This window comes from Phascolarctos cinereus, unplaced genomic scaffold (genome assembly GCF_003287225.1).
Source record: "Phascolarctos cinereus isolate Bilbo 61053 unplaced genomic scaffold, phaCin_HiC Scaffold_9;HRSCAF=440, whole genome shotgun sequence".
NCBI lineage: Eukaryota > Metazoa > Chordata > Mammalia > Diprotodontia > Phascolarctidae > Phascolarctos > Phascolarctos cinereus.
In genome coordinates, this window is record NW_027556402.1 from 18,140,761 (window position 1) to 18,429,118 (window position 288,358).

Here is a 288,358-nt window from a genome sequence, read left to right on the forward strand (position 1 = left end):
TGTATTCTCTTTCTGACCATTTGTCTGACCCCCTTATCACGTCTGGGCTGAGAGTTCTCAAAACTGCTACTGCTGCTATCATGGCCATCTCCAAGGCCCACAGTTGGTGCTGCCACTGGACTCTGGGCCAGCCCCGACCCTGGTGTCACAGACCTTGTCTGTCAACCTGCTAAGTTGTCTTAGGCTGGAAAAATGTTTCACCCTAACCTCTTGTTGGCTCAGCTACTCCAAAATTCAGTTTGAAGAATTATTTTAAGGTTATGTAGAAAGGAACATTGGAAGAATTCGGCTGGGTTATTGCCTCTACTCTGCCATCTTGGCTGTGCCTCCCAATCCATTTTTTATACAATTGCCAGAGAGATTTTTCTTAATGATTAGGTAAGACCACATCCCCCTCCTAAACAATAAAATCCATGGGTTCCCCAGTGCCTCTACTTGGCATTTAACTTCTCTGCCTGGCATTTATAGCTCTTTCCAGCTTGATCTCTTCCTGTTGCTCCAGACTTTGTACATGTTATTCTCTTCTAGGCATTCTAGAAATAGATCATTCTGGCAGCTGCACCTTTTATCTCCTGACTCTGTGCCTTAGCACTGGCTCTCCCCCAGGCCTGACTGTTCTCCCTTCTCCTCTCTACCCCTCAAATCCCTGGTTTCCTCCAGAACTCAGTTCAAGTGCCACCTTCCATTGGAGATTTTTCCCAACCCACACAACTATGATTGCCCTCCCTCCTGAAACTACCTTGTGATCATTTGAAAATATATTTTATTTTATGTAGGTACACATTCTTTCACTCATTAAACATATGGTCCTTGAGGTCAGTAACCATTTCATTAATGTCTTTGTATCTCCAGCACTTAGCACAATGCCTAGCACATAGTAGGTACTTAACAAATAATTACTCATCAATTGATCATATTAATTTTGATCCTTGTAGAATTTCTCTACCTCAGCAACCAATATTGGTACCTTAGCTGCAATTATTTTAATTTTTAACAATGTAATAATTATAAATAACTAATAATGATTTCACTTAATATTTTTCAATTTCTTGCCCTCCCATCTATGCCTTTTCTTACCTTTGAGATGGAAAAGAGTCAAAACTCTTGAAATAATTATAGATAGATAGATAGATAGAGATATGTACCTGTCTTTATGAGTATGTAGATGTATGCACACATAAATATATATATATATATATAAACAATTTATGAATATATTGTTTATTGAGGCAAGACTAATTTCCACATTGTCCATAATCAAAAACATGTTTCATTCTCCCTGTTGAGTCCATCAATTCTCTTTAGGTCATAAATAGCATTCTTCATCATCGTAAGGTCTTTGGAACTATGACTGATTATCATATTGATCAAAGTTCGAAAGATCTCATTTCTAAGATATGAGAAATTGCTCCAAATTTACGGGAATAATTTTTCCAATTGAGAAATGGTTAAAGGATATGAATAACCAATTCTCCAGGGATGAACACCAAACCATTAACAATCATATGGGAAAATGATCCACATCTTTAATAATTAGGCAAGGGCAAAGGAAAGTACCTTTCTGATTCAGCTCACATCCTTCAGATTGGCAAAGTTCACAAAATCAAAGGAAATGAGACAAAAATTTGAGGAGCTATGGGAAAACAAGTATATTAATGCAATGTTGCTGGAATTGTGAATTGGTCCAACCATCCCTGAAAACAATTGGATCCATGCCCCCACGCTTACTAAACTGTTCAATTATTTGCAGGGTGGCCTCTTTTACAGGGACTTATTGGAAGCACTGTAATATGTGTGATGATCAATTGTTGACTTTACATACAGGATAAAACCTATTCCCCCAATTTCCTTCTTTGCCTCTCCAAAGAAGATCTATGCATTAGCCTTCCATTTAGCTGCAGGTTCCTTTTCTCTTCTGGTTTTGTTTATTCTATGAATATCAAGATTGATGTAATTCAACAGTATCAGTACTTTAATAATATGGCAACTTGGTCCTTGGGCAAAGGTCTCAAAATTAGAGTACCTACAGTCACATTAAAGTTTATAAATGTTGATAAAGTTATGTGATTCTTAGAAGCTTTTCCCCCCCACCTCCCACCTTACCACCATACTGAAGAAGAATGGGATTGAGGGCCATTTTTTGGCCATGGTAACCAATGAAATAAAGAAAAAAAATCCTTGAGAATTTAGCAAATAAGCTGTACTGGGATCAGAAGGATTGTTACAGACAACTGCTACTTACTTCTGCCCAGACATGACATTCATCTATGAACATATAAGAACAATGTTTTTTTTTTTTACTAGATGTCTTTATATAAAATACTCATCTCCGATTCTATGGAAACTTTCAAAACATAGAGACCTGGGGAAAGCAACTGGGACTATTTGGAACAGAATAAGGTGTAGATCATGTCTGTCTGCTGCAAGAGTTATCTCAAGGCTGCTTTTCAGTGACTCTATAGAGGCAGCTCATGGCCCAATGTAGTCAGGAAGCTCAGTCATTTTTTAGTCATTTCTGACTCTTCATGACTCCATTTGGGTTTTCTCAGCAAAGATGCTGAAGTGGTTTGCTATTTCCTTCTCCAGCTTCTTTTACAGGTAAGGAAACTGAGTTAAGTGACTTGGCCAGGGCCACACAGCTTGTAAGTATCTGAAGCCAGATTTGAACTCACAAAGATGAGTCTTCCTGACTCCAGGCCCAGCACTGTATCCACTGCACCACCTAGCTGCCTCTAAGTCAGGAAGACCTGAGTTCAAATTCAGCCTCTGACACTTACCAGCTGTGACTTTGGGCAATTCCGAGTGCCTTAGTTTCTTCACCTATAAAGTAGAAATTGTAATAGGGCCTAGCTCCAAGGATTGTTGTGAAGATAAAATGAGATAATGTTTATAAAGCACTTAGCATGGTACATGGTACATAGTAGGTACTTAAATAAATAAATACTTGTTTCCTTCCTATAGAACATAAGCTTAGGGGGCAGCTAGGTGGCACAGTGGTTGGAGCACCGGCTCTGAAGTCAGAAGGATCTGAGTTCAAATGTGGCCTCAGACATTAAACACTTACTATCTGCATTACCCTAGGCAAGTCACTTAACCCCATTGCCTAGCAAAAACAAACAAAAAAGAACATAAGCTTATATTTTCATTCAGTCACAAAAAGCATTGTATCCACCTTGACAATAGCTTGTAGAGCATTAAATATGAAAGAATACTAGCAGGACAGCAACTTGACCATTACTGTCTGATCCCTGTCCATACAGTTGAGAACAAGATAACAATGATGATAATATTCATAATAATTCACACTTACACAGCATTGAGTGCAAGGGCTAGAGTCAGGAATACTTGTCTTCATGAAGTCAAATCTGGCCTCAGAAACTTGTGACCCTGGGCGAGTCACTTCACCCTGTTTGTCTCAGTTTCTTCATCTGTAAAATGAGCTGGAGAAGGAAAAGGAGAAAACCACTGCAGTATCTTTGCCAAGAAAAGCCCACATGGGGTCATGGAGGGTCAGATGTGACTAAAATGACTGAATAACAACAGCACATGGCATTTCAGAGTTTACAAAGCATTTATCTACAACCATAAACCCACAAAAACCTTCCATTGTTATCACCCCCAAATGCCATACAATAGCAGATCTCTTTGGGAAGTCTCAGTCACAAAACCCAGGGCATTGTACATTCTTTCCCAGTTCTCCTTAATCTTAGAGCCATCTTTCTGAAATTATCTTCCATTTATCCTGTATATTTCTTGTTTCTTTAGTTGTTTGCATGTTTCTGCTTTTCCTTGAGGGCTAGAACCATGTTTTTGCCTTTTTTTGTATCCCTGGTACTGATGCTTAGTAAAAACTTTTGACTCGACTGAAACAGGTTAATGACTTGCCCAGGGCCACATGACATGTAAGTGTCTGAGGTTTGATTTGAACTCAAATCTTTCTGACTCTAGTTCCAGTGTTCTTCACATCATGCCTTCTATTTGCCTCATGGCATACATACTGTATAATTCATTCTTTTTCTTTCTTTTTTTTTGGGGTGTGTGTGTGTGTGTGTGTGTGTGTGTGTGTGTGTGTGTTGGCAATCATGTTTAAATGACTTGCCCAGGGTCACACAGCTAGTAAGTGTCAAGTGTCTGAGGTCGGATTTGAACTCAGGTCCTCCTGACTCCAGAGCTATTGCTCTAACCACTGTGCTGTCTAGCTGCTCCCTGTAGTGCATTCTTTAACAAAAAAGCTTTTCACAAGAAATATTTGCTTCAAAAGGTATAATCATAAATATACAGACTTACTCCCACAACATGAGACAGAATCCTCCTCTTCCCTCGCCTTTTGCCACCTCTGTCTCTGTGGAGGGGCAGGAGCCTTAGATTCATGGTATAGCTCATTTCCTATAGTGTATGTACCAGTTGCTAGTCTAAACCCTCCTGGGGCTGGAGTCCCAGGCCTCCAGGCTTCTCAGGGTTTCCAGGCTGGGCTGGTTGGCTGCACTATCTGCCTGCAATCCTGGCTCTAAAGTCTTCATCATGGTTCTAACTCCTGGGTACAGGGAGGATTGCTGCTGGCCCTTTTACTAGAGAAGGAATAATATTTCTTGTACCTGAGTGTTCTTGGGGGTGTTTGTTTCTGCAACGCATTCTTGAGAAAACACAACCTGCTTGGTGAATTGAGGTATTCTAACATTTCTTTCCAAAAGGAGAAAAATGAAAAGCGCTGAGCAAGTTAATCATAAAATATGGCCTCCAGTCATTTGGGCAGGTAATCATAGATCCAGAGTGGGAAGGAACCTCGGTGGACAGCTAGTCCAAGCCGTTTATATTACAGATGAGTAAACTGATGCCAAGGAAGCTAGGTGGCACAATGGATAGAACACAGTGCCCAGAGTCAGGAAGACCTGAATTTAAATTTGGCATCAGACACTTACTAGCTAAGTGACCCTGGGCAAGTCACTCAACCCTTTTTTTTTAGGCAATTGGGGTTAAGTGACTTGCCCAGAGTCACACAGCTAGTAAGCATCAAATGTTTGATCTGAGGCTGGATTTGAACTCAGGTCCTCCTGACTTCAGGGCTGGTGCCCTATCTACTGTGCTATCTAACTGCCCCACTCAACCCTGTTTGCCTCAGTTCCTCATCTATAAAATGAGCTGGAGAAGGAAATAGCAAACCACTCTAGTATTTCTGCTAAGAAAACCCCAAACTGGGTCATGGAGAAATGGACATGACTGAACATCAAACTGAAGGCCAGGTGGGTTAACTCACTTGCCCAAGGTAACCTAGGTACTGAGTATCATTGGCAGGCAGGATTTAAACCCAGTTCTAGTAACAGGTTCTTTCTCCCTACTTAGCAACTAATGAAGTGTGTGACAGCATGTCAATATACTTCATATAATCCTATTTGCTGAAATATGGTACTTCTAGTTTTAGGTCAGAAGGTCTGTAATCATTGTAAAATACCAACTCAGTCCTGTACATTCCTAAGACAACTTTGGCCCCTGCTCCTATGCTGGAAATTCCACTTTTTCATAAAGGAAGCTCTGCAGCAAAGAGATCGTATTACAACATTAATCTTAAAATAAACAATGAACTCAGCACCATCACCTTGTGCTATAGTATTTCTGAGTGGAAAAGTAATATCTTCGATCCTTATGTGTATAAAATGTATATTCGTTTCACTTGTTTCTATCTCATCTTCATTTTGAAAATATCCCTGTTCCTTTTCCTATTCAGGGAGCCAGAGAGAGAGACAGACAGACAGACATAGAGACACAGAGACAGAAAGAGAGACAGTGACAGAAGGAGAGAAGAGAGGGAGACAGAGAGAGACTGAGAAGAGGAAACAGAAATGGCAGAGACAAAGAGAGACAGAGACAGAGAAACAGAGTGAGACATAAAGAGAGAGACTGAGAGGGACAGAGACAGAGAAATAGAGACAGAAGATATATAGGTAGATAGATAGATAGATAGATAGATAGATAGATAAGGAGAGAGAGAGACAGACAGACAGAGGCAGAAACAAAGTAATAAAGAGAAGCCATTCAGAGAAACATATGAACCATGTCAGATGATATATCTATGTAGATTACTTGTTTATACATGTAAAAACATAAACTTTCCTATAACCTAAGACCCCTAGAAGCCTTACATTGATAAAGACCTAGAAATACCATATTGTTTTAAATTCCCTCTGAAAGACACAGTCACAAAGCATGTACATGTCATCTCCTAGGGAGTGGGGACTGTCATTTTCACCCTGCTCACAGCAGGCACTTCATAGTGGATAGAGCACCTGAATCTGGAGTCAGGAAGACTTAATTCAAATCCAACCGCAGACAATTACTACCTGTGTGACCCTGGGCAAGTCACTTAACCTCTGTGACTCCGTTTCTTCAACTGTAAAATGGGGGTAATAAAAGCACCTTCTTTCCAAGGTTCTGGGCTCCAATGAGAAGTTTATAAAGCGCTTAGCATAGTGCCTGGCACATAGTAGGTGTTTCATAAATGTTTGTCCGCTCTTCTCCTTTTTGTGGTTTGTTGATTGATATATGACAGAGGAGTCTTCTTTGCAACTACAGCGTAAACCCCAAGCCCGATTTTCTGTTTGTAATTCTAAGTGGCACTGTCTGGATTATTAACCCTGAATTTAGTCCACACGAAGACCTCTGTAAAATACCCAGATAAACTGGCACAGACCCCTGCAGCACCAACCAGCTGCGGAATGCTTCTGGCCCCCAGAGAATTTCGTGCCTGCCTCCTTTTCTCGCCGCCCGTCTACAAATTTGAGAGCGAATACAAATACACTTCCCGGGGAAAGTGGACGAGCCATGGCTACTGAACCCCGAACACAGTGAAGCCATCCCAGCTCCCACTTGCCATCCCAGGACCCCCACACCTTTGGCTCTCTTCCCGGCCAAGAGACAACATTCAGACGGCTACCTTCTCCTTCTACTTGGATTATCCCTGCGCGCCTCGCTCGCCTAAACCCGAGCAGGCACGCCCTGGAGCCCGAGCCTGAGCAGGGAGGGCTGGCTGGCAGCCAGCCCACCCCCCTCCGCGGGGGGCGGGCTCTGTGCCTTTCTTCCTGAGTCAGGACATGGCACAGGGGACAGGGAATTTCCCGGCAGTAGGTTTTCCCGCTTCCGGACCTGGACCCCAGTGGATAAAATCAGTCGATGGAGCATGGGGAGTCACAGCACCAAAGAGTCTCGGCACAGCTAGCCCTCGCTCTCTCCTCTTCCGAGCTCCACGCACCAAACTCCTCCACCATGAGCAGCAGTCTCCGCCAGATTTCTTGTCTCTTCCTCCTGTGTCTGCTCTCTGGGCTGCTGACGCAGTCCGTCCGGCTAGCCAGCGGTAAGAGAGGGAGGGAAGCCTAGGGGAAGAGCTGGAGGGAAGTCGCCTTTGCAGCTGGGGCTGCTGTTCCAGCTGTGCCCCAGCGGAGGCGGGGACGGGGATCGGGTGTGCCCCTGCAGAGACGGGGCTAGGAACCCAGGTGTGACTCGAGGCGATAGGGACAAAAGCGTGGTGAGGTGCGGTGCTTGCCCCATTCCTATGATCCCTAACAGTTATCTCCGTTTTCTCGGCCTCAGGAGCGCCCGTGGCCAATGAGCTACGTTGCCAGTGTCTGCAGACCGTGCAGGGAGTTCCCTACAAGACCATCGCCAACCTGAAGGTGATCCCAGCCGGTCCCCACTGCTCCAACCTCGAAGTCATGTAAGTTTGGCTCAGCCAGCTGCTGCGTCCAGTCCCCCTCTGTCCTCACCAATTCAGCCCTTTCTGCTCCTAGGAATCGTTTCCTCATGGTTTCTCTCTTCTCCTTTGCAGAGCCACTCAGAAGAATGGAAATGAACTTTGCCTTAACCCCGCGGCCCCCCAAGTTAAGAAAATAGTGGAGAAAGTGCTGAAAAGGTAATTATCAGTTTGCTACATCTAGATAGGTGCCCAAACTATCTTCTCCCACTCTAACCCCTTTAAAAGAGGTGAAGTCAGGATTTTATTTTCAGGACTGACAAAGTGTCTAAATCGATAGTTTCTATTTGAACCCAATGCACTCTTTCTTTTCACAATTCCACCCTCAAATTCAAATTAATGTTGTCATTATATTTGATACCATAGTGATGGGCATTAGTCCTATGATTCCATTGGTACCACAAACTGCCAGGGGAAGAAACTCCCTTTACCAACGCAGGTGGGCACGTCTTCAGTTTAGGATTTCAGAAGATAGTCTAGAGCTCTGAGGGGCCAAGTAACTTGCCAGAAGTCACACAGCCAGCATGTGCCACAAGCAGGTCATGAACTCAAGTTTTTCTGGCTTTAAGTTTAGCTCACTATCGGCTTTGCCAGGCTGCCTACTTGCCAACATGTGAAATAGAATTGGCAAGTGTCTTTTAAAAATCAATCACACTTTAAAAACCTAAATTTTCTAAGATTCAAGACACATCTTTTTGGGGAAAAAAAAGCCCGTACTAATCAACCCAAATGGGTTATTCGATGGGTTTTCTTTGCTTTACTATGAGGGTGTAGACCAAGCTGCAGTCAGGTTGGGTTTATGCCCATATCCGGAGAATCCTAGTTTCCTTCAAGATCTCAGGAAATGTCTGTAGTTATAGATTGTTAATTAAATATCAACTACTTTTTCTTTTTAACAGCTCCAATTAGTACCTTCAAAAGAGAAGATGGCCTCTTGCAATGTCTAAGCAACTCCAATTTGAGAACATGGGTCTCAAGAGCCAGAAGAGTCCCTGTACTTTTCCAAGCATCTATGATTTGTCTGTGAATTCTTTATTGCAATGCTTTTATTTATTTTGTTTGTTTTAAAAAGTGTGATAGAAACTAGTTGTTAAATTTACACTGTCTTCACTTTTTACAAAACCAATTATTTCAGTTTTTTTCCTTCATGTGCTGTATATTTCATTTAAGTGTGATATTTTGAACTTTTTTCAGAATCATTTCTTTTTTTATCTATTTAAAAGAGGGTTGTGATTTGAGTGAGAATGAGCTCACACATTCATGTGGGAGCTGACCACAAGCATTATTTATGAGAACTATTTGACATTGTCTGTTAACTATGTATTTATATTGAAGTATTGAGAACTGTAACGTTCTAATTATCCCATAGACATTTAATGTCTTCTTTGTATGGCATACTGTCATGTTTAGTGTAAAAATACACATTGTTCTTAATTCTATTTATGTCCTAAAATAAGGAGATTTAAATATTTATTGCTAATAAATAACTACAAAGCCTATGAAATAAACCATTTTGAGAAAGTCCATTCTTTGTTTATTTTTCTTTTTTTGGAGGTTGGGAGTGTGGGTCCCAAAAGGGTGGGTTTTTTTTATGATTTAAAGGGCAAAGCATTTTTATGATATCATTTCTAAAAGTTCATTCAACAACTTTCACATTCCTGCAAATATCAATCAGATTGCATTGCTATCACTAACTGGGAGGTTGAAATACTGACATGACTTGTCCCATCCATTTAATAGGAAATATATGATAGTAAGGCAAATTTTTCACTTGAACCCAAGTCATGAATACCATAAATACAATACTTGACACCTAACATTACACCTCAAGGTTGAATATAGTAGACCAAATACAGAGGCTTGGACTGCATTTTGTTTGCTTTTAGTTTAGAATTTACCATACCAATTCAGATAATTTTTCATCTGAGAGAATTAGGTCAGATTCAGTGACTTGTTCATTGTCACTCAGCTAATATGCCAAAGGCATATTTTGAACAAATATTTTCAAATTCTCTTTCTAACCAGACCATATGGCCTCTTCTATCAATAAAGACAGAAATGAAGAATATGCCCAAACTCAACTCTGATAAGATCTAATCAAGAAAGACTCATCTTTATTCATAGAAAACTACTCCTAAATTTATGCAATCCCCACGTGTAGCAGGAATTATAATTGGTCATGCAGATTTACTGAATGCATTAACTTTTCTTCAAATCATGAATGTATTCTAGGGATTTGTCTCTATGCTACAGCTTCCAATTGCACAAATTTACTCAACCTAAGCAATAGAAGCCAATGTTATGAGTCAAAATGGGAAGAAACAACCTCAACCTCCAAAAGAAGAAAGAAGTGGAAATGTGTATAAATATAGGGAGTGCTACGACATCTTAGAACTGAAAGGAATGACGGACAACCTAGTCCAATACTGTTATTTGAGGATGAGGAAATTGAGGCACAGGAAAGTGAGATAATTTGTCTAAATCCACACAGATCTAGACTCTGGATTTCCTCATTTCTAGTCTTTATTTAGTCTAATCTCTTCTTCTTCTTCTTCCTCCTCCTCCTCCTCTTCTTCTTCTTCTTTCTCCTCCTCCTCCTCCTCTTCTTCTTCTTCTTCTTCCTCCTCCTCCTCCTCCTCCTCCTCCTTCTTCTTCTTCTTCTTCTTCTTCTTCTTCTTCTTCTTCTTTCCTCCTCCTCCTCCTCCTCCTCCTCTTCCTCTTCCTCCTCACCAATTATAACCTTTGGCCTCTTATAAGTGGCCAGTTCCGAATGCTCAGATCCCTAAATCAAGAGGCACTATAAAATTCTTCCTTTCCAATGAGGAGTGGAGGGAATCCTTCCCCAGATGAAGCCTAACTCTGACACTCAAACTTATCCCATGGCTGGCCATACAACACAATCTTATTGTATGAAAAGGGGAGGAAGTGAGAGAAGATACTTTTGTCCCATCAGGGAAAGACAAATTCGAATCCTTCTCCTTGTACTAGTTTCCTTTGCATTTTTTCTGGTAGATAGAAGGAAGTTCTTCTTGACTCTGACCTCTTCCTTCCCTTGATGCTCTGGGATGTAACAAAAAGACTCAGTCTGGATATTTCTCATGGTTGGGACAATTGGCTTCTGAATTCAAGATTGTATTTTCAGTTTGGATCAAGTCAACCACCATTTATTCATTAAGTGCCTGTTATGTGCCAAGCACTGTGCTAAGTGATAAGAATACCCAAAAAAGGCAAAAACCAAACCAAACCAAACCAAACAGTCTCTGCTCTCAAGAAGCTCACTGTGAAATGGAGCGGGGGAGGGCAGGAGGCAAACAACCATGTGCAAACAAACTATAGGCAGAAGAAATCTGAAATAATCACCAAAGGGAAAACACAAGAATTAAGAGGGATTAGAAAAAGCTTCCGGTGACAAGTAGACTTTAACTGGGACCTAAAGAAAGTCAGAAGGTGGAGTCGAAGAAGGAAAGATTCTAGGCAGTGAAGACAATCAGTGAAAATGTCCAGAGTAGAGAAATGCAAGGAAGAACAGCAAAGAGGCCATTGCCACTATCTCACAGCATGTGGAATAAGGTATTAGAAGACCAGAAAGGAAGGGAAGGGCCATCTATCAAGTTTTCTCTGTCCTCCTGCACTAAGCCCAGTCATTCATCTTGACAAAAAATGTTATGGTGTTCATACCGACCATTATCTTTGTTAGGAAAAAAAAAAGTCAAGGCCTTTCATTCACTGTAAATCAGTAGCAGCATTTTCATAGAGAAAAGATGATACACCATCCATCACTTGACTCAATAAACTTTAGCGCTGGAAAGGACCTCAAGCATTTTCTAACCTAATTCTTTTACAAAGGAAGGAACCAAAGTGAAGAAAAGAGAAATGAACTGCTAAAGGTTCTAGCATCATAGAATAAGTGGAGTGGGAGGGACTTTAGAGACGACCTAATCCAAACTTTTATTTTACCAAAGTGGAAACTGAAGCTCAGAATGGGGAAATGATTTGCCTTGCATCTCATGTAGCAGTTGGGATTAGAGCCCAGTTCTCTTGATTGCCACCTCTTCTGGGATCTTTTCATCACCCCAGGGAAAGACTGGCAGAACTACTCTGGAAACACACCTTCCCCTTGACATGGCAGTGGACTTGAAGCAAAGTTTTTTCAGAAAAAAATGAAATTTCCTAGGTAGCTGCTCCCTGTATTTGCTAGGGAAAGCATTCAGTCCCCATTGAGGACCACTCTGCCATGGGAGGGAGGTGGAGACTGATATTCCCTAGAAAAATTAACATATAATTATAGATTATGAAAATGGGAAAGTATACACACACATGTGCACACACACACACACATTGAGAAATAAGAAGTTGTGCATAATGGACTTGAAGTTTCATGTGCAATCACCTTTTGTTGATGTTGTATTGTGTTATGGAAATGCTTGCTTTATTGCATAAGTTAAAAATAAGATAAATTTTAAAAGAAAGAGAAAAAACATTGGAAAGGACCTTGGAGGTCACTTTGTCCAGCTCTCTCATTTGAGAGCTGATTCCAATAAGTTAAATAACTTGTCGAGGGTCCTACAACGAGTGAGAGAAAGAACTGAAACGAACACAAGTCTTTCAGCAACTAGCCAAGGCTCTTTTTCTACTATATAGTAGAGCAGCAGGTAATTTATATTATATTATAGTACATATTACACGATAATTTTCATTGCATAAACCTATCTCTGGCTCTGCCTTTGAATTCGCAATATTTACTTCAATTTCCCTTATGGGTTTTTGCTTTGTTCTTGAGACTAGGTCTGCCTCTCTCACCGGATCTGGGAGTTCAATAGGCAGTCATGGACCGATCCTGATTCTAATTGGCTTTAAGCAACTTTACGCGGTTCTTTTTGCCCAACCTGAGTGAGTTTTCCTCTCCTTAGGCAACCTGGTGGCCCTCCATCCTGGGAAACTCACCATTTAGGCGCTGGACTTTGTGAGGGGTAATAAAGTCAGTTTGGTGTCCTCACAAAGTCCCGCACCTAAATGGTGAGTTTCCCAGGATGGAGGGCCACCAGGCTCAGAATTCTTGAGCTCAGTCAGTCACCCCCAATAGCTAACTCAGCCTCCCCCAAAGCAAGGATTACAAGCATGCTCCACCATGCCAGGTCCTCAAAGAGTTTTTAACAAATAACTAATAAAAACAATTTATAAAACACTCAAGAGAGCACAATTCAATCCAAGAGATACTAAATTATGTGTTTGGAATCACATAGCTGATCACTGAAGAACTGAGACTAGAAACCAGGAGTCCAGGTTTCTCTCCCAGGATCTTACTACTACCCAATGTTTTTGAATGACTTACTGTAAGGGCAAAAGATGAAAGACTGGAATCATCAGTGTGTGTGCATGGGGTTGGGGGTGGTGGTGGTAATTAAGAGCTTAAAATCTTCCCTAGATTGTGCTGACTTAAACCTCATTCTGTGTTTCCCTCCTATTTTCCCCAAACAAATATGATTATCCCTATGAAACCAAGTTAAAATGAAAATTAATTATATCTTTGAAAAAGAGATAAATATAAGGTGTTATTGTACTTGGATACTGGGGTTTGTGATACATTTCAATTCTTTAGAAGCAAGAGGGGCCCTAAGGGACTGCCGGAGGAAACATTTTCACCAGGACATTCTAAGCAGTATTGTCTGAATAAACTCAGTCAACTGGAGGGAGAGGTGAGCTGGAAGTATGTAGACAGCCCGGTTCTAGTGAGTGGCAGAAGTTTTGCAACCTTTGAAGAAGTACTTAGATAAGCCAGTGTTCAAACTCTTTAGGAAATCAATTGGCCGGGGGCTTGAGTTTAGCGCCATCTAGGGTTAAAATGATATATTATATGTCCTTCCTGGTTAGGTAATAATGGACAGCATCTCTACAGGGTTGAAGAAAATCTGATGTGGACAGCATGATGACCACTGTTGAAGCTGTGAAATCCCACCACAGCTTTGTGTGGGCCTGTGTCCTGCTTTTTTTTTTTCATTTTCCTCCTTTCTCTTTTCATTCTTTCCTCTCCTCATTCCTCTCCTCTCCTTTTCTTTTCTCTGTTATTTCCTCTCCTCATTCCTCTCCTTCTCTCCCCTTCTCATTTTAATTTTGTTTCCATTACTCACCCTGGATTTTTTTTTCTTTAGACAATTGTGAATTATATTTTGCTCATTTTAGTTATTTTCTTGGTAGATTATTTTGGGGTTGTTGTTCCTCAGGTCTGAGGTTTCAAGTTTGAAATGTTTCCTTGTTCATCCACTTTAATTTACCTCAGGCAGTGCTGCTCCCATAGAGATGAAATTCATTACAGACCTCTATATGCTGGTACAAAAATACTTTATGATTTTTTTCTTCTTTAGAGCCATAGTTAACATTCTTTTTTAACTTGGCCAGATCTCTGAGATATTTTATTATTATTTTTTTCCCTGTGGAAGTTTTCTCTTTCGTGATCAATCCACTGTACTTCTTAATGTTACAAACGAATTCTGATTTTGACTTCCATTGATTGGTGATGCACTAAAATATGGGCTAATGACAAGAGTTCTACTCATTTACTTTACTTACTTTACATTTCCTTGTCTATTCACAGGCCAACTGCTGGTGTATGTTGTACAGTTATTATTGCATGGTTCTCTGTGTGTGTTGCTTTCCATTAATTCTAGCATCTTCTTGCCTTATCCTTCATAATCTGTTTTGACTGAAGTCATATCCCTGCCAGACAAATGCAAAATTGGAGTAGCATTATTTTTTTCCCTTTAATTGACTATTACATTGAGTGGAGAAATCATTGTGGAGGAGCTCATCTTCCTGATCACCACCAGCCACAACTGTTGACCAACTACCTGTCCCCAAGAGGCAGAGGCACAGAAGTCCTTTGAGTGGCTGTGTCTCCTAATAGATGATCAGCCCTGCTTTCAACCCAACCCTCACAGCCATCATCTGGGGAAATGAAGTGGAGAAGGGGCCATCCATCCACTTTGACTGTTCAGCCAACTGCCACTCATAGGGCAGGTGAGCCAGCCTAGTTTCAACTAGCAAGGCACCCTGAGGGAGAGAAAAGAGGCAGCCTATGTTGGGGAAGTCAAACCATACCACTGCCTTGACCACTATCTCCCCTTAGGTCCTGATGGGGACAGTTCAGAGCCTTAAACCCAAGAGCCTTGGGAATCGTGACATTAGATAATGATGTTAAATGTGAGGCTTGACCACATGTTTGGCTGCTGTACCTAAGGATCATGGGACCTTTTCACCTGACTTACAGCTGGAACTGTCATCATATGTGGTCTCCCTCATTAGAATGTGAGCCCCTTGAGGGGAAGGACTGTCTGACTTTGCCAATAACACCCTCAGAGAACAGTATTCTGTTAACAGTAAATGTTGAATAAGTGCCTCATTTATTCATTTTTAATTATTTTAAATTTTTTTCGTGTTTGACACTTTGCTTCAACATCATTGATTTGTTAAATATAATTTTTACTATATTAGCTAATTAACTATATTAACTAATATTCTAATGAGACAACAAGATGGTGCAGTGGATAGAGTGCTGGGCCTAGAGTCAGAAAGATCTAAATTCACATGTGACCTCAGACTCTTACAAGCTCTGTGATCCTGAATAAGTCACTTGAACTCTGTTTCTCTCCATTTCCTCATCTGTATAATGGGAATATTTATTACTCCTACCTCCCAGGGTTTTTGTGAGGATCAAATGAGTCATGATCTGGCTTTTGTGACTGAGGAGGACCTGAGTTCAGACAGAGGAGAGGGCGAACTCCCTTAAATGGGGCCTGAAGTTAGTAGAACTTAGGCTATAGTCTTTCAAAATAGCAGTAGGGGACAGAGCCAGTCTCTTACAAGTCATCATGCAGGGAGTTAAGACATAGGAGATTCAAAGTGACCTGAAGGTGGTGTTTCTTCCATAGTAGAAGGTAGGGTGGTAGGGTAACACTCAGGTAACCCTTACCTGAGGGAGCTTCAGAAAGAATGCAGACCAGGATGGTCTGTGACATCTGATTGGGGCCCATCAGAGTCACTGCAGATGACAGTCAACTCCCAGTCGGGGGTTATGCAATGAGAAAGAGACAGAAAAGGGCCAAGGACAGTACCTGTGTTGGGGCACAGGGGGACCAAGGGATTATGGCAGAGACTAAAATTTGATCCCACTCCCCCTATCCAGAATTTTGGCTTCAATGGCCTCCTGAATTCAGAGGTGACAGGACCCAGCAGCGTCTGACCACCTCTTCCAAGAGTTCAAGAAAGAGAAGAGCCTAGCCTTAGTGCAAACTACAAATGTAGAAGCTGAGGCTGAGAATGTGAGTAAATAAAAATAAGACACCAAAATACAAAGAAGGAATACCATGGATTAAGGTAAGCCACCAAAGAAGGGAGTGACTCTACAATAAGTATACATAGATACTTGTTGGTGACTGGGAAAGCGTGAGAGCACTGTCCTTCGTCTAGAACCCCTGTGAGCATGCCATCATGAAACTGGCATACAATGCTGATGAACTTCTCTGGGCAACCTAGATTTGCCATCATCTTCCACAGGCCCTCATGACTAACAGTATCAAAGGCCCTGGTCAACTCTTCCACCTGCCAGCACTGCACCATCCATATGTGGAACCATCAGCCACAGTAAATGGAAAAATTTTGAATGCTGTGGATGACTTCACTTACCTTGGCAGTACACTCTTCAGGGCTGCACATATAGATGATGAGGTTGATGCACATATTGCCAAGAGCTAGCTCAACATTTGGAAAGCTCCAAAAGAAAGTGTAGGAGAGAAGAGGTGTCAGGCTGCACACCAAGTTGAAGGTCTTCAGAGCTGTTGTGCTGACTACACTGTTGTATGCCAGGAAACCTGGACAGTGTATCAGTACCATGGAAGAAAACTGAATCACTTCCGATTGAATTGTCTCAGGAAGATCCTGAAGATCATATAGATAGTGAGATCCTCTCTAGAGCTGAAGTGCAAAGCATTCAAGCTCTATTGCAGAGAGCTCAACTCCAATGGGCTGACCACATAGTTCAAATGCCAAATGGATCCTTACCCAAAAGACTATTTTACAGAGAATTCACACATAGCAAGTGATCATATTGTGGTCAGGAGAAACGATATAAGAACACTCTCAAGGTATCTCTGAAGAACTTTAGTATTGACTGTGACACATGGGGGACATAGGCACAGGACTGTCCAGCATGGTGTGCCCATATTAAAGAAGGTGCCGTACCCCACGAGCAAAGCAAAATCATAGGAACACAAAGGAAATGTGAGCTGCACCAATCCAGAGACACTTCTACTCTAAAGGTTTCAGAAGACTACTTGTGCCTTACCTATGGTAGAGCCTTCTGAACGCATATTGGTCTGATGAGCCACAGCTGAACACACTGTACCTACCTCCACTGCTGTGATGTCATTGGTCTTCAAAAACAAAAGATGAACAGCAACAAATTTAGCCTCAAAGGGAAAAACAATAGGTTGGCCAACAAGGACTCCAAGATTAGCCAGAAGAAATGAAATTTGAGCTCTTGTGGGGCAAATCAAAAGAGAACAAGCATTTTGGAAGATAAGCAGAAAATGTTATCAAAGTAGTGGTGTCCATTAAAAATAGAATAAAATGAACAAAACTCACAGGTTTTTTTTAAAAGACCACAAAATCAACAGACTGAAAAGTTAGAAGAATATGTAGTCTTTCTACTACTAACAAAAAGTGACCTAGAAAACAGGTTGAGTTGAAATAAGAAATGCTGCTCTCTTTCAAAAAAATGACCAAACAAAAATATCTGGACATCTTATTTCAAGAAACTTCCCAGATCTGAATGAACCAAAAAGACAAGTAAATTTGGAAAGAATATATTGGTTACAGAGAGAGAGACAGATAGACAGAGACAGAGACAAAGAAATAGAAACAAAGAGACACAGAGAAAGAGAGACAGAGACACAAATATAGACACAAAGAGAGAGAGACAGAGAGAAAGAGACACACACAGAAAAGAATACTGATGAATTTCACAGCCAAAATCTAGAACTTACAGGTCAAAGAAAAAAATACGAGAAACAACCGGAAAGAGGGGAAGCATATTTATGATCATATAAGACTATGCTGCAACTATGGTATTGAGGAAATCTTGAAATACAGTATCTCCAAAGAAAAGATAAAGGGTTACAATGAAGAATAACTTAAGCTACAAAACTAGGGATATTCCAACCTTAGAGGAAATTGGCCTTTAATAGAATAAAGGACTTTCAAAAATTCCTGATGACATGACCAGAGGTGGGCAAGATCTTTGAAATGCAAACATCAGAGACAAAAAACCGCCCAAAAACAAAAATCTAGAAGCACTTGGAAATGTCTACATGATGATGGAATACTGATATTCTAATTGGAGAAGAAAAAAAATATTCCCTTCAAAATTCCACTGCCTTCAAGATTGTTTAAAAAAAGAAAGAAAGAGAGAGAGAGAGAGAGAGAGAGAGAGAGAGAGGAGAGAGAGAGAGAGAGAAAGTAATACAACTGTTGGGGTTGAGTATGGTTTTGTGCCATTTTATTGGTTTTAAGGAGATAAAGAAAAGAGAAAGGGAAAGGAATATAACCAGGAAGAAATAAGAAGAAGGTAGAGAATAGCTATTTCTCTTAATTGAGGGGATTGAGAAGAGTATACAAATGGGGGAATAGATATCTCATGAATCTTATCCTTATATAATCAGACAAAGGAAGAATGAATTCATACATGGAAGAAATTTGGTCTAGAGATATGCTAAATTAAACAGGAAAACAGATGGAGTCCAAGGTGGGACCTTAGGTGGGGGGTCCTAAGCAGGAAGGTAAAGTTGATAAGGGAATAGTGAAAAGAAATAAAAATCAACTTCAGAGGATTTTGAGACATAGCATTGAGGAGGTAATTCTTTCCAGGCGTAGAGGACAGCATCTTTGATAGAGTTAAGAGATGGAATGCAGAGTACAGTTATGAGAGCTGTATTTTTATCCTAGGGAGTTTTCTGAAGTTTCCTGAGCAGGGCAGTGATGTCATCAGATACATATCTAGTGGGGATTATTTTGGCAGCTATGTGGAGAATACTCTGGAAAAGAAAGAGATTGGAAAGTGATAGACTAATCAGGAGGTCCTCATAACATTAAGCTCAGAACTATTGCTTTATTTTGGATTCCTTAAAAATATATTTATCTTATCTCTAGAATTTTTATATTACTTCTGTAACCATGGAATCTGGGAACCTGGTTTTCCTCATTGCAGCACCCTATCTTGTAGATAAGGAAATGGAGATACAGGGAGGTTATATTTGTTGGTTTTGTGCATAGCGCCAGTGAATCTTTCCCAGCCTTCCAACTGGCATAAAGGCCAAGCAATAAGAAACCAGTTGAACACTGGATTGCTGCCTTGTTTGATACTACTCTCAGGATAATTTTAGCAATAGATCAGGTCTGGGAAAACAATCATAGTTTTAGGAAAAATAAGACCCCAAATAAATGGAAGGGTGGTGAAGGATCCTAGGACCCAAAATAACCACCCAAGGCCATGGTAGACAAGCACTGAGGCTAGAAAAATAAGGGGCAGTTAGATGGTGCAGCAGATAGAGCACTGGGGTTAGAATCCAGAAGATTCATCTTCATAAGTTCAAATCAGGAATCAGATATGTACTAGTTGTGTGATCCTGGGCAAGTCACTTAACCCTGTTTGCCTTGGTTTCCTCAACTGTAAAACGATCTGGAGAAGGAAATGGCAAACCATTCCAGTATATTTGCCATCAACACCCCAAATGGGGTTGTGAAGAGTCAGACACTACTGCAGTGACTGAACGACATCCAACAGAGGAATAAGGAAGAGATGGGGCTACTCTGTGGTTCTAATGTTAATAGAAGGTAAAGAGAAAAATGGAAGTACTTTATTTCTCTTGTGCTTCTGTGCTGTCTATCAAAGAGATCTTCTAGAATCACAGGATCTCAGAGTTGGAAGGGGTCTTAGAGACCATCTAGTCTTATAAGTACCTGGAAAAAAATTCCTTCTATGACATCCTTGTCAAGTAATTTAGCCTTTGCTTAAAGACTATAATGAGGGGAAAACTACTATCTCCTAATCATTTTGTTTCTTTACTTTATATGCTGATATATTATTGATGTTTTTAATTATGTCAATCAATGTTTAATCGCTAGGATTTTCTAAGGAAATCATAATGTGACTTGTGAAAAAATAACATTTAAAAATTTTTTTACAATGCTCATTCCCTCTATTTTTTTTTCTTGGCTTATTGCTATTGCTAGTATTTCTAGAACTTTCAGGAAGAACAGTTTATAGAAACTGTTCTTATTGTGCTATCTTAGTAATAAGTACCTTTTCTAATAATTAATGCTATTGGCTGATATTAAATGGGAAACACACCAGTGGGGGCTTGCATGTGACAGTGTCTGAAGTACAATAATTTAGAGTTATCTCTGGAACTCTGCACATGAGTAGTCAACCAATCTTGAGAATATGAGTGTCAGTTGGGGGAAATGACCCTGAGGGGCTGATACACTGGTGTGATAGTTACTATTGGGTAGAGGACAACTCTTTGATTCAAGAAGAACTGGGTTTGTGTAAGGCTTCTGATGGTCCCTAACCTCTAACTAGTAAGTTACACCCTCTCAATGCTATAAACGATTCCATAAGACTCTAAGATTTAGAATAGCTGCTGAGATATCAATAGATGGAATTTCCACTCTAAAAAGTTCCGTATCTTCATGAAATCAGTCAAAACTACTAAATAGGGGTGGGCAATATAATTGGTGGACCTTGCAAATGCTGTAGAAATTAATTTATGGGTTGTAACATGGCATTTGGCAATTTCTCTGACATTTAATGTTACAGACAAGATAAAGAAACATTGCCTGAATGATACCACAGTTAGATGGATTTGGAACTGGTTCAACAAGGTAGCATGGTAGATAGAGCACTGGATCTGGAGTCAGGAAGCCCTGAGTCCACATCAAGCCTCTTTACCAACTGTGTTACCCTGGCCTCTTAATCTCCCCCAGCCTCAGTTTCCTCATATGTAGTGGGAATAATAGTAGTACCTACCTCACAGGGTTATTGTGAGAATAAAAAAGATTATATTTCTAAAGCACTTTGCACACTTTAAAATAATATCTAAATCTTAGCTATTTTTAGTCAATAATCATTTATTAAATGCCTACTATGTGTCAGATACTCTGCTAAGTGGTGGAAATACAAAGAAAAGCAAAAGACAGTCACTGCTCTCAAGGGGGAGGGGAGAGGGAACAAGAATTTATTAAGCTCCTACAATGTGCCGGGCACTATTTACAAACATTTCCTCATTTGATCTTCACAGCAGCCCTGGATGATAGTTGCTATGATTGTTTGCATTTTACAGTCAAGAAAATAGAAGCAGACAAAGGTTATCACTTTCCCAGGGTCATGAATCTGGTGTCTGAGGCATGATTTGAATTCAGGTCTTCCTGATAGGCTCAGTGCTCTAACCTAGCTGCCTAGCTGTCCATTCTCTCAAGGAGCTCAGTCTAATAGGGGAGAAAACATGTGAAAAACTAAGTAAACATAAGATATATAGAAGATAAATTGGAGATAACCAACAGAGGGAAAGGACCAGAATTAAGAGGGCTTGGGAAAGTCTTCCTGTAGATACAGATTTCAGTTGGAGCTTGAAGGAAGTCAGTGAAGACTGAAAGTAGAGGTGAGGAGAGAGAGAATTCTGGGAATGGAGGACAGCCAATGAAAATGTCCAAAATTGGGAGATGGAGTGTCTTGTAGGAGAAACAACAAAGAGTCCAGTGGCGTTTGATTCTGGAGGTCGTTTGAGGGTGTAAGGTGTAAGACAGCCAGTAGGGAGGGAGAAAAAGGCTGGTTATAAGGCTTTGAATGCCAAATGGAAAATTTTATGTTTGATCCTGGAAAGACAGGAAGTCACTGATGCTTATGGAGTTGAGGGTTGGGGGAGCTGCTTTGGGAAGATCACTTTGACAGCTGAGTGGAGAGAATGGATTGAATTGGGGAGAGATCTGAGGCAGGGAAACAAATCAAAAGGCTATTGTAATAGTCCACATATGAGATGATGAGGCCCTGCACTGGAGTAGTGATGGTGTCAGAGGAGAGAACAGGGCATAGAGCAGACACGTCGTGAAGGAAACTATTGCCTGCTATTATTAGACAACCAGGCCCCAAGATATTGATTGATGGGTTAGTGTCAAGCAGAAGGCAGGCCTTATGAGCTTCTGTCCCCTCCATTATTCTATCCCACACTTCTATTAATGATTTGTATAATCCTACTAAGTCTGGAAGAAACCTCTAAACTCCAACTTTTCCTTCCCCCAATTTCAAAGAATTACAGACAGGCTCCAGGGCATACATAGGTTATTATAAGAAAGTCCGGAGGTTATGTGTGAGTTAGGACCTTCAGAGGCCTTGGTACAGGGAAATGCCACCTGGCTAATCTTTCTGTATCTCCTCCTCCACCTCAGCTCCCACCACTGGCTTCAGCCCCACCAGTGTTTTTCCCCTTTATTCATTCTATGTCCTTTGTTAATTGTCTGGAACAAGCTTACCAGGCCTTCTTCATGGAACTGTTTCCTCATGTCCCTTCCTGACTCATCCTTATTCCTCCTTCCCCTCAAGAACAGAATGAACCTCCCTCTTAGGGACAATTTTCAGGGCTATTACTGGTTGGTTCTGTTTCCTTATCTGCATCAGGCTGCTCATTTAGGGGCTGGTCTGCACGATCAGTAAGGCTCCTGCCAGCCCTAAAGCCTCTTTGATCTTTGAGTGTAAATCAGTCTGCAGTGAAGAAATGAGAGGAAGAAAGAGCTGGGTGCTTGCTAATGGGAGACTATTGTACTGTTCTTCCTATTTCAGAAATTCTCCCAGGTTTCTAGGTAGGGGCCTGAGTCAAGAGTGCGACATCATTACCAAAGGAATGGCTCCTCATGGCCCGGATAGTACAAGATTCTGGTTGGGTGTCTTGGACCCAGAAGTTACATTTCAATGAAGACAACTACCACATTCTTATCAAATTTCTAATTGCAATACATCTGGAAGAGCTATTTAAATAAAATTAATTACGTGATGGAAGGAGGATCTCAAAGCATCTTGGTAGGATGAAATAGCGGGCCAAATCAGATGCTATGAAAACATAATATATACACATAGAACTCCCTAGACTTAAAAAATCAATTACACACACATACGTAATGGGTTAGATGTGGATGAATATCACTTTTTTGTTGAAAAAAAATTGGAGGTTTCTTTAAATTCAAAAAGGCAACAGTGTGAAGGAGCTACTGTCCAAAGCCAGATATTGGGACATTGTTATAGTTTTCAGTACAAGGAAATGGTTTCTTTGGACTCTGTCCTGGTCAGATCACTTCAGGAGTATTTTGTTCAATTCTGGGTATTATATTTCAGGAAGAAGAGGTTGTCCAGGCAGTCAGTCAATAAACCAGAATTTTTAAGCACAACTCCATGCCAGACACTGTAGTAAGCACTGAGGATGGAAAGAAAGGGGCAAAACAGAACAAAACAAAACAAAAAACATGGTCCCTGCCCTCAAGGAGTTCACATTCTAAGGTGAAAGTCTGTAGATAATATGTGTCCCTGTGATGTGTAGATAAAGTAGATAAAGGTAAGCTGAAAAGACAAGACAATAGCATTGGGGGATGGGAGGTGGGGTGGGAAGCTCCTGAAGAAGATGGGATTTGAGTTGAGTCTTTTGAAAAAAAAGTCAGGGAAACTCAGAGGTGAAAATGAGGGGGGAACAGCATTACTCCAACATGAGAGAAGGAAAAAGGAAATAAAAAGAGATGTGAGCTGGATCATCATGTTAAAGGAAGTTGAAAGCATGCCACCTGAGAAAGGGATAAATGAGTTAGGGATGGTTAGCATGTCTTGGTCATATAAATGTGAAGTTCATGTGTATCCTAACAAATGTTTCTCCATGACTATGTTACCTGCAATAAGGTTAGGGGAGGGATGTGAATTTTACCTAAGCATTACCTTCTCCCCTCCAATATTGACTATGGCTAATATCTAGGGTAAAGGTGGCTAGGTAGTACAATGATTACAACACCAGGCCTGGAGTCAGAAAGACCTGAGTTCAAATCCAGCCTCAGATACTAACTAGTTTTGTGACCCTGGGTAAATCATTTAACCCTATTTGTCTTAGTTTTCTCATCTTTAAAATGAGCTAGAGAAGGAAAGAGCAAACCATTCCAGTATCTCTGCCAAGAACACCCCAAAAGGGGTCACAAAGAGTCAAACACAAGTGAACATGACTTCCACAACAACAATATCTAGAGGCAATGTGGAATTGAAAAAAAAAAAAGAGGGGAAAAAAAGAATAGATTTGGAGTCAAAGGACCTTGATTTGAATCTTGGCTCTGTTACTACCTATGTGATTTTAGAGTAACTCTTTTACTCTGTGGCTTAGTTTCCTCATTTGTACAATGAAAAGTATTGAACTAGATAGCTTCTAAGTTCCCTTTGAACTCCAAAATATTATTAGCATTATACTTTTGTGAATAATTTATAATTTATGAATTTCATTTAATTCACAAATAGACATTTTCTGAGAACTTCACTTATATGGAAGACAATGAGAGGTATTCCTAGTTCTTTCTCTAGTAGAAGACACATTATCCTGGCTTAGTAAGCTATTAAACTTTAATAGCTTAAAAACACACTAAGACTTTTGGGACATTCTATATTTTTTTATTCCCTTTTGTGGCCAGACTCTAAGGAAAATCTGTCTATACTCGCTGATTTATTTATTGCTGTCTATGTTATCCCTGCCATCTTGTTCATTTTCTTTCTTTCTTTTTTTTTGGCAATTGGGGTTAAGTGACTTGCCCAGGGTCACATAGCTAGTAAGTGTCAAGTGTTTGTTCTGAGGCCATATTTGAACTCAGGTCCTCCTGACTTCAGGGCCAATGCTCTATCCACTGCACCACCTAGCTGCCCCATTCTTATTCATTTTCAATCCTTTATAACCTTGCTTCTGACCTCACTATGCAACAGAATCAACTCCAGTTTCTGTAGTGCAACCACAAAATGTCCCAATTACTGTCCTCAGAAAGTCTGACTTCACCAGCCTGGTGTTCCCCTTGCAATTTCTGGACTATGGTTGGATCCCAGGAGGACAGTGACTAATGCCCCTCTCAATATTCTAAGAGTAATCCCAAAAGGATTCTAGTACTGTTGCTTATGAGCCCTCATCCAGTGTAATGTTACTATTAAATTGCTATTTATTATTATTATGAATAAAAAATATTTTAAACTTCTGGTTTTTTTAGAAAAGGGATTTATAGAAAACAAAGAACATACCCCCCACAAACTCTCTCTTTGCCCACACAAGGTCTCTGGAGAAATTGGGTTCATAAATAAAGTACAATGATTGTGAGGAAAAAATGCTTATAAATGGCTAAGAGGTCCATTTGAGCTTCTGGCCCTGGAAATCCTTTCTTCCTTTCATGGAGTTCTCATGAAGTTCCCCTTAGGCATAGCTTTCTAATGGGCTCTGAACATTGGGACCTTTCTGGAATCCATAACCAGTATTCCTCTTTGTTATCAAGCATTATGATCATTGGAGCTGTGACCATCCTTAGGGACTGTCTTACTGTACATGTCTGTCAGTGACAACTGTGTTGTTGGCCACTACAACTCTAGGAGACTTTGAGATTGACTTCTCTTGCCTATGGGATCTCTAACTGATCTCTCAGTCTCCCAGGCACTCTCTTTTAGGAATTTGCTAAAGATCAAGAAAGAATAAATATATGTTAGACAACAGTAGGAGCTGAATCAGGTACATAATATTGGATGGGGCCAAAATACAGAAAACCTTGGAAGCTAGGCAAAGTAGTTTTGATGATTTGGTAGGCAAGCAGGAGGCATTTTAGGCCCTTGGGAAGGTTAGTGACATGATGGAGTTTAATTTAGCAGTTATATCCCAAGAAGGCATTTCCTTAAAAAAAAAAAGTTAACAAAGTATTATAAATTAAAAGCTATTGGCATTATGTTGTTAGTCCAGGTCATCTTGTTCCTTTACTAAATTATTTTCCCTTTGTTCTTTTTTAGTCAATGGGTACCCATACTAGCTTCCCTTAAACTCCAGTTCAAAAAAATAATATGAAGATATTGCATGTAACTCCACTATTATAATCTATTGTTTCTTAGCATAGAGGAAAAATATGTTCCAACATCAATTAATCATAACCAACATTAACTTTCAATTTGCCCTGAATTATTCTGTCTTTTGGTGGTGTCTTTGTTCATCTTATTATTGTAGTCATTGTTTATATGGTGTTTTTTTTTTAACCGAGTCACTTTGGGTTCGTTCATCTAAATCTTCTCATGCTTCTCTGTTTTCTTCACATTGTTCATTCCACTAAATTTATATGCTATCATTTGTTCAGGTATTACCCCAATAAGTTTTGTTTCCGTATGTCTGAGTTTAGATAGTGTTGATACGATTATTTTGGGGAGGTTTCTGTTATTGACTTTCTTGGAATCCAAACTTAGTCATGGGATAACTAGATCAAACAATATAGTTATTTGGTGACCTTTCTCACGTAATTCAAAACTCTCCCCCAGAGTATTAGGTCGTTTCATAGCTCCAGTATTTGTGTATCCATTTCCCATTGCCCTTCAAACATTGACTGTTCTCATCTTCTATCTTTTTTGTCAATTTGATGACAACGAGATTAAACCTCAATATTGTTCCATTTTGTTCTATTTTCTATTATTACAATGAATTTGGAGCATTTTTCCCCACATAATTATTGATGGTTTACATTAAAAAAATTTGTTCGTATCTTTTGACCAGTTATCAATTGGAGAATTATTCTTTGTCTTAAAAATTGTGTCAACTCTCTATGGAGTAGGATGTCATACTTTTATCAGAGATATTTGATATTTTCTACCTATGCATAACTTTTTTAAAATTCCTAGCTATATTGTTTTTCTTAATACAAATATTTTTAGCATTCTATAATAAAAGTTATCATTTTTGTCCTCTATCATCTTCTCTATCCCTTGTCTGATCATATAGCATTTCCTTGAAAGACAGGACCTTCCATTCTTTTCTAAGTTACATGACATTCATAATAACTGACCTTGATAGAATACTTCAAAGTTTGCGAAGAGCTTAACCAACATTATATAATTTAAGCCTCATGACTAAGCTGTAGATCCTATTGGTAATAGTATCCTTATTTTGCAGGAGAGCAAACAGAAACTCAGGAAGGTTAAGCCCATTGTGACAAAGTTAGTAAATGTTAGAGGTGACCTTAGAAACCACGCCTTCCTCATTTGAAGTCTGTGATATTTGGGTTGCTTAACCATTAGAAAATTGTTGTGGTATATAATTTGAGATGTTGGTCTAAATTTGCTTTTCATCAAATACTTGACAGTGTTTATAGTTCGTATCTAGTAGCAAGACTGTCCTCTAGGAATTTGAGCTTTTGTGTTTATCAAGCACGGAGCTGTCGTGTTTATTTGTCTCATCTCATCTATTACATTAGTCTTTTCTATTTTTTAGTAACAAATAGTTTTTATAATTACAGATTTATAGTATTTTAATTTTATTTTTTATTATAAACTTTCAATCACCAACAAACACAAACATTTCAATATATAAAGAAAAAAGAGATGATTGTATATGAAACCATTAATTATATTACAGTAATTAATGCAATTGACTATTTTATATTGATGGTACAATAATTACAGTAATGCTGAATATGAACTAGCACATGCACAGACAATGGTAAATGCTGGTAAATGTTTAACAACTGGTTTTCCAGGGGGAAAAAAAGTATACATGACACGCTTTTAAATTTAATCAGCATTATCAACATTTTCTTCATCACTTCCCTAAGTCTAGGCAATCAAAAAAACAACAAATCAAGCCCTAATTTGTGGCATTTGCCTATTTCTGACATGAAAACGTTCACCCTGAAAATTTAGCACTCAGCTCGTGAGAGCAAGTTTGAGTTGGCCTCCTCACGCTTCTGTGCAGAGTGGACTTCTGATAACATCTCCCCTTGGGAAGAGACTAGGGTACCTACTTTAGGGAAAGTCAAGATGATGATTTTAAAATGGAAGTCACTTGAAGAGTCACTGGAACATGCTGAGATATCCTGTAACTGGATCCAGTTAGCGAAGCACATAATAAATAACAGGCCTATCATTAACTAACAAGAGATTGGTTGAACCAGACTAGAGTTTCAGCCATTTTTCTCTTTGACTTCAGTCTGGTAGTTTAACTCCATCACAAATGGTGTCTGGTGAAAAAAACAATGCTATAAAAGATGAGGCTTTGGGCCTTGTCCCTTCTGAGGTTAATGTGTGGCTCTGAGAACAGAATTCCGTTCTTTTGACTGACCTTGTGAGTCTCAAATGCCAGGAGAGCAAGGTTCCAGAGTCTGAAAGTCTGAGCCTACGCCAGGTTTTGCAGCTAGCTCAGCATCAATGTCCCAAAGAGCAAGAACTGACCTTCAGGACTGACTTTCAGCACCAAGCCTAGAAGTAACTGAGAAAATGACTCATTTGACCATGCTACCACATTTGGACATGAACTTGGTAGGACCAATAGTATGCAGAAACTGAATTAAGTTTGAGCCCACTCTCCCGGAGACTGAAGTAGAGGGACTGTGTCCCAGAGGAGTCAAGGAGGAATTGTTTGTAATTTTACATTGACTATCTTTGAAGTAAATATCTCTTTGTCACAGGCAATCAATGTCAAGGAGTTGATGGAAATGAGTTGCTAGTCACTGAAACCTAATAGTGGAGAGAACATAGCTGGTGGAAGCTGAAGCCAATAGCATTAGGGAAGGAATACCTGCAGCCCCTCAGGGTTCCCCAGAACTCTAAAGAGCTGATATAACTGGCCTGTTTCTGAAAAAGTAAGCCAGATCATACTTGACTTTTAAATGAAACAATATAACATTAAAAGAGAGACAGAGAGAAAAACTAAGTTTTAAAAGGGAGGAACACAAACAGCAATTTTGTCACTAATTTGTCAAAAATGCCTATCTTTCCTAGAGACCCTCCATACTTCAATATTCTTGTTTTGAATATAAGAAAAAAACAGTAAATTCCCTTCTGCTCTTTATTTCTTACCTAGTATTTTCCCTTTTATGCTTTCTTTACTTTGTTAAAACCACAAAACAGAACAAAATCACAAACAAGCTTTGAGTTTTTCTTTTATTGACCCTAGAAGAAAGTAGGATTCTGAAAGGATGAGCATCTTTTATTTTATTATCATGTGAATGCACTATCATCATTTAGCCTTTTCAAGTTGCACCAAGTGCTTTTAGTAAATTTTTTCTTCAATCAAGTCCATCTCTCCATGACTCCACTTGGAGTTTTCTTGGCGAAGACACTGAAGTGATTTGCTATTTCCTTATCGAGCTCATTTTACTGATGAGGAAACTGAGGCAAACAGGGTTAAGTGATTTGCCCAGGGTCACACAGCTAGTAAGTATCTGAGGCCAGATTTGAACTCAGGAAGATGAGTCATGCTGTACTCCAGGCACTGCACTCTATCCACTGCAGTGCCACCTGGCCACCTAGCCATTTGTCATGTCTTCTTTGTTTGCATTTACAAAATTCTACCCGGCTCTAGTTTCTAAAAAGAAATGCTCAGAAGTAATTTATTTTATTATAAATGCATTTTTCCTCTTTGGGAATTATACTGGAGCAGGGTGAGGAGAGGAGACAGTGAGAGGCCCTCCATCACTGCCTTCTTTCCCCTTTCCCACAAAAGAAGTCGAAGGCTTCTGAGTGGGGAAAGAGAAGGGTCATTTTATTACTTGCTTTCATTAAATCCCTACTCTTGTCCCTATGCACCTCAAACCTGCCCTCAAAAAACATTCCATTCTTACTCCACCTGTCCTTTCAACTCTGTCCACCAAGACTCTCTAAAATCAATGTACTTTCCCTTATTTCAGACCTCTTCCTCTCCTGCTGCTTCCATCTCCTAGCCTCATCTAGACATTGTATCCTGACTATACTTTCTAGTATCAACTACATCTGCTATCATATCACCCCTCCCCAACTCTACTGTCCATTTGGATTTGGGTCACCCAAATTCACTGAGAAAGCCATGTATACTGAGTGTCTTCACTTCCCTTTCCTCTCACTCGTGTCTTAACACTCTTCTTTTTGACTTTTAACTTCGTTACTCTTCACTCTCTGCAGTTCTTTGTCACTGGGGCTAGAAATCATGATCCAGAAGAATTAGTCCTATCACTTCTGGAAAGTCTAACACTGCACTCTCAGAAATCTACTGAATCTTGTCCTGGACCCAGATTCACTTTATTCTTTGGCCGTCTTCTAAACAACTGCCATGTTGACACACATATATCCTCTGCCCCACCCATTCCCCAGTTGGTGACCCATAATCAAATCAGTTCTGTCATTGCTTCTGGAAAGAATGAGTCAATCTACCCCTCTGTGGATCTACTCATCATTCTAGTAATTTTCCAAACCAAAACATTCCTCCCTGGACACCCTTCACCTATATGTGTTATATCCATCTGTTAGAAGTTCCTTGGTAGTTGAGATTTTTAAATTTTGTTATGTTTATCTCCAATGCTTACTGTAGTTTTTGGCACATAACAAACACTCAATAAATGTTTTTTAATTTCCTCACTCTCTCCAAAGTCAGTTTTAACAGTCTTTTATTAATCTACATCCTTCTTGCTCTCTCTGAAGTACATGGCATAGTTGACCACCTCAGACACTCTCTCCTCTGAGTGGTTTAGTTATACTCTTCTTTCTCAGTTCTCTTCCTACCTTTCTAATTGTTCCTTCTCTGTCTCCTTTGCTGTACTGCCAGAACCATTAATGGTAGGCTCTGTCCTTCTTCTCTTTTTTCCATTTTTTTCACTTAGTGATCTCATGAATTCCTATGGGTTGCATTATCATCATTATCATCTCTATCATCTCATGCATATGATTTCCAGATCAATCTATAATCCAGCTCTAGACACTATGGAGATCTGGTATTTTATCAATTGCATATTGGTTGTTTTGAACTGAATGTTTTGTGGGCATCTCAAACTCACCATGTCCTACACAAGTTCATTATATTCTTCTTAAATACATCCATCATTATTGAGGGTACAACTATCCTTCCATTTGCCCAGATTCCGAGCCTCATTGTCAGCTTCAGCTACATATTCTCACTCACCTCATAGATCCAATTAATTGCAAAATGTTGCCATTTCTTTTTATCAACACTTCTCAGATACATCCCCATATATCCATGCCCATAACCTCTACCCCACTTCTGGTCCTCTTCACCTCTTATCTAGACCATCACTACAGCTTCTAAATTGGCCTCTCTTTCTCAAGTCTCTCTTCACCCCAACATATCCTCTACACAGCTGCCATATTGATTTTCTGAAAACTTAGGTCTGAACATACCACCTCCTTTTCTGCGCAATGAGCTTTGGTTTCTCCCTATTACCTCTAGGATCGAATATAAACTCCTCTGTTTGATATTGAATGATCTTTATAATATAGTACCTTGTGTTTTCCAGCAATTCTTCCATGTTTCTTCATACTCAGATTCTATGTTCCAGTTATACTGACCAATTTGAAATTCTTCACACAGAATAATCCATCTTCCTAATTAGAACCTTCATACTAGCTATCTCATATACCTAAAATTGTCTCCCTTATCACCTTTGCCTCTTAGGATTCCCAGCTTCCTTTAAAACTCAGCTGAAATATTACTTCCTTCAGAATGTCTTTTCTGGTTCCTTCTCCTCCACCCCCAGATGCTAGTATCTTCTCCTCTGAGATTACCTTCTGTCAACTCTATGTATTCTGTGCACTTTGTCTTCACCATTAGAATGTCAATTCCTTGAGGGCAAGGACTGTTTTTGGTTTTTCTTTGTAGCTTCAGTGCTTAACCAGTGCTTGGCACATGGTTTGGGCTTAATAAATGCTTGTTAATTGATTGAATATAAGAATAGATCATAAGAGCTGCATAGATTGAGGGACTGGGAAATTAGAGTGTTTAACATGTCTATTAGAGTAAGCTTGAGTGGATGAGGAGATTGTGAAGCTAGGCAGAGACTTCATTGAGAAAAGAGGGAGAGGGGCAGCTGGGTGGCACAGTGAATAGAGCCCTGGAGTCAGGAGGGCCTGAGTTCAAATCCAGTCTCAGACCAGACACTTGACATTAGCTGTATGACTCTGGGCAAGTTGCTTAATTCCAACTGCCTCACCAAAAGAGAGAGAGAGAGAGAGAGAGAGAGAGAGAGAAGAGGGAGAATGTCTTGGGGGGGTATCAGGATCTAGTTTGGGTGATAAATTTGGTTAGAGTAAACCTCAGAGGGGAAGAGGTTGCTGAATAATGTCACTGGAAGGGAAATTTTGAAAGTGTCTATGGAGAGCAAACAGTACTCTGACTCATCTACTAGGATGAATAAGTTTGAGGATATGAGAGAATCTGGAAAGGATAGCCAAGGATACAGTATCATCCAAGTGCTTGGGTAGGGAGCCATGCCTCAGTGAGTGTCAGAAGAGGTATGGGGCAAAAGAGGAAGAAGTCTAAAATGAAGAGAAACTGGTTATAGAATGGGTATTTTAAAGGGCACAGTGGAAGAGATATGCAGATCTGGAATGGAACCTGTTGAAGTGTATCTGTTGTAGCCAAGTTGACACCTTCCTGCCTTAGCTCTGAATGGAGTGGTGGGCCTTTGTCACCCCCACTCTCCTGGTATAATACTTAGCCAGGAAGCTGTCTCCTTTCGTATTCTGATCTGGGATCAAAATCAAGATCTGGGATCTGATCTGAACTCTGATCTGAGATCAAGACCTAGAGCTGGAACTCCAAGGAGTTGTGACCCCTGCCATTGGCCCTATTAGGGAAGTCACGCCAACCTCAGCTCCAGATGCAATCCCAGCTAGGAAGTCCTGTTGGCCTCAGACCTGGTCTCTTGGTGCAATCCATGAACAGGAAATCCTTGACTTTGGAGTTTGTCCTATGGTACATCCTTTAGCCAGGAGGTTCCTGGCTTCAGCTCAGTTTCCTAGAACACCTTCAAGTGTGAATTTTGTAGGCTTTAGACCTTGTCTTCTGGTGAAATCCTAGATGAGAAGGAGCAGTTCAATGACATTTTTCCTTAGGATTGTTGAATCTTTCATTTAGTTCTTTCTCTTCATTATTCTTTATGTGGTTCTCTAGGGAGTGGAGTTTGGCTGGAACATTTCATGTCTCTATCTCAGTTTTAATTCAATTCAATTCAATAAACATATATTAAACACCCATTAAGTGTCAGGCACTGTGCTAAGTGCTAGGGATACAGGAGGCAGTCTCTGCCCTCAAGGAGCTTATGATCTCATGAGGAAGACAACACACAATCTATGCAAAGAAAGCTATACACAGGATAAATAGGAAATAATTAAAAGAGGGAAAGCACTGGAATTAAGAGGAGTTAGGGAAAGCTTTCTGTAAAAGGTGGGATTCTTTCTTTTATAACATCATTTGAGATCTGCCCCTCTTTATCTCTGTGCTTTCTCATTATTTGAATTGAAATTATTGGCATTTTCCTCTCCATATGAAGTTTATAAATATCTTGCCCATCTCTTTGAAGTATTCTTTTGGTAGTATAATGAATATATTGCTAAATATGTAGATTAATTAAGGTAGTATAGTCATTTGTAAAAAAATGTGTTGGCATAGCCCACCACAGACTTTCAACATCTATTGAATTCTTTTGGTCTTCCTTTAAATCTAAAAAGATTTTTGTCATTGTATTTATACACACATACATACATGCATATATACACATTTATACTTATTTTAAAAATTATTTTTGCTCTATCTACCATTTTTAGTGGAGAGGGAAAAAAAACTTCACTTTATCTCCTAAAACAGATTTTTTTTCCATTAAAATAATACTAGCTCAAGTTGTTTTGATTGTTTTAAAATAGGGTTCTTTCTTGCCTTTGTACATATGTATGCCTGTGCTTGTGTGTATATACAATACACATATGTATATGTATATGTATGTACAACATATATATGCATGTATATTACACACACACACACACACACACACTCACACAGGCAATTGGGAGTTGTGACTTGCTCTGAATCACACTGCTAGTAAGTGCCAAGTGTCTGAGGCCAAATTTGAACTCAGGTCTTCCTGACTAGAGGGCCAGTTCTTTATCCACTGTGCCATCTAGCTTCCCTTGCCTTTCTACATTTTTTAAAAAAACATAACTGCTGCCATATTTTGTCAAATGTTTTCTTTCCATCTATTAGTGCAATGATGTGATTTTGGGTGCTTCAATTATTTATGATTCATTGTGCTGCTTGCTGAGCCATCTTCATATCTCTAGTAAAAATCCAACTGAATATTAATAAAATTTTTGGATGAATTGTTATAATTTCTTTGCTAAAATTTTATTTAAATTTTTGAATCAATATCCATTAGTGAGTTAGGCCTATAGTTCTCTTTTTCTGATCTCTCTCTCTCTCTCTCTCTCTCTCTCTCTCTCTCTCTCTCTCTCTCTCATATATCAGAGACCTATTTACCTCATAAAGGAACATTGTAGAATGACCTTCTTTCTTTATTTTAATAACAATTTATGCAGCATAAGGAATAATTATACACTACTTAAATGGTATCTAGGAGTTGTTTGTCCTCCCTTTCCCCATTGGTGGTACATTTATTACTTGTTTAGCTTACCTGAAACACAATTTGCTCATATTAGTTTATTATCTTACTTTCATGTTCAAGCATGTTTCACATGCTCTAAGGACTGGGATTTGATGGACCAGTACTCCATCACACTTCATCACAATGGCAGCTGCTGCTGATCTGTTCCTCCTCCATTATATATTTGTGGAGTTTATTTTTTTGTACTCAAGCATAAAACTTCACATTTGTCCCTATCGAATTTTATCTTACTAGACACAACCCAATGTTCTGGAATGCCAGGATCCTTTTGGATCTCAACTCTGACACTGGATGTGCTTTGCTCTTGCTTCATCATCTGTAAATTTGATGTACCTCATTTATAACTTTATCTAAGATGTTGATAAAAATACTAAACAACACAAACCCCTGAGTGTCTCAGTGGAGACCTACTGCCATATTGACACTGAATCATTAGAAGCCATTAAGTATGGCCATCCAATCAGTTTTGAATCCATCTACTTGTATTTTTGTCTAATCTATATTGTTCCATCTTCTTCATAACACTAATATGAGGTGCTTTATGAAAAGCTTTGTTAAAGTTTAGGTAAACTATATCCTTATCATTTCCCACATTTTCTATTTTACTAATTTTATTAAGAAGGAAATGAGAAGAGTCTGGCACGACTAATGAAGTCATCTGGTTCTTTTTAAGTATCATTTTTCTTTTCAATAATTTTCTTAGAAAACAAAGCCAAGCTCTATGGCCTATAATTTACAACCTCTGAACTCTCCCGTTTTTATAAAATCAGGACTTTGCCTTTCTTGTGGGTCTTCTCCAATTTTCCACCATTTTTCAAATATCACTGGCTGTGGCTCCATAATCACATCTCTCAATTTTTTCAGGGTCTGAGGTTTCATCTGGATCAGTTGACTTGAGTCATACTGAAGGGGTAGCTAAGTGTTCTTTTAACATGTTCTTACTTATCTCTTCCCCTGCTGGATCACTGCCTAGACGTGGTAGAGGGGCTTAAATAAGTGAATGAAACTATGAACTATGCCAGGCAGGGTTATCCAAGATGGACAGGTCATAGTACAGAGTTCTGACAAAGGTGATACACTGGAGAAGGAAATGGCAAACCACTCCAATATCTTCACCAAGAAAACCCCATGGACAGTATTAAAATGATAAAAGATATGACACTGGAATATGAGCTGCTCATATTGGAAGGTACACAACACACTACTGGGGAAGAGCAGAGGACAATGACAAGTAGCTGCAGTACTAATGAAGCAACTGGGCCAAAGCCGAAAGGCTGCTTAACTGGTGATGAAAGGAAAGTCTGATGCTGTAAACATCTATATTGCATAGGAACATGGAATGTAACATTTATGAACCAAGGTAAGCTGGATGTGGTCAACAAGAGATGGAAAGATTAAACATCAACATCTTGGGTATCAGTGAACTTAAATGGTAATGAATGAATTTAATCTGTGTGATCACTATATATACTATTGTGGGCAAGAATCCCTTGGAACAAATAGAGAGGCCTTCAAAAGAGTGGGAAAAACAATACTGGGATAGAATGTCAAAAATGACAGAATGATATCTGTTTGAAGCCAAGGCACACTGTTCAACATTATAGTAATACAAGTCTATGCTCCAACCACTTCGGTTGGCCAAGAGGCCAAACTTGATCAATTCTATGAAGACTTACAACATCTTTGAGAGATAACAGTAATTAATTAATTAATTTGCAATTTTCAACATTCACTTCCACAAGATTTTGAGTTTCAAATTTTCTCCCGATCTTCTCCCTCCCCCCACCCCAAGATGGCTTGCATTCTGAATACCCCTTCTATTAATCTACCTTCCCTTCTATCTCTCTCCCTCTTCTCTTATTTCCTTCCCCTTCAATTTTCCTGTAGGGCAGGATAGATTTCTATACCCCATTTCCTATACATCTTATTTTCAAGTTGCATGTGAAAACAATTTTTTAACATGTGTTTTTAAAATTTTGAGTTCCAAATTTTCTCTCTTCCTCCCTCCCCACCCACCCTCATTGAGAAGGCAGGCAACTCAATACAGGTTATACATGAGTAGTCATGCTAAACACTTCCATAGTAGTCATATTGTGAAAAACTAAGTATATTTAACTTAATCCTATCCCACCCCCCATTTATTCTATTCTCTCTTTTGACCCTGTCCCTCCTCAGAAGTGCTTGCTTCTGGTTACCCCTTCCCCCAATCTGCCCTCTCCTCTATCATCCTCCTGTTCTCTTAACCTCTTTCCCCCCTATTTTCCTGTAGGGTAAGATAGATTTCCATACTCAATTGAGTGGGCATGTTATTCTCTCCTTAAGCCAAATCCGATGAGGATAAGATTCACTCATTCCCTCTCACTTCCCCCCATTTCCCCTTCACTGTAAAAGCCTTTTCTTGACTGTCTTATGTGAGATAATTTACCCCATTCTACCTCTTCCTTTCTCCTTCTGTCCATATAATCCTCTCTCACCCCTTAATTTTATTCTCCAGATACAATCCCTTCATCTTCAACTCACCCTGTGCCCTCTATCTATCTATATCTCTATCTATATATACATTTATTTTTTCCTTCCAACTACCCTAATACTGACAGAGGACTCAAATATCATCTTTCCATGCAGAATATAATCAGTTCAACCTTAATAAATCTCTTATGACTTCTCTTTCTTGTTTACTTCTTCATGTTTCTCTTGAGTCTTGTATCTGAAAGTCAAATTTTCTATTTAGCTCTGGTCTTTTCATCAAGAATGCTTTAAAGTCCTCTATTTCACTGAATATCCATTTTTTCCCCTGAAGGATTATGCTCAGTTTTGCTAGGTAGGTGATTCTTGGTTGTAATCATATCTCTTTTACCCTCCAGAATATTATATTCCAAGCCCTGAGGTCCCTTAATGTAGAAGCTGCTAAATCTTGTGTTATCCTGATTGTGTTTCCACAATACTTGAATTGTTTCTTTCTGGCTGCTTGCAATATTTTCTCCTTGACCTGGGAACTCTGGAATTTGGCTACAATATTCCTAGGAGTTTTCCTTTGGGGATCTCTTTCAGGAGGATCAGTGGATTCTTTCAATTTCTATTTTGCCCTCTGGTTCTAAATATCAGGGCAGTTTTCCTTGATAATTTCTTGAAAGATGATGTCTAGGCTCTTTTTTTGATCATGGCTTTCAGATAGTCCAATAATTTTTAAATTCTCTCTCCTGGATCTATTTTCCAGGTCAGTTGTTTTTCCAATGAGATATTTCACATTGTTTTCTAATTTTTCGTTCTTTTGGATTTGTTTTACAGTGTCTTGATTTCTCATAAAGTCACTAGCTTCCAATTGCTCTATCCTAATTTTTAAGGAAGTATTTCCTTCAGTAATCTTTTGGACTTCCTTTTCCATTTGGCCAATTTTGCTTTTTAGGGCATTTTTCTCCTCATTGGCTTTTTGGACCTATTTTCCCATTTGGGTTAGGCTATTTCTTAAGGTGTTAATTTCTTCAGTATTTTTTGGGGTCTCCTTTAGCAAGCTGTTGACTTGTTTTTCATGATTTTCTTGCATCACTTCAGTGTTTCCTCTACTTCTCTTATGTGCTTCTCAAACTCCTTTTTGAGCTCTTCCATGGCCTGGGACCAATTAGTATTTATTTTGGAGGCTTTGGATGTAGGAGCGTTGGCTTTGTTGTCTTCTTCTGGTTGTATGTTTTGATCTTCTTTGTCACCAAAGTAAGATAATATAGTCTGACTCTTTTTGCACTGCTTGCTCATGATCCCAGCTAGTTACTTGAGTTATAAGCTCTTTGTTAAGGTAGGAGTCTGTTTCCAGTGTGGAGAATGTACTGTGCCAAGTTTTAGGGGTTTTGTGCAACTGTTTTCAGAGATACTTCTACGGACCTGAAAATTTTCAGTTCTTCCAAGGTGCTATGATCAAGGGCGAGGTGTTCATTCCTTTCCTGGCCTGTGCTCTGCTCTGTGAGTGACCATAAGCACTCTTTTCTGTCTTGGTACTGTGAGGAGGATTCTCTCTTCACAACCACTACAAGCTGCACCATGCCAGTGCTTCTTCTCACCCTAGGACCACCACCCAGAACTGTGACCCAGATCCAACCATGGGCAAAGCAAGAGAATACTGCACCAGCAGAGAGATCCCTGCAGTCACCCTCTGATCAGCCACTCAATTACCCCTCTGTCTGTGGGCTAAGAGCTCTGGAAGAAGCCACTATCCTGGGGCTTTGCTCAGGAAATGGGTTTGGGACCACACCATGCTTCTCTTTCACCACTGCAGAAACAGACTTTTCCTACTGACCTTCTAAATTGTCTTTGGTGTTCATGGGTTAAGAAGTATGGAAATCACCACAGGTGTCCCTGATTCAGTGCTCTGAGGCCTGCTCCAGGTTTGCGTGGCCTGTGCACCCACATTGAACTGCGTTCCTCTCCCAGCCCGGCAGGATATACCTTTCCCATCAACCATCCAGGTTATCTTGGGCTGGAAATTTGTTTCACTCTGGCTTTTTGTGGGTTCTGCCGCTTTAGAATTTGTTTAGAGCCATTTTTATAGGTATTTGGAGGGGTTTGGGGGACAGCTCAAGCAAGTCACTGCTTTTACTCTGCCATCTTAGCTCTGCCCCCAAGAGATAACATTAAAAAAAGAGGTCATTTTCATTATATGGAATTGGAATGCTAAAGGAGAAAATGAAAAGATAATTGGAATAACAGGTAAGTTGGCCATGGAGCAAAAAATGAAGCAGGGCAGAGACTAATAGCGTTTTGTGAAGATAATTCACTGGCTATAGGAAACACTCTTTTTCAATGACCCAAAAGGTGACTCTACACAGGGACAATTTTTCAATATTGAAATCAGGTTGAGTACATACTTTGCAACCAAAGGTGGAGAAGCTCTATACAGTCAGTTAAAACAAGATCTGCACTGACTATAGCTTAGATTATAAGCCTCTTATTACAAAATTCAGAGAAATTGAAGAAAGTAGGAGAAACTATCAGACCATATAGGTAAGACCTAAATAACATCTCTTGTTAATATGAAGTAAAATTGATGAATAGATGTAAAGGATTAGATCAGGTAGATAGAATGCCTGAACTACCATGTACAGATTTATGATATTGTACAGGAGGCAGCAACAAACAAAATTCTAAAGAAAAGAAGATCAAGGAAGCAAAATGGCTATATGATGAGGATTTATAAATAGTTGATGAAAGAAGGAAAGGGAAAGGGAAAGGAAAAAAGAAAAGATATATCCAAATGAATGCAGAATTCCAAAGAACAGCAAAGAGAGATATAAAGGTTTTCTAAACTGAGCAATGAAAAGAAATAGTAGAAAACAATAGAATGGGAAAGGCAAGAGATCTCTTCAAGAAAACTGATATCCCGGGAATGTTTCATACAAAAATGGACATGATAAAAGATAAAAATGATAGGGACTTAACAGAAACAGAAGAGATTAAGAAAAGGTGGCAAGAATACACAGGAGAACTATCCAAGAAAGATCTTAACATCACCAAGAACCATGATGGTGCGGTTACTGATCTAGAGCTAGACATCCTAGAGAATGAAGTCAAGTGGGCCTTAGGAAGCGTTGCTAACAATAGGCTAGCAGAGGCCACAGAATTCCAGCTGAGTTATTTAAAATCCCAAAAGAAGATGCTGTTAAAATGCTGCGCTCAATTTGATGTCAAATTTGGAAAACTCAACAGTAGCCACTGGACTGGAAAAGATCAGTTTATGTCCCAATTCTAAAGAAGGGCAATGTCTTTCCACAATTGATAAATGGTCAAAGGATATGAACAGACAGTTCTCAGATGAAGAAATTAAAGCCATCTATAGTCATACGAAAAAAATGCTCTAAATCACTATTGATCAGAGAAATGCAAATCAAAACAACTCTGAGGCACCACATCACACCTATTAGCTTGGCTACATGACAAAACAGGAAAATGATAAATGTTGGAGAAGATGTGGGAAAATTGGAACACTAATGCATTGTCGGTGGAGTTGTGAAATGATCTAACCATTTTGGAGAGCAATTTGGAACTATGCCCAAAGGGCTATAAAAATGTGCATACCCTTTGACCCAGCAATAGCACTTCTAGGGCTATATCCCAAAGAGATCATACAAATGGGGAAAGGACCCACATGTACAAAAGTATTCATAGCAGCTCTTTTTATGGCGGCAAAGAATTAGAAAACAAGAGGATGCCCATCAATTGGGAATGGCTGAGCAAGTTGTGGTGTATGAATGTAATGGAATACTATTGCGCTATAAGAAATGATGAGCAGGCAGATTTCAGAAAAAGCTGGAAAGACTTACATGAACTGATGCTGAGTGAAGTGAGCAGAACCAAGAGAATGTTGTACACAATAACAGCCATGTTGTGCGATAACTAATATTGATAAACTTGACCCTTCCCAGCAATACAGGGATCTAAGAAGTCTCCAAAGGCCTTACAATGAAAAATACTATCTACATCCAAAGAAAGAACTATGGAATTTCAATCGCTATTTTTTTTTTCTCTTCTGTTGAGTTTTGTCTCCTCTTTCTGGTGGTTCCTTCTATTGGTTCTAATTTTTAATTACAACATCACTAACATGAAAATATGTTTAATAGGAATATATATGTATAACCTATATCAGATTGTGCACCATGTTGGGGAGGGTGGTGGGGAGGAAGGGGGAGAAAAATTTTAAAATCAAAAGTATGTGTAAGTGATTGTTGATAAATTAAAATAAATTAATAAACAGTTTAGAAAAAAAGAGGGCAATGCCAAAGAATGTACAAATCACTGAACTATTATACACATTTCCCATGCTAGCAAGATTCTGCAAGTTAGACTTTAGCAATATGTGAACTGAAAATTACCAAAAGAACAGACTGAGTTTTGAAAAAGCAGAGGAACTAGAGACGAAATTGCCAGAATTTACTGGATTATGAAGAAAGCAAGGGAGCTCCAGAAAAAAGCATCTACTTCTGCTTCATTGACCACATTAAGTCTCTGACTGAGTGGATCACAACAAAATGTGCAAGTCCTCAAAAGATGGGAGTACTACATCATCTTACTTATCTCTTGAGGAACCTCTATGTGGGCCAAAAGTAACAATTAGAACCAAACATGAAACAATGGATTGGTTTAAGATTGGAAAAGGAGTATGACAAGCCTGTATATTGTAACCTTATTTATTTAACTTATATGCAAAGTACATCACACGAAATGCCAGCCTGTAGCAATCAAAAGTCAGAATTAAAGAGATATCAACAATTTCAGATATGCAGCCAATACCACTCTGATGGCAGAAAGTGAAGAAGAATTAAGAAGTTTCCTGTGCTCCCTTTAATAATCCTCTTCTTCATGTAATTAGCATTTTTTATTGCATCCCTTTCTAGAACTGAAAAAGCAAAAAGGGACTGAAATTAAGGGGGGAGAAATTCAAATTTAGAAGGATCTGCCTTCTTCTTTGAAGGTTCTCTGTCACACAACTATTGCACTACAATCCCTAATGCCCATGAAATGTGAGAAGCCTAGATCTAGCTGAAAGGACTCTCAGAGGCCATTCAGTCCAACCCCCATGTTCTGCAAGTGAGGAAACTGAGGCACCAGGAATGTAAGTAACGAGTTTTTGAATCCAATTCCTCTGACTTCAGAGCCAGGGCTGTTTCCACTTACCATGATGTCTCATTTGCTCACTCCAACTTGCTCACTTGGAATAAAAGGAAGTGAATATAGTCCCCTGCCCCACTGCCTATTACAGTGCACCCCATGAAATAATGTTATTAAATTCATATAATTCATATAATAAAATACATTGGATTACAAAGGAAACAATTATATTGAAATAGTCATAAAATATTTTTAAAAGTTCACAAAACCAATGTTAAGAACCTGAAAACAATCTTCAAGATTTTTTCCCATTCAAATTTGGTGAACCTATTAATTATTCCCACAGACATGTTGCTATTTTTGTTCAGTCATGTCTGATTGTGACTCTATTTGAGGTTTTCTTGGCAAAGATACTGGAGAGGTTTGCCATTTCCTTCTCCAGATGGGGAACTGAGGCAAATAGGGTTAAGTGACTTGCCCAGGGTCACAAAGCTAGTACCTGAGGCCAATTTTTAACTCAGGAAGATAAGACTTCAGATTTCAGGTATGGCACTCCCTCCACTGTGCCATCTAGCTACCTTTCCCACACACGTGCCCACATTCAATTTCTAGAATAATTCATGTTATAGTCTCATAGATTTTGTGCAATAATGTTTCTCTTTATGTTCCATAGACAAGGTGAAATATTTTTTTCTCTTTTGCTCAATCCAGATATGAATATATAATTGAATCTGAGCTACTTTCTTCTTATTTTTCTTCTCTGTCTTCTATTAACCCTCATAAATGATGTCTTACTGCAAGAATGACCAATTCAACTTATCTCCTCCAAACTCCTTCCCTCCTTTTAGTTATCTTCATTTTTCTATTTCTCATGAGTTTTGCTACTAAATGTTCTCTCTCCGTTCCTTTTAGGGCTCTCAGAATTCTAAAAATAGTAGTTAATTCTTTTTAATCTTTGAAGCATGGTAAACATTGGTTTATCATCTTGATCTTTTCATGCTCTATAGACTTGTTTACTTAAGTTTTTTTTTATTTGGTTAATTTTCATGTTAAATGCCTTGTTCAAATCTGGATTCTGCAATAGATTTAAATTCTTCTCTTTCAATGAAAATCTATCTCTTTAAATTTGGTATTAAGTCTAGCTTTGCTGGAATGTATAACTTTGGGCATATACATCAATTTCCACTATACTGTAAGAACAATCACTTCTTGTAGAAAATGGATAGTTTCACAGACTGGCCTTTATTTGAAGGGCCTCCTTTCAGTGGCTTTCAAGATTTGTAGTTTAATGTTGGAGTTCTGAATCTTGACTATAATGTTTCTGTGTTAATTAAACATGAAGTTTCTCCCCTTGGGGAGATTTGTGGATTGTGATGAGCTGTATTTTTCTCTCTGTTTCAATACTTTGGGGACATTTTCTTGCATGACTTCCCACAGTGTTATATTCAGTCATATTCTGTTTTCAAGGTCAGTTATTTTGGCTTATTGAGATTTCCATTGTCCTATAAATCTTTTCATTTTTCCATTCTATTGATTTTATTCTGATGTTCCTTTTCTTTTTTCAAAGAATCCATTTTTTAGAGAGATATTGCATGTTTTGTTCTAAACTCCATATTCTTTTATCTGTATTTCTAAATTCTCCTTTGAGAGTTTTTATTTTCATCCTTATTTTTACTTATAATTCTTGTTATTGATTTAAAAAAATACTCTGGATTTACTCTTATCATTTCTGAACACCTTGTAGTTATAATTGTGATGTTATTCCTCTTTTTGGTGGGGGTTTGCAACACTTTCCTTTATGTTACATTATCTATTCCCTGTGCTTGAACCTTTTAAATTATTTTATAGTCTATTTTTCTGTGAGATTTTCCTTATGAATTATTTCTCCTCCTCTTATTTCTCCTCCTCTTCCTTTTTCTTCTCTCCTTCTTTCTCCTTCTCCTTCTCCTTCTTCTCCTTCTCCTTCTCCTTCTCCTTCTCCTTCTCCTTCTCCTTCTCCCTCTTCTGCTCCTTCTCATTCTCCTTCTCCTTCTCCTTCTCCTTCTCCTTCTCCTTCTTCTTCTTCTTCTTCTTCTCCTCCTCCTCCTCCTCCTCCTCCTCCTCCTCCTTCTTCTTCTTCTTCCTTCTCCTCCTCCTTCTTCTCTTCTTCTTCTTCTTCTCCTCCTCTTCCTCCTCCTCCTTTTTCTTCTTCTTCTTCTTCTTCTTCTTCTTCTTCTTCTTCTTCTTCTTCTCCTTTTTCTCCTCCTTCTTCTCATCTTCCTCCTCCTCCTCCTTTATTTCCTCCTGTTTCTCCATTTCCTCCTCCTCATCATCTTGTTCTTTTATTTTATGTGTTAAATATGATGGAGAACAGAGTTTAAATATTGCTCCTACATTCCACCTTCTACTAGACATCTTTCCCAGTCTCTCTTAATTTCTGTGCCTTCCCTGTTGATTATTTCCTGCTTATCTCATGTATAGCTTGTTTGCTCATTGTCTCCCCCATTAGACTGTGAACTCCTTGAAGGCAGGGACTGTCTTTTGACTCTTTTTTGTATTCCCATTACTTAGCAGAGTGCCTAACACATAGTAGGCACTTAATAAATGTTTGTGGAGAATTACTATTAGGATTTTAAAACCCAAGTTCTTTCTTGGATGGTGAAAGATGGGAGGCAGAATCCAAGTAGGTGGAACATACTGCTAACATGATAAAGGAAGGTAATTCCTTACTTTAAGGTAGAAGGCAGACATGAAAAAGGAGGAAATAAATGAGATATTAAAGATATATTTTAAGCTATGAAGAAGTCATTTTTTCACTCATTCTACTTCCTTATTCTATCTTAGATAATCATTTACCAGGTAGTGTCAATACTACCTTTTTTTTAAACTAGTCTTCTGATCTTCTATCCTATACCCTGTTACCAGATTAATTATGTAAACATATTTTTTGATCATATCACTCTCTTTGTAAGCAAAGGAAGATATGAAATGATAGCTAAAGATGTCACTATGATATAAGAACACAGTTTCATTTTGTCCTGATATTTTAATTTGCAATAAGCCAGTAGCTTTGACTTTGGTGCTGAATGATCTTTGTTTTTGAGGGGGGTGGGGATGGAGAAGGATGGAAAAATAGTGTAAGAGTTGAATGAGCAGGAAGAACAAACCATAGTAAATATTTCTTTAAAAGAATTACTTAAGAAATAGATTGTACAATAAGGGTAGATTATTGCTAAGGTTATTTCCCAAGTTTCTTAATTTGCACTTTTACCCACATTTTTCCCACACATTCCACTTAAATGAAGTTTACATAAAGCAGTTCATTCCCCTCTAACAAAGTCCATCTGGTGTTACTTTGATTCACCATTGGTTTTTCTTGTGATAATATATGTATTTTTTAATAAAAGATCTCAGGGAAAAAAGAAATGTAACTGGAACTAAAGAAATATAAGTGCATACACATGTGGTCAATAAAATGAGGCTAAGTAGAGAATTGATGTGAATGTATAATTAAATAATAAACAACACTTTTGTCATTAGTTATATGAATATTCATGCAAACATGTTGCTTTTAACCTGAAACAGAGTTTAGTTCTACATTTCTCCTTGTACAAGTAGTTTTGTCTTTATCAGAAAACTTACCTTCCACTATACTTTGTTAGACAAAAATTAATTTCAATTACAAGAAGAAATATAATCACAATGTAAAATAAACATCCTTATCATCATTGTATTCATTCCTTCCCTCCCTTCTCCTGTCCTCTCCTCTCCTGTCCTCTCCTCTCCCGTCCTCTCCTCTCCTGTCCTCTCCTGTCCTCTCCTCTCCTGTCCTCTCCTCTCCTCTCTTCTCCTCTCCTCTCCTCTCCTCTCCTCCTCTCCTCTCTTCTCTTCTCTTCTCTTCTCTTCTCTTCTCTTCTCTTCTCTTCTCTTCTCTTCTCTTCTCTTCTCTTCTCTTCTCTTCTCTTCTCTGTCAACCTACATCATTTCCTCCCTCTAAGCAGAGCTGCTTGCTTGCCTCATATTTTATAGAGAAAATAAAGACTATCATTTGAAAATACTCTTCTCAATTCTACAACTGAAATTCCTTCAGTATTAACTCCCATTCTCTTGTCCTTTGCTTCACTCTGATGAACAAGCAGCTTTTCTGCTTGATGATGTCACCTTCCTCTACTTGGCACTATGATCCAACCACATATAGTTCAGGAGCTTGCTTCAAATTCTCTCTGTCACCCTAATTTTCAATGTCTCTTCAAACATTGACTCCTTTTGTTTTCCAGAAAACCATGATCAAAAAACCTTGAAAAAACTTGATCCAGCCATCCCCTTAAGCTAAGTCTTCTCTACCTTTCATAGCCAAACTGGGAAAAACTATCTAGATTTATTGTCCCCACTTCCTCACCTACTTCTCAGTGCTTTACAATTTGGTTTCCAATTTCACCACTTGATCAAAGCTACCCTCTCCAAGGTTAATCTGTTAATTGCCAAATCCAATGGTCTTATCTCATTCCCTTAACTTTTTATTCTCTTGTAGCTTTGACTTTATTGAATCTACCCTCCTTCTAGCTTCTATCTCTTCCTTGGGTTTTAATGATGCTACTTTCTCTATCTCCTCCTTCTCAGGCTCCTTTGTTGAATTATTTATTTTGCATACCTCATCTCCAATGTATGAGTGTGTTCCCTCATAGTTCTGTCCTGAGCCTTCTTCCCTCTGCACACCCTCCCTCTTATCAACACCCAAAGGTTCAATTATTGTCAATAGATAACTCCTAAGTCTAATCATCCAGCCCTCAGCCCTCTCCTGAGGTCTGCTTCTGTGTTACCAACCTGCTGCTAGACATTTCTACTTGGATGTTCCACAAGTATCTCAAATTCAATGTATCAAAAAATGAAATTCATCATGTTTAGTTAAACAAGCTAAGTTTTCTTACTTCCTTTGAGGCTATCAAATCTTTCCAGGTTTCCAGGTTTGTAACCTTGAAAGTTAATCAATTAATAAGCATCTATTAAATTCCATTTGCCAAACACTGTTTTGGGGATGAAAATATAAAAGTGACAATATCTGCCTTCAAGGAAATTATAGTCTCTATCACCTCTCATATCAGATCAGTTGCCAAGTCTTGTTAATTCTGTTTTTTGCCACATTTCTCTCATCTCTCCACTTTTTCTTCATTCTGTTATTGACCTACGGAAGTTTAGGTCATCAATTCATTCTCCATCCAACCACCAAATTAATATTCTTTTTTTTTTAGGCAATTGCCAGGGTCATACAGCCAGTAAGTATCAAGTGTTTGGTCTGAAGCTGGATTTGAACTCAGGTACTCCTGACTTCAGGGCCAGTGCTCTATCCATTGCACCACCTAGCTGCCCCCAAAATTAATATTCTTAATGCAAATGTCTGACCACATGGCTCCCTATTGTGCCTAGGATCAAATACAAAAGTGGCTATTTGGTGTTGAAAGATTTCCACCATCTGGCTCCAGCCTATCCTTCTAAACTAATTTTATATTGCACTCACATACTCCTTGTTCCATCCTAATTGACCTATTTTTCTCTGTATATCACTTTTCATCTTCCAACTCCATCCTTTTGCACAAATTCATTCCCATATCTGGAATGCTCTCCCTCCTGACCTTTGCCTCTTTGAATTCCTGACTCCTTCCAAAGATTCATATCTGGTGCAATCTGAGCTTTTCTTTATCCTCTCTCAAGTTGTTAATGGATTCGTGGCCACAAAATTGCTTTGTAGTTTGTTTCTTTTATAGCTCAGATTTATTTATCTGAATTAGCTCATAGTCCTCCTGTAAAAAATTAGCTCCTTGACAGCCCAGGTTAATCCATTTTTGTATCCAATCACATAGAACAATTCCTTGCCCAAATAAGAGCCATTCTCCTATTGATAAATGGTCAAAGGATAGGAACAGGTGATTTGCAGAAGAAGAAATCAAAGCTACCACATAAAATGCTCTAAATTACTATTGATTAGAGAAATGCAAATCACCTATCAGATTAGCTAACTTGAGAGAAAAGAAGAATGACAAATTCTGGAGGGGAGGTGGAAAAATAGTTATATTAATGCACCATTGGTGGAATTGCAAATTGGTCCAACCATTTGAAGAACAATTTGGAATTATTACATGAAGAGCTATTGAACTATGCATACTCTTTGACCCAGCAATGCACTACTAGGTCAATATTCTAAAGGGATCAAAGAAAAGAGAAGGGACATACTTGTATTTATCTTGTGTCAAAGAATTGGAAATGAGGGATACCCATCAAGTGAGGAATGGCTGAACAAGATGTGGTATATGATTGTGATGGAATATCATTGTGCAATAAGAAGTGATGAGCAGAATAGTTTCAGAAAAAACTGAGAAGATTTATGTGAACTGATGCAATAGAAATGCAATGAAATGAGAACGAGGAGAATATTGTACATAGTAACAGCAATATTGTACAATAATCAACTGTGAATGACTTAGCTATTTGCAGTAATACAATGATCCACAACAATTTCAAAGGACTTATGATAAAAATGCCATCCACCTCCACAGAGAGAACAGATGAACTCTGAGTGCAAATTGAGGCACATTTTTTTCCATTTTTTAAATGTTTCTCATTTTTTATTGTGTTTTGCAACACAGTATGCAAATATGTTTTGCATGACTTCACATGTATAATTTCTATCATTGTTTGCCTTCTCAATGGATGGGAGAGATGGAGAGAATTTGGAAACCAGAATTTTTAAAAATGAATGTTAAAAATAATTAAAAAGTGGGGGAAAAAACACCCTGCCTTGACCACAGTTGATATTCAATTAGTGCTTGTTTAATTGACTTCTCATTTTAGCACAATCTAGTTTTTCTAAAGTCTCTTTTCTCTGAAGTCTTACTTTTTCTTAAAGAAATTAATACAACTGGCCACTACTGACATTATTTCTATATATTAATAACATGGTAGAAATTCTGATTGAGGTTCAACTATTATGGAAAAAAAATGAAATTCTGACATTCCTGAGATATGGGGAGGGATCTCAAAACCACAAGATATTGAAATCTTTGTTCAGAGGGAAAAGATAAAAGTCCATATTGTGTAATAATTCTCTTGGTCTGTGTAAAATACTTCACTTAATTTTGAAGGAAAAAAGACTTAAGTTGAAGGCTAAGTAATGGGACAAAGGTCATGGTGCAGAGCAGTGATTTGGGGATAAAAGCACAAAAGTATGGGAAGAGTGAACAACTTTTGAGATGAATATGGCTGGACAGGAAATATTCCTCTGAAAAGAAAAAGCAAGAATATGTAACACATATGCAAAATATATTTTGGTTTAAAGAAAAGTTTATTGAAAGATAGAGTTGAAGGGTATAAGACAAATATAATTTTGACTTCTTTAATGAAATAATGTAGTGAATGTGCCTTGAAAACTATAAAATATTATATGTGTAAAATATTTTTCAATGCATCCTATGATTTGGAATTGAATAGGACCTTGTTTTAAAGAATTTTGACATATTAAATTATTCTTAGAATATAGATATAAAAATTGAATCAAGTAGGTCGTTTCAGGAATATCATATTATTCCATAGTTCCATACCTAAGGGGATTACTCAGGAATGTCTGCTCATTTTGATGGTTTCCCTAACATTCTTCATGAGATCACAAGATAGGGAGTTTTCCTTGTAAGTATCTAAGGGATACTTCCCTTTAAAATTATAGGCATTGCCACTGAAAACTAGCTGAGAGGACACAGGGAAATGTGATTGGTTAGCTGGGCAACAGGAGGAAGGTCTCTTTGGGGGTGAGCTGTCCTTTCTCTGGTCTATAAAAGTAAGTTAACTGAGTAGAATCTCTCTGTCTCTGTCTTGTTGTGTTTCTTTTTCTCTCTCCTCTCTGTCATTATCTCATTGTGTTTCTTTCTCACACTTTCTATCTGAACCCTCTCACTCTCTATATTTTTGTATCTGTCCCTCTCTGTTTCTGTCTCTGCCTCCACCTCTCTCCCATTTCCTCTTACTTTCTCTTTCTCTCCCTTTGTCTTTCTCTCTCCATCTCTCTCTCCTTCCCTCCCTCTCTCCCCCATTCTCTCTTCTCTCCCGTCTCTCCCTCCTCTTCTCTCTCCCTCTCTCTTCTCTCTCTCTCTCTCCTCTCTCTCTCTCTCTCTCTCTCTCTCTCTCTCTCTCTCTCTCTCTCTTTTCTCCCTCTGTGTAAAATACTAGGAGATGGAGGGTTTTTTCACCCTTCTTCCAGTGACAGTTTAATGGCAGGTTCATGTTGTGAGCTAGATCTGCTTGTCCAGTTAGCCTGAGAGAAGAACTCCAAGACAAGCCTCAAGCTCCTAGCTACTTTGTGCCTTTCTGCTTCCTTTTCTGAAAACAAGGCAGACCCTTGAGATCCCTTGCTGGATTTCCTCAATTCAAGACACAGCAGCAGCTGGGGCAATGATAGAGACCATGCAGCACACATACAAGTGTCAAATGTGATCATTTCCACTTGGCCAGAAAAGTAAGCTCAGAAATAACCTTTATGAATGTTAACTCCTATATACGGAAGGCAGGATTTGGAATTTCAAATTTGGTTTGGTATAGTTGGTATAATCATGGGATCTACTTTTCTGGCCAGAGAAAGATTTTTTTGGGAACAAACTGTTGGTGTGCCCTCATGGGTTTGAGAGTTCCTGATTTTGAGAGTTTGGTCACTGACCTTTTAGAAGGGGATATTTTCTTGATGTGATATGTTCTACAGAGGAAGGAGAAGTCAGATCACATATGTTCTACGCAGTTATCTTAATATGTTGCTCAGTGCAGATATAATAAGAAGATGATTGATTTCTCAATAGACCTCAAGATAAGTTTACCTAGGGGTAGACGGAAAGCAGAGAGTCTAAATTATAATGAGATGATATGACTCTTGAGAAGACCATACATCACTGTGGGAAAAGAAATAACTTTTGGGAAGATTGTTCAGTTATTTCAGTTGCGACCAACTTCTCATGACCCCGTTTGGGGTTTTCTTGACAAAGATACTGGATACTATCCACTGCGCCACCTAGCTGCTCATTGGAACACTACAGTTGCTCTTACGGCGGCTCAAAATGAAATTCCCTTCTCAGGGCAGCCAATTTACTACTTGAGAACTTTATCTTCTATGTCTTCTTTGTCCATGTGCTCCTATGACTTTTTGTATCTATTGTATTTTCAGCAGGGTTCAATAAAAGCCCCTAATAACTTTAATGCTTATTTGGGAGATAGACACTTCTTTTCTCTTTTGTCCGTATTTGGGAAAAATGAGGGATGAGCTTGAACTGTATCATGAGCACTTTGGATAATTTTCTTTGAGCTACTCCAAGTAGGGGACAATGAACTGAAAGGAGAGACTGACCCTCTTGGATTCAGGACTCTATGATCAAATCTAATCCATGTGGGTCCAGAGTCTGGGTAAAGGTGGGGCAAGTGGAGAGAAGGCCAGAGTTACACATATATTCAAAGATCAAAGTCCAGAGCTGAGTGCTTGGCAACCTGAAGTCAGGAATGTGTAATATCGGCATTTGTAGAACACAAACCCTACTTCTCAACATTTATGTATAATCAGTACCTGCTGACTTCGGTTGGGCATAGTTTTCTTATTAGCTTACTTGGCATATCTTGACATACAGTGAGCTCCCTTCTTTCCAGGCCCACTCAGATCCTATGTCCTCAATGTGGCTTCTTTTATCTCTAGCATTGTATTTAGGGAGGACTAGAACCTCTCATGTGAAGGCCTGCTGAGCCCTTTTCAGGGCTGCTCATCTACCTTTGGTGTCTACCTGTCACCTGACTCTTATCTGTGGCTCCAAGAAATATGTGCAGCAGCCACCTCTTGGTAAATCTGTCTCAGCGGATGGGCTAAACCAAGTTGAGGGTAAGTGACAAGCCTCAAACCCTTCAGTGAGTTAGTGGATTGTCTACCCAAAGCATGTAAAGACTGTCTGATGGAATGGGTGGATGAGAACAATTTGTTCCGGTGGTCATGAAGGCAGCTCAAGCAAAGGCTGCGGAATGCTAAGAGCTTGGTCAGACATCAAAGACACTAAGGTCATTTACTGCATCCCAGGCCATCACCAGTTGTCTTGACTTTTGTCTTGCCACTGGGCTTTGATGACTCTGGAAGAGAGAGTGAAATGGACGACCTTGTATAACTCTGCCTCACTTAAATCCCATTCACACACAAGTCAAGTCACTCCATGACTTGGTCCTTTCCAAAAAAAAAATGAGGGACTAACAATAGTCAGTATCCGACCTGCAAATGAAGTATGTTCCCCAAATGTCTGTAAGTTGGATTTCGAGCTGAGTTCATTTCCCCAAAGAAACTATGTTATGATTTGTAGATAGCTTCCCAGAATGCCTTACAAAATTTATCTAACATGTGATATGACTTCAACACATGTTTGTGGCTATCCTAAGAACTTACTCACAATTTATTATTTTGTTCTTGAGGGAATGATTAATTCTCCATTCCAAACAACTGATATACAGACATTCTTTTGATACATACTCTACTTGTTAAGTTAGGGGGCTATTACTACATGAATGCTAAAAAATGGAGATTTAGCCCAAGGAAAATTGCAGTGCTGTATTTCGTTATCTTGTAGTCATCACAACTTTTGTGGTTTTAATTTAATGCTCACTGTAGCATCTAGGTGCCTGATGACTATGCCAATAGAATGCAAACTCTGCCAAGTTCTACCAGGTAAGGGAAGCTTTGAACATGAACATAAGAGTGGCCTGCACATCTATTGTCTAAGGACCCATGGAGCTAAATTCTATCTCAGAAACTGTAGGCAATGTAACCTGGGGCAAGTCACATATCTCTGAGTCTGTATCTTGTTTTTCCTGGATACACCTTATCTGCATGTTGCTTTCCTAATTAGACTGTGAGCTCATTGAGAGCAGGGACCATCTTTTGTCTTTCTTTGTATTCCCCAGCTCTTAACACAATGCCTGGCACGTAGTTTGTTATTATTCAGTCATTGCAGTTGTTTCCAACTCTCTGTGGCTCCATTAGGGGTTTTCTTGGCAAAGATCCTAGAGTGGTTTGCCGTTTCCTTCTCCAGCTCATTTTACAGATTGAAGAAACTGAGGCAAACAGGGTTAAAGTGACTCACCCAGGGTCATACAGCTAGTGAGAGTCTGAGGTAATCGTGACTTCAAACCCTGCACTCTATCTAATGAGCCACCTAGCTGCCTGTAGTAGGCACTTAATAAATATTTATTAACTGATTGATTTCAAAGTGGAAATTGCAGAAGATTGAAAATATTGTTGTAGCCTCAAAAAAAGCAAGGAAGTTAGGCATATGAGCTTGTTTAGGAGAGAAAAAAATAATGAATTCTGTTTTGGGGTCTGTTAATTTGACACAAACACTCATTGTTAGTATCTTCCTTTGTAAAATGGAGGTAATAATAGCACCTACCTTATGTGGTTGTTGTAAGGACCAGATGAGACAACATTCACAAAGTGTGTTGCAAAGCTTGAAGCTTTCTATAAAATGCCAATTGTTACTATTGTCAAGTTGGCTTCAGGATGATGAATTTGGGGGATACAATAACTCTCTAGGACCATTGAGTAAATCATAAAAAGGTTGCAATCTGAGTTAGTGGAGGAGTACTTACAGCAGCAAAATCACTGGCACTCAAAGAAATGAAATATCGTCCCTAAATTACCAAGTGTAAGTTGGTGGAAGTGGAACTTTATTCCTTAACACCCAGCCCTGAAGATCTATTTACTGGGTTCTTAATGACCTGAGTCAGTTTTCCTATTTATATTTTGAGAACAAGTTAACATACTAGCAATAAAGGAAGTCTCTATTACAGAACTAGATGGTCACTGAGGCTCCTTCCAGCTCTAAATACTATGACCTCAACATTCAGTTAATTATTTTTATTACCCTTTGGAATTCAGGAGGCATCCATTTGCAATGAATAATATCATTACTGGCATTTCTCACAGTTCAAGCTATCTAAAGGTGGAATAGGCTATTTCCATACATAATGAGCTGCTTTCAGATGCTAGAGAAGGGTTTCTTGCTCAGGTGGGTATTTGACCATATGTTTCCCAAGTCCCTTAGGGCTAAAAATTCTATGGGTTTATAAGTACACAAGTTCATGAGTCATGTTCTTAATGGGGGAGTGTAGATATGTTATTTTACCATAAGATTTTGCAAATGTTCACATAATGCCTTGTAATCATTTGCAAATTATTTCATAGGTAGGTTTTGTCTCCTTTATTGCATTATAAATTCCTCCAAGGAAGAAAATCTTATTTCTTTTGTATCCCTCAAAATACCTTGCACAGTAGTATGCCATACTGGTTGATTGGGTGTTATCCTTTATTCTCAAAGAGGACCAAGATGGCATCAGTATATCAGGGTCACAGTACTGTGCCATATAACATAATCTCAAAATTAGAACCACAAAATTTCAAAGTTAGAAGGAACCTCAGAGGCAATCTAGTCCAACAGTCTCATTAACTTGTGTAGACTTGGCTACTGCATAAAACAACCTACTACTGTATGTTTTCTATTACAGATTTCAATTAGCCTTAGAAAGGGATAAAAAGACAAACCAAAAAGTAAACAAACAATAACAAAAAAAAAATCAAAAACAAACAAAAAAACAGTTCCTTGTTTGCAAGAAGCTTATGTGAGATTTCAGGACAAAAGACAATCTAGTCCAAATTGGGCTTCTAATAGAACAAACAGTAAGTTTTAGGAAGGAGTGGAAGTAGCAATGATGCATTGTACTAAAATTCTCTGTCTAGTGCCATGGAGGGGAAATCGTCTGTCATTCTCCAATCTTCTTGACTTATCTGTTGCTTTTGACATGATTGATTAAAAAGAAATTACAAGGGATTTCCTAATACTGAGTTAGGTGGCTGTCTGAGGCCATGGGTTCCATCCACATCAGTACCTGATATAAGAGGTGAAAAGAACAGCCTTACTGTTAGCCTCAGTATACTCTGTCTGGCCTTTGTTGGAAGCCCTTAGCTAAGTGTGGCATAGTCCTGGCTATCGGCTAAAAGAGTTGAGATTCTGTTAGATGGTCTTGGAGAGATAAAGCTCAGGTGATGATGGTATGAACAAGTTCAGTGATAGTAAGACCAGTGAAGATGTCTAGTAAGGCAATGCAATGTCCATCAGAGAGGAGGGGAGAATAAGTATTTATTAAGTATCTACTCTGTGCCAGACACTGTTCTAAGCATTTTATAAATATTAGTTCATTTGATCCTTTCAATTACTTTGAGGTAGGTGTTAATATTATTCTCATTTTGCAGATGAGGAAACTGAGACAAACAGAAGTTAAATGATTTGCTCAAGGTCACACAGCTAATAAGTAAGAAACCTTGAGGCTAGATTTGAACTCAGTTTTTCCTGGACTCAGGGTTCATTACTTCATTGAGCTACCAAGCTTCCTCAAAAAACCAAAACAAAAATAAAAAAACAAAAGCAGACATTGGCAGCCCTGCAAAATTGGAGGCACTCTTTGTCTTGGTCATATACATGCTCTAGCCCCTATATATGTGCCCTGGACACAAAGGCTACTGGCATATGCCTCTTTATGCATGTTCTCTGGACATATGTGTACCTTAAATATGCATTGTTAATGATGATACACAGTGACACATGTTCTTTGAATATGCCCTGTCCACCATTGCAGTGGTGATAACCTGCAGGAGTGTGCATCTCATGTATGCTTGGGAAAATCTTTCCTGTCTTTTTGTTTTCTATGTAGTTCTCTTAAATATTTTTCTTTTGAATTAATATGCCCTCTGGCTAATTGGTAAAGGTAAAAACATGGTAGGGGCTTATTAGCTGTAGTTTTTAGTGAGTACTAATCCTTGGAGTACCTCAAACATGAAGTAACATTTTTGGTAGCTCACTCACAAGGAATGTCCCAGATGATGTGACCAGAAGTAATTGGATGCACTATTCTCAAAAAGAAATGCACTAATTTGAAGAACTTCACATGATGAAGAAATCATCATCAAAGAGAGATTAATAGATGAAAGTTTTGACCACAAAATTAGTGGTTGACCGAGCTATTGCAAAAAAGCCCACTTTAACATTTCTTCTTCTTCTTACAAAGCTAGATTGTCTTTAGAAATTTGGAAAACATCCTTAGGGATTGAATTAGTTCTAAACATTTTTTTACTGGAAAGTAACTAATTCTAGAACAGATGTTAAAAATTAGCACTCAGATGAAATTGTCAAATGAGTCATGAATATCTGTTCTGAGGTTCTTGCAATAAGAATATTTAAGTCCATATTATTTTGGTTTGTGGTCATTATGCCACATATAACATTTTTAACCAGAGTAAATGTAATGTTTAGGTTAGGAAACCTCATCATTCCCCTGGTATTTTTGTTTTTTCTAATTGCTAAAAGTGGCTCCATGGAAAGAAATCAATCAACATTGCTACCATCTGTAGCCTTTAGTGTCACTAGTAATACTGTTCCTGTCTACAGGTTTCATTTTATAATAGAAACACTAAATTGGTAGATGAGGAGAATGCCATGAATGAGTTTACCTAGATTTTAGAAAAGTTTTTAATAAAGCCTCTGACAATCTTTTTGTAGAGAAGATGTAGAGATAATGGAATAGATGATACATTGAGATGGATGCAACAGTGGTTGGATAGCTAAACTCAAACAGTAGTTCTCCATTGGACCATGCCAGAGATCTCTGCTTCTGTACCATTTAATATCTTCATAAATAATCTAGATAAAGGAACAGATGCCAGGCTTATGAAATTTACATGTGACACCAAGTTGGAAGAGATAGCCAATACAATGAATGTGTTGGGAAGTCAGGATCTAAAAGGATCTAAGACATCAGGCATAAAGTTTGATAGGGATAAATGCAAAGTCTTACACTGGAGTACAAAGAAAGGTGAAAAATAGTCCCTGCTTTCAATGAACTCACAGTCTAAGGTCAGGAACAACCTGGAAACAACCAAGTGCTAACAAGCTTAACAGGTGAAATTGGGGATAATCAACAGAGGGAAGGCAGTAGAATCAAGGGGGATCAGGAAAGGCCTTCTGTAAAAGATAGCTTTTATCTGGGACTTGAGGTGGAGCTAGCAGAAAGAGAAGAAAAAGGGAGAGCATTCCACGCATGGCCAACAGACAGAGCAAATGCCTGGAGTACATTGGATGACAACTTGTCAGATAAGTTGGAATGGTGATTCCTTTTGGTTAGAAGTTGAGCTGCTGAGGTGCCTTCCTACTTTTAATTGCTGTGATTATGTGATACGGAAGTATGGCTGAAATTGTGTTAAGACTTTCCACTGACTGTTAGTATGACCAGTCTGCTTCTTCAATCTGACATCACTTTTGGGGGGTTGAGGCAAGTGGGGTTAAGTGACTTGCCCAGAGTCACACAGCTAGTGAGTGTTATGTGTCTGAGGCCAGATTAGAAATTAGGTCCTCCTGACTTCAGGGCCGGTGCTCTATCCAGTGCACCACCTAGGGGGCCCCTTGACATCATTTTTCAAGCAGAACTACTCCATCTCAATTTTCAGATCATTGATCTCAGAGTTGCAGGTGACCTCAAATATCGAGTTCAGTTTTTGTCTTAAGAAGAGTGTTCTACATGACTCTGTGGTATCCACAACTAATGGTCATCTACCATTCTCCTGAAAGACCTTGAAAGAACTAGGAACCCCATTATCTTCTGAAGGGTTTCAAACCATTTTGTTCGCGGATGAAATGGTTAAAAAGATGTTTCTTTAAACAGATACCCACCTTCCTACAACTCCTTATTTTGTTCCTTGTTCTACCCTCTGAGGTGATAACATCAGCAACAATATTAACTAGCATTTATATAGTGGTTTAAGGTTTGCAAAAAGCTTTACAAACATTTCATTTGGTCCTCTAGCAATCCAGGGAGGTAGGTGATATTATTATTATTCTCTTTTTACAGATGAGGAAATTAAGGCAAATTGAGATTCAATGAATTGCTCATGCTCACACAATAAAAAGTTTCTGTGACTGGGCTCAAACTCTGGTCTTCCTGTCTCTAAGACCAGCTCTCTTTCCACTGAGCCACCTGGCCACAGAACTAGTCTTCAGATACATGAAGACAATGATCGTTCTGCAATTCTTCCTAATTCCTTCAACATGAAGAAATGATTTGGAAATGAAAGAATATAATACTATATGTGGTGGCGTGCAAATTAACTGGGACAAAGTAAAACGATTAAATGTATTGGACATACAACAAACCTTACTACTTCCTCCATCTTTAGAAAAACTTTCAACATGAATTGTATTCTCCTTTTGCTGTAATCATTTATTTTTTCATGATTTGGTAATCATGAAAAGTTCAAGAAAATTTTGATACATATTCTTTAATAAAGCCAGCCATTGCACTGTGTGTCATTGATGAATAGTCCATTTTTCCAAGTCAAGTCTTGATTATAGCACATAGATTTTCTTTTTTCTTTTTGGCAATTGGAGTTAAGTGACTTGCTCAGGGTCACACAGCTAATAAGTGTCAAGTGTTTGGTCTGAGGCCGGATTTGAGCTCAGGTCCTCCTGACTTCAGGGCCGGTGCTCTATCCACTGCATGACCTAGCTACCCCTAGTGTATAGATTTTCAATGAGAGTTAAGTCACGTGGGTTCCTATGTCACTGAAACATGTTTGTCTCCATCTCTTTAATATTTTTCTTAATATTTTGTGACATGTAGTAAGGTGCAGAGTTGCCTTATAACATTCCATATTCATTTAGGACTTATGTCTGGGACAATTATGTTTTTCATTACATGAATATGTGTATTAAAGGTCATCATTTCTTCAATGAGGATAAAACTGCTAGGTTCACTGGAGGTTAGAAAAAAAACAGCCCCAGACGTTTTTGGGGTCAGGATATTTTACAATCTGACAAAGATTCTCAGATCTTACAAGCCCACTTGTACTTCTTCTGACAGTGGCTCAGAAATAAGCTTGAAAGAAAAAGTCAGTTTCATCAGTTAAAATTGCCTTCTTCTGCTCCTTGGAATAATACCCATTTTTAAAAACCACAGAATTAAAAACACAACAAAATAGAAAAATGAAACAGGTTTGTATGTCAAGAAACATAACACAACTGACAGAGAAATAAAAGAAAGGAAACCATCTCCATCTGTTTTTGGTGAAGTTCAGATGTTCTGAGTCAGTCTAGTTCTAGTAGAAAAATACAAAAGACCATTGTTGCCTCAAAATGAAAGCATATCAAAATAATTTCTTGCCTCAAGTAATTTGCCCATCATTCATTACGTGATCTTGGGCTACATTCCAGCAAAAGGCGATGATAGTCCCACTATGCTCTGTACTTCTCAGAACTTATTGGGAGCAATGTGTCTGACTTTGGACACCACTATTTGAAAAAGTCATCGAAAACGTGGAGAATATCCAGAAGAGGGTAACTGGGATAATGAACGATCCTGGGTCCATGTAATCTAAAGATTAGTTGAGGGAACTGGGCATGTTTAACTTTAGAAGAAGAGACTGTGTGACTGTGTCCCAGTTTTAGGAGAAACATCACTTAAAATAAGAATTGTATTCGTCCTCTGTTGATCTCTGGCAGCAGATAAAGGAGTGATGTGGAAATTTCAATGAGAAAAAAATTAGGCTTGGTGTTAGGAAAAAGAGCTGTCCAAAAAAACAAAAACAAAGCCAAAAATGGGCAGTGTAGCTAACAGGAAATTCTGCTAAATAATTTATGTATATGAAGGATTACAGATGCCTTAAGGTCATGAGATCATCTCTAAATCTAAATTGTATTACTAGAAATTGAACTTTGGTTAGAAAATTTAAAACACCTGGGATTATAATTAAAGTATTATGTTAATTCAAGGACTGCAAAAGCACATTTTTGAGACATTTATGTAAAAGTACAGGGTACAAGAAAAAATATCAATTGCTTGGCAATAATATTTTGCATTCATATATTCAACTGCAAAAGAAATGAGCTGTAAGATTCACAAAGCTCTTGGTACTTTCTTTTTTTGTTTGTAGCAATTGAGGTTAAGTGACTTGCCCAGGGTCACACAGCTAGTGTCAAGTGTTTGGTCTGATTTGAACTCAGGTCCTGCTGACTTCAGGGCCTGTGCTCTATCCACTGCACCACCTAGCTGCCCCCATCTTGGTACTTTCTTTACTCTAGCCCTGGGAGGTAAGTAGTCTTAACATTATGCACGTTTTACAGTTAAGGAAATTGAGACCCAAAGAAGAGAAATTATTTGCCTATGTAAATCAGCTGTGTTTTTACTTTTTAACAAATACATTATTGCTGTCTTCATATTGTGATGGCACCCTATTTTCAACTTTGACCCTGATTATACATAAGTGTTATTATTGTTGCTCAGTCCTTCTGATTCTTCATGCCCCTGCTTAGGGTTTTTTTGGCAGAGATATTGGAGCAGTTTGCCATTTCTTTCTCCAGACTGTTTTACAGATGAGGAAACTGAAGCAAACAGGGTTAAATGATTTACCCAAAGTCAAACAGCTAGTAAGAATCTAAGGCCATATGTGAACTCAGGTCTTCCTGACTCCAGACCCACTTCTCTATCCACTGTGCTACTTAGATGCCGAAATATGCAAGTAGATTGAGGAAAGATGAAGTTAAATTAAATCAATCAGTTCAACTAGTAATTAACTGCTTGAGTGCAATTAGCTGTTTTCAAGATTTTCTTTTTCTTAAAAAACAAAAACAAAAACAAAGAGGGGGCAGCTAGGTGGCACAGTGGGTAGAGCACTGGCCCTGAAGTCAGGAGTACCTGAGCTCAAATCTGGCCTCAGACCAAACATTTGACACTTACTAGCTGTGTGACCCTGGGCAAGTCACTTAACCCCAACTGCCTAAAAATAACAAAAAACAAGATTGTCTTTTTCTGTACAAACCTCAATAATGACTGGATAGGTCATATCTTTGGGCTGCAGTTTTCTCATCTGTAAAATGAAGGCATCTGACAAGATATTGACTTAGCCCCATCCTTATACCTCTGTAAGACTGAGTGTGTCAGATAATACAAAAATGCATGTGATTAGGTTCACATTCTTTACAGACTGAAGGAGATGAAAGGGATTCTAACCATCAGAACCTAGTATGAACCACTTGTTTCTCAGATGAGGAAACTTACCCAAGAAAAGTACAATGATTTGTCCAAGGTTGCACAAGAAGGAAATAGAAGAAGCAGAATCTGAACCCTAATCGACTGCTCTTTCCATTGTAGTAGTATACCTTACTTACGAAATGACTTCCTTTCAAAACAACCATATAAGTAGGATAATAGAATTGGAACTGGAAGAGATATCAGAAGTTATGTCATCCCATCTTTCCATTTTATAAATGATGAAAATAAGGCCCAGAGAAGTGAAGTATCTAGCCCAAAGTTACCCAGATATTAAGAATTCAATACCAGTTCATATGACCCCAAACCCATCTCTTAACCCATTGCCCCACAAAGCCTCCTACTTGGCCTCCCTCTCTAATCCATCCTCCACACAGTTGCCAAATTGATATTTCTAAAGCACAACACTGACTGTGTTACACTCCTGTTTATGAACTTTTTTCAGTGACTCCCTGTTGACTTAAATATAATGTAAAAAATATCCTGTCTCTGGAAAAAAAACCAAACAAACATGTAACCCACAGCCATGTGGTCCCCACAAGGAACTCTGGGCTTGCACAGATACAGGTCTATTCCAGGAAGCATCTACCTCCAGCAGGGTCAGGTTCTTTTTGGGCCATTCATTCCTCCACCTAGAACCCTCCACAAAGATATCTAAAACAACTTGGTCATGGCTAATATCTGGGGTCTCTCCTAATATGTTACTCACAAAAGTACTCAATTTTTTGCTGTTGTGTTTCTACTTCAGTCATATCTGACTCTTCATGACCCCTTTGGGGGGTTTTCTTGGCAAAGATACTGGAAGGGTTTGCCATTTACTTCTCAGCAATTATGGTGAGCGGGATTAGAGGAGAGATTGTCCCTCTCACAAAGCAAAAATCATTATTTGTATTCTTTAATGATTCTTAATAAAATTATAATTAATGCTACTATACTTTGAGAATAATTATTCCTTCCACATTCTGAATCTGATGTTTCTTGGGGCTATGTCACCTATTTAAATAGAGGATGCTCTGAAAAATGGAATGGAGCAAAAAGAACTCAATGCTTCCCTGAGAATAAAAGAACATTATAACAAAGTCAAAAGGCTGAAAAATTGAACACATAAAACATGTGCTGTCAAATGCAGCTAATAATAATAGGCAAATAATATGTGACTGACCTAAAAACACGTCAAGGAGAAATAATTTAAGAATAATGAAAACCATGATCAAACAAAATGAAGATGACATATTTTGAGAACATGGGAGCGAAGGGAAAAGAGTGGGAAAAAAACATGATTGTTTCCTGCAAGCACTATAATATGGAAAATGTCCAGGAATATCATAGCCAAACTCTAGCATTCAGACAGAATGAAAAACAAACAAATAAACTACAACCCACTAATACTATACTGCTAGCAATATAAAGAAGAGAAAAGCTTGTAATAGCTTGCTCTACTTTCCACTTTGGTAACCTGCAACTGCAGTAATTTCACTGTGATATGTCCTATCCAGGACTCAAATGATTTCCCACCATTTGAATATGGCAACTCTCTTGAAAAGAACCATAATTTAGGGGCAGCTAGGTTGCATGGTGGATAGAGCATCTGCCCTGGAGTCAGGAGGACCTGAGTTCAAATTCGGCCTCAGATACGTAATACTTCCTAGCTGTATGACTCTGGGCAAGTCACTTAACCCCAATTGCCTCACTAAAAAAAAAAAAAGAATCATAATTTGCTAAAGTGAAGTCCATACTTTATCTTGTACACAACTCATTTTCCCCTACCAGATGTGAACTCTGCCCCCCCCAAAAAAACTGTGTTGGACAGAATCTTCAGACAGTCCTTCCCTCTCTAGGAAAATCTTGAATTTTATTTCTTCCTTCTTCCAATAAGAGATCAGTGATTAATTTCTAGGTATTCACTCCAGCTCATCTTTCTAGGGAAGTTAAAATGTATCACTTATTCAGGCAATTCACAGAACATAGAGAGGGCCCTGTCTGCCTTCCTGTAACCTTTAGTAAGTCTTTCATATTTCCTTACCTACGAATTCTTAGCCTTTTTTGGGAGGAAGGCATAAATTCCTTTAGAAGTCTAGTGAAGCCTGTATACCCCTTCTCATAACCATATTTTTAAATGCATAAAATAAAAGGCAGAGGATTACAAAGGAACCCCCATTATTTTGCAATATAGTTCAAGGACTTACAGAACTCAACACTCACAGTTCCATTCAAAGATTTTTCTATGCTTTCTTTTCAGCGCATTTAGGCACTACTAGTATCAGAAGTCATTTCTATGGGTTCAGTTCAAATCCCTAAATCAATTGTCTCATGTTTTAAATCCATACTGCTCACTTCAGGTTAAAGTATACCCAAAGAACACCCAACCTTTAGTACTGTGTACTAAAGTGTAGCTGTGGCATAAATTAGAAATTAACATATATTAGCACAAATTCAGCATACCATAAAACAATGCAAACTAATAGGCATGCTATGTATCCATAGCATATTACAGCATTAGCACAAATTAGCACAAATTCAAGGTAAAATGAAGTAACGTACATTGGAGCAAAATACATAGTTACAACAATGGGCCTAATGTTAACAGAAATTCAAGTCGGTATGATACATAACAGTTCAGTTTGGGAAGCAATTCCCTGTAGGAAACCAAATAAAATGAGAAGTCTCCCCTCAAAAACAAACAAATTTCTCACTCTTCAGCAGGGAATCAATACAAGAAAACCTCATAGTACATCTGCCATAGTACATCTCCCAGATTTAAATAAGCTCTAACCGGGTTAGGACAAAAGTCTCCAAATCCTAGAGTTTTAGTCCAGCCACTTCCTGTCCCTGGCAGCAACTGAAATCAAGTCCACTTTGTTAAGTTCCCTGTCTATTCTTCACAGAAGTGAACAAAAGGATATGTGAAATGAAGCACAATTGCCAGCTAACATTCAACTCAGAGCATCCACAAGCTTAGACATTAGATGAAAGACTCACAGATTCCAGATCTGGATCCAGTCCCTCCTCTAAGTACAGAGACATGGACTCTGGAGAGCCTTATGTTCACACAGAAGCACCTATGGCATTTTTGCTTGCCAGGGGCTCTGCCCAAGCTAAGACCCTAGGGCATCTAGGTGGTATAGTAGATAGAGTGTTGGCCTCAGATACTTACTAGCTATGTGATCCAAGCCCTCTGTTTGCCTCAGTTTCCTCATAGCACTTATCTTCCAAGGTTGTTATGAGGACCAAATGAGATTATAATTGTAAAATGCTTAGCTTATATAAATGTTTATTATTATTATGGCACAATACTCTCCTGTCTCACCGTTTGTTTCTTGCCCGAGCTCTGGGCCAGAGGTATCACAGTCTCACAGAGCAGACTCCCTCTCTCCTGAATACCATTGTGCCTTCATTGCTGTTCCATTGGAAAACAGTTAATTTCCCTAAATTTCCCCTTGAATTTCCCTGAATCTCCTCATGTTCAAGTCCCCAGATGACTGAGAACTTTTATCCTTTCCTTCTCTGCTTCACCCATGACAGCCAAACTTGAGTAACCCTTCTCTTCTGTCCTTGAAAAAGATGAGTGAGGGCGGCAAGGGAATTAACATTACTAAACCACACAGCCTCTCACTCTTCTAAGATTGAGGAAAAATCAATGATCCAGGCATAACTCTATGACTGGAAGTTATAAAGTAGGTGTTGATATGCATGAGTAGAGCCAACTTATACACTAGGAGGTTCCTAAATTGATATACTCACAGGTCTGAACAACAACAACAATGAATTGCAATAAAGACAGTCTTCTATCCTCCATCATAATCTTTGGTAGAAACTGATGACGTCAGGATTTAGCATATCATGGGGTGAAGGAATATCGCTGAACCACAATGTCCCTCTTCACTGTAATCCCAAGGGACACAAGGTCATTTTCTTAGAGATGAAAGAAAGAGATGTCCTTACTATCAATAAAAATGGATGGATTGACTTCAAGTTCCTGTTTCCTAAATATATATTCACAGGGCTTCCCTTTCTTTCTCATTTACAGCAGAAATTAATCTGCACAGTTATGATGTCCTAGAAAGGAGGTGTGTGTGGCAACCATGCTCTCAGCTGTGAGGCAACTGCTTAGAACTCTCTTTGCCAATCATATCTAGTTGGTATTCCTAGGGTTACTGGGCTCCATGACACTTCCTTGTTAGAAACCTGGGTGAGGTTTCCTGCTCCCACTCCAACTGAACTGTCCTCAGGCTCAGGGAAATTATACTGTTCATGAATAGCTAAATGAAAAGCACATAGTAACCATTAACTTCTTCCATTGTCTTCATCTCAAAGAGATGACATCACCTTGCCATATTCTCCCACTCTCCTTTTCTTTCTTCCAGTATCTGCACTTGACCACATTCCCTCCTGTCTTCTCAGTTGACTGCAGACCGCATTTTCAACCATCATCCCCATCCCAATGTCTCCTTATCAACTAGTTTCTTTCCTAGTTCCTTCAAACATGCCCAAGTCTCCCTTTTCCTTTAAAAACAAAATAAAACAAAAACTTTAAGCAGACTCCACTATCTCCTCAAAGTATTGGTATATATCTGTTTTCCTTTTCTCAGCCAGATTCTTTGAGGATTCCACTTCTTCTCCTCTCATTCCCACCTCAACTCCCTTCAGTCTGGCTTTTGAGCTCATTAGTTAACCAGAACTGCCTTCTCCAACCTAACCAATGAGCTCTTTCTTAGTTGCTGAATCAGAGGACTTTTCTCAGCCTCAATACTTTCTGACTTATTCAAACCATCATTTGACATTTTTGACCACTCTCTGTTCCTGGATATTGTCTTCTTTCTGGGCTTTACTGACAAAATTCTCTTCTGCTTCACCACCTACCTCTTCATCAGTCTTCTTTACTGGTTCACCATCCATATCATGCCCCTAACTTGGAGCAATGCCATCACCTCCCATGGATTTAAGTATCATCTCTATGCAGATGACTCTGAGATCTCTGTATCCTAAGTCCTTACCCTGAGGTTCAGTCCTGAATCATGAATTTTCTATAGTATATTACAAGCTGTATGTCCTAGAAATGTCTCAACTCAACATGTCCAAAATGGAGCTCATGATCTTTCCTCTTAAGACCTACTTTCTTCCAAACTTCCCTGTTTCCTTTGGAGGACCAGCATTCTTGCAGTCTCTCAGGTTCATAACGTTGGTATCATCCTCAACCCCTTACTCTCCCTCACTCTCTCTGACCATTCACCTGTCATATCTTGCTCTTTCTTTAAAAAATTTCAAATAAGTTTTCATTGATGTTTTTGTTTTTTTCATGTCTAATTTCACCCACTGTTTTTCACCCTTCCCTCCCAGAGAGTCATTCCATATAAGAAGTCATATTTTTTAAAGAAAAGAATAAAACAGAGAAAATAATCAATATAACTGATCTGAATGTCCAAAAGTTTGAAAATATTCACAATGTACCACCCATGCATACCTCCCATCCATCAAAGAGTTGGAGTGTGGATGTCTTCTCATATTTCTTCTTTGCTTATTCTTTATAATTGTGCAACATTAACTTGATTTTTTTGGGTGGTTCTTTCCATTTACATTTTGTTAGTAATCATGTATATACATGTATGTGTAGATACATACATACATATATATGTCTATGTACAATACACCTTCATTCATAAACATAGATGACTACATAAATATGTGTATGTGCATATATGCGTGTGCATATCTTCACTCTGCATCAGTTCATGTAGATATTTCCATGCTTTTCTGACCTCCTGCTTTTAAAAATTTTAACTAATGCAAAATAAATTTTGTTCCATCCCCACATTGTTATTCTGTATATGTTTTTGCTTACAAATCTTAATCTTTTAGGACAGCTAGGTGGTGCAGTGGATGGAGCACAGGCCCTGGAGTCAGGAGGACCTGAGCTCAAATCCAGCCTCAAACACATAACCCTTATTAGCTGTGTGACCCTAGCCAAGTCACTTAACCTTATTGCCTAGCACACAAAACCAAAACAAATCTTAATTGTTTTACCTTCACAATATCTCTTATATCCAACCCCTTCTCTCCATTCACACAGCTAGTACCTTAATAACGACCTTAGTCCAGATCCTCCTCATTTCTTGCCTAGATCATTGCAACAGGATAATTTGTCTCCCTATTTTAAATGTCTCACTATCCCAATCCATCCCTAAATCAATTTTCCTTGAACACAGATCTGACCACGTCTCTGTTCAACTCTGATATATAGACACATACAATCAACTATTGCCTCTACAACAAAATATTTAAGTTTTAAAATCCTTCAGTATCTTGTCCTAATGGATCATCGTAGCATCATCGGACATTATTCCCCATCTCCTACTGTGCAATCCAGCTAAATGGGATTGATGGTTGTCTGGAATGTTAAACAGGGCCTGGGGTCTGAGACTGCTAGACAGTAGGCCCACATGTATTTATGCTGGATGACCCACCAGTCAGGATAATATTCTCACTCCCTGGGCAATGGTTACAAAGCAGAATGTATTGAGGCCCAAGGGAATTATATCATTACCATAGTTATCTTGAAACTATCTTAATCATGGGTTTAGCAACTATACCGTAGAACTTCTTATCTTCTACTGCCATCTGCTGGCCCATCATAAAAATGATTTTGAATTACAGCCGCCTAGTAATCGTGCATCCTGATACTGACTTCTATCTTAGCTGGAGCAATACAATTCCTTGATGTTCCAGAGCTGATCAGATTCTAAGGCATTCTATTTCATCCTCTCCTTTTCTTAGGGGCTCCAAAGCATGTCCACCACCGGGGTAAACATGGCAGGGGATTTCTGTCTTTCTCCCTAGTTTCCCTTCTAATGTCTATTGAGCTGCGCCCTCTAGTGGAGAATACATGCTTCATTTCATACAAATCTCTTCTTTCTAGCTGCTTATATTTCCCCTGACCTGGGAGATTTGAAATTTAACTATAATGTTCCTGTGAATATTCATTTTGGAATCTCTTTCAGGTAGTGATCAGTAGTTGTTTTTTTTTTTAATTTCTATTTTACATTCTAGTTCTAGAATTTTCCTTAATAATTTCTTGGAGCATACAGTCTAAATGCTTTCTTTTTTTTCTTTTTATCATAAATTTTAGGTAGTCTGACAATTTTTTATATTATCTCCCCTCAATCTGTTTTACAAGTCAGTTGTTTTTGTAATGATATGTTTCACATTTTTTTGTATTTTGTTCATTCTTTAAATTTTGGTGATTTCTTATGGCTTATAAAATCATTAGCTTCCTCTTGCCCAATTCTGATTTTTAAGAAGTTATTTGCTTTAGGTTTTGGATCTCTTCTTTTTTTAATTGGTTGACTTTCTTTTAATAATTTTCTTGCTTTTCTCATATTACTCATTTACCCTCCATTTTTTTTCTCAACCTTTCTTATTTGATTTTTAAAGTCCTTCTTAATCCCTTTGTATGTAAATCTAGAGATAATAGGGAGCTAGAACAGTTTATTGCCTAGAGGATTGACTGGACTCTATGGAAATCACTTTGGCTACATCTGTTACACTTTCCTGATCTGATTTAGATGCCATCCCATTTTGCTTGGTTTACTTTTTTTTTCTTTTTCTGATAAATCACAAAGTTAAATATACCGAAAAACTATCCTATAGCTTATGAACCGAAGATATCCAACAGATGGAGTCTGAAATGTGGGTAGGGTGAAAGAAAATTCTTAGCATCTAAGGGGAAATATAGGCGAGAGCTAGAGGGTTGTGACAGCTAACCCTGAATTATTTTCCCCATACTAGTGAATGGGATGTCCCAGTGAAGACTTCTCAGTGTAATTAAGGTTTGGGATGAGAGTATCCTAAATTTGGAAATAAGTTCAGGAGGCAGGATAGGGTTAAGTATAGATTTCTGAAAGTCCCCTTTTCTCCCACTGCCACAGTAGTAGTTAAAGTTTGCTAAGCCTGAAACCTTTGAAGGCCCCCCTGTATCTTGTTGTATTCTGTTGCTATATTTTGGTCATGGTGACCTGACTATATAGTACAATGTATCTCAGTAGTTAAAGTTTGAAACCCTCCTGTACTTTGTTGTTACATCTGTTGCTATATTTCAGTCACAATGACCTGGCTATACAGCATAATATCTAGCTTGACTGCACATTTTTAATTGCTTTTTTGATATTATTCCAGAAAACTACGAAATATAATAATATGTATATTGTTTCCTTTGTTCTATGATAGAGTTTCACATTGCCAAGTAGTGGACAGTAGGTGGGAGGAGGGATTTGCCCATTAGGGCTATTTAATCTGGTTCTTTGTCTTCCCTCATCAGAGTATCCTGGTGGAGGGACACCCTATTCTCAAGAATAGCAAATAAATTAACTTTCTGTTTCTCCTTGAAAAAAACCTCTAAGTGTGTGCGTGTTTTTTTTTTTTAATATAAATTTTCTTTTTTTAATATAAATTTATTTATTTTTAGTTTTCAATATTCACTTCCACAAGTTTTTGAGTTCCAAATTTCTCACCCCTCCCCCCACCCCAAGATGGCATGCATTCTGAATACTCCTTCCCCTAGTCTGCCTTCTCTTCTATCTCTCCCCCTCCCTTCCCTTATCCCCTTCCTCTTCTATTTTCCTGTAGACCAGGATAGACTTCTGTACCCCATTTCCTGTATTTCTTATTTCCCAGTTGCATGTGAAAACATTTTTTTTAAAACATGTGTTTTTAAAACTTTGAGTTCAAATTTTCTCCCTTCCTCCCTCCCCACCCACCCTCATTGAAAAGGCAAGCAACTCAATATAGGTTGTACATGTGCAGTTATGCAAAACACTTCCTAGTAGACATGTTGTGAAAAACTAACTCTATTTCCCTTAATCCTATCCTGCCCTCCCATTTATTCTATTCTTTCTTTTGACCCTGTCCCTCCTCAGAAGTATTTGCTTCTGATTACCCCTTTCCCAATCTGCCCTCCTCTCTATCATCCCCCTGCTCTTGTCCCCTTCTCCCCCTATTTTCCTGTAGGGTAAGACAGATTTCCATACCCAATTGAATGTGTATGTTATTCCTCCTTAAGCCAAATCCTATGAGAATAAGATTCCTCATTCCCTCTCACCTTCCCCTGTTTCCCCTCCACTGTAGAGACTTTTCTTTTCTGTTTTTTTTTGAGATAATTTACCCCATTCTACCTCTCCCTTTCTTCTCCGAGTATCATCCTCTCTCATCCCTTAATTTTATTCTCCAGATATGACCCCTTAATCTTCAACTCACCCTGTGCCCTCTATCTATCTATCTATCTATATATACATACATACAATTTATTTCCTTCAACTACCCTAATACTGACAAAGTTCATGAGTTAAAATATCATCTTTCCATGCAGGAATGTAAACAGTTCAATCTTAATAAGTCTCTTATGATTTCTCTTTCCTGTTTACCTCTTCATGTTCCACTGAGTCCTGTATTTGAAAGTCAAATTTTCTATTCAGCTCTGGTCTTTTCATCAGGAATGCTTGAAAGTCCTCTATTTCACTGAATGACCATTTTTTCCCCTGAAGGATTATACTCAGTTTTGCTGGGTAGGTGATTCTTGGTTGTAATCCTATCTCCTTTGCCCTCTGGAATATTATATTCCATGCCCTGCGGTCCTTTAATGTAGAAGCTGCTAAATCTTGTGTTATCCTGATTGTGTTTCCACAGTACTTGAATTGTTTCCTTCTGGCAGCTTGTAATATTTTCTCCTTGACCTGGGAACTCTGGAATTTGGCTACAATATTCCTAGGAGTTTTCCTTTGGGGATCTCTTTCAGGAGGAGATCTGTGGATTCTTTCAATTTCTATTTTGCCCTCTGGTTCTAATATATCAGGGCAGTTTTCCTTGATAATTTCTTGAAAGATGATGTCTAGGCTCTTTTTTTGATCATGGCTTTCAGATAGTCCAATAATTTTTAAATTCTCTCTCCTGGATCTATTTTCCAGGTCAGTTGTTTTTCCAATGAGATATTTCACATTGTTTTCTAATTTTTCATTCTTTTGGATTTGTTTTACAGTGTCTTGATTTCTCATAAAGTCACTAGTTTCCAATTGCTCTATTCTAATTTTTAAGGAAGTATTTTCTTCAGTAATCTTTTGGACTTCCTTTTCCATTTGGCCAATTTTTCTTTTTAGGGCATTTTTCTCCTCATTGGCTTTTTGGACCTCTTTTGCCATTTGGGTTAGGCTATTTTTTAAGGTGTTATTTTCTTCAGTATTTTTTGGGGTCTCCTTTAGCCAGCTGTTGACTTGTTTTTCATGATTTTCTTGCATCACTCTCATTTCTCTTCCCAGTTTTTCCTCTGCTTCCCTTACTTGCTTCTCAAAATCCCTTTTGAGCTCTTCCAAGGCCTGGGACTGATTCATATTTTTCTTGGAGGCTTTGGATGTAGGAGCTTTGACTTTGTTGTCTTCTTCTGGTTGTATATTTTGATCTTCTTTGTCACCAAAGTAAGATAATACAGTCTGACTCTTTTTGTGCTGCTTGCTCATAATCCCAGCCAATTACTTGAGTTTTAAACTCTTTGTTAAGGTAAGAGTCTGCTTCCAATGTGGAGAATGTACTGTCCCAAGCTTAAGGGGTTTGTGTAGCTGTTTTCAGAGATACTTGTAGGGACCTGTAAATGTTCAGTTCTTCCAAGGTGGTATGATAAGGGGCAAAGGTGTTTACTCCTTTCCTGGCCTGTGACCACAAGTATTCCTCTCTGTCTCGTAACTGTGAGGAGAGGTTCCTCTCCACAGCCACTCCAAGCTCCACCACTCCAGCGCTCCTCCTCACCCCCCAGCACTGCCACCCAGAACTGTGACCCAGATTCACACACGGGCAAAGCAAGAGATTCCTGCCTCAGCACTGGCAAAGAGATCCCTGCAGTCCCTCTCTGATCAGCCACTGGATTCCCCCTCAGTCTGTGGGCCAGAAGCTCAGGAAGCAGCTGCCCCCAGGGCCACGCTCTTGGGGAATGGAGCTGAAACCCTGCCTTCCTCTCTGACCACCAACAGAAACAGACTTTTCCCACTGACCTTCTAAGTTGTCTTTGGCATTTGTGGATTGAGGAGTCTGGAAACCTCCGCAGCTGCCTGCGATTCAGTCCTCTGAGGCCTGCTCCAGGTTTGCTGCTGCCTGCGAGCCCATGCTGAGCTGCGCTCCCAGCCTGGCGCGATACACCTTTCTGATCAGTCATCCAGGTTGTCTTGGGCTGGAAATTTGTTTGACTCTGTGTTTTTGTGGGTTCTGCTGCTTCAGAATTTGTTTAGAGCCATTTTTTTAAGAGTATTTGGAGGGGTTTGGGGGAGAGCTCAAGCAAGTCACTGCTTTCACTCCCCCCATCTTGGCTCCACCCCCCACACTAGGATTTCTTAACCTGGCCTCTGTTAACTTGCTTTTAAGTTTTAATATTTTGATAATTCTATGTCAATATACAGCTGAATGATTTCCTTTGCAATCTCATACATTTTATTAATTTAAATCATCATTTGTAAAAGAGGTCCATCACACACACACACACACACACACACACACACACACACACGTGCGTGCGCAAGGTTAAGAACTCATTCCTTTCACCAAAATACTTTGAATCCACTGGACTTGGCCAGTATGGGAATCTATTGCACTGAAATAAGCATTCCATCCACTGCATCACCTAGCTGTCCTCCCTAATTACATGTAAAAACAATTTTTAAGATTCATTTAAGAAATTAGAGTTTCAAATTTTGTCCTTTTCCCTATTATTCTCCTCCCCCCATTGAGAAAGCAAGCAGTTTGATATAGCTTATACATGTGAAGTCATGCAAAAGATATTTCCTTATTAATAATGTTGTGAAAGAAAACACAGACCCCCCTTCAAAAAAATACAGGAAAAATAAAGGTTTTTTTTTAAAGTATGTTTTGATCTATATTCAGACTCCATCACTTCTTTCTCTGCAAATGGATAACATTTTTCATCCTAACTCTTTCAGAATTCTCTTGGATCATTGCATTGCTGAGAATAGCTAAGTCATTCACAATTAATCTTTGTACAATGTTGCTGTTACTGTGTTATCCTGACTGTGGCTCCAAGATATTTAAATTGTTGCTGTCTGGTAATATCATCTCTCTTCAATCTACCATACCAATCAAACTCTCAAAAATTGTTTCATTGATCTAGAAATTTTTTAAAAAAAATTTATCTGGAAAAACAAAAGGAACAGAATATCAAGAGAATCGATGAAAAAAAAAGTGAAAGTGACCTAGCACTACCAGATCTTAAATTGTATTACAAAATGGTTATCATCACAACAATCTGGGACTGGCTAACAAATAAGAGTGGTGGATCAATGGGATAGATTAGGTATACAATACACAGTAGTAAATGTTTAGTATTTGATAAACCCAAAGGCAGAAGCTTTTGGGACAAGAACTCATTATTTGACAAATATTTCTGGGGAAACTGGAAAGCAGTTTGTCAGAAACTAAGTATAGACTAACACCTTACACCATAAGCCAAGATCAGGTCAAAATAAATAGGTGATTGAGATATAAAGGGTGATGCAAGCAAATTATAAGAGCATGGAAAATTTACCTGTCAGATCTATGGATAAGGGAAGAATTTGTGACTAAATGAGATAGAATGTATTATGGGATGTAAAATGGATAATTTTGACTACATTACATTAAAAAGTTTTGCATAAGCAAAACCAAATGCAGCCAAGACTAGAAGGAAAGGAAGACACCGGGGGAAAAAAATTTACTGCAAGTTTGTCTGCTAACGGCCTCATTTCTCAAATACATAGAAAACTGACTCTGATCTATAAGAATTCAAATCATTTCCCAATTGATAAATAGTCAAAGGAGATGAACAGGAAGTTTTCAGATGAAGAAATCAAAGCTATCTACAGTCAAATAAAAATGTTCTAAATCACTATTTATTAAAGAAATGCAAATTAGAAGAATTCTGAGGTACACCTCATACCTATCAGATTGGTAAACATGAGAGAAACAGAAGACAACAAGTTTTGGAGGGGATGGGAAAAAAATTAGGACACTAATGTACTGTTGGTGGAGTTTGTGAACTAATTCAACCATTCTGGAGGGCAATTTGGAACTGTGTCCAAAGGGCAACCAAACTAGGTATACCCTTTGATCCAGAAATACCACTGCTAGGTCTGAGCCCCAAAAAGATTTTTAAAAAGAGAAAGAAAAGGATCTATATGTAAAAAAATATTTATAACAACTTTTTTTTTTCTGTGGTGGCAAAGAATAGGAAAGTGAGAGGATACTCATAAACTGGGGAGCAGCTGAACATGGTATGGAATATGATTGTGATGGAATACTATTGGGGTGTAGGAAATGATGAGCAGAAAGGTTTCAGAAAAACCTGAGAAGACTTACAGAAACTGATGCAAAATGAAGTGAATAGAACTGGGAGAATGTTGTACACAGTAACAGCAATATTGCATGATGGTCAGCTGTAAATGACATAGCTATTCTGAACAATGCAATGATCCAAGAGAAATCTAAAGGACTTATGATGAAAAATGCTATCCACCTCCAGAGAAAGAACTGTTGGAGTCCGAGTACAGATTAAAGCTTACTTTAAAAAAAAACTTTATTCATTTTTCTGCTTTCTTTTTGGTCAGTGTTTTCTTTTGCAACATAGATAATATGGAAATGTGTTTTTCATTACTTTACATGTATAATATCAAACTGCTTGCCTTCTAAAGGAAAGGGGAGGGAGCAAAGGAGAGTATTTAAAACTCAAAATTTTATGTAAATGAATGCTGAATTTTTTGACATGCAATAGAAGACAATAAAATAAGAGATATTTTTAAAGACTAGAAGCATGCTAGAATACATGATTTAGAATTATTTATGGACATGACCTGAAGCTTACTGATTGGAGGTATGGGAGGTGTGAGGTGGAAAGGGAGGTATCACAGTTTTACCTGAGAAATCAGAGAACGGAGAATTATGGAAAGATGGCTGAATAAGGCAGGCAACTACCTGGCTCCCCCCAATTCCCCCACAAATAACTTAACAAAGTAAATTTTAGAGCAGCAGAAAGAATTAAAAGTCAATGTAAAACAGTCATCCAGCCTAAGACAGCAGGGGAGGACTTTAGGAAAGATCTGACCTCCTATGGTGGTGGTCTGGCCTGACTGAAGTGTAGATGTCTCTAGGCAAATACCCTCAAGTCAACAAACAGCAAACCCTGAGGTGGTCTGTATAGACTGTAGCCTTATATTTGAAACTTTCACCCTGTGGCTGATATAGAGATTGGGAAGCTGATCAGGGGAATATTATGGGGGTCCTCCACTGGTGCTGAATGTGGTGCCCAGGAAAGATGACCAGATGGGGTCCTAGGCTGTGAGTGCAGGTGACAAGGAGTGAGCATATGCTGGTGAGTATGGTTGCAAAGGGGCAGGGGCTCTGCTGGCTGTGGTCATTCCCAGGAGAGTGGAGTCGTTGTTTTTAGTTCCAGGGCAGATGTGTTAGCTGACACTTGCATCTACCTGAGAGACCTCAAAGACCAAGAATGTTTTCAGTGGCAATGGTTTTGGGCGACCTGGTTGCAGCCAAAAGGCAAAGAGGAGTACCTGAGGTCACTTATAGACCAAGGTATGAGCCAGAGGAGTCATGACCACACCAGGCCTTGGATTATAGAATATTGGAAGAACCAAGAAGTGATAAATAATCCTCAGGAAAAAAAATACCATGAAAAATCTGAAGCTTGAGACATTATCTCCCACAGCCCAGGAACAGAGCCTGACTCTGACATAGAGTTAATAGAAAAGATACAGGCCATTAAAAATAAGTAAAAAACGGAAGAGCAGAGCCAAGATGGGGGAGTGAAAGCAGTGACTTGCTTGAGCTCTCCCCCAAACCCCTCCAAATACTCTTAAAAAAATGGCTCTAAACAAATTCTGAAGCAGCAGAACCCACAAAAACACAGAGTGAAACAAATTTCCAGCCCAAGACAACCTGGATGACTGATCAGAAAGGTGTATCGCGCCAGGCTGGGAGCGCAGCTCAGCATGGGCTCGCAGGCAGCAGCAAACCTGGAGCAGGCCTCAGAGGACTGAATCGCAGGCAGCTGTGGAGGTTTCCAGACTCCTCAATCCACAAATGCCAAAGACAACTTAGAAGGTCAGTGGGAAAAGTCTGTTTCTGTTGGTGGTCAGAGAGGAAGGCAGGGTTTCAGCTCCATTCCCCAAGAGCGTGGCCCTGGGGGCAGCTGCTTCCTGAGCTTCTGGCCCACAGACTGAGGGGGAATCCAGTGGCTGATCAGAGAGGGACTGCAGGGATCTCTTTGCCAGTGCTGAGGCAGGAATCTCTTGCTTTGCCCGTGTGTGGATCTGGGTCACAGTTCTGGGGCAGTGCTGGGGTGAGGAGGAGCGCTGGATGGTGGAGCTTGGTGGCTGTGGAGAGGAACCCTCCTCACAGTTACGACAGAAAGGAATACTTGTGGTCACAGGCCAGGAAAGGAGTAAACACCTTGCCCCTTATCATACCACCTTGGAAGAACTGAAAATTTACAGGTCCCTACAAGTATCTCTGAAAACAGCTACACAAACCCCTGAAGCTTGGGACAGTACATTCTCCACATTGGAAGCAGACTCTTACCTTAACAAAGAGTTTAAAACTCAAGTAATTGGCTGGGATCATGAGCAAGCAGCACAAAAAGAGTCAGACTATATTATCTTACTTTGGTGACAAAGAAGATCAAAATATACAACCAGAAGAAGACAACAAAGTCAAAGCTCCTACATCCAAAGCCTCCAAGAAAAATATGAATCAGTCCCAGGCCTTGGAAGAGCTCAAAAGGGATTTTGAGAAGCAAGTAAGGGAAGCAGAGGAAAAACTGGAAAGAAATGAGAGTGACGCAAGAAAATCATGAAAAACAAGTCAACAGCTTGCTAAAGAAGACCCAAAAAATACTGAAGAAAATAACACCTTAAAAAACAGCCTAACCCAAATGGCAAAAGAGGTCCAAAAAGCCAATGAGGAGAAAAATGCCCTAAAAAGAAAATTGGCCAAATGGAAAAGGAAGTCCAAAAGATTACTGAAGAAAATACTTCCTTAAAAATTAGATAGAGCAATTGGAAGCTAGTGACTTTATGAGAAATCAAGACACTGTAAAACAAATCCAAAAGAATGAAAAATTAGAAAACAATGTGAAATATCTCATTGGAAAAACAACTGACCTGGAAAATAGATCCAGGAGAGAGAATTTAAAAATTATTGGACTATCTGAAAGCCATGATCAAAAAAAGAGCCTAGACATCATCTTTCAAGAAATTATCAAGGAAAACTGCCCTGATTATTAGAACCAGAGGGCAAAATAGAAATTGAAAGAATCCACAGATCTCCTCCTGAAAGAGATCCCCAAAGGAAAACTCCTAGGAATATTGTAGCCAAATTCCAGAGTTCCCAGGTCAAGGAGAAAATATTACAAGCTGCCAGAAGGAAACAATTCAAGTACTGTGGAAACACAATCAGGATAACACAAGATTTAGCAGCTTCTACATTAAAGGACTGCAGGGCATGGAATATAATATTCCAGAGGGCAAAGGAGATAGGATTACAACCAAGAATCACCTACCCAGCAAAACTGAGTATAATCCTTCAGGGGAAAAAATGGTCATTCAGTGAAATAGAGGACTTTCAAGCATTCCTGATGAAAAGACCAGAGCTGAATAGAAAATTTGACTTTCAAATACAGCTCCAGTGGAACATGAAGAGGTAAACAGGAAAGAGAAATCATAAGAGACTTATTAAGATTGAACTGTTTACATTCCTGCATGGAAAGATGATATTTGTAACTCATGAGAACTTTGTCAGTATTAGGGTAGTTGAAGGAAAAAAATTGTATGTATGTATATATAGATAGATAGATAGATAGAGGGCACAGGGTGAGTTGAAGATTAAGGGGTCATATCTGGAGAATAAAATTAAGGGATGAGAGAGGATGTACTCGGAGAAGAAAGGGAGAGGTAGAATGGGGTAAATTATCTCACAAAAAAACAGAAAAGAAAAGTCTCTCACAGTGGAGGGGAAACAGGGGAAGGTGAGAGGGAATGAGGGAATCTTATTCTCATAGGATTTGGCTTAAGGAGAGAATAACATACACATTCAATTGGGTATGGAAATCTGTCTTACCCTACAGGAAAATAGGGGGAGAAGGGGACAAGAGAGCAGGGGGATGATAGAGAGGAGGGCAGATTGGGAAAGAGGGTAATCAGAAGCAAATACTTCTGAGGAGGGACAGGGTCAAAAGAAAGAATAGAATAAATGGGAGGGCAGGATAGGATTAAGGGAAATAGAGTTAGTTTTTCACAACATGTCTACTAAGGAAGTGTTTTGCATAACTGCACATGTACAACCTATATTGAGTTGCTTGCCTTTTCAATGAGGGTGGGTGGGGAGGGAGGAAGGGAGAAAATTTGGAACTCAAAGTTTTAAAAACACATGTTTTAAAAAAATGTTTTCACATGCAACTGGGAAATAAGAAACACAGGAAATGGGGTACAGAAGTCTATCCTGGTCTACAGGAAAATAGAAGAGGAAGGGGATAAGGGAAGGGAGGGGGAGAGATAGAAGAGAAGGCAGACTAGGGGAAGGAGTATTCAGAATGCATGCCATCTTGGGGTGGGGGGAGGGGTGAGAAATTTGCAACTCAAAAACTTGTGGAAGTGAATATTGAAAACTAAAAATAAATAAATTTATATTAAAAAAAGAAATCCTAGTGTGTGGGATGCCACTCAAATTAAAAAAAAACACGCACACACTTAGAGGTTTTTTTCAAGGAGAAACAGAAAGTTAATTTATTTGCTATTCTTGAGAATAGGGTGTCCCTCCACCAGGATACTCTGATGAGGGAAGACAAAAGAACCAGATTAAATAGCCCTAATGGGCAAATCCCTCCTCCCACCTACTGTCCACTACTTGGCAATGTGAAACTCTATCATAGAACAAAGGAAACAATATACATATTTATATTTCGTAGTTTACTGGAATAATATCAAAAAAGCAATTAAAAATGTGCAGTCAAGCTAGATATTATGCTGTATAGCCAGGTCCTTGTGACTGAAATATAGCAACAGATGTAACAACAAAGTACAGGAGGGTTTCAAACTTTAACTACTGAGATACATTGTACTATATAGTCAGGTCACCATGACCAAAATATAGCAACAGATACAACAAGATACAGGGGGGCCTTCAAAGGTTTCAGGCTTAGCAAACTTTAACTACTACTGTGGCAGTGGGAGAAAAGGGGACTTTCAGAAATCTATACTTAACCCTATCCTGCCTCCTGAACTTATTTCCAAATTTAGGATACTCTCATCCCAAACCTTAATTACACTGAGAAGTCTTCACTGGGACATCCCATTCACTAGTATGGGGAAAATAATTCAGGGTTAGCTGTCACAACCCTCTAGCTCTCGCCTATATTTCCCCTTAGATGCTAAGAATTTTCTTTCACCCTACCCACATTTCAGACTCCATCTGTTGGATATCTTCGGTTCATAAGCTATAGGATAGTTTTTCGGTATATTTAACTTTGTGATTTATCAGAAAAAGAAAAAAAAAGTAAACCAAGCAAAATGGGATGGCATCTAAATCAGATCAGGAAAGTGTAACAGATGTAGCCAAAGTGATTTCCATAGAGTCCAGTCAATCCTCTAGGCAATAAACTGTTCTAGCTCCCTATTATCTCTAGATTTACATACAAATTTCCTGCTTAGTTTTTGGAGCCCTTCACTACCTTGGCCCAACACTTTTCCAGCTCCATTGTACAATAGTCTTCCTGCACTTTATAATCTAGCCAAATTGGCCTTTTCTGTGATCCTCACGCAGGATTCAAGCCTTTCCCTGGCTGGTACCCAGCTCTAGAATGTACTTCCTCCTCACCTCTGCCTCAGAAACTACACTTTCTGCATGAAATCTCTCTTGGTATGCTCAACTGTTAATTTCCTCTCTCTCAAACTACTTTGTATTTATTGCATTCTGTTTATTCTGTATTTATATACATACATATGCATTTTATGTATATATTTATATATACACACACCTCTTTGTTTTTTTCTTCATTAGAATGTAAATTCCTTGCAAGAAGGAATTATTTATTACATTTGTATTTCTAGTTTCCTCCATTTTCTGGCATGTAGTTGGAGCTTATTAAATACTTGTTGGTGATGGCTTATTGCTGGCAAAATCTCTCTTAGTTACCCTTGGTTACTTGGTTACAGACATGGAAGCTTCATCCCCTGCTCCCAAGGATCCTGTATGTGTTCCTGTTGTATCACTAGTTCTGCTCATTTCCTCTCAATGGGCTCTCTGCAGGCCATAAATATTCAATTAATTTTTGTCACAGTCTCAGGCTCATGAATGTAGCAGCCAGGTTAGCTGCTCTTTTGTGCTGGTTGAGATTAAGACTTTTAGGGAAATCTTACACACAGGATGGTTAGAATGGGAGGTGGTGCTAAGGGATGCAGATTTAGGAAACTTGAAAACACAGCCCAGGTTATTACACCCACAAATGCCAAGTACTCTTTGTGTTTTGTATTTTAAGGTTGGAAAATAGATCAAGGGAGTGGCCTGTAATTTAGAACACTTGAAAAGTATAAAGTGAACCACTACGGCTATTGCAAGCTCCTAGCGGCTAAGAGAAGAGCTAAAAATTATCCCTGCTTACAGTAGGCAGGTAGGACAACCAGGTTGTAGTCAATCAATGAAGCAACAAGCATTTATTAAGCAGCTACAAGGTGCAAAATACAGACACAAAGACAATCAGGAAAGTCACCATGTATATATATGTAAGGGAAAGTTAGAGAGAGGAGGAGGGAGGGCAACCACCATAGCCCTTTAAGATGGTCAGGCTAGAGGGAGACCCATGTCACAAAACCCAGAAAGTGGTCAACAGTGTTCAGTGCCACAGAGGAGATGGGGGATAGAGAAAAGGTTTGGCCATTAGGTGATCACTGGGAACTTTGGAAAAAGCACCTTCGGTTCAACAAGGCCAGAAGCCAGATAAAACGGTCCAAGTGGAAGGAAGCGACAGCCCCTCGCCAACCTCCCCGCCCCTGTCTCAGCACTGAACACAAAGAGATGCGGGTCGGCCAGGGTAATAATCCCTGCAGAAGCCCGGAAGAAGCAAGCCTTCCTTCATTGTCTCTCCGCACAAATTGGGCAGCCCCTCCTCCTCCGGCTCGGGTCATTCTGAGGCTGGCAGACACCCAGGGCACTGCCACCGGGCGGGGCGGAGCTCGGGCCAGCGGAGGCTGAAGAGGAAGAGTAGGAGGCGGAGCTTGGGTGGCCCAAGGCCAAGGCTATGGCGGCGCCGGGCGCGGCGGGCGGCCGGGCTCTGCTCCGGGGCCTCTCCCTCTCCGTCTGGCGAGTAGGAGCCGGCTCCGTGTCCCGGAGCTTCCGCAGCAGCGCCGTCAGGTAAGAGAGCGGCCCCCGCGCCCCGGATTGCACGTTAGCACCCCTCGGGGTGCATCGGGAGGAGGAGCGGGAAGGAAGGTGGGGTCAGAACTGGAGGCCGGGCCTGTGGAGTAGCAGAGGCGGCTTGGGGGCGAACGTGACCGTGAGCGTGTCCGCAGACAGGTAGCGACGCCCCGGCTGGAGCAGACGGAACGTTCAGACCGCGAGCATCGTTACAGTTTCTGTTGTGGTCTGAGCCCCGCACCGCGCGTTCCATCTCCTCCCCCGCTGCGCTGCTGCCTGCCTCCGACCACGGTCGCGGTCACGGCCGCGGTCGGTTGGAAGGAGAGAGAGAAGGACGTTGGGCTTTGTGACAGGGCGCTAGCCGAGTATGGGTCAGCGCTTCCCCAAGTCACGTCCACCTAAGTTCCTTTGTAGAAGTGAATCTAATTCAAGACATTCAAGCCCACGCACCTCGGAGTCAGTTCTTGGCTAATTAAAGTCCCGCCTTTGCTTCTTACCACCTTCAGTGACCCAGCGCTTAGCACAGTGCCTGGCACACAGTGGGCGCTTAATAAATATTGATTGATAGGGCAGAGGACTCCAACCCCATCAGCGAAAACCTAAAAGTTTGAGCATATTTTTAGCTATATCTATGACACACATTTGCTATTATATAGGTTCATATCCAGATATAGACGATAATATTTATCTATGATAGACTTATTGTTGGTTTTGTATAGGTTTATAGCTTTATATAGACGGATATTTATAATATAGACTTTTTGTTGGTTTTGTTCAGTCGAGTCTGACTCTTCGTGACCTTATCTGGGTTTTTTTTTGCCAAAGAAACTATTGGTTTGCCATTTCCATCTCCAGTTTATTTTACAGATGAAAAAACTGAGGCCAGCAGAGGTTAAGTGACCTTAGTGTCTGAGGCCAAATTTGAATTGGGGTTTTCCAGACCCCAGGCCTAGTGCTTTCTCTGTTCCCTGCCACCTAGCAGCTCTGCTAATTATACTGGTTCACAACAACCCTGTAAAGTTAAGTATTATTACTATCCCCTCCCCCCATTTTACAAATGAGGAAACTGAGGGCAAAGGAGATAAATTGATTTGTTAAAAGAGTTTACTTTTGTTTTTCAATGAAGAAGGTAGGAGAGAAAGAAAGTAAATGCTTGCTAATTGCAAACAAGAGACAGACAGACAGATACAGACAGAAAGAGATTAAGTGACTTGTCATTTGTCCTGGAGTAATGCAGCTAGTAAATACCTGAGATAGGATTAAAACTCAGATCTTCCTAACTCCCAAGTCCAGCCCTCCATCCACTCACTAATAATTTTTGTTTTGTTGTTATTCAGTTGTTTTCAGTTGTGTACACCTCTTCTTGACCCCTTTTGGGGTTTTCTTGGTAAAGAGGCTGGAGTGGTTTGCCATTTCCTTCTCCAGCTCATTTTGCAGATGAGAGACTGAAGCAAACAAGGTTAAGTGACTTGCCCAGGGCTACACAGTTAGTAAGTTTCTGAGGTCAGATTTGTACGGAAGATGAGGCTTCCTGTCTCCAGGCCAGGCACTCCATCCACTGTGCCACCTAACTGCCCTGAAGTAATAATTATGTACATTTTAAAATACATACAAAAAGGAAATTAAAGCACAGTAAAAATGAAATACTTGATTCTTGAGTCTTGAGAAACCTGCTGGTGTCTCTTGGATGGGGAAATAACATGAGACTTGTGTTTTGTGCTTTGACAGCTGAGTGGACTGGATTGGAGATGAAAAACAGATGAGTCAGAGAGAGCAAATAGGGTTTGCAACAATCCAGGAGGGAGTACCTGAACTAGAGTGGTGGCCCTGTGAATAGGGAGAAGAGGACAGGTTTAAGAGATGTGTTAGTAGAAACAACATGATTTGGCAACTAGTGTTCTATGTTGGGTGAGTCTAAGCTGATCCTGGGATTGTAAGAGCCTGGGTAAGTGGGAAGATGGTGGGGCCCTTGAGAATAATAGGAAAGTTTGGAAGGGGCAGGCAGGAGGATGTGGGGAAAGACAGTGTAATGAAATCTATGATTGCATCATAGTCCATCCGTGTCTGCTCCACCAGTGTCACTTCATCCCATCCAAAGGGGAAAGGGCTAGAGTCTCAATCACTGGTCACTGCTCGGCAACCCTGATTCTTACCTCTAAAGTGAGCCTGTGGCAGCCACCAAATGATCTGGGGCCTCTGGGTAAGTGTAGGTGGGAGGGATTTTCCCAATGGCACCTATGCTGCTGTGCCTCTGGTGTGCCTTATTATCAGCCAGCTTGGCTCAGAAAGAGAAAGATGTGATGGGGGTAGGGTGAGCAATGAGAGTAATAACAATAATAATAATAATAATATTTATATAGAACCTACTGTATGCCTGTCACTGTGCTAAGCACTGATTTATTTCACAATGACACTGGGAGGCAGGTGGGATTTTTATCATTGCCATTTTACGGTTGAGGAAACTGAGGTAAGCAGAAGTTAAATGACATGCTGAGATTCACACAACTAGTAAATGTCTGAGGTCAGATTTGAAACTCAGGTCTTTCTGAATCCAGGCCCTTTGTTCTTTCCACATAATATGGCTAACTGAGTAGTTTGGAGATAAAAATCTTTCCACTTTCTGATTGATCATATGGATGCGTGATATAAAAGGCTTATTGAAAGTAAGTTCCATTACAGAGAGTTTTGTATTCTGGTGACTGAGAGAGCTTCCTAAAGTACTTGTAGCAAAGTCCTGTAAAAGTACTGCTTATTTGTCTCACTGTTTGGAAGAAAATGGTACCTTTGCACATAACTGCTGGTGAGTCAGATACAGAATCCGAATGTCAAAGATGGAATCATAAGGCATTTATTTATCACCTGCTGTTTACCAGACCCTGTTGTTGGTCACTAGGGATAGAAAAAGATGAAACTGTCTCTGCCCTCAAGGACTTAACATTCCATCTGGGGAAACAACCTATATACACAAACTAGTACAAAAATTAATGAAAATGTGAGCTATTAGCTACTAGAGGAATAAAATCTCATACAAGAGGTAGTGCTTGAGCATTGTTTTGAAGGAGCTAGGGATTCTAAGCAGAGGTGAAAGAGTACATCATGGGGATGATAGAGTATGGTGTGTGAGGTGTATACAGCAAGAAAGCCTTCTTGGATAGACCCCAGAGTGAAGCAAGGAAGATAATGATAATTGAATCACTCATTTGGCATTTACTTCCTACAAATTGCTAATTGTCTTTTCTCTGAACATGAAGTTGTCATAACTAAATGAAAAATTTCTTTGAGGGGAATCAAGGAATAGGAAGGTATGTTGGAGTTCTGTTGTGAAAGGCTCGCACTGAGAAGTTTGTATTTGATCCTTGAGGGACCACTGGATCTCATTGAATAGAGGAGTGGTGAGATCAGATGTGTGATTGGGGAATTTCACACTTGCAGCTGTGTGGAGAGAACAATGCAGAGTCTGTGACAATAGTGGTGGTGGTGCTGATGAGGTTGGGTGGCAGAGAAAGAGAAGAGCATGAGAGACGATGTGGTGGTAGAAATGGCAAAAACTAACCACCAATTAATTCATTTTGGGGTGAGGGAGGAGTAAGAGTTAACTCCTAGGCTGAGAACCTGGATGACCAGAAAGATGGTGGTATCCTCATAGAAACTGAGTTTGGAGGAGGGGTTGGTCTGAGGGAAAGATAATGAGTTCTGTTTTGTGTATACTGCATATGTAAGAAAACCTGTGGGATATCCAGTGGGAATGGCATCAAACAGTTGATTATGTGGGACTGGAACTCAGGAGAGACACTTTCTGGATACATATATCTGAGGCAGAATCCCAAGGAACAAGTCAACAAACCTTCATTGAGCAGTTACTGTGTCAGGCACTGTGCCAAGTTCTGGGGATACAACCAAAGGCAAAAGCCGACCCTTGCCCTTGCTCACAGTCTGATAGGGTAGACAACATACAAACAACTATAGTACAAATGTTATGTATACAGTGTAAATAGGACATAACCACAGAAGGAAAGTGTTTTCATTTGTAGTTTGAGTGAGGTTTGAGATTCCAAAGAGCAGGAAAGAGAAAGATAAAAATTTCCCTTATGTCACATACGTTGTTAGGACAAAAGCCTGAGGGACAAATGACTAGGGGAGAAGGGGTAGTTATAACCCTGGTGTCAGGGAAAGGTGGGGAGAGCCTACCATGGAGCGTGGAGCTTACAGTCTAGCCTTTGTTGAGGGTTGGAAGGTAGAGGTGGCTGCTGGCAATCCTGGACAACAGCTCATGCTTCTGAGGAGAAAATTGGTATGTTTGGGAGGTAGAGTCCCACAAGACAAAAAAAACCCAGAAAATAAGAATGGATTGTAGAAAGAAAATGTACTTTTGAGGGTGGACAGACACAGGACAGACCTCTTGGGATCCTGAGTGGAATTAGGTGTCCCAAACTGTGAAGCAGGGTGGAATTTTATAGGGTTCTTATCTGAATTAAACAAGACCAGGCACTGGGGGTAGATTTCTGGACTGTTAGGCCAAAGTTTAGGACTGATTGCTGGGAGGGCACTGGATTACTGAGGTGTTGGGGAGGCTACTGAAGCCCTTCCAGAGAGCACTAACATCATGGGGGACCAAGAAAGGCCTCTTGTAAAAGGTGGGATTTTAGCTGAGCCCCGAAGGAAGTCAGGAGGCAGAAGTTGAGGAGGGAGAGAATTCCAGGCATGAGGCAAACAAATGAGCCAATGAAAAATTAGGGAATCAGGAGATGTAATGTCCGAGTTGAGGAACAGCAAGAAGGATAAACCAGTAAGAAAGTGGGCACAAGGCCTGTCTCCAGCATAATCATCCAACCCTTCATGCATTATCTCCCTAATGCTGTACAGCCTCCCAGCCTTGCTTCCTTCTAAGAAGGCTGTTAGCCCCTTAGAGAAAATATAACCTAATTATGACCTGGGTAAGCCCTGACATGGCAGCCCAGTTATCAGTGAAAAAATAGTGTCCCAACCCTCGCTGTGGTAGACATATTTTGGAGGTGGACTCGATGACCACTAGAAATAGTGGTCAATAAGTGGCCTTCTATTCCCCTCCCACCTGCACCCCCCCCCCGCCCCCACTGCCTTATTTTCATTTTGAGTGGGACAGGGTGAATCTCACAAGACCAGTAAGCACGGATGACTTGTAGAAGATTGAGCCTCTAATTTCATTACCTCTCTCTCCATAGAGACTCCTTTCCCGAACTTTCTTAGTTCTGCCAAAGGCATCACCATCCTTCCGGTCACTCAGGTTCACAAGCTGAACATCATTCTCCCCTCTCCCTCCCCCCCACAGGTTCAAGTAGTTGTACTCTGTGGTCCGACCTAAATTTGTCTTTTGTTGTTCTGCACACTCATATAAAAACACAACTAACAATTCCAAGATGAATAGGAAATCAGGGCATAATAACCGTTAAGCAGGACCATGAAAAGAAAGAGGAAGGAATTGATACAGAAAAGTTCCTGCTGAGTTGGAATCAGAGACACATTGCTTATATCTGCAGGAAGCTGCACAGAGAAACTGGGGCAAAGTGGTCGAGTTCACCGTGGGCGGGTATCTGATCGATGTGTTATTGTTGAGCCTTGAAGAAAGTCTTTTGCTCAGTTAGCTTTACTGATCCAATTAACTGACTAATTCATTACTAACAAACGAGTATTATTTCCAAGTCCGTCCTGTGCCCACCCCCCAAAAGCACTTCCTGGGTGACTCTTTACCTCGATCCTAGTGTCCTTCCATCTCCTTTCCACCCTTGGAGTCTTACCTTTATTTTATTTGAAGACTCAGCTTCCACATAGCTTACCAACAGACTCCTCACCACAGTCCCTCCCATACAGCCTTCCCCTTTCTGCTCCCCTTTATCAGATGCCTATCCCTATTAGAACGTAAGCTCTTTGAAGGCAAAGAGTTACCTTTTTGCCTTTCTTTGTATCCTCAGAGCTTGTTACAGTGCCTGGCACAAAATAACACTGAAATGCTTGTTGTTGATGTATCAGCTCCCTGTCCATGGTAAAGTTTAGGGGACTCTTTCCACTCTATTACACGTCATTGGGTCTGGCTGGACTGGTATCAATCTATGTATCTATGTATCTATATGTATCTATGCATCTATCTATCTATCTATCTATCTATCTATCTATCTATCTATCTATCTATCTATCTATCTATCTAATTATCTATCTATCTATCTATCTATCTATCTATCTATCTATCTATCTATCTATCTATCTATCTATCTATCTATCCATCCATTGAAATTACTAGAAGATATCTTCCTGATTTGAAATAATTAATCCTCCCTCCTTCTCCCACATTAAATTATGCTTTGACACAATAAAACCTCTTGTTTCTCAGAGTTTGGCCTTATGAAAAATTGTACCCCAGGGAGGGTTTATCTTTCTGCCACCCCCTTGCCTTAACTCCTTAAGTAATTAAATGAAATCATTTAGTGAATTTTGCTTGCCCGGGGTGAAGGCTAACAATAGTACAGCTTCATCAGTACTCTGCTTTGATACTACCAATTTCATTTGCTCCCCCTTCTCCCCCTTAGCCTTGGTTGTTTGCCTTAGGCTTGCCATTTGGAGGTCAAGGGCTGCAGTGATCATTTAAATGGGTTTCCTCTGGGCAGTTGGATTATGGTTGGAAGCAGGTTTCTAGTCTCAAATTTTTCCACAGGCCTGGCAATAGTTCAGAGCTTCATTTGGATTTTCAATACTGTGCTGATTGGTCTGGACATCTCTCCTCTGTAACCATGTAACCCTGAATCGATCCATTTACTTCCATTCTAATTTAACGGATACCATTGAATTCCATGTGTAAAATGGGTGAAGAAGGTATTTGAGCCAAACTTCTGTCAAGAATTTGCTAATAACTGGTTTTAATCTTTTCTATTGGTTTCTGGCTTGCCTTTTATGTTACAATAAGGCTGGATTGTTTTCAAGTTATATAAGTAACATTTATTTTGAATAATATTAAAATGTTCAAAGCACTTTACCCTCATTAACTCATTTTCACATACAGTAATATAGCTTGCGCTCTCTCTCTCTCTCTCTCTGTCTGTCTCTCTCTCTCTGTCTGTCTCTCTCTCTCTCTCTGTCTGTCTCTCTCTCTCTCTCTCTCTCTCTCTCTTTCTCTCTCTCTATGTATATATATATATATATATATATATATATATATATATATATATATGTAAACTCACTTGTTCAAAATGACCCTAATGAAGTAGGTGCTATTAATATCTCCATTTTACAGATAAGGAAACTGAGACTGAATTTAAGTGACTTGCCTAGAATCGCACAGCTAGTAAATGCCTGAGACAAGATTTGAACTCTAGTCTTTCTGATTCTTAGACCAGCTTTCTATCCATTGTGTTCCCTAGCTGTCTCCAGCAACTCCCAGGTGACCTTGACACCACAGGTATTATCATCACAATTCTAGAGATTGTGGGAACAGACCCGGGGAGGCTGAATGATGTGACTGTGGATAGGTTAAATATCAGGGCTGACATTTTCTGCGATGGTCTTTATTAATTAAAAGATATAGATTTAGTGGTAGAGTTATATGTGTATTAAAATCACAATTTTTTTTTTAGTGTTGGTGATGGCACTTTCTATGATAACGTCCTTTTGCTGTGATTCACATAAAATTAATTTTCTGGTTGAGTCACTTTGTGCATCCCTTTTTGGAAGGCTGAATGATCAGCCTTCTATTTTTTGATGGGTGGGCACTGAGGGCCCGTGACGAAGTTGGCCAAAAACACTAAGGAAGGGAGTGAAATTGTGGCTCTTTGGTGGGAAGGGCACAAGACAGTGCGTTGATGCTCATCGGCGTCTCTTTTCTCTTGTAGGAGCAGCAGAGAGAAGAGATCCCGCCTTCCAGAGTCCACCGCTGTCTTCCTCCCTCCCCACTGGTCCCCGCTTTGTGTTTTTGTTTTTGTCTGTTTCTTTTTAAGTAATAGAATAATACTGTCAGGAATTTAATGTTTCCTGATAGGCCGGTATGAGTGTAAAGTCTGACTCTATGTTTAATTGTCCTGAAATATGAATTAAAATGTTATTTTTATCTCTTGAAAATTGACCTTTATTTCATCTGATAAATCTCACCACACTCCATGTTGATTCTCTTTAAACAATACAGCAAGAAAAACGAAACAAGCCCAAATTTTTGTGCTATTTAAAGCCTTAAAATAAAGTTATCTCCCTCAGTTTGTTTTCTGACTTTTGAGGAGCTGATGGAACACTGTGGCTGTGCAGCGTGTTAAGACAATTCTTTTATGAAATATCAATCAGTTGAGGTAATTTTAAAAACATGAATTTAAGGCCAAAATCCTTGATGATGCCATTTATTTTTATAAGTGGCATTGTCCTTAAATTCAGAGTTATACTAATAGTTTCTATTAACCATTATCATGGGAAAATGAAGTCTTTGTTATGTCTTCAAGAAATCGGGGCATTTAACATTCAAGAAATAAATCAAGTTCTTCCATCTATATAATGGACAGATCATCAGACTTGGAGTCAGGAAGGTGTAAATTAGAATCCTGAGTCAGAGCCTTACTAGCTCTTGACCCTGGACAAGTCATTTAACTTCTGTCTGTCTCAGTTCCTCATCTGTAAATATGGGGATGATAACATCTTCTACCTCCCAGTGTTGTTGTGAGGACCTAAACTGTGGGGTCATAGTAGTCAAATAACTTTCGTAGTTTAAGCAGGTCTGTAAGATAATCACTCAATCAATAAACATTTATTAAGCACTTAGTATGTGTCAGGCATTGTGCTGAGTGTTCAGGACACAAAGGGAGGCAAACGACAGTCCTCAGGGAAAGATTACTTTTCTAACATGTAACTGTGTCTTAATGTTCATTTTTTTCTATTATTTGCCTCAATTTTGTCAACCTGCCTATAACTTTTAAAAATTATTTAAATCTTTTTTTTAGCATTTTTACTTAAATTGAATTGGCAATGCTTCTTTTTCTATCAGACTAACAGTAGGAGAATCCACATTTCAGGGGCCAGCAAATCTTCTCTCTCTATCTCTACATCATCTATCTTTCTTATCTGTTTTTGATTAACATCTTTTTCTATATCATTTTCATTTTAGAATATCCTTCCCCATTCCCCTACTCTGTGAGCTAACCTTATAACAAAGGATAAAAGAAAAAAGAATGAAAAAGGAAAAAAAGAAAAGAAAAAAACAACTTACCAAAATAGTTATAACAATCTATCTGAGATCATTACCCCCCTTTAGAATATTTAAATCATTGTTCTAATTGGATTTACAGAGGCCAATTTCAACACAGATACCAAGTTGTACAGCCTGAAGTCAGGAAGACCTCAATTCAAATCCAGCCTCAAACATTCACTAGCTCTGTGACCTTGGGCAAGTCACTTTAATCCCCATCTGCTTCAGTTTCCTCAATGGTAAAATGGGGATTAGAATAACATTTGCCTCACCCAGTGGTTGTGAGAAGCAGTTGAACCAATATTCGTAAAGAGCTTAGCACAGTGTCTGGCATATTGTAGACACTTAAATGCTTGTTACCAGTTACCCTCCTCATAGCTGAAGGTTTGCCAGGATCCGTTTTCTTAAATTGTATCTTTTCCTTTCCTTGTTGGCAAACACTATTCTTTCCGTTTTCCTAGAGTCTAACTATCTCATGCTACTGAGATCTATCAAGTGTCCTATTAATTACCTAGTTATACTTCTGTTTTCTTATTGTCATTTTTTAAGTATTGAAGATAGTCCTCCAGATTACTCTCCATGTTTAATTTCTGCAATCTTGAAATAACAGAGGCAGATAGTGTACTTTCATTCAAGATTTCCAAAATATACTCTTCCCTGCTTAAAAGAGAAATTGGCTAGAGATAAGCTAGTATTATAAGACTTATGATTAAGCTATTAATTAAATAAGGTAGGAAAAAAGACACTCTGAAAGATTTGATTGGTAGGTGGGATGTCTTGAACAAACAGTGAATGTCATATCAGCCTTGAGTCTTGAGTCTTGGGTTGTTTTGACATTCTCATAAAAATCTGCATTTCTGTTTCTCAAACGGTGTCTGAGGTGGAGAATAAGGAGTAGGTATTTCATATAAGTATGACTCTATTGTGTTAGTTCCCAATATATCCTTAACCTGAGATCTGAGGTCCAGGTGGTTTAAGAAGGTGGCCCAGCAGAAAGGCAGATACTTAAGGCTATGTCTCCCATCATCACCACTACAGATTTTCAAGCAATCCATAGAAGTTTCTCATGGAACTCAGAGATTATGGGTTTGGTTAGCTCACTTGTTTTGAATATACATCTTATAAGCACACTTCACATGTTTTACTCCTTAATTAGCAGTGATATGGCTGTTTATATTGTCTTGTTCCACCTAAATTTTACAGTCTATGAGAACCAGAATTTTTCTTATCCAAACTTCAAATCTCCCTCTGGCCCTTTCATTATGATCTTCATTTGGTAGGCACTTAACAAATGTTTTTCACACAAATGATTTAGACCTGGGGGTGGGGTATTCACATGGAAAATATTCAAATAATTATGAATCATTTATTACTGGTCTACTATTTTCTAGGGGCAAGTAGGTGGTGCCATAGTGCACAGAGCAGTAGGCCTGGAATCAGGAAGACTCTTCCTGAGTTCAAATCTGGCCTCAGACACTCATCATGTGACCCTGGGCAAATCACTCAACCTTGCTCAACCTCAGGCTATAGGATAATAATAGGACTTCCTTCCCAGGATTATTGTGAGGATCAAATAAGTTAACACATGCAGAGTGCTTTGCCAGTTTTAAAACACTGTAGAAATGTTAGCTATTGTAATTCCAGCCAGCTCCTTCACAAATGAGTAGCATTAATCACCAACAGAACCTCGGTGGCTTTGCTCAGATCCTGCACTGCTACCAGAAGGTGCTTGTGCTGGTGAAGCTGGGTCCAGAGCATCATCATAACTCTTGAATCAGGATTTATTTTGTCTCTGGTACCACATGGAGTAGGGAGGCTGAAGAAACTTCTCAGTTGTTATGGATATGGTTACACACATATGAGTGTGTATGTACGTAGATAGAGATAGATAACAAGCAAGAGGTATACACATATTTGCATAGGTATATATGTATGTTCATATATATATATATATATATATAAAAAATTGTATGTGTATATACATATATACCAATGTGTCATATATGCCTATGTATATATAACATATACATGTGTGTAATATACATGTAATAATAGTATGTTACAGAGGTATACATATATGCCATAAATTTCAATACACATATAAACACATGTGCATATATTATATAAGTATATGCTTATATATGTCATATAACTATGTAATATTATGATACATAATATATGCCTTGTGTATATGTATGCATACATATATATTCTCACACATCCATGTATACTACCTGCCTATAATATACTATTATATGTACATATGTATAATAATGTATATATTGCATTATATGTACATCATATATGCACATGTATATGTATTATACATACATTGCATTGATTTATATTATATGCATATGCATGTATAGATGTATATACCTATATGTATGCACACACATATATACACATATACCCCCTGCCTATAATATACTATTACATGTATATTATTATTAATATATACATACATGTGTACTGTTACAACACATAAATGATACAAACATGCATATATATACCTCCTGCCTGCTTTCTGAATAAAGTGGGGAAAACAAGAAAGAAATACTTTACCATCATACATAGTGACAAGTCTATTTAAACCTGATTTGCAAATAGAAAGAAAAAAGACTACCAGAGCCTGTGATGACCTGTGATAACCTTTTAATATTCTGGTCATGGGCTATCCATTTTAAGCTTGCTGAAGGTGGTGTGAGATCTTGGTTTAAACCTGCTTATTGTCAAATTGCTTTCTTTTTCCAGCACTTCTTATCAAATGTAGGCTCCTTCACTGTGTTATTGGTGTTCTTGGCTTTATCATACACTGGGTTATTGAATTTAATTTTTTTCTGATTTGTCCTTATCTAGTGTGATCTTAGGCAAGCCACTAAATCTCTTTTAACCTCAGTTTCCCTATATGTAAAATAAGGAGTGAGACTGGATGGTCTCCAAGATTTCTACCAATTCTAAAATGATAATCCAATGATGTGATGGATATATATGCCAGAGGGTTGGATGTCAGGCTGCCTCAGCCTCCCTGCCATTAAGAGTCATAGGGATCCCCGGCCTGTGTCCCTGACCTGAGTACCTGGCTAGTCCCTGCTGGTTTCAATCCTGTTTTATTCAGGAGTAGTGTTTCCAAGCAGGTTGACCCGCCATTCCACTTTCTCTAATAGCTCTCTTTCTTTTCTTCTTTGGATCCAAATCAGCATCTGCTGCTTTTTGCAGGGTGGTTGGAGTATAGGGAGAGTCTTCTGGGCGCAGCCTTGAGGGTCTGGGCCCTCCTATAATGTAACACATTTCATCCCCTCCTTCCTTTCTCAATATTGTTGGATCAGGGTAGAGTCCTTGAAGAGGAATGGCAAGATTATTCCCAGACTCAAGTCTATCAGTCAGCTTTTATTTCTGCAGCACACTCTGTTGAGGCTGATCTGGGAGGAGCACTGAGTGAGCTCTTTAAAGATTTGAGTTTTCTTTTGTGGATTCATGAGGATTTTACCCTGTCAGTCTCCTCTCCCTCCCTCCCTCCCTCCCTCCCTCCCTCCCTCCTCTCTCTCTCTCTCTCTCTCTCTCTCTCTCTCTCTCTCTCTCTCTCTCTCTCTCTCTCTCTCTCTCTCTCTCTCTCCCCCTCTCCCTCTCTCTCTCTCTGTCCTGTGCATTCAGCTGTAATTATTCTACATCTGACACGTCATTCCCTTTATTTTTCAAATAAGTCTTAACAATTCTCTTGCCAGGCAGACAAAAACAATCACTGATTTTCATATCCAATTGCTATTCCCTCTTCTTTTTCAAGCTACCATTATTAGACCTTAGAACCTTTGAGCTGGAAAAAATCTCAGAGATCCTTTAATTTAACCTCATTTTTCCCAGATGAAAAAAAAAACCCTGAATACCAGAGCATTTCTGATTGGCCCAAGGTTTCCCAGCTAATTAGCAGCAGAGCTTGGGCTTGAAAAAAGGTCTTGATTCTCAACTGAGTGGTCTCTGCCTGTGATTTATAAAAAGCTTACTTGAGAATTAAATGCTAATTTCTTTATACTTGAGTCAGTTTTGTCGTCTGAGCTCCAATACATTATCCATTGTTGATGCTGAGTCATTTCAGTCCTGTTGAACTCTTCGTGACTCCATCTGGGGTTTTCTTGGCAAAGATACTGGAGTGGTTGGCCATTTTCTTCTCCAGCTCATTTGACAGATGAAGAATTGAGGTAAATAGAATTGAGTGACTTGCCCAGGGGCACACAGCTAGTAAGTGTCTAAGGCCAGATTTCAATTCATGAAAATGAGTCTTCCTAATTCCAAGCCCAGCATTCTATCCACTGTGCCATCTAACTATGCCCCTCCAGTGCATACCAATCTACCAACATTGATTTCAAACCAACCTCTACTGCCATTGTTTGAGGGAGCAACCCTGTGGAAGAGGCTTGCGTCCCCACCAGTGCCACCATCATCTGCTGACCAAGCACCATCAATACAGCAAGTGAGATGCCTAGAAGAAAAGACAGGATACGACATGGACCAGACCAGTCAAAACCACTACCATCTCCTCTCAAACATCAGAGGACATGGCTCAGGACCCTGAGCCCGAGACCCTCAGAGATAGCAACAACCCCCATGCCCCAGTCCCTATTTCTAGCTTGGCCCTTGAAGTCATCACCCACACTTCCCTGATGTTGGTGACAACACGGGTAGAGGTCCCTCAGCAGCTCTAGCTACTGAAGAATTTGAAAATAAAGTTTTAATGCTCACTCTCAAGTGGTTCAATCTTAGAAACAGATATGGCAGTGATACTGAAGACACATTAACATACTGTGAGGACCACTGGTCCTTTCCACCTGCCCTGCAGCTGTGCCCTCATCAATGTTGTTTTCCCCTATTAGAATATTAGCTCTCTGAATGCTGGGGCTGTCTTGCTTTGCTATTTATAACTCCGGTTCCTGGTATAGTGATACGCACATGTTCAGTCATGTCTGACTCTTCATAACTCCATTTGGGGTTTTCCTTGGCAAAGATACTGGAGTGGTTTGCCATTTCCTTCCCCAGCTCATTTTACAGATGAGGAAACCAAGGGTGAAGTGACTTGCCCAGGGTCACACAGCTAGAAAGTGTCTGAGGCCAGACTTGAACTCAGGAAGATGAGTCTTCCTGACTCCAGGCCACCTAGCTGCTCCAATTAATTAGTATTAAAAATCACTTAATAAATGCTTTTTCATTCATTCATTCTCCTCAATCGTAAGTCAGCATTAGTTCTTATGTACCAGAGCTGCTATTATTTTGAGGGTTATTATGTTTTACCTTTCAGGCCTGAAAAGGTAAATTCAGCTTTCTGTGCTTTGAAGAAAGCGTCTTACAACCTGCAAGAATCTAGCTAATTGTTTTAGAATAATATGTGTCTTCTGGCGAAATTATAAATGTCCTATTTAGACCATTCAGTGGTGGTGCACTAAAGAAAACTGCTTTGAGCCAGTGCATTTTTAAATTAGAAAACAACAACAGCAAAGTATTGCCTCACAGAGGGCATCTGGAGTCATTTTATTTCAAATTTAGTGATGCTGAGCTTGCACTTTCCTGTTAAAATCGCAGTAGTAGATTAAGTTAAAAATATTTTGATTTGCCTGAGGCTACAAAGCATTAAACTCTGCATAAATAGGGCCTCCAGGGAACTGCTAATGAATGTAGTGACATTTTTTTTTTACCTTGTATTGGTCATAAAGCCCTAAAATGAGTTTAATTTTAGAACATCTACAAGTAAGATAGGCATAAAAGCAAGTGAGTTACATGCAGAGCAATGGGCCAGAAACTGATTAGCACACAAAGATTCTCTGCATTAGTTTCTAAGTGTATTTTAGGGGACCGATTTTTGATTTGCTTGGAAACAAAAATAAAACATTAGCCAGAAAATAAAGCAGCTACTCTACTCTAGGAACTCAGCAGCACATTTAATTTCTGATTATTTTGATATAATTTTATTTGCTTAAAGGCCAAGCATGTAAATGAAACAAACAGAAATAGGATTGCCAGGAGGTCAGCGAGCAGCACCTCTTGTGATCTGTTCATGTCAATTTTGTTGGAAAATAACCCCCAGACCCAAGTCCTTCTTTCTAGCTTGGCCCCTGACATCATCATCTAGACTTCCCTGATGTTGATGACAATCCCTCACTGTCTGACTGCCTAGCAGTGTCTGATTCTGTGCTGGGCATCAACCTCACAGCCTGCTTAAAAACAGACCATCTAGCCTTCTGAGCTGATCCTTTTAGAAGAAAGAATATTGCATAAAAATAAGTGTCTTTGTTTTACTGCTTACCTCTGCTGCAATTGATTTCACCTGATCAATGAGCAAGCCGTAAGTGCCAGTGAGCATTTATCAAGAGCTATGGACCAGGCACCTTGTTGGTTACGGGGATGCACACAGAAAAATGGCATACATTTTACCCTTCATCAATCAACCAATACTTACCATAGGCCTACTATATACATGCCAGGCACTGTCCTAGGTGCTAGGACACAGGTACAAAGAAAGAATCAATCTCTTCTTGCATAACACTTAAATTCTTTCATTTGTCATTATTAATGAACAATTTCTGTCACTTGTGATGCAAGAGAGGTGCATGGAGATCCTATCTTTGAATATAGACTCATTTTTTTTCCTATACAGCTTCTTTTATACAGAGAAGTAATAAAGGAAATGCTTACTCAGTTGTAATTGGCCACACTAATTACAGGGATGCATAGTGGTACAGAAAAACAACAACCTAATTAAGAAACATCTGCTTTAAGAAGATACAGGTGCAGACATGGTACAAACAATGAAAACAGAATGTAGGGGATAGAGGCAAGTCAAGTCAGTAAGCATTTGTTCGGTGCCCGCTATGTGCCAGGCACTGTGCTAAGCAAGGCAGATATAAAGAAGTAACAACACACACACCTCAAAAATATAAGCACTGGGGATGCAAAGAAAGGTCAAAACATATACAGACACATACACACACAATTCTTATTGTCATGGATCCCAGAGGCAATTAAGTCTAGAAAGAAACATCTGTTCAGACAGACTACTCAGCACACTACATCAGTCCTATGATTTATTAAAACTAAGATGGGATCACTTAAGTTCAAAGTTAATTAAAATGCATTTCAGTCTTGACTTTTTGTCATTCTTTGCACAGTTAGTGCCGAAGTGATGAGCAAGGAAACCTTATGGAAAGGTATAGCTCATAGATGTGCCAGCTGGCTAAGATCTAACATCATTTATTGAGAAGGACCAGTGGGATGCCTCAGCTGTCTATAAAAGTGAGCAGCTAGGCTGCATACCAACTTAAAAACAGTCTGTACAATGCAGATCACACTGATGACCTGAATACAGAAGGAGAGGATTGATTTTGACTGATTTCCCTATACCTGGCAATAGATTTCAAAGGATATCCCAAGGGGATAAAGACCAGTTGTAGAAATCTGGTGCAATCTTTGTATTTACCTTTTAAATTTATCTTTATTTAGCTTTCCATAGATAATTGTTGGTGAGCATCCTGAGAAAAGGGAATGTGTATATATGTGGTTATGTGCATGTGTATATGTATGTGTATATGGGTATGTATGTGTATGTATGTGTTTATGTGTATATGTATACCTGTATATGTGTATGTGTTTGTACGTATGTGTGTTTTGGCCCTTCTTTGTATCTCCTGTGCTTAGCACAGGGCTTTTCATATAGTAGCTTATTTTCTAATGGGTGAGGTAAGTGCATACAAAATACAAACAGAAAAAATATAAATTTAACAATTAGAAGTATATGCAAAATAGTTAAGCAAAGGTTAGGGATCAGGGAAGGCTTCATGCAGAAAGAAGAGGTGCTTGAGCTGAGTCTTAGAGGTAGAGAGGGCCTCTGTGAAGGAAATGGGGGCTGAATTCTGGGCTGGTGGGACAGACAGGGTGTGCAAAGCCACAGAGATGGAAGATAGGAGTGTTGTGTGGGAAGAACAGAGAGAACAACAGTTTGGCAGGATTGCAGAGTGTGGAAGAGGGAGCAATGTCCAGCGAGTACAGGAGAGCCTGGGGCTAATTTGTAAAGGGCTTTAATAGCTAAACAAGGTATATTTGAGCCAAACATTACTTGGAAGCTACTGGAGTTGTTTCAGTAGAGGAGTCACATGGTGGTATTTACACTTAATGAAAATTACTTTTGCAACAGTGAGAAGGGAGGATGGACTGGAGAGGGGAGAGACTTGAGGCAAGGAGACGAATTAGTAGGCTATTCAATAATCTAGAGATGAACACCTTAGTTTAGGCCCTCCTCACTTCTTACCTGGTCTACTGGAATATGAGCTCCCTAATTGGAATCCCTTCTCTCCCTTCTCCAATCTGTCCTCTCCATAGCTACCGAATTGATAGTGCTAAAACATCAATCTGATCTTGTTACTAACCTGCTACCCTCCAGTATTACTATACCCCTTGTTACTACCCTTCCAGGGACTCCTTGCCTCTATCATCATCTCCAGGGGGTTCAATGATCCTCTCTATGCAGATAATGCTCAAATCTGTTTATTCAGTCTTAACCTCTGCTGACCTCTAGTCTCACATCTCCAACTGCTTATTGGACATCTTGAACTTGATTTCCAATAGACATCTCAAAATCAACATGTTCAGATTATCTTTACCACCAAACTCCTTTTTCCCACCTTCCCTATTTCTGTTGAGTGTATCTTCATCCTCCTACTCACAAAAGCTCAAAATCTTCTGAGGTGTTATCCTTAACTCTTCACTCACACTAACCACTCATATCCCATCTTTTGCCAAGCCTTATTTTTTTTTTTACCTTACAATATCTCTCATACACGTCCCCTTCTCTCCACTACTATAGCTGCCATTCTAGGCTTTCTTCATGCCTAGACTTTTCCAATAGCATGTTTCTGGTTCTCCCTGCCTCAAGTCTCTTCCCACTCCAGTCCATCGTCCACTTGGCTGGCAAAGTGATCTTCCTTAAACTCAGAACTGACCATGTCACCTCTTGTTAGGGGCAGGCTTGTTGTAGGAACCTTTTTATTTTATGGATGAAATGAGTTGCTTGTAACTCATTGAACAGTTAACAAAAGGAGGTTTACTTACCCAAATTATGACTTGGATATGCAAGAAAAATTAGCTTCTGTAGATCTGCTGTCCCTCCCCTCCACCCCACCCTTGTCTCCTTATGGAAATGTACTGTTGGACAGAGTATGGTGATTTGAATGTTCTTTAAACATCCTTCAAGTTGGAGGGGCCCCAACTCTACGTGACTGGAACTTTTTTATGCCTGTAGGTTACTAGAAAACTGTGGCAAGAGAGGCAGGGGCTAATGAGGGCTTGGGGACAGCTTTGTCACTTCTTGGGAAAAACTAATACTTGTTTCTGGGAAACAGGGGTGGGAGTACTCTCTGCTTCTGTTGGAACCCTCCTACCCAATAAATTCCAGTAGCTATTACCTCCTGGATCAAATATAAAATCCTCTTCTTTTAAAGACCTTTTAGAATCTGGCCTTTTCCTATCTTTCTAGTCTTCTTACACTTTCCATATGTCACCCATTTGTAGAATTCTTTCTTTCCTCATCTCTGTTCACTGGCTTCCCTGATTTCCTTCAAGATTCAGTCCAAATCACACCTTCGACAAGGGACCTTCCTTACTCAGATTCTAACCCACACTCTCCCTTTCCTCTGTGAGCTCCTGGAGTTCAAAGACTGTTTTTGCCTTTCTTTGTATCCCCATAGAATGATGTTAGCATAGTTCTTGGTGCACAGTAAGTTCTGACTAAATGTTTATTGACTGACTGGCTCCAGTCTTTCTAGATTTATTTTATGTTACTCTCCTTCACACATAATGTATTCCAGCCTGGCTGGCCCATTTGTTTCTCCTTGTTATAGGAATGCTATCTTAACCTTTCCCCCCATGCAAGTCTGTCTAATTTTTCTTTAAAAGGCGTTGTATTAAAACATTACTCGAGACCTGGTTGGCTCAGGAGATGAAAAGCTCATGCCTTTGACAGTAGTTCCTCATCTTCTGAGTAGAAAGCAGCATAACAAGTTTCAGGGGGGTGTTCACTAATGGATTTCAATGGGAGCTTCCCTTGGCTGAATCAATTCAAGGTGTCTTCAGTGCCTCCCGTAGTTGAAGAGCCTTCTCCCACAGTGGGTATGTAAATCTCCTTGTGTTAATGACCTACAAGTGTTTCATTTTGTTCTAGTATCAAACCTAACCTACTGGGGACTGTTCTGAGTCAGACCCAGCCCAGAATTCCTCTCCGTGACATTCTAGCTCCCATCACTGTGTATTTGCATAGGCTGCGCCCCATTTTTTGGTATCTATTCCCTTCTCCCTTCTACCTTATGAAGCTTTAGCTTCCTTCAATGCCCAGTTCATGCCTCCTTCTATTTGAAGCCTCTCCTATATTTTGTTGTTGTTGAATTGCTGCAGTCGTATGTGATTCTTTGCGACTCATTTGGGGTTTTCTTGGCAAAGCTACTGGAGCGGTTTGCCATTTCCTTCTCCAGCTCATTTTACAGATGAGGAACTGAGGCAAACAGGGTGAAGTGACTTGCCCAGAGTCACACAGCTGGTAAGTGTCTGAGGCCAGATTTGAACTCAGGAAGATGAGTCTTCCTGACTCCAGTCATGGCACTGTATCCAATATGCCATCCATCTGCCAGATATTTTGTAAATGTTAGCTATTATTGTAAGGATATAAAATAATAAAGATAAGGACAGCCTATAGTTTAGCATAAGTCAGTGGTGAATTAACTCAATACCTCTAGGGAATTACCCTGTTCTTAAGTATTTTCTTAATGAAATGGCTACTTCTCATGTGCTGTATTTGGGGAGCTGCCTGGTCATTAAAAGGATGAACTTGTTGACTGAATTACTATTGTTAATTACATGATGAGGTGATAGGAATGGCAGCTGTTTAAAAAAAATTACTTGGAATAGAAAAGACTTGAATGGAAGTGTTACTGTAGAGGGTATGCGCAGAAGCTGGAAGCAGCACTAAGATTTTTGGGACACTCTATGTTTTGTGTGGTTATTTGTGTTGCTACACCCACACTAGATGTAAGCTCCCTCGGGGTTGTGTTAAACTTCTTATCTTTCCTCAGTGTCTACCTTGGTGTTCTTTACATAAGAGATGCTTAATAAATATTTGTTTGATTCTCGGGGCAACAAAAGGAATGCCTAGTTTGACATGATGAACGGTCATCCAGACTTTGCTCAAAGATATCTAATGAGCTGGGTATTATTACCCACTAATAGTGACAATAATCACTGACATTTATACAACACTTACTGTATGTCAGATATTCTAACTGCTTTACAACTATTATCTCATGTGATCCCCATAAACAACCCTGCAGGTGGCTGCTGTTATTTTCTCCATTTTATGGTGGAGGAAACTGAGGCAAACAGAGGTTAAATGATTTGCCCAGGGTCCCACAGCTACTAAATGTCTGAAACTAAATTTGAACTCAGGTCTTCCGGACTCCAGATCTAATACTCTAACCATTGCACCACCTTGTTCCATTACCTCTTGTTGTTCAGTTATTTTCAGTCATAGTTGACTCTTCGTGACCCCATTTGGGGTTTTTCTTGGCAAAGATATTAGAGTGGTTTGCCGTTTCCTTCTCCAGCTCATTTAACAGATGAGGAAACCGAGGCAAACAGGGTTAAATGACTTGCCCAGTCAGAGTCACACAGCTGGTAAATGTCTGAGGCCAGATTTGAACTCAGGAAGATGAGTTTTCCTGACTCCAGGCCTTGTGCTCTGTGCACTACAGTGCCACCTAGCCTCCTCTGGAAGCAGCGTGTTCCATTTGTGGCTGATTCTCCTGATTAGAAATCTTCCTAAGTTTGTTTAGAACCCAAACTTGCTTCTTTGTCCATTGTGTTCCTTGTTCATAGATCATAGATTAATAACTAGAAGGTACTTCAGACACCATGTGCAGTCATCCTTTCCATACCACAACTTTCCATCACAATTTCTATATATTGTGGGTAGGCATAAGAAATTAAATGGGATTTTGGGGGGAGTTTTGCAGAAGCCATAGACAACACATAAAGCCCGGAAGATGACACAGAAAAAGTTTCAGAACTCAGAAATGCATAAAATATATGTGTGGTATTGTGTAATATCAATATATTTTATCTCTTAATACCACAATAATTCATACTTCTTCTCTGGTACGAAAGGAGGACCAAAGAATTTTACATGGTTTTTCCAGATTGCAGAGGTGCTATGCCCCTAATCCTCATGATGTGGCAGGGATAACTGTAGTCCCAACCCCTCTCTTTATAGAGGAGGAAGCTGAGACTCAGGGTGATGGAGTGACTTGCTTAGGATTACATAGATGGTAAATGACAGAGAGAAAATTTGAACCCAGATTTGCTTACTCCAAAGCCAATGCTCTGTATAGTTTACCATGATACCTCTTTCTAGTTCTGCCTTCTGAGTCCAAACAGAACTAGTATCTCAGGTGTCAGCCATTCAGATATTTGAAGACCACTACCATGTTACCCCTAAGAATTCTCTTCTTTAAACTAAACACCCCCAGTCCTTCAACCAATCCTTCTATGCCATGATCTCAGGGCCCTTCACTGTCTTGGTTGCCCTCCTAGACACTCTCTAGATTATCCACATACCTCCTAAAATGTGGTGCCCCAAAATTAAAATACTATTTCAGATGTGGTCTAACCAGGGCAGAGGACCATGGAGTTATAGCCTTGTAAATCTGGACGCTTGTAATGTAGCCTAATTATTGAATTAGCTTTTTGGGTTAACATCACACCGTTGACTCATATTGAAATTTCAGTCTCAATGAAACTTCCAGATCTTTTTAGGTGAACTGCTCCCTTAGGCAAACTCCTCTTCTTATAATTGGGCATTTGATTTTTTGAACCCAAATGTAAAATTTGACATTTATTCTTATAATTATCCCTCAGCCACGTCCTTTGGGCAAAATTCCTTTTACCACTCTGCTTGTAACTTCTTTGGCAAATGGCTATATTAAAGTCCCTTTGTGGGCCTTCAACTTTAGATTTTCTCATCTTAAGAAGAACTTATAGCCAAATTAGCACCTTCCCTTGTATACACAACTTTTCCTGACCTTAACTTCTCCTTAGCTTCCATTCAACAATTCAGAAAACATTTCTTAAGTATCTGCTATGTGCCAGATACTGTGTTAGGCTTTGTGCAAAGACAAGATAGTGTGCAGACGGGTATGTAAATATACAAACAAACACACGTATGTGGCCAATGTGGGAATTTGTTTTGCTTGACTTTTTAAAAAAATGTTTATTTTATTCTGAACTTAAGAAATAAAATAAGCATTTCTATAACATAGCAGAAACATAGGGGGGAAAGATGACAGTACATGAAACTGCAAATCTATTGTGTACAACTTGCCATTCCTTTTAAATATATAATGAAGCTATCATGTAGCATGTTTTTTCTTTTTTTTCTTCCCTGATGTCTGTGTGTGTGTGTGTGTGTGTGTGTGTGTGTGTGTGTGTGTGTGTGTTACTTTCGGGGGGGTAGAGGTAGATAGGAGGGAGAGACAGTGTATTTTCATTGGTTGAAAATTTAGTTGATTAATTTTTAAAGACATGAAGACATGGGATGGAATATTACATACTGGGGTCAACGTGTAGGCCAATTTGTCTGAAACATAGAGTGCGTTATATCAGTCTGGAAAGGTATGTAGAAGCCAAATTGTGTGGGGCTTAAACACCAAACAGGATTTGTTTTTTTATTCTAGAAGCAGTAGAGAGCCACTGAAGCTTCGTTTGTCACCGACTTATTTCTCCTCCTTGAATCTAAATCTTCTTTCTCTTCCTAGACTCCTCCTTTGCCTAGATTCATTCTCTTGCTTCTCTTTATTTGCAGTCAAGGAGGATGAATTGCCTTCAGCCAAAGCCATATTTGAGGCAAAAGGTACCATCTTGAGAAACACAGCTCTCCTCCTTTGTTCCTACAGACAAAAAAACCTGAGAACAACTTCAAATCGGCTGATAAATTAATCAGTGCTAGGTCTGCAGGGCAGGATTTTTCAATAGGTTCCTCTTCGCTGTCTCCTACATTCCCAGGCATTATATTTAGAGGGCGGATGTACTGTCATTAAAGAAATAAATCCGAATTTGGAATCAGACATCATTCTTCTTACAAACTAGCCCTTTTATTTATTTATTCTTATTTTTTTTTTTGCTTTTTAGTGAGGCAATCAGAGTTAAGTGACTTGCCCAAGGTCACACAGCTAGTAAGTGTCATGTGTCTGAGAGTGGATTTGAACTCAGGTCCTCCTGAGTCCAAGGCCAGAGCTCTATCTACTATTCCACCTAGCTGCCCCTATTATTTTCTCTTAAAAATTGTTTTTTTAACAGTGTTTTTTCACATTCAGTTCTATTTTATTAAAGTTTGCTTGTCATTGAAATAACATGAAAACTTTTAAAAGTGATACTGATATTGTATATTTGTTGTCATTACAGAAAACTCTTTTGGCAAATATAACAAATTAATGGCACGAACATATTGTAAATATATATATATATATATATATATATATATACATATATGTGTATACATACATACATATATTTACCAGTTTAAAGCAAAATCCAATCGACTTTTTTTTTTTTGGTGAAGCAGTTGGGGTTAAGCGACTTGCCCAGGGTCACACAGCTTATAAGTAGCAAGTGTCTGAGGCCAGATTTGTCCTTCTGATTCCAGGGTCAGTGTTCTATCCACGGCACCACCTAGCTGCCCCCCAATCAACTTTTAAAGTAGTCTATTGAGTCACTGAGCTAACGCAAAGTCCTCCATGGCTTATTTTTGTCTTTTAAGCAACTTACATTCTGAATAAACAATTAACATGATTTTTAAAAAAATTGAGCTCCAAATTTTCTTCCTCCCTCTATCCCCTCTCTGACCAATTAAGAAGCCAAGCAATATATCAATTATACATGGGAAATCATGCAAAATATTTTCATATTAGCTATGTTGCAAAAAATAAGCAAGAAAAATGAGGAAAATTTTTAAAAAATCTTCAATTTTTACTCAGAGTTCATCAGTTATCTCTCTGGAGGTAAATAGAATTTTATTTATTGTGAGTCCTTTGGAGTTATCTTGCATCATTGTATTGATTAGAGCAGCTAAGTCTTTCAGGGTAGGTCATCATTACAATATTACTGTTGTGTATATTATTCTCCTGGTTTTGCTGACTTCACTTTGCTTCAGTTCCTATAAGTCTTCCCAGGTTTTTCTGAAACCATCCTGTTCATCATTTCTTACACAATAGTATTACATCACAATCACATACCACAATTTGTTCAGCCATTCCTCAATTGATGAGCGCCCCCTCAATTTCCTATTCTTTGCCACCACAAAGAGAACTGCAATAAAGATTTTTGTACATTTAGGACCTTTTCCTTTTTTCTTTGGTCTCTTTGGGATGGACCTGGTAGTGGTATGACTGGGTTAAAGGCTATACAGAATTTTATAGCCCTTTGGGGAAAGTTCCATATTGTTCTCCAGAATGGTTGGACCTGTTCACAATTCTACCAACAGCGAATTAGTGTCCCAGTTTTTCTATATCCTCTCCAGCGTTTGTCATTTTCCTTTCATATCATGTTAGCCAGACTGATATGGGGGAGGTGCACCTCAGGGTTGTCCTAGAGCTTTGATTTATTCTTCTGAAAACTGCCTATTTATATCCTTTAACCATTTATCAATTGGGGAATAACTCTCATTTTTATACAGTTGACTCCTCATATTCAAGAAATATATTTGAGAAATAAAGCCTTTATCAGAGAAACTTGCTTTTAAAATCCCTCCCCTGAAGTTTCCTTCTCTCTTTCTTTCTAATTTTGACTGCCTTGGTTCTGTTTGTGCAAAAACTTTAATTTCACGTAATCAAAATTATTAATTTTACCTCCCATCATCCTCTCTATCACTTCTTTGGTCATAGAATCTTCCCTTATCCACAGATCTGGCAAGTAAAATTTTCTTTGCTCCCCTAATTTGCTTATTGTATGTCTTTATGTCTAAATCATATACCCCTTTTGACCTTATCTTAGTATACAGTGTGAGATGTTGGTCTGTGCCTAGTTTCTACCAAACTGCTTTCCAGTTTCCCAGAAAGTTTTGTTAAATAGTAAGTTCTTGTCCCCAAAACTTGGATCTTTGGCTTTATCAAATGCTAGATTACTATGGTCATTTACTACTGCATATAGTGTACCTAATCTATTCCACTGATCCACCACCACTCTATTTCTTAGCCAGTACCAGGTTATTTTAATGATTGCCACTTTATGATATAGTTTGAAATCTAGTACTGCTAAGCTAGCCCTTTTGTAGACCATAATGTTTGCATCCATTAAACCTCAACAAGAGATGTTAGAATTAAGCTATCAGCAGCAAATTTGGGACCTCTATGTGGGTTTAGTTGCCTATCCTCCCAATAATGACTATTTCCAAAAGAGTACCACAATACATTCCTCCTGGGAAGTCTTGATGGGAAAGGCTGTATTTCTGCCATTTCAGCCCTAAAGTAGACCACAGGAGCCTGTTCAGGACTACACTTGGTCATCCATGACTATAGGTGGACACAGCTATGATGCAACATTAGTTGGATGTATCTAGCTCAGTGGAGATAACATTAGCTTTCACCACAGATTTCCCTCAGCACAGGAGTGGGACGAATGCAACTTGGTAGTAGGTGATTGCCCAGAAATGGTGGCTTGAGATTTCTAAGGTCAACTTCTGCATTAATTCCCCGACCTAGTACAGACTTCACAACCTAACTCTTTGGTCTGATAAAGGAGGGTTCTGACAGTCCCTTTGGATCTTGGGGGTCTGCAGACACCATGGCATCAACTTGGCCTAGCCATTTTCTTATGCTCATTATCTTCCCAATTCAGGCCTTACCTCTTCTGCCCAATGTTATTATCATATCACCGAAAGAATACTGGGTTTTTGAGTCAGGAGTCCTGGCTCCCATTCCTGGCTCTGCTGTTTGCTGCTTGCATGACCTGGGAAAAATCACTTCAGTTCTCAGGGCCTCAGTTTCCTTATCTGTAAAATGAATAGATTGAAATAGATGCTTTCTGGAACAGACCCTTTCCTACTCTCAATCTATACTCTTATCTCCTTCTTCTCTCCTCTAATTTTTCTAGCCATTCACAGGTGTTAACCATGCCCTGGATGATGGATATTCATTATCCCTTTGGCCTGTAGACTTTGTTCATCATACAGTTGGTGCTTAATAAATAAATGCCTGTTGATTGATCATCAATGTTGTCTTTTTAATTGCCTGTTTTTGTTTGCTTGCTTGTTTTTTTATAGATGTGAGGCCACTGTTATCTCAGGAACTGAAATGGCCAGACAGATCTGTAAAGAAATATGTCATGAGGTAGAATCATGGGTGTCCCTTGGGAACAGGAAACCTCATCTCAGTATCATTTTAGTAGGAGACAACCCAGCGAGCCATACCTATGTGAGAAATAAGATAAAAGCTGCTACAGCTGTAGGTAAGTAAGCATTTCATGTGAACACCTATCTATTAAGCATTTCACATGCAGGGCCTTCTTACAGATTTCATTTTTAAAGGATCTTCAGCCATTTAAAATCACAGAGTTATTAATACATGACTTGGTACCTCATTGCTGGAAAAGAATGTAAGAGACAAGTCAGAAAAAAATCAAAGTTTTTTTTTCTTTTTCTACATTAGTTTTACTTAATTAATAATTTTCTTTGATTAAAAAGCATTGCCTTGTGTGCTTTAGTGTGACTGACACATTCTGCTGCCTTGATGTCTCTAGTTACGTATCTAAGGACTATAGAATATTAAAGTTGGAAGGGACCTAGAACAGCAAGGGTTATCTAGAACACTTCCCATCTGCTGCATCACTAACAAGTGGTCATTTAAGTCCAGCTTAAATGTTTCTAATCAGAGAGAAACTCACTTTCCCATGACGCAAGGACAAAGGAAAATGAATTGAAGAGACATAAATAAATCGAAGCGTGTCTGACGGTTGGAAAGAAAGGAATTGGCAGAATTGGTTTCATTGGGATTCAAGGGCAATAAGAGACATGATTTCATAGGAAATTTGGTCATCTTTCCTTAGCATACTCAATATGGTTACAAGGGAATAGACCACAATTAAGGTAATTGCAGTATACATGTCACCACTATTTCAGAAGATGAAAAAGGAGTGAGAGATTCTATGATGACCTTCGTAAGCATCTCTAAATCAAGTCAAACCTATGCCTTGGTATTTAGTCATTTCAACAAACATGAGGGCTCAGGTGATGATGGAAAATGGTGAAAAATATGATTTAGGATTAAAAAGAGAAGCATGTGAGGTGTGGTGGTTGCTATAATTTCCACTACCAAGGAGTCTGAGGTTAATGGATAGCTTGAGCTTGGGAGTTCTGCGCTACGGTGGGTTAAGACGATTGGGTGTCCACAATAAGTCTGACATCAATATGGTGAGATGTTAGGAGCAGGGGGCAGCCGAGCTACCTAGAAAGGACAAACCATTTTTATTTGTCTATTTCTCCACAGGGCTGGAAGTGTACTGGCCATTCACAGGACCATTCTTACTCTTGATCATTATGAGAACTTCGACCTTTTTTGTTTCTGGTTTGAGTTGGTTCAACTCTTGTTAAGCAGTCAGATGCTCCCCTTGCTTGAGAGAACTTATATTAATACTGGACTTAGTGCAGTCATCCAATTGACCTAGCTCACTGCAGCTCAGAACCCCTGAGCTCAAGCCATCTACTAGCCTCAGCCTCAATGCTGCTAGGTGGTACAGTGGGTAGAGAGCTGTGCCTGGAGTTAGGAAGACCTGAGTTCAAATCCAGTCTCAAACATTCTTGGCAGGCAGCATTGAAATTGACCCACTGTCCCAGGCACTTCTAATGAATACTTGAATGGTTATTGTCTGACTCCTATATGTTTTCTTGTAGGCATTGGTAGTGAAGTCATTCTGAAACCTAAAGATGTTTCTCAGGAAGAACTTTTGGACATAACTGAGCAACTAAATATGGACTCAAGAGTTAGTGGTATATTGGTTCAACTGCCTTTGCCAGGTAATGTAATTTTATGCTATGCCTTGGGTGTAATTCTAAGAAAAAACTGGCATGTGTTACAGTTATCTTCAAAGTATTGTATTTCATTTTTAAAATATTGGAAAAGAGACTAGCGTAAAGATGTTTATCCTAGTATGAAAATGCTGAAGGTTTTTGAAATTCTTTATTCTGCAGCTTTTTCAATGGAGTAAATTAAAATGCCACAAAATAGGAAGACAAATGACAATACCAGTGAAGACAAGACAGTGCATAGCTTTGGAAGATCTTCTCCTGTTAGTTTTGGTCATTGGATACATAGCTTGTTGGGTTCAGCAAACATTTACTAATTGCTCATTATGTTCGAGGAGAAAAGATATATATGCCTCTTTATAGTCATGAAAATATATGTAATCCTCTCCCACAATTTGACCAATCTGATATAAGCAGCTAGGTGGTACAGTGGACTTGGCTTATTGTTTTAGCAGACAGCTGGTTGATGTGGTTGATACAGCCTTGGATCTGGAGGCAGGAAGATATGAGTTCAAATCCATCCTCAGACATTTAACTAATAGGCGAGTCACTTAACCATTGTCTGACTAAGGTTTCTCATCTGTAAAATGGCGATAATAATAGTACCTACCTTCTAGTGTTGCTGTGAAGATAAGAAGTAATGATGTTTATGTCTTATAAACTATTATGCACACACATATAGTTAATGTATGTATATATACTAAATCATTCACTTGTTTCTGCCAAGAATACAAGTTAATATTGCTCCTTTTCTCCAAACTGTCTGCAAAATATGGTAGTAGCTATGATTACTTGTAAAAATGTTATGTGATGCCAGTATATTATAGAGTTATGGAATATTGGCCCTGGAAATGATTTTAGATATCATTAAGTCCAGTGGGCAGCTAGGTGGCACAGTGAATAGAGTGCCGGGCTTGTTGTCAGGAAGGCTTGAGTTCAAATCTGGCCTCAGACACCTGCTAGCTGTATCACCCTGGGCAAGTCACTTAACCCGGTTTGTCTCAGTTTCCTCATTTGTAAATGAGCTGGAGAAGGAAATGGCACATCAATGTAGGTGCCAAGAAAACCCCAAATGGCAACATGAAGAGTTGGATGTGATTGAAACCACTGAATAGCAACAAATCATTGAATCCAACCTTCCTGTTTCATGGAAGAAGAAACTGAGGACTAGACTGACTGCCGTGACTAGTTAGTCATAGAATTTGTCATCAGAGTTCAAAGGTATTTTCTCTTGGCTCTAGTACAGCCATTTTGTTTTGAAAGGAAATCATGCAACTGGCTGAAGCTTTTTTCTTAGAAATTTTGTTGAGACTTCCACAAATTTAATCCAGGCAATTAACTGGTTAGGGGTAAAAGAATTTCTGGCTCAGCTTTATGATAAGCATTTCTTGGACTAATTGTAATTTACAGAGTAGATCCCCCTGGTATCTGTTGATCAATTTACATTTACTTGATGCAAATTTTCCGCTTTTGTTGTCTTCGATATGTAAACCTCCTTCAAAGCAAAACCAAACCGAACTAAAACAAAAAACCATACCAGACTATACCCCACTTTTGTACTTTGAAAGACTAGTTATTTTACTGGTATGGAAGGTAGAATACACCCTCTATATTTCGCTAGTTTCTATGGTTGAAAAATTAATTTAAAAAAATAATTACCACCACAGTAAGATTGTGGATAACCCTGCTCCCTGCACTTAGGTAGACTAGTCCTTGGAGAGAAGACACACAATCTGTCCCTGGGGAAGGATCATAAAATAACTGGGTTGACTGATTGGTTACCAAACATTCAAAAACTTCAACTCTTCTGCATAGTGGAAATCATGTGGGGTTTGGAGTCAGAAGTTCTGAGTTCAAATTCTAATCCTATTACTTGTATGACCTTGGGCAGTTCACTTAACTTGTCTGGGTCTTTGTTTCCTGATTTGTCAAATGAGGGGTTGCCCTGGATGACCTCTGATGGCCTTCTCCAGCTCTAAAGCAATGAGCCTGTGAGCACCTAAATAAGAATCTTGTTCTCTTTTTTACATAGTTATCTCCAGCTAACTATAGTCTTATTCCAGGGATGTATATAGAATTTCTCTTTGGAATTTAGCACTCTCTCCTTCTTGGAATTTCTGGTAGCTAAGCAGCTCCATGGATAGAGATCTGGGCCTGGAGTTAGGAAGACTTGAACAAGAAATTCAAATTCTGCTTCAGACATTTACTAGTTGCATGACATTGGGCAAGTCACTTATGCTGGTTGCCTCAGTTTCCTCAACTGTAAACTGGCAATAATAATGCAGGGCCGTTGTGAGGATCACATGAGATAATAGTAAGTAAAGTGCTTAGTACAAGTCCTGGCACATAGTAGGTGCTTTAAAAAAATGCTTGTTTTCTTTCTTCCTGGCTTCATATTTGAATTCTTCCTGCCTTGGGAGGACAAGCTAGAGCATGTGCTCTGCTGGTCTAATCTTTGGGAGCCCAGAGTCACTCCCATGTCAATGATGAGGCTACATCATACTTTGAAGGTATTTAAATTATATCAGTAAAGGGGCAGCTAGGTGGTGCAGTGGATAGAGCACCAGCCCTGAAGTCAGGAGGACCTGAGTTCAAATCTGGCCTCTAGACCAAACACTTGACATTTACTAGCTGTGTGACCCTGGGCAAGTCACTTAACCCCAATTGCCTAAAAATAAATAAATAAGTAAATAAAATAAAAAGGAGAGGGAGAACGACATATGCATTAAAAAAAATTATGCCACTAACACTAAAATGACCATACTCTTTGGTTCAGAAATATCACTGCTAGACCAAGAGGTCCGTGAAAAAAGAAAAATTTAAAAACTATATATATACATATATATATAAATATTTTTTATCAAAAATATTAATGGTAGAAAAGAACTGGAAAAAAGGAGATATCTATCATTTGGTAATGGCTAAACAAATTGTTTTACATAAATATAATGAAATATTACTGTTAATGAATTATTAACATGATGAATACAGAGAATGGAAAATTTTACCTGAACTGCTACATAGTGAAGTAAGAAGAATCAGAAAAACAATAAATAAAATGATTGCAACAATGTAAATGAAAATAACAATGCTAACAATACAACCAACACTGAATACTATAAAATCATAGTGACCAAACTTGGTGCCAAAGAAGAGATGTAAGAAGGCACCCTACCCATTTCTCGGCAGAGGCATTGGGTCTGAAACTGTGCAACACTGAATAATATTGCAAAAAAAAGGGAGGGAAACAGTTCAGCCAAACTGACCAACATATAAAAAAGTAAGACTTTTAAAATTCTTCGTTATAAGGGATGTATTTCTGGAAGTGAGAAAGGGAAGAAATATATGGAAATGGAAATGGAAAAGTTGTATAAAAATAAAAGCTATCAACTGAAATTTATTTAAAATAAATTATGTTGATCACGAATTTCTAAGTATTGTACTAAATTTTTTTTCATTAAAAAAGTACATTTATTCTTGTAGAAAGTGTTCAAATAAAAGTCCTACTTGTTTCAGTTGATTTTTATCAGGATTAGGCCACTAGATGGCAACATTGTTCCATGTGTGATTAGTATTAACTAGGCTTTGTGTCTGATCTGTGGCGGAATTCTCTGATTCTCTCTTTCAAGGCCAAGTAGGCTACATACATCAACCCTTCAGGTTTCCAGGATACCCTGAGCAGGGCAGGAGGCTTAGGGCAATTTTTTCTCAACCACTATCAGTCGGAACTCTCTCTGGCTGTGTTCCTTCCCCATACTCACTCTTGGTGGGGGGGCAGGGACTACTACCAAATTCCATTCAATCACTAAAAATTGATTACTTTTTTTAACCAAAAAGATATTTATATCAGAGATACAGCAAGAAGAAATGTACAAATACTTTCCCTAACACCCCTGGGGTACAACTTCCCTTGTGTCATTCTATTGGGCTGAAGTACTAAAAGTCACTTCTGAAAATGACATTTTGCTCCCTGGGGCATCAAGGCTGAGACACTCGACCTATACTTTGACTCTTGGATTGTTATGGTTCACTCACCCAGCCTTTCCAAACTCTTAAGGTTGGAGATTCCATTCCCCTTACTGGACTCCCTGAGTGAGTCACTGAGATCCCCCAAAAAACAAAGAGAATATTGACTGAAGCTGACAGGCTTTAAAATGCTAATAAAAAAGCCTCATGCTCATCACATGTCTGACTGATCAGAACCAATTACCTAACGTCCACTTGTACTCTAGTCTCTGCAAGATACTTTCCTTACACGATTCTCCAGAAGCCACTTTCTAGCATCTTCCTCCTGGAGAGATGCCGCCTGAGGTGGTCTGGGCATGTGGCAGCTTCCCATGGCAGATTCACGTAACTTTAAAACTGACCTTAGAAATGATCTCATCATTCAAATTCAGCAAGCACCTTTAAAGCACCTACTATTTTCCTGGTCTTGTACAAGGCACTATGGCACCCTCCATGCTGCGGATGTGGTTGCATTTTAGTTGCGGGGAAGAATCACATGCTCAAAGAATGACACAAAGAAGCACAGGGCAACCCCTAATTTATGAACAGGTTGTAAAGTTATTGAATAAAATACAAAATCATGAAACTTTTACAGTTTGAATTTAGGGACTGGCAAAACTACTTTCAATATCATAATGAAATTTAGATTAAAATTATTTATCTTCTAAAGGAAGATCATTGATTTTACCATGATATGGTCCCTTATGAGTACAGACTGTTTTCAAAGCTAATTAAATTAGACTAAGGAATTCATGGGGACAGCTAAGTGGCACACTGGGCATGGAATCAGGAAGACCTGAGTTCAAATTTGTCCTCAGACACTCTCTAGCTGTGTGAGCCTGGGTGAGTCACTTACACCTATTTTCCTCAGTTTCCTCATCTGTAAAATGAGCTGGAGAAGAAAAGGGCAAACCATACTAGTATCTCTGCCAAGAAAAGCCCAAATGGTTATGAAGATTTGGAGGTAACTGAAATCACTGAACAACAACAAAAGAAATTCAAGTGCCTAATAATAATAATAGCTAGTATTTATATAGTGCTTTAAGGTTTGTAAACAACTTACAAATACCATTTCATTTTTTCTTCATAGCACCCTAGGGAGGTAGGTACTTTCATTGTCCTCATTTTACAGAAGCTGAGACAAACAGGGTTAAGTGACTTGTCCGAGATCATATAGCTAGTGTTTGAGGTCTTCTTGACTCTAGGGCCAATACTCCATCTTCTAGGCCACCTAGCTGCCTAACAACTCATTGAATGAAATTAATTTATGGAAATAAGTGCGAAATGTTGAATTTAGAAATGTATGATTTCTTTTCCATGAACACTACTTTAAAAATAGGATTTAAGCTACTAATTTTTTGCATATTATTAAAATCTTAGTAGTCTAATGCAAATAAATTCAACTTGCCTATGGGGGAAATTACATGCCTTATTAAATGTATTGTAATAAATGCATTCTATTTGTCTAAAAGCTAAAAGGACCGAATTAGAGGGGAAACAAGCCTATAGAAAAAAAATGAAGTTTAGACTCAAACTGTGATGTCTTGAAAAAATAATTCGTTCAGATTTATGATTTCATTCACATATGGATAAGGAAACCCTCTTCACCAATGCAGGTTGGCACCTTCTTTTCAATTAGTACTTTTAGATAATTGTGTGAGGCACAGAGAGATTAAGGAGCTTGCCCAGGTCAACACAGCCAGTATGTGTCAAAAGCAGGACTCGATTAACTAGTGTAGAATATATAATTAGCAAAGGAATTTTAATATGCCTGATACTTCATTTTGGCCTTTCAGATAGGGTGTTTTATTAATGGGTTAAGAATTATGCTATTAATCACATAATTCACTTAATGTAGAATAATAAGATCTTATAATATGATGTTCTATATTTGTGCACCTATTATTCATTTTACACAATGACACCACAGATAGCCTATGTGTGAACATTTCTGCGCATTCATATATTGGTCTCCTCCCATAATTAATTATTTTAGTAATAAGTAAATATAGTTGGGGTTATATCATGCTAATGCTTTATGAATATAAATTCTTTAAGCATTTTATTGGCATGAGCAGACACTCAAAATGAGGGAAAGAATTCCTTATCATCTGTCAATCTTTCTCCCCTTGGGCTCTCAGAGCCCTTTACCAAATGCCTGTTAATTGGAATTCATAATAATCCTCTGAAGTAGAAAACTCTTCCGTTATAACTATTATGAGTAAAGTCAAGGCCCAGATCAATGATGTTGTTTCTTTCAGGGAAGGTAAATATTGTATCATTGAGCAAGACTTCTTTTTTATTCTGACCGACCTCTCCTGGCACTGGACTTTCATAGCATCATAGAATTTAGAGCTGACACGGACCCTAGAGATCATTTAGTTCCGACTTTTAATTGTACAGATGATGAAATTGATGTCCAGAAAGATGAAGAGAACTGTCCTTAACACTGCATATACTAGGTGGATTATGATTAAAGAATAGTTTTTCATTACTGTTTGTGATGTCAAGGGAGTGACAAAAAATTAAATGATTCATGAAACCCCAGGATCCTAAATGAGTGAGCTTGGCATGATTCTTTCCAATTTGATTCCCAGGATTCCTAAATGAATGAGCCAATTTTGAATATCTTTCAGACCACATAGATGAACGGACAGTCTGCAATGGAATTGCACCTGGAAAAGATGTAGATGGGTTTCATATTGTCAATGTTGGACGACTATGTCTGGATCAGCATTCTATGATACCAGCCACTGCCTGTGCTGTTTGGGAAATCATAAAGAGAACAGGTACGTAACTCTGAGGAGGGGCAGCTAGGTGGTGCAGTGAATAGAGCACCAGCCCTGGAGTCAAGAAGACCTGAGTTAAAATCCAACTTCAGACACTTGACATTTACTAGCTCTGCAACCCTGGGCAAGTCACTTAACCCCATTGCCTAGCCAAAAAAAAAAAATTGAATACTGATAACATGGGGGCAGCTAGGTGGTGCAGTAGATAGAGCACTGGCCCTGGAGTCAGAAGAACCTGAGTTCAAATCCATCCTCAGACATATGACACTTACTAGCTATGTGACTCTGGGCAAGTCACTTAACCCCAGTTCCCTCACAAAAAAGAAAGAAAGAAAGAAAGAAAGAAAGAAAGAAAAAGAAAGAAAGAAAGAAAGAAAGAAAAAAAAAAAAAGAAAGAAAGAAAGAAAGAAAGAGAAATAACCTGAGTAGGGTGGGTATGAAATACTAAGCTGTTCACTGATTTATTATTTCTTACACATTCCACTGGCATGGTAGATGTTCAGTAGATATTGACTGAAAGAACGGGTAAGTCCTAATAACATATATGATTGACAGATGTTTAGTTGCTGGACTTCAGACTTAACATCTGAGAAATGGGGAAAATGGGAGTGCAAATCTGAAGAATATTTAAAATGCTTTCATGGATTGATGACCTTATCAACATGGATGCTTCCATCCACACTTTCTCATCCTGTGTGACTCTTGCCCATGTCTCACCATTGTACTGTATGTGTTAGAAATCTTATGCTAAATCTATTGACATTTTGTGGATATAAGTAGAGTCCATGGACTCTTGGTCCCTTCTCAGACCTATATCGACTGAGTAAGGGATTCTTAACCTGGGGTCCATGAACTTGCTTGTTTCTTTAAAAAAATTTTTTTGATAACTATTTAAATATATTTTTATAATCACATGTATTTCATTTTATGCATTTAAAAACATTTTTTGAAGAGTCCATAGATTTCTCTTTCTTTTATAGGGCCCAAGGTACACTAAAAAAGGTTATGAGCCCCTGAATTAATTCTCCCATAGACATGCTGATTATTCTTATGAAGATTTTGTAGCAATAGGAAAGTAGGCATATGGATTGGCAATTATTGCCATTTTATTTATTACCTTTTTCAATGCTTGATTTTTTCCCCAGGTATTTGGTATCTTCTTTTTCAGATATCAAGAGAATAGATACCTCAGCACCCTCAAAGTTGTGTTGCCTCTGTTAACCAGAATTCTCTGTATTATGCTTTTTCTAGCCCAGATGTTCTTTCCACATTTCTTATTTTTAGTGCCATTTTTACTTCCTCTTTCAGGCACTGTTACAGCAGATGCAATCATGTGAATGCCTTTGATAGAGGAATAGTTTGGTATGGAAATCTTAATGGATCCTCTCCATATTTCATCTGTTTGACTTTGTCCCAGTTAAATCAAGTGTCTTCAGGGTGATCCAGGTTAATTGGCTTTTACCAAAGTTTCTGCAAACTCATGTTATAATACTACTCATAATCTTCTGCCTTCCCCTTCCAATACATTTTATATACTGCAACAATATTGCCGTTGGCTGCCATGTCTTTCCATTTGTGAAAAAAAAACAAGTGTTTGCTGGCTGTGGCAATTTCTAGATTATTTTGATCTCCTCATTTAGTTATCATTTATTTCCTTACGAATATTGACTTCCAATTTTCCAGCATCAATGAATAATATGTTTAAATAGGTCAAGCAGGAGTTGTTTAATTGCATGCCATATCTTCTCTTTTGTTGTCTTCTAATCTGAGATTGTTTCCATCTTTTCTCAACAAGTCAATGGTCTGACTGGACACAAATAGCTAATATATAAATGATTCTCACGTCAACAATGGGTCATTTTTTTCATTAATGATTTCATTTTTTATCATATTATTCAGCTATTTACCCTGTTAAAAATCTGAATTTCTTCTTGAAACTATTTGTGTTATGTGGACATCAGACTTCTGTATAACCTACAGTTCTTTGGCCATCTATCTTCTCTATCTATCTATCTATCTATCTATCTATCTATCTATCTATCTATCTATCTATCATCTGTCTATCATCTATTTATCTATCTATTTATCTATATATACCTTGAGTCACATTTTCCAAGTAGTTTTCAACGTACTTCCCCATGCTTACTCTTGCTCTGAAGTCATTAAGTTATTAAGTTATATGTTAATTTAATTTGTAGAATCTTATTCAGTTCTTAGAGAATTTATCTCCCTCATCCTCTGCAACAGATGTTATTACATAAGCTACAACTATGTTCCCAGTGGTCTTTTTTTTTTCATGATGACTATAAAATAAGACTTATAATAGAAGATATGTAGAAAGAAAGATATAAAGAAGGCATGGAGGATGTAGGCCAAATGGACTGTTGTTCTTTACTTTTGTACTCTCCTCCCTTGTTTCTTGTGTAGTGGAGAGAAGACTGGGTTATAGAGCATACCTGGATTTGAACCCTTGCTTTTATAACTTACTTTCTATAGTCTTAGGAACTTAACATCTATGGATATCATTTCCTCATCTCTAAATGGAGATTGGGCTAAAGAAACTCTAGCATCCATTCCAGCTGTAAATCCTATGATCTCATATAGTAATAACTAGCATTTATATAGTTCTTTAAAGTTTGCAAAGCACTTTATAGGTATTATCTCATTTAATCCTCACTACAAGTTGGGGAGGTAGGTGCTATTATTAACTTCATTTTACGGATGAGGAAATTGAGGCACAGAATGTTTAAATGACTTATCCAGGGTCACATAGCTAATGTATTTGAATTCAGGACTTTCTGACTCAAAGTCCAATGCTCTATCCACTGTGCCACCAAGCTGCTAATCATATCATTGAAAGAATGAGGCTCTCTGCACAAATTTTCCAGAAAACTAAAGTCATTTAAAAATATTAGCTACTTTTTTTTCCTGCCTAAAGTGTGTTACATTACATATGCCCTTGTGTGCTTAGAAACAAAATCCTATACATAGGCTTTAAATGTCAACTGATCCTCTTTGCTTTAATTCCATTATTGATTCTGGTATGTAGGACAGTTTGTTTGCCTCTGGTCTAAGTGGCCCCAGTGTGCTTTAGGGATTTTCTTGATGGTTTTTCTCCCTTTTGCCATTTTTCAGAGTTCCAGCTTCAGGTGGCATCTAGCCTCTTCCTAATAAGCTATTCTATAATGTAAGAATAACCAAAAGTGTCCCGGAAAAAGTCATCGGTTTTTAGAGTTGTCGAGTTGGAAAAGACTTTAGACATGGTGTTGCCCAACCTCCATATTTTAGACTTGAGTAAAGTGAGGGTCAGAAAGGGTAGGTCACACAGACATTCAGGAACATTCAAGCCACAAGCTTAGATGTGTGGGCTCTGTGTAAGATATTCCCCTAAGTCCTCTGGTTTTTCCCCCCTCACATAGATTTGAGTCCGATGTAATTAAGATCTCTGGAAGCAGGATAAGAGGGTGTTTTTCTAGCTTCTGCAGCACAGTTCATTTATAAGCCACTAGAATGCAAGTCTCCAAGTACATCGCAATGATCACACAGAACCTGCATGTTCATTTGAAGCAAAGGGAGAAATCCTGAGATGGCATTAAGAACAAATAGCAGTAAAACAAATACTATCAAAGAAAAATGTTGTGTTATCCACGTGTCAGAGAGGAATCATTTATTTATGTCTTTAGGTCACAGAGCAATAATTTAATTTCTGTTTTGGGGGACTATTTTGGTCAACCTTTTAGGCGTTTGAACTGCTTCTCATTACTCTTTCTACCTTCAAACCAAACTGTATTTTAAGGAATCGAAACATTTGGAAAAAATGTGGTTGTGGTTGGAAGATCCAAGAACGTCGGAATGCCCATTACAATGCTTCTACACACTGATGGAGACCATGAGAGACCTGGAGGTATGTCTCTAGATATTCTATTCCAGCAATCCTACTATTTTTCTAAATAGCCACACATACTCGATATAAAATTTGCATTAAAATGCAATAAAATTGTGTTCTTGTTTCCTTGTATGATTTTAATGATTCACTTAATTTTTTTTTTGCCATGGGGTTGTAAACTCATTCAAATGTAGGATGAATAAGAAGATATGTTTATAGAATGCTTTACAGTTGTAAATCCCAGCTAGGTGACGCAGTGGATAGAGTATTGTGCCTGGAGTCCAGGAAGACTCATCTTCCTGAGTTCAAATCTGGTCTCAGACACTTACTAGCTGTATGACCCTGAGCAAGTCACTTAACCCTGCTTGCCTCAGTTTCCTCATCTGTAAAATGAGCTGGAGAAGGAAAGTCCAGGTCTCCAAACTCCAAATCCAATCTTGTTTTCTGTGTTTGGACTTCAGAGTTTGAATCTTGCCATTAAATATATATATACACACCTACGTACATGTGCATATACGTAAGGTGAGTACTTAGATGTATATACATATGTATATGTGAGGACTTAGATGTATGTGTGTCTGTATTATATAGATACACATATACACATATACATTTGTATATATGTATATATTTATTTATTTATGCATGCACATTATATATGCACATGCATATACACATATCTACACACATCTGTAGATATGTGAGTACTTATATGCACCTACCCACGTACATACGAGCATATGGATATTTATGTATATATGTGCCTATCATAATACATATTCACATGCATACACATTTACATACATGTGCATGCATGCAAGTATGTGTCTGTATATATGCATATAAACAATGCACGTTGTACGCACGTCACACAATATGCACGTGTCATATGTATGCATGTGTAGATTGCATATATATGAGTATTTACATTTATGTGTGTACACGTAAATTACATATAATATACACATATACATACACATATACATGTATATGTGTGTGTTTGTCAATGATAATTTAAAATCCTACTTTAAATTACAATGAAATTACAGGGCCCCTCAGGAAAGTCACTGGAAGAATGATTATTCCTGATTTCACTGCCTAACTCTAGCTTACACTAATGCTTTTTACCTCACGGAGTATAATGAAGACTGACTAATTTACACAAAGCATCCCAAAACTTTTAGTGCAGCTTTAAGCACGCAACATTTTCGCACTAAGACTTTTGGGACACCCTGTATATTGGTGGATGGTTATTTGCGCTACGCCTATAGAAGGCTTTCTCTTCAGTCCTCCATTGATAATTCTCCACTCACATTGCTAAAGTATATTTCAAATGGGAACATTTCATTCCTCCATTCATTCCACAAACATTTACCAAGCTCATAGCAAATTCACCTTGCTGAGCAGTGGGGGCAAGGATAAATTAGATACAGTGCCTGCCCTCAAATAATTTAGCATCTAGCAGGGGATAAAAAGACCAGTATTTAGATAGACATGCAATGCTTTATAAGCTGGACTTAAATTGTGCATAAAGTATTAAAAGGTGGAAGTGGGAATGGGAAGAAGGCACATATGACGGGTATTGGTGGAATGGCTAGTTGTCCACCTGGGAACCTACAAATCTGAAAATCAATTTTCCCACACTCAATATTTTATTTTCTCTGGTTAATAATGATACAATGATCATGACTGACATTTGTATATGTTACTTTAAGATGTCTCTATCTATCTATCTATCTATCTATCTATCTATCTATCCATCTATCTATCTATCTATCTATCTATCTATCTGTCTGTTGGTCTGTCTGTGTCTGTCTCCACATTTAATACTCACAACAATTGTCTAAGGTAGGTACTACAGATGCTATTATCCTTGCTTTACAGATAAGCAAATTTGGGCTTAGTTTACTGATTTGCTATGGTCATGAAACTAATAAGTGAGTAAAAGATGGGATTCACAGAATCTCAGTTAGATGAAACCTCAAAGGCTATGTAGTTCAATCTATAACTGAATTGTAGTATCCTCAAGCATCTAGTGGTTGCCTAAAGACCTCCAGTGATGGAGTCTTCCTCTTAAGGCGTCCTGATCCATCCTTGGAGAGCTCTCCATCCCTAGCACCCCCAGCACTGATAGATGAGCCTTTTATCTCAATTTACCTGAAAGTAGAACACTCCAGTTTCTTCCTTCACAGGCACCCACCCCCTCACCACCTTCCAGCTCTTCTCCTCCATTGTATTCTCCCATTAGAATGTTAACTCTTTGAGAACAGAGGGATGGTCTTTTTTGATTAAAGCTGTATCTCCCATTTATCACAGCGCCTGGCATAGAGGAATAAGTACTTGATAAATGTCCTTCCTTCCTTCTTTCTTTCCTTCCATCCATCTTTCCTTCCTCCTTCCCTGCCTTCCTTCCCTGCCTGCCTGCCTAACTTCCTTCCTTCCTTCCTTCCTTCCTTCCTTCCTTCCTTCCTTCCTTCCTTCCTTCCTTCCTTCCTTCCTTCCTCCCTCCCTCCCTCCTTCCCTCCTTCCCTTCCTCTCTTTCTTTCTTTCTTTCTTTCTTTCTTTCTTTCTCTAAATTTTTAAAATATTCTCATCTAGATCCATGGTGATGACTTATCAAACAAAGGAAATAAATACCATTTTTGATACCTGTTATGAGGGAAAATGGAACCTGTCTTTATTGTAGCAACACAAATCGGCTGCTGTGATTACATTGTCAGGGGGATGAGAAATGCTTTTCTATATTAAAAAGGCTATTATAAGGAACACAATTTAATTTCTGTTGCTAGAAACAAAACCAGTGCTTTACAAATGGGGTAAACCAGGGTGTTTCACCTCTGTCAGAGTTCCTTGGAGGGTGGTGACAAGCGCTATTAATATAATGAGTTGCTGATACTGCTGACCTGCTCATGCTTGGAAATTTCGGCTCTGCCTGAGCAGTAATTATACGCAGTAAATATTCATTCATTACTAATAGAGTCCTTGAAGTTGGATTAACTTTGTTCAATGTGGAACTTAGTGAAATGACATCAATGAAGTCTAGCCTGCTCAGGATAGCCAGCTCAAGATGCTGCTTTCTTTGTCAGAAAAACCTCCAGACATCATGAGTTGACTTAGGGCTATTCCAGTTTTTGTCTTCAAGCCAAAGAGAATTTTTTTTTTCTCTCTTAGATAGTTTGAGGGCCAGGTAATTTAGGGCTAAGTCCTCAACATTTTTTTTTTACAAGGAGAGTTATTTATCACTTCCTGAAACTCTTAGAACTGGCAGGAATTGGGATTGGAGTCTGACAATAAAATTCCTGAGCTGAGGTAGGAAGATTTCCCATCACAATGTCTCAGAGCAGAGCAGGACAGGGCATAGGCTCCGTCTCACTGTGGACAAAAGGATTTTGTACTGGGGGAACATCTAACCACCGTTGCTCTGCTGTCACAGATGAGAAAACAAGCCCAGGAAGGGAGCTCCCACCTCCTAGAAGACTTCTTTCTTAATCCCCCTTAATGTTACCAAAGTGGGTTATCTCCGATTTATCCTGTCTATATTTATTTGCATAGAGTTGTTTGCAGGTTGTTTCCCCCATTAGATTGTAAGCTCTTTGAGGGCAGAGCTGTCTTTTGCTTTTCTTTGTATCCACAGTGCCTAGCATATAGCAGGCTATTAGCAAATGCCTGTAAAATGGGAAATCATCATTCTTATACCACCTATGTAATAGGGCTTTGGTAAGGAAATCAACTCATGAAACTTAATTGTGCTTGCCTATTTTATCACCCTACTTCTATACCCCTCCCACAAAATTTCCAAAAGATAATGCTTAGCCTAATATACTCTTTTTTTTTTTTTGGTGAGGCAATGGGGGGGAGGGGTTAAGTGACTTGCCCGGGGTCATGCAGCTAGTATCTTTAAAGTGTCTGAGGTCAGATTTGAACCCAAGTCCTCCTGACTCCAAGGCCAGAGCTCTATCTACTGCACAACCTAGCTGCCCCTAGCCCAATGTATTCTTGAGAACCAATAAAGCGCTGCATCTCCATTTTCATTCAGGTGTGCTCCTCAGGGTAGATACCTGGTAGATACCCAAGTATCTTATGATTGGCTAAGTATCTCATTATGTTTTCTAGCCTCAGAGATTTTTTTTGTTCATTTTTCTTTTTTTAATTTAAATTATGAACATAACAACCTTGAATGACATGAACATTTTGATATACAAAGAATAAAGAGTATTTTATATGAAATGAGCAGCTAGATGGCAGAGTGGATTGAGGAGTAGGCCTAAAGTCAGGAAGACTCATCTTTCTGAATTCAAATCTGACCTCAGACCCTTAATAGCTGTATGACCCTGGGCAAGTCACTTAACCCTGTTTGCCTCAGTTTCTTTGTTTCTAAAATGAGTTGGAGAAGAAGTGGCAAACCACTCCACTGTCTTTGCCAAGAAAAACCCAAATGGGGTCATGAAGAGTTGGATATGACTGAACCAATGAATAACAACAATTTTATATGAAACTATGAACTTCTATAACAAAGTTTTAAAAGTGTATATTAAATTTAATCCACATGTCTGTGTACCTCTTTGAACTTTCTTCTGCTTTCTTCTGTGTTTTTAATATTTCATTAAAGCTATTTTCTGTCTTTTTTTTTTGCCTCTCTGTATCTATCCACCGACTCACCCAACCCACATAAATAAAAGCTTATTACTCTGTCTCTCTTGGCAGTATGAATTTTGTCATTGCCTTATCTGAAAAAAAGGTTGCAATTGCTTTTTTGGAACTGCTTGAAGAATAACATATTTTATTCTAGTCCCTCATTTTAACTGTGCTTTTTTTCTTTATGTTTTAAATGTGCTTCCTATGTAGTGGTTACCCTTATGTTCTTTCCTCTCCCCCTCCCCTCGCCCAATATATGTAGCTGCCCTTGATCACAAGGGAGCACACCCATTCTGATAATAATTATTCAGATTTTATGGAGTTAAGATCTGCAGCACTTTTCTTACAACAATTCTGTTGAAGTAAGTGTACAATTTTTGTCCTTGGTCAAAGGAGGAAACAGATTTAGAGAGAAACCTAGTTCTCCTTATTGCATGGGCAGTCTTCTTTCTGTTGTGGTTTGGAGTGCTGGGAACCCCAAAATGTAAGGGTACAGGGTGAGTCTGCCTTGAAAGAATTTAACCACTCAAGTCAAAGTAGTGAGGTTTTGTTATAACACCAGTGTGGTGGCCAAGATTCTTAGTAAATCTGAGGTTTAGTAGAGATAAAACTGATACTTATACACAAGAAAAGAGAGTGAGAAGATCTGGATGGAATTAAGGAGTAATAAATAGCCTGGGGGGGGGGGGCCCAGGGGCAACAGAGAAAGGGTCTAGATGGGATTGAAGAGTATCAAATAAGCTAATTAAGTGATCAAGGTGGGCTGGGGTGGGCCATATGCCCTAGGCAAAATCTGGGCAGCTGAAAATGTATGGGAAAATTCAGGGTCCACAGCCCATCACCCCACCATTCCCACTTCTGTTTTTACTTATGATTAAAGGAGTAGATTCCAGTTATGAAGAAGGGGTTAGCATGGAATTTAGACCTAGAATCATAGAATTTTAACCTTAGGGATCAGTTCATTCCACCTGTTCTGAGCTACATAGAAAAAATGAAAAAAAGCCAGATTTCATTATTGTGTTGCCAGCTATACTAAAATAGCAAATATTTTGTTATTACAAATTACCTAGGGAGAAATTTGTAGATTTTGATTCCTTTAGAAAATAGTTCAAAACCTTGGGCCCATGAACTATTTTTTTTTTAATACTGTGTTTCAATATGATTGGTTTCCATTGTAATCTGCCCTTGCCTTTGGCCTCAAGTGTGTGCTAAAACATCAGGGAGAGTAGACAGAGCTGAAATTAGTGAGTTAGCCTAAAGCCAATGAATGGAGGACATATTTAGATTGTTCCTTGAGGTGAATTCCAAAGTCATTGATGATGGGTTTGTAATGGATGAAGACATGGACCTGTCCGTGTCATTATCCTAGGAACCTTCAGAAGAAAAATACAAATTTAAAGAAGTTAGATTTGTGTGGCCATCACCTTCTTGTATTTATTAAAACATGTACTTTACAATAGAGATGAAAAAATGTACCTTCTCACCTGCTTCGAAGGGATGAGTGAATCTGGTGTGGAACCTTGCAGATACTGGCAGGTTCCATTGATGGTATTTTGCTTCATTCCCTTAATATGTCAATAGAGAGATGTTAGCCACCCTGAAGACTACTGATACAGGTCCTTTATGGCCTAGTAGAGACTCCATCAGGTATTGCTATAGTCGAAATATTCATCACCATGAAACCTATTTGGTAATGAACTTGTCCAAACCTAGTTAGGCTGCTCTTAGGATGACAGGTACAGTTTCCACAAGCCTTCCTTTCTTAGTAATACTTGTAAGAGATTATGTTCCATTATTGTAGCCTGAGAATTTGATATCACGTCTAGACAACTCAAGGGGTCTCAACTGTATTGGTGTAGGCAGGATACCTCTTGATTTGGAGTTATCACACCTGTGTTCAAATCCTGCTACTTACTGCCTGTTTGACGGTAAGCAAATTTCTAACCCTCTTCTTCCTCTTCTAAAGTGAGAGATTTGGAGTAAATGTCCCCTGTGTGCTCTAAATCTTGGATTCTGTGATCTATACTGCCAAGAGACTTCATATGAGGCTGGATTTCATGAAAGAAATGGTATCTTAGTGGCCTAAAAAAATTACTGTTCATGTCAAAGGAATGTCTTGAATAGAAGTAGCTTCCCTACTTGTATGTATAATGAAATGGCCACAATCTTGGTAAATATTAATGGGAGTTATTACATATTCATTTCAGGTGATGCAACAGTGACGATAACGCATAGATATACTCCAGAAGAGCAGCTGAAGATCCATACACAACTGGCTGATATTATCATAGTAGCTGCAGGTAAGTCCAATGGAAGAAAAGCCTGTACTCTGAATTTGTAACATGTGTTTGGTGGAAACCATTCCATTAAAGTAAAACTAATCCTAAGGATTTTCTCCTTAGATCGGGAAAGAATTCAAAGGGATAGAAATTCATCCTACTTTCCAAAACTTCTCTCTCACAAGCCATTTGGGAGTTACAATTTGAAACATTCTTAAACTTTAGGCACATTTCCCCAGTCAAGAATGAACCAGGGTTCACAGTTTACGTAATAGACTCAGAATAACAGTAGTTACTGTAAATATTAATGTGCTTTAGAGAATCATTTCCCTGAATTCCCTTCTGACACTCCCTCTAAGGATTTTCCTTTTAATGTGGTGCAAAGTAAACCCAAGAGTTCTGACCATTTCCAGAAGTCATCAAAATCTTCTTCTCTTTTTTAATCTGATCTACTGAAGTACTAGAAACCAAGGAAACTGCTCTTGAGTGCATCTACCAAAGGGACTCTGGACTATATCTAATCACTGTCCTAATTGTATCCTCAGGGAAAAGAGTCCAATTTTCTCAAAAAAAAAAGTGGTTAGACCTTTGGTTTGGAGGGAAAAGGGACATAATGCAGGGGGTCAGAAAACTTTTTGGCAAATATCCAGATAGTAAATATTTTAGGCCTTGCTGGACAAAAGGCAAAAATCAAGGTTATTATGAAAGTATGAGAAAATTTTTTTTCACAAAATTTTAATTGATGAAATAAAAATTATTTATAAATAAAATATTGGTAAAATTCAAAATGTAATCATATCTCAGCACAATTTTTATAATAGAGGTCTATTTATTAGAAGAATATGATTTTTGGGGGGAGGAAGAGAACATTTCCCTATCATCAAAATCAATTACAAATATTTGTCTGCTAATCTTATCTGTGGGGAGATTTTATGTAATAATAATAACTAACATTCATATAAGCACTTAATATGTGCTTTTAGCTTATAGTAAACTTGTGAGCATATATTTACAGGCAGATAGAGTTGCATCAGGATAGGAAATAGAACTTCTGGTCATCTATTTTATTAGAATATTGTCTTTGGGATAAGGAGACCTGGGTTGAAACATCAGCTGAATCACTTGTATTTCCTCGGGAAAGTCATATCCTCTTTAAAGGCTAAGCACTTTGACAAATATCTCATTTGATCCTCACAAAAACCCTGCAAGGTAGGTGTTATTATTATCCCTATTTTATAGATGAGGAAACTGAAGCAAACAGGTTAAATGACTTGCACAGGTTCCCACAGTTCATAAGTGTCTGAATTTGGATTTGAACTCAGGTCTTCCTGACCCGGGTGCTCTATCCACTGCACAATTCAGCTGCCGCTATATTTCAAATTTGAAAATGCCTTTTCATACCGAGAAATACTGCCAACTACTGCTGTCAGTCAATGAGTGTATGATTTTAATTGCACATATTCATTGCTTAGAAGTCATTTATAAATTCTGTTAGATTCTTTTCTTGATATTTGCTTTTAGTTCATCATTATATTGTACATTAATCACTTCCAGTTGAAGATTAAGCAGAAGCTTCCCAATTGAACAGTTAAATGAATTGTGAAATATGGACATTTCTTTTGTATTTGCATCGAGGCCCAAAAAACTTTTCTGGAACTGTAGTTTGAGCTCAGAAAACATATCTGCTGCAAATTTGTTTGGGAATGGAGACATCACTTTTTGTTTTAACTCTTGATGTTACCGAAAGTGTATAAAGCAGCTTGACATAGGATTCAAATATTAGTGTTCACTGAATTGATTTAACTTTAGTATAAGTTTTACATATAAATACTATTTTGCCTAGTTAACTTTAAGTTGACTTCATTAAGAAACATGAAACTTGAAGCAAAAGCTAATTTCTAAAGCCATTCAGTGTTCTACTGTAGTGGTTGGAGGTTGAAGTGGTTCCTCCCATTTAGAAAAAATTTCAATCTCACTTCTCAACTTCAAAAATGATAATTTTTCTCTCTCTTCTTTTCTTGTTTTGATATGGAGGGTATGCTTTGGTAATAAAAATAAATAAAATGTCATGACATGGTGACACATGGCAATGAAAATGGTATCATTATAACTATGTCACTGCAATCTGTAGTGTGCTGAGCAGCAGTGGGAAGGGATGACAGTGTTATATACGGTTTCTGTTGAAGCTATCAGCTCTGCCATTGTAGGGGGAAAGCAGTCATAGACAATGCATAAATAAATGATCATGATTGGGTTCTAATAAAACTTTATTTGTGGACACGGAACGGTGAATTTCATATATTTTTTCATGTATCACAAAATATTATCCTTCTTTTGATATTTTTTTCAACAATTTAAAAAATGTGAAAATCACTGCAGGCTATACAGAAACAGGTGGCAAGCCAGGTTGGCCTATGGGCTACAGTTGCTTGACCTCTGACTTAGTGCAAGGCATTTTGAATTATTCATAAAGAAAGACAGATAAGTGTTTTTCATTCAGGTTGGACCAAGGACGTTAGCCTAAAATCCCGATATATAGCCTAGAGAAGTACTGGGGAGGGTGGGGGTGGGGGGGAATTTAGTATGCTTTCATATTCCTTATTGCTATTTATCAGGATGTTATCAATGGAATAATTCCAGCCCTAAAGCTTATAAATTAGGAAAAGCAGTACCCTAGGAATCATATAACTATATGGCTAATTGATGCTGAGCATTAGCAGCTTGTGATTTTGAAGATTATGACTTTGATGGCATTTATGACCTCATATCAAATGGGTATTGGGAAGATGGGGATTACATAGACTTTTGATTTTCGCAACCTACAAGATATAGGACTAGATCTTTTCTCTAATCCTCATAGCCTTTCAAGCCTTTCCAAAATGTAAGTTATGGACAGAGATAAAGCAATTTCAGCTATTTCCATAGTCTAGGACACTAACATCCAAAATAAGGTTTAAAAAAAAAACAACTCAACAACAACTTGAATTGTAGAGAAGGCTAATTCCTAACCCCTAACTCAGCATCTCTTTACTATTACCTGGCACCCTCTCAACAGCAGGGCTTCATTAGCAGGCTGAGATGCTTGGGATGGAACTCAGCTCAACACCCCGACACCAACCCTTCCTTTCCCTTCATATATACATGAATGGAGCTGAGGAGATCCAAATGCTGAACAACGAATATTTGCTCAGACTGAGATATCAATGAGGATCTCTACAATAATGAGCAATTGTAGCAGCACTTTGCTACAAAAGACCTCAGCCAGAGAATAAAGGAACAGTGGGAGTGGAAATTGGGGAGTATTGCAAAATGAAGGAAAATTCATCAGCATCTGTTGAGAGAGAGGACCCTCAGGATGCTCAGGAGAGCATGGAACCACAGCAGGATGTTCCTAAATGGTTTAAAAGAGAAATAAGAATCATGAAAGCAGAATTTATATCCTTCACAGAAAAAATAATTGACAGAATAGAAAAATTTGAATCTATAGTTGAAGCATGGATGTCAAGAAAAGGAGAACTCAGCTGTAAAGTAAACCTCCCCTTTTGGAGTTAAAGCCCAAGTATAGCATTCTGGTAATGGTCTGTATCCAGGACAGTTAAATAAAATAAAATAATAAAATAACCACAGAGCTAAACAAATTCAAGAAACTGTGATCATTAAATGTCTCTGGGATGCTTGGGTGCCAAAGGCAAGAATTAACCTTTAAGGTCCCCTTTAGCTACGAAAACTGTGAGCCTAAATCAATTTCCTACATGGAAACCACCCTGATCAAAGATACAGAATGCTTTGATTTATGGACCTTGACATATTCCTACCACCAGAGGGCACCAATTAGATATGTGGAACGCTGGCCACACACCTTTGTCTTAATCTTGGCCTGAAGACATTTTGTATGAAAACAATAGACACCAGTTGTATCCCTTTTTCTTATGTCCCTAAACAAAGACTGTGATCTATGCATCATATAGATATGGGTCTATATCCTATGATTAGGATAAAAGAAGACAGATGAACACTGAAAAAGAACAATCTAATACATTCCATCAATGAAGGAAAAGACCATTCACAAAGACAATTTGAGAAATTCAGCAAAATAAGTGGATTGTTATAAGATAGATCACTGATTAGAGAGTTAAACACCAGAATTGCTAGCCAAAGCTAGAGGATGTTTTTATTCATTGTTCCACATCTGTGCATGTATACACGCATATATACACATACATACATACATACATATACATATACACATATACACATATACATATACATACATATATATACATACATATGCACATGCCCAAGGGCTATATCCCTCTTAACACCTGTTTTTACATTTGAAAACTATTCCACTCCTGGGCAGCTAGGTGGCAGTGGATAGAGCACCTGCCCTGAAGTCAGGAGGACCTGAGTTCAAATCCAGCCTCAGACCAAACACTTGACACTTACTAGCTGTGTGACCCTGGGCAAGTCACTTAACCCCAATTGCCAAAACAGAAAAAAAAGAAAAAAAAAAAGAAACTACTCCACTACAACTAGGCCTCCACCATTTTGGACTTGTAAAATTGATTATTTGAATCCAAGGATGAGGCTGCATTTATCCCTAATGAATTTTATCCTATTAGATTCAGCTTAATGCAAAAGCCTGCCAGGATCTTCTGTTTGGCATTCAAGGGCCTTAACAACTGGCCCCAATCTTTCCCACTTTATTGTATGTCTCTCCCCTTTACTCACTCTACATTCCAGCCAAACTGGTCTTCATGCTGTTCCTTAAGCACATTCCATATCCTGTCTCCCTCCCTTTGCCCTGGCTTTTCCCCATGCCTTGAATGCACTCCCTCTTCATTTCTGTCTTTTAGTTTCTTTCAAAGCTTAGCTCAAATTATACGTCCTACTCGAAACCTTTCTTGATTCTTCTAGGTGCTAGGATATTTCTCCCATTACTTTTTTGTTTTTATTTTGATGTTTTAAAACATAGATCACATATTATACATATATTTTCATAGATTTATATATGTATACATACAGATATATACATATATAGTAATATTTTTGCTGTTCAGTCATTTCAGTCATTCCCAACTCTTCGTGACCCCACTTGCAGTTTTCTTGGCATCAATGCTGAAGTGGTTAGCCATTACATGTTCATATAAATACTATTTATATATAATACACATGTTATGTATATATTTTACATGTTTATGTATAAACACAAATAAAATGTGTGTATTATATGCATATGCAAATAATGTGTATGTATTTATATTATGTATTAGACATACATACATGTAAGTAATATGCCCATATTTAATGTTATATTACATTTAATATTTTATATTATAATATATAATGTGTTTACTATATATAAATATAATATATACTATATATACATATATAATACATATACAATGTGTGCATGTGTGTGTATATATATATATGTATACACATATGTATATATAAAATGAGATAGTAAGAAAGAAGTGTAAGTTCCTTAAAAGCAGAGACTGTTTTGATTTTTTCTATTTGTATGCCCAGACCTTGGCACATAGTAAATACTTGGCCTTTTTGTTCTGTCATTTAACGGTTTTCTCTCTCTGTGAGCAAACAGGGGAAAAAAGGATTGAGCAGATCAGATTTTCCCCTTTCTTTTCAAATCTTTGTTACTAAGCATGTCTCACTGAGCAGAGAAAGAGGGAGGAATACATTTGGAAAGGAAGATGATATAAAACAAAAGTTGTCAGAAGAATGGACAACATAAGGGAAATGAATCAAGCAGGTGTGTTGGGAGAAGTCAGATAAGTAAGAGAAGAAATAGGAGACAGCAGCTCGGAGGAGGGAGTGGTCAACATTGCCAAATGCTTCAGAAAAGTCAATAAGGATAAAGACTGAGAAAAGACTATCAGATGTAGCCCGTAAATCATTGCTAGTAGCCTAAGAGATAGCAGCATCAGCTGAATGATGCAGTTGGAAGCCAGCTTGCAAATGGTTGAGAAATAAGTGGGAAGTGACCAAGTGGAATCAGTGAGTGTAGAAGCTTTGACTAGGGGTTGAGCTGTGAAAGGGATGAGATATAGAATTATAACCTGAGAGAACGGTAGGATCAAGTAAACGTTTTTCTTGAGATCTTACTGATGCTGGCTGTTGACCAGGATAGATTTGTAAACGGTAGGGAAGTAGCCAGGAGATAAGAAAAGATTGAAAATTAGGGACAGGTGGAGGAATTGAAGGGGCAACATATTGAAGGAGAAGGGAGAAGGTGAGACTGGGGGCATAAGTAAAGAATTGGTGTGTTTGTAAGAGGGACCCCTCCTTCGTCTGAGACAGAACGAAGGAGGTGACAGCCAGGGATGATGATGAGAAGATCTGGAATGCATAGTTTGGTGAGGTCCTCTGCCGCGAAGGAGGGAGTAGAGGTCATGTGAATTGAATAATTGAATAAGACAGGAGACTTGGAACATTTGTTGAGGAGAATGGGCTGAAGAATCAATGAGAGAAGAATCAAAAGGATTGATATGAAGCAGGAAGGGGGGGCCCAGTTAAGATTAAATAACGTAAACCTATAGTTAGGTCAACCGAGCTGTGAGACATCCTCCATCCACTTTTAGGCAGTGGAGTAGGCAGATAGTAGCTGCAATCCAAGTCTGGAATTTGGAAAAGCCGGAGTGGCACGAGGCTCAGTGGGCAGGGGACACAGAGGGGAGTGAAAGTTGGAACTGATGAGTTCTATATTTAAGTTTTTGAAGGGAGGAAAGTAAGTCTAGAATTGGGGTTCTGTCTGGGAAAACAAGTGGTGACTGGAAGTTGCAGTAAGGGCAGGTAATAGGTTTGTGAGGAATAAGCTTCAGGGGAAAAGGAAGGGCAGAAGGTTAGGATTAGAGGAACGTTACAAATAGTGGAGTGATGGTGGGTGATAGTAAGAAGCGGGTTGTGGTCAGTGGCGTTCTGGTAAAGTGTTTAAGAACGGGCTCTCAGAGACAAAACAAAAGAAAACCAAAAAATCCAAACAAACCCAAAATGTACAAAATGCTTTTAAGTTCAATCTAGATTATTAATTATTAATATTTTTCCATTCCTTTCTTAAGCCTAGACAATGAATAAAACGATAAAGTTCTACTTGGTCACATTTGCCAATTTCTGGGGCATAAATGAAAATTTATGCTGAAAATTTAACAGTTAGCCAGTGATGGTGGCTGGCTGTAGCATACTCCTGAATTACCATATCTATGTGGTGGAGCTATAGTGTAGTAAGGTGCAGCTCGTGGGAATTGAGCATATTGATCATCCAGGAAGCAGCGAAAGTTAAAGGAAAAACCAAATGTAAATTGAAGTGCCCAGGAAGGAGGATGGAAGTTGTGGAGAGAAAGACTATGAGCCCGTGGATGAATTCCTGAGAAAGGAGGGAGAATGATCTAGGGTCTAGTAGAGAACAGCATTGAAGATCTGGACTGAGTGAACCTCAAAGGATGAGAGATTGCTGAGAAATGGTAGTAAGAGAGAGGATGGGCAGAGTTTGATACCGATGAAGTAGAGGGGACTGACTGACAGTGGATGGATGTGAGGGAGCTAGGAGTGCTAGCCAGAAGAGAATGGTGCTTGGTTGGGTAACCTGGGGATCAACCACAAGAATTCTGGGAGGAGCTATAGGGCTTGTCACACTCTTCATAGCAGCAATGGTGCTGCTGATTTAAATATCATTCCCTGAGCAAGAAGCAGGGGGTGGGGGATTCTTGGGTATATGGGCAGTCCCTGGCCCTGCCTGAGAGTCAAAGGCAGGGAGGGATCAGTCTTTGGCTGGCTAAGGGACGGGGGGTGAGGCTAGTACACATCTTTCAATCATCAGCTGGCCAGCACAGCCCTGAGCTTATTTGAATGTTGAGTAGATTAACTTTCCCTAGGTGGCTTGGATGGGGATGGGGGTGAGAGATTAGGAGGAGTATCATTCTGGAAGGTCTGTGGTCATAAGGCTATATCTTCCCAAAAAATAAGCCATCATGTAAATATGTGAGAAATAAACGAATGGATTTGGGAATGGGTATCAGAGAAGGAGATAATTCTCTCAAATAGCGTAATTGAAACAGGCAGGGTCGGATCATTGTCCTAACTTGACTGTCAGCATACATGGAAGCAATCCCATCTTGGAGAAGTAAGAATAGGAGGAGGAGTCACATGATGTTTCAGAGAGATTGATACAATACCTGGGAGATGACAATGAAGAATGTGATGATGAAATATTTTGAATTAGCCTAAAGGGGCGGAGGTGGTAAAAGGAAACCAGTTGTGATCATTTACTGAAGACCACCAGAATATCATAAAAATGTAAAAATCATTCTTTGAGGCACTCAAGTTCATCTAGAGATACCATTGTGAAGTTAATTATCTATTTTTTCTGTGAAATGACTTCAACTAATGTTTAAGAAGATTTCAGGGAGTATGGGATAAAGAACATGGAGTTAGAAAAGTTGGTTTCACATCTTGGCACTACCTCTACAGCCTTGAATGAACAACTTCACCTCTTAGCCCTCAGTATCCTCATCTGTGAAATGGGAGGGCCTAATCCTGTGATTTGAGGTGATTAAGAAGATTTGAGAGGCAGTATTGTGAAAAGATAGAGAGCTATTATCGAAGCCACTATGACTTGGGCTCAAGTCTTGTCTCTGCCACATGCTCTCTATTTGACCTTGGACAAGTCAAGCTCCTCAGTGCTTTAGGAAACTCCCTAAGACTATAAAGTCTGTTTATATATAGACTATTGCATTTATAAAGATTATTGTATTGGTTAAGGGAGCTTTCTCAATGGGGAGTGCCCTATATTAATGAAATCACAAGTCTTATCCCCATTCCTATACCCAAGAGTATTTGATAAGGAAATCTGAGGAGCCTCCATATCAAAGAACACGGAGATAATAGGTAAAGGAGGCATCATGCATAGGAGATAAGGTGCCAGACTTAGATTCATGGTAGAATCACTGTGGTGTGTGGGGGTTTACTTTATATCCAACAACATTGCTCATGTTGTTTCAGTTAGCATTTTAGGTGACTTGCTGGGGTTCTCTAAGGAAACCATCATATCACCTGCAAAAAGTGATAATTTTGTTTCCTCTTTGACTATGCTCATTCCTTCAATTTCTTTTTCTTGTCATTGCTATAATTAGCATTTCTAGCACATATGCATTTCTAGTATAGTTACTGAATAGTAATAATATAATTGCTTTGCTCCTGGTCTTATTGGAAAGGCATTATTATTATCCCCATTGCAGATAATGCTGGCCCTTGGTTTTATATAGATTCTGTTTCATTTTTCTTCTTTAAAGAATATATAATTATATTAATATAGTTACTGTGTGTATCTTGGTGACTTGATTTACAAATATTCATACTCTGTTTTAAACAGAATTTCTCTTTCTATCTCTTCTTGCTCTATTTTGCTGGTAACAAACAGAAATGTTGATTCTTTGGGATGGATTGTCATCTAAATAAATTTTTATGGATTTGTAATTATGCCTCTTGTGTTTAAGATCACCAATCCATCTTTCACATGGCTGCCAAAGTCATTTTTAACTTTTTTCTCTTAAAATGTTTTCTTGTTGCTCCTTTCTTAGTGTTATATAACTGTCACTTTCCAATGCCGGCCACTCCCAATAGAACTCTCTCTTGCAACAGATAATCACAGTTGACGATTGGTTTCACCATCATTTTTAGAAGTCACAATGAATCACTGCATGTGTCCAAGTTCTGAAGTTTATCAATGTCGTTTTCTTTACATTATTGTTGTCATCATATAAACTGTCCTGGTTTTTCTTGCTTTGTCTGTCTGTTTTCTTTAAATTTTTCATGTTTGTCTTTTTGTGTGGCATGGTAATATTCCTTTATATTTATATACCGTATTGTATTCAGCCACTTTCCAATGAAGGCATTCACTTTCCTTCCAGCTCTTTGCTATTACCCCACTCCCCAAAAAAGATGCTAAAGTATTTCTGTATAGCTGAGACCTTTCTGTCTTCAACCTCTTGCTGTTTACGGCTAGTAGAGTCATTGTTGGGTCAAAGGGCATATATAGTTTATTGACTTTTAAAATATAATTCCAAATTGTTTTCTAGAACATTTGGGCCAATCCGTGGTTCTACCAAAAGTACATTAATGTTCCTGCCTTCCCACAGTCCCTCCAAAACTTACTGTTTTCCTCTTTTGTGATCTTACCAGTCTGATGAATGTGCAATAAAACCTGAGTTGTATTACTTTACATTTCTCTTAGTATTAATGATTCAGAGCATGTTTGTTTCATATGATTGTTGATAAATTGCATTTTTCCTTTTAAAATTTTCTTGTTCATATCTTTTGACCACTTATCTTTTGGGGAATGCCTCTTATTCTTATGTGTTTGTATCAGTTCTGCATATATTTTTGGATATCAGCTCTTTGTTGCCAATTTTTGCTTCAAATGTTGAATTTGGTGAAACATAAATAAGAGAAAACTAGACAGAATACAAGATACACTTTAAGCTTGGCTTCTTTCACATAGCTTTTATTTTCATGAAATTGGGGAAAGTCCTTAATCAAATGGAGAGTGCTACCAATCCTCAGGACCCATGAAAATTAAATCTCTCTACTTCCTCCAAATATCGATCTCTGAACCTTCTCCCAAAGGCTTTCTGCCCATCTTAGGAAGTGTAGGATTGAGTTCATTCTCAGAATGTTCAAAGATGGTTGAGCTCTTGTCCCCTCCAGCTTAACAATTGTAGCTTCGTCATCATGACCATAGCATCTCTGGGGCCACCCCTTTAATGAGAGTGTATCTAAAGCAGAGGAAATGGGCGATTCAGTGCAGCAACTTGGGGGATATTCTTATGAACTCCATCATGCAGAACCCAATGACTAATCCAAAACTTTCTGCTCCTTTTTCTGACATTATTGCCACAATCAACTTGAGAAGCTTCTTTCAAAGGGCTCTCTGTTCCCAATAGAGTTTTCACACTATCATTGTCTTACACTAACTCCTTGGAACATGGCGAGTTGGTATTCAAGATGTCAGAGGCTCGAGGGCAGAAGTTTAAAAAGACCTGGCCCAGGGGGTACAGTTTATAGAGACTTTGGATTCGATGTTGTTGGCTTGCAGCCCTAGGCACATAGCACCAGATCCCTAGAATGGGAAAGGGCCTCAAATGTCGTCTACTCCATTTATAGTCTTCCCTGATTTATCCCCAATTTTTTTCTATCCCTAGCTTTTCTGCTTGCAGATCCTCCATCTTCAGAAAATCTCATTCTCAAATCTGTCCTTCCCCTCTCATAATACCGGTCTGATAGCCTAACAAATAATTTAGTATCTTGGTACTTCAGAAGATCCTTGAACTAATCTATATGATTCCCTCCAATGGGGTTGATTGTAACCCTAGCAAGGCTCTTGTTCTGTTCAGCTCTTGTCCATATCCTTTTCTACAACATCCAAAGGATTGAACTCACACTCTAGTGATCTTCTTCCAGGTAGTTTGACATTTAGGGATATTAATTGATCATTAATTAGCCCTCATTCTTTCTGCATGACAAAATCACCTCCTTATCTGTCCATGTATCTCTTTGAGGAAAGAATTTACATCACTTCTTCTGTGTAATTCTTTGTTGGTTATATGTTACCACCTACTTTTATCTTTCATTCATCTTGCCATTCCCTTTGGGTGACCTGAGATTTTAATTCTTTGGAGATAATGCTATTATTCCATGACTTGAAACCATGACATCACCAAAAGAATATTGATGTTAAAAATATGGCCCTTTGTTTCAAGAAGAAGCTTGGAGTCATTAAAAGTATTTTATGATTTCTTTCTCTTTCTTTCTTTCTTTCTTTCTTTCTTTCTTTCTTTCTTTCTTTCTTTCTTTCTTTCTTTCTTTCTTTCTTTCTTTCTTTTTCTTTCTTTTTCTTTCTGTAAATAGTATTTTATTTTTTCCTATTACGTGTAACGACAATTTTCAACATTCATTTTTAGAAGATTTTGAGTTCCGAATTTTTCTCCCTCCCTTCTTCCATTCCTTCCCCCCTTCTCAAGACAGCAAGCAATCTGATATGGGTTGTACGTGTGTAATCATGAAAACGTATTTCCACATTAGTCATGTTGTGAAAGAAAAAACAGAACAAAAGGGGGAAAAATCACATAAAAAAGCAAAAATAATATGCTTTGATCTTCATTCAGATTCCATAGTTCTTCCACTGAATGTGGATAGCATTTCCTGTCAGTATTGTGTAATTTCTCAGATGACATCCAACCTACTTTTTTCCTCCTCACCTATTCTGGGCATAATTTATCATCTAACCATAGTGTCTGTATAAGATGTATATACTGATGGGTCAATGCTTCTGCGTATCATAGTCTAGACAACTGTCCTTTTCCACACACTTGGTTTTTTTCCTGGTCTGAGAGTTAGGTTAAGTTGTTAAGTGATTACGAATCACATTTAAGAGGCTTTGAAATTTTCCAGGTAATGATGCAATCAGCACGATGCCATCTATAAAGAGGAGAATCTTTCTAAAGAATCTTTCACTATCTCTAGGGAATCCCTTTTCTGTTTGTACTCTGTTGGAAATTCTCCATGACAACAGCAAATGACTTAGTGAACACATGCCTCATGTCTTACTCCTTGCTTGATAATGATAACCACCTAACTGAAATAATAATGTCCTAAATGAAATCCATAACCACTTAAAGTAAATTAGCCTAGCTAGTGGATCAAGGAAAATCAAAAATACAAAGAAGGCTTAATAATAATTTTCATTGTCATCATTATCAATGCAAGGTAATGTGGTGTAATGGATAAAATACCATTCTTAGTGATGGGAAGACCTAGGTTCAAGTTTCACATCTGACAAATATATACTAGTTGCTTGGCTCTGGGTGGCATTTAACCTCTCAATCCTCTAGACCACAGGTGTCAAAACACATGGATACATCACTCCTATTGCCTGAAACAGATTAAAATGTAATTGGAAAATTTTTGAAAAAAATAAATAAATGATACATCATAGATAATATTACGTTTTAGGATGGCCGAGTGGCTCACTGGATAGAGTGTTGATCCTGGAGTCAGGAAGACTTGTCTTCATGAGCAAATCTAGCCTCAGATACTCACTAGCTGTGTGACTCTGGGCAAGTCACTTAAGCCTTTTTGCCTCAGTTTCCTCATCTGTAAAATAAGCTGGAATAGGAAATGGCAAGCCACTCTAGTATCTTTACCAAGAAAATCCCAAATGGGGTTATGAAGAGTCAGACATGAGTAAAATGACTGGACAGCAACAACAAATATTGCATTTTAAAACTAAATCAATATGCATTCTTCAGAGATTCTCAAGTATGCTTTAATGACCTTCGTTTCAGTTTGACACCACTGCCCCCAAGAATATAAGTGGCAGAGAAGGTATCACACTATATTGGTGATAAAGTCTTCATCTGGAAGAACCCAACACCAGTAAACTCATAGATCTAGTGCCTATCCCTATTTTCATCAATAATTTAATAAAATTAAAAAATATATATTTGATTGTTAAACTAATAGCCACGCGAGTATTTTGGTGTACAAATGAATGACTATACTACTTCACTTTTTATAATATTGAAAGTTTTAGATGATGAAGGGGCTACAGTAACCTAAAGCAGGATGATCTGAAAGATGGCATTGGTTCTAATTTGTGAAAGACTTGTGTCTAAGGTTTGAAAACAAAATAATAAATTCCAGGTAAACTCCACTAAGAAATAGAAGCCCAACCCCATCTCCAGAGGCCCTGTAGTCAGGAAGTCTAAAGTTCAAATACAGCCTCAGACACTTACTAGCCATGCAACTCTGGGGAAGTTGCTTAACCTATTTCTGCCTCAGTTTCCTCAACTATAAGATGGCGATCATAATAACACTTACCTCCTAGGGTAGTTGTGAAAAATCAAATGAAATGATATTTGTGAAGCATTTAGCACAGTGACTGGCACATAGTGGGAGCTTCATAAATAATTCTTCCTTCCTTCCCTTCCCAACCATAACAACAACCACAACTACCATAACCAACAACAATGAACATTTGTATACTGCTTTAACATTTACAAAGACCTTTGCAAAATTAATCTGATTTATCCTCACAACAATTCTAGAGAGAGAATGAAGGTACCATTATTACTCCCATTTTTTTTTTTTAGTTTTTATTTATTTATTTTAGGCAATTGGGGTTAAGTGACTTGCCCAGGATCACTGGGATAGTATGTATCAAGTGTTTGGGGTGAGGCCGGATTTGAACTCAGGTCCTCCTGACTTCAGGGCCGGTGCTCTATCCACTGCTCCACCTAGCTGCCCCCTCCCATTTTGTATATGAAGAAACTGAAGCAGACAGAGGTTAAGCAGCTTCCCCAGACACAGCTAGTATCTAAGGCTGGATTTGAATTCAGGTATTCTTGACTCTAGTCATGGTGCTCTATCCACTATGTCATTGGGTATCATCATATTCGAGTTTTATCTAAAAGTGCCTATGTTATAAAGGCTTCTACATCTCCTAAGTTTCATAATTGTTAATGCTTTATTGGTAAGTGTTGAAATAAGTTATTCCTTAAACTCTAAACCAGGGGTGAGGAACCTTTGGCCTTCAGGCCACATTTGGCCCCACCCCTGCCCTAAACTAGCTCTAATATTTTAGCTCAAAACTAGTCAAGTGAGTCAACTAAAAAAACAATAAAACTATTTGGGATGTTTTTTCTCTAGCTTGTGGTCCCTCGCCTTCCAGAGGCCAGGAACCTGCAGCCTCTAGGCCACATGTGGCCTCAAGACTGAAGGCTAAGTTAGCCCAAAGCATACTGTCCTACTTCTTCTGTTTCAGGCTTCTGCTTCACAAATATTCAAAAGTGCCTATTCTATAGAAAGATTTGAGAAATAGAGGTACTTAACCTGTACAACAATGTCACGTCCTAGACCTGTAGGTGGGAAATAGGGTCTGGGCATAGCCACTTCATTCTTGTGTGTATAAGGTGTCACAGCCTGCCCCAGCACAAAGTTCCAAGAATTAAGGCTGAAGAAAACTCCCAATGGAAAATGCCAGAAGATTAAGATAATAACGCCATGGTTACAAGCAGAACCTCAGAATGATGGAAATATTGACTCGGAGAGCTCCAAGAATGGATAAAAAAAAGAAGGAAGAGGTGAAATAAAAGAAAAAGAATGAAATTAGAGTATTTGGAAAAAGAATAAATAGCTAAGGGCAAGGGGGAAAGTTAGTGGTCACCTCCTTAAAGAAACCCCAAATTAAATATCCTCAGAAATGCCAAATCCAAAATCCAGAGCTTCCAGGTTGAAGAAAAGCTTCCTCAAGAAACCAGGAAGAAAAAAGTCAAGTACCATGGAACCAGGGTAGCTGGGTGATGCAGAGAATAGAGTACTGCGCCTGGAGTCAGGGAGACTCATCTTCTGGAGTTCAAATCTGGCTTCAGATCCTTACTAGCTGTGTGATCCTGGGCAAGTCACTTCACCCTCTTTGCCTCAGTTTCCTCGTCTGTAAAATGAGCTGGAGAAGGATATGGCAAATCACTCCAGTATCTTTGCCAAGAAAACCCCAAATGGGGTCATGGAGTGTCAGACAGGACTGAAAGGACTGAACAAAAACTAATTAAACTGATCTCCCTGCCACAAGTCTTTATCTTCCATTCAGCCACCAATGTGATTTTCTTAAAGCATAAGTCTAACCATGTCATACCCTTTACCCCCACTTCAGTTAATTTTTGGAGCAATCTTTTACCCCTCTGTCTTTCTCTGTGTCTCTTTCTCTGTCTCTGTCTCTCTGTATGTGTATATATACATACATACACACAAATATATGTATATATACATATACATATTTATGCATATACACATATATATGCACATGTATGTTTCTCTATTTGTCATTGAAGGCCTTTTATAAGGGGGCTGGTGCATCAACTTTGTCATAAGGGAACTGTTTCCCTATTTTCCAGCGGCCACTGGGACTGTATCTTTCATCCTGTAAATTGGATGCTCTCTGAAGGCAGGGATGGCTTTCTCTTTTCTCTGTTTGCCTAACACCCAGCAAATCTTCCATATAGCAAGTATTCAGTACTTAATATTATATACTTAATATTATATACTTGTCGAATTTATTGATCTAAATTTTTAATAGCATGCCTATTGTTTTCAAATAATGTAAATGAAAACATCTGGAAAAAAATTAGATGATATTTGTTTGTGTTTGTGATTTGCAAATTATCTTATGTGTAATCATCTGAAGCTGCTTATCTGTCATGATTATTTTTGTTGTGATTGTTCTAAAGGCCTATCGATCCATTCTCTTATTTTCTAGAAACCAGGGCCCAGTTAGAAGCTCTTTCTAGCTTCTTCCTCTTATTCTGATGTGTTTCTTTTCACCTTTTCCCACTGATCCCTGGGCTTCCTGCTTCCCCATGCTTGAAAAGCCAAGAAGAATCCTCCCTTGGTAAGTGGTCATTCCAACAAGTGGTCATTCCACACCTCTGCTTGAACTCCCCCATTGACAGGGAGGTCCTCTCTCACAAGGTCTTGCCAGAAGGTGAAGAAGAGGGGCAAATTATCTAGAGGCCTTCTCTAGGGCACACTCAGCCTTTGGATTCTTTGGGAGCCATGAATATCTTGTTTGTATCTTCTCACCAAGGCTTAATATGGCATGAGATCAAACCCAGTGACTCAGTGCCTGCACCTGCAGGTTAGGGGTATAGAGACATAATTGAGGAGTGGTGACTGTCTTCCAATGCCTGAAATGGAAGAGAGTGTCACTGTGCTTTTTAGTGTGGGTAGGGACCTTTATAAGAGTCATTATCCTTTTTGCAATATGTTCAGATTGTGTAGTGTTGAATGGAACTTCCTAACATGTAATAACTAGCAGAAAGTGAAATGATTTCATCAGACCTATGATCAGTCATCAATGGGTTGAGGCTTATGAGCACCATTTGTTCTTCTGAGCCACAGGTTTGATACCAACTGCCATGTTTTTCTTAGAAAAGTATTTGAGTTCTGGTTTTAGAATGTCACATGGGAAAAATCACAGGCAGCTAGATTGAAAGGAAGCCCCTTGGTGTAAGATGAAGAGATCTCATGGCATGTAGTTGTTTAATGACAACTTTATATGGGCCTCTCATGCCTGGAAGAAATTCATGAAGTTGCCTGGATTTCAGGAGCCAGCCTGGTATGCCACTCCTCCATCAACTTAGATAATGCTCGAAGGGAAAAAAAGCCCTTGTTTTTACTGCCTTTGGTAGCCTGTGAGAGCTTTCGAGCTGATCCTAAAAATTTCCCCTGAAGCCTCCCCTCCAGTTTCTGTTCTGTGTGAGGTAATGTGTCTTAATTTTAGAATCTGCCTTCATTGAAAAGGTCAAGCTTCTGTGGCTTCTTCATACAAATAGGGATGGGGGTAGTCAATGGGATGGCCAATAACAACAACAACAACAATAATAATAACAATAACAAGTATTTCTATAACGCTTTAAGGCTTATGAAAGACTTTAGAAATACCCCATTTGATCCCCACAACAATTTCAGTGCCATTATCCTCATTCTACAGATGGGGAAACTGAGACTGAAAGACATTAGGTGATTTGACTAGGGTCGTGTAGTGATTATGTGTTTGAGGGAGAATTTGAACTTGAGATCTTCCAGATTCCAAGTTCAACACTCTATTCACCAAGTCACCTATCTGCCTCTGATAAAGATAGACGGAGTAGGTGGAAAATCATCTCAACAGGAGGACCCTGCAGAAGACCTGTGACATCATTACTATGAGGAACTCCCAGATGAGGAAATTCCTCCTATCAATGCAGATTGGCACGCTCTCTGAAGCAGATAGTCTTAGAGACTTGCCTGGCATATTAAAAGGGAATGATTTAGGGGCAGCTAGGTGGTGCAGTGGATAGAGTGCCAGCCCTGGATTCAGGAGGACCTGAGTTCAAATCTAGCCTCAGACTCACAATAACACTTACTGGCTGTGTGACCTTGGGCAAGTCACCTAACCCCATTGCCTCACCAAAAAAAAAAAAAAAGGGAATGATTTACCCAGAGATACACAGTCAGTACCTGATAGAGATAAGGACTTGAACTCAGGTTCTCATGGCTTCAAGGTCAGCCCTTAACTCACTACACCAACTTTTGGAGCCTCCTTTTTTTCATGAAGATCTCCAACCCTTCAGGCTTGGTGCCTTCCAAATCATTTTTCCTTAAATCATGGCACAGATTAATATCAGTGTCAGGAAACTGATCCCATAAAAATGATGTGGGTGCCCCAGTATTTTTTCTATTTTCCCACTTTGATTCATAATCATACTTACCTCACATATAACCAAAAAGCTTTGTGTTTTTTTCCCCTTCTGTGTCAAATGACCTTACCTGAACTATTGATGATAACATTGCTGTTATTCCTGTCGTTGTTTTTAAATAAGGATCCACGTTTCTCAGAGTAAAAAAAAAGTGCTAGTTCTCTATGTAAGTTAGCAACTTTGAAGGTTCTTTCATGCCACATAAAGATGCTCGGGGCAGCTAGGTGGTGTAATGGATAGAGCACCAACCCTGGAGTCAGGAGGATCTGAGTTCAAATTTGGCCTCAGACACTTAACACTTACTAGCTGTGTGACCTTGGACAGGTCACTTAATCCCATTGCCTACAAAAAAAAAAAGAATGTACAATCAATCAACATTTATTAAGTTCAGAAAATTAGGGGGTTTTATGCCCAACAGAGCCTAGTGTTGATTGGTTGAGAGAAAATGAGGGAAATAGTTGAGAATTTTTTGTTTTACTTTTTTTTCCCTCCATTAGTGCGAAATACAGGTGAATTGAGCTTAATGATGTAATATAGTAAGAAATAGATTTAAAAATATTAGCACATTCAGATTTTTTTTCTTTAGCTATGAGTATAATCTCTCTATATTTCCCCTCAGGATTTTGGGAAAAGATTGACTGGAGGCAGCACATCATCTCTTTTAAAGGTTGTGTGGAGTGATAGCTATCATTTGTATGGTATTTTAAGGTTTGCAGAGTACTTTCCATATGTGTCATCTCCCTCATTTAAATGTGAGCCCCTGGAGAGCTGGGACTGACTTTTCTACTAATGTCCACAGCACTTAGTATAGTGCCTTGCACACAGTCAGTACTTAATGAATCCTTCATTTGTGGGCCAGTCCATAGTTCATGGAGAGGCTCCTGGCCCTCACAGTACACTCCCTCTGGATGCTTTTGGAAACCAGCCGGTTATCTTCAAAGTCATCCTTTGCAGAAATCAGAAGGTAGCTCTGGTTGTTAAAGACCCTGAGAATGAGAAAGGAAAAAATGGAAAATGAACCACCTGCTTCTCAATACAGAACATGAGTGGGGAGGAGGGCTTTCTACCTGTCACAGGCTAAGCCTGATAGCTGCTGGCCTTCCACACCACACTACTCTCTGCTTAGCATCGCAATTTCCTCACCATGGAAATGCTTTTCTCCTCCCTTACCCACCTAAACACATCATCCCTTCCACTTCAGGACACTCTGCTATAGAATTTGTCAGGAATGTGTGTATATATGTGTATGTATGAATATGTATGCATGTATGTATGCATACACATATATATCATGTGTATGTACATTTATGCATATTATACACATGTTCATATATGCATGCACACATATGGATATAGATAAATGTCTATATCTGTATGTGTATATATACACATATATGTTCTATATAAAAGTATGCATATTGCATATGTGTATGTACATATACACACATACACATAAGACACACACATACACAGTGTGTATATATATATAGTATTTCTGTATACATGTATATATGTAAATGTGTGTTTGTTTATATATACAATATATGCAGACACATAGTATATGAATATGTAGTGGGGGTACATATGTATACACACAATACACATGTAAGGGGATATGTATGTGTGTGTATATATATGTATAGGTACATATACACACATATAAGAGTATACATGTATATATAGGTATAGACATATATGTGCATATATCTCCCTGTATATGTGTATATACCCCTTCATATGCATGAGAGTGGGGATGTATATAGATCTCTGTGTTCCTGACAAGTTACACCAACCACCTCAGGATACTTTTCTCTGTAATTTGTCAGGGGTACATAATAAATAGAGAAAAATATGTATGTGTATATATGTATCTCTCTCTCTCTCTCTCTCTCTCTCTCTCTCTCTCTCTCTAATATATATATATATATATATATGTATATATATGTATGTATGTATATGTATGTATATACAGAGTTCTTAGAGAGCTGTCTAGAATTTTGGCCATGACTTGCTCAAGGTCCCACAGCCAGGCTGTGCAGGGTCAGGCCTAGACACTGGGTCTCTATCTTAGCTGCCTCTGATTCTCTCCCTCATCTGTTGTGATTTGTTAGTGCTTCTCAAACTTCTTTAGGACCAGGACCCATTTACGCTTAAAAATTATTGAGGATTCCAAAAAACTTTTGTTTATGGGTTACATCTATTAATATTTACTGATACATTTAATACTTACTAATACGTTTAATGATACTGACACATAGAAAACTGATACATTTAAAATTTACTTATTAATTCATTAAAAGTAACAATAATAAACCCATTATATGTTAACATAAATAACAATTTAATAAAACATAGCTATATTTCTCCCCAAAAGTACTGAAAAAAGTGGCACTGTTTTACATATTTTGGCAAATCTATTTGACTTCATAGAAAATGATTAGATTTTCCTGTCTGCTTCTGCATTCAAACTACTATGATGTGTTGTTTTAATTCAAGTATGTAAATAAATCCAGCCTCACACAACTATGCAGTTGGAAAAGGATGGAGTATTTTAATTAGTAAATAATGTATTATGATTATAATTATCATTATATAAAAGTAGTTTTTAGCATATAGACCCCCCCCATAGTATCAGGGACCCCTAGAGGGCCTGTTGGACCTCACTTTGAGAACCACTGCTTATAAGTGTCCATAAATTAAGATATTGAAGCAGGGTTTGTGAGGAAACATGAAGACACGTGCCTTCTTTCCTTCACTAAATATCTTCTAAGCTTTGACAGCTTTGTCTAGGGACTTGTTTCTTTGGCCCTCCTCACAACAACCTTGTTAGATGGTTATTCCAAGCATTATTAGTCATTTTCTAAAGAAGGGAAACTGAGGGAAGGAGTCATAAAGCGACTTACCCAAAGTCACACACCTAGTGGAACGCAGAGCCAGGACTTCCTCCAGGCCTTCTGACCATACGTCACGTTCTTTCTCCAACTCCAAAATGTTGGTTAAAAAAATGTTTTTGAAAAGTCAGAATCAAATTTGATGGTTGTTGGTGCTTGTTAAGTTCTTTGAGAAAAAAAAAGAATTAGTAAGATTCATCTTGGGAAGGGAGGAGACAAGGTGTCACTTTCCTTTTGCTCACTGGATCATATAAATTTAAGATTGGAAAGAAACCATAGAGATCAAGTCCAGGCCTCTCACAGGTGAGATGATGAGTCTAATTTCCAGTGATTGCTCAAAGCAGTCCACCCAGCTTTTGGTTATTGCCATCATGACTTTTGGAAGGGGCAGGTGTTTTCTTTGGCACTGACTGGGTTAAGGCTTCCTTTCTCCAACTTGGGAAGAAAGGGGGATTGAAGGGGCAAGGTGTGTTTACATAGGCATCCTGGCTCATTGTCTATAAAGAATAGCTTTTGATGTTCTTAGGAATTCCAGAATTAAGAGAGAAGAGGGAGAAAGAGGTGAGAAGATGCATGTTGTTTTAATTAAAGATATCTGCAGCTGGGACAAAATGTAGTCTTGGAGTCAGGAAGGTCTGAGTTCAAGTCTTGCCGTACATACTGATTCGCCATGGGTCCCTGGACAAATCACTTAACCTCTTTCAACCTCTGTTTCCTCATCTGTAAAATGGGAGTAATAATAGCACCTATTTCAAAGTGTTGTTATGAGCAACAAATGTGGTAAGTGCTTTGTAAAGCTAAATTCTGCTGAGATTTAACATCACCTCCCCCCCAAAAAAATCAGTCATAATAATGAATTGTTCATCAGTGTCAAAAAAAACAAACAACCCTGAAACAAAACAAAACAAAACCTAAAAAACAACAAAAACATTAATATTTACCCACGGCTCAATGTGGGTGTTTTTACCTTCATCTGAAAGGTCATATACTGAAGATGAAGCTTAAATATGTTGGCCACATAATAAGAAGGTGAGACTCATTGGCAAAGACTATGATGTTGGGAAAGATTGAAGGCAAAAGGAAAAGGGGATGTAAGAGGATGAGATGGATAGATAGTTGGATAGATGGATAGGTAGTTCATCATGGAAATGATGAACTTGGATTTGGACAGACTTTGAGAGATAGCGGAGAATAGAAAGGTCTGGCATTCTACGGTCTGTGGGGTCGCAGAGAATTGGACACTACTGAATGACAGACACAGGCAGCTGCTGATACAGTGGATAGGGCACTTGACCAAGAAGAGTTCAAATCTGGCCTCACACACTAGCTGTATGACCCTGGGCAAATCACTGAACATCCATTTGCCTCAGTTTCCTCATCTATAAAATGAAGATAATAACAGCACCTCTCTTGCAAGACTGTTGTGAGGGTGAAACAAGATAATATTGGTAGAAAGTGCTTAGCACAGTTCCTGACATATAGTAGACATTGCATAAATGTTTATTCCCTCCCTCCTCGTCCCCATCCCCAGCAAGTCCACTCTGTTGAATGTTTCTTCTTGTAATGTGTGTTAAGCATGAAAAGCCTGCTTTCACTAAGCCATGCAGAAGAAATGATAATTCATCTAAAGGAGAAGAAATTATCCCTTCATCTCCACAACTTTCTGCCAGGGCCTCAGATGTGTTTCTAGCCAAATATGTAGTTCGACTGGCTCTTTGGAACAGACCCAGACTCTCGGGACATTTCTTATATGACTTTGATGGCCAGGAATTAATTTGCAGATCAAATCTAAATCTTTGTACCTGCCCTTTATTATTGCATATTCATAAACGATTTTCTCACAATCTCATTTCACCTCCTTACCCTTAGGGAGTCTGAAGTGTGGACTCTGGTTGAAAACTAGTTGGTGCACTCTTAATCCAGGGGTAATTATGTAAAGGAGAACATTTTCTGTATGGGAGAAAAGAATGATTCACTGAATCTGACAATGGGCTCCCCAGAATTCGCTGGAGGCCATGGTCAGATAACAATGGGGACTTTCTTGGGCTATTAGGATGAAGGGCAGTTTTAGTTCATTATACTAGGTGCTTTGAACATTAGGTATGAGGGTTGTACTCACTTCCTACAGTCACATTCAATAAGATAAATGGGATCACTTGCGAAGAGAAAGAAATTACCAAAATGAACAATGTGAAACTTCAGTTCTGTTATGGTAGAAAAACCCTACATATGGAAGAATAAGATTATAATATAATAGATTTAGAGCTGGTAGAGCCTTTGAGGGCATCAAGTCTGACCCCTTTATTTTACATATGAAGAACTGAGGCACAAAGAGGTTAACTGTCTCATTCAATTTCACTCAGAGGCAGTTAGATGGTTCAGTGGATAGAGTTCTGGGCCTGGAGTCAGGAAGACTCATCTTCCTGAGTTCCAAGCTGGCCTCAGACACTAGTTCTGTGACCCTTGTCAGGTCTCTTAACCCAGTTTACCTCAGTTTCTTCATCTGTAAAATGAACTGGAGAAGGAAATGACAAACCACTTCAGTAACTCTGCCAAAAAAACCCCAAAATGAGGTCATGAAGAGTCAGGCATGACTATAACGATTGAACAACAAAAAGGTGTCTAAAGTGGAGTTTGAACCTAGATATTCCTTTCTCCAAGTCCAGTGGCCTATACACTGAATACACCAGAGATGTCAAATACATGCATGTGATCCACAATAGTCTCGAGTACAGTCAGATCAAGGTTAAGATGTAGTTCCTATCTAATTTTAACATATTTACTTATTAACAAGAAGAAATAGGTAAACACATGTGATATACTAAATTGATATGCTGACCACATGATTTAGTGGCCTCCATTACTGTTCGGGTTTGATGCCACTGGAATAGACCATGTTCCTCTAATATTTATGTCACTGTGGTAATTTCCCAGCTTAGGTTCCATGAAAGCCCCAGGAGAATCTTACCCACCACGAAATGGGCAAAAATAGGGTCAAACTGAAAAAAAAATAAAAGACTTATTGATGCTGTAAGAAAGACTACTTGCTTTCCTCTACAGTATCATAATTGATCTTTTATGAAAGAAGAGGAAGTTATGATGACTTAACCACCAAGCATTAGCCATTTATGACTCGATGTAAAGATACAATTGAGGGCAGCTAGGTGGCGCAGTAGATAGAGCACTAACCCTGGATTCAGGAGGACCTGAGTTCAAATCTGGGCTTAGACACATAACAACACTAGCTGTGTGATCCTGGGCAAGTCACTTAACCCCATTGCCTAGCCAAAAAAAAAAAAAAGAAGATACAGTTGAATGGCAATGAGTAAACATTGCGCTTTTAGGATTCCACCAAATGGATTTCCTAGGTTTGGTAAGATAAAATTTTCCACTGCATGGCTATATGACTCGGTGGTATATATATGTTTAGATACATATATAAGCCAAACCTAGGAAATGCTTTCAGTGCAGAAGGTGCCACTACATATTTACGATCGATTCCTGCCAGTCAGAGAGGGAAATTTCCCAAGAGCTGAATGGACTCCTTGGATTCATAGTCTTCCCAACCTGAGCAGAGACTGAACTATTTATTATAAACTCTGAGCTGGAGGGCAGGGTTTCCACCAAAGTGGATGTGTTGGAATTGCTCTTTGAGTTGGAAAAGGTCAAGGGAGACACCAAGATGGAGACTCTGTGATGGAGTTTTGAGAGTGGCACCAGCAGCAGAAATGCTTGTGTGAGAAGCTCTCAGGGGGGGCTGGTGGGGAGTTGCATGAATGGCTGGGACCACCCTTGGCTCACCTCTCTGCACACTGAAGGAATCCGTGGAGGGATCATAAGACTATCTGACCCTGAGAATGCAAGTGGCTTTTGGGATTTATCTTTCTCCCTCTTCTCTCTTTCCCTGGAAAAGCTAAAAGTCTAAATCTAATTCTTTTTAAGCTGTTTATTTTCTATTTTCAATCATTCTTTAAGACTGGCTTTCTCTAGATAAAGATAGGATCCATAGCAATTGCCTTTGAGTCATGTGCATGTTTAATTGCATAAAAGAAGAACAAATGGAAGGATTTCAGTGGCTAGCCTGGATACTTAAAACTAAAATATGGCAGGGGAATCCAAACCTGCTCTAGCAATCAGACAGTTTAGAGGCTTGATGACTTATGTGCCTAGGAGAGCACTTTATGATTATGATTTTGTTAATCCTGTGTATAATTTTTCACCCCTCCAAAGAGAAGGTAAAGGCATCCATTTGAAACTGAAGGTCATTACTCTTAGACTAAAACTGTGAACTCACTTTGAACACTGGTAGTTTAGGCAAATCCTTTAGCCCCCAATGGGTAGGGAAGGGGAAGAGGGAGTTGAGTACACAAGATTGGGGAGACAAAAAAAATGGTTATATATCCTGAAACAACCTATGGGGAAAAAGGAAGAGGAAAGGAAGGAAATAAGCATTTATCTATATACCAGGCACTGTGTTAAGCACTTTGTAAATATTATCTCATTTGATCCTCACAACAATCCTGTGATGCTATTATTATCTCCATCTTAAAATTGAGGAAACTGAAGCAAGCAGAGGTTAAATGACTTGCCCAGTGTCACACATCTAGTAAGTGACCGACTGGATTTGAACTCAGTCTTCAGTTAAAGTCCAGCACTGTATCTACTGTGCCACTGTAGCTGGTGAAAACAGGTGTGATCTGGAAGAGGCTAGATCTGACCAGTTTCTTGGGGAGAGGGAAGACACTCCTGAGCCAAGCTCAGCTCTCCATAGTGACATATGCTAGCTATACCTTTTTTTTTTTATTTTGACAATTTATTGTAGAACATTATAGACTTACCATATTGTAAAAGGACATACATTCTAAAATGGAAGGGACTTTAGAAATCTAGTCAAATGGACTCATTTTGTAAAGAAGGAAAGTCAAGTGCACTGTGTTCATAATTTCTGGTCATTGTTGCTGTTTCTTTTTTCTTCTCCTACAACTGCTGCCCCACCCTGGAACGCCACTCCCTAGATCTGTGAGAGTCCCAGGTATTTCACCTGCTGTTTAAGACAGGCCCTGCCTGTCCCTTTTCCCACTGTACTGTAATGCCAGCCAACTCATTTCGAATTGAAGAACAATTCAAATGATGTTCTCTGGGGTGTTATTTTCTCCTTAGGGAGCAAACTGTTCCCAGGAGAAGCTTGGAGTTTCTCTGATTGAGTCTGATCTGAATTCTCAAGGTGTGTTTTCACTAGCTTGATTTTCAATCAGCTCTTGTTTGTACACAATAAAGTTGTCGTTCGGTTATTTCACCAAGCTACAATGTTCAAAGGGGCAAGGACTGAGGAGTGTCCCTTGGGTTGATAGTGGCTTTCTGGAACATCCTGGAATGTATTACTTAAGGGTAACTAGCCAATATCTAGAAAAGGAAGCAATGGTCACAGAGAACCAAAATATGGCTTCATCAATAGCAGGTCATGTCAGGTGAAGCTCATTTCCTTTCTTCATTGGGTTAACAGTCAAGGATGAGTGGCTGGACCATATTAAAAGAAAAAAATTCCAAATTTGGCACAGGCCACAGCTCATCCCTGGGCTAGTAGGTTAAGGGAGTAGTTACCTGGATTTTAAGAAAGCATTTGGCAAGATCTCTCATGATATTTTTACCAAATGATGGAGAAATGTGGGCTAGACAATGTTACAATTAGACAAATTCAGAGCTGGCTGAATGGGTAGACTCCAAAAGTAGTCATTAATGATTTGATATCAACTTGGAAGGAAGAGTGCCCTAGGGATCTGTGCTTTAGCCTTGTGCTATTTAACATTATAATCAATGTCTTGGATAAAGGTCTAGATAACATGCTTATCCAATTTACCAATGACAGGAAGGTGGGAGGAATACCTGACACATTGCAAGACAAAACAAGGATTCCAAAAGATCCTCCGAGGCTAGAACCACAGGCTGACTCTTGACTTCAAAAAATCAGTTCCACAAGCAGAAAATGGGGGAAGTATGGCTAGGCCAGGGGTGGAGAACCTGCCACCTTGAGGCTACATGTGGCCTTCTAGGTCCTCGGGTGTGGCCTTTTGACCAAATCCAAGTTTTACAGAACAAATCCTTTTACGAAGGGAATTTGTTCTGTGAAGTTTGGATTCAGTCGAAGGGCCACACTTGAGGACCTAGAGGGCCACATGTGGCCTCCGGGGCCACAGATTCCCCACCCCTGCCCTGGATGGTAGTTTGGTTTAGAAAGATAATGAGGATTTATAGTGGACTAGAAACTCAGTGTGAGTATGATTACCATTAGAAACAAATTATATATATATATGTGTGTGTGTGTGTGTGTGTGTGTGTGTGTGTGTGTGTATATGTGTGTGTGTATGTGTGTATATATATACACATACACACACATATACATACATAAATATATATACACACATACATACATATATATACACACATATATGTATACGTACATACATATATATACACACACATATATGTATGTATATATATATATATGAAATTATTCTATACCTACTTCTATTTATCAGTTCTTTCTCTGGATGCAGATAGCATCTTTCTTCTTTTTGTCTTTTATAGTTAATCTTTTTTTATTATACTCTGTTATGGGAATGCTTGTTTTATTCCATAAACTAAAAACAGGCAAATAAATAAATGGAGAGTATGATTAAACAGTGGCCCAGAAAGTTAATGAAATCTTAATCTTCATTATGGGAAGCTTCATGTCCAGCAGCAGAAGGGTAATATAATCGATGCTTCTCTTTATTGTCTCTTGGCCAGGCCATATGTGGAATTTTGTGTCCACTTCTGGATAATACATTTTAAGAAAGAAGTTAATAAGCTGGAAAGTGGCTGAAAGTGGGCAGTGAGGATCATAAAGGGCCTTGGGTTCGTGACATGAAAATCATTTGAAAGAATTGGCGATGTTTAGTATGGAGAAGAGTAGGTACATAATAGCTGTCTTCAGGTATTTGACGGGTCACCTCATTGAAGAGAAAATAGACTTGTTTTGTTCGGCATGAACCCAAAATACTGTGTGCAAGTCACAAAGAGAAGAATTGAGTTTGCCGGAAAGAAAAGCCTCTTCATAATCAGGGATAACTAGAAGTAGAATGAGCTACCTCAGGCACAGATGGTTCTTTGATCTCCTCGACTGGAAAGTCTTCAAACAAAGGCTGTATAACCAATTGTTTGTTTGTGATTGAGGAATTTTTTCCCAAGTTCCACATAGGACACCTAGCATTAGCAACAATGAGGATGTGGGTAAGTTTCCTAATCTTCCAGGAAAGTCTGTAAGGATAGAAGTTGCAGAATGCTCGCTGATCTGCATTGGTGAAAGACGTTTCCCCACTGGGAAAAAAAAACTCAACATGGGTTTAGTACAAAGCAAATAAAATAAAATGAAATAAAATGTTTAAGGCACTGAAGATAAAATGTTGAAGCAAAATAATTACTGACCTTCAGGAATTTATATTTTACTGAATTGCAAATATTATCCTATGGATACTTTCAGTTGATTAAATTCATCAAGATCCAATGTTTTCAACTCCAATAACTGTCTTAGGTGGGAAAAGGAAATCTGGGTGACACAGAAGTCTTTATTTGAGAGGCAAACCGAGAAGTTGGTTTCATCATGCACCCAAAAGGAAATGAAAAATGTGGGGAAATATGCCACTGGGGGCAACCTCCCTATTTCCCTTCCTTTTACTGTCTGTCTTGACCGTGGGGCAGCCCATGTCTCAGCAGCTGGCTTGCCTTCTTGGCTCTTCCCAGCAATCCATACCCCATGGATCAGCAGGTAAGGTACCATGACTGCTAACACTAATTAGATGAAATGAGAATGATCAACAATAATCTTTTTAGTAAGATGAGGGATCACAGGGCAGATAGATGGCTCAGTGCATAGAGCACTGGCCCTGGATTCAAGAAGACCTGAGTTCAAATCTGGCCTCAGACACTTGACACTTACTAGCTGTGTGACCCTGGGCAAATCACTTCACCCCATTGCCTCACCAAAAACACAAAATTAAAAGATGGAGGTTCACTAGGTTTTACTTTTAGCTCTGCTACTGGACCTTACTGTCCTCCAGCTCTTAATTTGTAGCTTTCTTCTACAACTCCAGACCCTCAGGCGCAGTCATCTACTAATATACCCTAAGTAGTCCTGGACCTTGCAGTATACCCCACCACTGAGCACCTGGGACTTCTGGGCCCTTCTATCTGCCCTACAGCTTAAATTTCTTTTATGTACTATCTTACTAAATTAGACTGTTATCTCCTTAAGAGCAGGGACTGTTTCACTTTTCCTATGTATATGCACATAAATAACAGCGTGCTGTGAATGGTTTTTCATTCATCAATTCATTCAAAGTCAAAATGAAGCAAAAAAAAAAAGTCAATGAAACACCTGGCAAGATACTTAAAATTAAATCAGCATATATATATATATACATATATATATATATCAACACTTGGTGACTTCATCATGAAAGTTCCACAGGGAAGGAGGACAGATAGGATATGGCTCAGATCTGAGAAATGAAAACTGTAGATTTCTCAGAAGGCTCACATCTACATATCATTCATATTTTCTTCCAGAAGATATCTGGACATGGTACTTAACACATAGTGAGCACCAAACTCCATCACATACAAAAAAATGAAATTGACCATATCTTAATAGAAAATCATTGGTTAAAATCATACCTCTCAATTCTTTGTGCCATGAGACAATTGACTGCCTAGAACAAAGGTCAAAATCAGCATCAGATTGGAAGACTCGATAAAGATGAAATGACATACTATAATTACAACAGCTTAAATGTGACTCATTCAAATGAATCATCAGTGCTAAAAATTGAGAAATGGAAAAAGGCAAATCTATTGGCCTTGGTTATCGCTGGTATAAAGTAGTCAACATGAAGGAATCAAAAGAACCCACACACTTCCTTCTCCAGCAAGTGAATGACCTTATTGCCAAGAGGAGAGATACAACAACAGAAGGCAACAGAGGAGGTAAATACGAATTCATTTGTAAAAAGCTAGAGGAAGCTAATGGAAGATTGTGGGCAAAAGTGTTTTAGTGAACAGTGTTAAAAATAGGAATATATTTATGTAAAACTCAGCATAAAACTCAACAAAGTGAAACTGTCCCCAAAACATGCAAAGACAAATAGGAGCAAAGTGGAATGGATTTGTTGGTATGTCTGTGAGTATCCCCTTTGATTAGCACTGACAAAGGAATCAGCACATTTGGACTTTAGTACCGTACGTCCCAAACTCTCACTTAAGATGAAGTCAGTAAGAATAGCTGGACTGGTCCAAACACACGCTAACAATGTCTTGATTGGAGGACAGATTTTAAAAGCATTGTGGGTGCATTTTATGGGATGTCTCAAGGAGACAAAAATACCAAAAGAATAGACAATATTACCCACAAGGGTAATAAAGAGGGCAGCAGCAGCTGCCAGTTCATTTGCCTTCTTTGTTAACTTCATAAAAATGATATCTAAGATATCTCATGAGATGGAAACAAGCAAGTTAACACAAATCATTTTCCACAGTAGGTCACGCCTGTGTTGTTACACAACTGTCTGAAAAATGCAGAGAATACAGGATAACATCATGATGTTTGCTCATTGATTACAAAATGGCATTTGACTTGGTAGAACAAAATTCAGTTTTGATGAGGATACTTTGACAAATTCTCTCTCATTCATATGTTTAGATGATACAAGATTTCTTGATGAATGCAGCTGAAGAGATAATTCTTTCAATAGTCTTCTGCTTAGTAATGTCAATCAAGGCATAAAAAAGGGAGCTACATGGAGGATGTCTTGCATAAAGTTCAGATAAAAGTTCAGATAGTCATGGGACCATAGGATCACAGATTAAGAGCTGGAAGGGACTTTAGAAGACATCTAGTCCAATGCACTGATTTTACAGAAGAGGAAATTGAGGCTGAGGGCGTTAAAAGACTTGCAAAAAGTCATGAGAAGTAAGCATTAGCTGCAGCATTTGAACTCAGTTCTTCTGACTACAGAGCCATATTTTCACTATACCATGTTGTATCTCCAGATTTTAATAATTTATAATAATAACTGGCATTTATATAACACTTTAAGATTTAATGTTCACAAAAACTCTGAGAAAGGTGCTATTATTTTTCCTACTTTATAGGTAAGAAAACTGAGGCTAGCAGAAGTTAAGTGACTTGTCCAGGGTCACACAGCTAATAGGTATCTGAAGCAGGATTTTAACTCAGGTCTTCCTGACTCCAGGTCTAGCACTCTATCCATTGTATCATGTAGTCTCTCTCTCTCTCTCTCTCTCTCTCTCTCTCTCTCTCTCTCTCTCTCTTTCTCTCTCTCGGGTGTATACATATATATCATATAACGTATACAAATATATGTTTATATGTGTGTGTACTGGACTCAGACTTTCATTGATACGTAATTCTTGGTTGAGAAAACTCCCTCTATCAACGAAGGCTGACAGCTTCTCTGAAACTCATAGTCTTAGATTAAGGCCTAGAGCTCCAAAAGTGATTTTTCCAGGGTCCCACAGCCAATATGAGTCAGTTAATGCAAGAATCCAGGTCTTCCTGACTCCAAAGCCAGCCCTCTGTCCATTATACCATACTGCCATGCTGTTTCTCTCAGTCATTAAGTATTTCAATTAAGTTCCTACTATGTGCCAGGCGATGCGCTAGGCACTGGAAGAGCTTTCTGTGTATAAATGTGCATTATAACATTTCTAATAAGGTAAGGAGAAACTACAAGTCAATTTCATGCTAGTGAGACGAAATGAATTTACAAAAGCATATACATGTCATCTGTCCTCTCTGGGCTTCATAGTCTACTGTGTTAAGTGAGGGGGGTGGATTAGATGATGTTTAAGGTTCCTTCTATTTCTAAAATGCTTTGGAGCAACACATTAGGCAAATACGGAAAGCACTTTCTCCAACTGGGAGATAGGATTATGGGTATCTCTAGATGGAACATCCATCTACTTTCCATTGCTTTTAATCCTCATACTCTGGGACCATCTCGCCAGAATGAGCCATTATGGGAAGTCAAGATGCAGCTTTTATCACCTGAATAAGACTCCTGGATCCTATTCTTTGTTTTACCTCTGAATCATCATGTGAGCTCAAGAAACCACCCATCCTCTCAGCTCCTTAAAATTCCCTTTTATGAAATGAGGATAATAGGTAATCCTCCCCTTACCTCACTGAGTTATTGTGGAGGTTAATTAGATAATGCCTGCACAACTCTGAGCTTCACTAATTAAAGAGCTATGTAAATACTGGGCTTCCTGTTATCAGGAAGGCATGAATTGAGCCACTTGGTGGCAGCAAAGGTGGCCTTGTTAGGAGATCCCACAGGGACAATCTTTTCTTTGAGATTAAGTTCGTTAATCCATCATTCTGAACCTGCTGAATGGTCACATGGAAGATGCCCAGTTTGGACCCTGATTAGTCAAGGAAAAGGTAGCTCTGCACATGAGTCACAAAGCATGTTAAGGCTCTTTTGCGTTCTCAGGGGGAAGGGCTTAGCTAGTGCTCAGAGTGAGGGATAGAGGCCATTGTGTTTCACGTTCTAATTTGTTGAGCTTGTGTTACAACCTGTTCCTCTTTTAGTATCTGGATGCTGCTGTAAGACTCCCAAATGTGCACTTTCCTAATAGAGAGGCATTTACCTTTAAGGGATTGTGATTCAGAGAAGCTCTTCCATTGGTGAGTCTATCCAGCAATCAGAGAAGTCCCCACCAGCTGCCTCACTCATGCAGAGAAATCTTTGGCTACTATAGACATCTTCCTATTGGGTTTCCCCAATGAAAAGATGCCGCCCAACGATAATTACCACAATTACTTTTGAAATTCCAAATTAATAGACCTTTTTCCTCCGCCAGAAATAAATTCATAGATGAATTAATTGGCTTGGGGAAAAAAGAAACAAACCTTCCTGCATAAAAACTGCCTTGGGCTTTGCCATATAATTATATTAGTAATGTGAGACTTTTTTCAATTGTAATATTAAAGGTATGCATGACTTCAATACAGATGTTACCAAATGCTCATTGTAACCAATTCACCGTGTGAACAGGCTCAGAATCAACACTACATTATTTTTTGCTTAGAAACGGAAATGATTGCCAGTGGGATGGGCTCAGATGGCTAGACATTAAAGAGGAAGTTTTCTGGAGACAACAGTAATTGGTTATGGGAAGACTGAATAGCTGAGGAACCCTGCTTGGAATTCTTCTCTCTTGCTAAGCACTCTGGGGATCTGTTTGTGGTCCTGTACAAATGCAAACTGCTTTGAAATGCTATTAATGTCAAATTAGGAGGCTGATTTATGGCCTCTGAAACTTCTTGGCCTACCTATCTGTAGATCCCTATAAATAAGAAAGATAACTACCTTCATTAGGGAGATAGGTAGGGTTGTGGGTGTGCCTCTCATGATGCTTCATGGTGCAAAAGTGCATATAATAACACTGGATATTCATGTGGCTTGTAAGGTTTGCAAAACACTTCACATACACTCCCTAACTTGTTCCTTACAGCCACCCTGTGATGTGGAGTATGGGTACTAGGATGATCACCTGCATTTTGTAGATGAAGAAACAGATTCTCCCAGAGGTGAAGCTAGTAAGTACCTGAGGGAAGATTCGAACCCAGGCCTTCTTGACTTCAACTCCAAAACTATTCCCTACAGCTTCTCTCCCCGCCCTCCCCCCTCAAAACAAAAGAGCTAATATTGAAGTGATGGGAACAGAAAAGACTAAAGTTGACTACATTCCATTAGAGATCAAACATTTATAATTTAAACTTCATCAACAGAGAGTAAGAAGTTATTTTACTTTAACACCACATCTCCAATGCTGTTTTTTTTTTTTCTTACCATATATTTAATATTTTCAGAAAGAGGCCTGCTGACTTTCTGTGCCATTCATTCAACTTTTAGACAGCTATGGACATTTGATTCCATGTGAAAGCTGAGAAACTACCTAAAATCTTCTCAAAAGGGACATCTTCTCAGTGGCTCTTGAAAGGATAAATTCATTGTATACCTTAAATCTCCAATATTTCGCTTTAAGAAAAAGAGTTAGATTTTAAAATGAGGTCCATGGAGTTCTATATACTGTGTTATTTCTAATGAACGCAGATATTCAGAAGGACTTGTGATCTCTTCAGTTTGGGAGTTCCTCCAGTGATGCAGATTGCAACTCATCCACATGTAGACTTATCAAAATCCTTCTAAGGGATCCTCCCTCCACATGCTGAAGGTCATCCTTTCTTTCTCTCAATATCACCAGAGTACAGTGAAGTCCTTTGTCCGTCCAGCCACCTGTTTTCCCTTATTCTCCTCAGAATCTACCATATAATTCTTTGATAACATCCTTGATCTCTATTTTTTTTGCAGTGACGCTCATTGATTAGATGTTGCGGCCTGCTCACATCTGCTATTACCTCTTCTTTGTCCCTCTGTATGATGCTTATCTTCTGTTTTTCAAAATCAGTAAAATTCCATATCTTGCTGACATACAACACCATTAAAATATTTGGATTAAAAGATAGATCTTTTCTGTTTTGGGAAATCTGGGGTCAGCTATGGTGCTTCAAAATGTCCCCAAAGCAATCTAGCTTGATTTTTGTCCTCATTTTCAAATCTTAGTCCAGGTAACTGTCCATTCATATTGTCTGTCCTGGACATATGTACAATCTTCAACTTTCATGGGGATAATGTTCCTAGAAAACAGTACAAAAATAAAAACTGTGAATATTGATACACTGAACCTATGGGAAATGGAGGGTTAGGTTCCCACAAGTTCCAAAAACTGTAATCTTTGACTTGAGATCGCCGAAAATACACTTTTCTGCATACAATTCTTTACCACAAAATGTTAATTCTGATAATATGCACTTTTCTGAACTCAGTAACCATGAAAGAATCCATGAAGTGCAGTATACAAAATAAAATTGGTAACATACAAAATATTTTTCTCACTAGTAATTCCCTAGAATTCTATGCCCTTCTTTGCTAACAACTTAACAAAAAAAACCCCAACATTGGTTTCAAACAATATTCACTTTTCATAATACGTGAAATCTATAGTACCATAAATACTGCACAGCAAATAAAATTCTTAAAATGAAAACATTTTTTAACCTGAATTTTACCTTCCACTGTGTCAGATGGTTGCGGGAGGGGATGTTACTCTACTGTTGTAAACCTCTTTACCTTGGTCATCCTCTGAGATTACTGGGACTTTAGCTGCTGCTGTTGGAAAATACTGAAACTAATGAGGTCTTGATATCAACTTAGAGCCCCAAGGACTTGCACTATGCTTTGGGGGCATAATTGCAACACAAAACTTGAATTTTAAAGGCAAATGATAAAAATATGTAACAAATGCGAGAAGAGCTCTTTACAATGGTAGGTGAACAAGATCAGTGAAATGCCCAGTAGGATGCTAGCTGTTCCACAGACTTACCACCTCTCACTTTTTTTTCCTCTACTGAGCATAGTCATGAATGTGTGTACTTGCCAATTCAAAAGTGAAAATGACGTTATTAATAAATTCATGTGAATACTTAAAGTCACAAAAGTTAGATGAGCAAGTGTTGAGAATTGACCATGTAGGTACTTTGAACGAGCTCTAGTGGAGGTACATTTGAAGCATGTCAAAATCTGGGCAATAAATATGCTTCATTCACTTGATCTTTTTGGCATGATTGGGTGGACCACACTCCTTTGAATGATTATAGACCTATTCCAGGAGGCTCTGCAATGTTTTGGGGCTAGGACAGCACAATGTCATCTGCAAATGAGATCATGTTGAGGACCCACCAGCCATAGGGAATCTTTCTCAACTTGGATTCTTAGCTGAATCTCCCCCATACTTTTGGCAAGCATAATCCCTTGCCTGCTATTTATTATTAAAGGGTCAGTGAATAAGCTTAACTTTGTTGATATATCTTAATACATGGATGGGAGATACCTTGTTGTGGAAGAGTTCTATAAGGTCATGTCTTGTTCTATAAAGTTAAAATCTTTTTTTTGTAATCAACAAACAATAAGCCCAATGAAATCTTTTATTTTCTCCATATTTCATTCAGTTGTCAGAAGGTAAATATATGGTCTGTTGTTGAATAACATTTGCAAAAGCCAGCTTATTCCCTATTAATACCTTTATGGTATATGCTCTTTATTCATGATTCTCTTAAAGATTTTTGTATAGATGAGAAAGAAGGCACACAAGGTAGTAGTTATTAATGTTTTCTTCTTCCTGTCCCCCTTCTTAAATCAAAAAGGGTCAAGATTTTTTTTCCATTCCTATAGTACCTTCCCCTCTTCTAAATAATTTTTGAATTAGTCCTTCTATGTACTTGAAATTGTATCATTTCCATCCTGGATTGCCTCTGAATAGACTTGATCAAATCTAGTAACTTTTCCCACCTTTGTTCTCTATAGTGCCTTTTCTACTTCCTTTGTTAGCGCCTCAGGGACCATAATGTTACCTTTGGCAGTCGTCTCTCTCCTTCCGGCAGTTAAGTAAAGTACTTCCTGAATAAGGCAATTTCTGAACTCTTTTGGTCTCCTTGTTGCAGCAATTAATTTATGCTGGTTTAACTTCTGGATGAAATTATGTTATTTATATTGTGCATTTCCCATTTTTGATTTTCCATGATTTGTTTAAATAATTCAAGACTAAAGCCTAATAATAATAATTAACAAGAATAATAAGAAACTTTTTTATATTGTCTCATTTCATATTCTCAACAACATTGTAATGTAGGTGCTATTATTATCCTTATGTCACAGATGAGGAAACTGAGGTATAGAGAAAGTAAGTGACTTGCCTAAGGTCACAGAGCTAGTGTCTGAGGCTGTATTTGAACTCAGGTCTTCCTTACTCCAAGTCCACCACTATATCACCTAACTGCCTTCAATTGTAGGCCATATTTATTTTCCATGACTATTTTCTCTTCATGATTACAAATTCTGATCTTTGTTTGAACAAATCAGTGGTCTGACTGTACATAGATGACAGACTATGGTGTAACTCCTGCACTTATAAGTATTTTTTTTTGTCTTTTAAAATGTAGTTGATTTTTTTCTTTTTCCCTTTTTTTGCAATGTTTGGTACTCACCACAGCCTATCCCTACCAATTTTTTAAAATAAAATGCTCATTACACGAAGACACAAGATTTCTACATAAATTACAAGCTTAACTTCTCATTTCTTTCTTCTAGGCCATGTTTTGTTATATAGTTCTTTTTATCCTCACATTTGCCACCTTTGCATCAAAGTAACCAAGAGTCAGAGTGTATGTTGATATGATTTAGAAGGACTTATGAAGTACTTCACATAATTTTTCTACTACTTAGTCATCAACCACTAATGTTAGTGCACAATTATTTTCATGGTGGCCTTTCTGTAAATATATAACATTAGCACTGTAATATATGATGTTCAAATGTCTCATGAAATAACATGTCTTGTACCTTCTGGGTATGTGATAAAATTCACCTTCCCAATTCTTTTCTTTGCTTCTCTATGCAGTACCTGTGAGTTATCCTTCCAGTTACCTGTAATTTCCTTCTTCCATATGTTTCATTTACAGAAAAAAAAATCGTCTTTGATATGACTCAGCTTCTCTGACAATATGTCTACTCATTAATCACTGGAGAAGGATCCAACCTCGAGTACCAATAGTCAAAGTTTGTTGACGATCAAAAAACTCTGTGACTCTTAACATCCTCTGCTCCTTTTCCAAATATTGTGCTGCCATCCTTAAAGAAGCAGAGGGAGTAGTACAAGACTGAAGGCCATTTCTTATTTTTCCCTTTTCCATGGGTTGCCATGGCCAGAAGAGTTTCATCACTAGATGGCCTGCCTACAGTTGATGTGTTTCTCGGTGATTATCTAAGCTGATTGTTGAAATGAGGATTGCTGTTACCAGCTCTGTACTCAAAACCTTCCTGATATGGGGGTGCTTTATGGAAATTTTGCTTTGCTGGTGTGACCTTCAAGAACCCAGGGCCATCTTTAATTATTATTAATTATTATTTGGGATAGTTGGTTACTGTATATTGTAGTGCTCATGATCATTATTTACAGAAAGAGCACCATAAAAAATACTTGCTGCTTATGTAGTGATTCCAGTAAGAGAGGAGAAAGAAGGGGAAGAATGAAAGGAAGCCCTTAATAACCTCCAAATTAAATCATCATATATGTGAACATCAAAGACTTCAGCACAGGGTTAGACTTCTGGAGTTTAAAATGTGTTAGAAAACATGATTATAGAGAAAGAAATGAGGTACATAATAGATGCTTAATAAATGCTAATGTTAACCGGCTGACTGATGAATGCCAATGATTTATAAGTTATATAGATGCTTTACACGTATTCATCCTGATCGCTTTCTTCAGTAAGAGAGTTTGAAATCACTCAATATCACAACAAATGAAATTGGTTGTATTCTAACAGACAAGAAGTGACGAAATAGTATGGGACCATTTCTGAATCCGTTTTCTGGATGCCATCAGACTATTGAATTGTTAGATCAAATATCAAAATGAATCCAAAATTAGAAAAAAGAATAAGCCTGACAATTAAGGAAACTTCAAACTGACCTGTTGGCATAAAAAATGAGAAATGGATATAATAACAGACATTGGCACAGACTGCCAGTATTTCTTAAGGAAATTTAATGACTATAAATCACTCACATTTTAAAAGAATTTTTGTTACAAGGCATGGCTTGCAAAATACAGGAGGAGGAAGAAATATATTTTGAAAATTTACAAAAAAAAATTAAAAAAATAATAAATCAGTAATCACAACATGGAGATCAAAAGACCTAGAAACAACATTAGTCAGCAAACACCTGATTTTCTTTCCAAGCATATTTGGCAGCTAAGGGCAGCGCTGGTTTGTAAAGGGAAACATTTGCAAATGATATTCTGAAATAGACTACATGAGATCATAAATTTAGAGTTGGAGGTCATCTTGTCCGATACATCCTCATTTTAAAGATGATTCATTAAGTCGTGGAAAGGTTACATAGGTCACATAGATATAAAATAGCATATCCAGAGCAGCATGCTTTCTACTGTGCTATTCCCCCATATGCCAAATCTTTATGTTGGCATATTTGACTCGAGGCTATAGAGAATACAAAGTCATTCCATAGGTTTTTATTTTTGTTGACAGTTAAGCGCACACACACACACACACACACACACACATACACACACACACACACATTTGACTCAGTAAAACATCTTGAGCACTCCAACAAGGTGTTGGAATCATGTAAGATTCCTTGGAAGATATTACAGCTCTTATATGTACAGGCTTATGTAAAATGAGGAGATTGTAGTAAATAGCCTTTAAGGTGTCTTACAGCTCTGAATCTACGATCCTAGAATTATCTGATTTCTCCATCATGAGAGGTGAGAAACTCATAATACAAATACAAGAGAGATCACTAAAAGAAAGGGAGGTCTTCTAGATGCTCCTGTCTGTAAGCGTTTTTGTGCTAATTGTGTCAAGCTTTGGAATTGGCAAAGTCTCCTAGATGACAACTACAATCCAATTTAGCTCAACTATACACGGAGGAAAACAAATCAAGGGTACATAGAATTCCCGTTCTCTAGACTATGATGTGCCTTTTTGTGGTAGCCTCTTGACTAGATCAATCAGATTTGTAGAGGGGTACACTGGGAAGTCTAGGGCAAACTCAGGTAAAGGGACAAACATTGGTGGAGGAAGGAAGAATTGACAAAGCATAGGAAGGCAATTGAAGATCTCACAAATAAACCGGAAGCCACTGGACCCTGCCCACAGTGGGGTCAGGAGCAAGCAAAAACACCAATCAATAATGAGACATTTGAAGCCAGATTTCAGTTTTGGCCTATCAAGACAGAGATGAAGGACAAGATTGGGAGAAATGAAGCAACAGATAAATGATATTAAAGTTTAGATGAAATGATGGAAAGGAGGAAAAATAGCTTAGAACAGAAGGTAGAATGCATGACTCAAATTGTGGAGTCCCTGGGGAAAAAAAAATAGAATGAACCAAATTCACTAACTGCAATAGACAACAAGGAGCATTAGTTATAGTTATACGTAAAAAATAGTAATCAGTTCCAGCCCAATGAAATACACAATGGAAACTTTTTAAAAGTTTATATCTGTTTTTACGTGTAATATAATGACAAAGAATAAGAAAAATCCGTTTCTGATTCAAGTTTCTTACAAAGAAATAGAATAAGTGTAGAAAGCAAACTTTCAAGAAGACTGAATATTGCAATAAAGATAAGCCTACACTGATGGTATGTTGGAAATGCTGTTATTTTTTTAAATATTTTAGCAGCATATGCTAAACTGTCTCCTCTTTCTTTAAATCTTCATACATCTACTGGTAGATGCAGAAAGTTTTAATGTCTTATTGGCAAATTTATATGGTCACATAACAAATAAAATATAGTTAGATAACTTGGAGAATTATCTAAAATCAGAAATAATTTAAATGTGAGGTTGTTGAGCCTTGCAATAGTTTTCAACAGCTGCACTAAAATAGTTGAAAAAACAGCCTCTAAAAACAGCTTTAGTCACCCATGCTTTGTAATTTGACCACCAAAGAACTGGAAATAATTGTAGATTCTTAGAGCATAAGGTCTTCAGGACTAAGAAACAAGCATTGATTTAAAATTCCATTTAGCATCCCCAATAAAAGTGTTGGATGATCCTTAAACACTGTAAATCCAAGTTGAGTTTTTTCCTTAGAAAAGTAAATTTTGGAATGTATCCTTACCCAGAATAAATCCATTTCATCTCCATTAAAATTTGTTGGTCAGTGTATTCACCTTTTTTATTATTTTTTTTCAAAGCATTGGGGTATTTAGCTGCATCTCCAAAAATTTTAACGTTATACAAGTGAACTCGATTTTAAAGTTATGCAACCAAGCAGCTCTTCCAGTAAAGGTTTCTTCCCTATTTACTTCATCTTTCACTGATAAACTTAAAAGATTTAGTCTCAATGGTTGCCATGCTAAGAGAAATATATTTTTATTTCATTCTTAAGTCAACAGCTTTGTATTTCACCCGCTCATTTTATAATGTTCCATGTAATAGCTTCAGGCTTTCTGACAGCTCATGCTGTCTTAGAGTTACTATGACCATGTTAATACTGTTCAGTTACAGCATATAATCTTTGTACTAATATAATAACCAGTCTCTTATTTTTTGAGCTGGCAATGCTTCCATATGAATTATCCTTTGTTTTGTCCATTTCATTAAGGTCTCTTTTATGATGGTATGGAGATCTTCAGCTTGACTTTCTGACACACCTCTCGAGCCTTATCTTATACTACTCTTCTTGTTCCTACCTTACCTCTACCTAAAGGAATCATACCCTTACCTGAGGGTACTCTGCCCAAAGGAATATAAATTTTGATCACTAAAACCGCAAAAGATATCTTGGGGTTTATGGGCTAGATTTCTTTCATAAGGCTCATGCTTTAAACCCAAATCATTCTGGATCTCATTGATTGGCCAACAATAGGTCCCATGCCAAGCCTCATGTGGTCATTATTTCGGCTCTGATGGCTCTGAGTAAGTGTAAATATTTCCATTTTGGCCAGAAAACCTGAGGATCTTCCCCTCCCAGATTGATATTTTTTTTTGTCTAGGTGAAAAAGGCCATTCTTTGCCTCATTTTTTACCTAGCTTTAATCATTGAATGGGCATAGCCTCAAACTAACTGAGACCTGGAAAAGACCTTAGCTTAAAAAGGCCAAGGTCTCCCATTGCATCCAGGGCCATCTCTAGTCATCCTGATCTATATCTTGCTACTGGACTCAGATGACTCTGGAGGAGGGAGTGAGGTTGGTGACTGCACGCCCTGCCTCACTTAAATCCAATTAATTAGCTCGCAAGTCATGACATCACCTTCCTGATGTCATGGTCCTCTTCAAGATCAAAGGATAAACAAAACAGCTGCAGCAGCACATGGCATCCACATATAACAATAGGAAAGTGCAGACCCACCTTCAATGAGCTCACAAGTATCACATCAATTAGATTTTGGCTCACGTTCAATGCAACCTGGTATTATTTTATGATTTCCACTAAATCATATTTTGCATTGTTCAAACTTGATTTAATCGTGACCTAGCTATAGTTAGCCAGTCAACAAGCATGTATTAAGCTCTTACTATATTCCAGTCTCTGTGCTAAGCACTAGAAATACAAATACTGGAGAAATAAAAATCTCTACCTTCAAGGAACTTACATTCTAATATGGGAAGACAACATGAGAGGTGCAAGGCCATGGTAGAGAAAGTCTGGAGTGCAGCCTCTAGAAGAATGAGCTGTATGCAGGATAAATTGGAGATGACCTCATAAGGAAGGCACTAAAATTAAGGAGGATTGAGAAAGGCTTATTTGCAGAAGGTGGGACTGTAGCTGAGACATAAAGGAAGCCAGGGAATCTGGGAGGTGGAGTTGAGGAGGAAGAGCATTCCAGGCATGGAGGGGCAGGCAGTAAAAATACCTGGTGTCAGGAGATAGTGTCTTTTAAGGAACAGCAAGGAGCCCAATGTCCTTGGATCCCAGAGTGCATAGAGGAGAGTGAGGTGTAAGAAGACTGGAAGGTAGGAAGGACCAGGGCTTTAAAGGGCAATGAGAGGATTTTATATTGATCTTCTAGGCCTTGGTTGACCTGGTTTGAATACTGTGGCGCCAGTACCACACTAGTTGGCACTGTGCGGGCTATTTGCTAGTTACTGCCATTGACTGGTGCTTCCAAGGTCCTCAACTTGGGTTTTTCTTCTCTCTTGCTGCTACAGGACATTGTGAGATACATCCCTGACCATCTCTGGCCATGCTGGCAGGTTACTGTACTGGTGCTGGCTTTGCTGGAAGGGTTCCCAGCTGACATTTTGTGCAGTTTTAGGATGGAAGAAGTCGTTATAGCTTCTCATTCAATTTCTTGATTGTCATTCACTCTTGTGTGAACTTCAGATTTTTTCTGGGGTAGGTATGTGGGAATTTGGAGCTCTATCTCCTGTTACAGAAGTAACTAGGTGATACAGTAGATAAGAATGCTTGACTTGGATTCAGGAAGCCCTGAGTTCACATCCTACTTCTTTCATTTACTAGATGTGTGTTGTTGAGCAAGTCACTTAACCTTTATCTGCCTCAATTTCTTCATCTGTAAAGTGAGGATAATAATAGTATCTACCTTCCAAGGTTGTTGTGAGGAAAAAATGAAATAATATTTCTAAATCACTTTGCAAATCATAAAACAATATATAATTTATTGTTGTTATTATTATTAATTGTTGTTGTCCATCTTGGCAGGAAGTCCTCCCATGCTGTTTCCCATAACAAAGGTAGTATTGATTTGATTACTGGCTCTACAACAGGAGTCAGTGTGGCAGGGGAGCAGATGTTTATGATGGTTAGGCACTGTTTTCTTGGGGGATGTGACGCGTCCTTAGATGAGCCTTTACTCATTCACCCATTGGCACATGTGGACAGTGAGACACCATCCGGCAGGCAGCTTTCCACCATTCCAGTTAACAGCTCACTTTTAGGCTTTGGGTTAAAGTTAGAAATGGAATTAGGGTTAGGGTTGGGGTTACAAAGCAGTCTCCTCACAAAAGCTCTGTGAGATAGGTATAGGAGGTAGTGCAGTGGATAGAGAGTTAGAATTACAGCAGGAATAACTGGCTTCAAATCCCATCCCTAATATTTCATTTATTGGCTCCATGGCCCTAAACAAGTTGCTGTACATTTTTGAGCCTCAGTTTCCTTATCTGTAAAATGGGAAATGTAGGGGTTGAACTCAATGACCTCCAGGGTCCCTTCCAGCTCTAATTCCAAGATACTATGATTATTATCCTCATTTGACAATGAAGAAAATAAAATGTCGTGTGTGTGTGTGTGTGTGTGTGTGTGTGTGTGTGTGTGTGTGTGTGTTTTGCTGTATTATAGTCATTTGTACTGGAAGGTTTACTTGGCACCTAAAGTGGGATAATGTAAACAAAGCCTACTCTATGATGACTTCTGTTCCATCAACTGAATTTATGAAATGTTGGACAGGCCAGTACTTTACGTTTTTGGTGATCTCTGGTAAATAATGGTCTTTTTTAGGAAGTAGAAAAGTGATCACTTACTATTTTAGGGACAGATACAAAAATGGTGATGAGAAATAAAGGAAGCTAAGGAAAATAGCCAAGCAGATTAGAAATTGGTATTGAAAACCTTGAGCTATGTTGGGATGCATACCTGAATTATGCATCTGAGAGGCTTTGACTCATTTCTGAATGTACCCCAACTTGACCCCATTGCATACTTACACACATACATCTTCCATGCCTCCATGGGACAAGTAGACAAAGGTGCTAACTTGGCAAAGTTGGGGAAGGATAGGATGGGTAGTGACTTCCACAGTGGTGAAACTATGCCTCTTTGGACCCTCAGCCATGACAACAACCATACCTCCTACCTTCTCATCCCAGCTTGTCTGCCAAGTCACCCTGGAAAGCAAGGTTTATACCACTGCCATTTTCTATAAAAAGATTAGAAAAGTATATGGGAAATTGTACTCTCTGTAGAATGCTGCTGGTATTTCCCATAATTAAGTTAGAAAAATATCTGGGAAATTGCCCTGTTTTATAGAACACTTGCATTCGGGGACAAAACTTTGATAGAAATGTAAAGAAAACATAGTTTTCATTGTAGTCAGCTTTTTAGGAATGCCCCAATTCTACAAAGAGGGGCATGCCTCCCTACAAAGACTATACCATAAAGATGCTCCTTTCTAGGCTATAAATTAAATTGTGTTTATGCTTTAGAGTGTTATGCTACCACTTTGAGTATTACCAAAGTTTTTTCATTAAAATTTACTTCACCAGTTCAATTTACCACCATGAAAAGTAACCTATACATTAAATCTCCTTTTATTGGAACAGCTATTTAAAGCATCATATTCTATGAATTAAAAAAAAACATACATCAAAAGCACTTTCTATTTTAATTGAAAACAAAGCCTAAATTAGCTTTATTTTTGCAACTGTGTATTTTTATTGCAGGTATTCCAAAGATGATTACCTCAGATATGGTGAAAGAAGGTGCTGCTGTAATTGATGTGGGTATCAACCATATCCATGACCCTGTAACAGGAAGGACAAAATTAGTAGGAGATGTCGACTTTGAAGGTAATAAGCAGAATAAATCTCTTCTGCATGGGAGGGACAGTAAAGGTTCTGCTTTGTACTATTTGATAATCAATCAAAGTAGAGCTTTATTGAATGAAAGCACCAGCCCAAAATTCTTCTCTGATTGGAGAGGGAAAACACTATATATAAATATTTTTGAATGGTTTTAAAGTTAACACAATATATTTGTTACTAAGATAAATATGACTTTGCCTAATTAACCCATTTCTAATAAGATTATGGAATGAAGATGTGTGTCATTCTATTTTTCTTAAAAGAAATAAAGAAGAGATATGGTTGAGTGTAAATACTACCAATCCTGCCACTGGAGAACTTGGACTTGAGTCCTAGCATTGACATTTACTAACCACATGACTCTAGTCAAAGCATTTAACTTCTCAGACTCAGTTTTCCCAGCCTGTTTCTGGGCCAGGCTGGACTGAGACCCATCTGGTAGTTTAGATTCACAATTTCAATAAAATGTGACTAGCATTTAACAAGAGCAGGTTATTAGGCTTGGACTGTGATTATCAGATAGCTGATAATGAAAGAATATGCCAGGATAGTGGTAATGGAAACAGAGAGGAGAAAATAGATACAAGAGGTATTCAGGATATGTCATAGCTAGGATTAAGTAACCAGATAGGGGGTAGAGGGGAGAGAGAGAGAGAGAGAGAGAGAGAGAGAGAGAGAGAGAGAGAGAGAGAGAGAGAGAGAAGAGAAGAGAAGAGAAGAGAAGGAAGGAAGGGAAGGGAAGGAAGGGAAGGAAGGAAGGGAAGGGAAGGGAAGGAAGGGAAGGGAAGGGAAGGGAGAGGAGGGAAGGAGGGAGGGAGGGGAGGGGAGGGGAGGGAGGGAGGGAGGGAGGGGAGGGGGAGGGGAGGGAGGGAGAGGAGGGAGGGGAGGGAGGGGAGGGGAGGGGAGGAGGGGAGAGGAGGGGAGAGGAGAGGAAAAGAAAAGAGAAAAGAGATGAATTCAAGACTATTAACATTGGAGACCAAGTATAGCATGGTGGTGCCATAGAAACAGTGAAGTCAGAAGAAGGAAGGGATTTAGGCATAAAGGATAATACACTTGTTTTGAGACGGCTTAAGATAAAAATGCTTACGGTATAGGCCTAGGCATGGACTATTTTCTGAGGAGTGGCCTAGCTAAATTGTCCCCCCAAAATTGTCTATCACTTAAAGATTTGTTTGGCCACAGCAACTCAAGAAGGCCATCACTAAAGGGTGAAGGGTTCCCAATCTGTGCTCATGGGGAGTTAGGGGTGAGACTACCCCATCGTGATGGTATAGTGTGTTTTTGAGGTATAAAAGTAAGAGGAAGGCCAAGGAGAGAAAGAAAACAAAGTACAGAGGCTGCATAGTATAGGGAAGTGAGCGCTAGATTTGGAGTCAGAAGTCTTAGGTTCAAATTAGGGCTCTGTACGACCTGGGGCAAGTTACTCCACCTCATGGTCAATAGTTCTTTATCTATTAAGTAAGGGTGTTGGACCAGAGGACATACAGCTTCATTTGTGGCTCTAAACCTGTGATTTTGTACCCAAGGTCAAGTTACTCTTTAATTCAGCTGATTTCAAGTTCAAAGCTATTCATTCATACTCCCAGCATAAGTGTGAAAGAACACATCTGTATAAGGAGGAATAACAGACAAAATAGGCATCCCTGTAGGCCTAACTACTCACCTGGGATGAGTTGCTGAGGGCCTGAAGCACTCCTTGTTAAGGGTGAAATGTCTTTTGTGTCTGTGATTATTTGGAAGAAGTTGGACAATTCCTAGGGAGGGTTTTGGGGAAAGGAGGGGGATATCACTTTTGCAGATGGATTTGGGGGCACTATGATAACCCTAATGAGCTGTGCCTTCTGTGCCACCAGAATGAGAAGCCAACCGGTATTGCGTGGCCCGTGGTATGTGTATTTAATACCTCTGATGTAGAACATGGTACTTGAACTAAGCTAAATATAAGTAAATAATTGAGTAGGAGTAGCTAGGTGGCACTATAGTGGATAGAGTGTCTGGCCTAAAGTCATAAAGACCGCTCTTCCTGAGTTCAAATCTGGCCTCAGATCATGACTAGCTGTATGACTCTAGGCATCACTTAACCCAGTTTGCCTCAGTTTCCTCATCTGTGAAATGAGCTGGAGAAAGAAATGGCAAACCACTTCAGTATCTTTGTCAAGAAAACCTCATATGAGGTCACAAAGAGTTGGACATGACTGCAGTGACACAACAACAAAGTATTGAGTAGTGCTGTTGTAAAAGAACATGTCCCAACACAAATAAATAGCAATGTGGAATAAGGGAATTCTTAGGTTCATCAGTCACATTTTAAAGTTGGAAGGGCCCTCACAACACATCCGGCCCAAGGCACAGCTGATCAAGAATGTACAATACAAGTGAGGAGCAGTCAGTCTTTCTTTAAGACTTAGTTTCCCTCAAAACTCAGGTCGAGAACCAACTGGTGTTTGGCACATAGTAGGCATTTTGCATGTGCTTGTTGACTTGAGTTCACCTTCCACGTGAGGCCTTTCTTAATCCATACCAGTGGCTACTATCTTTTCCCTCAAATTACCTTGAATTTATTGCGTGCATTTTGCACATTCCTACAGATGTGTTGTCTCCCCCAAAAGCTCCTCCAAGGCAGAGATTATTTAATTTTTGTCTTTGCACCCTGGTACCTACCACAATTACTGGCATATAGCAGGTGCTTAATAAATGTTTGTTGATTGATTGGTTGACTTTCAGTGGCAAGGAGCCCAATATCTTCTGAAGCAGTCCCTTCTACTATATATATATAGCTCTAATTGTGAGGCAGTATTTTTACCCATTACTCCTAGCTCAGCTCTTTAGAGCCAATCAGTAGTCTAATCAAGAATTGGGGCTCTAAGAATCTAGAATAAAGGTCCACAATGTAAGACAAATCTAGAGAACCTTGAAAAGGTCCAATAGACCTAGAAGAGACTTTAGAAGACTTCCTAAAGTACAGGGGTGGGGAACCATTGGCTCCTGTTTAGAGGCTGATGAACTTCTTGAGGGTTTATAGTAACAGTCCAAGAGGTTGGCACTAAAAATTCTTTAATGGTGCATCAAGCAGTACATAATTGTAAAGAATATTATGAGTAGCATATTCAATCACATTTTTTAATTATTGAAAGGGGTTCATGGCACACAAATGTTGGGAATCATTGGTCATTTCTGTTTTTCTTCTCCCTGCTACTTTCCCAATATTCACAAATGAAAAAACTCAAAACTGAAGCCCAGAGGTATAAAGGGACTGGCCCAAAGTCATAGAGCTAATTTGTTAAAATGTTAGAAAATAAGTAAAGAAAGCATAAAATTTGGGTGATTCCATATGGAAAACAAAATTTTCAAGTATATGAAAGTAGATAGTGGTAGTAAACAGATGTTCCCACTTTCCATTAATTGGACATATTACTAGAATTGAATTTACAACTGGAGACATTTCAATGAAGGTGCACCATAATCATGGCAACTTCCACAAGCTCTCAGATTTTTAATTTGGGGGTGGGGAAGAAGAGGGAGGGAGATGAGTTCAAGGTTAGCCTATGAACCAAGGTCTGAGCCAAAAAATTTACTTCATAGATAGGAGGCATCTAGCAACCTGGAAGGGAGGAGTTAGTAATTAGCAAATGCTTTAAGCCTGACTTAATTTTTCAAATCCTGTACAGAAAGCAAGCATACAGTGCTGTGGGGGTGGAGGTAAACCCTCAGAAGTCATATGAGGAGAGATCAGTGCACAGGCACAAAATTATTGCCTAGGCACTGAGGTGTCACTGCCCACATGGCATACAGAGGGCTGGCTATCAACAGATAGTGTATGCTTTCCAATACCAAAATCCTGAAGAGGCGGACAAGAAAAGTACAAAGAATCCCCTTTCATTGATCCACCATGGGAATGATAGAAGCAAACGACAAAGTTGGAAAGTGTCTATTTGTAGGGGAAAATTAATGATGGAGGCATTATACTCTAAGGGAAAGAACACTAACTCTGAAGTCAGAGCATGAGGTTCAAATCCCACTTCTGACCTGAAAAAAAGTAATTTTGCTTTCTTAGCCCTTGGTTTTCTCTTCTAAAATATATGGGAGTATTGAACTAGATAAATATCTTCTTCCTGAGACTCAGTTTCCTCATTTATAATATGAGGACTTGGGAGATTTCTGAAGCCAATGTGAGTAACCTTATCCTGCCCTGATAACCACATTCATTCCCATATGGAGACGAAGGGAGCCACATTCAGAAAAACTAAGTGTCGCTATATTCTTATTTCAGATCATTGCTGCATTAGGGCAAAGTAAACTTCGCTTTGTTAACTGTTCAATGACTTGTGAATGTTTCATCTCCTCCCAACCTCCAACTTGAACTGGGTCTCAGTTCACTCATACATCATATATGATGGTGTTGAACTGATGATATCTGAAAATCTTTCCAGCTCTAATTCTATTATGGTTCTATGTCCATTATAAAATTGTTGGGGGGGTTTTTCTGAACCAAAAAGGAAAAATAGGAAATGTGATTTAGATTCTTGTGATATACTCTATACTTATTTCTCTTAGATTTAAAAAGTTAAAACCTTAGACACACACAGAAATTTTATATGAAGACTCCAATACTGTGTATTGGAGCAACTCAAACATTACTTGAGCTGGCTCCCATGGACTGGCACAGTGTCACATGTTTCATTGTCAATGAAGATTAGACCACATTAGTCTGAATATACACTAGCCTGGCACATAGGCTGGAATGAAGTCTCTTTGAAAGGAAGAATATATGAATGACAAATAACAATTAAAAACCATGTTCAGGAGTTAAATAAGCCACACTTTAGGAAAAAGTGTAGTCTATGTTTAAACCAAGAGTCAGGCTTCTCCCATGGGAAATTAACACAGAATATGCCTTGCAGTGTTATGACAAATAATCCCAGGCACCAAGTTTTGCCCATAGTGCCACGGGCCCTTCCCTTTCACCCTGTGGTCTGGCTTGGCAGGCTGTCAGCCTAAGGGCCTGAAACACAGCAAGAGAAGTTTAGGAAAGTCATTGGCAGTCATCCTTAGCTTTTCAGGAGTACACAAGGATACCAAACTCACCCCAAACAAATATAAGACTTGTTCAGCATTTACCAGAAATTCAGTTTTCATTCTATAGTTCTACATGAGGAGGAAGTCCAGTCATGTGATCTAGGTTTCTACCGTGAGAAAGTCATTCCCACTCTTGGCCTCTCAGGAAGTGGCCAGGGTTCTGATAATATCATGTTAACTTCATAACACTACTGGATAAAACATTTCAGTTCACTACACACTATATTTTCTCTCCATCATGTCAACTCCTTAAAATAGGAGTTCTTAATCTGGGGTCCCTGGATAGATTTAAGGGGTCTGTGAACTTGGATGGAGGGAAAAAAAATCACATATTTATCTTCACTGACCTCTAACTGAAATTTAACATTTCCTTAAAATATTTTAAAATATTATTTTGAGAAAGAGTCTGTAAACTTCACCAGACTGCCAAAGAGGTCTATTATACCAAAAAAAGTTTAAAGACCCCTGTCTTAGAGCAACATTCTGCTATAGCACTTCTATAGAATAATGATATGTGAATTGCATCAAGAGAAGTAATGAACATGCCTACATTCATAAAAGTCTTTACAATGTTGAGAACATATGGGAAAGGAGAGAGAAGGGAGAAGGGAATAAGCATTTATTAAGTATCTACTATGTGCCAGGCACTGTGCTTTACTTTTACTTTACAAATATTAACTCATGTGATCCTTTCAACAATGCTATGAATTTAGTGCTGCTATGATCTCGATTTTACAGTTGAGGAAACTGAGGTAGACAAAAGTTAAATGACTCATTATCATCAGTAGTAATGTAATAACATGGTGTCACTGAAGTTTTTCTGTTGTGGTTTTTGTTTTTGTTTTTAGTAATGGAGTGACATAGTTTTGCAATATCAATTTGGCAGCTACATCAAATATTAGAGATGAGAGGGCCTGGAAATTGGAGGGGTCACTAATCAATCAGGAAACTGTTGAAATAATCCCATTCAAAAGTAATGAGGGCCTGAACTAAGACAGAGACTATGTGAATGAAGGAAAGGGGATAAATGTGAGAAGTATTAAGGAAGTAGAATTATCGAAGAACAGAATTTGACAGCTGATAGATATGGGAGGGGGGGTAAGGGAGTGAGAAGGGTCAAGGATAAGTCCAAGATTTTGAACCATTAACTAGAAGGATGGTGGTGCCCTCAAGAGAAGTAGAGAAGTATACAAAAGGGATGGATGTGTGGGAAAATGTGAGTTCTGCTTTGCACGTGTTGAGTTTGAGATGCTGATGGGATAACTATGTGGAGATGTCAGCACAGATATGATAATGAACCCTGATCACCTTTGGAAAAAAACTAGGGATTTTAAGAGGTGGAGGTGAGGAGCAAGTGCATTCTAGGCAGATGGTAGAGCCAATAGAAGAGACAGGATAGAATGCCATGTTAGGGAAACAGCAAATAGGCTGGTTTGGATAGACTGAAGTGTGTGAAAGGGAGCCTAGAATGGTAGATTAGAATTAGACTATGGCAGGCTCAAAATGACAAATGAAGGAGTTTATGTGTGATCCTAGAGGCAATTGAGAGACACTAGAATTTATTAAGCAAGGAAGTGACGTGATCAGAGGTGTGCTTTAGGAAAAATAAATTTGGCAGCTAGATAGAGAATAGATTGGAAAAGGGGAGAGAGTTGAAGCTAGAAGACCAATTAAGAGGCTATTGGAATAATTCATGGGAGTGGTGCTCATGTTAATAAAGAATGGAGTAGATTTGAGAGATATTATGAAAGGGGAATCTATGAGACTCAACAAGTGATTGAATATATGGAAGGAGAGAGAAGAAGGGATCAAGGATTACCTTAGAAGTCGTGACTGCAACAATAGTGAAGCTCTTGAGAGAAATAGGGGAATTCAGAAGACATGAGTGGGAATCAAAGAAATGGAAGCAGTGAGCGTAGATGGCCCTTGCCTGTGAAAAGGAGAAGAGATATATGATAAATTGAGTAAAAGACACAGTCAAATGAAAGTGTTTCATCTTGTTTTTTTTAGAATGGAGGAGATTTAGGCATGTTTTTAGGTGGCAATGGTTAGAAATGTGGAGAACAAGAATGGTTCCTGTACTTATCGTCATGAAATTGGTAGGTTCAACATACATGTTTTGGCCACTTTGAGTTTCCCAGGTTTTTGTTCTTGACCTTCCTTTCTTCTCTCTTCATACTCTCTCAGCTGAACTCATCAGTTCCCATGGATTTAACAATAATTCCTCTGCAGATGACCCTAAATGCCCATCTCCCCCCAGAGCACTAGTCCCAATTCTGTTTGGTATTTAAAGTTCTTCTCAGTCTTGTTCCAGATTTTTAAAAAAAATTAATATTTTTATATCACATTATTTTCTAAATATATCACTCCCCTACCTAGTGAGTTAATGCTTTGTTTGTTTGTTTGTTTTGGCTAGGCAGTGGGGTTAAGTGACTTGCCCAGGGTCACACAGCTAGTAAGTGTTATGTGTCTGAGGCCAGATTTGAACTCAGGTCCTTCTGAATTCAGGGCTGGTGCTCTATCCACTGCGCCACCTAGCTGCCCCGAGTTAAATGCTTTGAAACAAGCAAAAAGAAAACAAAGTTCAGCAAAAATTGACCAAGATATCAACTCACTCTGAAGGAATATACAGTATTGTATATGCACAGTCCCCCACTTCTACAAGTGAAAAGAAAAAGAGAGGGAAGCACACTTTCTCTAGTATTTTCTTGGGCCAAGCCTGTTCATTAAAATTTCACAGTGTCCTGATATTTTTTTAAAAAAACATTCTTTCCATTTGTACTGTCATAAACAACATGTAATTTTTTTCTAGTTCTGCTTAATTCATTCCACACCAATTCACGTGTCATTCCCTACTTCTTCAAATTCCTTATACTCATCTTTTTAAAAAATTTTCATTTTTATGGCACAATAATATCATATTAAAATTATGCATCATAATTCATTTGCCATTCTCCCTTTAATGGACATCTACTTTGTCTCAAGTTCTTTGCTACTCTAAAAAGTGCTCATCCTATCTTTCCAGCCTGATTACACATTATTTACCCTTACACATTCCATGCTCCCCAAACGTACCCCACTGTTCCTCAAATATGACATTCTATCTTCTACTTACATGTCTTTTCAGGGGCTGTCCTTCACGCATAGAATGCTCTTCCTCCTCACCTCTGCTTCTTGGGCCAGTAGTTCCCTTCCAGTTCCAGGTCAAATGTCAGCTACGTTGAGATGCCTTTTTTGATGCTCCAGTTGTTCTGATGCCCCTAGAGTATTTATTTTGTATGTTGTATATACTTACCTGTGAATCTGTGTATCCCAAACTGTGTACAGAGATTCTTAACCTGTGCCCATGAACTTTTCAAAAAATATTTTGGTAACTGCATTGCAATATAATTGGTTTCTTTTAAGTCTGGGTATTTGCATAAGAGTCTCCTTATTGGTGGAAAGAAGGATTACTCAGGGTTCCAGATCTGTATGTGGAGTGGAATTGGCAAGAGCTTGGGAAAGGAGAGTTCTTTTGATTTCAAGCTTTTAGAGAAGACACCCCTGTATGGTTCCAGGCTCTCTTCTGGAGGTACTCAGAGGGAGAAAAATACCCTGGGGAGAAGCTGACATGTAGAGGAACTGACACCTTGAGTATGTCTATATTTACAACTTGCCACATTAGAGATTTTGGAAAATTTTCCCTTGGGTGAGACTGGAAACTCTTTCTTAGTTGATCTGAGATATCTGTCTCATTCCCAGTGGGAGAGCTTATTCATACTATGCATTATGTTATATTCTGCTGTATATAATTTCTTTCATTTCAGGTTGCTAGTGACTTCGATATATGGATTTATTCGCTATTCAATATTTGTGATGGTCTTTGTATAGCATTTGATGGGAAAGGAGCTAAGCCTTTGGCTATAGGTTAGAGCATTTCTTATTTCCTCTAAACTAGCAATACTTGGGAGGGGAGATTAATATAAGAGACAGTGGAGAAAAGAGAGCTCCTAACAGATGATGGTGAGGCTGCTGAATGGACACCAGATACAGAAAAGGTAGGAAGTCCTGTCAGATGTTTGAGAAACAGAGGAGGTATACAGTGAACCTTACTGACTTGCTTGTAGGACTTCCTCTTATAAGCATTTAGCATTAAGTGAACTTTCTTATCATTCACTTCTGTACTTTTTGTTTTTGTTTTTGATTTTTTTTGTTTGTTTGTTGGGGGGGGCAGGATATAGTAATCAGGGTAAGTAATTTACCCAAGGTCACACAGCTAGTCAGTGTAAGGGGCTGTGCTTATCCACTACACCACCTAGTTGCCCCTTTCTTCTCAAGTTTTCTGAGGGAAGCTAGTTCTGTACAGGTGCTAGATGGTGCTGCAGTGGAGAAAGTGCCGGGTCAGGAAGACCTGAGTTCAAATCCAGCCTCAAACACTTACTAGCTGTGTGACACTGGGCAAATGACTTAACCTTGTTTGCCACAGTTTCCTCATCTGTAAAATAAGCTGGAGAAGGAAATGGCAAACCACTCCGGTATCTTTGCCAAGAAAATCCCAAATGGAGTCACACATTGCTGGACACAACTGAAAGTGACTGAACAATAATGAACTAATGAAACAATTCCTTCTGTTTACTCTCAATTACCTGTTATGTACTTAGCTATTTGAATGTTGTCTCCCACATTAGGATGTGAGTTATTTGAAGGCAGGGACTATTTTTGCCTTTTTTTGTATCCCTACCACTTAGCACAGTTTTTGACAAATGGCAAGTGATTAATAATTGTTGACTGACTGACTTTGATATTAAAGTTCAGATTATAAATTATAGGAGAAGAGAAGAAGATACTTTTTCATAGATACGGATAGAGATAGAGGGAGAGTTCTTCACCAAGTAAAGATGGGAAAATAATAATATAATAATAATAACTAGCATTTACACAATAATTTAAGATTTGCTAATTGCTTACTTCTGTCATTTGTGATCAGAAGAGATAGAATGTACAATTCTGATTACATAAAGTTAAAACATTTTTTACACAAATAAAATTAATAGTTATGAAGGAAACAGTTAATTGAGAAAATGATCCTTATCAGGGCAAATTACTTTGATTCTTATATGCAAGATTTATAGGGAGTTTATATACCCATATATACCCATATGTGTATGTACACACATTTGTGTACATACACATATATCAATATATTTCTATTGATATCTAGATAAAGATCAATTTCAATACTGATATAGATATGCAAGAGCCATTATTCAATAGGCAAATAGTCAAAAGACACAAACAAGTAATTTCCAAAAGAAGAAATGCAAGCAAACTATCAGTAGTCTTCTGATGGACAGCTGGATGTAGTTCTGAACTTGGAGTCAGGAAGACCTGAGTTTGAATCCTGATTCAAACATTTATTTCCTACTTGACCCTGAGCAAGTCACTTAACTTCTCCAGCCTCAGTTTCCTCATTTGTAAAATAAGAATAACAATAGTACCTACTCCACGGAGTTGTGAGGATTAAGTGAGATAGCATATTTAAAACATTTTGGAAACAAAGCATTGTGCAAATGTTAGGTGTTTTTATTGTTGTTATATAGGGAAAAAAATGGCCCCAAATCACTGCTAAGCTACAGGCAAATTAAAACAATTCTGATTGATAGATATAACACAGAAAAGTTAAGTGGCAATTATTAGAAGGTCTGTGAGAGGACAGGCACACTATTCCACTGCTGGTAGACCTACAAAGTAGTCCAAACATTCTGAAAGACAATTTAGACCTAGGCTCCAGAAGTCATTAAAATGTGGATAAATTTTAACCCAGAAATACTGCTTTAAGTCATGTACTCCCAAAATAATAGGAGCAATTTTTGTAGCAAGGGAGTTTTAAAAATGGATGCCCATCCACTGGGGAATGGTTGAACAAATTATAGTCTATGCATGTAATGGGATATTATTATACCATAAGCAATGACAAAGGAAATGGATTCAGAGAAATGTGCAAAGACTTGGATGAACTGATTCAGAGTAAAGTGAGTAGAACCAAGAGAACAATTGAAACATTCACAGTAACATTCTGAAATAAAATAACTTTGAAAGACTTAAAAATTTTTCTCAATGCAATGATGAATCCCAGCTCCAGAAGACTGATGGTGAAGCAAGCTTCCCACTCTTTGAGAGAAAGACATCAAACTACAAGTATAGAATGAGACATAAATTTTCAGATTGGACCAATGTATGAGTTTGTGTTACTAGACTGTGCTTATTCATAAGTCGTCATTTATTTCGGGGATAATGAGTTGTAGGGAGAAATTAGGAGGTAGTATTTTTTTTAATGAAGAGCAACATTGAAACATTCTTAAAAAAAATATACAGAGGGAGAAAGGAAATTCAGAAGGAGACAGGCAGAGCAATATTAATTCATCAAAACTTAAAAACATTTAAAATTGTAATAGTATCCCAAGTACTCATAATCTCCAAGCTACATGGAACAAAAAGCTTCAAAGCTATAGAGGTATGGTTGAGGAGTTCAAAATCATATGGTGATTTTACTAAAGTATATGCTCTTTAGAATATCCCAATATTTTTGTTCAACTGTAGTAAGCAGTTATAACCACCCAGCCAGCCAATTATCCATAGAACACTAAATTTAAAAGAATCATAATAATAGGATAGCAACTTATCCCAGGACTGTTTGTATCTGGACATCATAAAAAAAAAAGATGAGAAAGATGATATGATACTAATAGTGATATCTAATATTTATAGAATACTTTAAGATTTGTAAAGTACTTTGTATACACTCTCTTATTTGAGTCACACAATAATCCTTTGAGGTAGATATAAAAGCTATTATTATAGCCATTTTACAGATGAAGAAACAGCTACAGAGAAGTGAGATGACTTAAGCTATGGCTACACAGATGGGAAGTATCATAGGCAGGGCATGAACCCAGGGCTTCAAGACTCCAAGTTCCACCCTCTAACCACTATATCCCACACTGTCCCTAAGAGTCAAAGCAACTTGCTAAGGGAGTAAGTAACTTTCTTTAGCTGATTAAAATATCAGGGTAAAAAAAAATGATGGCGTACAGTTCCCAGAACAAATACTGATACCTTAGCGATAGATAACCTGTCATGAGGCATGGGGAGTGATACCAAAAGGTTGATGATCACATACCTTTTATTTTATTCTCAATTGGATTACTAAAAGAATATTTGTATGTCCCTTATGTTGCAATTAGTACCCTTCCCAAGTAATCTAGCCACACCCTGTGACTGCATGTGACCTCTGGATTTTTTATTTAATTTAAGCACTAATATAATCTTACAGATCTTTGTTCTGCCATCATCCCTATCATCTGATGGTTTAAGCATAAATTGACTTCTAATGTCATATCTGTTCTCTTATCCTTTTAGAAGGAAAGTGCTGTATATCATCTGCTTCAAGAGTCTGAGTCTGACCGAGGTCTTCCAGTTAGGAATTTAAAAGAAGTCTTAAAAAAGAAAGGGATCCAACCTGTTAGTATAGGGACAAAAACAGAAACATAATGGACCAGATTTTCATCCTATGTCCCTGTCTTTTCCTAGATCAGGCCTTTTCCTGTGTTTATTTGAAGTGTTCAATATTGTATTTAAGTAAGTATCATATATTTACATCAGACAATTTGTAGTTATTTAAAGCATTCAACATTATATTTAATGAAATGTATTATATTTATATCAGGTGATCTTTAAACATTTATTTAAGCATTTCACATTTTAGTTAAATATCATATATCATATTTATATTACATTTAAATAAATATTTATGAAAGAAATTGCCTGGTCTAGGAAATTATCTTAGTAGGATGAGCTGAAAATAACCACAGAAAAGCAGTATGATATGGTGGGTAGAAAGCTAGATTGGGAGCCAGCAAGAGGTAGATTCAAATCCCATTAATATTTGTGTGACCCTCATTTAACCTCTCAGTTCTCTTGACCAGGAGCCACCTCCAGTCAACCTGATCTATATTTTACCACTGGACCCAGTTGTCTCCAGAGGAGAAAGTGAAGCTAGTGACTTTACACAGCCCTGACTCACTTAAGTCCAATTCACTTGCAAACCATGGCATCATCTTCCTGATGCCATGGTCCTCTTCGAGAATGAAGGACAAACAATAACAACAACAACAATACTTTTATGGTACCAAAGAACTGGAAACAGTCTCCTTTGTTCCTAGAGTTTGCATTTTCTCAGGTACTAGGGGCTTTTTTACATTTTCTTTCAAATTATTTTTGATAGTTTGCATTTCTTTTTTTCTTGAAAATTGTTCATTCATGTCATTTGAAGGTTATAGTCATAACCTTATATATTTGATGTTGTCAATTTTTTATAGATTTTGGATGTGAGATTTTTATCAGATTTTGATGCAAATATTTTTCCCAATTGCATCACTTTTTAAAAATTTTGCCAGCTCAATTGATTATGTAATACTTGTATACAAGCTTCTTATTTACATGTAACAAATGTTATTGATTTGGAGTTTTGCCATAGTTTCTATTATGTGACTAGTTATAAATTTTTGCCATATTCACAATTGCCAAGATATGGCCTTCTATTCTCCTCCGATTTGTTTAGGGTATGACTTTTCATGTTTGAATTATTTATCAATTTGGAATTTATTATGGTATAAGATGCTGCTCCAAACCTTTTTTTTTTTTAATAAGACTTCTTTCATGTTATTCAAATGGATGTGTAATCCCATTGCTTTGGAAGTTTCCTGCAGTTACTCTGGGCATTGCCATATGACCTTCTATTGTACTCTAAAGACTCCTAGGTCCTGTCATAGAACCTAAGGGCCTTTCAATCATGTCTTGAGATGAACCCTCTGTGTGCCACTGCCCCTAATTAGAATATGAGCTCCTTGAAAGCAGAGATTTTCCCTTTTGTTTTATTTGTGTTCTCTACCCTTAGCAACAGGTTTGGCACATAATAAACATTTGAATGTTTTTCCAATCCATTGCATTGCATGCCTGCCCATCTTTTGGGCATTTTGTCTCTGTTGCCCAATAAGTTTGCCAAGCGTGATCCACTCAATATGCTAGGGGCTTTCCACACTTTCTACTAACTTCTCAGAAATACAGTGAGACACTCCACTTATCAACCGATCATCTGTCATTAATTCAGTGTCATCCATAATCAAGACATCACCATGCCCAAGGAATCAATCTTCCACTTGAATTCTATTTTAGATTTCTTCCATCACAGTGGCCAATGCCTTTGGTGAGAAGATATCTCTCTAGTTTATTCTTCACCTAATACTTATGAACAAAGGATCACTGAATAGTTAATTTCTGTTGTCTATCTTTTAAGTAATCTTGAATGATTTTGTCATATGGGATTAGAGACACCTCATTAAAGAAGAGCCTATGAGGCAATATTTTCCTCAATTGAATTGCATTCTTTTTAATCATTGGCTAACAATAAGGACAATGGGATCCAAGATCTCTATATCTTTTCAGTCAAGTGCAAAATGGTAAAAATGTACATCATTCATTGTTAATCAATGTCTCATTTTGTTCTAACAGCAAACCTAAACTACCATGAGACCAGCGTGAGCCTCGCTCAGCCCAGAAAAGTAGTCTTCCATCTATTTTCATCCTTATAATGCCTTGGGATGAGTGCTTAGTTGAATGTCTTTGCTGAGTTGTCTTTAAAGTAGTTTTCTCCTCCAATGCTTCAGTCTGCCATTATGAGGTGGTACTTTTCATAATTGTCTATCATGCTTCTTTGTAAGATCTTACAAATGGATTTATTTTCTCATCCAATATTGCTTGGAAGCCATAGCTCTTTTTTCTTTGGCAATCAGGTCCCACATTTGCTAACTCAGGTACTTTTGGGGCTCTTCTGGACTCCTTGTTGTGATGATTCATTTACAATGGATAAATCTTTATTTACAATTATCATAATTGGTATTGATGTCCTTTCTGTTATCCATTTTCAACTTTTTATATCTTACTAAATAGTTTAAAACTTAGGTGTTTTAATTGTGCACAAATTATTTTATCATCATTATCATCACTTGACTTGAAAATTTATTCTAATTTTAGCTTTGATGAGCCAATTGGCTGTAGAGAAAGGAAATTCAGGGATAACTTCCACACCAATAAGAAATCTTTTCTTGTCTGTTAAAATATGGTTTATTTCATTTTATTGTAATGTTATATGGTGCTAACCATATCCAAAACCTACAAATTCTTTTCTCAGAAAATTGTTAATTATATAAAGATGTGAGTCTTCTATGTTACTTACAAGTCTGGTTTCTTTCATCACTTCTTCCTGAATGATGCTTTTATGTGTATTTCTGACAATTCTCAATTTTTCCCACCTTTGGCAATGAAGTCACCTACTTTCATAGTATATATTGGATTTTATCAAGTTCATCATTGACTTTCTCAACTTATTCATCCTCAGACACTGATACTATTATAAAACTGAAATTATTTCATGGTGGCCTTTTTGTAAGCACTAATCATTAGTATTGCAATGTGTAATCACCAAAGATCCCATGAAATAATCTTTTTATTGCCTTTGAGAGTTCCCATAAAACACCTTCCTAATTCTTCTCTTTGTGTCTCCAAGGAGAATCTGTGATTTGGCTGAAATTTCCTTCTTCCTTTTGATTTAGCTTATAGCAAAAATGTCAAGATTGATATGATTTACCTCCTCCATCAATATGTTCATGAATTAGTTGTTGGATAAGGAGCTCACATTTAGATTACAAATAACCCAATGAAAGTTTATTGGCACTCTAACTGTGTGATTCTTAGCATCCTCTGCCAACTTTCCTTGTTCTTCTGTTGCTTTCAAAAGTGAAAGGGGGCCACTATGTACTGAAGATTATTTAATATTTTTCTTTGTTTCATGACATCTCAATTCGTGTGCAGTAAGAATTGGTTTATCAATGGTTCAGTACAAAAAGACATGGAGTACAGAAGAAAATATAGCAAGCCAGCTATATTGAGGAAATGTATACAATAAAGAGTGGCAATCATTGGGAATGATGGGAGCAGGTGAGGATTACTGAAACCTTTGGTGGAATTGAGCACTTCACTAAGGCCCTGGATAGATTGGGCAATGAAGTCAGTAAAGTCTGATGGGTTTTTATAGACAACTTATCTGGAGTAAGCAGGACCAGACACTGGAGGGATGGAATGAGGAACCTGGACCTGGGAATGGGTGCTGATTCATGCCGGGGGTGGGCAGGTGGGGGTCAGGTTTTGAGGTGAAGACTTCTGGGAAATTGGTATTTTGTTGATATTCAAATTCCCTGATGCTAGGAAAGGGCCTTTGGGCTGTTACCACTGGTCTCATTCCAACAAAGTGACTCAGGTATTTTGAACTTCTTTATTTATTGGGTAATGGAGACTAATGGGTTCATTACATGTGGGCTATTATCCCCCCTAAAAAAAATCCTCACCAAATGGCCAGCCTACTAATCATGAACCTTGTTGTACTTAGGTTGATCCTTAGAAAACTGACAGGCTATGCCTAAATCCAGGCATATAGAAGCCTCAGTCTGCCCTCAGAGATGGGCTGGCCAATAAAAATGAATTCTGATAATGGAATATTTGCTAACTTACTGTATTGCAGAAAAGAAAGTGCCTGTTGTTTTTCTAGTAGCAGCCTGAAGTGAAATCAATTTTCTCACTTGATTAATAATAATTCAGAGTCAGCTCTGATATTTGATAAACACGTTTGTTGGAACAACATTGAAATAGTAATAGTAGTCACAGTCAAAGACAGGGTCCCTTCCCCAGTTGTTCATATTAGTGGGATTATCGCGCATTATGTTCTCATTTATATCTAGATTTTGCTTGACGCACTCCATTGATAGATTTTTCTGTTGGTTTTTTTTTTATCATTAACACTTGGTAGTATAGTTTGAGATCAGGTAGTGCTAAGTAGCTCCTTTCTTACTTGTTTTTCTCCATTGGTAGTGTCCCAAATGAATTTTATTATTACTTTATCTAATTTTATAAGATGTTTTCTTCCTTCCTTCCTTCTTTCTTTCTTTCTTAGGCAATCAGGGTTAAGTGACTTGCCTAAGGTCACATGGTTAGTAAGTGTCTGAGGCCAGATTTGAACTCAGGTCCTCCTGACTCCATAAAATAAGTCTTTGGTAATTTTGATATGGCACAAAATCTTTAGATCAATTGGGTAGTACTGTCATTTTTGTTATGGTTACATAGCCCAAGTTGTAGCATTAAATCTCTCTCCTATTGTTTAGGTCTTTTTTTTTCTTTTTGAAAAAATCGCTTTGTAGTTTTATTTTTAAAGCCTGCATGGATCTAGTTAATTCCCTGATATTTAATACCATTTGTTGCTTTTTTATAAAATTTCCCTTATCATCTTCTTCTACTAGTAAGAAAAGAAAAGGCTGATAATTTTGTGGATTTAGTTATTCCATTTTTCTCCTTTATCCATTTGGGCTCTCTATTTGTAGTACTCCATGCAAATCAAGACAGTGTTGGCTTGTCCTTGTCATTGCCTTTTGTTGTAAGAGAAAAAGTACTTGGAGACAGTACTGATTTTAAATTCCACCTCTGTCATTTAATTCCTTATGTGACCTTGAGGCAATTAGGTAGCAAAGTTGATAGAAAGCTGGGCCAGGAGGGAAAAAAAATAATAACAAACAAAAACCTAAGTTCAAATATAGTTTGAGACACCAGCTATGTAGCTCTGGACAGCTCATTTAACCTCTGTCTCGGTTTCCTCGGGTGTAAAATGGTGATAGTAATAGCATCAATCTTTCATGGTTGTTGTGAGGATGAAATCAGACAGTACTTGTAAAATGCTTAGAATGGTGCCTGGCACAGAGTAGGTGCTTAATAATAAACACTTGTTTCCTTTGTTACAAGAAGTAAGTCATTTCTTGCACTACTCTCTAGATTTCACTTTTCTGTAAAATGAAGGGATTAGTTAACCTCAAAGTTTCCTTCCAACTCTAAATTTATTGTTGTATCTTTATTGCTTCAATTTATTTTCCTGGATCTATTGCTGTAGACCACATTTCTAGCTATGTTAAAATAAAATATTATTTTTACTGTTAGTTTTAGATAAATACAATTTATCATATTAAGGGAAAATCCTTTAAATGTGTATCCTCTTTTTTTATTTAAACCTAAATGAATGCTATATTCTGTCAAATGTAGTCTCATTGTCTATTGATATAATCATCTCATTTTATCATTTCCTATTAAAGAGTAGGAACTGAAGCTATGATTTCCTTAGTCCAGGGAACTCTCAGATGAGGAAACTCTTCCTACCAATGAAAGCTGGCATCTTCTCTTCAATTTGTAATCCTAGAGAATTGCCTGAAGCTGTTGCCACATCCTGTCCTACTGATTGCATAACTTGGCTTGAAAAGAGAGATGGGGATACAATGGTGCTTTCAAATAACAGTCATTGGTGTTTCTTCACTTTTACCTGATGATATTCTTTGAAACTGATGATAAGGAGTAGCCATTTGTCTAGATAGGATGTAGGAGCAGCAACATTAACTCCATCGCAGTAAGCTATCCCCCCCCCCAAGAGGGAATGCAATCATCCGCTAATTTAATTGTTCTAAGGACTGAGAGCTGAGTGTATCAGGACTCAGATCCTCCTCAGGCCTGACATACTCTTCTGATCAGACATGTCACCATAGAAAAGGAGAAAGTTGTACTGAACCAATCCTCTTGCTAACCGCACCGTCTTTTGTTAGGTGCTGCAAAGCAGTGTGTATAGTGGATGGAAAGCTGGCCTCCATACCAAGAAGATCTGGATATAGATTCTGCCTCTCACACATAATTATTGTGTGACCTGGGGCAAGTCAAGGAACATTTCAGTGCTCTATGAAGATGCCAACTTTCATTGGTAGGGGGAGTTTCCTCATCTGAGAGCTCTATTCCAAACAGCTGTCAAATTGATCTTTCTTAAGCATGAGTATTATCATGTCACCCTCCCCCCCCCAAATAAACTCTAGTGGCTCCCTATCACCTCCAGGATTAAAGTCTTCTGTTTGGCATTCCAAAGCCTTCAAAACCTATACCCTTCCTTCCTTACATTTCTACATTTCTTACACTTTACACACCTCCATGTACTCTGTGATTCAGTGACACTGACCTCCTTTCTCTTCCTCACACAAGATACTCTTATCTCCTGATTCCATATATTTTCACTGACTGTTTCCTGTGCCTGGAATTCTCTGCCTCCTCATCTCTACCTATTTGCTTGAAGTTCCAGCTAAAATCCTACTTTTTACAAGAAGCCTCCCTTTATCTCTGTTAACTCCAGTGCCTTCTCTCTGTTAATTATCTCCAGTTTTTCCTGTATATAATTTGTTGCATTTTGTTGGTTTCAGGTTCTCTTCCCCAATAGATTACTTGAGAACTGAGACTATGTTGTTGCCTTCCTTTGTATCCCAAGTACTTAGCACAGTATCTGGCACACAGTAGGTGTTTAATAAATGTTTGTTTTCTTGACACTATCTTGTACTTTCTTTTTCATTGATTTAAGTTATGTGATGAGTACTGGCATTATCACCACCTATGCTAGAGCCCCTATGGCAAATTCAAAAACATTTAGTAATATCGGTAAAGCTCATTAAATCACACACTAGGCAAATGTTTAAGTTTCAGCTGTGAAAATCTCTGCTTATTCAGATGATTTTCAAATTGGTTGCATTTGGAAAGAAAGTACATTGCCAAGGAAAATAATAAACACTGGTTGAATGAGAGGCAGGCAGCGAGTCTAATGAGAAATATAATTTACTTTGCCTCTTCTCCTTATTACTGTATTTCATTTTGTTATTCGTGCAATTTATTAGGCTGATGATTTTTTTCTAATGTTTAAATGCCTTTATATGCCTAAGTGCAGTCCCAGGCCATGGTCACACAGTCTTACTTTCTAGCATGCCTTGTTTCACCCACTCACACCAGCACATCTGGGCACCCATCATATGGCTACAACTCAAACTTTCTGAAGTAATGATCTTTGATCTGACCTGACACTCAAGAAAAGTGCTGGGCAATCGCATTAGACTAGCTGTGAAACACTAAGTAGAGGTCGTAACTGAAGGGAGAAAATTGTCACAGATCTTGAGCTGGAAGGAAATTTAGAAGTCACACAGTCCAACCCTTCATTTCTCTTGTTTCTTTTTGTTGCTGTTTTTGCTATTGTTAAAAATGAATCTTTATGTTTTAAGAATATTACTTTCAAGCAACACAGTTTTGAACTCTTCTTTCTAATCCATCTTCTGTTTTATGGCTGAGTTTATCCCATTTGCAATCAGGGTTATAATCTTTTAAAATTAATTTTATTTCCAGTTCCAGATTATACCCCTCTCACCATCTGCTCCCCTGCCCATTGAGAAGGCAAGAAATACAAAACTCATTACAAATATAGAGTCATGCAAAACAAATTTTAACATTAGCCAAAGAAAGAGAAAGAGAGAAAAAAGTAAGCATCAGTCTGTGTTCTAAGTCCCTCAGCCCTCTCTCTGCAGGTGCATCAGTTCGTGTAAGTCTTCCCAGGTCTTTCTGAAACCATCTTCTACATCATTTATTTTATTTATTTACTTTCATTTATTAAATTTAATATTTTATTTTTCCCAATTACATGTAAAATAATTGTAAACATTCATTTAAAATTTTTTTTGAGCTCCAAATTCTCTCCCTCCTTCTCTTTCCCCTCTCATTGAGAAGGCAATTTGATAGAGGTTTCACACTCTGCATCACTTCTTACAGAACAATATTATTTCACCACCTTTAAATGCTATGACTTGTTCATCCATTCCCCAACTGGTGAGCAGCTTCTCATTTTCCAATTCTTGGTCAACATAAAAGGAGCTGTTATAATATTTTTATGCATTTAAGTGCTTTTTCTTTTTCTTTGATCTCTTTGGGATTAGGGTTAGGGTTGTGGTATTGTTGAGTCTGTCCTTTGGTTCTCATGTATCTTGGCAATTTTGCTTCATAATTTCTTGAGATGGGATGTGTAGGTTTTCCTTTTTTTATTTATGTCTTTCAGGTAGTCCAATGATTCTTAAACTATCTCTCCTTGATCAATTTTCTGTCAATTTTTTCTATCAAATATTTTACATTTTCTTCCCTATATTTCAGTCTTTTGACTTTGTTTTATTGTTTCTTGAGGTCTCATGGAATCCATTAGCTTCCACTTGGTAAGGACAATTTTATTTTCTTCCATATTTTTTGTACTGATTTGACCAAGCTGTTAATTCTCCTTTCATAATGTTCTTACATTGTTCTCGTTTCTTTCCCCCCAGTGTTTTTCTCCTTTTAATCTCTTTAATCTTCTAGGAATTCTTTTTGGGCTTCTGTTAATCTATTTTCTTGGAGGCTTTGCTTTTTGATATTTCAAGTCATTATGTTCTTCTGAATTTGTGTTTTGAATTTCCCTGCCTCCACACAAGTTTTTATGGTTGGGGTTTTTTTGTTTGCTCACTTTTCTGGCCTATTTCTTGACTTTGAACTTCATGTTAGAGCTGGTCTCTGATTGCCTCTGGGGAATATGTGGCCTGAGCTTTTGTCTTTTTGTCCTTCTGCTTTTATTGCTCATTCTGGGGCTTTGTAAATTTTTGGTGCTTCCAAAGTAGTGTTATTCAAGAAGAGACCTGTTCACTGCCCTCCTGGTTTGGGTCTGTTGACTTATGTGTGGTTGAGTTTCTCTAGACTGCTGCTGGACTTAGGCACAACCTACTGAGAGGTTCAGAAATCTCAGAACAACTGATCTACCAATTGTCTCTGGGTTTTGGTTCCCTGATCTGGTTTATTCCACTGTATGAGGGATTAAAAGTGAGAACTGAGTTTTCATTTCATTCCTGGACTCAAAGCCACGTAGCTATAGTTCTGTAACATTTTCCTTGCTCCTTACAATAAGTAGGGCCTTTGTGCCATCATGACTGAGTCTACTCCTCTTGGCCATGGAACTATAACCTAGAACTAGGTAATAGGCAATAGAGCTACTGAATGGCATAACTTCCTATGTCCAGTGCTAGAGCGGGAGTCCCCTGGAATGTTTTTATGCCCAGGGGTTTAGTCCCCTTACGGTCCTTGGGTCCTGGATTGCTACCCATTGCTGCTGCCACCACAGCCAAGTGCTGCTTCCACCTGCTGCCAGGATGTGCTCCTGGTCAACCTCTACTACATTATCTTCAGAATTCTGTCTATCTTCCTAAGCTGCCCTGGCCTGGAAAAGTAACTCACTGTGACTTTTTCTTAGCTTTTCCCATCAGAATTTGGTATGGAATATTTTCTAGGTTGTTGTGGAAGGGATGTATTAGGAGAGCTAGGAAAAAAGACTTTTATTCCACCTTCTTGACTCCCACATCACCATCCCCTGACTCACTTTTTAAAATGGAGAAATTAGCCAAGAGAGTGTCAATGATATCTTCAAGGGCACACAGGTAGTGAATGTTAAAACCAGGATTTGAATTCATGTCCAAATTCTGTGCTGTTTCCACTTCACCAACCTGCCTTTTGATGAGTGCGAAAGGACTCATAGACAAAATGAAAAAAAAAAAAGCATTTTGGTTCTGATATCATGTTTTAATTCTTGTCATTACCCTCTGTTCCTTTACTTTGTAGTTAGAGGTATCTCCTGACACTTTAGGGAAATTAACTTGGTTTAGGGGTCATTTTTTCACTTACTTATCATCGTATCATTGATTTAGAGCTAGAAGCTACTTTAGAGATCATCTCTTCTGATGCTCTCATTTGACAAAGTCAGAGAGAGTCAAAATAATTTTCCCAAGACCATACAATGACCAAGTTGAAAACTGATCATTGAACTTAGATGCTTTGACTCTAGAGGCAATGCTTTTATTCTGCAGTGCCCTGATGCTTTCTTCTCCCTCTGCATTCTATCTAATACCCTCTTCCTCCAAGAAGCCTTCCCTAATTTTGGAAGAAGAAAGTTGTGAGTTAATATAGTCCTTGGTAAAATTTTAGTTTCTTGAGTGACAATGATACAATTGTTTTTCCTTTCAATAATACACTTCCATCTTTTTAAGGCTGAAAACTCAATGGTATCCTTTGTTGTTAACAACAAAGTAACATCAGAAAATGCACTTTATGGTTGTGGGAGGAGGGTTTTGGGGGTTCTACTGAAAGATATTTGCTATGGAGAGAAGTACTAATTAAAAAATCAATAGGAAATGTGGAGACAAATTTTCAGACTTTTCCTTCCATAAATTAGTGTATTGATAGAAAGTTAAATGTAGACATATTATGGGGGCCTCTATAACTACTTTACAGCAATTTGATTAGTCTCTGTTAATTTACTCCTTTAGGTTGAAATCAGTCAAGTATATATTAAGTGCCTACTATATGCAAGGCAACTAGGTGGTGCAGTGGATAGAGTGCTGAGCCTGGAGTTAGGAAGACTCATTTTCATGAGTTCAAATATGGCCTCAGACACTTACTAGCTGTGTGTCCCTGGGCGAGTCACTTAACCCTGTTTGCCTTAGTTTCCTCATCTGTAAAATGATCTGGAGAAGGAAATGGCAAGAAAATGTCAAGAAAACCCCAAATGAAGTCACAAAGAGTCAAACATAACTGGAAAATGACTAAACAACAACCATATGCAAGGTGCTAGAAATTTAAAGACCAAAAAGAAAAGTAGTGTCTACCCTCAAGAAGCTGATATTCCATCAGGAGAGACAACATAGGTTAATAAAAATACATAAAAAAGAAAAATAAGGTAATTTGATGGGTGGAGGTACTAGCAGGGAATCAGGAAAGGTTTCGACGGTGACCATATTTGAGCTGAATCCTGAAAGAAAATAGAAATTTTAAGAAGTGGACATGAAAAGAGGGTGCATTCCAAACAATGGGGACAGCTAGTACAAAGGCATGGAGATAGAGAATTCAGATGACAGAGAGAGAAGAGACTGAACTTAGGGTGGTGCCTGTTTAAACTGAAAGGAGACATGAATGAGAGACATCGTAGAGATAGAAAGGATAAGATTTGCTAACTGATTGGATGTGTGGAGTGTGTGAAGAGAACAGAATGACTGAGCATTTTCCAAGCTGGGCAAACGGAAGGATGGTGGTGCTCCTGTAGGAGAAGCCAGGGAACTCTGGAGCCCTGGGGTTGTGTGGGGAAGCTCTAGCATGAACAGCCAGCTCCCCCAATTGAATATAATCATGAGCAGTTGCAGCCATGTATAGCTAACTGACTCATTTAGGAAGTGATCTTGCACAAAATTTGGTGCCATACTGAAATCCTGGTGCATTAATCCCATGTCCACTTCCACCTTCTTCTCTGATTCATCTCTGCCTAATAAACTGGAATCACTTACCTTTGGGAGTTTCATGTTCTCTTGAAAATCTTACCTATTGTGCTGTCTATGTCTTCATAATGGGTTTTATCTCCAGATTTTAAAAAAAAGCCCATTTTTATTGCATTATGAGCAAGTGTTTACTTGAAATGAGGGATCACTATGGGGAAAGACAAAGGAGAACTTTGAGCCTATATTGAAAAGCATTCTCTACCTCCTGTCTCTCTGTGTGTGTGTCATTCTCTGTCTCTGACTCTCTCTCTCTTTCTGTCTCTGTCTCTCTGTGTGTGTCTCTCTCTCCCTCTCCCTCTCTCCCTTGTCTCCTCTCTCTCATCTTTCCTTTCTCCTCTCTCTTTTCTCTCCTTTCTTTCTCACTTATCTCTCATTTCTCCTCTCTCTTTCTCTCTCTGTCTCTGTCTCTATCTCTCTTTGTCTCTCTCTGTCTCTGTCTCTGTCCTTCTCTCTCACACACGAACATCTCTCTCAACACAGAGAGAGGCTTCATGCAGAAGTGTATGTTTTGAAATCCCCTTCTTTGATGGATTGGGTTTTTATGTTGACACGGAGTATGACCTGAATAATGTGTCACAATAACACATGTTCTGTCCTCTGTTTCTTTCATCAGCAGTTAAGAAGAAAGCTAAGTTTATCACCCCAGTGCCAGGCGGTGTGGGGCCTATGACTGTGGCCATGCTTCTGAGGAATACCCTTCTGGCAGCCAAGAAGATCATTTACTAGACAGCTTCTGGTACAGGCACTGAAATAAGACTGATGTCACGTGGCTTCTCTGTCAGTCAAGAGTCAAAACCCCTATATTTTACTACAAAGTTATTTATTTCTACGTTATATTTATTTTTTGTGTCTGGAATGGTTCTGAATTGGGCAGCTCACAAGATTTTATGCATTCTCTGCTAATGGGTTATTCTTTTAACTTCAGTTTAATTGAAAAGAAAGCAGTGATGGCTCTTGCCTTATGGATAACACTGCTTCATTAAAAAAAATTAAGCCACAGAATGCTGAAATAATAAAGGACTTACAGTCAGGTGACAGGTTTCTGAGAATATTCACAGCCATGTCCTTAAAGGAGTCTTGGATGATTTCACCGCGTGCATGGGAGACACCTAGTCCATGGACAGCCTTTAAGGGAGAATTTTGCTGTGCTGAATCAAATGCTTTCTTTTATAGCCAACAGCCAACACAATAGGATCTTGTTTTCTGTCTCTTGTGTAACTATCGAGATGTGATTCTCCTATGGAATATCATTTATGAAAGCCTGACTGTTCCCTTCTCATGCCTACATCAGAGATGGTATCAAAATGTGTGTAGCTAATTAAAGATTTTGTAGAAATGGTAAAAGGGAATATGAGTCAGTTATTATTGATATTTTCTTGATCACTCTTTTGGGAAGAGGGACAATGATGGCTATCATTTCCCATTTAGCATTTGATATCATTTTGCATTTCAAATATTGTGAGAATTGATCCCTCTACACCTTCAAAATTGTAACTGCAGTAGCTTAGGCTTTCTCTGTCTGTTATACCCTGTGTCTTCCCCCCTCCCCTCCACTTGTCCAAACATGGAGTAGGTTGCCTCAATGGGTAACTCACTCCTCACTGGAGGTCTTTAAATGAAAGAATGATGATGCTTATAGCATCAACCATGATTTTAGAGGTCATCTAGTTCAACTTGCTTTTCTAGATGAGGAAGCCAAGGTGCCAAGAGGAAGAGGGATTAAAAGGAAGAAAACCAAGTACCCACTGTGTGCCAGGCACTGTGCCAAATGCATTAGAAATATTATTACATTTGATCCTCCCAACAACCCTGGGAGGTAGATGCTATTATTTAACCCCATTTTACAGTTAGGGAAGCTAAGGCAGACAAAGTTACTTGACCAGGGTCACATGCCTAGGAAGTTTCTGAGGCTGGATTTGAACTGAGATTTTCCTAACTCCAAAATTATGCATTCTTGCTGCCACTCCATGCAACATATATAGAAAGGATTTTGTTTTGATATGGGTCAGACCCTTCCTGAGGTTCCTTTCAAATAAGAGATTTTGTGATTCCACAGGGGGGTCACTCACCAATCCTTGGGTCATTCTGGTTGTATTTATACCTGTTTTCTCAAATCCATATTTCTGGTCACTGCTCTTATAGTGACATTTTACTTAGAACAAGTCCATCGTGAGTTTTGCCCTGGCTGGAGATATACAGAAGCTAGAAGAGTATAGTCCTGTAGGAACCTCTCTTCTCCTTCTGCATGGGCAAGACTGAGTCTCACATCTCTATTAACTGATTTAATCTGGGCTTGAAAGGATGGATAGGATTTGGATAATCTCAGAGGAAGAGCAATGTGTATGTGGGGGGGGGGAGGCAAGAATGAACATGAAACATTTGTAGGGCAGTGAGAAAACCAGCCTGACTGACTGGATTGGAGAATGTATGGGCATTATTGGGAAGTAATATTGGATGGGTAGGGTGGGGTTGGAATACAGAGAGCCCTGGAAGCCAGACAGTTTTAGCTTTAATCCACTGACAACCCAAGGAGCCACTTACTCTATGTCTGGAGCAGAATAATGGTATGACTAAGATGTTCCAGGAAAACTAAGAAGGAAGCATTTTACAAGATGGATTAGAGCAAATGAAAGTAGAGGGAGGGAGGCCAGATAGGAGGCTGCCAAAATCTAGACTTGAGGTGAAGACCTGGGCTACAGTAGTGCTTCTATAAATAGAATGGATAATGCATGAAAGAGAAACCTCGTCGTCATCTTACAGCTCCTCGTATGTGCCAGACATCGGCACTAATTGCTTTAAAAGTATTACTTCATTTGATCCTCTCAACAACCCTGGGAGGTCAATGCTATTATTATCCCCATTTTACCAATAAGGTAACTGAGGCAAACTGAGGCTTACCCAAGGTCATGCAGCTAATAAGTGTCTAGGGCCTTGAATTCAAGTTTTCCTGATTCTAGGCCCCGCTCTTTCTCTCTACTGCACCAACTAGCTGCCCCTAACATTAAAAAGAATGAATTAATACTTCCTTGAGGAAGAAATTTCACCACTCAGGGACTGTTTCCACATTGGAAAAAAAAATGGGGAATTAGGTTATTTTATCCCTAAAATCTCTTCTATCACTAAAATTCTATAATAAGTACAGTTTGTTAACATATTGTTTGAGGGGATGACAAATATCAGTCCTGTCTACAGACACAGGATACTGGAAAATGGAGGGGGAGCTACATGGTCCAATGGGTAGAGTGCCAGGCCTGGAGTCAGAAAGAGTCATCTTCCTGAGTTCAAATCTGTTCTTAGCCACTTACTAGCTATGTGACCCTGGGCAAGTCACTTCACCCTGTTTGCCTCAGTTTCCTCATTTGTAAAATGACCTAGAGAAGGAAATGGCGAACCACTCCAGTATCTTTGCCAAGAAAACCCCAAATGGGGTCATGAAGAGCTGGACATGACTGAAATGGCTGAACGACAACAACTGGGAAGTGGATGAGAGGTCAAGTGTAGAGATGGTAGGTCTAAGACTAGTAAGTGGATGTCCTTGTTCTGTGAATGTTTTCTATCCCCAGGGTTATTGCTTACATGTACGAGGGTGGATGACTGTGCTGAAGGTGTTAGTGCAGCAAAAGCTAAGGACTGACTTGAGTAATTCTTAGGTTAAGTGTTTGATGAAGAAAGAAAGACGAAGGGTAAAGAAGAAGGGAATATAGTTAAGGAGTGATTAGAAGAATTAAGAGGAGAATGAGTATAATGTGATAGCACAGAAACCAAGGGAAGAATTTCCAGATCTAAGGGATAATTAGCTAGAGCTTTAACTAGGGTGGGGTACTGATGTTTAGAAGAGCGTGTTTTCTTTCTCAGGGGTCCACTGGTCTGTCAATCCGGCACCTTGTAGTGCTCCATTATATGATTCCCACATCTACAGTATAAACAGCCTTGTTTCTTCAGTCAGCCCTAAATTGTCATCCACAAGTATCCCACCACCATCGTGTCACTCTCCCAAGGTCTACCGGTCACTGGGACAGCATCCCAAAATCAAGGACAGTTAGGTGGCGCCATGGATGGAGCACTAGGCCTGGAGTCTGGAAGACATGAGTTCATCATTCAGTGTCAGACACTCACTAACTGTGTCACCCTGGGCGAGTCACCTAACTGCTATCTGCCTCAGATTTCCCAACTGCAAAATGGGGATAATAACAATGTCTCCCTCTCAGGGTTGTTATGAGGATCAAATGAGATAGTATTGGTAGAGCACTTAGCACGGTACCTGGCCCATAGTAGGCACTATAGAAATACTTCCTCTTTGCCCCAGCCTCTCCTTCATGGGAGATATCCTTCCCCTCTGTCACATTTCACATATGCAGCCTCTATTTTTTAAGAGTTGAGGTATCCAAGGGTTATTGGGTTTGGGACCAGAGGCTGGACTCTCTGGGGACCAGGTTACGCCTCCCCTTTGGTGATTTCAGCTTGCCTACACAGACTGCACAAGTCAGGACTCACCACAGATACCCTAAGAAGTGCAATCAAAGTGAACATTGGCCTATGTGGCCCAGGTAGGCATCCCAAGCCCTTCATGCACCCCAGCTGATTGACCTTGGTCAATCCATTATAATCCCCCTTTGGTGGCTTCCTCAAGCAAGTGCCTGGTGGGCCTCCACCTCTGTGCTCCACATCCCTCTCATTCATTTTGCAGCATTTGCTGTGAACACAGACTGACTAGTTACAGCTTGCAGAAAGATCGAGATTGATGTAAGATTGAATATGGCTGGAAAGAGATCATACTGAGCTTTGAGAGAAGAGTTTCATCAGAAAAGTGGGGAGAAGGAAGGGAAGAGGATCATATCGCATAGGGTCAATGAAGGAATGGAGACATTGGTCTTCAGAGTTTGGTAGCAAAAGTAAGAAGGAAATTCACTATTATCTGTGAGAGGCAGCATAGTCAAACAAAAGAATCTCTTTTAAAGAAACTGATTTAAAATTTCTTTTAAAAAATGATTCTCTTAAAGAAACTTTTTAAAAAGTTGATTTATTAAATCAACAAACATTTAGAAGTTGATTTATTAAATCAATAAACATTTATTTAAGAAACAATCCACATATTTGAATAAATAAATTAACAAATCCTTACCCTTTATTGTGCCAGGTACAGTGGGAGGACATGATCCTATCACTGAGGAGATTACAGTCTAGCTGGAGGACAGAGAGAAAAAATAGAGGATAATTAGCTGTATATAAGGAATTCAGAGCCATGAAAGAAAAGAGAAAGGCAGAAAAAAGGGACTTTTATAAAGAGGGGCTGTATTAGCAAGGAAAGGGATGAGCAATTTGGGAAGCAAGAGAAGTCAGTGCAACTGGGGTAAGACAACTGAGGCGTCAAAGTACACCAGACTGCCAAGCACAGATTTAGAAGGCAGCAAAACTGATACCAGGTAGTTCTGCACCCTGTCTGGCTCCTTCCCAGGGGCCATCGTTCTCAGAAAGGACCACCGATGTTCTATGGTCTGCACCACCACAAACACCACCTCTTGTTGATTTCAGGGCACGTATGGCGTTCCTTACTCCAGGCGTTATCATCACAAAGTTTGCCCTGCAATGCCAAAATTGCTACCTATGGCTCTTAGCTACCATAGGAAAATGGTCAGATGCAGGGTCAGAACGGACAGGTTAACTCAATCAGTCCGTCAATACACATTTATGGAATATGCACAATGTACTAAGCACTGTACTGAAAGAGAAAGGCGCTTTGGCCTCAATGACTAATCTAGCTAGGTCTCTTTCTGTTTCATATCTCTTGAACCCTGTTAGGCAGATGATTACAATAAAAACTTACATTTCTGAAGTTTCCAAAGCATTTCCCTCACAATAGCCCTGTGCGATGAATGGTAAAATAGCACAGTATCCATTTTGTAGATGAAGAAACTAAGTACCAGAAACACATGATTTACCTAAAGTCTAACAATTTGAAAGTATCAGAGCTGGAATTTGAACCCAAGCCTCCTAGTCCACATTGTGCGTGAATAGAGGATGGCTTATTAGTCAGTATGAGCCTGGCCCTTGTTTAGTAGGAGCACCTAGGTGGTGCAGTCGATAGAGCAGTGGGTTTGGAATCAGGCAGACTCATCTTCATGAGTTCAAATCCAGCCTCAGACTCTTACTAGCTGTGTGACCCTGTGTAAGTCTCTTAACCCCGTTTGCCTCAATTTTTGATCTGTAAAATGAGCTAGAGAAGGAAATGGTGAACAACTCCAATATCTTTGCCAAGAAAGTCCCAAAGTGAGGTCACAGAGTCAGACATGACTGAACACAAACGACAACCCTGTTCAGTGTCAGGAAGTACTTATGAAGCACCAATCAGGCGCCAGGTATTGTGCCAAGCTCTGAGGATTCAAAGAAAAGCAAACAACAGCTTTTGCCAGCAGGGAGATCACAGTTCAATGTAGGAGACAGCATGTAAAAAAGCTATATACAAAGATGTATGGACAAGAGATAGAGACAGATGGATGGAGACAGACAGAAACAGACAGACAGATAGATAGATAGATACATACATACATACATACATGCATACATACATATATAGAGTTATCTAGATGGATAAATATAGTATGAGTGAGAGGTGATTTCAGATGAACAGCATTAGCAGTTTGGGATGAGGTAGAATTAAGGCCTTTTTGCAGAAGGTAGGATTTGAGCAGATCTTTCAGGGAAGTGAGGAGGCAAAGGTTAGGAGGAAGAGCATTCTAAGCATGAGGGACAGCTAGTAAAAAGGCAGGAGGTCAGGAGATAGAGTATTGTATATGAGGAACAAGAAGAAGGCCAGTATTGCTGAATCACGGAGCATAGGGAGTAAAGTGTAAGAAGACTGGAAAGGTAAGAAGGATCCAGACTGTGACGGGCTTTAATATTTCCCACACTTTTATTTTATTTTTTCTCAATTACATGATAAATGCTGGAGAAGGCGTGGGGAAATTGGGACACACACGCACACATATTTCTGACAAGCAATACAGCTATGGATTTGAATCAAAAAATCAAGCACAGAGGGAAAAGTTAAAACATATTGTCAAAAAATGTTTTTTTAACCACATGCAGCTTGATCTCATATATATATGTATATTCATATGAAAGCATGAGAAAACACTGGGTTAAGGGCTTTGAAACTTGACCGGCAAGCTGGCACACAGCAGAAGATACAAAATGATTATGGTGGAAGAAATTAATATGAGTTTAACGCTTCAAAGTTTATTTAAATGGTAATTAATGACCAAAGTGGCTCTTTGGGATGCCAATGCTGTGGGCACAACTGATAGGGCATTTGTTACCAGACACTATGAATTAAGGTGCTCCAAGAGGTGATTATTCGGGACTAGAATCTAATCTTTGTCATCTGGCTTTCCCTGTGTTGGCCAAGAAGGGAGACTGTTAATTTGGTTGATGCCTTGTTTCCCAATATAGACTGAGTGGCAATTAATGAGCCACAGCTTTCATAGAATAAAAGAAAGAATGGTGAGTACCACCAATGTCTCCAAACTTACTACACACGTGCTCCGTCCTCCACTAGAGGATGAGTTCCATGAAGACAAGAGTTGTCTTCATTTAACCTTCGTATCTTGTCTGACACTTAATCCTGCCCCTTGTATTTTATTGTTCAGTCATTTCAGTTGTGTCTGACTCTGTGTGACCCTATTTGGGATTTTCTTGGCAAAGATACTGGAGTGGTTTTCCATTTCCTTCTCCAGCACATTTTATAGATGTGGGACTGAGACAAGCAGGGTTAAGTGACTTGCCCAGGGTCACACATCTAGGAAGTGTCTGAGGCCAGATTTGAACTCACGAAGATGAGTCTTCCTGACTCTGCCCACTGCTCTATCCACTGCGCCATCTAGCTGCTTGCTCCTTGTATAGTGGATATTTAATAGTATCTATCGAAAATAGTTGAGACTAGGCACCATGTCTTAGGCTTCCTCCGTGCCACCTGGAGCTGCAAAGAGTACATTGGAGAAATTCAGTAAGTTTGACTGGGGCCATTGCCAGTTGTGTTGACTTTTGTCCTGCAACTGGGCTCTGATGACTCTGGGGTAGGTGCTGCTGACTTTGCACAGCTCTGCCTCACTTAAATCTAATTCACTTGCAAGTTAAGACATCACCCTCCTGAAGTCATTGGTCCTCTTTGAGAATGAAGGGACAACAAATACTTATTGAGTTAGTGAGTGAATTAATGGAAGGCTAACTTGTCCTTATGACCTGCTTTTCTTGCCCTAAATCCAAGATAGGACTAATTAAGAAATCTCCTATGGAGTCAGTGGGACTCTCATATCAGAAGACCATGGTTCAAATCCTGTCTGTCAAATCTGATGTATAACTTTTGGTAAGTCACTTTACTTCTCTGGAACTCAGTTTTCTCATCCATAAAATGTACATATTGGACCAAATGGCCTTGGAAGTCTTTTCCAGCTCTAATCGACAAACATATATTCCATATGTTATTTTTTAAGATATCAGTTAAAATGTATTTTTGAAGAAATTGTCTAATGGAAAAACTATATATAAGATGGAGTAAAGAAAAACCCAATCATGGCTATATACCCCGTTTTGCCCTGTTTTACTCTAAATACATCTAACCTGCCTAAAAATAAATAAATGAATAGATAAATAAATAAATGAATATGTCTAATCATTCTCTTTTTCAGTCAGTCTTCTGTGATTAACATAGAAGACTCTTCTCACCAGGACCCTTAGCCACCAGGTACATGAGTTTTTTTAAGAAATCAACAAGCTAGCACTGGTCAGAGACTTAGAAACAAGTCTGCCCACCATAAGGACACCATGTAAGAACAAGAGCTCGGACACTAGCCCGTAGAAAAGCCAAGTGCTCAATACCTTCTGACTGCATCATTCATCCCCTGCTAATCAAGATGGGGCAATTGCGCTAAAAGGGAATTCAGTGTGGCCCCTGAGACTCAGATCCTATGGCTATCTCCCTTCATCCCTGCTGTTTGAAAGAAAGAAAACACACGGATGACACTCTCCATCGTTTTTCAGAACCTTTGTGGATGACAGCCCCAACTGAATGGTACTTAAGAGTCAGCATGTATGTAGTGCCAGGCACCATGCTAAGTGCTTTACAGATATCTCATTTGATCCTCACCACAACCCTCTGGGGTAGGGGCTGTTTTTTTTTTAATTCTATGAATTTATTTTGATTTATCAACAATCACTTCCATATGCTTTTGAGTTGAAAATTTTTCTTCCCCTTCCTCCCCCCCACCCTTCCCAAGATGGCGCACAATTTGATATAGGCTTTACATTTACATACCCATTAAACATATTTTCACATTAGTGAAGTTGTAAGTAAAAATTAAAACCAATAGGAGGAACCATCAGAAACAGGAAACAAAACTCAACAGAAGGTAAAAGGTAAGTGATAGCGATTCGACTTCCATAGTTCTTTCTTTGGATGTGGACAGCATTTTCCATCCCGAGGCCTCTGGAGATGTCTTAGATCCTTGCAATGCTGAGAAAGGTTCAGTTTAACAAGCTTAGTCATTGCATAACATCGCTGTTATTGTGTACAAAGTCTTCTTGGTTCTGCTGACTTCACTCAGCATCCGATTGTATAAGTCTTTCCAGGTTTTTCTGAAGTCAGTCTGTTCATCATTTCTTACAGCACAATAGTATTCCATTACATTCATATACCACAACTTACTCAGCCATTCCCCAATGGATGGGCATCCTCTCCATTTCCAATTCTTTGCCACCACGAAAAGAGCTGCTGTGAATATTTTTGTACATGTGGGTCCTTTTCCCATTTGTTTGATCTCTTTGGGATATAGCCCTAGAAGTGCTATTGCTGAATCAAAGGGTATGCAGATTTTTGTAGCCCTTTGGACATAGTTCCAAATTGTTCTCCAAAATGGTTGGATCATTTCACAACTCCACCAACAATGTATTCGTGTTCTAATTTTCCCACATCTTCTCCAACATTTATCATTTTCCTGTTTTGTCGTGTTGGCCAATCTGATAAGTGTGATGTGGTACCTCAGAGTTGTTTTGATTTGCATTTCTCTAATCAATAATGATTTAGAGCATTTTTTCATATGACTATAGATGGCTTTAATTTCTTCATCTGAGAACTGTCTGTTCATATCCTTTGACCATTTATCAATTGGGGAATGGCTTGTGTTCTTACAAATTTGTCTTAATTCTCTATATATTTTAGAAATGAGGCCTTTATCAGAGAGACTGGTTGTAAAAATTCTTTCCCAATTTTCTGCCTTCCTTCTAATCCTAGTTGCAATGGCTTTGTTTGTGCAAAAATGTTTCAATTTAATGTAATCAAAATGATCCATTTTGCTTTTCATAATGTTCTCTATCTCCTGTTTGGTCATGAATTCTTCTGTTCTCCATAGATCTGATAGGTAAACTATTCCTTGTCCTCCCAGTTTACTAATGGTATCAGCCTTTATATCTAAGTCCTGAACCCATTTTGACTTTATTTTGGTATATGGTGTGAGATTTGGGTCTATGGCTAGTTTCTGCCATACTCTTTTGCAGTTTTCCCAGCAGTTTTTTTTTCAAAGAGTAGGCTCTTATCCCAGAAGCTGGGGTCTTTGGGTTTATCAAATAATAGATTACTGTAGTCGTTGACTACTGTGTCTTGCATATTTAACCTATTCCACTGATCCACCTCCCTATTTCTTAGCCAGTACCAAGCAGTTTTGATGATTGCTGCTTTATAATACAATTTAAGGTCTGGAATTGCTAGGCCGCCTTCCCCTGCATTTCTTTTCATTAGTTTGGTAAGGGCTATTATTATCCCCATAGTACAGATGAGGAAACTGAAGGAAACAGAATTTAAGTGACTTGCTCAAGGACACACAACTAGTAAGTTTTTGAGGTTGGATTTGAACTCAAGTCTTCCTGACTCCTGACTCCAGCTCTCTATTTACTATGCCATCTAGCTCCATGGTTTCTAAATATGCTCTTTTTTTTTAAGGCAATTGGGGTTAAGTGACTTGCCTAGGGTCACACATCTAGTAAGTGCCAAGTGTTTGGTGTGAGGCCGGATTTGAACTCAGGTCCTCCTGACTTTAGAGCCGGTGCTCTATCCACTGTGCCACCTAGCTGCCACATAAATATGCTTTTCTTGTCCCTGTGAATAATGCCTTTCTCTTATTACTCATTCTCACTCCCTCATTCATATTCATCTTAGAGCTAACCCTCTTTGGTGCCGATTTTGCTCTCTTCTCCCCTTCCACTGTGTTCTCTGGAAGTCCAGTTCTATTATTAACAAAGTTCCCCTTCTTTTAAAATTCTTCCTCTGAAATCCCTTCCACTTTGCACTCATAGAAACCTGGCTCCCCTAAGAAGACAATGATTCCTTGATCACTTTCTCCAGGACTGAGTTCACCTTCTCTCATTTGTCTCAATACACTGGATCAGGAACAGGAACAGGAATATGAAAAAGTGTGTGAAAAACATAACAAAGCAATGTGTAATAAAGCTTGAAGGGGAGAATGGAGCCAGGTTGTGAGGGGCTTTATATGCCAAACAAAGGAGTTTATATTTGATCCTAGAGGTAATAGTCAGTCCATGGTGTTTATTGAAGAGAGACATGGTCAAACTTCCACTTTAGGAAACCGTTTTGGCAGCTGGGTGGGGGATTGAAGTTGAGAGAGACCTGAGGCAGTGAGATCAATTAGGAGGCCACTGTAATAGCTCAGGCAACATGTGATAAAGGGCTGAATTATGGTAATGGTTGTGTAAATGGAGAGGAAGAGATGGATGTGGATGATGGGAGAAAGGGATGGATGTAAGAGATGCCGATGAGATACAAAACGATAAGATTAGACGATTGATTGTGTATGTGGGTGAGAGTGAGGAGTGAAGGACCACACCAGCCCCAGAACTCGGAAATTCCTCTCTCTGACTGTGCCTTCCTAATCTTTCAACTCTCTCAAAATTTTACAGTTGTGAGGGCCACCTTGTACTGGAAAGGAATCCTTACCATCATTATATCATAATAGAAGGTCATTCAGTCTCTGCTAAAGGACAAGTTTATATTTTCATCTCATTGAAAGTATCACCGTAGTTTCCAAAAGGAAACATGTTGGAAATGTCTGTAATAGGATTAATTGGGATGCTCCTTTCCCTTTTGGACAGCTCTGATTGTTAGGACTTCCCCTCCCCCTACCCCTGACATCAGGCACACATTTTCCTCTTTGCTATTTCTATGAATTACTCCAGGTCTTGATCTCAGAGGTCAGACACTACATGTATGAAGACAGCTATCATTTCCCACCTGGTCTTTTCTTCCCCAAGATAAAGATACATAGTTCTTTCAACCAATCTTCATTCAGTAGTGTCATACTCAAGTAGAAATGGATCCCAATCTGCCCTATATTAACTTAGAAAATTACAAACTAACATTATCTATGTTATATTGTATTTTTCTTTATTTTGATGGCCATTTCTCCAGTTAAATTTTAATCTGGTTCAGGACACACTCCAGAGTTTTGTGGTGCCTTGAATTTTATACCTGGTGAATTTGGTATAGATAAGGCTCTCCAAAGCACTGATAGTAGGGCACAGACTCTGCCAAGCTGGAAACAATGGTTGGTCGGTTGTTGTGTTTCATTCTCAAAGAGGAGCAAAATGACATCACTATGTTGGAGTCAATATATATTGGAAACAATAATAATAATAATGATAATGATAAAAATAGATAGCATTTGTATAGCACTTCAAAGTTAGCAATCCATCTTACGTTATTCTCATCTGATCATTCCAACAACTCTATGAGATAGAAGTTATTATTATCTTCATTTTCCAGATGAGGTTGGGAAAAGTTAAATTACTTACCCAAGGTTGTACTTCCAAGTACTCAACTTAGGCAACATTTGAACCGAGGTCTTCCCGATTTCATGTTCAGTGCTCTATCCATTGCACCCTGTAGAGGCCAGCCCAGAAGTGTACTGTGATTCTCTCATTTGAGGACCAACTTCATTAAATCCAGAGAATCCCTTTGGTTATCCTTTCACCGTCATCATTTACCATGGAATCTCAGTAAATCTGCCTATTAACATGTGAAGGGGGTTCTTATTTGTGTCAATGTTACAAATGCCTTCACTAATGAAGTGATCTCTGAAGAACTGAAGAGGCTTCATCTGATAGTATCCGTTTTCTGGATAGGGTGTTTGCGTCTGGATCTTTTACTCATTCTCCGTGCCTGTTTCTTCAGCTTAAAATGAAGATGCTTATGTCAACCCACATTACCTACTTCTTGGGCCTCTCAGGGCATCTGAGATTCTATTCATTGCTTGCAAAAGGTTTTTCCTTCAAACTGATCAATTATAGTCATTTCCTAACAGTTCAACACGGTATTTGCCAGGAATAAATATCCTCATGTACTGATAAAGCATAGAGATCAAATTTGGAAATGTTAACAGAAAAAAAAAAGAAAGAAATTCTTAACATGAGCAAGCATTTTATATTAATTTAACTTCCTGGAACATGTTCTTGCCCAAGTGATAGTGGGTTTAGCAAGTTCATTCATGATGCCAGTGATAACCTATCTGCACTTGAACAGGTTCCAGAGGTAGACAGGTGATATGAGCAATTAAAATTCCTATGTTGAAAGGTACTGTATTTCTTTAAAACCAATGGTACAAATCACCAAAGAAGGAGAGGAACCAGTGGAAGCCACAGTCTGGCCTCTACCTACCTTGGCCATCTTATTTCATATTACTCACCGACTCTTCATTATAGTCAAACTGGCCTGCTAGCTATTCCTTCTATTTGACGTCCTGCCTCCTGCTTCTTTTGCTTTTATCTATGACCTGTCACTTAAGCCCTCCTCACCCCCCACCCCCTCCCGTAGAATCAATCCCTAGCTTTCTTCAAAGGGCAGCTGAAGTGCCACCTCCTCCAGGAGGCCTTTCCTGATTCCTCTAGCTCCTTCCCGCATCCTTAGTTCTGGCTCCCTCTTGAAATTTCCTTGCTTTACTTTGAATTTCTTTGTGCTTGTTTGGGTATAATCCTGTTGTTTCACCCAAGGATGATGCCCCAGTGCTAATGCAAGTCCTTCAAGGAGATGCTTTTGGTTTTGTCTTTGTGTCTCCAGGGTCCTGAAGTGGGGTGAGAGTATTCATGTCTCCTCAAGCCTGGCAGGTTCTTCACCAGGTTCAGGTGAAAGCTCTCCACCTGAGAGGGTCTCTATGCATAGAAAGAGGAGACACTGCTATTTTGTGTTTGAGAGCTCTATTGTGGTAAGAAAAGTTAAGTACCCTTATTTGGATGAAGCAGAACATTTATGCCACTGGGTTTAGGCCCCCTAACACATTTGGTACATCAAGTAGGGTGGCAAAAATGATTTCCGATAGGGAGGACAAGAATCTACCTCCCCTCTACAGACCCACCCATCTACCTTCTCGGGGGTGACCTAGTACCAGCCCATGGCCTCTGGGAGCACAAGAGCTGTGAACAGAGGAAGGCAAGTTCCCCTTGTGTGATAAGATCTTGTGACCCAACAAACATGAACAGGTGGTATGATAGATAGAGAAGAAAAAAAGTGAGAGGGGATGGTGGCAGGGGCAGGACTGGGAGACTTTATGATAAGAGGGTTTGCAGAAGAGAGAAAAACTTTCCAGGTAACACAGCCCTGAGTTTGAATCCGGCCTTGGACCCTTACCACCTGTGTGGCCCTGGTCAAGTCACTGAAACTCTGTATGCCTCACTTTCCTCAACTGTAAAATGGGGATGATAGCACCTACTTCACAAGGTTGTTGAGAGGATCAAAGGAGATAATATTTATAATCATTTAGCCCAGTGACTGACACACAGTAGGCATTTAATAAATGATTGCTACCTTCCCCCTTTATTTGCATTGCCAGGGCTTAGGATTGTGCTTACATATAGCGAGCACCTTGTTTTATGTAGAGTGAATGTGCTATCAGCAATGTCTGTTTTCTTTATGCATTGTTGGTGGAGTTGTGAACTGGTCCAACCATTCTGGAGAGCAATTTGGAACTATGGCCAAAGGGCATGGTGTGTATATTCTTTGACTAAATGATACCACCACTAAGTCTGTATACCAAAAAAATTTTTCAAAAAGGTGGTGGGAATGGAGAGGAAGATCCTACTTGTACAAGAAAGATTTATAGCAGCTCTTTTTTTGGCAGCAAAAAATTAGAAATTGAGGGCATGCCCATCAATTGGTCAATTGTTAATACAAGCTGTAGTATATGATTGTGATAGAATATTGTGCTATAAGAAATGTCATTTAATATGATTTCAGGAAAACTTAGGAAGATGTACATAAACTGATGCAGAGTGAAGTGAGCAGAACTGGGAGAACATTAGACATAAGAGCACTGTTGTACGAGAATCAACTGTGAATGACTTAGCTATTCTCAGCAATATAATGATCCAAGATAATCCTAAAAAACTCATGAGGAAAAAATGCTGTCCACATCCAAAGAAAAAACTGATGGTGTCTGAATACAAACTGAAACACACTGTTTTCATTTTCCTTCCTTCTTTCATTTTTATTTGTTCTAGTTTTCTTCCACAAAATAATTAATTTGGAAATAAGTTTTATATGATTGCACAGGTATAACCTATATCATCAGATTGTTTGCTTTCTTAGAGGGAGGAAGGAGAGGAGGAAAGGCTGGAATTTGAACCTCAAAACTTAAAAAAATAATGTTAAAATTGTTTTTACATGTAATTGGGGGAAAATACGATGTTATTTAAAATGATACAATAAATTCAACAAATTATTTTTTAATGAAATGTCTGAGTTTGATTATCTAACAAGAAATTGTTAATCGGGGGTTCATTTAAAAACATTTTGGTAACTGTATTGTAACATAATGTTTCCCTAGTACCCCAGTGTACTTCATTTTATGCATTTGAAGACATTATTCTGAGAAGAGGTCCCTAGACTTCAGCAGATTGCTGAAGGGGTCAACAGCACAAAAAAGCTTAAGGACACTTGATCTGGGCAGAATTCTTATCTCTTGGTCTGATCAGCCATGAGTGGGAAAAAAAAAAAGAAGAAGAGCAATTTCTCTTCTGAGAAACAGGGGAAAGAAGTGGAGATTCTGAGTAGGCAGCTTCTAGACCCGAACAGGATGAGTCTTTTCTTTGCATTCTAATATAATCACTTCTGCAGCAAAAAGAGAGGAAATAAGGAAGAAGAATTCCTTTCCCACCCCCACACCCCATCTTCCCACTCCATCTGTTGGTATTTAAATTGAACGGGTCACTAAGAAGGGATCGAATTCATGACTCCAAAAAACTGATTTATTTTGTGGACTTCCAAATCTGTGGGGATGATTTTTCCTATTTTATATGCTTAATGTTTTCATGGAGTTAGTTTCTCTGGATATACTGTTCTAGAATGTGTACATAGAAATAGTATGGAATAATGTACAAATTTACCTAGACACACCCTTGCCCCCCAAAATGAAGAATGTAAATTGTTTTGTTAGGTCAAGCAGCCCCCTAGCCCCAGACCACTACCAGATATTTGGGGAGTCTTCCAGGGTTCACAGATATTGTAATCTTTACACTCCATTTTAAGATTTAATTTGGTTTCAGCAAAAGCATAACAGCCTTTGTGTGTCTATGGGAAGTTCTTTGAAAACTTAGAACCTTTTACCCTCTGGAAAAGAAAAGAAAAAACCTTATCTTCTGCCAGAATGCATGGTGGAGGAGCATTCAGGTGGCAGAGTGGATAGAGCACCGGCCCTGGGGTCAAGAGAACCTGAGTTCAAATCTGACCTCAGACACTATTTTTTTTTTTAGTGCTAGCTGTGTGACCCTGGGCAAGTCACTTAATTCCAATACCTCATAAAAAAATAATCCTGTGTGATGGAACAAGAAAGGCTTTATTAATTTTTCACCTGAGTAATGCAGTCTATAGTAAGTAACAAACTGATTTGGGGATTTTTAAATGCTTCAGATTGACATGTCTCATGAAAGGCTGCATAGATCTTCTGAATCTGTGTATTTGGATAGTAACCTGTCTGAACAATTTCTCTCCACAGAGAGGACCTAAGGTACCTACCATAACCCAAGAGCCTCTACTGTTTCCCTAGTTCAGTGCTTGACAATTCTTTAGCACTTAATTGTAAGCACTGTTTGAAAGCAATTCAGTTCATAAGCATTATTTTTACTCACATATTATTGATCATGAGAGAATCTGTGAACATTAAGAGGGCAATTGGAAACTAAACTGGATATTCAAAAGTCTCTTACTTGAACATTTGCCAGTCGCGTAATATTGAGAAATAGGGGGAATAAGGAAATAATAGGCTATCAGCAGATCTTTTAGGACTGGGTTTTAAGTTGCTGCAAGATATTGATGCCTAGAAATCTCTCTCCCTGACTATCTACGAGAGATATGGCCCAGAATCTTCCTAGGAAAAGACCTTAATTAGACCCCATATAGAGCACCTACTATGTGCCAGGCCACTGTGCTATAAATATCAGTTCATTTGATCCTCATAACAGCCCTGTGAGGTAAGTGCTCTTATTATCCCCATTTTACAATTGAGGAAACTAAGGCAAACAGACATTAAATCACTTACCCAAAGCCATACAGCTAGGATCTGAGATCAGATTTGAATTCAGGTCTTCTTGAGTCCAGGTCCACCATTCCTTCTGTTGTGCCACCTAACACTGCCACTTAGCTGTTACAATAATAGCCCTCATCTTACTTCACAGAAAAATCTTCTGACCATAACAGTAGACACCCAAATGGTTTCTGGCATCTTACGATGAGTCTAAGTGTGCAGTCAGAGTCCACAAGCAGAGGGATAAAAAGTGGAAAGTGAAACCAAACCAAACACCAAATTTCCTATTTCAATTTCTACTTCGGTAAATTTGTAGGTGCCTATATGTGATGCTTTGGTCCCCAGCAGTCCGTTTTAGACAGCTGTTGTGGGGATAGTATCCATTTTATGTTGTCCACCTTCCCGTTAAAGAGGCAAGAAAGTCATCCATAAGATTTCATTGGTTGGTCCTTCTTGCCTGAGACTTTTTAAAGAGTATAAAGTCTATGGAGACCTGCTGTAATTCCCACTGCTGTGAAAAATGTCTTTCTGACTCAGTATTGTCAACATAGTGAATATGAAATGAGAAGGGAGCACCATTCATTTGAATCTGTGACGATTTCCTTTTTAAATCTTTTATTGTGAAATGATTCTTTTTATTTGAACTGTATATGTTTCACAAATGATTCTTCATGTTCTGATCCTGAGTCTGAGTCATAGGACTAGACCGGGGGTGGGGAACCTGTGGCCTTGAGGCCACATGGGGCCTTCTATGTCCTCAAGTGTGGCCCTTTGACTGAATCCAAACTTAAAGAACAAAAACTCCTGTGGCCTTGAAGCCACTTCACAGAAGTTTGGATTCAGTCAAAGGGCCACACTTAAAGACTTAGAGGGCCACATGTGGCTTTGAGGCTACCAATTGCCCACCTCTGGATTAGACTGAGCTAGACTCAGCCCAGAACAGTAACTGAAACTTGTTAAGAGCTCTGTGTGCAAGTGGATGGTGCTAAAGTCTGTCCTATACCTCCTGAGAAGGAGGAACGCTAATCCAAAGGTTACTGAAGAGAGCCCAGAGGAATGAGTACCCAGAGACAGAATTCCAATAGATCACCTTACCTTTTTTTTTTTTTAAATTCTAGCCTTTGCCACATTGGGAGCCACTGGACTGGACCTAACAGTGCCCTGGGCAAAGGACATAACTTGTCCCCCCACCCCCAATTACCCAAGTGGTACCACCCTATTTCAAAATTTCTTTACCAGTTGGATGGTTTGGCCACACCACCCCCAGATGAAGTTCAGATCAGGAGGGAGTGGTAGGAGTAGGGGGGTATCAGCAACTCTGACAACACTAGAGAGATAAATCTGTTGTATCACCAGTGTGGGATGGGAGGTGTGGGGATTTCATAGAGGAATCTTAGAATTAGTTAGCCCAAATTCATTGGACTGTTCAGATTATGGGTTAAAAAAAACCCTACGATGGGAATAATCTCAATTCCAGACTCAGGGAAACAAAAGATTAGGGAACATAAGAAAGAGCATATAGTTTCATGCCTTTAAGAGAGGGTACCTTCAGGAAAGAGAAGTAGCAGTGGAAAGAGTCTGGGAATATCTTCCCCAAGATCCAGGAGGAAGAGTGGAAGATCTTTGGTTTGGGGCCAGGGTTTAATTGTAGCAGTGGTAGTAATTTTTGTAATAAGCTCTGTAGCATACTTGCTAAAATATTGTTTAGAATGCTGCCTCTGGAAGGAAGGAAGGGAAGGAGGGAGTGAGGAAGGAAGGAAAGAAGGAAGGAAGAAAGAAAGAGAGGGAAGAAGAAAGAAAGAGAGGAAGGAAGAGAGGAAGGAAGGGAGGGAGGAAGGAAGGAAGGGAGGAAGGAAAAGAGGGAAAGAGGGAGAGGGAGGAAGGAAGCAAGCAAGTATTTATTAAACATCTACTGCATGCCAGTAACTAAGTGCATTACAAATATTATCTCATTTGATCCTTATAACAACCTCGTGAGGTAGGCATTATTATTACCCCATTTCAAAGTTGAGGAAACTGAGTCAGATAGATGTTAAATGACTTGCCCAGGATCACACAACTAATAAGTGTCTGAGGCTGAATTTGAACTCAGGTATTTATGCACTGTATGTCAACCCTAAATTGGAGGTCTGAGTCTTGCACTGTTAAGGATGATTGGAACCCATGACTCCAATCAAAAAGGGGAAGGAGAGAGGCTATGGCCAGTCCTCTACACATTACTTGGGTTTGAGCAGATCTTGTGGTACAGTAAGCATTTCAAGGCATGTGGGAACCAATGGATACTACTACCCAATATGGCCTGACATATGGGCAGCCAGAGCACAAAGGTGTCTTTGTTTCAAGAATTGTGGAAGACTTTCCACTGGTGACAGCACTTGGCAGCACCCATCAGGCTCCTATAAAAGCATCCAGCTTGGGGATGGGGGGGGTGTTGCCTCACTTCCTCCTCAGACCTGGCAAGATCCTCACCCTCTATCAGGTACAAAAGCCACCAACCAGAGTAAAGCTTTGTCGGGGGGAAGGGAGGCACAGAAAGCCCAAACTCATTCCAAGCAGAACCATCAGCTTGTATCGTTGCCCAGTGCTTAACAACTGTATCCTTGTAAGGTAAATAAAACTGCTCTTAGCTGTGTGACTACCAATCTATTCCTAGCTTTAGGATGGATTCTGTAGCTTCCTTAGACATAGGCACTTAGTAATTAATAAACATTTGTTGAATTGTGTGGAATTGAAAGAAAACTGATGGAAAGTTCTTAAAACAATGACAGACCTTGGCAGATTTGTTTTTTGATCAACAATTTGGATACTACAAGTAATTTTTTAGTCATTCTGGCCAGATTAATACCAATGATATTCTGAATGTTGCAGTTCATTTGAAGAGTTTTCGGAACAAACATCAAATCTAGAACTTTTCATCCTTTTCTTTGGCAGTCTGGGGAAACTGATGAACTGCTTCTGAGAATGAGGTTTTTAAAATTCATAAAATAAAGATTATAAAGGGAGCTGATTCTACTGAAATACAGTTATCAAAATATTTTTTAAAAAGTTCACAGACTCAGGAACTCCTACAGTAGATGAATCAGTTAATGTTACTATTAATTATGTCTTAATGGGATCTTTTTTTTAAAGTGATTCATTGCTTCTCTTAATGCTAATATTTGTGATGCATACTTAGTCATTGTTAACTTCTGATTCCAGTATCCTGTTCTATTTTTCCAAAAAAAACCAGTAAAAATGCTTCTAGTGAGGAGTTTTGCATGCCATAAAGCATGTGTTGTCATTATCTGTCATAATTATTACAATAGAGAAAAATTGTGGCATGAAGGTAGATGTCTCTGCATTTATGAAATCTCTATATGGTAAAAACAGTTTGCTTGTACAGGAGTGTACTTGTACCAGAAGATTGGAGAGTTTAAAGTAGTCTCTCCCTGTTAAAATAAATTGGTTAAAAATCATTTTTTAAAAAAAGAAATTTGGCTTTGTTCTATCCTAACACACTGACAATTTTTGATAGCTCCATTTAATTCAGCAAACATTAAAGTACTTGCGCTGTATACTTGAATGGGCTACGGGGCACCTAGTTGTAGTTGGGTCTCAATGTAATTTAGTATCTTTTCATTTAGACATTTTAATGGTCAAGTTGTTCTATTTCTCAAGGTTCCAAAACTGCTGATGACTTATCAGCTTATCTTTGCAGGTAACACCTCATTTTGTCTTCTTCCACGTGAACAATTTGTTCAAAGAATGCTCCTTTCCACTTGAAAATGGAGAAATTTTTTTAAGAATGGCTTTACATTTGCAATTATGCCCCCAGGCAACAGGAAACTAATGTTTCGAAAGAACACTTGATCCCACAGCTAGATAATGCTGGTTTCCTCAATAATGTGCGAACGCCTGAAGGCTTTATGTTGTTGCCAGACATACATTTTTTTTGATTGGTAAGAATTGCCAGGTGACGTTTCATGAAATATAAAAACAAGAAAGACAGAGGGAGGCCAATAAACAGAACAACCTGTCAGTTGGGAAAGAAAAGGGAAAGAGATTATTAATCAGCAGCAAGAGATGGCGCTTGGAATTCCATTGTACATCCTGCTCAATGGTAAGCATTCTCTACTTCGGTCTTTGTGTCTGTCTGAAATGTGCATGGGATTACAGTTCTCTTCATTGAAAAGAAGTTAGGTTCTAATAACTTTGGCTTGTGACAAAGATTGAGGCAGGGATTCTAGAAACCAACTGGCATTCAGTTTGAATCTGACGAATGTTGCTTTTCTGATGTTTTGACTCTTTTCTCTTGGAAACTATGATTCTATTTTAAAACAATCACAGTACATCTAACACCTTTAACTAATTCTGATATAACTGTGTTCGGGTAGCTGAATCGATATATATATATATAATATATATATAATATATTATATATATATATATCTATTATGTGTCTAGACACCCATATATAATACATCTCTATCTATCTACACTTATATATACCTACACAGAAATATGTACTTACATGGGTATATAGAGATATCTATATGAACCTACATATGTATATTTTATATTATAGATGTATTATACATATCTATATGTCTATATCTATGTATGCCTACCTAGAGATATATAAGCTATATGTATGTATACATATATTTATACTTATATAGAGATATAGAGATATCTACATATATAAACATAGTATAATACCTATACATTATAGATAAAAGTATATATATTATACATATGTATATATTATATGTATATACATGTGTATATATCATAAATGAGCCTAGATTTAGAACAAGAAAGGAAGTGAGATAGAGTTCATTTATTCTAATACCTTCATTTTGAATAAGAGGAAAGTGAAGAAAGAAAAAGTTCAGTGATTTGTCCAGTCACCCAGGTACTATAAATGGCAGAATTTGAACCTAGCTCCAAATTGAGTAGTCTTTCCACCATAGCCCACCTTTTCTCTGTTTATTCTTAAAAAATAATATTTTTCTTCTATCTCCCCTAGTCATAATAAAGGAGTCATCAGAATGATAATTTTACATTTTAAAAAATAAAAGAATGAAATATATGGCCATTTCTATTAGTTTATTCTTTTGGCTTCAATTGCAAATGAATTCCTAGTAGCTCTAAAGCACCCTGAATAGGAATAGTTCCAAGATGTGTTTCATAGACGTGAAATAAGTTGCTTTGGGAAATTAACACGCCGAGTTGTTTTCTTTTTTTCCTTTCTAATACAGCCATGGTATCATTGAGTAAAGAGACAACTGTTACTGTATCTACACCAATTACAAGCCAACAAAGTAACTGGACAGTTAACAAAACAGAAGGTATTTTCTTCCGTATGTTTGTATTTCAAGTGATAGTTTAATTACTGTTAAAGAAAGCTGTATTCTGATGAAAGCAGGGTCAATTATTTAAGGTTAAATACTCTCCTTCAATAGGTAGCTTAGCAGGATACCTTCTTGTGGGAGTGTTCTGATCTGCTCAGAACAAAGTGTTTCAAAACACTCAAAAAAACCAACACCACATTTTAGTTTAAATCACTGACCTGGAGGTGAAGGGCTGCACGATTGCCTACTGAGAATCTGAACCCAGGAGTTCCCTTAAAACTTGGATCTATCCAAGTCTTCTCTTGGTGAACAAAGACCTTAACCATTTTAAGCATTCTTGGTAATTGTCATCACAGCCTAGTATGGAATGAAACATACTTCAGTCAAGGGAACTCTGAAGAAAGTCAGCAACTGAATCCACTTTCTCTTCATGTTCAGAAAGTTCTCTTAGCATCTGCAGAGCTCCCTAACAACCCAACCTTCCGCGTTTCTTTTAATTATGATTACAAAAACTACTGGCAGCTTCTGAGCATCAGCATTTTTTCAAACCTGTTTGAACTCTCAGAGGTGAACCTGGAACGCTCGTTACTTGCCAAGACCTGAGCACAAGCTTTTATGGTTCTCACGCAAGCCACATTCCCCATGCTGCTTTGAAGGTTAGCGATGTTATCAAGCAGAAAGGAAACACCACATCCTGACCTCATAGCTTGGCAGGCAAGTAGGAGAGGAGGGTCATTCCAAATATTTGGTTTCAAAATATATGTATTCATAATATTGAAGTAGAAAAATCACCACTCTGATTTGGTGGCTCCCTTCCTGGGAGCTCCCTCCACCTATGAAATTATGTCTTCATGTCAGAACACAGACATTCACGCATATACACATATAGTACCAATATATGGGTTCATATATGTACATGTATATGTTACATATGGATGCACATATACACAGTTAAAGATGAATATATATATGAGTATATGGCCCAACATAAACGCTTATTAGACTCTACCAGTAGTTTTAAACCATAAAAATTTATTTTTAATATATCTTTTTGCTTTTTTCCCTTTAAACATACAAACATGACAACAACCTTCAATAACTTATTTTTGTGGGAAATCCATATTTGTAGGCAGCAGTATTTTGTCTTTCTTCATGAAGACCATTCTGCTCAAATAGATGCTTATTTTCACCTAAAATTCTCAAATCACCAGCAGCGTGCCTCAGTTTGAGTTATAGTTGGTTCCATGTTTTTACAGCATTCCTATCTAAGATGATTCTTTAAAAACAATGTTGTGTCCTCTGTGAAGAAAAAGTTGGCAATATTTTGCCTAGCTTTGCAGCAATGTTGTTTTCTTGCTCTTGAAAAATAGAAGGAAAAAAAATGTCTTCCTTATGTGTTCTCTTTATCTAGATAAGCAGCTTTCATATACACTGGACTCTGAAAAATATCGAGAACCCCCTAAAGAGCTTTGTTAATATGCATTATATCTATCAATATTTACTGTTTTCAGAATGAAAATTTCTTACTAACATTATAAAAATAATTTTAACACTGAAGACCCTTTGAAGGGGTCTTGGGATCTCTTTGCTCACACTTTGAGAACCATTTTGCTGTAGAGGAATGATTGTACTCATTTCTCTAATTTTCTCCTTTTCATTCTCAAATTACCTAGACAAGAGCTAGGTATAATTTTGAGCTGCTATTCTTGATGTGTTTGTGTTGCTACCAAAATAATGGAGCTGGAAGGCCCTGGAGAATCATCCACTCAGTTCACACAGAGTGATGAAGTGAGTTGGCCATCTTCATACAGTGATCAAGAATATGTCAGGCTTTGAACTCTAGGCCTAATGTTCTTTCTATAAAAACAGTTTTCATTTCTTCAAATTTAAGCTTCAAATCAAAAGATTAGCTTAGAAGCACAGGCTATCCTTATTGCACAAAGCAACAGATGAGTATCTTAAAGGTAATTTTCAGGATACACCCGTCAGCTTCTGTGAGCAACCACACAACCTGTATTTTCGAGACCCCGTTCCTTCAACCGCCACACCCACCCCAAGAGACAACATTTGAGACTTTACTAGCACATTTAGCCTGTCAAACATTTCAAGAAAAACAACAATAAAAATAAAATAAAAAACAAAACTTGGTCTATCCAATAATCAAAAGATGCACTTTTATAATAATATGCCAAGACAGCTTAGTCACTGATTTGCCAAAAAGATCTTGTTTATAAGATAGTGTCACCTATTCTCACAGAATGGATCCCAAGGTAATAGTCATTGAGTTTTTTAGGACTTGCAGAGACTTAGAGAAAACCAAATCTTGGTGCTAAGGTTCTTTAGAGAAAACAATGTAAGGTTTCCCTCCTTAAATGAGTATTGTGCTCTCAAAGGGAATGGGCTGAGGCAAAGATCTACTAATAAGTCTATGATTTATGGCCATCTATAATGTATGATTATAGAGTCAAAGCTGGAAGGGACCATAGAGGTCATGTAGTCTAACTGCCTCATTTTACAAGGGAAACTGAGGTTCAGAGAAGTTAAGTGACTCCCCCAAAAGTAGCAGAGGTGGTGAGTAGGATTGGGACTCTGATTCTCAGACTCCAGAGTCACTGTGAGGTGAGCTCTTTTCTACAGCAATTCTTCTGGGTAGGCTTACTAAGTCATTAATTATTCCTTCCCCTTCAATCCCTCTGCTTCACCTTGGATGATCTAAGTAAACTGCTGGTATTGGGAGTACTATGCTAAATATATCCAATTAGATAAGGCCCCTCTTCATCACAATCAAGAGTTAGCTGGAAAATATTGCAAAACCCTATTTTGTTTATTTTCTTCCTCAGGGGATACACAGTTACAAAGAAAAACTGTACTCTATTATTTGATTTGACATTTGATACATTGCAATATGCTCATTTATTCTGGGTAGATGTTTGAGTTCCAACTTTTTTGAGGCTTCTTTTCATAGTCACACCAGTTCATCAATTTTAACTCTTTTAGGTTACGATACTGGATCCCATGGGGGAAAAAATGAAATTATCTCTCTGCTTTCCATTGTTATGTCTTGAATTTGTGTGTGTGTGTGTGTGTGTGTGTGTGTGTGTGTGTGTGTGTGAGAGAGAGAGACAGAGAGAGAGAGAGAGAGAGAGAGAGAGAGATTAAAAAAGAAAAGGGGAAGAAGAGAAGAAAGGCATGTTAGTACTTACCCCTGAGGCAAATCCTAGAGAAATTTCCTATGCAGATCTAGAACACTTTGTTCTTTTTCAGAAAGCTAGAAGATTGAACTCAATATATCGCATCATAGTGAGTGATGTATTTTGATATGTGGAAATGAAAAGAGAAAGAATAGTAATCATGTTTCTTTTTATCCCTTCACTAAAGAAAACGATTAGTAAAGTGGTCATCACTGCAATGCTAGGAGGATAGAATCAATGCTGCCATCTTTTGGCCAGTTTGTGCACATACACTTCAAGTGCCCCTCTTTCTGAACTCCTTGAACTTGACAGAAAAACAATCCATTCCTCTCCTTAATTGTTTAAAGACTTGGCGGTTAGGATTAACTCCACCCTCTGAGCACCACTTGTTATAAGATCAGTTATTCGAAAGTTGAGGCAGCTAAAGGAAATTAAAAGGAGTCGGGGAGGGAGGGCAGGGCCTTCCATGGCTCTCTGGCCTTCTGACCTTAATCTATTTCTCATGCTTCATTCTCTCAGCTGAATACACAGAAGGGCCCATAGCCCTGAAGTTCTCTCACCCTTGCCTTACAGACCATCATAGCTACTGCATCAATGGTATCTGTGCATTCCACCATGAGCTCAAGAAAGCTATTTGCAGGTAAAGGCAATGAACATGACCCTCAATCCTACCTCCCCTTCACCCTCTGCCCCCCATAACAGTATCTTGCTCAACTGATGGCCTCAAATCAACTGGCAAACAAATCTACTCAAACCAGCTTAAGGAGACACAGGGTGTGAAGGAGACTTGTAATGCCTTTTCTTAAAGAAATCAGGAATTTGATTTATATTTAATTTCTACAGAGCCTTTTCCCAATGACCAGGAGCATTTTACTAACCTGCCATTTCCCAGCTATCCCTGTGAGTTAGGGATGGGGAGGGGGCAATCCAGACGTGATTTCTTCTGTTGGAAACATCAGCAATTTATCTCTGATTTCTGCCTTAGACAGTTGCCTGGCACCAATAGCCGAGAGCTTACATGATTTGCCAAGAGTCAATTGTACAATTCAACAAACATTTATTAAATGCCCACTGTGTGCCAGGCATTGGGGTATATAAGGGCAAAAGGGAGGAGGCTCCAGCCACTGCACCTTCAATGCTATCTCTCATAGGATAGTCAGGGAGTGGTTATTAATGTACAGATGAAGACAATGTGACCTAAGCTGCCTTTGATATAGTGAAACAAGCAGTGGATGGAAATTAAAGGAGCTAGCAGCTATTAGTGCTGGTTTTGTGCTTGAGCAAGCTCCTAGGATTGTAGAATCATAGATAAGAGACAGAAGGGACCTCAGAAGTCACTGAGTCTCACCTCATTTTACAAATTAGGAAACAGAGGTGCATTGAGGTGAAAGAAATGACTCACAGATGTTAAGTAGCAGATTTGAGCCAATGTTCTATGAGTCCAAATACAGTTACTTCTTTCTCTGAGCCGTCATCTCTATCTGAAGGGACATTGGTGCAATGGAAAGTATGTAGGCTTTGCCATCAAAGGACTTGGATTTGAATCCTGGGTTTGCAGTTTATTAATTGGGTGGCTTTGGGCAAAGGCATTACTCCCTTCTCTAGGCCTCAGTTTCCTCAACTGTCAAATAACAAGGTTGGGCTCACTGACCTCTGAGGTCTTTTCCAGCTCCAAATCTATGATTTGCTGAGCTATGAAATGTCCCACCTCAGACTCATGTAGGGTGTGTGACCCTGAGTAAGCCACTTCTCTCTGGGCCTCAGTTTCCTCCCCTGTAAAATGGACTGGGTGGTCCTCCAATGATTCAGGCCATTCTCTAAGACTAGGTTTCAGCAAAGTTGCAGATCTGTACTGATGAGGGCCGGTTCCTCAGCTAATAATTCCCTTTGCTAGTGAAATTATAGACCAGTCACTGGATTTTTACTTAGACACTGGGTTTTCATTCTGACCAAAGGAAACATACTTAAGACTTTGATAAAGTGATCCTGAGAAAAACAACAATGACCTTGTTCAGCAACTCAATGCTTTTGCCAGATTGAGGATTATTTCTTATCTATAATTCCTGCCTTTCTAATTTAGATGATGTCCCTGTTTCTACAGCAATTTTTCTTGTATTTCCAGCATTTGTTGATTCACTGAAACTTGGATTTCTTTTGTACCTCTACCACTAACATTTTTAAAATATGTATATATATTTTAGATGCACTACAGGTTATACTGGAGAAAGATGTGAGCACTTAACACTAAATTCATATGCTGTGGATTCTTATGAAAAATATATTGCAGTTGGAATTGGTGTCGGATTGCTATTAAGTCTCTTCCTCGCTATTATCTACTGCTATGTAAGGAAGAGGTATGGATCAAGAAGGAATGTGGCATGGACAGCATTGTATTGAAATTCAGACCACAAATCTGGCAGGATCATTCATGACAGCAGTTCTGGTACCTTTTTCTTTGTTTTGTTTTGTTTTGTTTTTTCCCCATGAATCTTAAGAAAAGGAGATGGAAATCCCCCTTCCTTCCCTGCACAAAGTTCACATTTAGTAAATATTTATTGAATTGAATTCTCAGTGGCAGTGTATAGCTATAAATTTCAGCCTTTATTACTATGCCTTCCTAGCTCCATTAAAGGTAAAAATTAACAGACTCGTAGCAGTGCCCAAGATAAGATACCTGCACTGGGATTCTGGAAACAACTTTCCAGAAGTCAGAGCTCATAAACGAAGTAGTATTATCGGTATGCTGTCATCAGGATAATGTTATTTACCACTCTCTATGATCACCTGACTCTCCCCTCCTCATCCCCCCCCACAAACTCCAAAGCCTTCTTTCCTGTATTGGTACCCTCTAGCTCTTGGAAGAACAGCCTGTTCTGGTGTTATTGGGTATATTTTTTGATGGGTGGGGTGAGAGAATTGGTAAGGCTCTTCCTACTCCCTCTCCCAAGCATGGTGCTATAGATGGTGCTAGAACACATAGAATCCAAGAAGAAAGGACTTCAGAGTTCATATAAACTTCATTTTACAGATGGGGAAACTGAGGCCCAAAGCAGTTAGTGACTTAACTAAGGTTATGCAGTTACAATGCCTAGTAGATGTTAAAAAAAATAAAACACATGTTGAATTATCCCCTTATTCTTTTCTTTTTATTACTGGTATAGTAGGAAGAGAGCTGGGCTTGGAATCAGAAAGAGTTGGGTACAAATCCTTCCTTTAACACATACCTGCTCTCTAAGCCTGGGCAACTCACTAAAATTTTCAGTGCTCTATCCAAATTCTTAAGAATCTAAGTTGCAAAGGAGGCACAGACATTCATGGGTAGTAGGAGTTTCCTTATCTGGGCAGCTCCTTCCATCTATGAAATCACAAGTCTAGTCTCCATGCCAACTCATGAAGATTTAGAAACAGAAGAAGGGAAGATAGAGCTGATTTTGTTTTATCTTTATGGATGTGGATGTGATGGCTATGGTGAGGGAGGGAAGAGGACAGGAAGGATAAAATTTGATATTTATATCACATATATATCAGTTGTAGAATTATGTAAAAGATTTGCTATTGTCTGATTTAACGCATATTTTATCAGATAATGTAATATCCGGTTATATTACTGACTGAATTTATATCAGTCTTATATTATTGTACAATTATCTCTAGTCGTTGAACTGGTATTGAATTCAATACTTTGTGGTAGGTGCATGAAATTGCATGTAAAAGATCTCCACTGTTTGTGCCATTTGAAGCAAACCCAACAATATAGTATAAGACTTTGTAATATTGTTAACTAAATTTCCGTCAGTCTTAGTTTGTTCTCCAATTATCTACAGTTGATATTGAGTTCAATGTTTTGTTTTAGATGCATGAAATTGAAACCTCTTTATAAAGCCTGCTATGGAGACAAGAGGCCATGGTGAAAAGTGAGCATAATATTATTGGTCAAAGCAGATGTGGATCAGAACTGAACCAAAATTTTCCAAGGGAATCCAGCAAAATACCATGCTTCAGGTGAATGAAAAAAGAAGAGGAATAGATCAAACCTGTACTCTGAGTTCCCATTGAATGAGTAAATGGACCCACTCCATTTTGACAAGACTTGACAGCGCTAATGGAGGCTATCATGGGAGTTCTGGATGCAAGAGTCATTGACCTTCCCTGAGTCTTTTTTGGTGTTACTGTTCCCCATACAAGAGGATTTGATGTTTTCATTCTGATACGTCAAATGTGGATTACTGCAGTCATTCCTGCAAGAGCCAATCAATTCAACACAACAAACTCTTGTTTGTTATAGAAGAGATTCGCGTTTAAGCTATAGGTTGGACTACATGGCTTCTGGGCACCCTTCTAGCTCTAAGAATCTGTTGTTCAAAAGTTCCATGGCAAATGGGTGGGAGAAAAGAGACATTTTCACAGAATCCCCCCACTAGGTGGAAGGCCCTGTGCTAGGCCACAGTTTGGAAAAGAACTATAGCCATACTCGCTCCTGAGGCCCGTTGTCTACTGGCAAGTCAAACTAGCCCCTTTGGGTTGTTGTCTGTCCACAGTGTGGACCTACCCCCTTTAAATAAGTTACTTCTATGGCACCTGAGATGAATGTGATAACTATTATTCAAACAAAACCAGTGTTATTGAGGCTCCAGTGGCCCAGGCATGAAGTCAAAGTGTGAACTCTTATTTCTAGAAATGAAAGGTCTGTAGAAACATTATGACCATTACCGCAGTGCTTATTAAGGGAGGTGGATATTCTTCAGAAGAAGCAAGAGTCTCAAAGCCAGTGACCATTGTCTTAAGGACTCGAAAATGAGCAAAGCCTTTCTTCCTCTGAATGGACATAAAATGTTTTTCCCCAAACATACTGGTCCCCACTATCAAATGTGTGATTTAATGAATAGCCATGTAACAGCAATAAGAAAATAGTTCAAAGTGACCTATGGTCCACAGTTAGCCCTTACATTTGGACTCGCAGGGTGAGCAAGGTCATTTCTTCACTGGCTTATGACATATGGAATTTTTCTTCCCAATTTCTTGACTATGTAGATACATGGAAGATGTTGAGGTTGGAAAAAGTATAGCAAAAAAAGTATTAAATTGGAAGTCAATACATCAGGGCTTTGGTTCAAGTTGACTACCATTGACTAACTGGGTGACCTTAAGCAAATAACTTTCTATTTTTAGGCCAAAGTTTGCTCTATAAAGTATATGAGATGGACTAGGGGATCTCAAGTAATAATGATAATGACGATGACGATAATGATGATGATGATGATGATGATGATGATGATGATGATGGCAGCTAGGTGGCACAGTGGATAGAGTGCTGGGCCTGAAGTCAGGAAGACCTGAGTTCAAATCCAGTCTCAGACACTTACTAGCTGTGTGACCTGGGGCAAGTCACTTGACACTGCTTGCCTCAGGTTTCTTCATCTATAAAATGAGCTGGAGAAGGAAATGGCAAACCATCCAGTATCTTTGCCAAGAAACTCCCAAATGGGGTCATGAAGAGTCAGACACGACTGAAATGACTGAACACCAACAAGAATAATAGCAATTATTATAAGAACAACAACAACAGCATGTATAAAGCATGCTATGGCTGCCAAAACATTGTAGATGTTAGCTCGTTTGATCCTCATAACAGCTCTGTGATACAGGTAAGGAAAGAGAGGCTGAGAAAGGTTAAGGCATGTGCCCAGCTAGTAATTTGCTTTGGTGGGATTTGAACTCAGGATTTTCTGACTGCCATCTCTTCCAACCCAGCGCAGTTATACAAATACCTCCTCAACTTATTCAGATGCTAAAAGAGCCTGTGTGATGGAACTAAGAAACGCTAACTAAAGATACATACAAATGAGTTGCTAAGCTCAGAAAGAGTATACTGTTAGGAAGGCTCAAGTGTAGCATTTGACTTAAGCTTTCATTAAATAGAAATCAGAGTTAGCATTTGTATGGTGTGCCTTAAGGTTTGAAAAGCATTTCAAATATTATCTTATCCTCATCACAATCCTTTGAGACTGGTGTTATTGTCTGACTGGGGCAGGTAGAGGTTAAGTGATTTGCTGAAGGTCACACAGCTAGTAAGTGTGTGAAGCTGGATTTAAAGTTAAGTCTTTTGAATTCCAGACCAGCACCACTTCACCAGCTCTAAAATGTTAAATACAACTCAAAGGGCTATCCATGTTAGAGATGAAGAATAGCATCACTGCTTGGGGTGGATGGGGTGATAAGATTTGAAATCCCACACAGGTGAGAAAGGACTGAGAAAGGGCCTCATTACCTCAAATGGGTTCAAATTTTCCACTCCAAAACAAACTCTGAGTCAAAATACTCAAAGAACCTGCCTACATGAGAGTTGAGTGGCTATTGGTGACCTTTAAGAAATTCTAGAGATCAGGAGAGGTTCTCCAAGATTGTAGACAGATATATACCTCCATCTATATCTATATCCATCTATCTATCTATCTATCTATCTATCTATCTATCTATCATCTATCTATCTATCTATCTATCTATCTATCTATCTATCTATCTATCTATCTATCTACCTATCTATCTATCCATCCATCCATACATTCATCCATCCATCTACTGTATCTACCATATCTACCATCTGTCTATCCATCCATCCTATATCTACCATATCCATCCCTCTATCTATCTACCTGTCAGTAGTTTGGTGGCATAGCGGATAGAGTACCAGCCCTGGAATCAGGAGGACCTGATTTAAATCTGGTCTCAGATACTTCAAAACTGTGTAACCCTGGGCAAGTCACTTAACGCTGATTGCCTCAAAAAAAAAAAAAGAACAAATGAGACATAATACTCAAAAATACTTGGAAATACTGTCTTAGACATGATAGTATCTCCATGGGAGGCTATTACTAAGCCAATAGGAAGATACAAAACTCATGAAGTATCTATCAGCTATCTATCTATCTATCTATCTATCTATCTATCTATCTATCTATCTATCTATTTATCTATCTGAATCTTCAGAGTGGGAAGAAAGTAGCCTCCAGACTAAAGTTGGGGGAGCTTCAAACTAATTATTACCAAAATTCTAGATTTTGTAATGAAGTTGTTGTTAAATGAGCATTTAAAAAGGGAGACAAGGTCATTTCCAGGATGGATTCATGAAGAAGTAACAATGGCAAAAGAATCTCATTTCTGGATTTGGCCAGAAATCTAGCAGGATCTCAGTGAGGCATTTAGTAAAATCTCTTATAATGCCTATGTGTACTGAGCATTGTACAGTTGTGTGGCTACAATGTCACTTGAATGAAGTGATAACAAAGAGTGGTGGGAAGTGGGTCCATCCTAACCCAGAGGGAGGTCTCTAGTGGAACCTCACAAGGCTGTGGACTTGGTCCTGCTGCTTTTCTGTTGTTGGTCTGTTTGGTTTTTTAAGTGATGCAGAAGAAAATTGGAATGGCTTGTCAGAGATCAAATAGTGGGAAACAGAAATTCCTGCGCTTGGATTAAAAAACTCAAATGCTTGAACACAATATGGGGAGACAAGTCATAGATGGGGCTCATGTGAAAAAGATCACTGGATTTGGGTGGGCTACAAGCAAAGATGAATCACCAGTATGATATGGCCCCAAACAAAGTAATGTATTATGTGATTGCATAGAAGATGCAGAAACTAACATTCTCACTATTAACTGCCTTTGCTCACAATCATGTCAACAAGCATGTAGCATGTCTAGGATTAGCCAGTATGGTGACAGCATGCAAAACCACGCCTTTAAAAATCTAGAGAAAAGACCATTGATGCCTGTTCTTTACAAGTAAATAGATGACAGCTACTTTTAAATATTTGTAAAGCTAGAAAAGGTAATAGATCAGTTTTACGTAGCCCCACAGAATAATAGAATAAGGCAATGAGTTGTCACGGACAGAAGTTACAGAGACAAAGAGCTCCATAGGTGTTAGAGAGAGCCACAGATTGATTAGAGGGGAAAACTTCCTAACAATTAAGTTCAAAGGGCATTTAGATCTGTTCAAGCTCTTCATTTTGTGGATGAGGAAAACAAGACATAGGAAAGGGAAATGACTTGCTCAAGGTCACTTAAGAAGAAAACATCCAAAGCCAGGGTTGAAAGGGAAGGATTGAAGGTTGAAACTCCTTAAATTGAAGTCCAGGGCTCTCTTCCTATACCAGACTGTCTAACGAGCCAGAAGTAGAATGGGCCATCTTGTAGTGAGTGAGCTCCCTGTACCAGGAAGGCTTCTGGTAGAGGCCAAATGATTATTTCCCAAATGTTGTCCAGGGGATTAATTGGACTATGTGACCTCTGACATTCCTTCCAGCTCTGAGTCTATTATACCAAAGATCTAAGACATATGAATGGGAGAAAAGAAATTTTTATAGAATTCTCTTGGCAGATCAAAGATTTTCCCCTTTAGAATATCTGTGTGTGAGTGTATGTGAGTGTGTGTGAGGGTGTGTGTGTGTATTTTAATAGGAAAAAAAATCTAAAAATTTAATTACTTTTGAAGGATGTAAAAATATTACTCAGACACAACATGTGAAAGACATTTTAGGAGAATTCAGTTATTTGCCGACATTGCACCCAGTCTCACCAGGTAGTTCATAGTTAGAGGCTGAATTAGTGAAAATAGAAACCCTACTGGTGAAGCCCTATCTTGACCTTTGGGAGCTGGATCACCAACCAGAAATCATGTGCATAACTTATCAAACCACTTTGCTGTAATTTATTTTTTTAAAATTCATATGACAAAAGAGGAAATATTTATTTTTTTAAATTATTAAAACTATTGTGTCCACAAGATAAATCAAAAGCTTGTTGCAACTTACTATCCTTGCCTGGAAGGGCTACCAATTTTTCTTTCACTTCCATAAAACAGTTCCTCATCATTCACTCTTGAATCAGACTCTCTTACACAATTCAGCTTTCCCTTGGGTAGAAACTATTTGACTTCCTTTGTTGTTGTTTTGAAGACTCTGTGGTGCCAGGCCAACTCATGGCACATCAGCATTTTTTGTGTCTTCACCCAGGATACAAAGCTTGCATCATACCAAGGAGTGGGGAGATGAAGGTCCCTCCCTCCCCAATGGTTCTAGGAGGCCACACCTAGGTTGTTAGGTGTGCTCTTGCGAGGCATCTCTGAGAAGCAAAAGAGCTGGACAGAATCCAGGTAACACCAACAAAGCATGGTTAAGGAAATGCCAGGCAAGACTCATGATAAAATAGAAAAGGCATTAATGGGGTGTACTGTGAAGAAGTAATGTCCTAACATTGAGCACTTCCAAATGTTTGCACAATGTAAATACAAGTAAAAATGAATTTGCTTGGTATGGTATAGTACACATTTGGCTCAACTTAAGAAAAAGAATTAGGAGTATGTGTGTGTGTGTGTGTGTGTGTGTGTGTGTGTGTGTGTCTTGAGGGAGCAGTAGAACAGAACCAATTTGAAAACTGACACACTTAATGAATACCACTTGATTAAAAAGTAAACTATTTTAAATTGTGCAATAGTTTTCCAGGAGTTATGCTAGTTATACTTCACATTACAAAAATGTTTCATATGCATTTTCTCATTTGATCTTCACAACAGACTCATGAGGTAGGTACTCTAAGGATTATGATACCCATTTTCAAATGAAGAAACTGAGTTTCAAAGAGGTTGAGATTTGTTGTTCGTCACACAAATGTCAAAGGAAGGAGCTCAACTCAGGTCTCTACTGACTCTGCTTCAAACATTCTGTCCATTACCCTCGTAATTATCAGACATTTTGGTCTCAGGACCTTTTTGCACTCTCAAAAATTATCGAAGGGCTTTTGTTTATCAGGTTATATATTTTTCTATTTTTCATATTGAAAATTAAATAGTCTTGGTGTTATTATGAAAATTATTTAACCTCATGGACCTCTTGAAAGGGTCTCAGGGATCCCCAGGTGTGCCTGTACTAAATTTTGAAAATAGCTGCATCACACAATGCAAATCCAGCCACCAAAGTTGCATCAAATTCTAGACAATAGTTTATGAAAAGTCATACCTCAGACACAGTGTCTGTGCTCCTCTGCTAGCCCCTTGTTCATATAGAGGTTCTGTTATTTGATTTTCAGGTAAGAATCTTTGGTTTCAATGTGATGTATTAGGTAGTATTCATGTACATAAACCAGATTGTCAATGCTCAATCAATTAATCAATCATTTTATTAAGAACTTAATATGTGCTAGATTTTAGAGGTACAAAGACAATGAAGCTGTCTCGTCCTTCAAGGATTTAACATTCCATAGATGACCCCAAGGATTGCCTGGCTGAAACAAACATTTAAACTGAGAGAATCCATGTGGGGAATGGCCACTCAGGCCAAAATGGAGACTTTTTACAGGGATTCAGAAGCAAGACTTTAGCCAAAAAAAAAAAAAAAAGAAAAAAAGAGACCAATTCAATTCAATCAAACAAGCATTTATTATATTAGGCACTGACAATGATTCGTGAGTTGATGTTTCCTAGCCATTTTTATTTCATTCACATTAAAAAGAAAACGGTGTTGAGTGCCGAAGGGGTCATTTGTTCATTGATTTATTCATCAATCGATGGTCTCTGTATCTATTTGTGTAGCTGTCAAGACACCACCACCACAGCAATAACAACAATGAATCTATGCCTGTTTCAGGCAGAAGGGAAGAGAAGGCCTATGATGACATCACAGTGATTAAGTGGAATTGATGGAGAGCCCATTGGCTTTTTGAGTTCCCTTTATCCTTCTGTTCTTTTAATTGTTCGCCAGGACTGTGGGTGTTTAGTCTGGCATTCAATCGTCCTCCCCCTTTACCCTCAGTAACTTACAAGGTACTGAAGAAAACTTAAGTCTCTGTCATCCTTAGTCTCATCTCATCCTCAATATGTTTAGAGGGAAAAATCACCATTTCTGGCTAATTTCTTTATATAGATTGAGCTTACGTAAGAGGGTATGGCCATCCCTTCAAATTCTAAAGGCTATGACTCTGTTACTCTCTTTGTACTAAATCTGGAACCGTGAAGGACCCCATTCTAGTGATCTCAAAAGGACCTCCATCCAAAATCCCTATTTGAAGATGATCTGGAGAAGTTATAACATGGAAATGATCAGCAACTTGGGTTTATTAATTAAACATAAAAACACATTTTTCTCTCAATGGGTGGACTTGAAGAACTCACTTAACCTGATATCTGTGTAACAATAATGGTAATAATAAAAATAATAATAATAGATCTAGCACCTGCTCTGTGCCAGGTACCAGGCTAAGCACTTTACAAACATTATCTCATTTGATTCTCACAGCAAGCCTTTGAGGTAGGTGCTGTTATTATTCCCATTTCACAGCTGAGGAAACTGGGGCAAACAAAGGTTAAGTGACTTGCCAAAGGTTAGGCAGCTGGTAGTGTCTGAGGCTAGATTTCAACTCTCCTGACTTCAGGCTCAGTGCTCTATCCACTGTGGCACCGCCTGGCTGCCTCACATCTGTCTACTATATTATCCTGTATCTCCAGGGTGGGCTCTCAGAATTCTATTCATTGCCACGCTACGATTCTGTGTGCATGACGGTATGATTTAAACGTCTGTCAAGGCAGGCTGGAGAAGCCTGCCTTTGAATTTGGTTTGGCAAACCAGCATGGCTAATCTAGACATCCACCCATACTTTATTCCCCCCTAGCCCTACTCACTAGGGCATTCCAGAGCACATCATCCCAATTTCATTCCAAACTTAGTTAATCAACTGATCCATCCACATATACCTCAGGATTCCCAAGTCCTGCCCCTGATTTCGTAAGGAACAAAAAACTAAGTTGTCAGGATCCCAATATGTCCAGCCCTAAGCCTCACTCCCTCTGCAAGAAACATGGGATGTTTCTTGTTCTGGGCGACACCCACTGCCTTCCAAAGGTGCATCTCATAAACCTGAGGAATGTGATTGTGTGGTAGGGAGAGAGAATGAGGCTGGTTAAGTATGCCTTCTCTACATACCTTCAAGTTACTGGATTTTTCCTTGTACCTTGGAATAAAACCAACCAGACTGAAATTCAGTAAAGACAGGAGTAAAGGCAGACTTTGGATGAATGATGCAAGATCTCTTGGTCTAGGTCTTCTATCTCAGGGAATCAGAGGCACCTCCAGTTATATTAGTTTACTTAAAACCACATGGAAGGCTCCCCAAAGAGGCTACCTCCTGCTTCCAAAAGTTGGAGCAATAATATAATTTGCAGCCATGATGAGAAATCTTAGGTGAGGATAGATTTATGAACAACTTTGGCAGAAATACAGTCAGTTGGATCCTACCTTGTAGCCCCCCAAAAGAGAAGGAATTCTTCTTTCCCTTCTTTTAATATAAACCTAGAACTCTAAAAGTGAAAAAAAAAAGGCTTCTGCTCTGTAAACTCTGTAGGCTGCGTGCCAGTTTCAAGGTGGAGCCCAACCCGGTACTTAAAGGAAGACTGGAAAAGAATGGGTTGGGCAAATCCAAGAGACAGTACAGCCAAAAGAAACCAGATGCACGAAGAGATGAGGATGGTCAAATGATGGCAGTGAGACGGCAAAAAATTCCCTCTCTTTACTAATGAAGTAGAACCATGTCCCTTGCCCCAATTAGGTGGTGTGGTAGATAAAGCATTAATCCTGGAGAAAGAAAGACCTGTTCAAATCTGACCTCAGACACTTATTAGCTGGGCCCCTGGGTCTGTATGCCTCAGTTTTCTCATCTGTAAAATGGGGATAAAAACAGCATCTACTTCCCAGAGTTGTTTTGAGGATTAAATGAGATATTTGTAAAGAGATTAACACGGTGTCTGGAAGTGCTTGCTTCCTTCCTTTCTAGGCTGTACTCCTCTACTGCCTTTCCTTTCTCTTCTCCTCAGCTCCAGATGGAAGTAGAAAACAAAAACCTTTCTTCTTTGTTTCTCATGAGGCCTAGTTCCCGATGCCACAAAGCTTAGGCAGACACACAGGCCTCAGTGCAACACATGGATAGTATTCTTTTACTAACACTCTATCAGCCACACTAAAAGAAATAGGAATGGTAGTAGTTCTCAGGACATAGGAAAGAGTCACATTCATGGAAAACAACCTAAGAAACTAAAATTCCTAACATTAAACTACAGTTTTCTCCTCACTTCTATTAGACACTAAACTCCTTAAAGGTAGACACTGGAAGATTTTGCCTTTGTATTCACAGCTTGTCATCTGATGCCTTGTATATATAAGTTGCTTCAAAGATGTCCATTGAAGGGGCAGCTAGGTGGCAAAATGGATACAGCACCAGCCCTGGATTCAGGAGGACCTGAGTTTAAATCCAGACTCAGATACATAAAACTTACTAGCTGTGTGACCCTGGGCAAGTCACCTAACCCCATTGCCTAGCCAAAAAAAAAAAAAAGACATCCATTGAATTGGATCAAAGTGAAAGACTGTTAATTGGTCATTTTGGGAGCAAGGAACTCCCAAAAGAGGAATTCTGGGGGAGATAGCAGGAAGAAATCTCTTCTAGGATATGAACTAGACACGTGGTTTTATTGGTGTAAGGAACTCCCTCCTCCACTACAGATGGGTGCCTCCTCTGCAAGTAATAGTCACAGAGAGCTGCCTGGATCACTGGAAGGGGAAATGACTCAGGCAGGGTCATACAATTTGTGTGCCAGATGTGGGCCTTGAAGCTGGTTCTTCTTGGCTTCAGGGCCAGTTCTCCATCCACTAATTCACACAGTCTCTTATGTTATTGAAAGAGTTAGATGATCTGGGTTCTAGTTTTGGCTTTGCCGCTCACAAGCCGTTACCATGTTAAATGACATCTCATTTAACAATGACAATGCTGATATTATTAATAATAATTATAATCTCCTCAAAGCCCAAAGTGTTGCTCATATTGAGAGAAGAAGGGCAGGGGGCAAGTAGGGGAATTCCAGTCAGTATGCTGCACAGCCAGGATTTTGTGTGTCTTAAGATAAGACTGGGAAGGCCCAACAGAAAGTATCGGAAGTCTCTTAAAGGTACTACTTCATTTGATTCTACAATAATCATAGGATGTGGGTGTTATTATTGTTCCCATTTTATAGATGAAGAAACTGAGTCAGACAAAGGTTTAGGGACTTGCCCAGGTTCACACAGCTAGTTATGTGTCATAAGCCCTAGTCATCCTGCTTCTGGGTCCACCGCTCTATCCACTGAGCTACCCAGCTATCTCTGGACTAAATACATGTTTTGTTACACATTAGTACTACATCATAACAAAACTGGAAATATATCTTGCCACCTGTAGGCAAGGGCTTCATATTGCTTGTAGTTGAAAGCACTCTCACCTCCAAGTCCCAAAATATGGACTCCCAATCAATTGGGTAGAGCACAAGGTCTGAAGTCAGGAAGACCTGAGTTCAAATCTGGCCTCAGACACTTACTAGTTGTGTTACCCTAGGCAAGTCACTTCACCCCGTTTGCCTCAGTTTCCTCATTTGTAAAAATGATCTGGAGAAGGAAATGGCAAACCACTCTAGTATCTTTGCCCAGAAAACTCCAAATGGGGTCATGAAGAGTCAGACACGACTGAAATGACTTAACAACTGATTGGGAATTTTTAAGCATCACAGCATGTACAGAGCTGCCCTGCCCGCTTCCAGCTGACCTCCGGTGCTAGCTCAGTACTGGAATAACAAAGCCCTGGGCAACTACAGTGATTCAGAGCTTAAGGACCCAGGCCCTTTGGGGGTGATGAAGCAACCCCGTTATTGGCCCCTGAACAGGAAGAGCAGATGACTCAATGGACCTTGAAAAAGGGAGTGACCCACCCTCAGCCCCTCTCTCTCTCCCAGCAGAACTAGTGAGTAAGTGATCCTCTTGCTGAAGGGGGTGAGAGTGGGCTGATTCTCTTCCCTCCATCTCAGCATCATGGTAACTGTTCTCATGTGGCAACTAGACCTGGAAAGCTTAATTAAGTGAGCTTGAACCTAGGACTCTGACGAACTCTTCTGTTTTGTGTTAATTGCCTGAATGTAGGCAAGTGAACATTGAAGCCATTTTGTGACCCTAAGACTCCCAAAGATACTGGGACGATTGGTTGAAGCTTATGGACAGAAAGGGGTAGAACACTGCAAAAAAAAAAACTTCAAAAATTCAGCATCTGCCTAGAAGGACACAGTCAGACTAGAATTACTCAGCAGAATCTTATTGTCTTTTAGAAAGTTATAGATAAAAAACTCCATACTACAAATAAAACCCTTAATTCAGCAAATAAACTATTACTAGAACCAGGGCATCATTATACACAGAACTGCCTGAATATAGCACAGTTTAAAAACAAGTTAAGAACGTAATTTTAAAAAGTCACCATACAGAATATTCATTTCTAAATGAGATGAAGTGAAAGGTTTTCAAAATATGGAGACTTAACAGAAGAAACTAAAACCATGTGGAAAGATGACAAGGTACATATGATCCCTTTTGATGTGTCTGCTGCTGGAATTGTCCCTAAGATGCTTTCAGGGAGTCTAAAGAAGATAAGCTGGCATCCCAGCACTCCATTAGCTCCAAAAAGCAGTGATTTTATATATCTGAGCAATAGTCTGTGGCATATTAAATACAGTAGAATAATAACAGGAAAGTGATTTCTCAGATTGTTTCCACCTTCACTCCATTGAAAAGATGAGAATGAAATAACTATATTCATAATAATAATAATAATAATATAATAATAATAAACGATTTAAGGATGTTTTAATAAATGCCACCATATTAAATGCAATCTCCAAATTACATTGAACGAAAAGGTATCGGCACTTAGAGAATGGGCAGAAACAATCAAACCATTTGACAACAAAGCCAGTGAATCAACCATTGTTTATGAATTACGTACTAAACGCCGAGGATAGTCTTTGAGAACAGAATGATTATCATCTAGGGACTTACATTCAATTAGGGAAGACGACACACACACACAGAAGCACAGATGTGCTGGTAAATATTTTAACAACTTGTTCAACAAAAACCAATTACACAAGACGTTTAAAAAATTTAACCTGTCTTAGTTTTTAACATTAACATTTATGTTAATTAACATGTTAACATTAACATAAACTTTAAGTCTAGAGTAACAATCAACAAAACAATAAATCCAGCCTTGATGTATAGTTTTTGCTGATTTCTGAGGTCTAAATGCTCACGCTAAAAGTGAACAATGAGTCAATTCATGCTGACTGTAGCCCACCCTTGCATACAGGTGGATATGTAATACATACAAAACAAATGCAAAGTAACACAGGGTAGGAGAAGACATTAGGTGCTGAAAACCAGGGAGACCTGGAAAGGCCTCACAAAGAAAGGAATCTTTGAGCTGAGTCTTGAAGGAAACCATCTACTGAAAGAGGTGGACATACATCACAAGTATGAGGGAATAGTCATTGCAAAGACACAGAAATGGGAGATGTACTGCTGTATGTGAGGAAAAGCAAGAAGGCCAGTGTGGCTTGAACACAGAGTGAGTAGAGGGGAGGAATGTCTAATCCATATGTGTTATTAAACACGTAAGATGGAACTAATCTGTAAATGACAAACAGAGAAATTTATATTGGATGTCCCAAAAGTCTTAGTGCAACTTAGAATTCTAATAGCTTCAGACTGAACTAAAACTTTTGGGACAAGCTGTACTTAACCAACTGCCAAATCTAACGGTCTCCTCTCAATCCTCATCCTTCTTGGCCTCTCTGCATCATTTGGCATTGCTGACTACCCTCTCCTCCTGAATGTTTCATCATTCTTGGGTTTTTGTGATACTATTGTCTCCTAGTTCTCGTACTTGTCTGAACACTTCTCAGCCTTCCTTCACTGAATTATCATCCTCATCATGACCCTTAGCTGTGAGCGTATCTCAAGGCCCTGTCTTCGGCCCTCTTCTATGTCTTCTATTCATTCTTTCATTCTCTCATTTGACTATTTGCTCCCATAGGTGAAATGATCATCTCTATGCAGGTGACTTCCAGATCTGTACAGCCAGCCCTAATATCCTGAGCAACAGTCCTTCCTCACTAATTGCCCATTGGACATTTAGAACTGAATGCCCTGGAGGTAACTCAAACTTGACATGTTCAATATAAACCTCATTATCTCAGCCTCCCCTCACCCTATCTCCCTACCCCCAGTGAGTGGGGGTACCTCTTATGAGCTTCTGTATTGCTGTTAAGGGCATCACTATCCCTTGAGTCAACCAGGTTCAAAACCTTGGTGTTGTCCTCAGTTCTGCACTCTTACTCAATCTATAAATCTAACCAGGGGTGGAGAACCTGTGGGCTGGAGGCCACATGTAGCTCTCTAGGTCCTCAAGTGTGGCCCTTTGACTGAATCCAAACTTCACAGAACAAATTATTTTATTAAGGTGATTTGCTCTGTGAAGTTTGGATTCAGTCAAAGGGCCATACTTGAGGACCTAGAGGGCCACACGTGGCCTCCAGGCCACAAGTTTCCCACCCCTCAGTAGTTGCCAGACATTGTTACAATCTCAACTTGATCTCCTACGTCTATTCCTTTCTCTCTTTTCATCTGGTTACCACCCTAGTTCAAACCCTCATCACTTATTACCTGGATTAGTACAATACCTTCCTAATTGGTCACCTTGCCTCCAGTCTTTCCCCACTCCAATATATCCTCTATACAGCCCACAAAATTAGTCCCTTAAGTTAAAGTGTGACCATTTTACACCACCTCCCTACTTAATAAATCCCAGTGACTCCCTGTTACCCCTCAGATCAAATACAGGTTGTCCCAAAAATCTTAGTGCAGTTATTTGAGCTTAAGGGGTAAGACTTTTGGGGTAAAATGATCAGACCTTAACTTCAGGGAACTCATTTTGTAAAGTCTGACTCTTTTACCCCACCTCCCAAAGTCCTACCTTGTAAGATCTAAAGACTGAAAGAGGAAGAATAAATTCTCTGGACTTTTTAGTTTGTCTAGGTCTTTTATGTTAACACAGAGTGAGGGAAAATTGCATCTTGCCTATGAGATTTGGTTAAATAATTTTTAAAATATCTCTAAAAGGATTTCAGAAAGCAAAAAATGAATGACAGAATAAAGGTCTCAAAGAACTCATTCTTGATCAATAATCATCTCTATAATATACCTAACAAGTTGTCATCTAGGCTTTTCTTAAAGTCCTCCAGAGAAGGAAATCCTACTACAGATAGCCCATTCCATTTTTGGATTATTATTGTTATTAGGAAAATTATTGTTATTAGGAAAAAATTATTAGGATTATTAGGAAAAAATCCCTTCTATTGACATAAAATGATTTTAACTTTGACTTATCACTTCTATTTTCTTCTTATTTTCAATATATTTTATATATTATGTATTATCTTCTCTGGATTCCTCTCCCAACCCCAATTTACTGGCAAGGTGGGTCCTTCTTCATGATTATAGGAATAACCCAGAGGAGTTATGGCTTCTAATGCTATTATTTATGAGCCCCCATTAGGTATGTTCCCCACTATCAATTGACCAGGTGGAATCAATTAGCAAATGGATATTTAGTAAGAAAGTAAAATAAGGACAGAAGTTACAAAACATATTGGATCACACAGTCCTATTCCATATATGAAATCCTTGAGGAGAGTGGAATCATGTTTAAAGCAGCTGGATAAAAACATTCCCGCAAATCTGAGGTGTACTCTGCCCACACACAAGGTCTCAGGGGAGAGTGGGCTTGAAGTACAAAGGAAGAGCCAAGAAACACCTCACAACCCCTGACCCTCAAGAGTACTTTTCTCCCTTTGAGGGGTCCCATCAGGTTTGCTTCTGGTTCTGACATTACTAGTCAGGCCCTTGCTCAGCTGGGTTGGCTCCTCACTAGACTCAGCTCCTGCTTCTGCTCACTCTTGAGGTCTCAGCTCCTAACCCAGTTGCTGAAGGGAATTCTGATGACTCTTCTGAATTTTTGAAGGTCATAGGTAATAATCTGGTCAATTCTATTTCTGGATACCCATTCACTTAATATCAGGAAAGAGTAAACACAAAAGAAAAAGGCATCCTGTGCTTAGGAACTACTTGGGGTTGGGCCTGACTCAGACCAATCCCATGGTAGTTTATGTTTGATATCGTAATGAAATGAGACGCTCATACATCATTCATCAGTTAACAAGAGGATACTTACTTAGTCACAGAAGGGTATTAAGCAAGAATATATATTGAGAATATCCCAAGTTGGTTTAGTTGAATGAAGTCCCCCGATTCCTTTGTCCATTGTGTTCTTCCAGCCAAGCTTCAGAGATTTTCGAGAGCAAATTGTGTTTATTTTGTGCTCAGATGACCAGGAAATTTTATCAAGAGACTGAGCCTTTGGTCCCTTGAGCCAAACAAGTCTCAAAAATGGTTGCAATAACTTTAAAGGAAAAACTAGCCTAACTTGCATGACAGTGGGCAGATTATAATAATCTTTCCACCAAAGGGACAGATGGCAGCTGAGAAGGGGTTGGCGGAGACAAGTCATCTGCTTCCTCTTTTCCCCACCTGCTGCTTCATAGGAGGCTTCTTCACTTGGAAGCCTCCAGAGAAGAAAATAAGAGATCTTCTCCTTAAAACTTGTATGTCTACACCATCCTGACTCTATGTCTCATGTCATCAGTCCTTCCAGTTCTAAAGCTGTAATGGGAGCAGTATTGGCCAGTTCAGAGGTGGAGGAACGTTGTTAAGCTGAATCAGCTGGTAGTATCCTCCATCCCCCTTTGCTGAATACATTTCACCTGCTGAGTATGACTCAGTACATCTCCTTTGGTTAACTGTTGAGCGATGCGTAAGTGTCTCATTTTGTTCTAATATCAAACTTAAATGAGTAAAGGCCTGACCTGAGTCAAGTCTATCTCATAATGAAAGCCAACTAATGAGGGGGTGACCATCAGTTAGAGAATGGCTGAACAAGTTGTGGTATATAAATGTAATGGAATACTATTGTGTTGTAAGAAATGGTGAGCAGGAAGATTTCAGAAAAACCTGGAAAGATTTGCATGAACTGATGCAAAAGGAAATGAGCAAAACCAGGAGAACAATTGTACACTTTAATAACCACAATGTACGATGATCAACTATGAATGACTTAGCTATTCTCAGCAATACAATAACCAAGACAGTTCCAAAAGCCTCATAAGGAAAATGCTGTTCACATCCAGATAAAGAACTGATGGAGTCTGAATGCAGATTGAACATACTATTTTCATTTTCTGTATTTTTTTGTTTTTTTTCCTTTCAGTTTGCTTCTTCTTTTACAATATGACTAATATAGAAATATGTTTTATATGATTGCACATGTATAAGCTATATTAAATTGTTTACTGTCTTGGGGAAGGGAAAGTGAGGGAGGAAGGGAAAGTGAGGGAGGAAGGAAGGGAGAATTTGAAACTCATAATTATTTTTTGTGAGGCAATTGTGGTTAAGTGACTTGCCCATGGTCACACAGCTAGTAATTGTCATAAGTGTCATGTGTCTGAGGCCGGATTTGAACTCAGGTCCTCCTGACTCCAGGGCTGGTGCTCTATCCACTGCACCACCTAGCTGAAACTCACAATTTTTAAATGAATGTTAAAATTTGTCTGTAAAAAATGTACAAATCAGAAAAAAATAAAATGCTATTAAAAACAAAATAGCCAATTAGAAGGCTTTTCATTGTCACATAGCACTAATGTTGAATCAAAATGGAGAAAAATGGGCTTCCAAAGACAGTCATTAAAATACTATATATGTTCCTTATAACTCACTAGTAAGGGCCAATTTGGGCATGCTTCAACAATGTCATTGGCCAGTTCCCTTAGTGTGCTTTTTCCCTATTCTCAGTAAAAGTGCTCAGATGCATTTTGAACTCATTATCCACATCCCTAATCCAGAACAGTTTTCTGGGACCCTCAGAGACTTAAGCATTGTCGTTCACCTTCTTCCTCATGTGGGAATGAGTATCAAAATAGTCATCATGGCATAGATCTTACATAAACAGTCATACATGTATCGGTGAAAACCACCATTGAACCCAAATGCAGCAAAGAACATTTTACAAAGTTTATTAGAGGTTACTGTTTGCATAACAACAAGAACTTGTCTTTGTGCTTCCAAAGGCCTTCCCTGATATAAAGGTAATAAAGGAAAAGAAAGAATTTCCCAGAACATGTGAGATTCTCTGTATGGGAATTTAGGACTGGTGGTCAATTAGAAGTCACCCCTGCATCCTCAGGCAAGAAATTAAGCTGTCCTGGGTATAAGCTCTTCTATGATGCCTTTGACACATACAGCCATCCAAATAGTTCTAAGCATTCCTTGTATTTTTCTAATTTAATATTTTATTCCCCCAAATTAAATGTAAAAACAACTTTTAACATTCATTTAAAAAATGTTTTGAGTTCCAAATTCTCTCCCTCCCTCCCTCCTTCTTCTCTGTCATTGAGAAGGCAGGCAATTTGATATAGGTTATACATGTGTAATCACAGTCGTGCAAGACGTATTTCCATGTTAATCATGTTGTGAAAGAAAACACAGACTAACCAACCAACAAACAAACCCAAGAAAAATAAAGTAAAAAAAATAAGTGTGCTTCAATCTGCATTCGGATTCCATCAGTTCTTTCTGGGGAGATGGATAGCATTTTTCATCATAAATCCTTCAGAATTGTCTTGGATCATTGCATAAAGAATGCCTTTTAAGATAAGGCACACTAAAAATTCTCCCAGGGTCCCTGTACTATAGGTAGTAGGGCCCATAGTACTATCCTTATAGATTTCCAAAGAATCCCTCCCATGGCAAGGGCAATTTTAACCAACTTCTAAACTCACTCAACAATAGTATGAGTTCATTTAGTTTGAAAAAAAGAAAACAAGTTCAGGTAAATGCAGAACACATGTGAGGCTAGTCATTCTGGGTTTGGTGGTCAACAGTCAGTCAAAAGGCATTTATTAAGTGCTTGCTGTATGCCAGGCACTGTGCTATGCCCTTGGAATACAAAGAAAGGCCAAAAAACAGTCTCTGTTTTTGAGGAGCAAAAGGTCTAGTGGGGGAAACTACACACAAACCACTCTGTACAAATAAAGTATGTATAGGAGAAACTGGAGATAATCAACAGGCAAGCTTACTCCGTGGGCCTGCAGTCTATTAAGATCTCATAATAAGGCAAGCCATCTATCTCTGCTTAAAAGTAAAAAAAAAAAAGGTGGGGAATAAAGGAACACTTATGAGCTATAATTATGTGCTCTTGGTGACATTCTAGGCCCTGGGTGAACTTGGACAAATTAGTGCAAGAGCTATCGATCTACAAATATTGAAATAAACAAAAGTTATCACAAAGAAACTAGTCTAATTTGTAAACAACCAAACTGGGAAAAGTGCCTAGACAAATACAGTCTAAAACAAAGGAGAGAAAAAAGGCTAATTTTTCTCTAGTGTATCCCCCAGACTAGGGGATCCAATAATGAGAATTCTTCATGAGAGTTCCCTCAGATACAAAGGGCCAATGATTTGTCCCAACTGAGCACTCTCACATAGTACCCACTCTGGGATCACTGTCTAATGTTCCCCCCGCCCCCAACACACACATACACACACACATACACACACACACACACACACACACACACACACACACACGGAGGTAGGGTCTTTAGAGACTACTCAAGCTACCTAGTGATAGGACTCATCCCCTCACGTCTGTGGTGTCATCGAGTGCCCACAGCCTTTCTTTTCTTTTTATTCTTTCCTAATATCAGGTGAATGAACATTCAGAGATGGAATTGAGCAAGCTATGACCTGGTGAGCTTCAAAAGGTCAGAAGAGTCATCCAGGAAGGCCCACCAGAGGCAGTAGCGGCAAGATCTGAGTTCAGTGAGGAGCCAGTCCAAGTAAGACAGCAACTTATCCATTGCTGATGCCATACCCAGAAGCAAAGTTCATGGGGGATGCTTGAGGGAGAAAAGGACTCCCATAGGCAGGAGTCACAAGGACCACTCAGGACCTCATGTTCTCAACATGTTTACATCACTACCTTTGTATTTCAAATTTAAGTGCATTCTGTTCAGGGACTTTGTGTGTCAGGAAGTGGCAAAGTGAGTCTATACTCCCCAGAGATGTTGTGTAGGAGGGTACACCTCCCCCAAGTACTGTTCTTACTATAACTTTTCAGTAAATACCCTGTCATAAAAGCTAATCGATGTTAAGTAATTATTTGAAATTAAGAGGGAGAGCACTGGATGGGAGGTCATGAGTGGTAATATTAGAAGTGACAGTCCTTCAGAGTGACCTCTAGGATCTTGAGGGAAAGAGTAATCCACCACCCTCTGGGGACCTAATTTCCTAGTGAGAGTGGGACTGAACACAAAAGGGAAGGCCACACTTCTACATGTACATACACATTGATCTTCCATGGTACAAGGAAGGCAGGAAAGGTTTTCTTTTTGTCTTTGTATCCACAGAACCTGGCACACAGTAGGCACTTACGATGTCCCTGATGGTTAATTGGGATAGGACAAGTCTAATACCTCCTTACCATGTTGTTGCTCAGTTGTGTCCAACTCTTCATGACCCAACTTGGGGTTTTCTTGGCAGAGATACTGGTGTAGTTCGCCACTTCCTTCTTCAGCTCATTTTACAGATGAGGAAACTGAGGCAAACAACATGAAGTGACTTGCTCGGGGTCATACAGCTAGTACATGTCAGAAGCCACAGTTGAAGTCAGAAAGATAAGCCTTTGAGGCACTCTATACTCTGTACCACTGACAGCCCTTTAACTATTTGAAGTCAGCTATCACATCCCCATAACCTTTCTCTTCTCCCAGCTAAACTGCCTCTTTCCTTTGATTGATTGTAATAGAGTCTGAGTAAGAAGCTTTTCACCAGCCCGGTTGCCCTACTGTATATATTTTCTAGCTCAGTAGTTCTCAAAATGAGATGTGGGAACTGCTAATGGTCCCCACGATCCTTTCAGCAGATTTGCAAGGCCAATACTATTTTCATAATAACACTAAGGTGTTTTAATTTCTAATACCTAAGTATCAATAGCTATAACCTATATAAACAAAAAACTCTTGGGGAAAGGGGCTCAAAATTTTTGAAGAACGTAGAGATCCTGAGACCAAAATGTTTGAGAACTGCTGTTTTGGCTTATCAATGCATTTCTTAAAAATTAGGAGAATTAGGGAATGCCTTGGATGTAGAAATTGATCCAATTTTAGCCAATTACATGTTGCTGTCTCTCCTATTAGTCTTGGAGCTCAGAGGCTTTGACCTCTTCTTTGCATTCCCAGTATTGTACAGCACAATGCCTGCTACGTTGCAGGAGCTTAATAAATGCATATTGACTGAATGACCCTGAGAAATGCAAAATGAAGAAGAATTGAAATTTTATTGATAGAAACTGGGAAGAAAGTATATTTGGATATATTCTTTAGGTTTTACTCTCAGAGATGGAAGGCTACAGCTATACAGCTCTAGGGTGACTTTTAAAACCATATTTTTAATATTGATTATTGCTTTTTTGCTGCGCAAAATTCATAAGAGTGGAATTTGAAAGGAATTTGTTTTCTAGTTATTGTTGGCATTGCTGGTCTAGTTAGATAGTGTAGGGGTGGGACATGGTGCAGCAGTGGGGAAATTAAAGCGAACGAGGGGGCAGGAGACTTAGATCTGTTTCTAACTCTTCCATTGTTATGCCCCTTGGAACAGCAATAATAATTACTCACATTGCTATGGTGTTTTACAGAGAATTTGCCCCCTCCCACGAGTGTGTCAGAGAAGCGTTTTATAGATGAGGGAAGAGAGCTTGTTGTTTGCTTTTGAAGTGGATCGATGATGTCATGGCCTGAGGTCTTGACTTGCTTGTAAATTGGATGTAAGTGAGGCAGAGGTGCACAAAGCCATCAGCCTCACTCTCTCTTCTAGAATCATCAAAGTCCAGGGGCAAGACGAAAGTCAGGACAGATGGCGATGGCCCGAGATGCAGTGGATGACCTTGATATCTTTGACGTCTAACCAAACTTTTCTCAGCGCTCCACAGCGCCTGCTTCCGTCACCGCTGTGGCTGTTGGAACAAATTGTTCTCATCTGCTCATTCCACTGGGGGAAGTCTTCACATGCTTGGGGGAGACAACCCCCAAACTTAACAATGGGTTTGAGGTCTGTTGGTTGTCCTCAACCTGGTTCAGCCCATCTGCTGGGACGGTTTAGTGGGGTGTGACCACCGCACATGCTACCGCTTCTTGGAGCCACAGGTGATAGTTGGGTGATTGGTTGGACACCAGACGTGGGTGAGCAGCCCTGAAAAAGACTCAGCAAGCCCTCTCACCAGGGGGCCTAGTCCTCCCTTACCATCCCATGCACCCTAAGAGATTAAGTTGAAATTAACTTGACGTGGCCACATAGCTAGTTAGCCACATAGCATTGCTGGGATTCAAGTCTAGGTGTCCTGACTATTCACTGACCGCACCATCCGCTTCACCATATGCTTACACACATCTATTTAACAGAACCCCACTAAACTCTCTGGGCCCCTATTTCCTCATCCATTCACTTAGGCAGTTAGAATAAATGATATCTAATTAAGATCCCTTCCAGATCTAAAATTCTGAGTTTAATAAGGAGGCATCAGTAGAGGTCACTATTATACTGCAAAATTCATGAATAACTTGGAGTGAGAGGTTTTCCTTTCAGAGTCTTAAGCAAATATGTCCACTAAATATTCTCACATCCTGAGTAGACTAAGGAAGCTGGCACAGCTAATCTATGGGTGCTGGCATGTAAATATGACTCAGACCTCATCTGTCATCTCCATACTTTCACAGGGTTCTGATCTCACCCCAGCCTGCAAGACAGGCTTATGCAAGATGTGGGAATATGATCTGTACCCTTTGATTCAGCTAGACAGTACTGATCTCGATATCAAGAGAGTCTGTGGCTAGACCTGGGTTCAAATTCTAATCTGACCCTTCGTACTTGGGTGACACTGGGCAAATCACTTAACCTCTTAGCCTCAGTTACCTTGTCTGTAAAATGGGGGTAATAATAGCAGAAGTAGTTGTTGTGAGGGTCAGATGTGATAATATGCATAAAGTTTTTTTCAAATCTTAAAGTATTGTTTAAATGTCAGCAATCTTTTTTTTCTTATGGAAAAAGCAGCCCATTGACTTATCTAATTGTAGTATTTAGAATTGGCAGGCATGTTAGAGGCCATTTAGTACAACCTCCTAATTTTACAGATGAGGAAACTGAGGCTGAGAAAATTAAATTATTTATTGTCCTCACAGTATCAGAGATTTAGAATTTGAAGAGACTATAGACCATCTCTTCAAATCCCTGATTTTTTTTTTTAGGCAGTTGGGGTCAAGAGACATGCCCAGGGTCACATATCCTCAAAATTCCTGATTTTGAGGATGAAGAAATTGAGGTTGATAAGGAGTGACTTTCCCAAGGTCACATATGCAGTAAGTGGCAGAAACAACATTTGAATTCAAGGCATCTGAGTCCAGTGGTGTTTTTTTTTTCCACCACTACATTCTTTTAGGCTAATTGGCCCACTTCCTAATGAGAAATGCTGCCCCCACGCCCTTATGATTAATTTCTTTGCCTCTATTCCTTACTTGTGGTAAGTGCACACTATATAATTTATAGGTAGCTTGAATTCAAATCAAAACTTTATTTATAAATAAGTATATATTTATTTACATTTTTGGAAACCTTTACATTTGTCATCAGTGAAACAGGTTGTATTTGCAAGGCATGAGCTGTTGGTTTTGTTGCTGGTGTGTCATTTCAGTCATGTCTAACTCTTCGTGATCCCATTTGGGGTTTCCTTTGCCCAGATACTGGAGTGGTCTGCCATTTCTTTCTCCAGCTCGTTTTATAGATCAGGAAACAGAGTTAAGTGGTCTGGCCAGGGTCACACAGCTCATAAGTGTCTGAGGCCAGATTTGAACTCGGGAAGATGAGTCTTCCTGACCCCAGGCCTGACACTATCCACTGTGCCACCTCGCTACGTGACCTGTAGAGTCTAGCTGTTCGCTCCTGTGACACCATGATGGCAATTCGAATAGCGGCTTCCCTGGTAGACAGCAGAGCTTGGAGTTACTAGAATATAACCCAAATGCTTGAGGGTCCTCTCTAGACTCGGAAAGCTGAGATGAACTAAACTGAATAATTTTATTCTTACTCTATGTGCAATTTTTTCTTCAGGATTTTACAGGCTCATAAATTTATATTTGGAAGGGAACTCAGATGTCACCCATCTATTCAAACTCCATTTTACAGATTAGGAAACTGAGACCCAGAGAGCTTAAATAGCTTTGTAAAGCCACTTATTCAGTCCTTTATCGGCTGTGTCTGATTCTTCATGACCCCATTTCTTGGCAAACATACTGAAGTGGTTTGCCATTTCCTTCTCTAGCTCATTTGACAGATGAGGAAATTGAGGCAAACAGGGTTAAATGACTTGCCCAGAGTCACACAGATCAGAAGGGCCTGAGGTTCAAATTTGAACTCAGGTCTTCCTCGACTCCAGGCCTACTGCTCTACCCACTGTGCCACCTAGCTGCTCTTGAAAGCTCATACAGGGGTTAATGATTGAGTTTGAATTTGAACCTATAGCTTTGCCCCAAATGTCACTATTTCTGATGAGGACACCTCTATCTTTCTGCTCAGCCAAGCTTAAAGCTTCAGCATTGTCCCTGATCTTCCTTTTCCTTCATCTCCTCCTCCCAAAGCCAACTGGATTTCTCTAGAAAAGAATTTCTTAGCCCTTTTTGTGTCATGGACCCCACTGACAGTCTGGTGAAGCCTATGGATCCTAATACTACAGTCATAACGAAAGAAAATGCTACATTTCAGTTAGAGATTAGTAAAAATAAAGACACAATTTTTTCTCCCTCAAGTTCACAACCCTTCCCCTGAAATCTCTCCACAGACCTGCTCTAGAACATTAATAACATCTGTTCCTTTCTCTCAGGCCCTCATCACCTCCAACATCCTAAGAGTCTACTGCTTCATCTCCCTATATCTAGTCCTTAGTCAACCCATCCCTCACATAGCTGCCAAACTAATATTAACTGATACCTAGGTTAGATTAGCTTTCTCCCCAATTTCAAAATAATTTTTGAAGGTCCACTACTGCCTTCCTGATAAAAGACAAATTCCAGAGTCTGGCATTTAAAGCCATAAACAATTTGATCCTAATCTATCCTTCCAGACTCATTTCCCATAACTACCCTTTACACCATCTAAATTCCAGTCAAAACAGCTCTGCTTGCCTGAACTTGACATTCTGTCTTTTATCTCTGTGTCTTTACATATGCTGTGTTCTCGGGCCTGGAAAAGATGATTTCCCTCCTTTTGCTCAAATCTTAAAATGGTTGACTTCCTTCAGAGTTCAGCTCACGCACTGCCTCTTCTGCAAGATCTTTCTCGATTTTCTCCACTATTCGTGCTCTCTCCCTATCCAAATGTTCTTCTATTGACTGACTTCTGTCTATGTATAAGTCCTTTGAGGGCAGAGAGTGGCCAGTTCTGTTTCCATCTCTATTCTCAGGGCCTAGCACACAGTAGAAATTTTATAAATGTTGAATTGCACTGAATTTTGCTTTACTGAATCAAATATCTTGAAAAATAGTAAACCATAAGTATAGTGGGAGTGTATAGTATTTGTACTGGTCAGTAAATTGTGTCATTCTAAAGATGTGTTCTACTGTAGAATGTAATTTGGGAAAGTCTGCTGTTTACTTCTCATAACTTCGTCTCTAGGCTGGGGGATAGGGAGGGAAGAATAAAAGAGAAAAAAGAAATTTATGTAATTTTGCTATGTATTTAAAAGCAATAGCAAGTTATGCATAGTAGATTTGCAGTTTCATGTGCAATCATCTTTTTTTATTATACAATGTTTATTTTATTCCATAAATTAAAAATAAAATAAAATTTAAAAATGCCTTCATCAGGTGTATCCTTGATGTACATATAAATTGTTTTCATAAAGATTTTGTAGCAGTGGGAAAGCAGGCTTCTAGGCCAGTTGTTATTGAAATCTTTCCAATCACATTTTTTGATAAGAATAATAATGATAATGATATTGGGGAACTAGGTAATGCAGTGGATAGAGCACCAGGTCTGTAGTCAGGAAAACTCATCTTCATGAGCTCAAATCTGGCCTCAGATACTTCCTAGCTATGTGACACTGGGCAAGTCACTTAACCTTGTTTGCCTCAGTTTCCTTATCTGTAAAATGAGCAAGAGAAGGAAATGGCAAACCACTCCAGTATCTTTCCCAAGGAAACCCCAGATGGGGTCATGAAGAGTCAGACAGGACTGAAATGACTGAACAGCAGCAAACCTTTTCTATAGCTTGTTACGGTTTGCAAAATGCTTTTCAAATATAATCTCATTTGATCCTCACAGCAATTTTGGAGGGCAGGTACTGTTGTTACTTTTATTTTACAGATGAGAAAACTGAGGCACATAGAGGTTAGTTCTTTCCTAGGGTCACACAATTAGTAAGTATCTGGGGCTGGATTTGAACTCAGGTCTTCTGAAGTTAAGTCCAATGCACTTTCCACTGAACCACTTAGCTGCTATGATAAGCATTCTTAACAGTTCCCATATTTCCATTCCATTCCATCTTAACATTTCCATTCCAATTCCTTGCCATCCTCAAATTTGTCACCTGCAGAATGAACCTTTTCTATACATACTTTTTTCTACTCTTGCTTTTCTTACTATTTTTGTTCCCTATAGTATCATATCTACTCCTTCATCTAGCACATTGGGTACTGTGATATTAATATCCCAATGTAGTGGAATCATTGATGCATAAGCAAGTTTGTTATGTAGAGCTTGGTGGGGTAATGCAACCAAAAAGATGGCAGATTAATCATTTTCTCCAAACCTCTTCACAGTCCTTCTACCCCTAAAAAGAATTATTCATCAGAAAGAGAAAGGTGGTAACTGAATTCACATTAGAAGATCAGAAATTATTCAAGGTAGAATCTATTAGGAATTAACACTGGATAATTCTTAATGTTTAGAGAGCTCACACTCAGTCCTCTACTGCCCCAGCTTCCACTAGCCCAAGGAGGAACACAAACTATCTTACCATCTTGCTTGTACAAGGCCTGACTCTATGGTATGAACCCACCCTTAGCTACAGTGTCTCTTCCCATATACCTCCATACTTAATTCTACAAGAAGAGGCAAATATTGACCTTGCACAGCCATGTGAAGGAAAGGAGAGAAATAGAAGAAGGAACTGGGAAAGGAGGAGCTTTTGAAGAAAATGGGACTGAAACCCAAGTGAGATCAATCCCACAATTGGAAATTACTTAGGGTAGAGATCCAGGCCAGAAAACCCCATATCATCCATTGGAAGTGACCAAGATAGTGCCCATCCTGTCCAGCGTCTAGGGACAAAGTCTTACTAGACTTTGACACTAGTAAAGAGGAAGGGTCCAGAGACTAAATGAAAAAGCCTGAAACATGGGATATATCAAGGGGCAAAGACCTGGCCCACAAAGAGATAAACCAACAGAGAGGATCAGAAAAATCAGAAGGAAACATAGGCAAAACTGAAAAAAAAAGCCAAATCTAGTTAACAAATAGTATAATACAAAGGAAAGAGAACTAGACAAAAGATAGAACATGTCAGCTGAAAAGCAGAATCCTGTGGATCCTTCCAGTGATCACAGAAAAATAAGAAACTTCATAATAGAAATGAAGGAAGGAAGTTCATAAAAGGGAAAATTAGGAATGAATTGAAAAATTAGAACTCAATGTAGAAAATACCACATTCAACATGGGATTTAAAAACAATTAGCAGTTTAGGGAAAATGGAATCCATGTTGGAGAATTTCTCTAAAGAAGTGAAAGAGTGATTTATTAATCAAATATGGGGGGAAAGTGGAGGAAAATGTGGTAGAAGAGAAACAAAAGGCAACATTGTTAAGAAAACATGGAGATAGGTAAACAGATTGTGGTATATGATTGTAATGGAATATTATTTTCTTCTAAGAAATGATCATGGAGGCTATTTCAGAGAATCCTGGAGATATGAACTGATGCAGAATGAAGTGAGCAGAACCATGAAATTAAATTATACAATAACAACATTGCAAAGAAAAACAACCCAGAAGAAAGCCTTAAGACCTCTGATAAAAACAATAATCAACTGAGTCTCCAAAGGACCTATGATGAAAGGGTAATGGACTCAGAGTACAGAAAGAAACATACAATTTTTAACATGACCACTGCAATTTGTTTTCCTTGATTATGCCTATTTGTTACAAGTGTATCTCCCTTCTTTCCTCCCACTTTTTCTCCTGGCTCTCTCTCATTAAGAAAAATAGTAAAAAAAAAAACAAACCCCAAAACCTTTTTTTTCCCCTTAAGGAACAACCTTACCGGTACAGCTGCCCAAGATATCACTGCCATCTGGTGGCAGCTACCATAATCACGAGCATTAAGTTCCTAGAGCAAATAAACAGCCTCTAATGTAAAGAGTATGTCTTCCTATTTAATCTCTTTTCATGAAAAGCAAATATTTTACCCTCTGCAATAAATATCTCATCTATATTTTATGATCTCCATCATCTTCCAGTAGCATTTTCAAAAAAGCTTTCTTATCACTTTTTCATTTGATATTTTACTACTTTTCATTTTGAAATATTTTAACACATATTTGATTAAGGCACTCATAACCCTAACCCAAATAGCAATCATCTCATAGAGTCTTAAAAGTCTATTAACTTTGCTAACTCCAAATCAACAAGTATTTGTTATGCTTTTAGTATGCTTTTAGTACTTTGAGAGGTATTAAGGATGATGTTAAATATGTTCCCACTCTAAAACTGTATCCTGTCTTTTTGGAAATTCTAGATCTATGAAACAATTAAAATGTCTCCATTAATAATAAAGTGCAGATGATGTATGTAATAGGTAGTTCAAAAAAGGGAGTGGTGACTGTGGACAGGTATATTTAAAGAAGCCTTTATGATTTAATCAATGAGCACCTACTTCTTTCAGTTCTTTGCTGCCACAAGGAGAGCTATTATGAATGTTTTGTATATTACACCCTTTTTCTGTCTTTGATCTCCTTATGGTATATGCCCAATAAAAGGATTTCTGGGTCAAAGAATATCGGGATATTTTAGTCACTTTTCTTGTACAAACCCCAATTGAAATCCAGGATGATTGGAACACTTCATAACTCTAAAAGCAGTGCATTACAGTATCTGTCTGCCCTTAGCCCTCCTTGATTCACAGACAAAAAAAGGATGCAGCCATCTTTATTCACCTTTGTCAATTTGCATGAAGTGAGATAAAATTGGAATAATTTTAATTTGTATTTCTTAATAATTATTTAACACTTTCTGCATTTTAAACTTTACAGAGAAATTGTGTTTGAATTACAGAGCATGGTTTCATGTGCTAGATGGCTCAGTGAGTAAGAAGACCCTTGGAAACAAGTCAAGAAGATGAGCTCAAATTATACCTCAAACACTTAGTAGCTGTATGACTTTGGGCAAGTCACTTACTTTCTTTCAACCTCTTTCTTTCTCTATAAAATGGGACGGTCAGGGTTGTTCTTTTTTTGTAGGTTTGATGTAAGGATCAAATAAGATAATGAAAGTAGAGTATTTTGAAAACCATAAAGTATAGTTTTATATATATATACACATATATGATATATAACATATATACATGATAACTAGCAGTTGTGCTAGCTATTATTATTTTAGCTTGTGAACCTTTTGAAACCTATTCACATTCTGTAATCACTTATCTGTTGGAAGATGGCTTTTGGAATCATACATCTATGTCAATTCCTTATTTTTTTCTATATCAGAGTTTTAGTGATATTTCATACAGTTATTTTTCCTACTCTATCACTTCTTTTTAAATATCTCTTCATTGATTTTATTTGTGCTTTAAAAATATCAGATCACTAGCATAGAAAACTTCTATTTAAGAAACTCCTTCTGCCTTTTGTACACTCTTGTGTCTTTCAGGACTCAGTTCAAGCATCACATGCCACATGAAATCTTTCTAGGTCCCCACAGTTCCCAGTGCTTTTCTCCCCAAATTACCTCATATTCATTTTGGATATTTGTTGTCCATATCAATTTATGTATAAGTATACCATCCATGTCCTTAATTTTAGGGATTGTTTAATTTCTGTCTTTGCATCTCCACTACTGAGCAGATGACTGGTACATAGTGGTTAATAAATGCTTTTGAACTGATTGAGGGGGAAATAGAACTTTGAAATCTTGAAATCATAATGATATTTGAGTAGTTGAGTATTTGAGAGATTCACTTGCTTGGTTTCACCAGCTTACAAACTCATCTCAATTCCTAACTTCATGAAACAAGACATAGGATGAATAAGTTATATAATTACCCTCTTCAAAGATTACGGGGTAGAGGATGAAGTTTCAGCCTCCATTGCACATAAGAGGAGTAGTCTGGACCCCTGTGTGATTTTTGGGTTTGCTCGTCTCTTGACCCAAGAAAATATATCCCACATATTTTTTATGGGGTTTTAGGTAGGGAATTTTTTTTGAGAGATGGGATTTTGGGAAACCCAAGGAAAGAAAAAAAAGAATAAGAAGGAGAGAACGGAATTATTGTTCACTTCTCTAGCCATGAAGAGAGGCAATGGATAATACCAAAAAGTGGCAGAAAACACTTTAGTAATAGCAGCAGCAGCACCAAGGGTAATGGCTGAGGTGTATTTCCCCTTCCAAGTCTCATGGGGTAAAGAATCAAAAGCCAAGGGTGGGGGAGGCATGAGGGAAATGGCAAGGTATACGACCACATTTCACTGTGGCCAACTTGCATTTATGGCTGGAGTGATGGTAGAAGCAGGTGCATCGTGGGTACCGTGGAAGAACTGACCATCTTTATTCCCTTCACTTTTGTCCTGTTTAAAGCTGGATAAGACTGGCATCCATTTCTGAGCTCATTTATTTGTCTTACTATAAAATGCATTTTTTACTAACTAATTTTACTTCTCATAAATATCTATAGATGACCCAAATATGTGCATTTTTCTTGTGTTCATTCACAGTCTGCATGTGAATGGCAACAGAACTTATAGTTTTAGTCACACAAAAAAGACTCTGACAAGGAAATTTGACCTCCTGGTTCTTAATTTGAAATCTCAATCCCTGATCTACTTTTTAAGATTCTCTCTACATGGGGACATGTACCATAAGCCATTTATTCTATATTTCTTCATAACATTTAAGCTGACAAAATCAGAACATGAAAAGGGAATCCTAAGCTATTCATTTCTCTAGATGGAGAGTCTAACTTTAATGGTTGTTGTGACACCTAGAGGTTACAAATGGAATTCTTGGCTTAGGACCATCTTTATTTTTTTTCAGTTTCTCTACATCAGAAGTCTAATGTTATTCAATTCTATTTCTTTCTTTGCTTCTTCTGAGTGGTATTATCTTTACAACACTGTTCAACCATATAAGAATTTGTTATACCAATACTACAAGGATTTTAATTTTGATCTTGATTTTTTTTTCAATTTAAAAAAGTAATTCATATAATTTTTATGGCTTCAACTTAAAGCTGAATTAAGCACAATAATAGCTTTTGTGTATGCATGTGTAACTGGGTCACTCTATGTCATCCAGGCCAGAAATACATATTGCCCAGGCTGGAATTGTTGGCCCCAATCCCACTGCTGATCACTGGGGAAGCTTTGACCTGCTCAGTTTCTGACCTGGGATGGTTTACACCTTCTTAGGCAGCGTGGTGATCAACACCCCACAACCACCACCATCATCACAATATTGGTATTGGAGTTAGAGTGGAATCTGACTGAGGTTAGCCCCACTGTATCTCAGAACATTTTGATCTCATGTAATCCACCAGTCTCAAGAAGAAGGAACTGTAAGTATATAGCACCATACCTGTCGACAATGGCTAATTTCCAGGGGGATTATTTATATTTCATTACCCTTTGTTATGGATACCATATTATTTTTATTTTTTTTCTTTTGCATTGAGATTTCTACTTGTTATTTGTTTCTGAATTTTGCCAAACGTAACTCAATTTACCTTGCCTCTATGTATTGATTGCTCATGAATATTAATAGTCATTAATCAATGATGACAAACCTCAGCTATTACATAAGTGTTGTTATTGCATATCTGTGCTTGTATGTACCTGGATGAATGGACTAAGTTGGTTGGTTAGTGAATTGCTTTTTAGTGATTGACTAAATATTGGCATAATAAATTGAGATCATGAATCTTGGAGAATGATGCTTAGAACATATAGTCACCTTGTCAATACTAATATCCTTAAAGGATTATTGATGCTGGGAGTAGACTCAAAGTAGAAGAATGAGGATTTTATGTTTTTAGTCATAATGCAAAAGAGTTGGGGGACATCAGAATATCCCAAGTAGGGATATCAGCTGAACTGCACATTAATAATGTGCTTAAGGTATAAACTCAATAAAATAACCTAGTACTTTAAATAAGGTACAACTAAGGGACAGTACCTGGATTTAGTCTATGCTCTTCTGTGGGAAATGTTAATGAATGAAGACAGTGATATTACAGAGAGTGTGAGGTCCAAATCTGGAATGAGTTGTCACCTATGCAGAAAGTTAAGCCAAGAGACCTAAGGAGGGGTTCGGAGGGTTCTAGTCATCAGAAGTATACAGTTCATGTATGAGTGACGCTAAATTTATATGCTCACCGCTTTCTATGCCTAGACATTCATTGAGGAAGATTTCCCCTAAGGCAAACAGCAGTGGATCAAAAAAGAAATAACCCAAGGAGGGGGAAGCAAAAAGATAGGATCATTTCCTTTGAGTTGTGTGGAGAGTACACAAGATGAGTATGTGAGGAAAAAAAAGACACTGTATTTAAAAATTTACAGTTTAGACTCAACTATTCATATCTCACTGTGTAGTATTTATTTAGCAAATATTACCAATACAAACAAAAAAAATCCTCACACCCCCAAAAGATTGTACATGACAACCTTTTTTTTTTATACAGAGGTTTGTGATCGCCTCCCGGAAAAGTGCTTAAAAAGATTATTCAATTTCAAGATGCTTTGCATTTTCCTTTTACCAAAAGACAAGAATCCCTGATTTGCTGATGATGGCAAGTAGCTATTTGTAGTGTGATACTCAGCAGATGTGCACAGATGTAATTTGTCCCTTCCAGGTAAATGTGCCATTAAAATTAATAAAAATTTATTGGAATCTTTTGTTTTCACATACCTTCATTTCTGTCTTCCTCTATACAGAGAACTAACTATTCCTTATTTAAAAGAATAAAAAAAAGAGGAAACAAAATGCGATGCAGTAAAATTAACCAACAGATCGATTAAGTTTAACAGCATATATAGTGTTTCCACATCCACAGTCCCCCTACCTCTTCAAAGAAGGGAAGAAGGTGTAATTTCATAACTCTTCTTTGGGTTGAATCTTCATCATTGAAATGACCAGATGTGGAGTTTTGATTTTGTTATGTTATTCTTTCCACTTACACTGTGGTCACGTGAATGTTGTTTTGCTAGTTCTTTTTTCTTCACTTTGTATCAGTTCATATAAGCCTTCTGTGCCTTCTTGTATTTTTCACATTCATTGTTTCCTCTAGTCCAGCAATATTCCATCACATTCATGTACCACAATCTGTTTAGCCATTCCCCAATCTTAGGTATGATTTTATGTCCAGTGCTTTGTGACTACAAATAGAACTGCTATCAATATTATGATGGATATGGGGTCTTTCTGTCATTGACCTTATTAGGTTGTATGTTTAGCCATGGAGACTCTGAGTCAAAGAATGTGGATATTTTAGTCATTGTGTTAACAGGATTTAAATTTACTTTCCAGAATGGTTGGATGAATTCACAGCTCTGTCAGCAATGCCTTAGTGTGCTTGACTTTCCACAACCCCTCCAATATTGACTGTTTTCATCTTTTATCATCCTTGTGAATTTACCAAGTGTTCTGTGAAACCTCAGCATTGTAATATTAATGATTCAGAGTGAGCTTTCCTTTGACGTTTAATAGTCTCTTTTGAGAACTATTTCTTTGACCAGGTATCGAATGAAGAATGGCTTTTCATTCAATATAAGTGTTCCTTACATATTTTGTTTTTTTAAATTTATTGTAAACTACAAAATAAGAAAAGAAAAACTATTGCACATACACAGCAGAACATGAGAGGATTCAATATAAAGCAATAAATTTTGATTTCAAGAAAACCTACATAATGAATACTATACATTATTTTCAAAGCCATCCATCTTTGCTTCGTCGAATGTTCTTTTATCCTCAGCTGTGCACTTTTTACTTATTTTCCCCCTCCTCCCACCAAAAGACTACAGTGAAGCACAGATACACATACACATACATATATACGTACATATACATAGATATCCAGAAGCATATACATATATACACTCAAATGCATATATATAAGACTGCACCATGCTTATTTCCACTGGTCATCTGCTTCTCTGAAGGTGGATAGCATCTTCCTTCATAATTCCAAGTCTTTCTATATTTTTGTGAATCCACCAGCTTATTTCCTATACCAACAATATTCTGACCCAATAACATTCTGTCTGGTAGATTTTTTATGAGTGTTTTTACCCAGTTTTCTGCATTCCCTCTATTCTTGGCTATAAAGATTTTATTTATACAGGAAAATTTTAATTTAAAATAATCAAAATTATCCATTTTACACTTCAACATTGCTCTCACTTTATAATGTGATTTAACTTCTGATACTACTGAATCTAGCTCCTTCACATCTTTTCCCCCTGGTTTCCTTGAAGTTCCTGACCCTCTGCTCTTCCAAATGAACCCTGGTATTATTTTTTCTAACTCAGTGAAATATTTTTTAGTAATTTAATTGGTATGGCATTACATAAATAGTTACATAAAATTGTCATTTTTAAAGTGATATTGGCTTTACCTACCCATGCACAATAAATATTACCTCAATCATTTAGATCTAACTTTGTATAAAAGATGTTTTGTGTTTATATTCATATAGTTCCTGTGTGTGTTTTGGAAGGTATACACTCATTTTTTTACGACATAGTTATTTTATATGGACTAAAATGATGGATTAACATGGTTGACACTTAGTGTGGTTTCCCTATTTTTCTCTTTTGATTAAATCTGATTTTAGTTTTAATTTTATCTGAGATCATGATGACTATCCCTGCTTTTTTATATAATAAATTCTACTACTGATCTTTATTTTATGTTTGTATGTACCTCTCATTTTCATGGCATTTCCTGAAAGCAATGTATTATTGAATTCAAATTTTTAATCTGCTGTCAGTTTCCTTTTTATAGGCAAATTCATCCCATTCACATTCTAAACCATAATTACTTGTTGCATATTTTCTTCCTTCCTATTTTCCTCACTATCGTTCTCACTCTATTCCTGTCCCTCCTCACTGTCTACTTTATTTCTACCTACCAACTTGCCCTCCTATTTCCTAACCCACCTCTTCCAAGAATCCCTCCCTTATCCTCTCCTTCCATGCTATCCCCTTACCTTTTATTTCTTTCTGAATTCAGAAAAGTTTTATACCTTTCTAAACATATGTTGTTCCTTTTTTATCCCATTCCCATTAATCTACACACCCTACTATACTGTTCCCTTTATCCTATTTCTTATCCCTCCCTTTTCTTCTCCTTCCACCCTATTCCCTTACTGTCTTTTTTCTTTCTGAATGTAGAAGATATGTGTGTGTGTGTGTGCGTATGTATGTATGTATGTATGTATGTATGTATGTATGTATGTATGTATTGTTCCCTCTTTAACCCCTTCCCAATGACAGTAGAGTTCCAGAACTACTTGCCCTCTTCCCCCATCTAATTCCTCTGTATCAGTTCTTCCTCCCACACCTCATTTGAATAAGATAATTACTCTTTTCACCTTTTCTGAATCATTTTGCTTTTTAAAATCACATCATATTCAGCTCTACCCCACTCTTTCTTCAAACTACCCAATTACTAATGACAATCTTAGACATACAGTTTACATTTCCACCTATAAAGAGAAAACAATTTATCCTTATTGAGTCCCTTATAATTAGTCTTTGATGTTTACTTTATATTTCCTGTGTATCTTGTATGTCAAATTTTCTATTAAGTTCTGGTCTTTTTGTAATAAAATCCTGAAAGTCTGTCAATTCATTGAATATCATTTATTTTCCATTCAAGATTATCTTTAACTTTGCTGGGTATGATGTTTTTGGCCATAACCCCAGTTTTTTTTTGTTCTTCAGTATATAGTGTTCCAAGACCTGTGGTCAATGCTGGGTATGATATTTTTGGCCATAACCCCAATTCTTTTGCTCTTCAGTATATAGCGTTTCAGAATCAGTGTAGCCACTGCTAGGTCTTGTGTAATTCTAATTGTGGCTCTGCCATATTTGAACTGTTTTTTTTTTCTTGTTGCTTGTAATATTTTCTCCTTAACCTGGGGTTTGGGGGAGTTTAGCTATGATATTCCTATAGGTTTTCCTCCAAGGATCTTTTTCAGGTGGTGATCAGTGTTTTTTTTTTATTTCTACTTTTCCCTCTTGTTCTAATACCTCAAAACAATTTTATTTAATTATTTCTCTTATTATTGTATTAAGATTCTTTTTCCCCCTTTTTCTTTTCCTTTTTTCCCCCTTTTTTTTTTTACAAAAGCTTGTGTCAAGGGCTGACTTTCAATAGATCGCAGCGAGGGAGCTGCTCTGCTACGCACGAAACCCCGACCCAGAAGCAGGTCGTCTACGAATGATTTAGCACCAGGTGCCCCACGAACATGCGCTGCGCTCCGGGTGAGAGGCGGCCCCCCTTCTTGGCACTGAACTACCATCGCGCTTAGGGGGGATTCTGACTTAGAGGCGTTCAGTCATAATCCCACAGCAAGATTCTTTTTTTGATTGCAGCTTTCAGATAGTCTGATTATACTTATCTTTTCTCTCCCTGATCTGTTCTCCAGGTCAGTTGTTTTTCTTATGTTTCACATTCTCTTCTATTTTTTTTGTTCTTTATACTTTTATTATTTCGTTGTCTCTTATAACTTCACTGGTTTTTCCTTGCACAATTCTAATTTTCAAGAGGTTATTTTCCTCTTTAAGATTCTGGATCTCCTTTTCCAGTTGGTTGACTTTCTTTTCACATTCTCTTGTTTTTCTTGGACTGTTCTTACTTTTTAAAAAATGCCTCAATCTCTCTTATTTGGTTTTTAAGTCTTTTTTGAGTTCTTCTGTAATTCTTTTTGCTCAGGTGACCATTTGACATTACTCTTTGTAATAGGACAGTCTTTTTAATTTTGTTTTAGTATCCTCCTCTGAAGATGAACCCCAGTCTTTTCTATTCTCATAGTAATTATCTATAGTTGGGTTCTTTCTCCTTTGCCTGCTCATTTAAAAAAAGATAGCATCTTGTTATTATAATCACCTCTAATCCTGGGCTATAGGGGAATGGTGCCTCTGGTTTCAGGTCTTTCTTGCTGTTATTTTTTTGAGCTCTGTCCTGGGCTAACTTCTGCATTCCTTTCCCCAACCACAGCTAGCCCCTGTCCCCCCACCCCCTACTTGGCACATTATGCTGGGAATGCTCTCATTCCCTGAGAACCCTCTAGTGGCTATGACTTTCAATTCTCCCCTCTGGCCTGGAACAGAAACCAAGAACTATCCTGTAAGTGCCCACAGCCAGCAGCATCCCCACCCCACTGCTTATGCACTCACCAGGTATGTGCTGGTTTCTTCTTACCCAGGACCACTCCTCAGCAGCACAGCTGGGCCTGGTGTCCCTTGTCAGCAGAGGCTCCCTCAATCTTCCCCTGCTCAGATGCCTGACTCTCCACACCATCTGGAACGTGAAAATTCCTGTGGCTGAGGTTACCTCCCAACTCAGCTGTCCCCAGGACTTGCTGCTTGCTGTTTCAGTGGAGCTAGCCTGGAAGTGTTCACACTTAACTCTGGTAAACCTCTGTCCTGGGATCTTTCTTTGGGTCTTCTCCAGTTGTCCCAGGAGAACCACTGTTCTGCCCCAACTCTTGTTTATTTTTGCTGCTCTACATTCACCCTGAAGTGTTATTTTGTCTTGTTTGTGGAGGAAATCTGGAGAGCTTGGAACTTTCTGACCTATTCCTCCATCTTCCCAGAGTCCTCTCCTCATTATTTCTCTTGAAATTCTACCTCACATCTATCAGAATGGCAAAGATGATCTCAAGAAAAGGATAATTTTGGAGGGTCTGTGAGAAAATAGGCACGCTGATGAACTGTTGGTGGACCTGTGAATGAATGTACCTCTTTTGGAAAGCAATTTGGAATTATACACAAAATGTAAAAAGTGGGTGTCCTTTGATCCAGCTATACCTCTACTAGTAGCTTATAGCAAAAATATCAAAGAAAGAGGAAAAGATCTTCTACATACAACAATATTTATAGCAGCTTTTTTGTGGTGGTAAAAAAATAGAAGGTAAGTGGTTAAAAAAAAGAAAGTAGAAACTAACGAGATATCCATCACCTGAGGAATGGCTGAATAAGGTATGGTATATGTGATGAAGTACTGCTATAAGAAATAAGGAAATAAATAATTTCAAAAAGATGTGGGAAAAACCTTGTGTGAAGTGATACAGAAAGAAGTAAGAAGAACTGGGAGAACAATTTATACAATAACAACAATGTTGTAAAGACAGACAACTCTGAAAGCTGTAAGAACTATAATCAGTACTACAAAGACCATCCATGATTCCAGAGGTGATGGATTTAGGGTGAGGAATGACATATAGTTTAAAAATATAGTCATTGAGGGGATTTTTTTTGGCTGGTGATACATATTTGCTACAAATTTTTTCTTCTTCTTCAATGAAGTGTGTGATGGGAAAGATAGGAAATAGATTTCTGTTTAAAAAAAATAGAAAAGTAGGAAGTGTTCTATAAATGTGAACTGTTGCATGTACTTTAAGATGAAGTCACTGGGTTACTAGTTTTGCTTAAATGTTTTACTTTGTTACAAGAGACTCTCACTAACTGGGAGTAATCTATAAATGTTTATAACATAAAAACAATATATATCTATACAACATTTTTTTAAAAAAAGGAACCACTCTTTGAAAGAAACGCATGATATAAAGACAACATTTATAGAATGAATATTTTGAAATATTTTCACCATTATACGATTTTGTGGTCCTATATTATGTAAATGTGTCCCTTGTTAAAACCTTTCACAACTCTACACTTTAAAACTTGGAACCAAAATTCTTAAAATCTGTTTTAAACTCATCTAAGTTTCAGTGGATTTTGAAAGCATTTATTACCAATATAAAGATGTAACACCTTCCTATTAGCCAGCAAGAATAAATGATTGACATCAGGGAAGATCAAGACCAACTAGCTGATTTTAAATAAAATCAAACTTTACATCATTGTTAATTGAAAATGAATATGACGATATAGGAAAAACAGCCAACGTTGCACTTCTATTTAGATCTACATATCCTTGTAAGGTTTTTTTTTTTTTAACTAAGACATTAAAACCCAATAAGCTGAATTTGGAACTATGTACATACAAAGATATGTATGTGGGCTCTGTTCATGGCACTTGCATCCCTGAGTTAAGATCAAGTTAATTAATTTTCACATGTCAGAGCTAGAGGAAACCTTGGTGACCAATATAGTCCAGAAGGCCCAAAACATTTCTGATCTCCCACCTATATTAATCAATCAACAGATATTTATTATACCCTTACAGGGAGTTAGGGTTACAACAAATATTTTTGGTCATGCATCATATATATGTATATATGACATGTGTACATACATCTCCATATTTCATTGAGTCTCATGAATCTATACACCCAGGCAAACATATATGCATTTATATGTATACACATATCTGTATACTTACATATATAAGCATTATATATTAAGTGCTCAAGAAATGTTTGTTGATTTTTACAGATGTGTGATCAAAAATGTTTGGAGATTCCTCTATTTGATTAATCATTAAGGTTCCTTCTAGCTATGACGTGAAAATCTGTGAACTCGATCTTAAGTCAGAGATGCAGGTGCTATAAACAGCTAAGGTCAAAGATGGCTACAGAACCCTAATCTTTTGTTCTTCAGCCAGGAACTATTAACTTTCCTCCTAGCTGGTCCCAGCCTGTAAAACCTAGGTAGGAGAAGGGCTGAAATTTGGCATTTGGTGAAGCAGAAAGAGTTGGATTTAACTATTCTAGGACTCAGTTTGCCCTTCTGTAAAATGAGAGAATTAGACTAGTTGACCTCGAAGATCTCCTCCAACTCTAAGTTCATATTTTTCCAGCCATCTCTAAGTTACCACATTTTCAAATGTCAACTTAGTGGGTATGAATGGGGCTGGCTGTTATAAATCATAGCTAAGAAAAATTGTATTTGAAGAAATATGCAGTAGAATTCATCCATTCATTCAATTATCTGATCTGTATATAGATGTTCAATAAATATGGAATGAATGAATTCATTTATTTAATAATAATTTCTTAAGCCCCTATACATATAGGCAGTATCATGGAAGGGGAATGAGAAGAAAAAACCTAAAGTAGGCTCCCTTAAGAAGTGCAATCTTTTTAAAAGAAAATTAAATAATGAATTAGTCTAGGGCCGAAAGAAGTAGTTTATATACAGAGAGGCAATTTGGTATACCCCTTTGTCAGTGTCATGAAGCTCACACACCCCTAATGATAATATTGTTTCTAAATGTATAAAATAAAATAAAGAAAGAAAAACCAATAAATAAAGAAGAAAACCAATTTTATTGAATAAAGTTATCAAAATATTTTAGAAAAACAACAAGTTCATGGATTCCACAAAACCTATCTATGGACCTGTGGACTCTAGGTGAAGCATCTCTGGTTTAATGGATAGAAAACTGGTCAGATTCAGGAAGATGGGTTTAAATCTTGCCTGTGACACATGCTAACATATTTCTTCAGTTGACTTGAACACCCATAAATGAGTGTAAACTTTTTTAAAATTTTGCTTAAAACTATTGTCATTGTTAATTTTGTTGCTGCAATTTATGGCCAAAAACCAATTTGAACTTCCATCAGGGAAAAAAATAAAATATTCTGTTAAGGGCTCTATTTAGTCAGAGTTATGGACTTGGTTACATTGCAAACTAAAATAAAGGCCAAAATTTACAATTCTTTGAAAAAATGTTGTACTGGTGATGTAAGCAGGAACATTATTTTCTAAAAAGAAAACCAACTGTTTATAAAACTCGCAATGTAATGTTTGCAGGCTAGAATTAATACCACTTCTGAAATCAAAACAAGGCAGAAATCATGCCTAGCATAAACAAATCAAAGGAAATGAATCACCTTAAATGATTTTTCCTTTTCTACTTGTGTCTTGGGTACAAGAAATAGTATAAACAGATGAAAATTAAACATATGAGTCTATAGTACATTGGATAATATTTATCCAACCTTAACAATAGCCAACTCAGATGGCTCATTATGGAAAGGAAAGGATTCTGAGTTCATAAAGTAGCCCGAACACAGTCCTAACAGAATATGTGAAGTCAAGAAGAATCAAGGGTGATTCTCTCAATGACTATCTGCTTTCTAAAGGCCAGCCTGGCTAAGTACAAAGATGTTCATTGCCGTAGGTTGGCTAATAGGTGATGGATTCTTTGTCTATGACTGCCCATGAAATGAAGGAAAATGTCATCCTTTCTGTGTGACTTCTTCCCCCTTCTGTGGTGATGGTGGCAAAGTGGTGGAAAAGGGAAAGAGGCTTATCTGTAAACATTAACTTAAGTGATAGTACTCTCAATGTAAGAGCTTTGATTAATGACCAATCGATCAATCAATCAAAAGTGTTTATGAAGCACCTATCCTGTGCCAGACAGTGTGCTGAATACTAGAGGCACAATACAAGGAACAAAACAATTGCTACTCAGAAGGACCTATTTTTATTATTATTAATTTTTTCAATTACCAAGCATTTATTTTTCTTTCCCTCTCCTTGTCTCCCAGAATAAGAAAAAAAAGGAAAAAAATGACATAGCAAAAATGCATTATCAGGCAAGACAAATTCCCATGTTAGCCATGTCCAAAAATGTATTCCTCATCTTACATAATGAGTCTATCACTTCTCAGTTAGGGGGCAGGTAGAATTCTTTATCACTGGTCCTCCGGAATCATAGCTGGTCATTGTGCTGATCAGAGTTCTTGTCTTTCAAAGTGGAATATTTTTATGACATTTTTGTTTTAATTGTTCTGGTTCTGCTTTCTTCACTCTGTATCAGTTCATATAAGTCTTCCTATGCCTCCTTTTATTCCTTACATTCATTGTTGCCTCTGGTCCAGTTAATATTGCATCATATTCAAGCCTCTAATGGGGGAGACAACACATACACATATAATCATGCACAGAATGAAAATAAAGCGAATCAGTACAAGCTTTTTTGAGAGGGAGGACACTCAAGGAATGCTTTATACTTTATGCTTGAGGAAGAGAGGGACTCTTTGAGGCAGATGTGAAAGGGGAATGCATTCCAGGTATGCAGGATTGCCAGGGCAAAGATGATGAAATAGGAGATGGAGTGGCATGTGTCAGGAACAGAAAAAGGGCAGTCTGGTTGCATCTTGGGGTGTAAGGAGGAAAGTAAAAGCACAATAAAGCTGGAAAGATATATCAGAGTGAATTCATGAAAAGCCTTAAAAGCTAACCCTAGAAGTTTTATTAGATCTTAGAAGTAATAAGGAGTCATTGACATTTATTAACTAGGAAAATGATAAGGTCAGACTTGCACTTAAGGAAAGTTTGGCAGCAATGTGTAGGATGGACTGGAGTGGGATAAAGCTTAAGGAAAAAATCAATTAGAAGGCTTTTGCAATAGCCTATTTGAGAGGTGATGAAAGTCTGAAAGTATGAATAGAAGATGTTTGATGTGAGAGATGTTAGGGAGGTAATAACATCAAAATTTGTCAACTGATTGGATATGGAGGGTAAGGGAAGTGAGAAGTCAAAGATTGTGACCAATTTATGAACTGAGAATGGAGATGTTGCCCTTGTCAAAAATATGGAAGTTTGGTAGAATAAAATGTCAACATAGTACATCTCCTGTGACTATAAAAAAAGGTTTGATCAATGATCATCTGACAAAAATCAATTTATATGCTAAATGAGGAGACATATATAAATTTGTTTCATATATTTTATTGCATCTGACCCTGAAAAAAAACCAATTATCAATTCAGCATTGAAAGTATATGTGATTGTAGAGTTGGGGAGGTCCTTCATGGACTACTGCAATTCTCAAATCAATGGATATCTATTTTGTTTCCAGTACTTTGCTATCACAAAAGTGTTACTATCAATATTTTTATACCAATAACTCTTAAAAATAAAACATTCAATAAATTTAAAATAAATAAATAAGAGTACAAATAATTACATCATCATTTCTTAACATAAAGAAAATTAAAGAAGAATGTGGGGATTGTACAAGAAAAACCTATGGAGGCAGGGCTCTGAGCCAATGACACTTTATTAAAAGGTCCATGGTCCCCTCTAATGAAGTGGGTCTCTGATCTTCATCATGATCTGAGATACCCCCTTCTTCTGAGAACTTGTTTTTATAGTTTTGACACCCAAATATGCCACAGAGGTATGGTAAAATATATAATTTCATTGGTTGATAGACCTTGCTTTTGAGGTCTATTGACATATCAGCAGAGGGGACAGGTGGGGGTGAAGCATGAGGCATCTTCACTGACTAAGTGGTCATAAGATGGTCAGCTGCTCATGTTAGACAAGAGAGAATGGTCCAGAGGAATAAAAATAAGTTGGGGGACTTTCTAAAGTATCAAGGCATCCCACACATGCTGGGTTTGGACATGGAATTAAGTAAAACAGGATGGAGATATCTTTGTCAACATTTTTGTGGTTGTGCAAATGAACCTCATAAACAAATAGTGAACATTACATTAAAGTTTGAGATCCACTATAAGAACCTATATATCCCTATAGGATTCATATAAAATATCAAACTGATTAATATTGATTGGAATAGAGTAGGAGTCCAAATGAATTATTTTTCAAAAGAATAAATACAACCCTGTCTACACATCACCTGGGTCATACTCCAACATTATATACAGTGTCTGTGGGAAATAATGGGCATACACTTACAGAAACCTAACAGGAAGGCATATGATAAAGGACAACCCAACTCACAATTCTGAACTTCAGGCCTTAATGTCCTTAGTCTCTTTAAGAAAAATTTGTGCCACACAAAGTCACTTCTCTGCTAGCTTCTCCCTTCTGCGATTCATCATTCTTCTGTTTGGCAAATCTATCCCCTCTTCTACTCTCAAATATATGAAATGGTGACAAACCCTTTTGATGCAAAGTCACTCTTAAATGGACTATGACAGCGTGTTATGCTATCATAATGACAAATAGTTTCCTTAAGCTAGAGAACTACAAAGTTACTCAGGTTGACTCTCTAGGCAATGCAGACAAACCCACCAAGCTCAGCAGCTGTCCTGTCTTAGCATCTTGCCCTAGCAAAATAGAACTTCTAGAAAACTCCTCAGATTGACTTTCTACTCAATGCAAATAAGCTCAGCCAGTTCTTCACTCAATAAAATGCTGAATCATCATAGCTTTTAGCCTATGATTGTGATAAAGAAGTTATAGAATCCATTTTTTCCTCTTCTCCCTTTCCTTCTCAAAATGAGGCATCAGAGAGCAACTAGGTACTCTTTTAGGAGGTTCTAAAGGATAATAACTAAGCAGTAGCAGAGCACCACTACCCTTCCAAGCAGAGTTGTTGAAAGATTCCTGTCAACTATGTTCTTCTTCTAGAAGCATCTGCTTTTAGCTGCCTCTCTCTCTCTTCTTTCCCCTTCTCCTGCTAAATACATCATCGCTTGGGTTTCTTCAGCATTCTTTTTGCACTGCCTCTCTATCCTCCTGTCTATAGGTAAGAGTTTATTCCACACATTCTACAAATGCAACTATCTGTCCATTCCATAAAAATCTTGAGAGAAGTGATGGGTTTGGAGTAGGCAATAAGCTAAGGTTCTTTCTTCCTCTAAACCCTATTTTCCCCAAAGTAAGGAGGCAATATAGTACATTAGAAGAGATCACTGGCTCAAGAGTCAAAGGGACTAGGATGAAATTTCCCCACCTACTTCCAGCTCTGCCAACTTCTATGACTTTGGGCACTTCACACATCTGGACTCCTCATCCCCTTCTTATGCAAAATGAAAGACTTGGACTAGATGGTTTTTAAGTTCACTTCCAGCTCTAAATCTATGATTTCATGACCCACCACCTTCAATGCAATGGATTAACAATTAACTAACAATCCCCTTCCCCCAACCAAAAACCAGCCTTCATGGATTAGTACTGATTACATAAAATGAAATGCAATGGAGGAGCTACTACAATCTGAAGAGGGAAAAGTTGAAGAATCTGAGATCAATGAAATTAATTCAAATCACAGAAAATTTTATCTAATAACAAAGTGGATGACAAAAAGGCACCAATATCCCAAATAATTTTGATTCATATAACTTACTTAACACAACTGTTTCAGTATTTTTAATGTTTAAAAATTTTATGATTTATTTTTAACATTCTTTTACTTTAAAATTTTGAGTTCCAAATTCTCTCCTTCTTTCTCACCACTCCCCTATGCACTGAGAAGGCAAGTAATATGATAACCATTATATGCATGAAATAATATGAAACATATTTCCATATTAGTCATATTTTTAAAATTGAAGAAGCAGAAAGTGAGAAAATACTATTTCAATTTGCACTCAGAGTTCATTAGTTCTCTCTCTGAAAGCAGATAGCACTTTTTTTTCATTGTGAGCCATTTGGAATTATCTTGGGTCATTGCATTGATCAGAGTAGCCAAGTCTTTCATGGTTAATCATCATTACAACATTTTTGTGCACAATGATCTGCCAGTTCTTAATTCACTTTGCACTATTTCATATAGGTCTTGCCATATTATTTTTTCCCCTGAAACTACCCCCTCATCATTTCTCACAGCACAATAGTACTTTATCACAATCATATGCCACAACTTGTTAAGCCATTCCTCAATTGATGAGCATCCCCTCAATTTCTGGTTGTTTGCCACCACAAAAAGAGCTGCTATAAATACTTTTGTACATATAGGTCCTTTTCTTTTTCCTTTACCCTTTTTGGGAGTAGTGGGTCAAAGAGTATGCATGGTTTGGGGGCATAGTTCCAAATTACTCTCCAGAATGATTGGACCAGTTCAGTATTCCACTAATAGTTCATTAGTGTACCTATTTTTCCCTCATCCCCTTTAGCATTTGTTGTTTCTGATAGGTATGAGATGGTACCTTAGAATTCTTTTCATTTGCCTTTCTTTAATCAATAGTGATTCAGAGCATTTTTCCATATGACTATATATAATCTTTGATTTTTTTCTTCTGAGAATGGACTGTTTATATCTTTGCCCATTTATCAGTTGGGGAATGGCTCTTACTTTTTATAAATTTGACTCAGTCATATGCTCAGTATATATTTGAGAAATGAAGCTTTTAATCAAAGAAACTTGCTAAAATCTATTTTTTATATTACTTCATTGTCTATAGTAACTTCTAGCAAAAGGTTGTTTCCTTTGCTTTACCCTAGATCATGATTGCTACCATGTTTTTTTATTTGTTTGTTTAGCTGAAGCATATTAGATTCCACTGCAACCCTTTATTTTAACTCTCTGTGTTTCATGTGTGTTTCTTGTGAACAACATATTGTTGGATTCTGGTTTCCAATCATTCTATTTCCACTTCCATTTTTGTGTAACCTCATTCCATTCCACTTGCAGTTATGGTTACTGACAGTGTTTTTCACTTCATCTCATTTTCTTCTCTTTCTTCTCTCTTTTTTATCCTATTCCTCCTAAAAAGTCTATTTTGCTTCTAACCACTCCCTCCCTTAATCTGTCTTCTTTTTTATTATGCCCACCCCTTTCTCTTATCCCTTTCTGCTCCTATTTTCCCATTGGGTAAGTTACATTTCTATACACAACTGAGTGTGCATATATATTTTTCCCTCTTTGAATCAATTCCAGTGAGAGTAAGGTTTAAACATAGCCTGCCAATCCACCACATTTTCCCCTCCACTGTAAAAGCTTTTCCTTGTATACCTCTTTTCTTGAGAAAATTTCCTTCATTCTACCTCTCCTTTCCCCTTCTCCCAATGCATCATTTTTTCTCACCCCCCTCTTTTTGGAAATCATTTGAACATAATTGACTCACATTCATGGCCCCATCTATATAAACTCTTTTTTAACTATCTGAATAATGATAAAGTTCTTAAGATTTACATGTATCATCTTCCCATTCAGAAACGCAAACATTTTAATTTTATTGAGAACCTTATGATTATTCTTTCATGTTTAGCTTTCTATGCTTCTCTTGAATCCTGTTTTTGAATGTCAGATTTTGCATTAAGCTCTGGACTTTTCATGAGGAATGCATGAAAGTCTTCTATTTCTTTGAATGTTCATTTACCCCTGAAGGATTATACTCAGTTTTGCTGAGTAGGTTATTCTTGGTTGCAATTTTAGTTCTCTTGCCTTCTGTAATATTGTAGCCCAAGCCCTATGCTCCTTTAGTGTGGAAGCTGATAAATCTTGTGTGATCCTGACTGTGACTCCATAACATTTGAATTATTTATTTCTGTCTCCTTGAAGTATTTTGTCTTTTACCCAGGAGCTCTGAAATTTGGCTAAAATATCCCTGGAAGTTGTCATTTTGGGAATTTCATCTTTCAGGAAGCAATAGGTAGATTCTTTCAATTGCTCTTTTACCCTCTGAATCTAACATATCAAGATAGTTCTCCTTGATAATTTCTTGAAAGATGATGTCTAGCCTCTTTCTTTGGTAATGACTCTCAGATAGTCCAATAATTCTTAAATTATCTCTCCTTGATCACATTTGCTAGATCAGTTCTTTTTCCAATGGGATATTTCAAATTTTCTTCTATTTTTTTCCATTCCTTTGCCTTTGTTTTTTATTTTTCTTGGTAGTTCATAGCATCATTGCTTCCACTTGCCTAATTCTAATTTTTAAAAAATTATTTTCTTCATTGAGATGGTGTGTCTTTTTTCATTTGGCCAATTCTGTCTTTTAAGGTATTCTTTTCTTCAGTGAATTTTTGTTCCTTTTTTTACCATTAGGCCAGTTTTGTTTTTTAAGGTGTTATTTTCTTCAGTACATTTTGTGCCTCTTTTACCAACCTGTTAATTCTATTTTCATAATTTTCTTGAATCACTCTCATTTCTGTTACCTATTTTTGCTCTACCACTCTTATCTCTTTCTTTAACTGTTCCAGGAATTCTAGTTGGGCTTGGGTCCAATTAGCATTTTTCTTTGAGGCTTTTCTTGTACTTGATTTCATGCTGTTGTCTTCTGAGTTTATATCTTCATCTTCTCTGCCACTCTAGTAGCTTTTTATTACCAAATTCTTTTTGTTTGTTCATTTTTGCAGGCTTTCTCTTGACTTTGGACTTTATGTTAAAGTTGGGCTCTGCTTATCTGGGCATGGGGAGGTACTGTCCCAATCTTCAGGCTTTTTTGTACTGCTGTTTTCAGAACTAGTTCTGGGGGTCTGCACATTTTTAGTGCTTCCAAGTTAGTGTGATCTGGTGAGAGGGATGGTCACTGCTCTCTTGGTCTTCACTCTGGTCTTTACCTTGGAAGGGCCCCTGGTTCCCTGCAGCCACAAGTTTTAGTGTTCTCTGTGCCTTGGATTGGTGACTAGGGCCCCTGCTGCCTTGTGACTAACCATAGTGCTCCTCTCTGCCCTAGAGATGGGACTCAGAACTGCTTATGGACAATAGAGTTGCCAATTAGCTCCAGCTATATCTAGTACCATTAAAGTATTCCCTGTAATCTCTTTATTACCAGTTGTCAAACCCCTTTACTCTCTCTAGGTGGAGAACTCCTGAAGCTTCTGCTGCTGATGGTACTGCTATGGACACTTTTGTGGTTGCCACCTATGTGGACTCTGAAAGGCCTCCACCCCACTGTCACAAACTTCTCCTGCTTATCTCCTAAGCTATCTGAGGCCAAAAAAATCTCATCCTGACTTGGCTGTGCTGCTGCAAAATTTGAATTGAGGTGTTAATTTTAAAATTATTTGGAGGGAAATTTTGAGAGAGTTCTGTTGGCTTGCCTCTAATCTGCCATCTTAGCTCCACCCTAGACCTCAGCAATTTTTCCCAAAGGATTTTTAAAAGGAGATGGACATACTTAGATGGAAATTCCCAAAAGGCCTTTGTTGAGTTTAACACTATGAACTACCTAACAGATCAATTATACACAAATAGCCATTTTTAAAAGCTGGTGTCTGCTATAACCATCGTGAAGAAACACAACCTCCCACAGCACTTGAATAACAATGTAAAAACAACTTCAAGACCTTGACATGGAAAGGCATGAAACACCATTATAGCAGAAGTATCTTGAGAACAATACCGAAGATCTAAGGTAAGGCATTTGAAGATGCTTTGATATCTAGCTAGCATGCAAAATAGAAGTCTTTGCCCAATTAAAGGCAACACAAACTAAACAGTTAGGAAGAAACCCAGAAAGTAATGTATGTCAGAAACTCTATATTCCCCTTACAAAAATTGAAAGAAGGCATAAAAAAAAGTTTCAAGAGATAGAAGCAATCAGATAAGTAAAAAAATCAAATAATTCAACATTAAAGAAAATTTTACTGTGGAGGCTTCAAAAGCAAAAAAATAAGAGGAGAGAGAGAAAAACCCTGAAGAAAGAGAATACAGAAAAAATTGGTTGCCTATATGGTCACAAAAAGTTCAATACAATGAAAATGTAAGTTGAAAATGAGAAGCAAAGTTTAAGCACCATTAATATAATGATAGACAGATGAATATTTTAATGGAAGCAATTGAAACTGACTTCTTTGCAACACTGGAGAGAAGCAGGGCCAAATAAGAACCATAATTATTGGCTCAAAACAATGGTTCATGAATTACCAGCAAAATATTTTACCAGTACTCAGTCAGAAATCTAACATTTATTATCAAAAGCTGAAAATATTGGTCTCCCCCTCCAAATATGAGCTAATTATGTGTTAATGTACTTTATACAAAGTGTTCACAGTTTTTTCCATTAAAAAATCTACAAGGAGAAGGAGAAATCAGAGGAGAAGAAAGAGAAAAAGGAGGATGAGAAAGAAGAGAAGGAAGGAAAAGAAGAACAACAACAGCTACAACTACAACTACAACAACAGTAGGGAGAAAGTGGAAGACCACCACTACAACAACAATCTTCTTGGACCATGTTTATCTCAACTCCATTGAAAAAGGTGAGAATAAATGCTGGCAATTATACTAGTAAAAGATAAGATGAGAAGAATGATGTGAATAGTAATAATAGTAATAATAAAAGACAGTGCTGATGGTCCTTGGATCTTGTCTATCTAAATGTTATCCTCCCAAATGAGAATGGCACAATGATATAACAATAACTAATAATGATAATAATCAATGGATAGATGTGATACTTTAACATATTTTGGTGTTCTCCAGGAAAGACATTTTAACCACAAGCATGTTGAGGACAGAGTTGTGAGTTTGTGTCAAAAAAATAGACTGGTATCCTGAAATAAAAGCTGAATGTGAAGAACTGTCTTAGAACAATTAGCACTTTTAAAACAATAGTTTAGGGGCAGCTAGGTGGCACGGTGGATAGAGCACTGGCCCTGAAGTCAGGAGGACCTCAGTTCAAATCCAGCATCAGACCAAACACTTGACACTTACTAGCTGTGTGACCCTGGGCAAGTCACTTAACCCCACTGCCTAACCAAAAAAAAAAAAAGTAACAGTTTAACATATTCCTTGGAACAATAAAATGATCAACAGTGAATTTAGAAAGTATTCGAACAAAATCATGTATGCTATTAACAAAATATAAAAACCAGTACCCCAAGGAAGATACACAAATATTTCTTCATCACAAAAGAAGAGGACTGAGAAATTTTTTCAAACCATTTGATAAAAAATAAAATTTTACTAGAAGCCTTGTTGGGATCTTTGGGATAAGGCTGTAAAAGAGCTATTTTACTTTGAATGTAACCAGATCAATGCCAAACAAGCTCTTTCTTTACCATCATTTATTTCTCTACGGAGGGATCTTTCCCTCTTACTCCGACATTTCTTTTGCCACTGTAGTTATTGCTGCTACAACTGTCCAGGTAACCGATACCTTATGTCCCAGTTAGGATAGAGGAAGTGATTGGTTGCCTTTCCAGATCCCATGGGGCTCTTAACCAAAGGGGGGAAAAGATACAAATAGGGGGTGGCCTTATCCCAAACAAAGGTGCATTGCCCAAAAGGCCTTGAGTTCTTGCTGTATGACCTAATGTGGGGTGAGGGTAGGGGAGAAGGGCATTCCACTCCCCCAACCTCATGAGTTCAAAGTCTTCCTTGGACCTTGAGGCTGACAGGAAAGAGAGGCCCAAGGGTCAGGGATTGATTCTTAGTATATTCGTGGAGTTCTGCCTCATAATTTAGTTAAATACATCATCAGGATAGACATGAATTAGTCAGAGAGTACATGTGCCCACTCTGAAGGATGTGACTACAGTGTGCTGAGAGATGAGCAAAGCCCCTTTTATCACTTATCTACAGGGAGGTGCTGCATTTGAATGTAGCTATTGTGTTTTTCTGAGTCTTCTTTTTTTTCTAGTTTGAATATGCCCATTTTCTTCAACTGATCCATATATACCAAAGACTCAAAGCCTTTCATTATCCTGTTTACCCTCTGCTGGACGGGCTAAAATTTATCAATGTCCTCTTGAGCCATAGTACCTAGAACTGAACACAATACTGCAAACGAGCTCTGATGAAGACAGAAAATAGAAGAATGATCCTTAAGGAACCTAGACTTTGTAATCAATGAACATTATCCAAGGAACCTAGACTTTGTAATCAATGAAGATTATCCAAGGAAATAATCGAAACTACAAAACATCCCTGCAGGACACCAAAGAGTAAAACTTACAAAAGCCCTAGCAAAATGAGCCGCGGGCCATGTTTCCCAAGCATATTTAGGATAATGAAGGTTAAACACAGCTGCCCTGCCTGCGTCCAGCCAGCTCTGAGAGACTCCGGTGCTTTGGGGATGATGAATCAATTCATTCCCTTACTGAAGAAAGAACAGCCGACTCAGCGAATCTCTAAAAGGAAATAACCCACCTCAATTGCTTTCCTTTTTCTGGAAACAAATATTGTCAGGACCACTTGAACATCTCCCATGAGCAGTGGAGGAAGTCATGCCCTTGTTATAAGGTGGCTGTCAGTTTATGGCAACTGTATTCTACTTGGACGAACTTGAGACTCAGAGCCCTAGCCTCCTTTTCTATTTATGTTCCCTCCCTGAACATAGATCATCAGTTTTAAGATGTATGCATCCAGACATGGAGGCAAATTCATTTGGCTATACTAGATTTCCCTATCAGAGAACACTGGTAGCAAGGGAAGTTTCTGCATTAGCTAATCCAACCATCATCATGAGGCTAAGTCCAAACCCTGGCTTGCTTTTCCAGAAGACATGGACCTTGGTTGAAATTGGTTAGACAGTACAAAGTGGAGGGGAAATATAAAATACCTATTCAGGAGTTTCACAAATTGTCTCATGGTCAAATGTCTAAATATTAAATTTCTGGCAAAGGGTAACAGTAGCTATAAGCTATGTTACTGTTTCCTTAAGTCTTTTCAATGTGTGCTTTTGTGTAGAGAAAATATATGGTCGTACCACACTTGATTAATGTTGTAGATTAAATTCTTTTCTACTCTATATTTTAAAGTTTCCTTCAACATCAACCAAACCAAGCTTTAGCACATTTCCCTCCAAGTACCAGGGTCAGGGGAATGAGCCAAAGATTGTGAGAAAAGTTGTTTGACCCTCCTTTTAGGTAGTCAGGCTCCCCAGGACTTAACCTGATCAACTAGAGGGCTTCCCAGGGACCAACTCTGGTTCTTCATGTTATGCATGAATAGATAATAAATCCCCATACTACAAATTCAAGCCTCAAAATATCCTTGAGAACACAAATCCAAAACCAGATGATTGTCAGAAATGGAAATGTTGCCCACAACCACTCCTATCCATCATCACAAAATTTAAGAATGATGCTTTTCATTGAGGTTGCTATACCAAATATTAATACAGTTATCACTTCCATATTGCAGGAATTAAGGATGTGGTACCCACATGATCTGGGAAATCTGTGTAAAATTTGTTGGTCATCCCTTCATGCTAGGGAAAGTCTGAATCATTATGGTATTAAAAAATAAAATATGTTGATATCATACAATACTATACATATATTTTACGCATTTCTGAGTTTTTAAATTTTTTTCTCTGTCATCTGCTGGTCTTCATGTGTCTCTTCAGCTTCCAAAATTTCTTATTTAATTTCTTATGTCAACCCATGACGTATTGAAAACATGAATAGAAAAGTTGCAATGTATAAGGGATAATTGTAATCTCCAAGCTACATGAAATGAAAGATTTTCAAAATGTAGAGAAACCAGGGCAGCTAGGTGATGAAGTGGATAGAGCACTGACCCTGAAGTCAGGAGGACTTGAGTTGAAATCCGGCCTCAGTCACTTAATACTTACTAGCTGTGTGACCCTGGGCCAGTCACTTAACCCCATTGCCTAGCCAAAAAAAAAAAACCACACAAACAAAATATAGAGAAACAACAAAATAAAAATCATATAGGAACAAGGTAAGGTCCAAATCATCCTCCTGTCATCTTTTCCCCTAACCTTTCCTCTCCCATCTTCCCTATTACTGTGGAGAGCATCAGTCCCTCAGGCTCACAAGCTAAAAGTCATCCTCCACTCTTCACCATCTCTCACCCCACCTATCTAAGCTGGTGCCAAGGCCTGTTGATTTCACCGTTGCAATACCTCTCCAATAGGCCTCTTTCTCTCCTTGGACACTGCTGCCATTCTGGTGCAGCACCTCATCACCTCATTTGGACTATTGCAACAGCCTGATGATGGTTCTACCTGCCTTGATTCTGACCCCATTCCAATTCATCCTCCATTCAGCCACAAAAGTAATTTTTCTAAATAAAGTACAGGTCTGACCATGTTGATCCCTTATTGAATAAACTCCAATGGCTCCCTATCTCCTCCAGGATCAAACATAAATTGCTCTATTTGGCATTGAAAGCCCTTCATAATTAGCCCCCTCTTACTTTTCAGGCCTCTTACACCTTATTCACCAACACATCCTTTTTGATCCAGTCATACTGGCCCTCTGGCTGTTCCATGAACAAGACACTTCACTTCTCAGCTCCAGGTATTTTCTCTGGCTGCCCCTGCTCCCATGCCTGGAAAGCTCTCCCACCTCAACTCTATCTAGTTTCCTTTAAATCCCAAATAAAATCTCATCTTTTATAGGAAGCTTCCCAATCTCTCTTAATTCTAGTGCCTTTCTTCTGTTAATTATTTCCTATTTATCCTGTATATAGTTTGCTTTGTATATATTTGCTGTCTCCCACATTAGATTGTAAGCTTTTTGGAGACAGGGACTAGATTTTGCCTCTTGCATACTTTGCAATCAGCATGGTGCATGGCACACATTAGGGGCTTAGTATTGATTGTTTGATCTCAGGCATCCTACTAGTCTTCTACTAAAGTTGGTCCCAAAGATGTTTTCAGTGAGTCTACAGAAGATGAGCTTATATCCCAACACTTTTACCCAATTATAAAAAAACCCAGTTATTTTATTTACCTGTGCCACAGCATGAAGAACATTTAACACTAAAACACAGTAGAAGGATAGGAACTCGTCCCAAGACCGCTTCTATATTAAATCCTTTGAAAATGAATATAATAAAATTAATAACAATAAATTAGTATAATTGACATTTATACAGTAGTTTGAAATTTTCTGTGTACTTTATGTACATTATTTCATTTGACATTCACAACAATGGATATTGTACCTATTACTATTCCCGTTCTACAGAAGAGAAATCTAAAGATCAGAGAGATTAAATTACTTATATGGGCAAAACAGCTATTCAGTCAACTTGCCAAGAGTTCTAGAGTGGCATATATATACACACAGACACACACATACATATATATATATATGTATATGTATTTTTTATATATATATATATGTATATGTATATGTATATATGTGTGTGTATGTATGTATGTGTGTGTATATATATGTATATGTATGTGTATGTATACACACACACACACATACACACACACATACTTTTTTTTGCTCAGGTCTGGAACTCAAACAGTGAAGAGGGAGCCCTGATCAGCAACAATGCCAACTCATTGCCAAGCCAGTGAATAAGACCATCTATAAGACTTTTGCTGCTATTGTGCTTTTGTATTTGGAAAAGTTTTTAAGTTAGAGTACATAGCAATGCTGGTGCACACGTACTTGATGTCCCACCACTTTAAGAGGGAACCACCATAAATGGGTATTCTCCATGAGTGGCACCATAAGAAGGGTGAAAACTCAATTTTGTGAGTTGAGCCATGGGGTAATGGGCAGATGACCTATCAGGTTCTGCCTTTATCAGTGGAGTGACATGTTGTTGGGCCCAGGCATAGCCATTATTAAAGTCTCTGTACCCACTCATCTCATGAGGCCATGTTTCTATGACCAGTGAAATGGGGGTGTGATTGACTGATCTGGAAAAAGAGTCAAGAATATCCTTTAGCTCTTCCTCTATGGTGAGGGCATTTCTGTTGAGCCTTAGAAACAAATAATCACTTCCTAGCATGATACAGAAACAACTAGATTCAAGATAGTAATTTGATCACATATTTCTAAGGGTATGGCAATGGAGACAGCACACTATACTGCTTTTTACCAGCTAAAATGGCTGGCCTTCCATGTAATGGATCATAGACTCACAGAATGAGAGCTGTAAGGGACCTCAAATGCTGTCTAATCTAATCCCCTCATATTTTAGATGAAGAACCTGAGACTCAGAGTTTAAATGACTTGATATGTAAGATGCAAAAGTAAGCCAAGGTGACATATATACTGCCTCTAAGGTCCAAAAAGCCAAATAAGACAGGAATATGACTCTAGAAATCTACAACTTTTTTAAAAGGAACAAAGCAGGTAATGAGAGAGAGTGAGAGAGAGACCGAGAGAGAGAGAGAGAGAGAGAGAGACAGAGAGAGACAGAGAGACAGAGACAGAGACAGAGAGAGAGAGAGACAGAGACAGAGAGAGAGAGAGAGAGAGAGAGAGAGAGAGAGAGAGAGAGAGAGAGTGGTGGTGAATAGTATTGTGTGCAAGATATATTGTAGTGCAGAATTATAGGAACCAGAGGGGAAGACATGGGAGATCGTCTTAGGGTACTGATCAGTAGAGATAGAATTAGCAGTGTTATTGTCATTGGATTATACTACAGACCACCTGAACATAAGGAAAAAATAGATGTGTGATTTGGGAAACATATCACAACTTGACCATCATGGTATGATATGAGTGGTATGACATTTCAGTTAGCCAGACATTTTCTGGAGCTCTGTTTCTGTCTAAACCAGAACAGCAAACAATTTCTTGTTTTGCCTTAATGATAATTTCATCCTTCAAAAAGTAAGAAAACCAGCAAGAGTCAATCTGATCTGCAAATAATTCTCTCCAAAAAAAGATCAACGGGATGGGCATAATAGAAGAAGTAGCCAGTCCACCTTAGAATTTGTCGTAGGGAAAGAGACGAAGACTAAGCAGAGTCCAACATAGATTTTAGAAGGGCAGATTGTAAATAGGCAGAATATCATGGACAAAGATTTTCCAGGGAATTTTGTCACATTGTCTTTGAGTGTGTATATATTAAACATGCATTTGTTACCTTCTGACTGTAGCTAATGCCTCCAGTGAGAGAAGGAAAATCATAAATAGATTAGTATGTTGTACCTTTGCTCAATCTAATTTTGTTTGTTTCATTTTGAGAATGTGTCTCCCAAAGGGCCCTGGGCCTGGGCCCAAGTGGCCCAGGCTGGAAGTATAGCAGCTGCTCGTAGACCTGACCCCACCTTTGTTTGAAAGTGGAGTTTGGATCCACTCCAACCTGGGCCAGATTGACCCTCCTTAAGCAGCTTGTGACCTCCTGCCCCCAGAGTTTTGCATATTGATACCACACTTAATGTGAACATCCAGGTGGATTAATCCACTGAAGCTCAGAACTCCTCACTTCAGGTAATTCACTAGCCTCATCCTTCCCAGTATCAGGTATTACAGGCATGTGGTGCCATGCTCAGTCCTTGCTTCTAAGGCTAAAGATTTTCTTTTCCTTTAAAAATACATTTTATTCATTACTTCTATCTTCATATCGCTGTAATTTGAACCTTCTCCTTTTCCCCTACCCATTGAACCTCCCCTATAAAAATTAATCACAATTAGTCCAAAATAACAAAATGACCACTTCTGACAATATAGACAATATACTCCACTTTATCCATTCACTGAGGCTTTCATCATTTTTTTTTCCCTATGCCATCACTCTGGGTATAATTACTCAATTTTCTTTCCCTGATTTTTTTCCTTTATATCGTGGTAGTTATTGTGTATGTTGTTTTTGGTTCTACTTATTTCATTCTGCATCAGTTCAAACAAATCTTCTCATATTTGTCTATGAATATTTTCATAACTTAGGGACTGTAATTTAAATTATAGAATTTAAGACCTGGAAAGGAGATCCAATCTCTCTTTATCCACCCCTCCTATTTTATAAATGAAGAAAATGAGACCTAGAGAATTAAGTGAACTGCCTGAGATCACAGACACAACTAATTAGAGGCAGAGATGGAACTTACAACTCACATCTCACTCTTATCAGAATTCAAAGCATATATAATTTTGTGCCTTTTATATGCCCTTTGCCTTTTACACAAAGGAGCCAATTTCACTTGAGTGTACATCTTCTCAAGCTATTGTATTTTTTAGAAATTTTATTTATTTTATATTTAATTTATGAAATAAAACAGCTATTTCTATAATACTGTAGAATAAAAAAAGATGAGTGCACATGAAACTACAAATCTATTATGTACAGTTTGCTATTCCTTTTAAATATGTAATAGAGTTATCACTTTTTTTCCTCTTTTCTCCCCTTCTTTCACCCTAGAGATGGCTACTTGACATAAATATATGTGTATATTGAGAAGGGATCTTCTCAAATTGTCTTAGGAAGACATGCTTTACTTCATGTTTATTTCTGCTGCTCTAAGGTAATGTTCTGTCTTTTTTTTGTGGAGGAAATTTGGAGAGTTGAACGTTTTCTGACCTAGACCAGAATCCTCTCCCCATCTACTCTTTATATTTCTTGCATTATGTAGCTTTTTCTATGTTATCTTCCCCATTAGACTGTGAGCTCCTTGAGATCAGGGACAATGTTTTTGCCTGTCTTTGGATCTCCAGCACTTAACACAGTGCCTGAAACATAATATTAAATATATTTCTAGGACTAGTGAAATGGGGCTAAAATTGACTGACCTGGAAAAAAAAATGTTTTTTCATTCATTCATATAGTCACAGACATTAATCTCATCTGGTCATTATGTTCTATTTCAGCATGTTTGAATCAAAGCAGGATGGATTTGGGGGACATTTCTTTTATGAACCTCTGCTCCTTCTTGGCATAAAATTGTCCCAATGTCACCTTTATATATATCCTATCTCCTTGAAGACAATCTCATTCCTGAGTACCTAAAGAGTCAGAATGAATGCTTCATTTCCCTTCATCTGGAAAGTGATTCAGACAAAAGCCACATAATAAATCCAAATGACTGTTAGAAGCAAAGTATTGCAACTATCAGAAAGGAAAAAAATCGTAACCAGCCAAACCGTGGAACAAATTTTACTACATACATAAACTAATGAAGTTAAAATTTATGTTTTAAAGTACTTGACCAAATTAACACAAGTCCATAGTCTCATCTAATTTCAAAGGTAGAAAGTCTCCTTACAGCCTGCTCTCATACTGGATTGTAAGCTCCATAGTAGCAGGAAAGTTATTTTTATCTAAAACTTGTATCTCCACCAGCACCTAATCCTATCCTTTGCACATAGTACGAAGCTAATCCATGTTTGCTGAATGATTGAATTAATTGAAAGACAAGCCAAATTATTTTGTTTGTACTATTGAATGTTACTTGAAATAATTGGGCTCTTATCTGGGAAATGTCTTTGTTATACAGAAATTTCTGTGGCAATCGTTATAATAGGACATGACCTATATTGTGGCCTCTGAAAATAAGTTTATTCTTAATGGTGATGACAGCACCATTATACTTGATCATAACCATCTGTGGCCTTGAGAAGAATTCCAGAAAATTGAATTATCTGGTGTAATGGTCTAGAAATGATATCTTTTTAGTGCCAGCACATAATTGCAGACTCTCAGAGCTTAGAGGGATCCCAAAGGACATCTAATCCAAGCTATACTAGATTAACACCCCACCCCAAAATGATACATGGCTGACAAGGGTCTTCCAACCTATGATAGAAAACATCCACTGAGGGGTACTCACCCCATTCCAACTAGTCCATTCCACTATTAGATGACTTTACTTGTTAGAGAGTTTTTTTCTTTCATGAAAATGAAGTTACCTCTCTACAATTTATACCCATTTCCCAAACTCTGTATTCTTGGATCAGGTAGAACATGCCTAATACTTCTTTATCATGATAGTGTTACAAATACACCTATCACATCTTCTCTAGGTCTCCTCTTCTGCTGGCTAACCCGTCCCACTCCCTTCCACTAATCCTTCTGCTGCAATATTTCCAGTCCTATCACTGTCTTAGTTACCCTCTTTTGGGAATCTAAGTTATCAATATGTGGCCTCTAGAAATGAATACAATATTCCAGGACCATTCTGCTAAAGGCATTGTCAAATGTAATGGGTCTCAGTTCACAAGAGAAAAACTATGTAGAATTATGAGTGGTTATTAATGAGAAAATGCAGAAAAAAAAACTTTCCAGGAAAAAGTATCTAGCTTTCTCTAGTGGCTGATTTTATTGTTTTTTTTCTTAAGACTGCCTATCCTGAATTTTTTTTTAAAAAATCAGCACATTTATGAAACATTTACCACATATGGTTAAAAAAAAAGAGCCTTTGTTATTGACCCATCCATAGCAAATAGTGTATATGGATTTTATCTGATGTCAGTTCTTATTTATTATAGTATAGCCTCTTTTCTCCAGGAAATTTGGGATGCAACTTTAAAAGTACTTTAGAAGCTTCAGATGAAAGGAAATATAGGTACAAAATATTCAAGTATTTCTCTACAGAGCTGGATAATATTAATAATAATATTGTACCCATAGTAAATCTTAATTTTTCAAAATTACTCAAATGATAGTTTTAATAACTTTAGGCAGTTACCTCAATAACTGGAGTCTTTGTCAAATGGAACATACATGCCATTTATGCCTTAATATTTATTGTATAACATCTTTAATTGGAATCTTTTGACTACCCAAGCTAACATTTTCTTTTAACTGAATAGCCTGATCTTAGCAAATCAGCATATTGCTGATATTCCCTCAATAATGAATAAATATACCTACTGATTCAAGTTATTTCACCCTATGACTCGTTTTTTGTAGAATAAATGTTCATGGTTTACTATTACTATCTTTCTGCATTTGTTGGTGTGTTTTTTCCTAACATATGGTCAATGTTTTTTAAAGATGCCAGGCACTGTTGAGAAGTATGTGTACTCCTTTCTATTACCTTCATTTATCACCAGAAGCCTATCCTATCTAACTTCTAAAACCTTCATCAGGTGCTTAATTTCTTTCTAGATATCAATCTAAAGCTATGCAAAAACATCACTAAAACTTTAACAGAAAACAAGTCAATGATGAAGCAAAATGAGATTTTCAATGACTATATAACATTTAACAAAAGTAAATTTAGTTAACAAGAACATTGATTCAGTTGATGTTAGCCCCCTTCACTTTCTCGTTTTTCATGGTCACACATCAGGCCAATAGGATACGTCTGATCTGAAGAGAACCTGACTCCTTTTGCCTCAATCTTCAATTCTTAAACCAATTAAGTTAGAGAATGATTGCATTGTCTTTGCAGGGGGCAGAGGGGAGACAAATAAACAAAAAATAAACAGAAAACTAGCTCAGCTAAGTGGAGAAGACATTGATCCTACCACATTTCCACCCCTTCCTGACAAAATGCTAAAAGATCTTTCATCACTTAAATGGCCTTAAGGCCATTAATAGATATCCCTTAACTCAGAGAAGCAAGAACCTGACATAAGTGGCACTGGAGGATGAATACAGCTCAAAGGAAAAAAAATCAAACAAAATGAAGGCAGAAAGCAGTAAAAAAAAAAAAGAACAATAGAACAATAAGCAATGGAGGAACGGAGTTCATGGGGGTGGCCACAGTGAATCTCATGACAGAAAGTGATAATGTTGAAGAGAAGTGCCATAGTGTATATGGTAGCACTTCTGGCACAGTCACTGGTCCTTCTCCCAGGTTAGGTGAGTTTCCCTCTACCACACTCTTTTTCTTGGGGTCAGGGTTAATACTGGACTCACCTAAACCACCACACATTTAGTGTTCTTCTCCATAAAAAGAGAATGGCAAATCTTTGCCTCCTGCTCTCCCAGAAAAGTCTGCTAATGGGTTGTTCCTCTTCTTCTATTGAGCCTCAATAGTTATGCAGGGACAATTTCACCTCCCTCCTATCATTAGAAAGCAAGAACCTTCCCAATAACTCTACCTCTTGGTCTTGAATATGAGAAATGATAAGTCTTGCCCCTAGGTATTGTAATGACAGCAATGTATAGGGGACTGATCAATTCCAGATTAT

The 288,358-nt window shown here is 38.5% G+C and overlaps 3 protein-coding genes and 3 long non-coding RNA genes across 15 annotated transcripts in view; 4 read left to right on the forward strand and 2 right to left on the reverse strand.

The window, feature by feature from the left end:
• LOC144455507 (uncharacterized) overlaps positions 1-7,011 on the reverse strand; it is an 8,469-nt gene extending 1,458 nt beyond the window's left edge. Inside the window, exons 1-2 of one of the 2 annotated variants that reach the window (XR_013484228.1) lie at positions 6,929-7,011; positions 3,311-3,440 (exon numbers count right to left, since the gene is read on the reverse strand). This is a non-coding gene — a long non-coding RNA (uncharacterized LOC144455507). Of the gene's footprint in view, positions 1-3,310; positions 3,441-6,884 lie in introns of both variants that reach the window. The other variant, XR_013484229.1, reaches the window with a different exon arrangement.
• Positions 7,012-7,164: 153 nt separating this feature from the next.
• Positions 7,165-9,267, forward strand: LOC110209790 (permeability factor 2-like). The gene is made up of 4 exons (XM_020988481.2): positions 7,165-7,345; positions 7,582-7,705; positions 7,817-7,900; positions 8,641-9,267. The coding sequence occupies exons 1-4, from the start codon at positions 7,165-7,167 to the stop codon at positions 8,648-8,650; spliced, it is 399 nt and encodes a 132-aa protein (XP_020844140.1). The 3' UTR covers positions 8,651-9,267.
• Positions 9,268-81,279: 72,012 nt separating this feature from the next.
• On the forward strand, positions 81,280-198,698 carry MTHFD2L (methylenetetrahydrofolate dehydrogenase (NADP+ dependent) 2 like). Of its 4 annotated transcripts, XM_020988475.2 has the most exons (9): positions 81,280-81,616; positions 108,145-108,329; positions 109,771-109,893; positions 116,544-116,696; positions 120,493-120,600; positions 127,425-127,517; positions 172,819-172,944; positions 180,049-180,137; positions 197,968-198,698. In XM_020988475.2, the coding sequence occupies exons 1-9, from the start codon at positions 81,504-81,506 to the stop codon at positions 198,022-198,024; spliced, it is 1,047 nt and encodes a 348-aa protein (XP_020844134.1). In that variant the 5' UTR covers positions 81,280-81,503; the 3' UTR covers positions 198,025-198,698. The 4 variants fall into 4 exon arrangements, with proteins under 4 accessions (XP_020844134.1, XP_020844136.1, XP_020844137.1 ...); XM_020988477.2 differs by lacking the exon at positions 180,049-180,137; XM_020988478.2 differs by lacking the exon at positions 180,049-180,137 and having other exon boundaries at positions 197,971-198,698.
• On the forward strand, positions 81,626-89,701 carry LOC144455376 (uncharacterized). The gene is made up of 2 exons (XR_013484100.1): positions 81,626-83,819; positions 89,476-89,701. It is a non-coding gene; the product is annotated as an uncharacterized LOC144455376 (long non-coding RNA).
• Positions 157,159-215,423, reverse strand: LOC110209789 (uncharacterized). 3 transcript variants are annotated; one of them, XR_013484098.1, is made up of 7 exons: positions 214,943-215,422; positions 202,477-202,538; positions 181,154-181,298; positions 179,858-179,968; positions 172,838-172,899; positions 172,084-172,295; positions 157,159-162,454 (listed from the first exon to the last, which is right to left on the reverse strand). It is a non-coding gene; the product is annotated as an uncharacterized LOC110209789 (long non-coding RNA). The 3 variants fall into 3 exon arrangements; XR_013484099.1 differs by lacking the exon at positions 157,159-162,454 and adding an exon at positions 167,954-171,319 and having other exon boundaries at positions 214,943-215,423; XR_002324919.2 differs by lacking the exon at positions 172,084-172,295 and having other exon boundaries at positions 214,943-215,404.
• Positions 215,424-217,308: 1,885 nt separating this feature from the next.
• Positions 217,309-233,979, forward strand: EPGN (epithelial mitogen). Of its 4 annotated transcripts, none has more exons than XM_020988471.2 (6): positions 217,309-217,534; positions 218,625-219,026; positions 220,168-220,257; positions 223,971-224,091; positions 225,653-225,805; positions 227,305-233,979. In XM_020988471.2, exons 2-6 carry the CDS (start codon positions 218,990-218,992, stop codon positions 227,360-227,362), a joined length of 459 nt encoding a protein of 152 aa, XP_020844130.1. In that variant the 5' UTR covers positions 217,309-217,534; positions 218,625-218,989; the 3' UTR covers positions 227,363-233,979. The 4 variants fall into 4 exon arrangements, with proteins under 4 accessions (XP_020844130.1, XP_020844131.1, XP_020844132.1 ...); XM_020988472.2 differs by having other exon boundaries at positions 217,320-217,534; positions 225,653-225,894; XM_020988473.2 differs by lacking the exon at positions 225,653-225,805 and having other exon boundaries at positions 217,338-217,534.
• Positions 233,980-288,358: the final 54,379 nt, after the last annotated feature.

Excerpts from the sequence above, each read along its gene's own strand:
- LOC110209790 (XM_020988481.2), top strand. The coding sequence starts at position 7,165 with ATGGAGCATGGGGAGTCACAGCACCAAAGAGTCTCGGCACAGCTAGCC. Across the intron at positions 7,346-7,581 it reads GTCCGTCCGGCTAGCCAGCG|GAGCGCCCGTGGCCAATGAG; the intron begins GTAAGAGAGGGA and ends TCTCGGCCTCAG. Across the intron at positions 7,706-7,816 it reads TGCTCCAACCTCGAAGTCAT|AGCCACTCAGAAGAATGGAA; the intron begins GTAAGTTTGGCT and ends TCTCCTTTGCAG.
- MTHFD2L (XM_020988475.2), top strand. The coding sequence starts at position 81,504 with ATGGCGGCGCCGGGCGCGGCGGGCGGCCGGGCTCTGCTCCGGGGCCTC. Across the intron at positions 81,617-108,144 it reads TTCCGCAGCAGCGCCGTCAG|ATGTGAGGCCACTGTTATCT; the intron begins GTAAGAGAGCGG and ends GTTTTTTTATAG. Across the intron at positions 108,330-109,770 it reads AAAAGCTGCTACAGCTGTAG|GCATTGGTAGTGAAGTCATT; the intron begins GTAAGTAAGCAT and ends GTTTTCTTGTAG.
- EPGN (XM_020988471.2), top strand. The coding sequence starts at position 218,990 with ATGGCGCTTGGAATTCCATTGTACATCCTGCTCAATG. Across the intron at positions 219,027-220,167 it reads ATTGTACATCCTGCTCAATG|CCATGGTATCATTGAGTAAA; the intron begins GTAAGCATTCTC and ends TTTCTAATACAG. Across the intron at positions 220,258-223,970 it reads GACAGTTAACAAAACAGAAG|CTGAATACACAGAAGGGCCC; the intron begins GTATTTTCTTCC and ends TCATTCTCTCAG.